We start from the raw sequence: 278286 nt of genomic DNA, 5'->3' as shown, positions 1-278286 counted from the left end.
TGGTAAGTTCCTTGATCAGTCAACATCTTGTTGCTAATGATGTGGTTAATTTTGTGTAAAAATCAAGATGCCTATTAGGGCTTTAATTAGCCTTCCTTCTAATATGAATAAACTTGGTTTATGTTTAGGTTGTGAAGGATGGATATCAATGGAGAAAATATGGCCAGAAGGTGACCAGAGACAATCCTTCTCCTAGGGCTTACTACAAGTGCTCATTTGCCCCAAGTTGCCCTGTCAAGAAGAAGGTAATTACATATAATTAACACAATATAGTGCTTTCACCTCCTCTTCAATTTGCTTTCTATTATGATTATTGCTCATGATTAGAGGGATATTTGAGATTTCTTACGAGAGATTTTGATTGGTTTTTTCAGGTCCAAAGAAGTGCTGAAGACCCTTCTATTTTGGTAGCAACTTATGAAGGAGAGCACAACCACGCTAGCCACTCTCAACATGAACCATCACTAGGCTCGAGCCACGGTTCTAATTTTGGTCCGATTCCCACACAATCACCGATCAGAAGTTCAGCTCCTACTGTGACCCTTGATTTGATCCAAAGTGGAAGGCATGGAGATACTGCTACAAAGACTGTTCAAGAAATGGAAGTGCCTGCACTTCAAAAAATTTTGGTCCAACAAATGGCGTCTTCTTTGACAAGAGATCCAAATTTTACAGCTGCGCTAGCAGCTGCTATCTCTGGGAGATTCAACCAGACTCGGATGGAGAAATGGTGAAATTACTTAAAAAAAATTAGAATTTTATATATTACTTCGAATATTTAATTATATATATGTGAGTGATCGATGTACGTACATATATCATATGAGTTTGAAACTTATAATTAAAGTGAAAAAATAAATAAATCGTAGAGTTTATTTAATTCTTCTTTAGTTTGCAAGATGATTAATTTCTATAATTAGTTCTTCTCTATTACTTTGAGACTGGAATAATCACTTATATCATACATATGCAGTCTTCGTGGATGATTTGTTTTCTGAAAGGGTACAAACTAATCGCCAAACATTCCAAAAGCACACTGATCAGTACTGAAATGTACGAATTGAAAGTGTGTGTGTGTGTGTCTATATATATATATATATATATATATATATATATATGCTCTTCATAGCAAGTAAATATCATTTTTTAAAAAAATATTAAAAGTATATAAAATATTTTAAACTCTTTGGATCTAGCGGTCATGCTGGACCCAACAAACTTGGATCTGATTATCATGCCTAATAATTTTTTTAATAATTTTTTATTATTTTTACTAAAAAATATTTAAACTACCCTTAAAATATTCAACAAAATGAGATATGAAATTGCCAAAAAAAATTAATCAAGAAGAGAACTCAAAATAAAAGGAATTTCAATTATAAGAATGAGGATCAAATTCAACAAAAATGAATTAAAATCAAACGATTAAGGATTAAATCAAAAAATAAAATCCAATTAGAAAAAAATATTAAAATCAAAATAAATAGAAATCAAAAGAATAAGGATAAGATTTGATAAAAAAACATAAAAAATCAAATTTCAATGCTGAAATTAAAAAACAAATGAATCAAATTCAATACAATTAAGAGACTGAGGACCACTTTGCATTTTTTCAAGGCTAACACACCTTTTAAAGTGAAGGAGAGAGAAAAGAAGGGGACGGAGAAACATTATAGCCAGAGCTCAATCGTGACCCGTTTGATGACACGCTGCGGCCCACCGTGTAGAGGGTTGCGCAAGGCTTTGGACACTACCTCAAAAGGTAGCGACCAACGACCACTAGGAGGCGTCGCACACGCCTTTAGAAAGGTGTGAGCGCCTCCTACTTACTGGCCCGTGCTCTGCACGCGCCAGTGATTTTTTTATTTATCAAAAGACTGGAACACCCTTAACCCCACACAATAATTGCAACAAAAAAAACCGAGGTCAAAAAAATTCAAAAATACCCCTTGACCTTAGGCAAAAAAAGTTGACCTCAAGGGCTATTCGATAACTACACTGTACAAAAAATAGAGATGACGAAAATAAATGGCACAATAGAAACAAAAATGTAGATGTATTTGGTAATAGTATACAAGACAAAGTAAATGTCTCTATATTATATTTGGTTGATGAGGGAACAAAATATAAAAAAAATTATTTTATCCTTAATATATATTATCACCAAACTTGCAATATTTAAAATAATAAATAGAGATTATTATTTTTACTTTAGTTTACAATAAGCATTAATATTTCTTTAATTAACTAAAACAGTAAATTCTTCATTCATCAAAATCATGTTAGAAATAAATTTTAATCAACATAAAAATTATAATTTATTGATAAAAATATAATATAATTAAATTATGATTTACTCGGTCATTAAATCATTTCTTCAAATATATTTAATAATAAAATAAATAATTAAATCAATCATGTATAAAATAAAATATTTACACTAGTACAAAGTAAAAAAACTAACATAGTTGAAAATGCAAGATAATGATTTTATCATATATACATATTTTTGGTTATCATTCAATCCCTAACTCTTAATCATTTTTAGTTAAGATTTAACATATTTCTTATAATTTTTTATTTTCTAATTTTTAGATTGAATTTTAAAAATTAAGCTAATTAAAAACTATGGTTCAAACTAATGTAAGGATAGTGACTGAAATTGTAAAAAGTTTAAAGGGATATTCATGAGAGAAAAAAATTAACTTGGTTTTGTCTCTGTTTTTTAATCTTTTGTTTTCCAGAGGGATCTAGAATTGGCTAAAAATTGTCTTTAAAAATAGGCAAAAACTTATTTTTGTATTTGTTTCCACAATTAAATATGTTTTTGTTTTTCAGTTTTTTTTTTATTTTGAAACAATAATCAAATACTATCAAAGAAAATTTTTTGATATTTGCATAATTATGCTAGCATTGGGTAAAGATAAATTTAGTGTATACCGTTAGTATATAGTTTTCAAGATAGCAAAAATATATTTATCATTTTTAAAGAGATTCTAAATGTTAGGGGTGATTATTTTCGGTTTGGTTTTTTAGGATAAAAACCGGTTCAAACCGGGTTGGCTCGGTTTTTTCCGGTTTGGCTCGGTTTTTTTCCAGTTTTTTTTTTGTGTGAGTTCGGTCAGTTTTTTTATAATTTTAATCGGTTTTTTTTTTCACAATTCAATTTTTTCAATTAATTATTTTTTTAATTTTCTTAATTTAATTATTTTTTTAATTTTTTTCTCCTTCATTCTAAAGGTTAATATTAGTGAAGTACTGAGTTTGGGAAATCTTTGAAAATTACAGTAGCACTGCAATTTCCAGAATTTATCAATAGCTACATGTCGCAAGCCCATTATCTAGTGCTAATTGGATTGTATTCCTAGTGTTGTTTGATAATAGCTTCTGTTTTTAAAAATATTTTTTAAATTATTTTTTATTTAAAAAAAAGTTAAAAGCCTATTTATTTTGCGTAAAATATTTTACACGTAAAATATTTTTTAATGTTTGGCTTAAAAAATATCTTTACGTGTAATATTTTAAAATATTTTACGTGAAACAAATAGGCTCTAAAGTGATATTTTTATGTATTTTTTAATGATTTTGATATACTAATATTATAAATTTTAAAAATATATATTATTTTAATTTATTTTTAATTAAAAAGTAATTAAAATCACAATAACAAACATATACTTGGAGTGACCACCTAATTGTTTAATATCAAATTTATTAAACTTGATATAGACTCTGTTTAAAATTCAAATTACATGAATTAATTAAGATTCGACTCAATGAATCTAAAATGATATTATTTTTTAAAAATAAATTAATATTTAAAAAAATAAATTAAATTCACTTTCAATCGTATCGGTAAACCCGAGTCACATCCCACCTAACTTAATTTAAAATTCAACCTAGGTTGGAAGTTGATTTAACTCCCTAGGTGAGGTGGCATTCAGTAACATTACTGAATGCACCCCTTGCCACGGCATAAAAAGAAGTAAAGTAATTATCTAGGTAGTAGTAAAGCCATAAAAACTTAGAATTAAAAGGTTTGTTTTCTCTGTGGATTCAGGTTTGAGCCATGTGGTTGCTCATATGATAGCTACTGGAGGCTTACATGGTCGTTAACTTCAGAGCTCGTGAAATTAGTCGAGATACGTCCAAGTTAGCTCGAATACTTACGTTAAACTAAAAAAAAAAAACAAAGTAACAACTTCTATGGTCCTCGTTTATATATAGCATAAATTAAAATTATATGCTGAAAAAAAAATTAAAAGTGGTCTAATGATAGTACGAAGAGAGGTTAGTACTAGCAGTACAATGAGCAGACAATGACAAGGTGGTGGTACGTTGCTGTCTATTACTGTGACCATCACGACATACGTTGCTGTCTATTACTGTGACCATCACGACATTACGCGTAAAAACCGTGGGCACCCATGACCCTTCCAGTTTACCGAGTCTTCTAGGCTCCTGTCCACCTCATGCCCGTTCTCGCACGTTTCATTTTGTTACTGGTTTCTTCAATAATTTTTTATATTTAGGATTAATTTTTTATATTGTTTTGATACATTTGATGATGTTAAAAAATAAAAAATATATATATATTATTTTAAAATATTTTTAATTAAAAAATACATTTAAACATGTAATTTCTTAAACACGGCTCTCATGTTTCTTAATATTATGTTTGTTGATAGTGATGATTTTTGTTTTTGTGTGTTTAAAGTGTTTTTAAAAAAATTTAAATTTTTTTTATTTTTTTGCTTTAAATTAATATTTTTTGTATATTTATAGATTATTTTGATGTGCTGAAGTTAAAATTAATTTTTAAAAAATAAAAAAATATTATTTTGATGTATTTCCAAACAAAAAACACTTTAAAAAACAACTACTACGACACATAGAAACACCCTCTTAATTTCCACAGTATTCTTTCTTGTACAATAAAGTCTCGCAATATACTCAGGATGGTAATGACATATTTATTTTTTCCTAGATGATAAGAAAGAAGGAATAATTATCATCATCCAGGTAGGATGAGGATGAAGAGATTGAAATGTGTGGACAACGAAAGATATCATCTCCATACTCTCGAAGAATTGCTTGGATAAATAATATTCCTTGACCATTGAACCAAGTCTTTCAAGACACAACTTTTATGATTAATTTTCTTTTTTATTTGAGGGTTTGGAGGGTAAGAGGGATTTTGGAATCCGTTTGTGTATCAATGATACATTTTCTAGCATGTTTTATGATTAATTTAGTGGATTTATAAGATAAATTCTTTCAAAAAGTTAAAAAAAATTAGAACAATAGATTTTTTTTCTTAGAGTTAAGTTTAAATTATTTCTAAATCATACAAGCCTTTTATTCATAGCCTCTATATATATATATATATATATATATATATATATATATATATATATATATATATATATATATATATATATATATAGGCACATACAATTGGACCATGGGTTAATTTAAGATTAATTTTGAATTAACAAAACTCCGGACCATGGGTGTAAGGCCTGGTTGGACCTTAGCTTAAGAGCTGGATCCAATTCAATATTCTTAGTAACTATGAAACAACTTAAGCCCTATGACATTGCCTCCTCTTGGGGGAGAGGAAAAAAAAAAAACTTGAATCAATTTAATACATGACTTGAACCGGACTATAAAACTTAAGAGCAAAAAATAAAAGATAATACGACTTGTACACACATTTTGGAACTTGTGAGGGTTGTCTCGCGGTCTGAACCGAATCGATTTTTTTTATAAGTAAGTTAGTGGGTTAATTCTTGATTCAGGTGACTTGGTCAAAACGATGTTGTTATGAGCAAGAATTAAAAAACAAAAATAGTTGAATCGGGTCAACTTATTGACTCGTGAATTGACTCATTACCTCGACCTTGGATCATTGAATCGGACCATGAGCCAGGTTTGTGAACAAAGGAGGTGCACCACAACGATAAAAATAGAAGACTGAAACAATGGTCAAGATTGTGGTGTAGGTAGGGGATGGTTTCGTGCATGGATTGGGCTTCTAATTAATAAGTGCTTGACTTCAAATCAGCATTGACTAGAAAAGTATAAAAGGAAGACTTTTACATGTACCTTGAATAGGCCTTTTCTTTTTTGATTTTGATTTTGATTATATTTCAAGGTTCTTATCTTATCCTTGCCAGTTAGGCCCACCATTTTTTGACTACAAATATTCAAATTTGGTGAACATTTTATGGGGAAAAAAATAATATTAATAATAAGAGACCAAAACAAATAAAATTGCTAGTTCACTAGTGTTCTTTTTTTAGAAAAAAAAATAAATTATAAAGAGTTTGAACATGTATAAAAAAAATTAAAGGGGAAGGTAAATTAATTATGTATATAGACTCAGTTTATTATTTATTACTGTAATACAAATATCATTTTGTCCTTCTCCAAAATATTTAAAAAAAAACAAAAGTTGGCTCAAAATAATTATGAAGAGTATTTTTTTAAACTTTCGTGTGGTCCCTTGGTCATTATTATATTGATAGAGGTTAGAATTGTTTTTTTTATTTTTAAATACACTGTAGCAATGAATAGTATTTACACTGACCTCTAAGTCAGGTTTTAAAGTTATGATAATAACAATTTGTATCCTTACATTAACCCGAGTTAACCTGTGACCCAGACCTTGTCTTAGATTGATTCCTGAATCAAGTTTTAAAACTATGATAGACTCAGTTTAATATTTATTGCTGTAATATAAATATCATTTTGTCCTTCTCCAAAATATTTTTAAAAAAAATCAAAAGTTGGCTCAATTTACTATTCATTGCTATAGTGTAAAACTGTTTTTCCCTTCTCAAAATATTAAAAAATAAATAAAGGCAAAGGCAAATTCATTATAGACTCGGTTGACTATTCACTTCTATAGTATAAATATTGTTTTGCCCTTCTTATGAAAATCCAATGGCCTTGGTGTTAAGTTTTTTTTTTTTAATCTTTCGCATGTTCTATTAATCATTATCATATTAATAGAAATTAGAATTGTCTTTTTTATTTTTAAACATACGGTATAATTATTAATTTACTGTTAAAAGGAAAAGAATTTACTTATGTTATTTAGGGGCTCTTTAGTCTTTTCACTTATTTACACACAATAAAATGACTCAAGCGTCCTTTATATTAAAAATTTTAATGCTTGCATTTAAAGGTTTTTTTGTCTTTTCACCATAGTTTTCTATTATTTTCAAGTTGGCCAAGGGTAATTTAGTCATTTAATAAACATAAAATATTATTAAAACTTAAAAAGAAGTTGGGGTGTGCACCGCACGTGCCAAGATGTGGGAGGCATCTGCAGCTTTATAGCAGTGCATGCAGCGCCTCCCGATGCTTAAAAAATCTCCATGTTGTATCGATGGAATTGACATGGCATCTTCTTCTTGGTGGGGCGAAGCATGGCAACGATGGTAGGGTGAAGCGAGGCAGCAATGAGGTTTTCTTTTCTTTTTCTCTCTCTTTCCTTGAAAAACACGCTGGGCATTCAAAAATTTAGAGTTGTTCTCTTAGTTATTGATATTTTAACTTCGGTCTCTATTTTTTTTATTTTTAATTTTTGCTCTTAACTATTTGTAAAATTTTTGTTTATTTTCAATTTCTTTTTTCAATTCAAATTTGTGGTGTATTTGTTTTCTCTAATTTGGTCCTATTCTTTTTATTTCTGATTTTTTAAAAAAACTTTTGTATAATTTTTATTTGTTTTCTATTTTATCCTTTAATCCAAATTTATGGTAATTTTTTTCAATGTAGTTCTCATTCTTTTTATTTTTTTTTCCTTTAGTTAAGGTGATTTTTCTTATCAATTTTGTCCTCTAATTTATTTTTTATTTCAATTTTGATCTTCAATCTTTTATTTGCTATTTTTGGTTTTGTATCTTTTTGTACAATTTTTTTTTCTTGACTTCATCTTTCAACATTTGATTAGTTGAGAATTGGGTTTCATAAGATTAAGTCACGGGTTTGAATAGTTAACGTGAGTTGACAACCTTTTTTTGTTTTTTAACTCATTTTTTTTCTTTCAATTTCATCATCTAACATTGTTTTATTAAAAAAATAAGCTTTGTGATTTTCTTTAATTTATTTTCTATCAGATTATCTTAATCTCATGACTCGAGTTGTAAGTTTGATGGGTTAACTCAGTTGGCTCATCTCTTATTGCTTAAGTTACATATTTATCATACTAACTGAGATTAACTTGGGCAGTTTTTTTGTCCCTCTTTTACCTAGTTTTGTTATTTCATATTTAATTAATTAGTTGAAATTTGAACTGTATTGTTTTTCTTCTTTAAAAAAAAATTCAAATTATCTTGATTATTTTTTTTAAGTTTAGGTTTGTTTGTTATCATTGTCTCTTTTTTCTCATCTAATTAAAATAAAATTAACTTATTTAGCATAATCTACTTTATGATCCAAATCATAAATTTTTTATAAAACAATATGTTTGCTGCTCTCTAGCATATCATTATCTCAGATACTAAATAATATTTTAATTATATATCTTAGATTTTGAAACAATGGTGAAATTATTTTTTCTCATTTTCTCTTTTCCTTTTTAAATTCTACATTCGAATTTCTCTTTCACACCTTCCAGCCCGGCCTTGGCTGGTCCCTTTTCTAGTAGTCGTCGCGTCCAACCTCACGCAAAATTATGTTCTTGTGTGACTTATGAATGAGAACAGCACCAACGACAACAACTTCATTTTCCAGCTTTTATTGTATATGTAAAATGCATAAAATCTGTTCAGTTTGTGAATGTGGAAAAAGATTTTCCTCTTGGAAAATCCAAACGTGTCCACATACAAATCATACTCTCTATTAAAACATTTGGAAAAATTAATGATGCTTTACCGTTCACAAGTTTTTTTTTTCAAACTTTTCGCTCTCTTTTATTTCTCCAATATTGTTACCATATCATTTAATAAAAATTTAAAAATAAACACAAAAACAATGTAATTTACAAGTTTTAACCAAGTTAACCGAGTCGTGATTTAATCCACCGAGCCAAACTAAATCAATTTTAAGTTAATGTTTTTTAACACTTGACCTATATCAAGAGTCGAGTTGATCATGTCTTGAGTCAATCACCGAGTCAATCTGGGTTTAGTAATGGTGGTTTCAGTTGCTACCTTACTTTCATCTGCTCATCACTATTTGTCTCGTTGAAAATATATTGTTTTTCAGCCAAATTTCTACCTCCTACTCACGTGTGGTTTCCTCAGTCGAATTTGATGGAATAGTCTAATGAAAATTAAATTCTTCATTGGACCAGATTATTAGCAAGCAGTCTCATTTGTCCAAAGATTCTGTTTGCATTAATTAGCAGAATTCAGACATCATTGAAACAGGCTGTCTTAGCCGTCATGTAAAGAAATTAATCAAAGATTTGTTGGTTTGGAGATCTTGAGTTTCCTGGTTTTGTCAAAAAAGAACCACAGGTATTAGACTATTCTCTCTCAAATGTGCCTACCATGTGGAAAAAGCAATTTAATTCTATTTTAACTTGGACCGTATGTTTTTTTTAGATTATGTTTCATCATTGATGTTTCAAAACATAGATATTAAAGGGACAGAAACATTTTTAATTGAAGAATTAAAGATGAAAATATAAATTAAATATATTTTTTAGACAATTTTAAAGTCAATTTTTATACTTGAAAAATATAAAGCATAAAAAAAACATATCCCCTCTATATCTTCGAAATCAAACACTACCCACTTGTAAAGTTTGCATATCTTAACCTTCAACTTTACTCAATTTAATGTGTTCATATTTTTCTATTTCAGTTTGTTTTGTTGATTCGAAGGGAAACCAGTACTAACTTTTACTTAATTCAAGCCTTTTTGGTGGAAAATCTTATCTAGGTCACTCCAAAGTCAATTGATTATCCACGGAAATGCCAAAAACCTTTTAGTATAACAACAAATCATAGCATGGTTTAGTTGGCTTAGACTATGATTATATTTGCTATTAAATAATTAGTATTAATTAAGAAGTGGCATGGTATCGAGTTTAATTTGCTTTTATATCTCATCTTTCTAAAAGATTTCAAGTTCAATTTTTTTTTATTGAAAAAATGACATAGAATCAGGATATTCACATTTAAATAATGGAGATTGAACATTGAAAAAAATCAATGCTTCAATTAGACGAATTAAGAGGGTAACTACATCATATGAAGCCCAAATTTTCGTTGATTTTCTAATTGACTAAAGAACAAAGGTATGAAGAATATTTTGTAGAGTGTGTGTGTGAAAGGTATCTATACGTTGATTAATTCTTGCTAAAAAGATGTCCCGTATTTGAATAGAAAATTGTTTACATTCTCCTAAATTCACGATCCCATTTGAAAAAGGAGAAAGAAAAATTATGGTGGATTTTTTCTCTTCCGCTCATTTTGGTTACTGTTCCAAACAGAAAAGATGAAAATAATGAAGACAGAAAATAAAATGAAAATATAAAGTGATTATCTTTATATCTTGTTTGGTTATGGTGGACAAAATCGAGTAAAATATTAAAAAATTTATTTTACCATTAATATATATTGTTTTTAAATTTACATATTTTTTAAAAAAAAAATTAATTTTTTTTTAACTTTAGTTTTTATTGAGTGTTAAAATTAATAATATTATAATAACTTTAATTATAAAAGCATGAATGACTTGACGGGTTGACCTAAGGCATAGATTGATCCGAGCTTAAGAAAAAATAGAGAAATGATTAACTCGACCTGACCTGATCAAAAACCCAGGTCAACCCGGGATAAAATTAGGGTCAAAAACCCGTTGATTTTTTTGAAAAAAAATCTATTCCAAAAAAATTTGCTTTGATTATTTAAAAAAAAAAATTGTGTCAGCTAGGTTAACCCTCCTAACTTGTGACATGAACCTTGCATCGGGTCGACTCCCGAGTTAGGCTTTAAACTATGATAATAATTATTTTTATCTATACGTTAACTCGAGTCAACCCAAGTTGATCTCCCAGCCCGTGATCTAGACCTTGCCTCAGTTGACCTCTAAGTTAGATTTTAAAGTTATGATAATAACAACTTGTATCCTTACATTGACCCGAGTTAACCTGTAACTCAGACCTTTTCTTATGTTGACTTCTGAATCAAATTTTAAAACTATGATAATAACCATTTTTATTTTATGTTAACCTTCCTTACACGTGACCTGAGCTTTACACCAAGTCAGGTTTTAAAATTATGATAATAATCATTTTTGTTTTTATGTTGACCCGGCTCAACGGTCAACCCTGCTCATAACCTTGGTCTTGCCCTAGGTCGACCCTAAAAATTAGATTTTAAAACTATGATATTAATTATTTTTATTCTTAAGCTCACTTGAACCAATCTTACCTGTGACCCGGGCCTCAACTAGTGACTTGAGTTTTTCCCCAAATCGGCCTTTGAATTGAGTTTTAAAATTATTATAATAATAATTTTTATCCTTTCATATCTTAATTAGACAATTTTGGAATTGAGGGTTTTTTACAAGGATATTTTAGAAATAAAAAATAATAATAAATATTGTTTATGAAAACATATCCTTTTATATTTAACGTTTTGAAAGTATAGAAATTTACTTTAAAATTGTTCCAAAAACATATTTATTTTTATGTATTTGTCTTTTTAGTCAAATATATTTCTATTTTTATTATCTATGTCCCTTCTATTTAAAAATAATAATCAAACGCTACCACCTTTCATCGGAATAATTTAGATAGTCCATCACATCTAAATTAAAAAGTTTTATACAAAAAAGTTACTATCATATATATATATATATAGTATTTAATTCAATGATTTTTTAATAAATATACCCCTGAGTTTAAGTATTATTTCATATAAAAGATGTACTTTCCCCTTCGGAAAGAAAAAAGTTTATTATTCTATAATCATATATTTTTATTTTCATCTTAATTTCAAATGTATTTTAATGTATTTTATATCAATATCCTCATATTTAATTAGATGTTGGGCTCAATCCACACCCGAAGCCCAAGAGAAACAGGTCTAGCTCGTGACTGGGCCCAAGAATGATCAGGGACGGTCGCATCCAGACCCAACTTGGAGCTGAGCGCGAACGCGTCCTGGTCCAGCGAGGGGCTATGCGCGGACGTGCTCTTACCCACCTTGAAGCTTGACGCGGGCATGTTATGGCCCAAACTAGGGTTGGGCAACAAAAAGGACATGGCCTCATTTTGGATTGTAACAAAAAGGACATGGCCTCATTTTGGATTGTAACTTTCGTGCGATGAACTTTTAAATGGAGTTGTTTCATAAAAACCATGACCCATCAGTGTCTGTGTTTTTGAGAAAAATAAATAAAAAATTAAGTTAATGTGAAGGGGATCAAGCCGTTTTCCTTTGTTTGAATACTAAAATTATGAATACAAAAAAAGGGGGGGAAAGAGGGGAAAATAAATCTTTGAATTTTATTTTCTACACACATATTTTTTCTTTTAAATTGGGATGAATAAGCGAAGGAATTGGAAAAAAATTAACATAATTCTTCTCATTTTGTATCCTCTAAAAATTCTTTTCTTTTCTCTTAAACCAAAAAAAAGAGAGAAATTCCTTCTTTCTCTCCGTTTAATTTCTCTTGTATTCTTTAGTATTTTTATTTTTTAATTACCATACAGACCGGTAACGCTTCTAGGCACAACTTTTCTCAACATGTAGATTAGAAAGGAAAGAAAAACAAATAATTAAAGAAAAAAAGAAAAAAGAAATTAGAGAACCATAGTCCTTTGAAAACAGGGAAGGAGACTCGAGTCTTTGGCACTTAGTAGTGACCTTTTACACGTTATTGGACCCAAGAAAAATAGAAAATAGGAGAACCAAAGTAAAGTAACCATAGTCTAGACTTACTTAAACAAGCTTATGTCATTCATCTTACGTTTGATTTTCTCACTTTAGTCCCAGGATTCAAAGCATTAATTTGATGAATACAAGCTCATGTATCTAGCTAATTTTTTCCAACACGTGGATTGATTTCAACAACTTCGCCCTTTACTAGTCAGCACTAATTAAGACCAAATTATCAATCTTTTTCTATAATTTCCTTAATTAAGACAAGGCAGCCACCTACTTTCGGTCATCCTTGCAGGCTGTGTGAACGAAACGTCCTCCAAAAAAAAATTCTAACCACTATGCACGAGAGATCAATATTCACTTATAAATAAGGGCTTATACGTCTCCTATTTGCCTTTTCTAATAACACTCCTGGCAAAATTTTCATCCATACTGTATGGTATTGAAGCTATCTTGATATTCTTAAGCTCATAAACCATGGATGTCTTTCCCTCTTGCAAAGAAAAGGTATGTTTTCTTCTAGTTGTGTGTGTGTGTGTGAATTCTAGTACTACTTGGAGAAGAGTATAGAGGGTGGGAAGCAAAGAAAAACATTGAGCATATAATGAAATGAGGAGCAGGAAATAGCTAAAAGTTTGTACATATTAATTTAGGGTTCATGCTTGAAAAATGAAGTTAATGTTTCTCAAGCAGTAGATGTTATCTTACTCAGGTGGAAGCTCTTCAATTCGAGTTGGAACACAGGCAGAAAGAGAATGAAAGTCTTAGATTTATGCTTGGAGTTATGACCAGAAGATTCAGCATTCTTCAAGCCGAGATTCAAGAAACCGAAGAACATCAACAAAAGACAGCTAGCAACTTAGCGGATGGAGATCAAGCTTGTCATGAAATCCTTGACTCGAACAAGAGAGCAAGATTTGAAGTTCCCATAACCAAGGCATCGAGAATCTTGGTGAGAAGTCACTCCAATGACAAGAGCCTGGTAATTAAGTTCCTCTAGTCAGTTTGATATATACATAATTTGCACATGAAGTTTTTGAGTTGAAGATTCCTAGATCTTACATATGATAATAAAAAGCTCTTTCACAAATGTGAATTTAGATTGTGAAAGATGGATATCAATGGAGAAAGTATGGCCAGAAGGTTACTAAGGATAACCCATCACCTCGAGCTTACTTCAGGTGTTCCATGGCTCCTAATTGCCCCGTCAAGAAGAAGGTATGCTCGAGTTTTCTTTTGAAAACCAGTCAAAACATCTGTAATTAAATAGCATCCTGAAGTTTATGTCGAGAAAGAGCTTTCAAAGGGCAACTTCAAGGTTCATGTGTGCAATCAAAAACAGTACTGAGCATGTGATAACACCAGTCTTCTTTGATTTATTCTTGGTTTTCAGGTCCAAAGATGTGTAGAAGATGATTCAGTACTTGTTGCAAGCTATGATGGAGAACACAACCATGAACCCAATGGTTCACATGGACAATATTTATGTTCTCCGCATACCTCATCATCAAAAATTTCCATAACTAATCATGTCCTCAAGTGTCCAATCGAAATTCCTCCTCTTCAACCATCTATAGCTCTTGATCTTACTCTTTCAAGTCCCAGTAATCAACAGAAGGAAAATCCTTCTAAAAGATCCATGGAAGACTGCGGCAAGATTAATAATAACTGCAACAAGAACTACATTGAAGAATATGTGGCATCTTTAACTAAAGATCCTACCTTCTCTGTAGCTTTAGCTGCGGCTGTTGCAAGTTCAATGAGTGACCTGTCTTCGTCAAGAATGCTGTGAAATAATTATTGTCTTATTTATGAACGGTTTATGCTCTTTCTCACAAGGCTACGTTGTATTTGCTTGTGTTCTTACGCTCCCGATATATATATAAAAAATGAATATAAAAAATGAATATAAAAAAAAAATTGAAGTTATAAAAAATTATTTAGTATTATTATTAAATTTAATTTAGTATATCAACTTTAAAATCTTTCCATTTATTCATTATCTAATCTCGAGGTATTGCTATGAAGTGGACTTGATCAGTATAAAATAACTTGATTATAAAAAAAAATATTAAAAAAAAATTAAAAAAAAAATAATGAAATTAACAGAAAAAAATCATAGCTCAACTCCTTGTATAGTTTGGATATAAAATTAAAATATAAACGTGATCCAGATAACTTGATCAATTTAAGAGCAACGCGGCTAACTAAAAAAAATTCTAAAGATAAAATTAAGGGGAAATGATGAAATTAATAAAAAAAAAAAAATTTGACTCAACTCGTTACCTAACAAGGTTTAAAATTAAACTATATAAAAATTGTCTCGTTTAGAGTACTTAAATTTTCTAAAAATAACTAGGATGATTATTAAAAGAAAAAGTGTTTATGTGCATGTTTGGAAATGTTGTTTGCAGCGTGTTTCTAAAATTTTTATATAGTTTTTATATGTTAATATTAAAAATAAAATTTAAAAAATAAAAAAAAATTTATAAAAAACATTTTGATGACAATATCAATCAAGTCATCATCGGTGAAACTCCACTATCTTTTAGCAGAGTTCTAAAGGAGCTGGTGAAAGACAAGCAACAATCATCAAAGGCCACAAAAATTCTGACATAACATCAGAGTCAAAATCGAATCCCCATAAAAATTTGACAGCCTAGTATAAAAATTTAATTTAAATCATCTGAGAAATTTCACCATCATATTCAATTATTTAAATGAGAATTTGTGGCTGGATTCTTTTTCCCATTCAGCTATAATAAATTATTGCGATAGTTTTATATTCATATGATATGAAACCATATTCTACTATCAAGACTTTCTGTTTATACGTGGTTTCAAATTATTTTTTAAAATATTTTTTATTTAAAAATATATTAAAATAATATTTTTTTATTTTTAAAAAATTATTTTTTATATTAGTGTATTAAAATAATATAAAAACATAAAAGAAATATTAATTTGAAGTAAAAAAAATTATTTTTTTTTAAAAACACTTTTAAAACGCAAAAACAAATAGGGCTACCATATTATATAATCTACAAAACTCTAAATTAAATCCTTGTTATATAAAGATTTTATGTTAAATAATAAAAACATTTTATGGATTAAAATGTATTCTCTATAAATATGTGCTTAGATTATTTTTTTCTTTTAAAAAAAAAGATGATCCTGTATGCGCTCTTGTGCTAAGAAATAACTAACAATAGAAATTTATGAGGATTTAGGATTTAAGCTTAAAAATTCTTTAAAACTTGTAATGGTTTCAACTTCAATAAAAATCTTCATAGTCGAACCATGTAGCAAATTTCGTCAGCAAAAAGTCTTCAGCTTTAAGTCCAAATCTGCAGACCGCGACGCTCTCATGATCATGTTTTCCCGATGAATATTTTGCAGTAGGAGAAACTTTATTTTATAGTGTATTAGGGGTCTTTTTTTTTTCAAAGAGATATGAGTTCTCCAGTCAGGGGCTTGACTCTCTCTACATACATGATCATTGAAATGTTTTTTCAGTATAGGAGATCAAGTGACAATGTATTAAAAAAATATGTAAAATATCAAGCAAAACAAGAATATTTCTAGCTCTTGTATCTCAGAGACAACTCAAAGGAGCTTCATGGGATCTTTTTATCCAGGTACTGCTGTTAGTCTGCTAACCAGTTCTTGTAAAGACATGGTCATGGCTCGGTTCTTGGGGATTTTCTCAAGGCAACAAAGATGGCACACCAATATTTGATCCTGCCTTAATACATTTGTCTCTAGAAGTTTATTTATTTATTTATATTGCTATTAGTAACTCTATACCTGGTTGTTGACAATGGCTTTAGACAATTATCCCATCCAATTGGAAACTACATTGTCTTCTTCATTTCTTTGAGAAGTGAGGCTCTTGATGAATCGTGGTATTCAACAATGACTACGTATAGACATTTACATCACTATACATCAAAATGTACATAACAAACAACACTCCTACCATCTAGCTACCGATATGAATTATGGAAAACCGAACTATAACCGATCTTGACAACAAGATTCTAGTGTCTTGCACTTTGTCTTCAAAGATTGCCAACATCTGTGCTCCAAAAGCAAAGCAACTTTGTAAACAATGGTGCAGATGAAGTATAAGGATAACACTGAAACAGCAACGGAAGTGAAGAACCCCGAAACACACAAGCATGTAAGAAAGGGTTGCCACAAAAAACTGAGTATCCGTCCCTGCCATGTACAGCTGCATTTAAGTGCTTAATTCTTGCTGCAATGTAGAACACTTCTCTGGATTTGAATTCTAGTTTTGCCCTTTTAGTGAGTGCCTCAGCTTGCTTGTAACGGGCCTTCAACCATGGTGGGCAATGGTGTTGTCTGTAAGAGAACAGGTCCTGATTGGATTGGCAGAATATGGTGTACACGGCACTTGATCATTTGAAGATCCCACTTTTGATAGGTGTCTGTACCAAGTTTTCAGACAGCTTTCTCGGAGAAGCCATCATGGACTTCTCATTTTGAGCATCCTTTTCTGCTTTTTTCTTTCCCAATTCAAGTTGTTTTTTGTTTTCATCATGTGCTCGGACGAACATCCTCACAAAATTGAGCAGAGTGGACACAACTATAGAACAAAGATAGAAAGTAAGAGGTCCCCAAGTATACAAATGACATTCAAGAGCCAATGATAATATTTAAGCATCGCATAAATATCATAACCATACACAGAGAAAACATGGATATGCACATGTATACATATGCAAAAACTGTATAGTGAAGAGTGTGTGTTAATTTAGTAATTATTGAATACAGCATTACTAATGATGGGCTGAAAATTAAAATATTGCAGCCTAACTGACACCATTCAGATTCCTAGAATAAGAGAGAGCTGTCAGAAATTGGAATCTATGTGGGATATCCATTTTAACAAAGTTAGTATATACTGGAAAATACCTTGCTCAAATGGGCAACGTGCCGGATCTTCCCCAAAATAAAAAGCCAGTGCATCTGCATTTCTACCCTAAAACATTCAAATTCGGGAAACAAAAATCACTGGCAATGAGTGTTCAAGTTGAAGCACAGCATTTTTGTTCAAAGTCAGCTGGTCAAAACAAAAGTTCATATACATACCACGGAGGAATAAAGGGAAGCCAAAGACCTCACTTCACTTTCAGCAAAAGCAAGAAAAACCTTGAGATTCTGAACATTTCCAAGGGACAAGATAAAAAAGATATTAATGAGTACAATCTGCCAAGGTAAAGGATATTCAGTGTGCATGTGTGCCTGCATGCATGCCAATGGTGAGTAATTCCATTAACTGCAGGCAATTCCGGTAACAAACCCTAAGAAACCTTTATCCACAGTGAAGGGAGTATCTGAAAAGGACTTGCCTTGCAAAAACTTTCTGAGACCAAACCATCATTCTCTGAAGCAGTCAATTCCTGCATAACTTTTTCAAGTCCTTTACTAACAGCTTGCATTTCCTCTGCCAAATATTTCAATTGTATCTGCACAAAATACAACATATAGCTTAGCAAGCAAACAATGTAATGGAAACTGAAATTGCCAACAAAAAACACACACACACAAAGGAGGAGGAGGAGGATTACTTTTGTTGCAGCCTCCAAATTCACAAGATCCTTCGAAAAATCTAGCAGTTCTGGAAGCTTTTCAGCCAGTACCTAAAATTCATATAAAAAGATTCGACACCAAACCCAAAAAAATATTTTTGTCCGAAGTTTTATTCTCCATTTATTTGGCATCCTCTAATGTTCAATGAGCACAAAATATAGGAAAGTTCTGCAAAAAAGTTAACAATTGCAAATATATTTCTTTGCCAAAAAGAAAAGGAAAGGAAAAACAGATTCACGCTCTCTGAGGATTAGATTTCAAGATTCATCATTGTTATATGCATTTAAGCTAGCTCAACAAGACAGGTTTCAAGGAGCGTATGTTTTGCATAAAATATTGTATGGATGGAAAATATTTTACATGTAAAATGCTTTGCATAAAACATTTTATAAGAAAAATATTTTATGATGTTGGGTAAGTAAAGATTGAAAAGTATGTTAGTGGTAGAATTATGTTGATGTGTTATGATAATGAAGTGATGGTAATGGTGGTGGGGTGGTGAGGGCGACAATAGAGGTGGTGGGGTGGTGAGGGCAACAATAGAGGTGGTGATGGTTGAAACTATTGGATGATATTGTGACTGTTTGTAAAATATTTTATAGAAATTCATGAGTTGAAAATAATTTTTAATAAATAAACTAAGTTTAAAAGTTGACTATAAAATATTTTAAGTTGATTGATTTTCCTGTAAATTATTTTACAAAAAACAAACGCAGAAAATCATTTTCTTGAAAAGTATTTTACGCTAAACAAATGCCCTCTCGGTATAAGCATCAATTGTCATCTTATCAATTAAGAAGAAAAAATTATTCAATTATATTTCAGAGTATACAGTCTTTCAGTCATTAGAACCTTGATGCCACTTAAAAGGTAAATCCAAAGATACAGCATGACAAACTTTTCATTTATTAACCATCCTAAATACATAAACATTTCTCATCTGTTTTGTCCGAGTTACTTGACTTATTTAAGCTTTAGGAGTATGATGTGGGCCTACAATATATTTTTTAAGTTGCTTAGGAAAAATATGGGGTTTAATTTTAGTATTTTAGTTTCTTCATGTTTTAAACTGCAATTCAATTTAAAAGGAAATACTGTACCTTACAAAGATAATGCATGAGAGTTATCTTGTTGTTTCGAGCTCGTGTATCAGTGAGTTTGAGGAGACTATCCAATCGAAATCCAACAGCAGAACCTAGAGCAATGAAATTATAAATTTTCTGAAAGAACAAATCCAGACAATGCAAGCACATCGAGAGGATATGAGAGAAACACAAGAATAAGACAGGCATAGGGATTAGCTCCCAAAATCCTGAAATTAATCTCATCAAATAAGATCTTCAATGTCAGATTAAAACCTTCTGCATATTAACAAGGGCTACTTGTTTGATTGACAATACATGTACGGTGCATGCCCAACCATATGATCTTCAAGTCCAAGTTCAAGTATAACATTTCAATCTCAATGTAATTACAAAATCACATTCTTCAGGGTGTAAGGTATAGTTATCTATCTTGTTATTTCTTTAGCTCTAATCACTTTCTGGGTGATAGTGTCCTGGATCAACTAGCTTATTAAGTATGAACACACTAGAGCATAAAAAGGATTTATAGTAAAAGCTTGGCATTTTGCAATGAAAAAGTTACAATATCCTACAGTTCATGTTAGGATCTAAAAGACTTGCGATTATACAGGAGGAGGTTATTCAGCATCTTATTTAAAACAAAATATTAGGTTTCTAGTATGTAAAAAACATAAAAACCAGACACAAAGAAAGTCATCGGTAGTTATGGTTTAGCAAAAACAAATCCTCTAGATTAGATTAGTGGCTGTCTCTAACAAGCTATTTGTTAGACTTTTCTATTATGGACACAAACTAATGTGCAATACTGATATGTCTGATTCATATTCTCTAGGGTGGTTGTCACAACAGGATACTAACCGATGAAGTTGCAACCCATTAACTTAGTGGCTGTCTCTAACAAGCTATTTGTTAGACTTTTCTACTATGGGCACAAACTAATGTGCAATACTGATATGTCTGATTCATATTCTCTAGGGTGGTTGTTACAACAGGATACTAACCGATGAAATTGCAACCCATCAACTTACCCCTTGCAGTACCATGGTTGAGAGCATTACCAAGGGAAAGAATAGTCTGCATGATCCTTTTCAACTTCGCTGAGCTCCTGATCTGATAAAATACATGATTGGAAATACTCTAAGGGATGAAAATCTTCAGAGAACTAGCACTGCTGGAAAAAATTGAAGTAAAAAGATCCGACTTGCCTCTTCAGAAGCTGAATTTATAACATTCAAATTGCCTCTGAGATCAGAAACCTGAAATAGGTCCAAGACAAGAGCTGAATATTTGCAAACAATGGTTTTTCTGTAGCACTGGTCCCTATGCTTCTATGCTCCAGTCACATTGAACCCTATGGTTCAGAAAAGGGAAATTGGGTCTTAAGATTTGATTTTTTGGACATAGATTATCCCTCCATCCAATTCCGTTACCAATTCCATTAAAGTTAATAATCAGCGGTCAAATTTGGTCAATGATGACCAAAATCTCCAGCAATCAGTGGATGTCATGTGCCCTTAAGCAAAACAATATTAACAGAAATTTCTGAAAAAAATTGGAGGGAGGGACTTTGACCCGGGTCCAAAATTTCAATGATCCAATTGCCCTTTCAAAACCACATGGTCCAGTACGACTGAATCATTGAACCACAGGGACCTCTATTGCCAAAAACTACAAATAACAACGAAAGAGATTGCCCTCTAACCTGGGATTGGAATTGTATCTTAAATGAAAAAACTCTTAGCTTTGACTCTGCACGTGGCACTTTCATCATTTCCAAGAAAAACTATTGTGAAAAATGCAGGAGTTAAATTAGAATACAAGACCAATATATGTCTGGAGTGGATATTCTCAAACCACATTGCAGCACATTTCATGATTTGTTTCCAAGGATATGCAACAAAAATAGGAAGCCAAAAGTTCATGAATGTCAATAAGTATTATTCAGTGCCAGCTGGTTGATTAATGGATTAAAAGGAGTAAAGAGCAAGGAGAGTAGCATATAAGCCAACTTTTTTGCATTTCATTTGTAACAGGGGCACAAACTATAAAAAGCTAGAAATACAATAATGCGAACAAGAAAGTTAATGCGAAAAATCAATACTTCACTCACCTGTTCACATTTTCCCAAGTTCTCTTTATCTCCATTATAACCCTGAATGTGAGAAATTCTGATTTTTAACTCAATGAACATGGGGGATTGCTTTTGCTAATCAATGTTTTAAATTATGAACAAATAGAAAAATAATTAATTGGTGGTGACAGTTTAAAGCTCTCGTGTGAAGTAGTGAAGGATTTATGGGCATAAAAAACTAAATAAGCAGCACATGTATTTTTAATACCTTGAGTAATTCCATCTCCTCTTTTGTTGGACAAAACTTAATAAGGCTATCAACCTGATCAATATCCAATGCTGTATCATCCAAAGCAAGAACTGAACTCTGTAAGACAGTTAGAGAAGCAAGGACATAAGAGAACCGACCAAAATCATTTAAGCAGTTAAAACTCTGAAATGAATGCAGCATGCATAGCAAACTTCAGCAGAAAAAGTATGTCTTCGTTCATTTACATTAAAAGGACCAGTTATCAGGGTTAACATGTTTTCTCAAATTCAAAACCAATTACACATCATCATTTAGTAGATTCCAGGTGAACTAATTACAACAGCATGAAGGCTGGTATATGTGGAAATTCCAAAGGAATCACATAGGAATGCTAGGTAGATGGAATAACAAGAAAACCTAAGTTATCAATCACCATAATGAAAGCACTATGACAAACATTCACATGTTCATGGATAGCTACAGAAGCGTTGAACACAAAATAATTATAAAAATCTTGTCAGCTTTGAAATTGCAGCCTATAGTCTAAATACTGTATTGTTTTAAGAAAAATTTAGCTCAAACAACCGCAACAAGGTTCAGCTTACCATCAGGTCTGGCAGAGGAATTTTAACCTTTGAAAGCATGATCTCACAATTATATGCCCGTCTCAGTTCAATCTGCAGAACCAGTAAATACCTCATGAAGAAACGAATTTAAATGAGATGGTTTGCTATTTTTTCACTACTATCCAGAATACAGTATACACAGCAAAAATGCATGATCAAGCACTGAATGTGTGAGCTTGCAATAAAAACAGTTCCAGTAATTGCAAAACAAACCAAAGAAGAGTGTTCTTGCAACCAAATGAATTGTTCTGGTGAAAAGTTTCGTATTAATCTATTTCTTTAAAACACTATTAAACAGATAACTTTGGACTATTAACACCAATTGAGCAATTGATAAAGTTTTGGAAAACCGATTATCCTAGCCTACACTGAAGATGATCAAAATCAATCAACTGGAGAAACCCAATCCTAATCCTACATGGCTGCACTAGAAACGCAACCCACTTAGAGCTGACTTACTTTATAAGGAATCTATAATTATATACAAGTATTAGCGAAACTAAACACAATGGCACTGTGGATGCTTGTTTGTCAAAAATAAGCAAAGCTAAAATGGGCAGCTGGCTGGGACATATCTTGCCCCGTGTAGTGAATTTAAAACATGGCATTAATAAATGTAAGTTATGCAATCAATAGAATTAAGCATAGGCCCCACTCCATGATAGCACACTGATTACCAGCTGGATTTTATCAGATTTATGTCCCAAGGTGCGTCGATTTGATTTCCCTGCTGTGCTCCCACAATCATAATTTGGAGCAGCCGCTGAGAAAAGAGTCTCAAGTTCTGATATGTCAAACTCAGGAGCCCTAGTACAGACAAATTGGATAAGGTTTAATTAGTGGCAACACAGAGATACTAGTGGAAAAAAAAATTTAAGATACAGCAATCAAACAAAAGGATGCATACTTGGAAGCTTCATCAGCTTTTTGTGCCTCAGCCCACAAACTTCCTGACATGGCCCTGGTTAATTTTAACCAATGATAAGGCTTCAGGTTGGCTTTTCTGGGTTGATTTTTTGCATTTATACGTAACATGCCCTGCCCCTTTGCACTAAATGGAGCACCAGATGGTGGTCCAGGAACTGAAGGCACATTTCCATTTCTAACTCCAGCATGAGATGGTGAGGAGACACTGCTAGTTCTTGACAACCCTTTAGTCAAAGGGGCAGGAGGAGGTGGCACAGGAGGAATATGCGCGACATTATTAAATGAAGAAGTTTTAGCAACAGAACTAGAAGGAGGGGGTGGTGGTGGCACTGAAGGAGCATTAGCAGGGCCCAGGGCTGATCCAGAATGTAGAGGAGGTGAGGAGACGCTACTAGTTCTTGACAACCCTTTAGTCAAAGGATCAGGAGGTGGCACGGGAGGAATATGTGCGGCATTATTAAATGAAGAAGCTTTTGCAACAGAACTAGGAGGGGGAGGTGGTGGTGGTGGCACTGAAGGAGCATTTGCAGGGCCCAGGGTAGATCCAGGATGTAGAGGAGGAGGAGGAGGAGGTGGTGGTGGTGGTGGTCCAGGCACAACAGCCAAGTTCTTCCCAGACTGTGCAGTACCTGAGCTGGCAACCTTTGAAGCCATTCCAGGAGGTAGAGGAGGGGGAGCTGAATACGAGTTCCTGTTAGTGGAAGATGGAGGTGCTGCTGTAAAAGGAGGCAGGGGAGGGGGAGGGGGAGGGGGAGGGGGAGTTGGGAATGATTTCTTGGTGAAAGGAGATGGGGATGCCTTTGAAAAAGAAGGGGGTGGAGGAGGAGCTGGGGGAGCTGAAGATGAACTCTTGATAACAGGAGAAGAAGAATAAGAAAGAGAAGAGAGAAGAGATGGAAACAATGGTGAGTGGATACTGTCTGATGTTGGTTGAGGATGTTGATTAAGTAGAGAATCTGTTCCTCTGGATTGAGGAGGAATATGACAAGCACCGGAAAAAAAATTTGTAGTTTTGGGAGCTTCAATTGATGATTGCAATGGGTTAAGAGGGCATGGTGGTGTCCCCGGAGCAGCCACATGATTGAGTTGTGCAGGTTTGGGTGGATCTGTGACGGGAGAAGAAATTGAAATAGGTTGAGGAATAGCTGGAGGAATATGACATGTTGGAGAAGGCTTTTCTGTTGTTTTAGGAGCTTCAAATGAAGATTGCAATGGTGTAGGAAGTGGTGGTGTCCTTGGAGCAGACACATTATTGAGTGGTGGAGGTTTAAGCACACCTGTGATTGGAGATGAAATAGCTGAGGAAGGCAGAGATAATGTCACTGGACGCACGACTTCTTCGCCTTTAGATACAGCATGATCATGCAACAAAGCTGTAATTCCTAGGGCAGAGGGTGCACTGTGGTATCTTGACATAGGCACAGGTAAGCCCTGTAAGTTATTGCCGTAGGAAACTGGAGAACAGAGTGATCTCTGGGGTACTCGCTGTGATATGATCTTAGATTGAGCTGGCCATTGGAGAGCAACCTGGAGCTCTTGTGGCTCAACCTTCTTTTGAGTTGAAATTGCATCTAAAGATGGCTTAATAGAGAGCGTAGATTGGCAAGCGACCTTCAGTTCTTGGGGTTCTACCTTCTCCCTAGCTGAATTTGCATCAGGAGATGATTTAATAGAGGGCATAGATTGGAGGGCAACCTTTAGTTCTTGGGGTTCAGCCTCCTCTCTTACTGAATTTGTATCTGAAAATGGTTTGAAAGAGAGAGTGGATTGTTTCACCAGGGTAATGGAAGTGGGACTTGGAGTCTTGTTTTCTGATTCATTTAGTTTCGGTTTCTCTTGAACTCTGACAAAGGTTGATTCCATCAGTACACTTCCTCCTTCTGCCCTCTGGGGAGAGCTGTCCAAATTTTCTTGGGGTTCCATGATATGATGGTGCATATTTTGTGCTACATCAGTTTTTGTATCTGGCCAGTCCATATTGCTGAAAATCTCGTGAACTCTGGGAAACACTTCCACAGGTATGCCATCTTTCTCTTCTAAACCAGGCAAATCAATTGCACCAATAGGAGTACTAGAATCCATCTCTGAGAAAAGAACCTGCATCCAAACCAAGAACAATTAATCACCACTAGACATTGTAAATTTCTAGAAATGAAAGATAACTCAATACCTCTGCTCTGAAGTCCTTGGGAAATTGATCCTTTGCATCCCATAAGGTGTCGATTTCATCACGATTAAGCATCAAGATATTTGAACTTATAAAGGAAGTATTAAACATGACCCGAAACATCATCTGTTCCCTCTCGTGATCACTGTCCAAGTTAATACACTCCATGACAACATCACCTTGGATATGACAATTAATGTCGATTTTAACCAATTCACAATCTGCCTGCCAAAATAAAAGAAGAATTTGAAAGCATGCACAGCAAACTTTACATCAACAAATATAACATGAGTGTTAATGGTAACAACTCTTTGCTAATAACCATCATAATTAGAAAAACACGGAATAGCATTGCCAACTGAAAAGGTCAATCAGAAGGGGGGGGGGGGGGGATATATAGACCCCACTTTTACAAAGAAATTCAGCTGTATCATTACTGCTTCTAAAAGTAAGGCAGATCCTAGAAAAGCGTCTAATTTAAGTAATGTAGAACAGCATAAACAATGATAAGAAGATTGCTTTCTGATCTGGAAAAAAATACAAAATAACTTTTCAAATCAAAATGTATAAGAAAGTGTCCAAATTGAAGAAACTTGAGCTACCTGCTTGTAATGCTGGACAAATCTGCTCCTTTTTGGTGTTGAGAACAGAACTTTAGGAGTCCTATCAACAACCATAAAAGGGTCTTGTCCATGTATCCTAAATATTGGCTGGCAACCCCCCTCTGTATCCATACAAGGAATGACTCTAAGAATAATGCAATCCAATGTAAGTGCTCTATCCAGCGGAGGCCATTGTGTTCCCATGTTCCTCCTTGATACATACTGTAAGTACCTCAATTGCGAAGGTAATGGATTAATAGGGGACATCAGGTGTAAAAGCTCTTGAGGCCCTTGCTTGTAAATCATGTCTAAGGTTCTCTGCTCACCAGTGAACTGCTTCCCGTATAGCAATAATGCAGCTAGCATGAAAGCCAGAACCGGCCACCCCCCTCGTTCGCAATGCATCAAGACCACATTTTGTTGCCCAAGTGACAGCCAGCTTTCGCTAGACCGCAAGGAATGATGAATCATCTCCATTGAGAGCAAGGGGAAACTTTCATAGTGCCGAGGATAGTCCATCACAGTCATGTCAAATTCAGACAATACACTACCAATCTGACTTTCATTTTCACCTTCTTGGAAATTAAACACCATAAATGAAGCATCAGGCAAATGGTTACGAAGCTTACCCACTATGCCTCGTATGTACACTTTATATTCTTCCTCTTCAAAAGTATCCATACAATAGCAGCAATCAAAGACTGAAACCAAACAACACGAACCATCATTAATATTTACAAACATAAAAACTCCACGCACCATTATCCACAGTACTATTTCCAAAGATAAGAGACTATAAAACCAAATACCCATCAACATCCATGCAAGCGATACTTCAGACATGAATGATAAATAGATGAGATTCAATACAAAAGAAAACCAACAATCTTGAACTCTAAAGTGAGCAAACTGTTTCTATTTACGTAACATGATATCTGCATAATCCAGAACAGTATTTTAAAATATATAAACTTTAAAACCAGTTACCTATCAGCATCAATACAATTAGTTTCAAAGAGTTGAAAATCAAATGACAAATACAACAAAATCGGGAAAAAAAAAACAAGAATCTTCTTTAAACCTCAAGTTAAAGATAGAGACAGGGAAACCAATTATCCACAATCCCAGTGCAGGTAATTCAAAAAACTAACAATCAGTACAAACAAAGCATTTACATTACCAGCAATAACATCACAAAAGAAAGAGACTTTCAAGACCAATTACCTACCAACATCAAAGCAAGAAATTCAAAACACAAAAGAACCAAAAACCCATCAGTCTTTAACCATAAAGTTTGCAAATTAATTCAAACTAGAGCATACCGTAAACCCTTTCAGAGATCTCCAACAGCCCATCAGGTGGTTTTCTATAGAAGAACTTTCTAAACAAAGCCATTTCTTTTATTATTTTCCCTCTGAAGTTCCAACAGAATCACTCACCTACAAAATTGAACCCACATTGCACCAAGAACAAAACATTCCTCAAATAAGCTCAAGAAACCCCGATAAATGATTGCACAACACAGAGTAGTGTCTGTTGAGTAACCAGAGAAAGCATGAGTTTTGCTGGGATTTTAAGAAACCCCTTTTGTGGGTAACTGTTATTTTTGTCTTCCTATTCACACTTTGTCTCTCACTGCCTTTGTGTCTGAGAAAGATTGAAACTTTGCTTTCAATCAACAGGCTTTGACAGTTAGAGAGAAAGTATTCTCTCTCTTTTTCCAAATAAAAAAATAAGAGTAAGACAGAGACAGAGATTTAGCAATGGTGGAGGCGGTTGATGTTGACAATGATGTTGGTAAGGAACAAAGCTGAGGATCCTAGGATCTGAAGCTTGTCTCTGTGTTAGTGTGTTTTCCTTTTAGGTTTTGTTTACCGCCTGAATGCTGTTTGTGTTATTGCATGATGTTTGTTGTTGATAATGATGTGTGTGTCCATGTAATGCTTTTGCTTCTTCTCTCCTCTTTCTCAGGCTTGTATGTGTCCAAAAAGAAAAAGATTAGACGTTAGATTTTTGTACTGAAATTCCTTGAGAGCACGTGTTTTGCCATGAGTGCAAAGACATGCCAAGGAAATTTTGATTAATTCAAAGTAAAGTAATTAAGTTTTGAGTAATTTAATGTGGGGTTTGCTTAGCATTTATAATTAGGAAAAAGATTGATATTGGTGAGATCAACTAAGTCCAATTAATGTTTTTGAGACTAGGTTAAATTGGGTGTAGATTTGATTGGATCATAGTTACATGATGATTAATATCTTTTTCCATTATGAAATCCATGTTTAAAATGAGTTTTTGTAATAGTATTAAATGGAAAAATTTATTATGCTTACACTATAATTACTGGATACTTATAATACAGGAGAAAGACAAAAGAAAAATAGACAAATAGTGTATGGTTCAACTAGTGTATATTTAGTAACGTAATGTATAATATTTTTTAATTAAAAATACAATAAATTGTCGATGTTAAACTAGAGGTAAGTAAACCACGTGTTATCTTTAAAAAAAAAAAACCGTTGGGAAAATTTGAATGCCGCCCCAAAAATCATTGTTTATCCGTTGCACAACCCCGCACGCGCCACTTAAACTACAGGAAAATCACACATGCACTCACGCGTGAACTGCACGTGTTAGCCCTTTTTAAAAAAATATTTTATATTTATTAAAATATCTAATTACCTCTAGGTTAATTAAATGGTAACCAAACAACTAGATAGGGAATACAAAAAAACATTTGAATGTTAGTTAAAGAAATCTTAATTTAAAAGTAATTTAGTTATTTTACTATCTTTTAAAAAAGTGAAAATACAAAAACATCTTTGGACGCGAATTAAACAAATCTTGCTTTTAAAATTAACCAATAGACCTTGTAAAAAGATTATATTACCCTGGATATTAGACTAATGATTCTTGTTAAGAATAGCAAAACTATCATTATATTGTTCAGGTCCATAATATTTATGTTTGAATATACAATGAAAAACTAAGTTTTTTTAGTTTTTTTCACAATTTAGAAAAAGAAGAGAAGAATATTCAAATAAATTATCTAGATAAAGGGATGGCTTGATGAAATTGTCACTCCAATAATAAAGAGGTGGTTATTTAATAGTTAGGCAAGCATTTTTTTGTTAGGTTTCACTATTATGAGTCCTAATAATTTCATGTTTGAATAATGCTTATGAACCGATATAAACCGAAGCGATACAAGAAAAATAATAAGCATAAAAAACATATAATTTTGTTGAAAAGAGATAGAAATTCTAATTTTAATTTTTATTATTGAATATTTTATATTTAAATAGTTTATTTCTTTAAGAGGTTTATAAATCTTGAAATAAACCTAAAAACTAACCTAATTAAAAACAAGAAACCTTAAAATAAAGCCAAAAATATATAATTTCTAACAAAGCTCAAAAAATAAAAAAAATATTAAACCAAATAGAAAACAAAATCTTAAACCAACTAGAAAAATATAAAAAATCATAGACAATAACTCATGGATATTATCGAAAGGCTTTTTTATCCCTAATTACGGCAAAATTATAACCCTACAGAAAACAAGATCTCTAAAATTTCGTAGCAAAACTTCTTTTCAATTTAACGGTTGGATCAAGACATGTTCAGTAATATAAAAGTGTGTATTAGAGAAAAATCTTCTACATCATGAACTTTGATATGAAATTTACACAATACATGTAGATAGAATTACATCCCATTTACCTAGGTCTATAGGTGGCTCGTGTTACACTGCAAACAAGGTTAATTTTTTCCTGACATATAAAAAAAAGATGTCATGGTGACGATAGCATTTTTAAAAAAGCAAGAAAAAATTGAGACTGAGATCATTGACTTGACTGAGTTTAATAAACTCGATTAATTTAATAGTATGATTAAAAAAACATTAATAGTAAATAAAATGAACAAAAAAAATGGGTAATAATTAACTATAAAAAATGAGCTATCAATATCATATTCAAAATGAGAAGATAGAAAAACTCGATGGAGACTCACCGTCACTTCGTCGTGGACATTGACCCCCGTAAAAAAGAGAGCTTACCGAGATGGTTCTAATACCACTGTGAAAGGCTGTACAATGACACCAAAAGAGACCACATGTGCTATCAGAGCAATGACTTGAAAAGCAAATCAAATAAAATACCATGAAGTGAACATCTCATGCTTCTATTTAATTAATTAGTTTGAACACAAAATTTCTTTTAAAAAACCTAAATTTAATGAAGAACAATATATAAAAAAACTCGAGATAACCTGAGTTATTTTAAATGTTGAAGGATGAAATTGTAAAAAAAAAATATAAATTATTTCAAATAAAATAAATAGCAATCAAAAGAATAAAGATCAAATTTTAAAGAAAAACAAATAAAAATGATGCTTTTAAAATTTAGAGAGTCAGACACGAAAATCAAGAAGGTGAGAGAAAATAAGGTTGTCGGTGTCACACTGAAGGTCAGTAAGCTACGTACACCACTATGAATGAAGGGGCTACCAAGATGATTTCAACACCGTTTTGGAAGGTGATATTTGGTCGTCGAGAGACGTTGCACATGCCATCCAAAAAACATGAATGTCTTCCCAACACGTTAGCATGTGCTTTGTATACACCGGCCATTTTTATTTTTAAATTTTATTTTAAATTTATTAAATTACTAAATTACCCCTTGATCAACTTGATTATAACTAAAAAATTCACATTAGTAGTATGAAAAAGCCCTTATATGTAAGTTATAGAATTTTTGCTTATAAGAGTAGGTTCGTCACTTTACTCTGCTTTTAAAAGGTGAAAAATACTAAAAAGCCTCTAGACACCAACTAAATAATTATTGTTTTAAAGGACAATTTAGTTATTTTACTTACTTTAAAAATATGAAAAAATCTAGTTGTACCTGATTAATCTAATAATAACTAATTACCTTGTGAAAAGATAATGCGTATACTAAATAAAAAAGTAAAAATAGGAAAAATATTCCCTTCAAATGGAAAACTAAAAAAGTCTAATAACAATGAATCATAAAATAAAAATATAAAATAAAATAAAATTTATAAACTATAAAACAAAATATTAGAAAGAGTTACAAGGGCACGTAATCACTAAACTAAAATTATTTATAAAAAGGGTCCAAAATACATGATGCATGAGTTTTTTTAAGGAAATAAACATTTTTCTTAATTATTTTTATTTTCTTTTATAGTTTATAAATTTTATTTTATTTTATATTTTTATTTTATGATTCATTGTTATTAGACTTTTTTAGTTTTCCATTTGAAGGGAATATTTTTCCTATTTTTACTTTTTTATTTAGTATTAATAAAGTTTTTTAGTTTTTTTTTTATATATAAATGGTTGTAGTAGCCTTTTGAAAAGTGAGACTTTAATGAATAAAAATTAAATATCTTGAATGTCTCTCTATAATTATGATATTCTTGGTCTTTTTATAGCAAATATTGTTATCATTTACTCAGGAATGCATCAATTGGTATCAGATCCCAAAAATTTATAGTGGTTAACTATTGTGCTATTATTGAAATTTTGGTGGTGAGATCCAAAATAAAATGACTAATATTCAAATCGATAATTGATTCTTTAACTAAGAAAGTTCCACTCGAAGAACAGTCTAATGGACGCTTTTATGATGGAGGACAGTTTTTCATAGTTTTGAAACCCGGACTGGCCCGACAGGCCGACCCGGGCTTGGGACCGGCTGGGTCTAAGTAAAAACCCGCCAGGGAGTTGGCCCGGCAAAACCCGATCCCGGTCGACCCTGGTAAACCCGGATGAGACTCGGCTATTTTTTTTTTTTTGTTCTTTGTAGATTTCTTAGAATTGCAGAAGTGCAAGTCGGGTACGCCCGATCTCGGTCTCTGTTTATTTCTACAAGGGCTTGTTTTCTTTTGTTAAAATGAGATTGTTTTGATTGTCTGTGTTGATGCATGCATGGTTTTGCTTCTCTTGTTAACAACAGTCCCAGGTAATCAGTGTCCACAACAGTCCCAGTTGGTATATTTTTGTCAAAAAATTGGTTCTTAGTCGAAGATGGATCAGTCTCACTAGGAAAGAACCTTGTGTGATGTCTCTTCTGGACTACTGCAAAAGAAATGGGAGGTCTATAACCAGGGAATCTAGAACAAGCTTCTCTAATGGCTTGCAACTCCTTTTCAAGGACCTTATAAAATTGGGTTTTGCTTACTCCGTCCCTAAAGAATATTATTCTTTTTGGAAGTTCATTCAATTCCTGGTAAAAGTCATCTAGTAATCCTTTCACCATTGCACCAAGGTCCCAGATGATTTCTTGTCGATGTGTTTGCGACCTCATTCTTGAGACGTACTTGTTTGCTGCTGGCCAGTTCATGCTACCAACCACAGCAGCAGCAGATGGACTGATATCTTCTAATGGGCAAGGATGAGTCACATCCGCTCCCATGAACATCACAGGTTCATTGGGATGAAAATGGCGGGGAACCTTAACGGGTTTTTCCCTTCATTCTAATTCTAATTTTGGAGCTCTTCCTTGCCATGATGCCATCAACAAAAAGCTGAAAAGAAGCGGCCCTCAAAGATATCTTTCTCTGGCAAATTAATTTTTTTTTGTTTGACCCGGCCATCAAAAACCTAATTTGGTATTATTAGGTTTTTATAACTTTTTATTTAAAATAAATATTTTTTTTCTATTTAGTGTTAATCAGGTTTTTTTTTCTATATAAAAGATTGCAATAATTGTTTTTGTAAATGAGACTTAAATAAATAAAAATCGAATAACGTTCTTAATTTTTAAAGATTCTGACTTATTACTGATCTCTTTATCCTTGACTCCCTCTGGACTGCTGCATCAATCCACAAGTAACAATATTTCTTCAACGTAACATCAAGAACTTAGCAAGGTCTTCATCTTTCATTAAACAGTCAGGGTGAGGAAAAAACTAAAAAATTGATTAAATTAAAAAAAAATAACTAAAAAAACTTAACTGTAAAAAAAAACCGATTAAAATTTTAAAAAAACGACCGGTTCGGTTCGGTTTTATAAGCAAAAAATAAAAAAACCGAACCGAACCAAAACTGAAAAAAACCGAGCCAAACTGGAAAAAACCAAGCCAAACCGGTTTGAACCAGTTTTTGTCCTAAAAAACCAAACCGAACCAAAACCGGTCGGTTTGAACCGATTTTGGTTTTTTTTTTAATTTTTTTTTCAGTTTGGTTACTTTTTTTTATAAAAACCAAACCAAACCGAAAATAATCACCCTTACCAACAGCAAGGATGTTGTTCTGGATTACAAGTTATTTCCCTGTATGTATTTGTAATCGTGGTTTAAAGTATTTTTAAAAGTATTTTTTATTTAAAAATATATTATAAAAAAATTATTTTTTTATTTTCAAATTAGCATAATAAAACCATAAAAAATAATAAAAAAATATTAATTTAATATTTTTTAATGTCAAATATACTCTTAAAACATTTTGAAACACAGATGAATGTGGCCATGATTGGAGACCTAGCCTCATCATAAACTCGTGATATGCAATAAATAGGCAAATCTGAAACATCATGCCATGGATGCACATTTTACTCTTGGCATCGAAAGTTCAGTTCATTCATTATTTTGGATTAACTGATGATTGATTTGTAGTAGTGGTTATAATATCATGATCTAGCTGTTTTTTTTATAAAAAAAATTAAAGGCTTTAAAATAATATTTTTAATATTTTTCTGAACGTTTTAATATATTATTATAAAAAATTAATTTAAAAAATAACATTTACTTCACTCCATGGGTTTAGTTGGTGAAATCAATTGGTATTTAATAAGTTAATCTTGTATTGAATATTGTCCATATCGAGGAAAGAGATTTGATATTGGTGTACGTACGTATTAAATGACATGCAAAAACATTATTTAAAGATATCTTTTAACTTCGATTAAAAAAATCAAATTTTATTTAAAATAAATAGCTTTAAAAATATATATATTTAATTAAAATAAAATTAAGGTAACATTTAAGCATACTGATCTATGCTGCCTAACGCACCAAAACATTTACTGAAAGCTACCATAGACCCGTTTATTTTTGCGTCATAAAAATATATTTTATTTTATTTTTTTTATATTTTCAGATAATTTTAATATATTTATGTTAAAAATATTTTTTAAAAATAAAAAAATATTATTTTTATATATTTACAAACAAAAATACTTTAAAAAACAACCGTTGTAACATTTCCAAACACCCCGGTAATCTCTTATATTCAACAAAAGGCTCCAAGCCTAATCGATTTCGATCCACTATTGTTTTTTTTATTTTTTTTTGAAAAACAATGGATGTGTTTTAAGAGTAACATGAACAGCTTAATCACCATTAAAAACTTTATAAATAAAGAAAAAAATCCATCACTTCTTTCCCTGAATTTAGGTGCTTGAGATATACGATATCATCCCTAATTTAAGCACGATAAGTCAGCCTAATCTCGTTTGAATTGAATGTTTTTAAAAAAATTTCTGTTGTTGTTGTTGTTGTGTCACTATCTTCCTAAAATTGCTCCAATTTCTTATAATAATTTCAAAACACAATATTAAAGTATTATGGTTGCTTTCAAATAGCCTAATTCCTTTTGCGTTTAAAAATGTTTTGGAAAATATTGATTTTTTTAAAAAAAATTAATTTTTTTAATTTTTGATTATTTTAACGTACTAATATTAGAAATAAAAATTTAAAAAATAAAAAATATTTTAATATATTTTTAAATAAAAAAATATTAAAAAATATCGTAGCTTGTTTTGGAGTGTGGCTGTGGTTGTTTTTTAAAGTGCTTTTCACTTAGAAATATATCAAAATAATATATTTTTTTATTTCTAAAAAAATATTTTTAAAATCAGTGCATCAAAATAATATAAAAATACTAAAAACTATATTAATTTAAAATAAAAAAAATTTAAATTTTTTTAAAAATACTTTTGAAATATTGTACAGACACACCACATCATTCAAATTTTACACAATGATGCCACCGGACGCTCCATCATAAATAAATCTCTAGAAAAGCATTAATTATTGGTTTTGAAGGAACTACAAGTCAGTCCCCAAGCCATACAATGATTAACAAATAAGTCCATAATATAACATAAGCATATCTCAATGTTAATATAGTATTTATAATTTTGTTATTAATATATATTATTATTTAATATTAAATTAATATCATATATCTATATAAATATTCAAAAACCTATGAATATAATATAAATATTTAAAATTTTTACACATTAAATAATAAATAGAATGTAAATATAATAAAACTCAACTGTGAGTACTCATTGTCGTCGTAGAATTCGTAGCTATTATTGACTTGCAGCTATCCCTTAGCTGTATTTGCATTGATTTCATTTTGTTTTTTGAGAATATTAATTTATTATCATCCTAAAATAGTATTAATTAATTAATTTCTTTAAAACTAGGTGTAGGGATTGATTGGCACTCATAAACACAGTCCATCATAAACACAAAAACATTTAAAACTTTCCCTCCAATTTCTCTCACCGTCCAAACACACCTCCACTCAGTCCCTCAAATTTAATTCCCTTCCCAAAAATCTCAAATCCCTAATCTCCATGAAAATTCATCATCAAGACTCCATTTTTAAACCCCCAATCACTTCTTCTTCTTCTTCCCCTTCTCCCCTTTTCAATTCTCAAAAAACCCACGACGATTCTCCTCTTCCTCTGCCTCTTCGCGTGGCAGATGTCTTATTATTCGACGATAAAGACGACGACGTCTTGGATGAGTTGTTGATGATGGGAGAAGAGGCGAGATGTAGAGGGTGGCAGAGGAGTTCAAGCTGTTACCCTCCTCACCGGATTGCTGCTCGATGGATCTCTGGTTTGAGGCGGAACAGAGTGAAAGAGAGTAAAAAGGATGAAATGGGTGGTGATGGGATTGTGCAGGTTAGGCGTTCGATGAAAGGGCTCAACGAGCAGGATTCGCGGAGTTCGGCTTCCGAGATAACTGTTTCAGGTAAAAAAAATTTAGTATAAAATTTTTACTAATTGGAGCGGAAAAGGAGTAAAAAACTATATCTTTTTGGTGTTTTTCAGGATTTTTTTTCCTGTTATATTGAGGTAATGAAAAACCCAGAAAATAATGTATGAGAAATCCAGTAAAAATAGCTGTTAATTTGACCCTAAGGAAAATTATGAGATACCCAGTTAAAATTTTGAGCAGAGGTACATGTTTTTTTTTTCCTTTTGTTATAATTCCGTACATCTTGTGATCGGATGTATTTTGTTTCTTGATGTATACAAGAAAGGTTTTTTTACATGGTTAATGTTGTTGTCTTCAAAATATCTGCAGAACAGTGTAACAGGGAGGCTACTGTCAACCTTGGAGTTGGATGTTATCTATTACATTTAATTGCAGCGAGTAAAAATGAACTTGATAAGATGTTGGAAATGCGAATGCAAATGGAGAAGCTTCTTGAAAATGTGAGAGAGGAATTGCGAAAGAAAGATGGTCTCTCTAAGCCATCTAACGTGTGTGCTTATTCAACCACGCACATTGTAGACGGTCCGGATTTTGAGACCCAACTTTCTCCGCAAATATTTACATCGTCATATGTTTTGCCAGGGTCGTCAGCGATTACCGTTTGTGATCATTCTTTGAGATGGGAGACGCCTATGCAAGAAGAGTGTTCAGAAGGAATGGATAAACTTGAGGCAGAACTTGAAGTTGAGCTAGAGAGATTGCAACTTCACTTGGATACAGTAGATAATTCGGTGAAATGTCCACAGAAGAAAGGGAGATGGGTAAGCTGAATATTATGTTTTTGTTTCTGTGGTTTGTTGTTTCGTTTGGAATCATGGCATATCTGTTTTTGAATGGAGAAAAGAGCTCTGAACTTTTGATGGACTCACAGCCAATGGTTTCCATGTCATTGCCTACATGTTTATGTTAACTATAGAAGTCGTTCATAAAATATGAAGAGTGATTTTGTAACCAATCTGAACACTGGAATTTGTATTCGTAATTCGTCCAGTTCTTTTGGATTCTCTTCCCATAAAGATTCATGGAAGTTCTATAGCCAACTAGGACTTTTAGCCTTTGCAGGATTGTTTTCTGTTCATTTTCCTGCCGCAATATTATGTGTTCGTAGTTATATCTACTGAGTATTGGAAGTTTGAAACGGCAGGTCACAAATGAGGACATTGCTACGTCAAAAAGCCAGACTGGAAGTTCTGGCGAAGTAGTTGCTTATGTATTTGAAGACCAAGCAGCACGCTCAGAAGAGCATCGCGGTGTTCCTCCTCGTGAATTGGAGCGAAGGTTGCACGAATTACTCGAATCAAGACAGCAAGAACATATAAGAGAGTTAGAAGCTAAACTAGAATGTCTTGAGCACAAGCTCCGGGAGAAAGAAATGGAGGTTTCTTGGTGGAAAGACACTGCACGTCTTATTTCTCGCCACCTTCCAGGATCTTCAAAATTCAGTTCACATCATCTTGCAAAACTTCTTAGTCCTTGACATGAGCATCAAATTTATAACAGCTTTTGCTTTTGGAATGTTTATGTGCCCCCAAGCCTGTTGTTGTAATTGGTGTTTGATGACAAGACTGTTTTGCCTTGGGACTCCACAGTGTCCATGTAATGCACAGTGGGCGATGCATAAAAAGGAAAGATGGGCAGCGATTGAAACTGCAAATTTCTATTTTGCCTTATGTTATGCTGAGCAATTTGAATAGCTTTAGGTGAATTTCGATGCCCAGTAAATTAAAAAAAAATAGTATTCTTGTGTTATTTGCTTTTTGTAGAGGACAACTCCCTTGTAATTATATATAAAAAAATCAAAATCTTGTTGATATTAGATAATAATGCCTCCAATGACAAAGGAAGAAAAAGGAAACCAGAAAAAAAATTAAAAAGAAAAAAAATGTTAAAGAAAATCCAAATATAGAAAATTTAAAACAAGAATAAAATGAACGAAGTAATGAGAGAAATGTTGGAAATAAAGAAACTCCGATGATTTATGGAAATGTCTTGCACAAAAATTATTTATGGAAAGAAAGAATTTTATAAGAGAGAAGATTTTATTAAATATATGTTATACGTAAAGATATTAAATTTAAATGTCTTGTTTTATGCTTGATATGATGTAAAATACAGTTAAAATTAATATCTTTGAACCATTAATATTTATTAATTAATCAGGATATTATTATAATTTATTAATTTATACATTAATTCACGGAAAATTAATTTATCAAGGTATTTTTTAGTTTTTTACAGAACATTGAAGTTAATGCATGTACACTGTAATTGTATGATTCTGATAACCAAATTACAAATTGATATTATTCTATGTATTTGTTTAAACAACACAAGTTTATTAATATAATTAATCTTATTAAATAAAATTTATGGATCTATCTATTTTTGCAACAAATTAAAATTCAATTCAATGTATAATTAATTAATATACTTAAGTGTTGAGAACATAGTCTGCCTTGCTCGTTCAAAAATATACTCAAAATAACAATTATATTGTATAGTTACATTACAAAGAACACTACACCAGAATTTCTTAATTCACTAAAAAAGAGTTAAGAAATGAGATTTTAAAAAATATTAATTTCAAAAGAAAATAAGTAATATTTGAATTATATTTTACAAAGATATTTTAATTTTAATTTTAATTTTAAGGATATTATTATTTTATTATCAAGTAGGACCTACCAACCTATGCCTTTTTCAAGAAATATTATTATATAAATTTAAAAAATATTAATTTACAATATTTATCCCAGGTCACAACAGAACAAAAATATTATTATTAATTTTTTTTTTAATTTAACGTGGGTGTTTGGGCCAGCTTGCACACACCTCAACTAATCCCACGGACCCTGAAGTTAACGACCATGTAAGCCTCCAATGGCTATCATATGAGCAACCACAGGGCTCGAACCTGAGACCACAGAGGGAGCAAACCTCTTGGTTCTAAGCTTTTACCATTAGGCCACCACCTAGATGGTTAGAACAAAAAAATATTATTTATTTAGGTAGATGCTTCTCAAACAATTTAATTACAAATTCAATTCAAATTATGTCTCAATCTTTGAATTCTTAGATTATAATAAAAATACTAAAAACAAGCTTCATCAATACATTTTCTCTATAGTTTTTCTCCTCCATCCATCAAAACATTCTCAAATTGGGCATTTTAGGAGGAAAGTAACTATTTTTGCCAAGCCCTAGCCATAGTCCAACTGACCATAAAATTTCCTAGCTCCTCCTTCCATTTTTTTTTTTTTTGGTTGTGATGATAAATAGATGATGATGGTTGACTTCGTCAACCTGAAAAAATAATAAAAAATTATATTTAAAAATATAATATTTTATATAAAAAATTTTAAAATATGTAAATAGAGGTTATAAGAAAAATATAAAATATGATATAATTATTTTATATTAAAAATTAATAAATAATTAATGTGAATGTAGATTATATATAATTATCTGATATTAGAAAGTTAAGAAATAATTTGTTGTGAAGGTATATTATAAAAAAATATAAAAAAAATCAGTTCTTGTGAATTAAAACTTGATCAAGAGTTCGAGTTGTGAAGGTACTAGATTAACCCGCGAGCCAAGTCCGGCTCAGTTTCATAACCTTTTAAGAGGACTTGAACTTGCAAAAACATCACTAAACCAATTGAAATTTGGAACCCACCAAATCTCGTCCTCTAATACGAAGACTTAGTAATTCCAACAATCCAATCCTCCAGAGCAGCCTAACATCGTTGCCATTACAAGTAGCCAGAGGGTACTGTTTACTTTCTGTTTGGTTGCCGAGAAAATTTACAGAGACAAAACGCACCAGAGGTAAGTGACCCAATTGTCATACTTAGCCGCTGACTTTTACATTAAAGTTTACTTTCTTGAATTATTCAAAAAACAGGCCTTTGTCAACTAAAAAGCGTTGACTTGGTTATCCTATAAATGAATTGATTTCTTTCTTTTTATGTCTGATCTTGACTGGAGGGTTTTTTTTTTTTTTTTTTGTGGTTGTGATCACACATCTATTGTTTCCAATGTTTATTTTTAGACCCCAATTCAAAACTTTTAAAGAGTGGACCTTTCACTTTTGTTATTTCGGAAGAAATGGCTTTTCTTCATGTGCTGATTCTTGTTATCTTGTCTTTGAATAGATATAAAAATAACAAGGCAATGGCAGAAGGAAGTTCTGGGTCTGAGTTTACCCTTGATTCAATAAGAAAGTCTTTGATAAGACAAGAGGATACTATTGTTTTTTGTTTGATGGAGAGAGCAAGGTTTCCTATGAATTCTGCTTTGTATAATCAGAGTTTGGATTTGGTTCCTGGGTTTTCCGGTCCTTTGGTGGATTTCATTGTTCAGGAGACAGAGGCAGTTCAAGCTAAGGTGGGTGTGGTGTATGTTTAATTTTGGTTTCTTGTTTTCTTAGAATGTTTGTTTTGTTGTGTGATGTTTTGCTTATTTATTTATTTCAGTTTCTTGTATTAAAAAAAGAGAGTCAATTTAGTTTCTTTGTTGTCAAGGTCAGTGTTTGGTGCCTTGAAGGTCTAATTGAGGAATACATTGAATTTGTTTCTATAAGCAACTGGTCATAGATTACAACATTTTAGATTCTGATAATAGAACAACCATACTGTGGTTGACTGATAGTTGAGCATATAATATAAATTATGGCTGACAATGTCAAGGCCAAGATACATGAGATGATGCTCATTAGGGTCAATACAGTTTCTCGGTGCCTTGAAGTTGTCTTAAGAAGAGACTGCAAAATGTTAGGTTCTGACAATGGAAAAATAGACGGCGGCTGACTAATTATCGAGCATGTAATTAAAGTCATGGTTGACAATGTCAAGGCCAAGATATATGAGATAATGTTTCCTTAGCTCGGGTTGGGTAATGGACACCTGCTGAAGATGCAAGGATTAGAGGGAATCAAAACCATGGCAATGAAATATTGGGTTCATGTGCATATTTCAGTTTGGTTTAGCCTTGCTGTCTGTGTCAGTTTGTGTTTGAGATGCACCAACTCTAACATCTTGAAATTATTCATCCCAAATGATGCACTTAAATAGAACCGTGGGAATTGATGCACTTAATAAAACTGTGCCAATAGATTACTTCAGAATGGTTTGGTTCTGGTTATGTTACAGGCTGGGAGGTATGTGAATCCAGAAGAAAATCCCTTCTTCCCAGATAATTTACCACCTTCATTGGTTCCAAACTACAACTATTCTCAGGTAATTGCTTGAGTTGAACTTTGCTAAGTGTCTTAATGTGAATCATGGAGTTAAAAACAACTTTATATCTGGTTATCTAATCCTGAAGGTGCTTCTTTTATAGGTTTTGCATTCTGGAGGTGCTTCTATTAACATAAACAAGGCTATATGGGATATGTATCTAAACCAACTACTTCCTTTGTTTGTTGTTGCGGGTGATGATGGTAACTATGCGTCAACTGCTGCCAGTGATCTTAGCTGCTTACAGGTAAAGGTGCTCGTAAATTGGGATGCCATGGCCCATATAGCAAACTATGTTTAGCTATTGGAGATTCAGATGGTCCTTCAGCTAAACCATTGCTTGTATTGACTATGAAAACTATAACCACTTGCTCCAGGCCCTCTCTAGAAGAATCCATTACGGGAAGTTTGTGGCTGAGATTAAATTCAGGGATGCTCCACACGACTATGAACCTCCAATTCGTGCCAAGGTATGGTTGCCAAGCACCACTTAATGTAAGGTTGGCTAGATTAGTTGGTGTTTTATGATCATGGTCTCATGCAAATGTGGTTTAGGAACATGGTGATCCAATTCATTAGTGCTAATAAGTTGCCATTTTGTATCTCTTGAGTATTTGGGGCTGAAGGATGAAAGTGTGATGTACTGAGAATCCATTAGATATATGAAAGAGAGATGGTTGTTTTAGAAAAAGCATCTATGCTCAAAGGTTATTTCCACATTCTTTACGTACCGACACTGTTGGAATTGTTGCTTTGAAGGCCAAGTTGTATGCAGCTTCTTCACCAGGCATGTAAATTTCAAATTTAGACTGCAATTCCATAACAGTGGAAAAAATTTTATAGTAGAAAAAATCTGCAAGCTTTGAAACCATTACATGGTGAGAACCCGTGGGAATTCCATCCAATTGTGAATGCTGCAGCCTACTTTTCACTGGTTTATATTTTTTAATTCTAATACAACTAAATATGAAATTTTCATGACCAACCCCAGACTCACCTACTAACAGGCTAGTGTCTTGGTTATCTCAGGACGCAGATGAGCTGATGAAGTTGTTGACGGATGAGAGAGTAGAGAAGATGGTTAAGAAGAGGGTTGAGAAAAAGGCGATTGTTTTTGGACAAGATGTGAGCGGCAGCAACAATGCTGTCAGTAAACATTACAAGGTTGATCCTTCTGTAGTAGCTCGCCTCTACGACGAATGGGTAATCCCTCTCACCAAGCGGGTTGAAGTTGAGTATCTCATCCGCCGATTGGATTGAAACCTTTCCTTACATCTCTATTAAAGTGACAGTCAAATTCAAGATACTGGATTCCAAAAATGGAGGGCATTCATAATAATTCATGATGAATAAGATGTTGAAACACTTTAAATTATTTTAAAACTGTTGTTCCTTCTTAATCTAAGATGATTTGGTAGAAACATACAATACTTGTTGACAAAATATAGATTTGGTGATGTAGATTAAGGCTAGATCAATCATTTGGTTTTAAAACAATTTATTGCTGCTTTCTGGTATTAGTAGTGTGATTATAATATTTTTTTTAGACTTACTTAATCTTTTATTCTCGATAGCACAAACAAACCGGCAACCAAAATTTGTAAACTCTGTAAAAAAGGAGCTGAGGGATTTTGACAAGAGAAATGTAAAAGGAAAGAGTTTTTTGTGTGGAAAGACTAGAAGTTTTCATGCAAATCATGTCAGAATTGTCTTTTAAACTAATTTTAATTTATTTAAAATAAATGGACATCTATTTTCAAATATATGGTTAAATTAATGTTATTATGTTTTGGAAGAACACACCTCTTTATTCATTATATGTAACTTTTCATTCACCCAAACATAAGAACTATATATCCCTCTAGATGCACATGGAGATGAATGTAGCATCCAAATTTGCCAATATGTATAATGGCATTTAACACAAATGTATCAATCCATCATGGTCCCTGGTTTATCCATCCCATGTATCGTCGTCATCTGAATGAGAAATCCTCGAAGAGGGCAACTTTTTCCGCCCACTTCAAGTATTCATGTTTATCCATCCCATGAATTTTCATTTAACACAAATTAGCATGCTGAAGACTATTGTCTTCCATTGATCTCTTGAGGAGATGATTTACCTCTATATTCAATTTGGTTCACACGGTCAAGTTTTCTGTGCACGTCTATAAGAATCTAATCACTTGCAGCGACAATTGTGCTGTTCAATTTATGGCTTCTGTAAAGATAGATGAATTAAAATTCACGGTAAGGATAGATATATTAAAATCTATGGTGGAGGAAAGAGATCCTTGCAGTGTTGACATCATAGTGTTTGATAGAAGTACATAGGGTCAGAGGAGAAGGCAGATTGGAGAGAAAGGATATCTGAAAGTAGTGGATGGGAATGCTTTTCTAATTTTTGTCACCTAGAAGTGCTATAAATGCTCAAGAGCTTGGAAATTCTATGGTGAAGCCATAACTTTGTATGGAAGATATGGATATAAACGAAAAGTTGATGAATGCAACTAACTTACAAGGCTCAGGGAAAGAAACTTCGGGAAAGTTTCTGCAAGAAGGCAGCAACTTCTTTTTTTAATGAGTATAGTCTCATTAGTCACCAGATCAACTCATATAATTGACTTCATCAAGAATGGACTCCAAAAGGGATTTGATTCATCTGGTGGGATTATTGTTGAGCCTAAAGAGAATGGTGATGGTGAATGGAGATAAGCTTCAGCTAGGTTTGGAAAGGTTACCCTTGACCCACCAAGCTCTTGGCCTGGTTCAACAGCTGATGAATATATCAAGCTCCCTAGGCATGCCAGGCTTGAAAACATGGCTTGTTCATCAAGGATGAAATCCACGTCACTTTTCAGGTAAACAAACTATATTCCCACTTCACTAAGTTCGTGTTTCCAAACAACTAAGCCAGGATTCAAGCTTTGTTATATATGTGGACAGGGAACCCTTGTAGGAAAAACATTTTAGCTAGAACTATTAAGGATCTATGAATATTTTCTCATTTAAAGGCTTTACAGTGTGATGTATCTTTCTGCAAACATGTCAGGTATACTGAAAAGGTTGTCAGAAGTGAGGTTGGAAAGCAAATCTTGGTGCTAAGACTTGCTATATTATTCTATTGGTTGACAGTTTTTTTCATTTTCTTTTCAGGTTGAAAATGTCTTGAATGTGCTCTTTTTGTTCATCATATAATTTATTTCTGCCAAACATTTATCATATTTCTTTCAAGTTCATGGCAGGTTTTCATTGCGCGAGAGCAAATTTGTCTGAAGAGACTTGGGATATCAAATACTCAGTGCTGTAGGACCCCTTCATACAAATCTGAAGTTAAGAGGAAGAGGTCGAGTGTTAGACTAGTGGAGCTCCTTAAATTAGAAAGCATCAAAGGAGAAAAGAAAGGCTTCTGTGTATACTTCTTATCGACAGAGATCCCTGTTTATACATTGCTTCTTGCCCTAGGTGTAAGGTCAGACAGCAGGGATGCTGCATTGTGACTATATTCGTGATGCTGATGAGAAATGTGAGCATTTTCTGAGGAAGCACTTTCATATGTGGATAAACTGTAAGAAAAGACCAGATTCCCAGCAAAAGAATCTGTTCAAGACTGCATCTTTACATATCTGTTTCCTGGCCTTAATAGCCGCAGGACAAGCCTCGTTTTCTTGGATACACGGTGATGTCTCTTTTGCAGGCCACAGAAAATGTGCCTAGGGAGAAAAAAATAATAATTAAATTGATAAAACCAGAAAAAAATAATTGAACAAATCGAACTATATAAAAAAATTAATTAGAATTTAAAAAACACCGAACCAGTTCGGTTTTATAAACTTAAAATCAAAAAAACCGATTAGAATTTAATAGCGTAACCACCTACATGAATCATGATACTAAACAAAGTAAGATTTGGACATTCACTTGACTAAATATATTTTATGTAGAGTATTTTTTAAAAATATATTTTTAATTTTTATATCAAAGTTATCAAAAAAAATTAAAAAAATAAATATACCGAATAAAGTTTTGAGATTAAATTAAACAATTTTTATCCATTAATCTGACAACCCTAAGCTAAAGCACCTTTTTATCTTTCTATGATCAGTCAAAAAGCTAAAATTAAAGCCCCGTTTATTTGCTGGAAAGTAGTTTTTTTTTGGAGAGTGAATTCCGGGAAAGTTAATTATTTTCTGATGTTTGATAGTGTAATAGAAAATAAGTTGGAAAACACTTTCCAGTGTTTGGTTATGTCATGGAAAATGAGCTGAAAAATAACTTATTAATATTTTATTTTTCTCAAGTTTATTAAAATAATGAGAAACAAATCTTACAAATTAAAAAGTTGAATGAGAATGAAATTGAAAAAAAAATATTTTTTCATAATTATCTCAAATAAAATAAATAATAGAGATCAAATCTAAAAAATAAAAAAAAATGAAAGAAGAAGAAATTAAAATAATAATAATTAACATTTCATAAATTATTTCAAATAAAATAAGTAACAATTAAAAGAATGAAGACCAAATTTGATACATAAAAAATTTCAATAAAAAAATGATAAGGAAAAAGCAAATAACAATTATAAAAATGAGGACCAAAGTTAATATAAAAATTAAATTTTAAAAGATGAAATTAAAAAATAAATATTCAAAACAAAATATATATAACAATCAAAAGTTTGATTACCAAATTTGATATAATCAGCAAATAATATGATATTTCTAAATTTTTCATAACTTCCGGAAAGTGTTTTCGTCCAAACTTTTTAGGAAAACACTTTTATGAAACCAAGCTAAATTTTTCTTTGACTGGAAAGTGTTTTCTGTCCAAATTTTTTAGGAAAACACTTTTCTGAAAACTAAGTCAAATTTTTTTTTAACAGGAAAGTGTTTTTCATTGACCAATTTTTTTAATGATAAATAAATATAGAAAAGTTTGAAAAGTAGTTTTTTGAAAATTAAATTTTAAAAAACAAATATAGTATAAGAAAAAAGAAAAATCCCAAAAAAAACTTATTTTCACATTTCTACCCCTAAGCTTCCACTCTTATGCGGCATTACCAAGACAAATACTCTCCTCATAATATGGGTACATGCGTCTTTTACTAAATCTGACTCCTTCCTCCCGAATCGGTACTCACAAACTAAATGACAATATTGCCCCTTTTCAAACCAAGAGCATTTTTGGCACAACGCTTAACCACAGTTTTATTATTTTTAAATCATGTTAAAAATAAAAAAAATATTATTTTAATATATTTAAAAAAAATACTTCAAAAAAAATAAAATTATGAACACACGAAAACAATCAGGCGCACCCGACAGGGCACCCCACAATTTCAAAAAGGAATCATTTTTCTCTGTGAAGTCACTCACAGAGAGCTTTGTTTGATCAAAAATCAAAAACCCTTAAAAATTTCAACACTGGCATTGTGTGAAGGAGAGATTTTTACTCATTTCAAGGCCAAAAGGTTCAAACTTTGATCAAGAAAAGAGGGTTTTTAGGGTTTAATGTAAGTTTTTTTCCTCTCTCTATTTTTAATGCCTTCTGTTTCCTATTTTGGGCTTGTTTTGTTAAAACTGGTTAAAGCTTGTAGCTTCTTGGGGCCTTGTCGTGTCTCTGATCAGTAAAGGTGTTTACTTTTCTTTTTTTTACACATTTTAGTGGAAATATAGTGGTTTTTATGACAGTCCCGTTGTGTTAGGGAAAAACCCAGATGGTTAAGATTGTTTTGTAGTAGTTTTTGTGTTTCTGCTGTTGTTGGAAGGAAAAAATTACTGTGAGAGAGAAAAAACGGGGGCCTTTTCTTGCATGTATATGATGACATGGTTATCTTGTTGAATATTTTTTTTGGGTTTTTGTTAAAAGTTTTGTTTTTTTTTTTTTTGTAATAAAAGTTTGCGCTTCTTTTTTTTCACATTTCTTTTTTGTCGTTGATTACAGTTCTAATGAACGATATGTGTTAAGGTGTTTTGAAGGAAGTCTGGATGATCGAATAGTTTATCATTTGGAATCCAGAGTGAACCCCAAATGCTTAGCATTTGTTGTAGAGGAAGATATGTATTTGTGGAGGAAATGTTGATGCTGCTCGGGCACTTGGGCATAATGGCTTGTTGGGTTTTAGTACTTGTGATGTTCTGAGGACATTCTTAATAAAAGCAGGAAATGGTTCTCATATCTGTTGTTTAATGAGCCTTGAAAACTTAAGTTGTTTTCACTGATATGTTCCATGCTGCTTCCACTTCCATTTGGGTTAAATTATCACAGTTGTGATCACACCTTCGGCACTGATGTTCTGTCTTTTGTTTATTCTCAGATTTTGAATTAGATGGGTGCATCATCAGATTACATGGAGGATGTGGGTCCGAGTAGTAAGGGTGAAGTTGATGATATGGATATGGATATGGATGAGGATTTGATGGACACAACTAACTTAAATGAATTGGGGAAAGAAACTTTGCAAAGTTTCTGTAAGAAGGCAGCGTCTTTGTTTTTTGATGAGTATGGTCTCATCAGTCACCAAATCAACTCATATAATGCTTTCATCAACAGTGGACTCCAGAGGGTCTTTGATTCATTTGGTGAGGTTGCTGTTGAGCCTGGATATGACTCATCTAAGCAGAAGGATGGTGAATGGAGACGTGCATCAGTTAGGTTTGGAAAGGTCACCCTTGATCGACCAAGTTTTTGGGGTGGTACTTCAAGTGATGCTGAGCATAATATGTTTCCCAGACATGCCAGACTTCAGAATATGACATATTCAGCGAGAATGAAAATTCATGTCAATGTTCAGGTACATAATTCTATCTAACAGTTCTGTTTTTTATTGGTGATAGCAGTTTGATGTTATACCATCTGTATCGTGTTTGATAGGGTAATTCTTGATACTGTAATGTCAAACTCTTTAGTTGAAAGGTTATGATTTTCCCTGAAGTAGCAAATTTTAGAGTTGATCTCTGGTTTTCTTTCATGATATATCTTAATTGCTATATTACTATGTCATATTGATAATTTCATGACTCTTAGAATTCTTAATCACATTTCAAAAACTTGTGCTGTTGGGCAAGTGCCTTGATGTTCCCAGGACTGTTTTAAGCTTGATTTAGTTCTAATAACTCTATAGTTGACTCGAACTTGCCAATGATGCTGATGATCAGAATTTCTCTTAGGCAGTGATGGTAGTCCATTTTTAACACATAGGCACCAATGGCTTGAAGACTCAATTTTCAAGTGTCTTCTGCTTTTAATTAATTCCTTTTTTTGTAATCATTTTTTGTTTGTTTGTTTGTGGATACACCAATTGACTGTTAAATAAGTGGACTCTTATTTACTTGAGAAGAAAAAAGAACTGCACTGTCATCTATGCATATGCACCAATTTTTGCAATCATAGCGTTTTCATTCTGTCTCAATTCTCTTAGGCAAGATTGTTTCAGCTAAAACTATGAAGATGCCATAAATTGTCGGATACTTTCTCTGCCTTTTTAAGTTTTTTAATCTCCTATATTTTTTCTGCAATTATGTCAGGTATACACACAAACTGTTGGTAGAAGTGACAAGTTCAAAACAGGGATAGACAAAGTTGTTCAGAAGAATGTTGTACATACTGAAAACAGGGAAATCATTATTGGAAGGATCCCTGTTATGGTGAAGTCTGACCTTTGCTGGCTGACAACAGTTGAAAAGGGGGATTGCGATTTTGATCATGGAGGCTATTTTTTGATCAAAGGTGCAGAGAAGGTGCGTTTGAAGTTTTCTGTTTAGTTTTCTTTTCCTCTGTACTTTCAGTTCCTAATCATGTCTAAGCTTGTATTTGCTGTAATTGAACATATGCTTGTTATTAATCGTTTGTATGGTTTGATTATCAACTGCAACCAGAACCAATATATTCCCTTCTCTTCAGTTGTGCAGCTTGTAATGCAAAACAGCAGAACTTCAAGAGAAAAGTGATTATAAGTTTATCAGTGATTTGGACTGAGAGACCTTGTCACGTGTTTGCCGTTTTAATGCTATTCTTTTTCTCTCTGAGGTTGGGAAGCAAGCCCTGGCACCAGGACTTACTATATCATTCTACTGGTTTTCTGTTTTTTTTTTTTTTGTCATTTGCACATGCTCTCTCTCTCTCTAGTTAACATTTATTGAATGTGCTTTTGTTGATTGTATTAGTTAATTCTACCAAAATATTTATTGTATTTGTTTCAATTTACTGCAGGTGTTCATTGCACAAGAACAAATTTGTATGAAGAGACTTTGGATTTCAAATAGTCAGGGCTGGACCGTTTCATACAAATCTGAAGTTAAGAGGAACAGGTTGATTGTTAGACTAGTGGAGCTCTCTAAATTAGAATACATTAAAGGAGAAAAGAAAGGCCTCTGTGTATACTTCTTGTCGACAGAGATCCCTTTATGGATATTGTTTTTTGCCCTTGGTGTAAGGTCTGACAAAGAAGTGATAGATTTGATTGATTATGCCAGCAATGATGCCAGCATTGTGAATATATTCTTTGCCTCAATTCATGATGCTGATGAGAAATGCGAGCATTTTCGTAGGGAGGACAGAGCACTTGATTATGTGGATAAACTGTTAAAAAAGACCAGATTCCCACCAAAAGAATCTATTGAAGATGCCATTAGTGCATATCTGTTTCCCAGGCTTAATAGCCGCAGGCACAAGGCTCGTTTTCTTGGATACATGGTGAAGTGTCTTTTGGAGGCCTATACTGGCCACAGGAAATGTGACAATAGGGATAGTTTTAGAAACAAGAGGTTTGAGTTGGCTAGCGAGTTGCTTGAACGAGAGCTAAAAGTGCATGTTTCACATGCACTCAGGCGCATGACCAAGGCTTTGCAGAGAGACCTATATGGAGACCGTGATGTGCACCCAATTGAACACTATTTGGATGCTTCAATAGTGACCAATGGTTTGACGAGAGCATTCTCAACTGGGGCATGGTGCCATCCTTTCAAGTGGATGGAAAGGGTTTCCGGAGTTGTGGGAAATCTTGGGCGTGCAAATCCATTGCAAACGATGATAGATCTGCGGAAAACAAGGCAGCAAGTTCTGTACACAGGAAAGGTTGGAGATGCCAGATACCCGTAAGTTATTCATATTTTATGAACTGGTTCTTGTTTCTGTGCATCTTGCCATTCAGGTGCGTCAACTTTACAACTGGAACTAAGTTCCACTCCTTGATTGGTTAAGATGTGTTCATGGATTATTGTGCTAAACTGTCTTGACCACACCTGGTTGCTATAGCAGCTTGTGTTATGTCGATATGTCCTGATCTAAAAGTCAAAAGTATCCTGGTTGTTTTTCTTATTTGTTCTTAGCAACATATAACCTGTAGGAAATCTTGAAATCCTTGATTTTAGGGAGGAAACTAATCAGTAAGCAATCGGTTCACTTGTTGCTTAATCTATTCATTTTTATTAGTGGAAGCTTTTATGAGCTATTATGATGGAATGAGTTTGGGTTCTTGCAGAATCTGACATCAAACAGCATGAATTTTCTTAATTCATTTTGTTGCTTTCTAAATTTGAAATGGCGGGCTAATTAGAAATCCAAAATGCAGGGTTATATTTTAGCTGCAAGTGAGAGCATAAGCATTTTGTTTGTAGATGAGTGTGTGATCTCAAAAACTGATGCTGTGTTCGTTAACAAGTTGAAATTTCTCATTTTTGGTTTAAAATGTCTATCTGCCTTTTCTAAGAATATTAATGATTATAAACTGTTTCCTTCCTAGGATTGAATTATACGATTACGTGTGCTCTAATTCATGCATATTTGATCATTCAAGAAATTTTATCCTTTGTGCTTGTTGGATGATCCAGTGTTAGTGGTTTCTATGTTTTTGTAACATAATTTTTTGGTTGCAGCCACCCTTCTCATTGGGGTAGAGTTTGCTTTCTCTCTACTCCAGATGGTGAAAACTGTGGCCTTGTAAAAAACTTGGCTGTCACTGGAGTTGTCAGTACCAATATATCAGAATCTCTAGTTGATAAATTGTTTGATAGTGGGATGGAGAAACTGGTTGATGATACTTACACTAAACTGGATGGGAAGCATAAGGTGTTTCTAAATGGTGAATGGGTTGGAGTCTGCGAAGATTCTTGTTTGTTTGTTGGTGAGCTAAGAAGCATGCGACGCAGGAGAGAATTGCCCTATCAGGTTGTCTCATTTATAATTTATGATTTATTTCCAAATTTCTAGCAAATAAAGTTTATGCATATCATCAATTTGCTGCTACTGTTGAGACCAAAAATTTGATCAAAGGTTTCAAAAATGAAATATATGACGACTGATAGTTTGTTTCTTTATAACGGCTGCCTTGAGAAGTTGCAGTTAAACTTGTTTATACATGCTATTTGTGATATTCATGTTTGACCCTGCAATGTCCCTAAGTTTCATTATATACTAGAGGGAAGCTTGTAAAAAGAAGTTGATGATTTTATTGAAAACCTTTAAAATGAACATTTTGTTACAATTGTCCAAGTTATAAACCATCAGAAGAGTGATCATGCAGGCCTCATCCAGACCAAGTGTTGGAAAATGTTGATGTTAGGTAGTCAACACATGATTTCTTCATTATTTTTACCTCTTAAGGAATCGGTTCGCTTCTAGAAAATGCTTGGATGCATGTCTGAATTGTTGTCACCTTATCTCTTTTGTTTGTCCCTTTCATACTTTTCCTTTTTATGATAAAGTATTCAGCATTTGTAGATTTTACTCTCCTTTATCCTTTAAATGGATGGTTGTGGGGATTTCCTTGATCTGATTTATTTTTGTTGCCTTCCTAACATTTCAGTAATGGTTTTCTCATGTAGGTGGAAATCAAAAGGGATGAACAACAGAGAGAAGTACGCATATTTTCTGATGCTGGAAGGATCTTACGCCCTCTTTTAGTTGTTGAGAACTTGGATAAAATAAAAGCATTTAAAGGGGGAAATTACATCTTCACTTCTCTTCTGGACAAGGGGATTATTGAGTTTATTGGAACAGAAGAGGAAGAGGACTGTTGTACTGCATGGGGCATCAAATTTCTTTTAGCAGATATTGAGGGGAAGCAACCTATGAAGTATACACACTGTGAACTTGACATGTCCTTTTTATTAGGTTTGAGTTGTGGAATTATTCCCTTTGCCAATCATGACCATGCACGAAGGGTCCTGTACCAAGCTCAAAAACATTCTCAACAGGCTATTGGATTTTCCACAACAAATCCCAACATCAGAGTTGACACCTTGTCTCACCAATTGCATTACCCCCAAAGGCCTCTATTTCGGACAATGATTTCTGATTGTCTCGGTAAACCTGGATACCCACTTGGTCATAATGCAGTGCTGCCAAAGCCAGAGTTGTTTAATGGTCAGAATGCTATAGTGGCAGTTAATGTTCATCTGGGTTACAACCAAGAGGATTCGTTGGTAATGAATCGTGCTTCTTTAGAGCGTGGCATGTTCCGCTCTGAGCACATTAGAAGCTACAAGGCGGAGGTGGACAACAAGGAGCTAACTGACAAGAGGCGGAAGTCCGAGGATTCTATTACTTTTGGGAAAATACAAAGTAAAATTGGACGGGTTGACAGCCTTGATGATGATGGATTTCCTTTTATTGGTGCTAATATGCAAAGTGGTGATATTGTGATAGGGAAGTGTGCAGAATCTGGGGCAGATCATAGTGTAAAACTGAAGCACACGGAGAGGGGCATGGTTCAGAAAGTGGTATTGTCATCTAATGATGAGGGAAAGAATTTTGCTGTGGTGTCTTTGAGACAGGTACATAAAAAAAAGTTTTAGTAACATAAAGACAGTTCTGTTTGTGTCTGCATGCAAGTTCAGTTTCTGCATGGCTACCTATATGCTCACACATGCATGTCCCACTGGCAGAAAATGTAAGGTCTGGTGATGTGAAACAAATTTAGCATGTGAAGAGCTCCCAATGGTGTTTGAATTTGCCTTCCTCTAGACCTATTTTATGCAATTTATAGTTAGCGGATGCTTCTGGGGTTGGTTTTCCTTGGGCGTACGCCCTTTGTCCTTTTGAACCAAATGTACATGTGTGTGAGTGCGTGTGTTTTGCATATTATTGATGTTCTTTTGCTTGGTTGTATTACGCCTTTAAATTGCATTTCCTGTCATTGGTGATGTTCTTGAATTGCTGTTGCAGGTTCGATCTCCTTGTCTTGGAGACAAGTTCTCAAGCATGCATGGGCAAAAGGGTGTTCTGGGCTTCTTGGAGTCTCAGGAGAACTTCCCTTTCACAATTCAAGGAGTTGTTCCTGATATTGTTATAAACCCACATGCATTTCCGTCACGACAAACTCCTGGTCAACTATTAGAGGCTGCTTTAGGAAAGGGAATTGCCTGTGGTGGCTCAAAGAGATATGCTACCCCTTTCTCCACTCTCTCGGTTGATGACATCATAGACCAGCTTCACAGGTGACGTTGCATTCACAGACACCACTCTTTGCTCTGTAATTGAGCTATTTGTAAATGTTGATGCATAATTTATTTCAACTTCCATTTTATCCAAGAATGCTTTAGAATTAAAAAAAAAAGAGTCAATGCTGTCTCATTCTCGGTGGTTTGGTGTACCGCACTACACTTTCCAGCATATGTCATTGTCAAATTTCATGCTGTTGTCTATTTCAAGTTCCTGTCCTCTCCTTCTGTTCATGATCTCGTTTTTGTTTTCAAGTTATTCTGAGAGCGACAATCTGTTGAATATGTACAACAGGGCTAAATTTTCAAGATGGGGAAATGAAAGAGTCTACAATGGTCGAACTGGTGAAATGGTTCGTTCTCTCATATTTATGGGACCAACATTCTATCAGCGGCTGGTCCACATGGCTGAAGACAAAGTAAAATTTCGCAACACGGGACCAGTACACCCACTTACAAGACAGCCAGTTGCAGACCGTAAGCGTTTTGGTGGTATCAAGTTCGGTGAGATGGAGCGTGACTGCCTCATAGCTCATGGTGCGTCTGCAAACCTGCACGAACGCCTTTTTACTCTCAGTGACTCCTCTGAAATGCATATCTGCCAGAAATGCAAAAATGTGGCCAACGTGATCCAACGGGGTGTGCCTGGTGGCCGCAAGATTAGGGGTCCCTATTGCCGGGTTTGTGAGTCTGTTGATGACCTTGTTAAGGTTAGTGTACCTTATGGGGCCAAGTTGTTGTGCCAGGAGCTTTTCAGCATGGGCATAAGTTTGAAATTTGATACCAGGGTTTCTTGAGCTCTTATTTTGGTGTTTCTTCCGGTTGCCTTCATGTTTATGGAAGTTTCACTCTTGTAGGATATGTTTTTCAAAGTTATGTTCCCTGAATCTGTGTATGGTATGGTTTGATCAGTTCATATACAAGTAGTAAGCCAGGTTCCTTAATCTAGTGATGGCAAGTTACAATGTTTTCCCCTTTTTGGGACCATTTATCATTTAGGCTCTAACCATGAAATGATGATGGACTAGGAGCGTAAACTCGGGTTCCATATTTTGAATCATGAATGGTATAGCCTGCAAATCTTGAAACCTATTTGACTCTTTAGTCGAACCTTCATCGTTCTCATGCATCTGTGAAAGTTTCATTAATGCTCTTGACCTAAACATTTGCTGTTTTGAGTTTTCAATTCGAATAGAGCCATATTACTTAAGTCCAGAAAAAAAAATCGTAAGAAATTTTCATCTTATAGCATGACTGCAATTAGTTGGTGGGATTTGAACCAGTGTGGTTGTACGACAAAACCTATCTTTACAAATCAACTAGGATGGTCATCCAAACCATCATCAAACGAAAATTATGTCCTCGTGGCTTGATCGTAACGAGTTTGTAGGATTTGAACATGTTATCGCTTTTGGCCATTCATCATCGCAGAAATCATGTGGATAGATGACTTGGGTTAGTCCACCAAGGCAAAACTTTCCCTGTCCTTCTGTGAATCTGTGGTATTATTTTAAGAAACAAGTGAAAAAGAATTTGATTCAAAATTACAAGTTGGAAGAATGAATGAATAATAAACAAATAGAGCTCTCTAACAAAGTCATGGTCAAAACCCTAAAGTGGAAGTCAAATACAAAACCGCCTGGTCAGGTCAACAGGAGTCAAAAAGGAAACAAAAAGCACAGATGTTCCCTCTCCACCTGTATAACCAAATCCTAGACCCCTGTTTTAGACAGACAAAACTCTCCTGTCTTTCATTTTTGTTTTGTTTCTTTCAAACACTCTCACATTTTAATATAAAACCACTACATCAAAGAACCATGCAAGAACAGAACAAAGATCCTAAAGAAGATTCTAATATTGGCTTTAACTGTGATTGCTCTTCTTTTTCCCAGTCACTCAAAAAAGTTATTTCCAATTCACCAGTTCTTGGATTTCAGGTTCTTCTACCTTCGTCTTTTTACTCTTTTCATACACTTAATGTGTTTTATCAACTTTTATGTGTATAGATGAACTCATCTGGCTGTTGTTTGTTATTTGTGTTGTGGGGTTTCTTCTTTTGTTTTTGTTTATAATGATTGAAATGCTTGTGTAGTTTCTAATCAAGAATTTGTTTTTCTCTTTAAAAGGTGGTATACTGGGTTGTTTTCTGTGTTGGGTTTATTTTTTTTTTTCATTTTTATGTACGAAATTGGTTGAGTTTGCAGGGAAACATTGATTAGTAAGAAGGGGGCTGGTATGAAGTGTGGACAAATGATGAGGCTTTCTGTTTAGTTTAGTATATTTTGGAATGATTGTGTTGGTTTGTTGATAACACCTTTATAATGATCATTGATAATTAGTATTAATATAGACTATAGAGAATCCATCAGAGAAAAATTTAAATATGTTGCTTGCCCAAATCGCAAAAAGCTTGATGTGAGTTTTGTTTTCTTTTTAATGTTTATGTAGTCAATTATATAAGAATAATTGATTTGTAGGGGGGAAATGAGATGTTCCAACAGGATGCTTGTGCGGGTACAAAACCTGAAGCAGACCGGGTACAGTTAGAACATCAAGCTGAATGTGCAAATACTTCTAGTGAAGTATTGTCACTTACACCAGCTGTAATATCTGTCCCGTATTCAGCATCTGTACCACAAAAGCCACGGTCAATGCGTGCACTTGGGCTAGTAATAAACCAGCAAAAGTCTGACTGTGAGACCAGACATCCACACGTTGTGGAATCACCACCTGCTGATGGCTATAACTGGAGGAAGTATGGCAGGAAGCTGGTGAAGGGTTCTAAAAATTTGAGAAGCTACTATAGATGTGTCTATTCTAGTTGCTATGCTAAGAAGAAGGTTCAACATTGTGATCGATCTGGTCGTGTCGTTGATGTTGTTTATATAGGTGACCACCATCATGATCCTCCTCAAAAGAAACGCATCAGGGTTGTATCATCTGCTAAGCATACCATAGGCAGTCAAGTTGTAGATCCTTCGGTTCAGAAGTTAGTTGGGCTGGATATTTCTGTCTGTTCAGCTGATGGCAGACATTCATCTCTGCATGTGCCTGAATCAGAACAACAGAGTTCAAGCATTTCAAATGGAAATGCTGGAGCTAGGATTAAAGAGAAAAGTGATGATGAGGCAGAGTCAAAACGATGGCAAGTTATTTGAGTAACATGATAGTTTAAAATGACAGATGTTTTATTTTGCTAATATTGTCGCTTTCATCATGAATACCATTTTACAGCTCTGGTTCAAGTGCAGTGGGACCCCAACAAAATGGCTCCTGTGGGATTGCTAGTACTCAGGTTCAGGAGAAACATGGTGCTGAACCACGACTGAAAATAAGGCATGTCCTTTGCGGAATTTTGTTCTCTTGAACCTTAGATTTTAGTTTTGAGTTTTCTAATTCAATTCATTTGGTCAACAAGCAGGATTAAAGAAAGAAGTGCACCATGTTCAGTTCCTGTCTTGAAAACTATGAAGGAGCCTGAAATCATTAGACACACTGTTTCTGATGACGGAAGCTCAAATGATGGCTATCGATGGCGCAAGTATGGTCAGAAAATGTTGAAGGGGAATTCATTAGTAAGGTAGAATTTGCACTCCTTTTGCTTATGTAGGCATAAATAGCATAGGACTTCGTGTGCTATCATTTCTTTTTCCAATCTCCACATGCATGGCCCTGAGAAAACTTTTCCCAGCCAATCTAAGTTTGCCCAATCAAGATTTTCTCTAATTACTTTTATGTCTTCGGTATCTTCTTTTAACCTTATCAAATCCCTTGGTGAAATGTTAGGAGCTATTACAGATGCTCATCTTCAGCATGCCCTGCTCATAAGCATGTTGAGAGGGCCACAGATGATGCCTCATCCACCACAGTCACATACGAAGGGAAACATGACCATGATATGCCAGCACCTAAGAAAAGACAATGTTCAGAAAGTCGTCTTATTTCCCCAGCTGCTTCCACAGACGATGCCCGCTGCAAGAAAAACAGAAGCTTATCTAGTCGAAAGCCCTCAAGCAGGTGCTCAGTAGACGGTGAAGTAGATTTGATGGGTGAGAAGATCTCGAAGCTTGGAGGTGAGCAGGCATTAGAATCAGCTCAAACCCTTCTTAGCATTGGAATTGATCTCAGGCCTCGCTGAGGAACAAAATTTTGTAGTGATTGATGCAAATTATAGTATTATCAGGTTGTTTTCATGGAAATTATATGAACTTTCTCATTTCGAGTTCCAATGAAATTTCAGAAGTTCTACTCTCTTATCTTTTTTGAATTCTGAACGCACTTGATTGTTCTTTAGTTCGATGTCCCATTATGGGATTGTAAATCAATACATTCCATTCATCTTGGAGAGATCAAGTCTCAATCATGGGAATTGAAAAGGTCAGACGACGGGTTCTTCAGCTTTATTAGTGTCACAATCTGAAACCACCATACAGGTTTCATGAATTGGCAATAGTATGGTCATTATTAAGCTGGCGTAACTAGCTGACCAAATCAACCCTCTTAGCAGAGGGACAATACAAGTCTGATTTTTTTTCAACCAAAGGAAAAGCACAAAGTAGAACTTAACAAGAGTGGTTTAAAAACAAGCATCGAGAAGAGCAGGACAGTAATAAGTAGCTATTATCATCAACTGTAAGCAGCAGCAAATGCTACATTACCTACATTCCTTGGCTTTGTTTGCTCATGAAAGTATATTCCAGATTGATTGAGCATGGAAAGTAAGTACAGTAACTCATCATTACACAGCTTTGAAGGTCTCTTATCTTCAAAACTACCAGCTTTTAGAACCTCAATGATCTTCTCCTTGAACAAAAGCAACTCTCTATCTGCGCAAGAAGATGAATGGCACTCTTCTCCATCACTCTCCTCCTCATTGTCCCCATCATCATCCGCACAAACATACTGGTTCCTATTAATTTCTTCTCCATTAGAGCTCGTCATTTTCGATAATCTGAATAGTTCTATCACCTTCTTCTTCTGCTTAAATGTTGCCCCCAAAGTCTTATTCTTCTTCCCAAAACAATTTTTCGTGAATGCCCACCATTCATCAAGATTCACATCAGGAATTCGATCTTTTGGCCGAATGATAACCACAGAAGAATCAACTTTTGGAACAGGGAAAAATTCCCTCTTGCTTACATTCATCACAAACTCCACATCTGCTACCAACTTCACATTCACAGCCAATCTATTAAACTCAGAATCTCCAGGCTTTGCCAACAACCGCCGTGCAAATTCTTTCTGAAGAAGAAGTGTGGCACTTCGAAATGTATTCGCCCCATACACCAATTTAGCCACGAGAGGCGAAGATATCCCATAAGGAATGTTGGCCACAACAAGATCAAATTTGGGAAACTCAGCCTTCAATGCATCCTCTCGAATAACCTGCAAAACCCCATTAAGCCATTCCCCAAAAGGTTAAACTTTAACCATTTCCAAAACAACGACATAAGTTAATAACAGAAGAAACCCACCAATCCACTCTCCAAAAGACTACATTTCAATCACTGCAAGTGCACAATAAATTAATACTAAAAAGAAACCCATCACGCCATTCTCAATAAAGATCAAATCTTTCTCACTGTAAAAGCATAATAAATCAATAACAAAGGAAACCGATAACCCCATTTCCAAAAACATAAAACTTTAGTCCTCACAAAACAACTTCTTTCAGGTATTTTATCAAACACTTGCATACAAACCAAACTCACACTCAGTTTATCTTCAAATCCATGCTCCTTCACACGTTTATTAAGAACCCCAACCATCCTTTTATCAATTTCAACAGCAACAACCTTCGAAGCAACATCAAGAAGCTTAAGAGTGAGGTTTCCAGTTCCTGGTCCAATTTCAAGGACAGTGTCGGTTGGGTTTATTGAAGATTTTCTAACTATGGAGTCTAGAATCCTCTGGTTAGTGAGCAAGTGCTGGCCTTTGCTTTTATACAAGAATAAGTCGTCTTGTTGCTTGTCTTCTTTTGTGTTTCTAGTTCTGTATTTGTCATTGTAATGATGGGTTGGCTTGGTACGAAGTTGTCGGAGAGAGTTTTGTCTGAGAATGGATTGGATAAGGTAGAATTGGATTAGATTTCTCTTCTTCAACTGAGTATTCATGAAGAAAATCAAAAGGGTTTTTCCTTTCTCGTATCATTTGCAGGCTCTAATTCGCCATGGCAGGTCTCCCGCAAGGCTGCCACTGTTTTTTGCTTCAAGTAGACAAGAAGGGCTAAACTATATTATACTCCTGCCCCTATAATTTTCTAATATTATACTTTTAGTTTTGAAAAAAAGTTTTCAAATTATATATTTCTTATATGCAAATGATTAATTATGATGAGCAAGCTTAAAAATCTTGCTATAAAGATATATTAAAAATGTAATGTATATTCAAATACAAAATTGGTTCAATTAGAGAAAAAAAAAATTGAAAAAGTATTAAGGTTAGATCGAGTAATTAATCCTTTTCAATTTTTTATGCTTGCTACTAAATAACTATATATATATAAAAAAATAATTTCTTATATTTTTATTTTCCCTCATCTTTTTCTTATTTCTTTTCCTCTCAAACTCCATATATTTTTATAACATCTTATTAGAAGAAACTTAAAAACCAAATTCAAAAATAAGTTATTTAATAATTAATTATTAGTGGTGATATTGTAATTTTTTAAAATTAAAACGAATCAGTAAAGTAAATTATTGTTGTGGCTCTCAACTCATTGCTCCATAAATTAGAACAATATAATAATAATAATTTTTTCTTTCTCAACAAAATCAACTAACTTATTATTATTATTATTATTATTATTATTATTATTAGAGGTAACATAATTTTTTTCACATGATCAATTGGTTAATTGATTTGGATAAATTGATGTTATTATATTTTTTAACACAGTAAATTAACTAATTATCCTTATAAGTAAAAAAAAAACATTAAACTTGAGTTAAGATGCTATTTTATTTTTTTAATATTTTAATCATTATGAAATGACTAAATAACCCTTAAAATTATTTTTTTAATTTGTGTCTAGGGCGTTTTGTATTCATTATTTTTTTTTGTTATAATCAAGTTCACTTAAGCATTTTCATATTATTAAAAAAGTAGTTGATTGTGGGTAGTGGTTGTGCTTTTAGGGCGGTGCGTGTGACATTTTTTTGGCAATCAATGTTGGCTTTTAGGGTGGCATTCAAATTATCTTAATGACCCCTCTATTCATTGGCAACACATGTAGTAAAGGGACCTTCGGTTTAGCATTGGCGGCCATCTTTTTTTATCCTCTTTTCTTTATCCTTCTCGATTTCCATGCTTAACCCTCTAAATTTTCAAAACAATAATTCAAATTGTTTTCCTTTCATATTTGACCCTTGTTCTTCTTATTACTATTTGTTTTATATAAAATAATTCTAAATTGATTTTTTTTTTCAATTTCATCATCCTTTAATTTTTCTTATATGTCAGATTTAGTCATCATTCTTTTAATTGCTATTTGTTTTATTTGAGATAATTTTTAAGATTGAATCTTTTTTGGATTTCATCATCTGCTTTTTCTTCCTATCAAATTTGATCATCATTATTTTTATTTTTATTTTTTTACTTTGATAATTTTTAAAATTGATATTTTTTTCGGTTTCATCCTTCAACATTAAATTGATTAAGAATTAAGTTTCTTAAATGAACTCGGGTCTAGGATTTTACTGGTTATGAGTTTAGAAAATTAACTCAAGTTTAGAATTTGCCCAAGTTTGCTTGATTAATTTTTTAAGCTCAATTTTTTTTAGTTTTATTTTTCAACATTTATTTAATTGAAAATTGAGCTTCTTTATTTTTTTTATTTGTTTTCTATTGGATTTTTTATTCATTTGAAAAATAATTTGGGTTATCTCGACTCTTTAACATTGACTTGTTTGATAATTAAGTTTCATGGTTTGATTCAATTTGCTTTCTGCAAGATTACCCTGGTATCAAAACTAGATCGTATATTTTACATGTTGACTCGGGAGGGATCAGGGTTGATTTCTTCAACCTTTTTTGGATCATACTTTTTTTCTTCAATTTTGTCATTCAATATCTTGTTTACTAGAAATTGATTTTCGATCTTTTCTTCCTTTTTTTTTTCATTAAATGAGATTATTGCGTTCTCATTTTATGTTTTGATTTGTTATCAGATAAGATTCTTCAATATTTGCTTTCTTAAAAGAAAAAAATGATTTGTTATTTCAATTTTATCATTCAACATTTGATTGATTGAGAATTGGTCTTCGTGTTTTTTTTTCTACTTTTTTTTCTATGGGGTTATCTCATGATTGCGGTGTTAGCGGGTTAACCTGGTTTGATTCGAGCTTTTTAAAAAAAAAATATATTTTTTTTTTCAATTTCGTGATTCAGCATTGAATTGTTTGATAATTGAGCTTCATTATTTTATTTAATTTATTTTTATGGGGTTACCACGACTTCATGACCAATCTACATATTAAACATGCTAATTCGGGTCGGGTTTTTTCATCTTTTTTTAATTGTCAATTTTTCTTTTAGTTTATTTACTATCATTGTATTTTTTTAATCCATGTTATTAAATTAGTCAAATTTATTAAATACAATTAACTCAATGACATGACTCTTAAATTTATTTTACTTTATTAGCAAGCATCGCCTTAGCATCCTATTTTTATCTTTAAAAAAAAATTAGATTGTGCACGGCGGCTTAACACAAGACTCCTATCTAGTTTTAAAGCATAAAGGTATAAGTGATATTGTTGAGTTCACAGGGAAAGACATGAAGTTTATCCGTACAAGAATAATATCTTATTCGACTTCATTAAAAAAAAAAAAAAAAAAAAACTCATATCTTGCTAGCCATAGTTTGATAGTTCAGTCCTTGTCAATTCTAAAACTTCGGTTTTTTTTTTTTAATGAAATAATGTCATTATAGATAAAATTTAAATAAAATAATATTGCTTTAAAAAAAAAATTAAAAGACAATCCTTAAAATAACCTCCACCGACCCCAGCCACGTGGGAAGACAGTTTTAATAATTATCAGCTCAAATGACTGGTCGTTTTGCCTCGCGAGTTTTTCGTGCTAGGGAGGTGCTGAATGATTAATCGTTTCATTTTGTGACACTAAGGTGGGAGCGTTTGCTTAATGATATGAACCATGGATTTGTAATCTATATATGATCATGAAATCATGGACTGAACTTTTTCGTGTTGAATCATATGATCCATGGAACAGGTGAAAGGAAACAAATGTTCTATCGTCTATGCAAAATCTTATGAGTTAACAGAGAGAAAAAAAGGCCTTGAAGGCCATGACACTGTTGGCATAGCTTGTATAACAAATAATATGATAACCTATTCCAAGGAAAACATTAAAAGGGCCAAGTTTCCATTCATCCTGCAACAATGGAGCCGGCAAGAAATACAAAGCTACAATACGATCCTGGGATCACCTGTGTCTTCAAGGACCCTCATCCATTCCTGCTTGTAAACGATCCTGGCCACTTGCATCCTGCATCCGACATTCCCTCTTGAAGCTTGTATGGGTTTATCACTCAGATGTAAGGTTCTCGCAAAGCTGTTGGCAGCTCCAACTCTGGTTCGAGCTCCCCAAGTGGGGAGAAATAGCTATCCACCATGTCTTTGCTTACTTCTTCTAAACTTGGAGGTTCCCACTGCATTTTCAGATGGGAAACAGATTACTAATTGGAGTAAGAACAATCATATGAGAAAGCAAGATGATAAGTGGATTCAGTACCTTCGGAGCAAAATCCTTATCTACTAGCCGAGCACGAACACCCTATGAAAAAGCAGAATTCAACCAGTTACAATAGATTGGATCTTCAAAATGTTTTGCAGCATGTAAAACAAATATGCAAAGAGGAAAACGAAAATTAAAAGAGAGAGGGAGAGAAGAAGAAGTTACCTCACAGAAATCATTAGACACTCGTTTGGACATTCCAGTGAGTGACATTCGATATTCACGAGCAAGACACTGATCGAGAGATTGAAATCTACCTTCTCGTATCTAAATGCCAAAGAAACTGAAGTCAACCCTATGAATTACAATAGACACCACCATAGTTGTGAAGCATCATTAACCTACCGAATGCAATGTAACTTTTAAGCTCAGTGGTGAGGCTTCTTTTATTTTGCCGATGGCATTTTTACACCACTCATTATAAGAGTTGGCTGCCTCATTTTCCTGAGAAAATAAAGGTTCAAATGTCAGACACACGACTGCAGCACAAAGGGCATTGCATAGAAAATGAAGCTTACCAGTGCATCAACAATTTCCTCAACTGTATCATGGCTGAAACATTTATCAATTGTCTCGATCCTGAAACAACAACAAAGGATGGAAATGGGGAAATAAAGTAAGTTGGACATACAGGTTACATGTTCCATTTCATGTATAAAAGTTATGATGCCTTTTCTTTTTCTTTTTTATTTTGTTTTTGAATGCTACAAGAAACCAAACCTAGAACCACCTAAGAAACCAGCCAACCCCCTTGCCACTGGCCCAACTGTAATGCATTTAATGATCAATACTATACGAACTAATATTGCAATTGTCGAGGAACTAAATCAACACAACAGGATACGAAGTAAAAAAGTAAGAAAATGCATAAGGAGACATTACTTGTAAAGGACGCTTGTCTTATCTGGATAGACAAGGTCACCATATTGTGCAAGAGAAGTCTCTATGACAGTAGCCTCATCTGTGATCAGTTTACCGAGACGTTCTTCAATCAAATCAAGTCTCTGTCAAGGAAGATGTTATTATAGGCTACACAACATTTACGGATGCAGACAAAGAGTAAAAAAGAAGGAATCAAGTAGTAGATTGCAGTGAAAACAGACCTCATGTAATGCATAGTGAGAAGCAAGGCCACAAGCAATCATTTCTACACCATTAAGCTTGTCTCCCGTTAGAGCCAAGTATTCCCCTGAAACAAAGAATACTGAATACCAACACTGTGCCCAAAAAAAAGGGAAAAAATTCTGGTTCACAAGAAAATGAAAGTATGATATCGAACAGAACATATGATAAATAATGCATATTCAAAAGCAGAGATAGTCTGGTGTTACCTAAGTAACCAGGTAGGCGAGAAAGATAAAAGGAGGCCCCTGCATCAGGATGGAAACCTATTTGAGCCTCTGGATGAGCAAAAACCTGCACACCATAAGAATAGTTAAGAAGCACTTCACCTGAATGTGTTTTATGTAACATAAACACCATGGCAACTACATTGATATGATACAAGGGAAAGCACAGTTTCAAAGTTGTCTGACTCAAGTTCAAGAAAATTAATAGTGTTTCATTCAGATGTTAGTCTGTAGCACTAGTCACTTACAGTTTTATTAGTTGCCACACGAAACATTCCTGGCACCGCAATTCCAGCCCCAGATCCCATGGTGAAACCATCCAAGATGGCCACCTGAAAGAATGTATAACAATAGGAAAGTAAATTAAATGATGACCAGTTTAAAGCTACCCACAAATGTTGTTCTATGAAAAACATTGTACTCTTATTACATGATAACAAGATTTCATCCATAAACTTTAGCAGCAGAAACATAGCAAGATATTAGAGTACCCAGATACCATTACTTAGCTCAAAACTGATTGAGCTCTACATAGAGATTTTCTAAGAGGTTGTATTCTCACATTTGGCTTCAAATATGTTGCTTGTAGGTAGACAAACTTATACAATGTCTGGAAATATGTTTTGCATTCTTCCATCTTTCCTGTACATGATCAAAATGCAGTTCGGAAGTGTATCAGCAACAATGTCAGTATCATGACTATTTGTAAATGTGAAGCAAAGGCTGCATCTGAATAAGAAGCAACACTAACAATATCAAAGTTGAACAAGGAGAGAAATGAAATGTTATAAAAGGTTGTGAGTCAGTAATTATTGCCAGGTGATCAAAAGAATGAAACAGATGGAGTAAAACAGTCATGTCCAAAATCAGGGCCCCATCATATCAATCAGTTCTAAAACCACCAACCATTCTACCTCTGCAGAATTTTGTGCAGTGCAAACACATTTGATCAGTGTACTGTCGTCAGGTACCAGAAGACAGATTTATTTTGGCCTTTGAAGTTTGAACAATCTCTCTTAACTATAACATCGAGGAAGGATCCCTAATGTATATGATGGAATGTGGCTCATTCAAAATTCCATGGACATAGCCTTGTGGCTCAAGAACTCGTGAGATAGACACACGGACACACTAACTGTACATATGTGCATGTGTGTGGGTGTGCACATGTGCAAAAGCATGAAACCCACCTTCATTTAACAACTCACAAAGGGAAACGACATCTGAACCGGAACAGAAAGCCTTGCCGCTACCCTTCATAAGATATGAAGAAAGCAGGTTAAACACCAGGCATGACCAAATTGGAGCAGAAAAAATAGTGTCAAATTTTCAAAAACATCTCCAACAACAAAGTAAAAGCATTTGGAAAACATGTTTATAGGATATGTTCTTAAGTAAAGTCAAAGCTCTATACCTTCATCAAGACAAATCCAATATCATGGTTTTCTTCCCATGATTCATACAGTCTCTTCAACCGAGCCACCTACCAAGCAAAAGACCTTCAACTCATTTTCAAATTTTCCACATAGCTACTAAAGAATGCTAACGAGCAAACAGAACATACGAAGAAAACGAGAGCAAACCATTGGAATTGTGAGAGCATTGCGAGAAGCTGGTCTATTAAGAATGGCTGCTCTTGATTTCGCTCTTCCTTCAACCAAAACCTGAAATTTACCACCCAAAAAAACAAAAAGCTCTTTAAAAAAAAAAATTATTCACAAATAAAACATTTCTCAAAACTAAACCAAATGGTGCGCGCACTCAACACACACAAAAAACAAATTAAAAAAAAAAAAAAAACTTCCAACTGGGCACAAGCATTTCTAAACAGCTAAACAAAAGCTCCATTCTCGTGAGTCTTCTTCACATAAATAAACCATTTCTCAAAACAAAACCAAATTTCATAAACACTGAACATACACAAAGAACAAATAATTAAGCAAAAAAGATCAAAACCTTGCACTAAAAAGACCCAGGCTCTCAATTGGGTACGAAAGGTAAAGACTCCAATAAAGGGAAACCCTCCGAATGCTTGTGCTGTCACAGCACAGGTCATTTTGTGGGTCTGAGATAGAAGAAAGCCCAAAAGCCACTGAACTTTTGGTGTCATCTCCGCTGGCTCAAGAAAGAACCACCAGAGCTGATTATTTACAGGGAAACTCCAAAGATCTCCTCTAACAGAAAGGCAGACACCTAGAAGATTCTACCATAGGGTTCCCCCATTATCCTGCTAAATTGTCTTGACTTTGGTTCTATTTCATTTGGGAAGTGAGAGGAATTCCGGCATTAAATTAACACAAAGACTCGAAGCCAATTCGTGGGCATTCCTATCTAGAATAAAGGACGACAAGAAAGCCTACACCCGAAAATGAAAGAAAAAACAGAAAGACCGGAAATGATAAATAGACTCTCAATTGGGTGCGAGTATTTTTTAACGAATAAACAAAAAGCTCCATTCTTCTTAATTTGCTCTTAATAAGCGAACAAATTCTCAACACAAAGCCAATTGGCGCGCACACACAACATGCACAAGGAACAAGTATTGAAGCTCGAACTTAGAAGACAAACTTTCTACTTAAAAGCCTCAATCTTTCAACTGGATACAAAAAACTTTAGAAAAAAAAAGCCCCATTCTTGAGAGTCTTCTATTCATAAATGAACCACTTCTCAGTAGAAAACCAAATGCCATACACACAAAACGTACACAAAGACCAAAACTTTAAGCTAAAAGACTGAAACTTTCTACTAAAAGACTTAAACTTTCAATTGGGTGCAAGAGTTTCAAAACAAAAACATATAAAAAGAGACTGACAGACTGACCTGGTCTTGAGGATCATCATATTGAGCATCGTAAGGTAAAGCAGAGAAGTTTCTCTGATAAGAAAGAAGCCCATTTCTAGCTTGCTTTAACTTTATCAATCCTTTGAATCTCTGCATCATCTCTAGCTCTATTTGCTTGTGCAGGTGTTGGTAATGTATCTTGGGTTCGCTTCTCTATCAATGGAGGCCACCCTTGGTTTTAGTTCGCTGTTCAGTGCGTTTAGCTCTCGCAGGAGAAGCGAGGGAGTTCCCTAGAGGGTGTGGGGTTTTACGTTAATGGGCTAAAATGAATGGGCTGCATCACCTTGTTAAGGGTTTCAATTTGGGTTTTGAAAGTTTTATTGATGTCCCACCAAAGTCCTTAAAGAATGATTATTTTTCATTTTTTAGCTCTAACTATAGTTGAACCAGTTTTTACCATAGTAATGATACACGGCCCGGCTCATAATTTGACTCAAGGTCCATGATATAGATTAACCGGGTTGCCAAAGGTGAATCAATGTTTTAATTTTTTGAAGTAAAATCTTGGAAAAAAAATCAATTTGAGTTTTAATCAGATTGAACAGATCATATAGGTCAACTCCCTTTTATTTTTCTTCTTGAAATCCATCCTAAATCAGGTTTAATGCGATTAGATTTAGGGTTAAAAATTAAAGATTAAGTATTAAGGTGAAGTTTTACAAGTGTTAAAAAATGACTTAATGATAAATAAAAAAAATTAAGAATGCTTGCTGGTTATGTAAAATTTATGTCTTAATAGTGGTTGGTGAAACTTAACAAATAATAATGTTAGATTTAACGAATAATTCAAATTACACAATAAAATTTATCAAAAAGTTGCATCAAATTACAACCATTGTCAATGTCATCACTACACTGCCCTAACTTTGGATCTCAACCCTTGTGATTAAGAACAAATTCATGTATTATGGTCAAATGATTGGTGAGTGTTGACAGCATACGAAATGTAACAAAAATCTTTGTAAGGTTCAGTCTAAAGTTGAACATGAGTTCATCCTTATTTTGTTCAAAGATTACAAAGTGTATAAGAACTTGCAGGTGACCAATCAAAAGCAAATCCGGAATGTCATCGTCGCCTTTGTACGCATTTACTTCCTTGAATCCATTGCTATCATTAGCTTAGAACTTGTTTCGACAAAGTCAAGTGCTTCTTCAAGCGAAAGTACTCAGTTCGAATAAGAACGATGAGCTTCATCCAGCTCGCCTACTGGAATAGCATATGGTGAGTTCCAGTCAGCATCAAAGATTGCTTGAAGCTGTGAAACAATGGCAGGGTTGTATGTCCCGAAACTGACACCAGCTGTTGTGTAAAAATAATCCCATATAAGATTGCTCGTGCCAATGTGGGCTCGTGTATCACTAACTGCATATTTTCCATGATTAACCCGCGTAAAGCCTGGATAAATGTTTCCTGTGCTAGTCCCATTGCTAATTGCAGGTCCTGTCAGGTTATAACCTGGAACTAAATAGTACTTGATCTCAACTTTACCAGAACAGTTGTTATACTTGGAGGAAGAGCAGAGGACATTAGAGTAGAGAAGAGACTTCAGATACTGCTCGGTGTTGTCAATAAAATGAGCCCAGAATGCTACCAGTAACTTCACTGTTGCGTGCTTGGAGAAGACAACCTATCAATTCAACAAAGCCATTGAAATACAAAAATCTTTCAGAACTTAGAATATTCTTGGTAAATGCAGATACATATGCACACACCAAAAAAAAATGCAGTGAGGCATGCACATCTATAAATTAAGAAACTCTATGAGCTTAGTAGAAAAACGTGTTCTGAAATGCTACAAATCTTGTTTTTAAGAAGTGTAGTGATCTTAAGAATGCAGAAACTTAATGGTATGAAGACATGGATACCTCAGAGATTACAGAGGAAAGGGATGACCAATAAACTGTTGGCTTCACATATTGGGATTGGCCAAGCCAGTCCATAGTGTTTATCCTAACAGTGGATCCGGTTCCAACAGATTTAATTGTATCAACCCATGCCTGTTCATCAGCCTGGAACCTGCCAAATGAGAGCTGCTAGCCCAATATAGTATCAAAATGGGCAAAGCATAAAGAGCAAATCACGTCAAAATATATGGATGCATATCAGATGCTACATGCATGAAGTAACCAAAAATTGCTCGATTACCTCAGGAGGAGCAAAGGATAAATAGCTTGGTTGAGGCCACAAATTTGAATAACTGTGCCCGGGAGTTTCTATTGGAATATGGAACATATATGGGTCTGATAATGTTGGATAGCCTGTAGTATGGGGAGCCTTCATGGAACGAGGAAGAGGTGATCTGTGACAGAAACGTCATCTTCAGTTCGGTTAATCGTAAATTTCCAACCAACAAGACAGTAAACCATGAAATGAACAAGGACCAAAGGAGTTGACAAATGAGTTCTTGAAAACTGTCAGGCTGTGATCTCTTCATATAATTTCTCGAAACATTACAGATGATTTTCCAAATCATCTGACCAAAAGAAATTGATTCCAAGAAACAAATAACTTAATTAGGTTAATGGAAAATCCTCCAACACACCTGCATCTTTCTTCAGAATCAATGAAATGTGACCAGCATGGAACCGTTCTATTAACTTGCCACTGTTGATCAGATACAGTTCTGGTGTAAGCTGATGAATTAAGAGAAGCAAGTTTCCATAGGTTTCCAAAGTAGGTTTCAACACTTTTTGCTATTTTTGGACAATCAACTAGATAAATTCCAACCTCCTTAACCTGAAACAATACCAAAATCATGAACATCCACCGCGAGATTCAACTGAAACCAACAACATGCTGAGACAACTAGAAGAGCAAAAAACACCCTAAGGTTATGGATTCTGCAGTTCAAGGAAATTAACCAAGCAACAGACTAGACGACCATTCAAAGTACCTGAGTGAGAGATTTCCAATCATTATTTGCAGATCCAATATACACATCTTGTCGATCCGATATCCAAACTTTGGTATGAATTATGCCTGACCCCCACCATTTACTCAGCAACAAAGTCACACTCTTCACATTTGGCCTTCCTGAAGCAAGGTCAGTTGGTTCTTTGGTAAAATCAGGATAAACACCTGAGTGTTGTAACAGCCTAAAAGACATTCAATTTCACAACAGAACAAACACAGTTCAAATTACAATTACAAAGTGCAAGAAGAATTCCTCTAATTCAAGAGAAGCAACTCTTTTTTTGTGAATTTGATATGCATACGAAAACCCATTACGCAGAAACTAAATAGGCCAAACCCAGATGGAAACCAAATGCAAATCACAAATAAAGCACAGAGGAACACTAGAACATGAAAAAACACACCTGATACTAACATTTCTAAGGGCAGCATCCTCTATGGCGTTGTAAACAGCAGAACCTTGATCAGCGCCAAATCTCTTCATCTCCTCTTTAGAGTAACCATAATCCCCTGAACGAGGATCAGCAGGACTTGCCACTAACTGCCAGTATTGAGCTATAACATCCAAACTCTTAGTAGAATTCTTGGCCAACCAAAGCAACACATCCCCTATAAAACAACAATACAATCATATCAAACACTAAAAAACATAATAGGTTGCAAAATCTAAAATTTATTTTGATAGAGATAGTTGAATAGCAAAAGGAGAAAAACCCATCAAAGTTTTACCAGTGGTGAGAACACCAGGGACAGGAGAGAGGTGTGGCATGTCTGTAGGGATTGATTGGACTAGCCATGCTTTGCATTGTGGTGATGATTCTGTTAGAGTAAGATTGGCTAATAATAATAAGAGACAGAGAGAAAGTGAAATGATGATGTCTGAAAGTGGATGTTTCATGTTTTCTTGTTCAAGATTGTGGTTACTGTGTGTTTTTGTGTGTAAAGGACAGTGCTTTCTGTGATAACTACAATAAATGGAAGCTATTGGTCATTGCTATAGTTGGAAAGTCAAAGGGCTTGACTTTTGGGTTCATCTCAATCCAGGAAAGGAACATGAAATGGAATCTTGTTTAGATCCAGTGGCATTGTTTGACTGATTGAAAGTGTTTTAAGGTTGTTTTTAGATTTATTTGTTATTTTAGTATATAAAAAATTATCTAAAAATTAAAAAAAATAATTTAAATTTAAAAATAATTATTTTTTTTAAATATAGTTATACTGTGCTAACAAAAATAAAAAGTTTGAGCTTACACAAATTTGTGATTATTATTTATAGTAATTGTATATAATTCCCCATGCTAAGTTATAAGTTATAGCAGGTACAAAATAAAGATTTATATATAAAATAATATTAAAATGATAATATTATTAAATTTAATTCATCATATCAAACTTGAAACTTCTAAACATATTCTTTATTTATTTTATTATTTTGATATGATTTTTTTGGCTTTGACATATTAAAAAAAATTTAAATAGCTGATAAAAACATAATTTGACTTTAAAAATATTTTTAAGATGATATTTTTTAAAAAAAAATATTGAGATAACGAGATATTGGATTAACTCAAGTAAATCTAAATTAACTCGATAAACCTGTAATCTGGATCATGAACTTCACTGAGTTTAATAACTATATTTTTAAGGAAAAAAACTATTTTTATTTAATTATATGATAAAAAATAGACGTTTGCAAAACCGAGCACCAACTCAATACCAGAATATTTTTTTAAGAACACGATAACCCCTTAAAATATAAATCAAGATAAATTATGAAACTTAATTTTCAATAATTATAATTTTTTTATGGATTTAATTTTTATTTAATAATGTAATAAAAAAAACAGAGGGTAAAAAAACTTGAATATCAACCTTATGGCAGTGTACTTTTCTAAGAACTCCATAAATAAATCATGAAGCTCAATTCATAATAATTATGTTTTTTTTTAATTATTTTTTATTTAATAATATAATAGATATTGTTTTAATGATACAATAGAAAAAAGAAAATTATTATAAAACTAAACACTAATCTAATTCAATGCGAGATGTTTTTTTAAAATCATGAAAACCTAGTATAAAAATCAAAATAAATAATAAAATAAATTCAATGTAAAAATATATATATAAAAAAAACAAATAAAAAAAAGACGCTACCATTTAACATGTTGATTAGTTCTTGTTAATTTTATCCAATAAAGTTTTGTGAGGAATTACTCTTTAAAATTCCTTATATTGAATGATGGAATCTTGTTAATTAATGGTTCAAAATTTTTTAGAAAAATAATTTTAGAAGATTTACAGCCCCCTGATGTATTTAAATAATTAATTTTATAAGAAAAATAATTAATGAGAGAAACTTCAGCGTTGATGCTGGCTGTAGTGAGAACAGGCAACGGGGACCTGGTCACAAAGCAAAGAGGTGAAAAAAAAAGGAAAAAAGAGTGGCCATGAGAATTTTAAGCATAAAGGGAAGAGAAATCAGAGGTTGGCTGGACAACTTTTCATGAATAATCTAAGTGAACTTCATACATAGACATAGATAATATTACATTTTGAACCCATCAAAAGATGTTAGAAATTAAAAGCCACTCAAAAAACTGATTACACCTCCATCTCATCTACTAGATAAAGATAAAAGAGTAAGCCTCCATCACCTGCTAGAATCAAAACCTACCACTTTTTACACTTGAACAGTTCTCAACAATCTTCTTCCCTTGCTATGTTCTGATGAAGCTCAAATTCACTCTCTCTAGGAGATGGAGTGTCTCCTTTGTCTTGAAGATGAACCAAAGGACTTGGTGTCACCAGGTGCCACTGAAGTTGGGCTCTGCGAACTCCCAGAAGTCTCCGAGCTTCTGTTCTCAACATGCCCTCTACCAACAACCCACAATCTATCAAAGATCCTCCTTGATCGAGATGGCAGCAGCTGCACACCACTTTTGGTGCTCTTACTGTTTTTCTTCAGCAGTTTTCCATTTTTCCGGAAGTCTTCATCTTTTATCTTCATTCTACTCATTTGTTTCTTGAGGGATTTGTTATCGTCAGCTGCTGTCTTCTCCCACTCTTCATCTGTGTTTGTTGTGGAATTTGAAGTATCGCGGGCATTGTTGTTGAGAGCTTGAACACCAGAAGCTGCTCTGACTTGCTCAAAAAAGAGAACTTGGACAACAACACGGAGAGGGAGCCGCTCATTCTGTGCAGCATGCATTGATGCCTCCATTGTCAGTTTCTTGACATCCATTAGCCCGCATATCTTCTTTTTTTCTGCCTTCGTCAAACTGAGATGTTCCTGAATTTAAAATAGCCATTAGTGAATCATACCAGAAAAGCGTTCCATTCACAAGGAAGAGCTTATGAAAGAAAAGTTGGTAACACAGAATCCTCATGTTGGTAACCATACAATATTTGCTGAAACCCATAACCACCACCCTCAACCCATAAAAAAAAAATACAGTCAAGTTCTTCACCATAGACAAAGCAGTTTAAAACATTTTCTATACAGATCACAAATCCCCAGGCACAACACATTTCAGTTGATCATGCTGCTTAAAATAAAATAAAAATAGCATCTTCATTCTAATGTCGCTTGATGTGAGAAGTCCGTGAGTGTTCGAAGCATCGTAAAGGCAGTGATATGGTAGACAGTATATTGTTTTAGTTGTGCAAACATACACAAACCCTATAGGTGCTTAACTATAAAACTGAAAGATTAAATAAGACTATAAATGAAATTACTCAAAAGCACAAAATACTACCTTCAGGTAGATGTCAATGGCTTTGTACAGCCCATCTTGAATTGGTCTTGCCGAATCAGGAATTGACCGTGACAAGTCAATGAAGCTGGCGATGGTGAGATTTGGGTCGTGTGCAATTTCAGCTAGATATCCATCAATCAATTTACCAAGGTTCATCAGGGTTACATGTTCATGCCCTAAAATAAAGTCACCATTTGTCTGGTTCTTCTCATCCTGATTATACTTTTCATGCATCAAATAACGATTAACAATGCACTGAATCAATTCCACGTCATATAATGTGTTTTGAGGAGGCCGGGCAGGAACCAGTAGATCCTTAACAGAAGCCTCATGCAACTTCAAACTGATTCTCTTCACCAAATCTTCCCTGGGTGAGTCATTGACTCCAACCAGAATGGCAAATTTCAACAATTTCAGCAAGAAACTACACGAACAACCCACACCCTTGTCTGGAGGCAACAAACAAATGAGTGTTTCTACCAGATATTTGTACCTCCAAGTACGAGCATCAGATACTGAGTCATCAAATGAATCTGGCAGCCATCTGACCGCGTAAGTTTTCAGTGCCTCCCCAATCACTTTACCATCCATTCTTCCCTTTGATTTCACAGTGATCATGACTCTCTTGTAGAGATCGATATCCAGTTCACATATATCTTCAACCCACCAATCCTTAGGAACAGATTCAATTTTCTCTCTGAAATTTATCCCTTCCTCGACTATTTTATCGGGCACTGACAACTTACGGTTATATGTGTAGGACCAAGTAATGCTTGCAGGGTCCACAGAGGTTTTAGATGCAATGGAATCTATGCACCTGCCCACAATCTTCAGATCTTCAGACCACGGCAGAAGAGATTTGGTGGTCTGAAGAACAATAATGGAATCCTTCCAGCTACGGAAGATACTGGAGTTCAGAAATACCTCAATTTTAAAAATAAGGTTCCCTCGGTCAACGTCCTCAGTCATCTCGAGGTACTCAGCCGCACAACGAGCAGCAACAACATTGTAAGCGTTGAGAGTAACTATCATTCCATAGCAGAATTTGGCACAAATTTCAAAAGCCTTTGGCCCACCAGGAAAATCAACCATATCAATTTCATCAGAGTTCTCACCAGCTTTTGACACAAGCTTTTGCAAGCGATTGCTCTTTGACAAGAGAGGGAACTGCAAGTTCATAAAAGCAACTCATTGTGAATTATAGAAACAAAGGCAAAAATAAAAGGAGCTGTAACTCATGCTGTGAAAGGGCTCTTTTCTGACCAAGTAGTCAACACTTTTATGTAAGTCAGTGGAGGAAGTCCTTTAATTTTGCATATGATAAAAATTAAACTCTCAAGCAATTAGGACTTGGTATAAGAAGATAATATAGGGAAAGCATAATCAAGCTTTTACTAATTCTAGCATCAACAGTACATGGTGAGACCACTATCGAGTGTAGTTAAAAAAATAAGCTACATTAGAAATAGACATCATCTGAGAAACAAAATTTTGACCACCCTTACACGAAAACATGACATGGTTTTACCTTTTATTTCCTTTCCAATTCAATGGACAAAATGCTTTTACTGGAAACTAATTTATCACCAACTCACAAGCCAGCATACAATTGCCAACAAAAGAAAGTAAAAGAAACAAGAAAAAAAAATGCTTGAACATGTTTCAAGTCCTGCAATTACTTACAAACTTAAATTTGTATATTATTGAGATTTAATGGTTATACAATATTCCAATGCTAGTAATAAAGTGATAACTTGACGTTCCTCAAAGAGAACCAATATACCGGTTATTATTCTCTAGATCTCTAGAGATTTGAAAATGTTCATGGGTAGGTGTTAATAGAATAGAGCACTATGACTGACTAGATTCAGAATAACTTGCAAATAAGCAAAGACAAAGATGAGACCATACCTTGTGGAGATTAAACTTAACTTCTCCAACATTTATGATGACATCTGCTGCCAGTTCGGATGCCACATACCTGCATAAGTACAACTAACATGCTAAGCACCCAATAGACAACTCAATGCACTAAATGTGAAGGGCAAGCAGTAAATGCACTTAGGAGGAGTACGATACTGCATGTACAGGGGGCAAATAATAAAATGGTATAAACCATAAAGAATTAAGAGTACAATGAGCATTTTCAATGTTCATGTAAACAAGGATGTGGCAAATTTGTTCATTATCCCGGAATTTGTGATGCCTCACAGCCTTAAAGAAACCACAACGTTATCATAAATAAGAACCTGACATACATTTTTAGAACGAGATAACTAATCCCAACTGCTGCAAGGAATTGATAAATTTAAAGGAAGTTCAACACACAAACTTGTGCATACATTATACATAAAAACAATTGATGGATGTGCTTGGTTTAAAGGATTTTTGGTCTGCAAATGAAAATAACATGGAGAAGAAGATCAGTCCCCAGATAACTAACTACATCTGTTTCAGTGACATTGCTGCAAATCATCCAGAAAGAGAATTACAGATTTCTGTATGAGACAAACCAAAATTCAAATCCCATTCACAGTTACATGGATTTCTTAATTTCACATGTAATCTTGTCCTCTTACCCCTCAAAACTCCAACCATGGGATCCCTCACACTTAAGGCTAAAAATACCCACATGATACTCCCCTAGAGTAGTGCTCTTATGCTTTCATTATATTACAGGAAACAAACAGCTTGCTCATATCTTATTATGCAGCAAGAGAAATACTGCCTATGGTGATGATGCCAGTTGATTAACACAAATGTCCAAAATTATCTGTCTTTTTTTTTTCATTACTCTGAGTAAAATGAGATAGAAAGTAAAGAAACATAATTCCTGTGGAACTAGATCAGCCTGGCCTGAAAAATACATATAAGGTCCCTACTCTAGATTTGTTTTCAAGATATAAAATGTAAATGATACTATGGTAGGTTCAGGACAAATGCTATGGCAATGTTTAGAGGAAGAAATTGCTCATCTGCGATGATTAAAGTTCTCGCAAACACTGCATGACATTACTACATTTGGACCACCAATTCATCACAAAAGAGCCAGTTCAATTTCAGGACCACCCCCTCAAATACCTCTCCTCCCCTTTTTTCTCCGCCCCTCGACTAGTAGTACCAGTAATAGCAATGATAGCAACAACACAAGCAACAAATAATAAGTAAAATAAAAAATAAAATTAAAACTAGTAGAAGAACTGAAAACCAACTCCACATCAAGCAAAAAAAGAAGGGGAAGAAAAATCAGTAATTTTCTTGATTCATTCTAGTAACATCAAAACTTACTCAAAACCCTCAAAAAACTACCAAAATCAACTCGCATGACAGTGTGCTTAACAAGTATGTTTAACAGCACAATCAGCAGTGCTTTTTAGTTAAAATTTCCAAATGCGAGTCTCAAATGCAGTGCAAGAAGGTACACAATTTCTAACAAAAAAACACAGCAAAACCAATTCCTTAGAACTAAATTTGCCAAAAATTAAACAAAAACAAAATAAAGAAAGTGTCTTACCAAAAATAACACAAAATGAAGGAAAACAAAAACAGAACAAGAGGGGGAAAATGAGAGAGAGAGAGAGAGGGAGAGGGAGAGAGGGAGCTTGACTTGAGCTTGAATAACAGAGAAGAACATAAATGAAACCCTCGTACCTGAGAGATTTGCCATCAGCTTGAAATGCATCAGGCTTGGACCCCAACTTCATAAACTTCATTCTTAACCCCAAGTTACCTTTCGAAAAGAAAAATCTTCACTCAAGAACTCAACAAGCCTTTATTCTTTATCCCTTCCCTCCCTTCAAGGATGACAAAGTTTGAGACTTTTTCACTTTCTGTGAATCACTAAAACCAAAAACCAGAGAGGAGCAGAACAGAGACAATAAACAAACAAGCAATCTCTTATACCTAAAACCAGAAATGGCGGGTTCTTAAAGGAATGAATGACTGAATTCTCTCTCTTTCTCTCTCCTAAAACACTCTACCAGCAGACCAGACCATAATATACATTGGATTGAGACAGACAACCTCTGCCTTTAAGAACCAGACACCACCTCGAAATTCGAGCTGTCCCATTGATTTCTAATAACCCTTCAGTCATACTACTACTAGTACTAACATTTTGGTTACTCTCTCACAGCAAGAAACCAAACAAACGATGTGGGGTTGTTACAAAAACAACAAAACAAAGTAAAATAAATTGTGGGCTTGGAAAATTAGAGGAAAATAATGATTAAGAAACAAGAAAAACCAGAACTTGGGGCTCAGAGAGAGAGAAATGATTCTTTTTTAAAAGAAATATGGCGTCAGAAAGAGAGAGAAAAAGCTTCTTTGGCTATGGGATTAGCAAGGAAAAAAATATAAATAAAGGGAGTTCAGAGTAGTGCTGTAGAGAGAGAAAGAAAAGGAGAGAGAGTATTGCTTGCTTGCTAGCCTTTGTAACATATCAATTTCAAGATCAAGATCAATAAATTCTTCGCCGCCTTTGCTTTAAATCACACCACATCACACAACACACAGACACACATACACCTCTCTCTCTCTCTCTCTCTCTCTCTCTATCGCTCTATCTCTCTGATCTGGTTCAAAGATCTTCTTCTCTCTCTGTTGACGCAAATCTCAAGGACATCATCCTATTTATCTCTTTCTTCGTATGGGAAGCAGTATATTATATTTTATTGCTTTGTTTATCTCTGTAATGGAGTGTAATCAATCTTGGTTCAGTTTATCTGACGTAATTGTCTCATCTTCTTCTCTTCTCTTCTCTTCTCTTGTTGGGACTTGAGACTTGAGAGAGAGAGAGAGAGAGAGAGAGAGAGAGAGAGAGAGTTATTATTATAGTATTGGTTTTTTACTGCTTTCTTTTTCTCTACCTGAATTTTGCTTCTTTTAAAATCTTAACAAATAAAAATAGTTATTGTAACTTTGTGTGGTGTGGATTTTTTTTAATGCGTTGCAGTATGTTTTTAATTAAAAATTTATTTTATATTAGCATATTAAAATTATTTAAAAACATGAAACATATTAATTTAATGTTTACATCAACACATCACAATTTAAAAATATAAAATAAATTAACTTAAAACAAAAATATCTTTTTTTATAAAAATATTTTCAAATCAAAAAAACAAATAAACTTTAAAAGTTGGAACTCAAACTGATTTAATTCAATTTTATATTCTAAAAATAAAATAAGTTCAATTTAAGTGCAATTTTGGATTAATCTTAGTTCGGTGAGCTTTTAGTTTATAATTAATTTTTTTTATTTATTTAGTTTGGTTGATTTGATTTTATCTTATTTTTAAAATTTAAAATCTGAACCGAATTTAAGAAAAATAACTAAAATTATCTAAAAAAATCATTCAACTCAGTTAACTTTTAGCTGATTTTTATAAAAGTTTCAGATGACTCAATTAATTTATTCATCTCAGTCTAGAATTACTTTTGTCGTATATATCTTGTGCATGTAGAAAATAAAATTTTAGTTACTGTCATACAGAGATAACCAAATGTAAATATGCAATTTCTTTAAAAAGTAATAATGATAAATATAAAAAATTAAACTGCAAACTAAACGAATCTCTTGTTAACAAATAAAATGTCGGAATAACGGATGTCAGAATAACGGTTAGGACATTACTATATTTTTATTAAGATAAGAACACAAATTCAACTTGTAAGAAGCGTATTTATCGAGAGGAGCAGTCACAAATTCTGAACAAGACTAACCTTATTTTTTAAAAAGATATGAGAATACCCAGATAAAAAAAAAATCCCTAATGAGAAATAAATTATATATAAAAAAAACTAAATGATAGCGTTAAATTTGTGTGTAACTGTACTGTTACAATTGTTTTTATTTTATGTTGAAAAGGAATTCTCTAATGATTTTTTGTGCCATAAAATTAAGTTTATTTATTCAATTAATTAGAGATAGCTAATTATGCTAGGGTTAGAGAATTATCAAAATCAAAATTTCTAGACTACGAGAGGTGGTATGATTAGAAACGGCGATTCTGCTTCAGTTTTTGTAAATTTCAGGGTTTGTTTATTTTTGTATTTTAACAATATTTTTGAAAAAATTTAAATTTTTCTTATTTTTTTTTTAAAAAATTAATATTTTTTTTGATGTTTTTAAATTATTTTGATGCGCTGATATCAAAAATAATTTTTAAAAACTAAAAAAAATATTATTTTGATATATTTTTAAATAAAATACATTTTGAAAAGCAACCGTAAACACACTCTCAAACAGTTCGTTAAAAGTATATTTAGTATAAAAAAATATTAAAAAAATATTTTTAATATTTTTTAATAATATTGATATTAAAAATTAAAAAAAATATAAAAAACACCATACATATATTTAAATTGATTGATTGTATATTCAACAAACCATATTCTGTGGGTTTGGTTTTCATTGCGGTTTGGAAAAGAAGTGTCTGGCGCATAATAAAAAAACAAAAAGTGTTTGGGCAGCAATTATTTATGCATGATAGTAAATATTATATCTTTTATATTTAAAAATCCAGAAAAAAATATTTTAACTTAAACAGGTTTAAAAAAATTTAAGTGATTGGAAGTGTGGTAGTTGTTATTTTTTAAAGTGTTTTTTATTCCAAAAACATATTAAAATAATATTTTTTTATTTTTTAAAAATTATTTTTGATATCAGTATATCAAAATAATTTAAAATTATAAAAAATATATTAATTTAAAATAAAATAAAATAAAAATTAAATTTTTTTAAAAGTGTTTTATATGACAGTGTCAAATACTGAATCTGGATGTATGGATGTAATTGGATGATTAAATTGTATTATTTAGACGTGACTGAATTAATATAAAAATCAATTTAAATTAAAAAACAATCAAAATCAAGCTCTAAATTACAAAATTACCATGTTAATTGTAAACTTAATAACCGGTTATAAAGGATTTAATTGTCAAAAAAAGTTGTTTTTTTTAGATACTTTATTACGATGATGTGTACGGGAGTGGGGGCCTGTGAGAGACAGGTGGATAGCTGAGAGGGATGTGACCTTTTCAAGGGAAAGCTTTTTATGCCGTTAAAGCACGCCACCTTTTCATTTCCAATTTCACCCTTGTTGATTCTCTAAATTCTCATTCCTTGCCCTTTTGTTGTTTTCCTCTCTGTCACCTAGCTTTTTGTCTTTTGACTTTCTTTTAACACGGGGGAATTTTACTGCTTGGACCGGCAAAAACAAAAAATGGTCCAATCCCATTTGGCCCACTATATTTGTTCCCTTCTCTTGCTGTACAGAAATCTTGCCTCCCAATTCCGCCATGAAACTGTAGCTCCAACCTTTGTGCTCTATTTGTTTTCTCTTGAAGCATTCATGATCTAACCTTCTCACATGTTTCCACCCTCCATGGAGGCAACGTTTGGCTCTCCTTCCTCGTTACATGATGCTCCGGTTGCATTTTGTTACCGCCTCGGACGGAAAAAATAGAAACATGTTTGGTCGAGAAATTTGTATATATTTTTAAAAATTATATTCTTTTTATTTTTATTATACTTGTTTTTTGTATCATGCTAGTTTTAGATCACGTTTGGTTGTTGTTTCGAAACAACAACCAAACGTGATCTAAAACTAGCATGATGAATGACTAATTTTATTTGATTTATTTAGAATTTAAATTTGTGAAGTGTTTTAATTAATTTTTTTGTTTTATTTTATCGATTTTTCTCGTTAAAAAAACAAACAAGCTACGCGAATTCCGACTAAAACATCAAGAGAAAATCATCAAAATATTAACATATCTTAAGAAAAATATGCAGCTTGCATGTGCTATACAAAGACTTTTATGATCTGATTTATAGGGTTAGAAAATAAGCATTTTTTTAGCCCCAAAATAAATAATGGTCGGTGGGTGGTCTTGCGGAGGTCATTTTGGTTACTTCAAGGCCATTTCTAAGAACATGGGCAGGAGGGTCAAGTAAGAAGACCAGTGAAAAGGAGATGATGGTGTGCTTGATAAGTATTAGTTCCCTACCAAATTGATTTGCCTTCAAATCTGTTTTTTAAGCAGGTAAAACCAGCCGTGTGAAAGAAGGGAAAACGGCTCTAACCATTAATTTTTCTCAATTTTTTTTTTTTTTTTTAGTTGCAAATCAAAAGACAAGATCAGGCAGCCTCCAACCTTGTTAAGCCATCACTAGCCTTTCACATTAACTAAGTTTTAAGGAATTTAGAAGAAGAAAACCAGAACCTGATCCGACGAGTTATCGGAGAAGGATCCGAGCCGCTGGTTAGGTAGGTCACGGGTTGAAACTCGACGAGGATTGTGTTTTGAATCATGTGTTTTTCAAATCAAATCGACGAGGAAGATTTTTCTTTTCAAGTTCCATGATGATATGCAAATTGCAGCTAATTGGAAGAGGGAGATCTAGAGCATGATGACTCGTTTGGTTTAGAATGCTTCAATAATTTCCTAGCATAATTAGAAAGAAGATGGGATACCAAGGTGGGGCAATGAATTTAGTATTATTTTATCTACAAACAATCATTCTTGTTCAAATCTTTCAAAATGATACTTCAATTAATTACATGATGATCGTAAAAATTAAGAAAAAACTTCAACCTTGTCTCAATCCTTTGGCCCAATTCTTAATTTCATCACACATCTTCATACAATGGAACACAACCCATTGTTAAAGAATCCAAAACATTTAAAAATATATTAAAATAATATTTTTTTTATTTTTTTAAAAATTATTTTTGATATTAGCACAGCAAAATGATATGAAAACACTGAAATAATATTAATTTAAAGTAAAGAAAAAATAAAAAAATTTCAATATTTTTTAAAATCATTTTTGAAACGCTAAAATGATTATATTTAAATAAAAAGCATAATTTACAAGTAACCAAAGTTAACATCTCTATAAGCATAAATCTAACTTTGCTTTGCTTTTTCGGAAACAAGTATGGAACTGCAAGGTGTTGATTTCCTTCTCTCCTCTTCAGTTTTGTCAGCTTTTTTTTCTTCTTTTTTTCATGCTGTAAGGTTGCCATGCTCATGCAATATGCTCTCTGATCTTTACATCTTTTTCCCTAGGGTTCGCATATCCCTACAAATCCCCTGCTGGATTTAGCATCTTGTGTGTGCCTCGTGTCATATTATGCCCCATGTGTGATGGTTTTCTTAGTGGGTATCCTTAGGCAGATTTCTTGTACTGCTCTCCTGAGCCAGGCTGAGGACCACAACCAAATCAAGAATATCCAGTTCCCAATATCAACGAACGTGTTTCTCCTTGGAGACAAGGCTTATCTTTTGTAATTATGGAAGAAATGCACTTATAAAAAAAATAAAAATATAAGAGTGAATTGGTTCTTCTAAAAATTAAAACCTTGTTGATTTGGTTTTTTGGGTAAGTTTTCACTCTTGGTAATTATTTTTTTGTTAAAACTGTGTTGATTTAGTTTATTTTTTTTTAAATTTTTTTTTAATATTGATCTAGTTATATTAGAATTAAGTTTGTCCGAGCCAATCAAACCTATAAAAATCCAATCTAGATCAATTAAATTTAATCAGATTGATATTTTTTTCATTTTAATTTATAACTCGTCTAAAATTGAGATTTAAATCGAGAATTTTTCAAGTCAACTTACCGACAAACAAATCTAAATTTATTTATTATTAGTTTGATAAGTGAAATTGGGTTGATGTAGCCTCACTTGGTCCCGAGATACATGTGAGGGGGGAAGGAGTAAGAACAGCAGGGGACCCTTTTGAGTTGAATAAAACTGTATCAAGCCTCTAAAATTAATTGCTTGAATAGTAAATTTGGACCAATGCCCCTTTCAGACCACCACCAAGGAGGTCCTAATCCTTTACAGCTGCCTCATAATTGTGCGATTCAACAACCCTCTGTACCTTTTACCAAAGTATAAATATTAATATTGCGATGAGGAAAGAACTTCAGGCGAGGACTTCTGTTTCATTTCCTTTACTCCACAAGTTTCCCTTTCCAAATGATAGTTACGTTCATCATCACATTTACTATTTCTGCATCAGCTGCCCAGCTAGCAGCCTAGTAGTCCCCAGCCCAGAGACAGGGACACAGATGCAGGTTTTAGGAGGAGGTCTTCTACAATGGTGGTTGTTGCTCGTTTATTTCCACGTCAAAACTTGGGATTTTTACCCTTTTTCCCCCCTTCTTGATCTGAAGAGGGTCGAATCCATGGTTAGAACCCGTTTGTCTAAGTTACTGTTCCTGTGTTTTTGAGTTGAAAAACATGCTTTTCGATCCAAAAAGCAGAGCAGATCTTTTACTATTAGCGATTACAATTATTAATTAATTAATCAAGATATTATTTAATTAAAACATTATTTAAACTTCAAGATCAAATCGAGAAATTACACTGTGTAGACTATTGACAATCATGCTTCAATCTCTCTCTCTCTGTTTTTTTTGTTTTTTTTTTTTTCCCTCTGTTGATTAACTTGATTAGATGAGTGAATTAGCTAGCTGTGGACAGCTTCCAACAACCATATCTTGGAAGGGTAACTCTATATTCCTTGACAAAAAGCAAGTCCGATGCTAAATGATCCCCATGTGTGACTCCAAGGAAGGAATTATTTGAGGCGTGGGCATAAACCATCATAAAATAAATGATGATGGGAATGATGGAGGACCCAGAGCGATAATGGCCATGGTGTGGACGGGCTTTACCTCGGCAAAAAGGGCGAAGTGGGGGACCATGCGGCTCCCTTTATGCCCAACCTCCCTTCATGCTCTTCGAATAACTTCACATCTCGAGCGATGGCTTTTCTCCGAGGGTCATGACTTGTAGATTCTCTCCAGGTTTTATGCTCTTAAAGCTCGACATGATTGTACGATTTACTCGCCTTAGTCAATCCTTGCCCCCCTCTCCTCCCTATAGGGCGATACAGTGCCACCCACACCTGTATACCTTCGGATAAATCAAGAATTCGAACACCCATCTCGGCAAGGTCAAGACTTTCGTCTCCTCGAGTCTTGTCTGTTCCCCCCCTTTTTCTTCCTTCTTTGATGTACACGACAAGTCGTTAACTATACTACGAGGAATTACGTTACGTTTGGTTACTGTTCGGAGACTGGAAACATAAAATAAATCGGTGAAGAACTGAGAAGATATGTAATCAAATGTTAATTTATGAAGATATAGCTATTTTAAGATGAGAGTCTTCTTGTTTTGGAAATTAGAATATTGCTAGGAGAAAATATCAGTTATTGGTCTCGTGGGTTCGAACTACTGGTGAATAAAACCCCACGAAGAAGATCTTTAAAAGGTAATTATTGGAAGAGATTTCTTTGGTAAGATCATCATTCCTTAATCTAAGCATTTATGAGTGGAATCTCAAATCAAATAATATAGCACTACTTTAGACAAATTCAACCGTTAATTAATTAATATAATCAACATCAGTTTTATTCCTCTCGATAACATTGGCAGACATTCATCCACGCAGCCACCGAATAGAGCTTGAGTTTTAGCTCGACTGAGTTTTATTATTTTATTCAAAAGAATCTTGTTTTATTTTTTTAATAAAAATACTGAAATAGATTTAATCGGGTCAGAAACCAACTTATTAGATTACTCAAATTTACCGAGGTAAATATCTAAAATAATTAAAAGCAAAACTTGGCTTGGATGGAAGGCTTGTTCAAGAGTATGATAAATATGTTTTTTAAAGTGATTTTAGCTTAAAAATATATTAAATATATTTTAAATATATTTTAAATGTTAGTATAAAAAAAATAAATTAAAATTTAATGAAAAAATAATTTAACCGTATCTCCCAGACAAACTCTACATCACCGAGTCACCAAGTCAAACTAATTGGCTGGGATTAATAATTAAGGGGAGGCAAGCCATTCAATGAGGATATATAAATCTGTGGCCAAGATTGGTTAAGTGAGGCTATTGGACTGGACTTGGTGTTTTTCTGGGCTCAAGTTTATCATATGCGCCCAGTGTGCCTCCAATCTGCTTTAATGTTTTTGGCTGTTGCTATGGGGTGCTTGGCTGTAAAATCTTTGAAGAAATGGAAAAATCGACCAACCACCAAAGCTCCTAGCAATACGAGAACTGTTTATGGATAAATCAGTCCGACACTTTACAGTGTTTGTGTAACTAATACTAGCATGAAAGCAACTGGGCAGCTAATAGTCACCGCAAACGCCCTCCCACCACCCATGTAACATCGTCATCCTTCCCTCTACATTACTAAATTTGTCGTAGCATAGCTGGGGATGCCTGTTTTCTGTGGAGATGGTCCAAGATCTTGGTTTGAGATGAGATAAAACTGCGTCAATGTCATGATATTCATAGAATGTTTGGTTTGCTCCTGTAGCGCAAACTGTGTTTCACATGAAAAAAAAAAAACACAAAAAATGATGTTTTTCATGCACACCGCAATTTGCACTGTGTAGCCAAAAAGGAAAAGAAGAATGATAGCATATAACCCTAATCCTGCATTTTAGTGCTTGCAGGAAGTGGCAGTGAGAACTGAGAGGAACAACAGAAAATCTTTGAAAATAAAAGGATGGCATGCTCTCTCTTTGAACCCGAATTCATATTTTTTGCATGTTATATTTTTATTTGAATTTACAGTTAGTGAGACATCATCTTATAATCAGTCTTTGCGTTAATCGAGATTAAATTCACCACTCATGGATTAGGCTAGCGCTGGATCACGTTCAGGGTTCGCTTGGTAGTATAACAAGGTGCAGTTGAAATTGCGTTCTGCTCCGATCATAATTATAAAAGTGCATATTTAATCTTGAAAGAATCTCACGGAAAATTCTCTCTTGAAATCTTAATTGAAAAAAAAACTATAATTAATTTATAGATTTTTTCAAACCGCAACTGTAAAAACATTTAGCATTTGGGCAGGAAGGAGCAATTTGCTATTGTCCTTGTGCCTAGACAGACAACGTTGACAGTATTTAATCTTGTTCTTTAAGTCACTGTTAAGGTCAATCTGTGAACATAGTTTTTGCTGAAGCACATGCCCCTTTATTTTATAATGTATAACTTTCAGATCAGTCAAGTTCTTGTTGCATTCATTTCTGGTTTATGATAACCTTGATCAAGATTAACAAAATAATAGCTTAATCCATTCCTAATCTCTTGCTCAAACTTAAAAAACACTTGCTATCTTCTTTTAGCATAATGAGCTTCAGAAATTAATCTTACTGTTAACATTTTGTCTGAATTCATCAGTTCTATGGTGGACGGTGCGGCAGCCAGCATATATTTAAACATGATGACAAACTAAGCAAGAAATCATTACCAAATGGCAGGAACTCACTGTCTGAATTCATCAGTTTTTCTGCTTGCTTGTTTATTTTACTGTGGATACAGGCAGATGTTTTGAAAGTGAATAATTTGACCTCTAGGAAGATGCGGACTTCTACTCTCAGATTATGATCTTCCTCATGGACAGTGCAGAAAATCATGGCTGCATTGAGAATTCCCCTGAGTGGTCAGTTCTGATTTCCTGGACCAGTCTTAAGCTGTCCTTTTCATGTATATTGCTGTGACAGAACTCTTCCTGCTGAGTTGAATTATTTAAGTTTTACATGCTGTGGGAAAAACTGATATGCAGAAGAAACTGGAGAGTTGATCAATGGGGGTAGTTCTTATTTATATTATGGCCTTGAGATATTTGGTTTACCCTGATTTCCTAGTACCAAGCTCCACACATTCTGAAAACTACTGAGCTAGCGATGTTTTCCTTTTTCGCAAGCATCCAAATCCGAGAAGTAATTTCTAATCCATTTTCGAATGATCCGGACCTCCTCCTTTCTTTGTGCTACCAACCATTGCGGATCGCTTTTTGTTGTTGCAAGTACATCCAAGCAATGAGAACCTGTCGTCGTGAGCATATGTTATGTAAATCTTCTCCTCATTACGACGATAATCAAGTTCATCATCAAAACATACCCTTCACAGTAGTGATAGCAACAACACTGTCTGATATGTTCTGCAACACCCTGTGATGAGAAACAGCACTGTGTTAAACAATGTTATGAACATAAGCTTCTGAATATATATTAGCAGGAGATATCAGATGTGTTGTTATTAGTTACCCGCCGCTGCTGTAAGGATCTCTTAGTCCATTGGAGAAAATGATGTTACTACCGAACCGTTTGAGAATCAGCTTTATATCCTGCAGGTTTCCATTGAAATCAACAGACTAGTTTTATGCAATACTAAATGATCCAGGGAAAGGAAAGGGGGAAGGAGAATGGCAGCGCAGCATACATGGCCTCCAAAATAAGTAGTAACCCAATGTGGTCTAGGAGGGACTCCGTATTCGTCCTTGCAGTCGTTGATATAAGCATTTAGATCAAATGGATATGGTTGAAACATGGAATCATTGCTGATGCCGAAAGGTATCACCATGTCAGCACACGTCTAATCACAAGAATGCAAAGTTAGTCATCTTTGTAAAAATATAGGATTGATTACATCTGTTTGAGCTCTAAATAAAGATAAGAAAACATAGTTTTACAATTATTTAATTGTCAAATAACCATCTTAATATAAAAGCTTAAGCTGTTAAGTGAGGTCTTTCTTTAGATTTGAAACTTACACAGGTCCACGCTATCTTGTGTTTAATTTTTATCAAATAGAATAAGGGTGGTGAGATTCGAATTCGTGACCGCTTAACCTTGTGCTTAATTTTTATCAAATAGAATAGGAGTGATGGGATTCAAACTCGTTACTGCTTGGTCATCAAAACTCTGATACCATGTTAAAAAACCATCTCAACTAAAAAACTTAAATTGTTAAGTGAGTTCTCAATAAATGATTTATATTATTCTCTAACACTAATTACCTGCCAACTCCAACCAACATCGGTTTCGGTTTCTTTGGTGGGTTCGTTAACATAACATGGGAGTTCTCCTTGATAAGCAACCATGCCGGCAAATATTCTACCTAGAATGTCATTTCCAAAGGAAGGTTCATCAATGCTTTTACAGACCATGGTTACTGGATAGGATGGAGGCGCATCATATTGAGCAGCAGCCATATATATGCCGGCCAAGTAGTCTGTGAGCTCAGAAGAATTGTTCAAGGGCCTAAACGAAGAGTAAAAATTAGGCAGGACCATCAATTTTCAAGTCTAAGAATCAAAACCTGATAGCAAAAGCCAAAGCATTACTTGCAAGTCTCGAATTTCTTGCTCAGGATTGAAAGACCATCAGGTTCGGAAGCAATTTTGTCAATCACAGTCCATGACTTTTTTATAGTATCATGGCAACTCTGACTGTCTTCCTGCAAGCATAAATCAAACCTGTATTGACTAAAACATTGAGCTTTGAAACAAAACAAAATCAACAAAACATCAGAATTTGTTCTTTACTCTGAAATCTTTGGTGACAATAGAAACATAAGCATGCGCTGGTGTTATATCAGTGAAGTACAGGATTGGAGCTGAAGAGGCCAGAGCTCCGAGGGCAATATGTGGATATTTCAGCCGGAACCAGGAAGCAAGCACTACAAGAACAAGTTGGAATCAAAAGAAGAAATTTAAAGCAAATCAACAAAGGGTCGAAAACAAATTTGTAATCAAATAGCCTACTTCCACCATATGATGCTCCAACGACAATCACAGGAGAGCGTTGAACATGGAATTTCTCATTTACGTGGATGATTATCTCTGCATAGTCTGCTAAAGCTTGAGCTGAGTTGAAATATCCAAGTGTACTAGCATTTTTGAAAGCTTCATTCCTTGATCCAAATGGGATTGATTTCCCATAGTATCGGTGCTGACAAGAATAAAACCAATGAGATGCAAAGAAAGCTGTTCAGGATTACTGTCTAGAATTCTGTAAGAAGAATTATTCTAAATGGAAGAACCAGAATCCTTGTCTTTGAATTTCCAAGGTATTCCTTATCTCAGCATGGATATTTCTTTGAATGAAATCGAAAAGGCGGTCATGATCTCGAGGCACGAGAGACGACCTGAGAATACCACCACCTGACCATGAAAACAAAGAAGGAAAGCATTTTATACAGATGAGCAACATTCTCACACACTGTTAATTACCTCTATGTAAACTTGAAGAGCCTTAAAACGATGGGCATTTTCTGCGAGGATCCCGATATCACCAAAGTCATTTTCTAATGGTGCTTCTTCCCCAAAGTAAACGAAGATCGGTGCATTGGAATTAGCACCACCCCAATACTTTGAGTTGATGACATATCTTTGTTGAAACATGTCAAAGCTATCAGGCCTATAATTGAAGTGATCAAGTGTTTGATTGTAATAAAATGTCTGCAAGTTGTGATAAATACTTGATGCAGCAAAACTTGCAGAATTCCTTGAAATTCTTCCCAGTGGTTTCACCCTTGGATTGTTCATTCCTCCAAGTCGAGCCAACCGCGGTATGCGCAACCCTTTTGCAGTCACAGAAGTTGAGTGCATAACTGGAATGAGCATTAGTATTGGAAGCCATTGAAGTGCAACCATTGGAGACTTCATGGAAATATATCTAGTAGAAAATCTCTTACGTTTCAATGTAGTTTGAAATTTGTGGTTATGTTCAAGGATTCCAACAAGCAACAAGCACTTTTATACTGTCATAATGATGGAAGCAGAAACACAAACAATAAGATAATAGCAAGAGAATTGAAAAAGTAATAAAGGAAAAGTAATGAAAGTCATAATAAAATAAATTAGGAAAAATAATAATAAAATAAATTAGTAAAAATAAAATTATCAATCTCAATATTTTATTTTCTAAACTAAATAGAAGAAAAAAATCACCACATAAAAAGAAATATTTTCCTAAACTAAATAGGAAATAATAATAACTTAGAAAAATATTTTTTTTTCTAAAAATCCTCTTATATCAGTTTTCCTGGATTGGAGAGAACTCGTCCTCGAGTTTTGGTCATCACTTTATCGCTATTATTGACCATTTAAAATAGTGTTAGCTAGTTCCATTGTGCTCCTTGTTCCTTACCGAACTTAGATAAGATATCCCAAGAATCAATTCCCAAAATTAACACCTTTAATCTTGATGGAATCATCACTAATCATCAATGACTTGTTCCACATTATATTTATATTCATATTATCCAGACTATCCACCTTCTCTTCATTCTCCTTCTTTTCCTTCTCTGTAATTATGGATAAAAACAACATTTTTTTTTACTTTTGCCTTCAATAACCACCACCTCTCTCCTGTACACCAATAATATATGCTTTTCTTTTATACCGAGGATATACATATTATACCATTTTTAATGTATGAAATTCTATTAAAATAGATATTATATCATACCAAACACTATCAAATATCTCTTATCAATAGAAAACAAAACGAGATAATGTTTATCCACAATTACCTCGGTGTCTTTATTTAACCAAGTTAGCTCGTAGGGTTTAAGATAGCTCTCGATTTTTAGTTAGAGATTCTTTACTACCTCTATGGACATCGTATTCTCGTAGCTACGTTTTTTATTAAGTTGCAATCTTTATCTTTTATAGTGTATGTTGAATGGAAGATGTTAGTAAACCATCAATCTTCTTCCAAATCACCTTTAGGTGTAAACAAACTCTTTTGTATGATTAAGGTAATACCACCATCTCTATGCAGAATCTCCCAACTACTATCTCGAGTCATCAAAAACTGGATCAATCACATCATCCACATGCTCCTTTATCCATAGATAATTACTTGTAAGAGTTTCTAGTTTACTGGACTCTTTAACACAATGCCCTAATTCACCACACTTATAACAATGAATTCAAAAAAGTTGAATTAGAGACCTGACTTGTACTCTGACTTGTTGTCTACTGAGTTTGTTGAGTAGGTATGGCTTGGGGATGGTTGGCCTTTGATTATTGTTGGGTCTTTCTCTATTGTATTGATCTGTCCGGAAACTCCTACTAACTGCCCTAGCTAGCTATTGTTTCTTAATGGTCAAAGCCCTTTGATATGCCTATGAAACTGTCTACTAAGACTGCATGCACAATACGTCCTAGATGGACAATATAAATCACTCAGATATCTTTCCATCAACAACTCTTCTATTTCTACCAAGTCATTTCTTGTTACTAATTAATAAAACTCATTAGTATAATCATTGATAGATTTACCTCATTGTTTCAACGTATGGAGTCGTTAGTATAGTGTTTGCACATAGTTAAAAGGAAGAAAATTATCTTTCATCTTCTTTTTTATCTTGTCTCAATCACTAATTCTCGACTTCTCGTACCTCTCATATGACCTCTTTAATTGTTTCTACCAGACAGAAGCCCAACCCTTCAATTGGATCATAACTAGTTTTACCCTTATATGTTCTAGAATCTTTTTACACTTAAAAATTCATTTAACTTTTTTTAACCAATTGATGATCTCATCTGCTTGTAAAGTTCCTACAAAATTAAGAAGTTTAATTTGAAAACCAAAATCTTTACGATATCCTTCCCTATCAAGAGCACTATTTACTCATGGGCATAACTTAACAATAGGTGCCACTTATTGAAGAACTTTTCCATAAGACGCCTATTTTTAGTAGAAATCATATAAGACTTTCTAAACCATCATAAATATCAAAATAAAAATTCCTATTTTTATTTTTACTTTAATAGGAGTCAAAACTATTGTGATCAAATTAGTATTACTAGCTAGTCAAAATGATAGATTTATATGAAAAGGCTCTCAATTTAAAAAGGAAAAAGAAGCAAGAGTATAAACAATTCAACACGACTGATAATAATTTCTCATATTTGCACGATAAAAAAAATAAAAATCCAAGCCCCCTTATTCTAAGCAAGTTTTCCCTAAATATGTTAATATGAATTTCTCGTTTTAAATATAATATGAATTTTCCCTTTTATACCTTTTCCAATTTCACTTTTGATATAAAATTTTAAATTTTCTAAATTTTAATTTAACTCATTTTTTTTAACCGGGAGTTTACACTAGCTTATGAGTTCTTCCTACAAGCCATTGTTTGGCCTAACCCTTGTCTTTGATATCATTTGTCATGACACTAACATCTTTCAAGTCCACAAACCATGGCACCAACCTTGTTAACAGTTCGTTGTAGCAGAGTAAGCTGAAAAAACCCTTTCTACGTTAAAGGCCTAAATGTTCTTATTGAAAACTAAACTAAAGCATTAACACCTTTATAATGACGAGGCCTTTTTTATTACAGGATGCTGGGTGCGCAAGAGCGTTCAACCTTAAACAAGGAGGTTTCACCTTCATTTAGTCACTTTGCTATGATGTAATACGCAGTCGTCTTGAGGCCGTAAGATGTATGATGTGACTCTGTATTTTCCTCTGCAATGGGTTTTCTGTATTGGATAGAGATCCTTGGTCAGTCTTTTATTCCTCATGTTAGGGCTTTAAAGCCAACCGCATGGTAAGCTTCATAATTTGTCTCTGTATGTCCTTTATCATGAGCTCTTGAATGTTTCTCTCCTAAAAAAAACCTTCCTTATCCTCTCCTCCTACTGAACACACCCTGTTACTTATTCCTACCATGATTGTTCTGTAGCACATAGCAAAGCAAAAATAACTTGGGATTACAACACACAACAAGTAATAACCTAGGATCGTTGGGCTTGAAACCAACTAACACATACGGAAGCACAAACAATATGACAATAACAAGAGAAAACAGATTAATGACTGAAATATGATAGAACACAAAAACCCTAATTTGTAGTTTTATTGTTGAAGAGAAAACTCTATTATAATTTGACTCTTTAGAAAGTTTACAAATACTTAAATAATTCCAAAAACCAACATAAACAAATTAGTAAATCCAAAAATAAAGGAAAAGTAATATAAGTCCGAAATAAATAGGGAAAAAAAATAAAATTATCAATCTCAATATTTGATTTTCTAAACTAAATAGAAAAAAAAAAACTAGCACAAAAAAAATATTTTTCTAAACTAAATAGAAAATAATAATAACTAAAAAAAATAAATTTTCCTTAAAAATCCTCGTGCATCACATAAGATAAGATAGTTCAGTGTGGAAAAATATTGCAGGCGTAATAACCTGCCTATAATATTAATTGACATCCCATGATATGGACAATCAAAAACCATTTCGAAAACTTCTTTTTTAGTAAAATTAATTAACACTAATTGCCAACTTTAACAAAAACAAACAATCAAATATCGATATTAATCCTCTCAACAACAAAGTTTGCTTGCTCACAGTAGTTTTTCTGATGGTGAGAGGTAACAACACCACAATGAAATGAGGCTATAATTGAATATAGATAGCTGAAGCTACGCAATTCTGGACATAGAGATTGATTGAAAAGTTCGAATAATTAAAACCTTGAAACTACATAACATTTTGAGAAATTAGGTGCAAGAAATGTGTGCTTGAAGGCACACAATTCCAAAATATCTGTTACTATATCCTGCAATGGGGTTGAACAGCAGGCCATATATAGTGGAAAATCACTGCATGTTCTCAAGTTGCTGTATGTATACCTCTTTGCATGCATTATTGAAGACCATGGATAGGATAGTTACTATATTGAATAGTTTTTGGCCTTTTCCATTGCGTGCTTAGCAGTCAAATCTTGAGGAAATGGAAAATCGATAATTTCAGAGGCATTTGGGTGAAGTAATGGACACCTGAGGAGGACTTTTAAACCGTTCTTGTGCAACTATTAGCTTGAAAGCAACTTGGCAATTCTTAGTAAGAGATGTTGTAACCCATTTGGCTCAATGTTAAGCAGTAAGTGCACCAATGGCAATGAACAAAACTTGGTTTTGTGTATGAAGGAAGAGAGCTTCATGTCAATCCTATGTTTAGTCTTTGTGAAAGATAAATGGGCGTTGGTGTCTGGTCTGATCCAGGAAAGATGACCGACAAGAAGGATCATCAGAAATTCTCTAGGTTTTTGAAAATAAAAAGGTGATATATATAGCTGTCAAACCCGGATTAAGGGTTCGATCCGGAAAAAACTTTGATTATTGAATTGTTTTGTTTAAAAGCAAGAGATGATGCATGATATTATAGTGTAAATGTTTTTTAAAACTATTTGCACTTAAAAATATATTAAAACTATTATTTTTTAATTATTAAAATCATTAAAAAACACAAAAATAACATAAATTTAATGCTTTACTGAGACAAATATATTTTTAATAAGCATTTAAAAAAAAAAGTTATGACACCAGTGTAAATTTTGTCTTTATCTAAAATTATAACCTCTTAAATTTTTTATCCCTACTTGTCACAATGATTCTACTTCCTTGGCAAAACAAACCATCATCTCCTACTAAATATTTTAAATTAATGTAGTGTATTATAGACATGATCAAGAACTAGGAGGACTTTTTTTCTTTGAAGCATTCACTTAAAGGCCTGGGGTAAAACTTTTGTGCGCATATTCTCTTATATACTTCACCAAGAATTTCCTGCTGTACATGAGCTCGTCCATGCTTCTCTGTTTCTTCCCTAACATTTCTGAAAAAGCAATGGCCTTCAAGTTGACGATAGTTTCGATGATATACAGCTTCAGCCATTGTTGACTTACCTATACCACCGGCCATCCCCCAGATTCCCACGATGAGCACAATGGTTGATCCAAATGATAGTAATGATTCAATGTTCTTAACGCGTGATTTCACCCAAACAAGGCGTTCTGAAACAATTGAGGGTGATGGCGCATGGTGCAATTTCTTCTGAATGTCAGAAACAAGTTCCTTAATTAGCTTGGTCTCATCCCTGCATGCAGTGCATAATAAATCAAGAACAAAGACAAGCTAGGCAGCAAGTAAAATAAGCCACTAGAACCAAAGAAATTTCATCATAACATGCGCATTGTCTTTCATGCTTGCAAAGTGCATCTCCATAGCTCCCAGTCAGATCTTGAACATGACCTGGATCAGTTTTGTAGAAAACAGGTAAAACCATCTGTCATTTGTTCTCCATGCACTCAACAATCTTGGTGAGTTCCCTCAAAGAAAGTATAGAATCTGCATAATTTTCGGAGAAAATGACGATCGAAATATATGACTCTTCAATCATTTCCAAGAGGACAAGCTCGGTCTATCTCCTCCATCAAGTTTATAAGCGATGCAAGCATCAATTTGGTTTTGACACAAAGCGTGGTAAAGATGACTGGTAAGACTTTTGCGGGTGTTTGTGCCTCTAAAACTAAGGAACACGTCGCCCTTAGTTCAAACATGGAGTAATGGGAGAGAGGAAGTGGAAGCCATATAGTTGTAACATTTTTTGCTACTAATTATTTTAAAATTTTAACTTGAAGAAGGACAACAAGAATACTTGATGCATTAGATTTTATCAAGGCTCCGTTTGTCCAAGTTTTTGCTGTTTTTTGGGGTCGAAAAACATGGAAAATGATGCTTTTCAACTCAAAAAAGCAAAAGCAGCAACTTAATTAGCGGACATGCTTTAATTAATTAATTATTATGTCCAACAACTAATTAAAAGAAAATTTTAATTAGGGGAAAAGTTTACTGAAATGCATTACATTTTTTCAATTCTCATTTGATGAAATAATAAAGACAAATATATAAGAAAACAAGTGTGAAAGAGAACTTCATCCTTTTCTCAATCTCCATCTGGTTACTGGTGATGGTGATGGTATTTTATTTTAAGAGAAAAAAAAGTATAAAAATCTCGATAGTTGTTACCTAATCCTTGGGTAGTGTTTGCTATGTTGGATAGAATGAGACTTCACTTACTAGAATTGAACTGAATAAATAACTCTCTTTATCTTGCGTTTAGTGTGATTTGAATTGAAATGGATAATTCATTTTATTTTATGTTTGGTAAACATAGATGCCGCTGACTTGGGGTCTAGACCGACCCGAGTTAAAAAAATAAAAAAAGGATTGATTCAATATGATCCAATAAAAAACTCATGACCCGGGTCAACTCTCAAGTTAAGTTTTAAAATTATAATGATAATCACTTTTATTCATAAGTTGACCCGGGTTAACCTGAGTTGACCCTCCTAGCCTATAACATATGCCTTACCTCAGGTCGATCCCAAGTTGAGTTTTAAAACTATGATAATAAGTATTTTTACTCTTACATTGACCTGGATCAACTCGAGTTGACTATCCCGACCCGCCCGTGACTCGGGCATTGTCTCGGGTCGAGTTTTAAAACTAAAATAATAATCACTTTTATCTTTACGTTGACTTGGTTCAATGGTCAGCCTGATTCATGTCCCGGACCTTATCTCAGGCCGATCCTCTAATCGAGTTTTAAAACTATGTTAATAATTACTTTTATATATTTATATTACCCTAGACCAACCTCGGTTAGCCCTTGTGTAGAGAACTAGACAAGCTTGTCCTACCCCTTTTAGTAGGACAAAACTTTCTCCACTAAAACAACCTTGGATGGGACAAAAAATGATTTTTGTACTGTCCAAATAACTTTTTTAAAAAAATTATCATGTTCAGTCCATTTTTGTATAACATACCAAACACTGTCTAAAGCTTCTCGACAGTTATTACTTGATACCATTGAATGAGTTTCGACCATAATTTTAAAATCTGACCCGACCTGATGGGTCAACTAGAGGCCGAAACTAGACCGAGTTTTAAAAAAATAAGTAAAGACACAAATTTGGGTGATTCAATCAAAATCTTGGTTGACATGATGATCCGATCAAAAACCTGGTTGCAACTTATCTATTGACTATTTATATTTTTTTATAACAAAAATAATTTCGTTTTGATTTATATAAAAAAATAAAAGCCTATCCAAGATGATCTGGTGACCAGATCAAAGCTCATGACTCGGATCTTAAGCCAGATTGATTACCGGCCGGGTTAAAGAAATACATTCTCAACCAAATAATTGGCAAACTTACTTTTAGGAGCATGAGATGGTTTGCTCGTCAAACACTGCTGGCAAAGAGACGGAGAAAGAAGGTGATTTATTTGACGTAGAAACAACTCCTTAATTACCTTTTCCGTTGCTGTACACTAAACTCTACATTGGCAGCACATGATAAAGCGAGATATTAAAGTACAGTTATACAATTACAGGTATAGTTATACATATTAAAGTATAGTTATACAATTACAGGTATAGTTATACATATTAAAGTATAGTTGTACATTAAACTCTACATTGCCAATTAAAGGTAGGATTGCTTTAATTGGCAGCAACAATTACACATTGGCAGCACATATTAAAGTATAGTTATACAACCACTTCTTGCTATTGTAAATCTCTATGCAGTAACCGTCTAGCTGGTGACCCAGTGATAAGAGCTTGGGACCAAGAGGTTTGCTCCCTCTGTGGTCTCAGGTTCGAGCCCTGTGGTTGCTTATATGATAGCCACTGGAGACTTACATGGTCGTTAACTTCAGGGCCCGTGGGATTAGTCGAGGTACGCGCAAGCTAGCCTGGACACCCACGTTAAACTAAAAAAAAATAATAATCTCTATTCAGTCAAAAGAAGACAAAAATACATTAAAATATAAATTTTAAATTCACAGTTTTATTTTGAAAATAAATCTAATAATGTACGCCTCTAAAAAAAGATTATATATCATTTAAATATGACATAAAAAAATCTATCTCTACTAGAAAACAAAATTAAAATAAGAAAAATTAAATAATATCCAAACCAAAACAATAAATATAGAAAGTTTAAAAAATAGCAAAATTAGCTCATACAAGGTATCATAATTTTCCTACAGAAATAGGCCTTATGAATCTCTTGTAAGAATTTGAACTAGCTACTAGCCTACTACTTTGTTTTAATATAGCCAAATATTTTATTAAATCTAAATCTATCCAATTGATCTATAAAAATATTTTATAGGACATCCATATAGTTTCTTTATAGAAGATTTCATTTAAATACTCAAAACTTTTAGTCTCCACAGGTCCGACTGCATCGATTTCCTTCAAGAACCTACTTGTGTAGTCTAATAATCTTAACTACGTGAAGAATGGCAAGAAAAATTAGTCAAATCAATTGGACATCAATTAATGTTATTACAATAAGTAATTTGTTTGACGAACAAAATCTTTACTCGACCAAAACTCATTTTTCTATATAAATTTTTAGTAATTCTTTTTAGTACTGTGGTAGCTTTTATGGTTGTGGTTTGAAAAAAATTATTTTATAAAATATACTTTTTATTGAGGTTGATTTGGTATTTATATATATTTAGTTAAAACTGTGATTAAAATTGAGGTTAAATAAAAAATAGTTTAATGTGTTTGGTTAAACATGTTTTTCAAATTGAGGTTATAAAACAATTAAAAATGATATATATATTAATATTGATGGTTTTTAATTTAAATATTATAGATTTAACTACCACTGTTACATCATTAAATAAATAATATTTTATATCAAATATTTTTTATTGTTTCATTAACTTATCTACGATTTTATCACGTATGAAATTCATCCGATAAGGACTACAGTTTCCATGGTTTTTTGAACGTGCAACAAAATCAGGTAAAATATCATCACAAACAAAAGTGAAATTGTGATCTCTTTCTAATTTATATAGTGTCATTGAATAATATTAAATACTAGTTTTTCAAGTAAAACACAATTAAAAAAATAAGATTTTTTTTACCGGGTCGGGCACGGTCTAATGACAGTGCCAAGTGAATTAATTCACCTCTAGAAGTGAACAGCGTAGTGAATAAATTCACGGCAGAAAAGGAGAAGCAAATTAATATTGTTTTTTGCTAACTAGCGTTTGAAACATGAATTGTGGTAGGTCCCACACACAATAAATAATGTTTTATATTTTACCAAACATGTTAATTCTGCGTTTTGCTTCAAATGCAAAAGCAACCACGTAAACAAACGTGGTCTTAATCTGGCTAAACCTGACCGAGTTATTATCTTGTAAAAAAACAAAACAAAACATCATTCTTTCAATAAAAAATGGTTAATTCAATAATCAACGACATATACTTTTTTTTTATATTAATACGCGGGATAACAATTATAATTCTAACGATGAAAATAATGAAAAATTCAACTATAATATAATCAAATTTCACCTATCAAACATAAACCTAAACACTATACCAAATGAATATCCACATGCTCCACACTTTTGTTGATTAATTAATAAATCAAATAATGACAACAAATAATAATATACATTTGTAGTTGATGAACCCGACATGTCACCCGACACCACCGACGGCTTTCTCCACACACGCCAGCAAGTCACCACCGACACGTCACGGAGATCCATATCAAGTGCAATGTCCTTAACGTGGGCCCGTTAAAGCTGGATCGGCCTTGTAGATGCCCCAACGCGACGTCCCAACCAATCCTCACCTTATCAAATTCACTGTAGTAAGAAGAAAGTTAACTATATTTTGGTCCTTCAAACTTAGAAACAATTTACTTAAGCCCCTATAGGCTACCTTCTGCCTAACATAATACTTGTAGACGTAGATTTGAGGGATTTTTGTTCTTTCAATAAAGCTAATTTCAGTTGTTTTCTAAAATTTAGATAATTAAGGAAAGTCAATGAAAACTTTTCATGAGCATTTATAAGATATTATCACTAAAGAGTCATAGAGAAAAATGAAAAAGAAAGTATAAAAAATAAATTTCTTAATATTTTTTTAATTATTTATCACAAAGTCACACTTGAATTTCTTGAATAATTTGAGAATTAATTAATTTAGTTTGATTAGCAATAACATTTTTAGGATGAGGATTTAAATTTAACACAATTGGACATTAATTAATTTTATTACATTTACCTCTCTTGTTAAATGTAGATGGAGTATTAAAATATGTGCAAATCATGTATCAAGTTCAATTATTTTTAAAATTTTATAAAAACCCTATTTAAATAATATAATTACGATTCAGAATGAACATCTACTTAGTATAATGTTTATCAATATAAAAAATAATTTAAAAATGATTATGAGTTCGAGTTCTTAAGAGTCACCGAAAGTTTACATGGTCGTTAACATCAGGGTCCATAGAATTAGTCAAGGAGCGTGTAAGCTGGGCCGGACACTCACGTTAATAAAAAATTAATTTTAAAATTAAAAATAATATTACAAAATTGAATAAATAGATATTCGAGTGGAATATTACTCAATCTATAAGGACCAAAATGAATTCCAACAAAAAATTAAAATTAAAAAAAGCCCAGTCTACCAGATCCAGCAGTCCCAAAGCATCGTTTCTTTCGAAACAAAATACGTGTTGACCCTCCCGTCCCTCCCCTCCCACTTAATAATAATAATATAAACACCAAATTTCCATACCAGAGACCAACACAAATCCACAACCTCTAGATCTATCACCTCATCCTCTCCATGGCGAGATCTCGATCTCTGCTGTTAACGATCTGTACGATTCTCGCAATCCTAATCCATGGCGCGCACTCCTTCTACCTCCCTGGCGTCGCTCCTCAGGATTTCTTTAACGTCAGCGCTCTCTCTATCTCTCTTTCACTCTTACTGCATGATCTACAAGTTTTTGTTTCAGATCTCATTTTGCGCTTTATTTGTTGGATTTGTGCAAGGAGAATGTGTGATTTGTTAGGTTTCGCGTTGTTCTTTGCGTAGTTAAGTATGGCATTTGATTTTAGATTCAGATAGTTACTTATACGACTTGCTTAGAGATTTGGTCGAGTTTTGATTAGGTTTTGTTTAGTTAAGTGTTGTGTTTGGATTCAGTTACTGAAAATGTTTGATTTTTTTAAGGTTAATTAAGGTGGTTTAGGGATTGATTAAGCTGCAATTTACGTTACTCTTTTTGGACGTTGCGGTTAGGAGGAGAAATGGACGTTTGGTTTTACTTGTTTGGCCATTTGGTTTTGACTGAGTGGATAAACAAATGAGAAGATGAGTTTGAGGTTAGGTATTGATTGCGTTAATCTTGATCAACATTATAATTTTTGCTAGCATATGGGAGCGTGAGATTTGTTGTTGCTTTATGTTATGTTATAGACATTGTGTTTCTTTCTTCGTTTATGTTTTTCGTTTCTGGTTATATTAAAGAGTTGAAGATGCTATAGCGAATGGTTTGTGTAAGTTGAATTGGAGTGTTACTTTGTGGCGATGGCTTCATATAGAGAAGTTAATGTTGAGTTTGCCAGTTTTTTAGTGTGAGAGCCGCCTATTTCTGACTTCTGTTTCTGGGCTTGGGTTTATGTAATTAGGGAGCTTTAGTATTACTTTTTTTCCCTCAATTGTTTTGCTTATGAATTTTGTTGCTCTTGTTGGTTGTGATTGTATGAGACAGTACAGGGATTACATTCTGACATCTTGCTGAACTAAGTAAGAATCAGTAAGAAATGGCGGAGACTTTAATTTTTATTTTTTCAGTTTATTTATCTGTTGTTTTTCCTCTGGTTGCAGGGTGCTGAGTTGACGGTGAAAGTGAACAAATTGACCTCTATAAAGACACAACTTCCGTACTCATACTATACTCTTCCTTTCTGTACCCCATCCAAGATTGTAGACAGTGCAGAGAATCTTGGGGAAGTGCTTCGTGGTGACCGCATTGAAAATTCCCCCTACACGGTCAGTTTCATTATGCTGGATAGTTTCTTCTAGCTCGTACGCGTACACTATTATTGCTGACCTTTTGAGTTGGAATTATTGCAGTTTAAAATGGGGGATGCAAAGATGTGCAATATTCTTTGCCGGAAAACACTTGATGCCAAAACCGCAAAGGCATTTAAAGAGAAGATTGATGATGAGTATCGGGTTAACATGTATGAAACACTCTCTTTAGGCATGCAGGCTAGCTACCAAATCTCATGAGAAATGTGAAGTTTGTTTTTCTGACTATTCTATCACTCATGTGACAGGATCCTTGATAACCTTCCTCTTGTTGTTCCCATGCAAAGGCCGGATCAGGAATCTCTCCCTGTTTATCAGCTTGGTTATCATGTTGGGCTCAAAGGCCAATACAGTGGGGTATGTTCGTTATTGCACTTCAATTTCCCAGTACTTCTTAATGTGTTGGTTATTTCTGATGCTCACGTTGTCTGGTTATGTGCAGAGCAAAGAAGAAAAGTATTTTATCCACAATCACCTGTCATTCATTGTCAAGTATCATAAAGATACGCAATCTGATTCTGCAAGGATTGTTGGATTTGAAGTAAAACCATTCAGGTCAGTAATTCAAGGGTCATATGATATTTTTAAAATGGTTGCTTCTCACCTGATTTCATGATTATATTACTTATTGTTTTTTGTTTTAATATACCAGTGTTAAACATGCATATGAAGGGAAGTGGAGTGATGAGAATCCTCGTTTAACAACCTGTGACCCCCACACAAGACATACTGTCGTTAATTCTAACACTCCTCAAGAAGTTGAAGACAAAGCTGAAATCATTTTCACATATGATGTTGAATTCCAGGTGAGATATTGCACACGGCTATACAGCTTACATTTAAGTTTTTATTTCTCTTTTGTTTTTCTTCTAAGATAGTCAACTATCATTATCTGTTACATGATAAGCAGTTACAGAATCATCGGTTTTGATCCCTACATGCCTTCACAAACTATTATCCAGCGAGTCTCATTTGTTAATTTCTTTAATTACTACTTTATTCATTTATCACATGGGCAGAAAACAGTGAAATATCATACTTACTCATGAGTGAGTTCGCACTCTTATATTTTTCTCTCGGTTCGCCTCTCAGGATAGCGATGTGAAGTGGGCCTCCAGATGGGATGCCTATCTCTTAATGACTGATGACCAAATTCACTGGTTCTCAATTGTCAATTCATTGATGATTGTCCTCTTCCTCTCGGGGATGGTGGCTATGATCATGCTACGAACCCTTTACCGTGATATATCCAAGTACAATGAACTTGAGACCCAGGAAGAAGCTCAAGAAGAGACTGGATGGAAGCTTGTTCATGGAGATGTTTTCAGGCCCCCATCAAATTCGGACTTGTTGTGTGTCTATGTTGGAACCGGTGTTCAGTTTTTTGGAATGATCCTTGTTACCATGATTTTTGCGATTCTTGGATTCCTTTCCCCTTCAAACAGAGGTGGTCTTATGACAGCCATGCTCTTGCTTTGGGTTTTCATGGGCATTTTTGCTGGCTATGCCTCATCCCGGTTATATAAAATGTTCAAAGGATCAGAATGGAAGAAAATTGCTCTCAGGACTGCAGTCATGTTCCCAGGGATCGTCTCTGCCATTTTCTTTGTCTTGAATGCTCTCATCTGGGGCCAGAAATCATCTGGCGCTGTGCCATTTGGAACGATGTTTGCTCTGGTATTCTTATGGTTTGGAATTTCAGTTCCGCTAGTGTTTGTTGGAAGTTATATTGGATCCAAGAAGCCAGCAATTGAGGACCCTGTGAAGACAAATAAAATACCAAGACAAATCCCAGAGCAAGCATGGTACATGAACCCAGCCTTCTCAATTCTAATAGGAGGAATTCTTCCATTTGGAGCTGTTTTCATCGAGCTGTTCTTCATTCTCACCTCGATCTGGCTGAATCAATTCTACTACATCTTTGGTTTCCTGTTCCTCGTTTTTGCAATCCTCATTGTCACTTGCGCAGAAATAACCATCGTGCTCTGCTACTTCCAGTTATGCAGTGAGGACTATCTCTGGTGGTGGAGATCTTACCTTACATCTGGTTCCTCAGCGCTGTACCTCTTCCTTTATGCCACATTCTACTTCTTCACAAAGCTTGAGATAACCAAGCTGGTTTCAGGGGCATTATACTTTGGTTACATGCTAATTGCATCGTACGCCTTCTTCGTACTAACCGGCACAATCGGATTCTATGCCTGCTTCTGGTTCACAAGGCTCATCTATTCTTCAGTGAAAATTGATTAACTCAAGCAGACAGGGTAAGATTCAAAGTTAGTAGATAAAATTATGCTTTCAGATGTTAGCCAATTTGCACATTTTTGGATTGAGACTCCATGACTTTGATGTTATAGTTCTTTTATTCTATCTGTTTTAAGAATCACTGCCCTTTTAAATATATAGATTCTTGACCGAGCTTGTGATTCTTCCTCTTGATATTATCTTCAGAGTGTTTAACTAACTAGCTAGCTAATATCTGTTTAGCACACCAAAATTTTTTAAAACTCTGCTGCAAAAACAAAAATGCACTTGGTAATGGGTACAATTTATCATGGCTATATTCTCCCTCGTGATGATGAAAAGAAAGAAAAGAGGAGATTGGCAGAACAGAAAGCAACTAATCAGCATTTCAAATATAAACTACATCCCTCCCCAGACTACAAACAGAAGGAACAAACAATCACAACCTTCTACTCCCTAGGATGAGTGTCCTTAGGATCGCCAGCACCGGTAGCTACCTTGGCGACATCACTGGCGCTAGCTTCAGGTTTTTTCTTGGCATATAACACCATATACCCTAGAGCAGCGGTGATCCCGAACCCAGTAACTGCCATAGTAGCTGGGCTGAAGGGCAGCTTGCGCCTCTGGTGCAAAACCTCACCTGGGTTGTTGTTCCCTGGTGGCCTCTTGGATCCTTCTGCACCTGTTCTTCTCACTTCTTCAGGACTCATCTTGTGGGTGACTGCGTTTTCCTCCCCCAGCTTCAATTCTCTTTCAAAATTTATCCCCCAAGACATATGTAACAATGGTTGCCACGTTTGACATGAAGGTTTAGTTCTTGAACACGTAGCAATTGCATGCAAGAGGCTCTAGCAACCGCGACAAGTGGAGTAGAGATGGCTTGTATTTGAATATGGGTATGTTAAGCTGGATACAAGCCCAGTCCAATTGATTGATGATTTGGGCTAGACAATCGAAACCAAGAGATGGGCTTTAATAGTAATGGGCTGTCAAGTTAGGCCCGTTTTCATTGGCATCTTAAGCGGATTATTTACCCGTGAATTAGTATGGTGGTCGTTTGGGATTTGACTTGCTAAAGAAACACTCCTTGGCAACCAAATTTCAATTTTCCCTTCATAATAATAATAATAGAAGAACACTTCCTCCAAAATCTTCATCTTCTTCTTCTTCATCATCATCAGTAAACGGCTATGGCAGTAACATAGAACAGTATTATGGCAGTGGGCAGCGGGTGGAGAGGTGTTGCGTTAAACGAGAGGATTCGGAGATCTATCGAGTTTCTTCCATCAATTTTGCCTGGAGGAAACTGGCGGGGCTTTTCTGACGAGAGGCGGACATTAAAATCTTGGCCAAACCAGAAACCCGACAGATAGTTGATATTAATATTTCACACAGAAGTCTAGTTTTGCCTATAAGGAACACTCCATCAGATCTACACAAACCGTCCCTACAAAGTTTGGAGAGTTTTCACAGACAAATCTTCATGTTTTCTTGATGCCGGCAACTCTTTGGGTGAGTTCGAATTAAATTTGATTCGGCAGTGTTTAAACATTTTCTTTCCATCTTATTTTTCAGCTTCAAACTATGGCTTGATGTTCTCTAAAGACAAACATAAATGGGGTGAAGTAAAGAGTTGACAGTTTAATGGGATAATAAAAGTAATATCTTAATGTGGCATTGTTATATTTATAATGTGTTAATAATTCAATATATAATAATGTAATTCAAAAACAAGAAATTAATACACGTCTTTTTAGTTATTTTACAAGCAATTTCAACAAATTTTTATTCAACAACATTTTTAATAAAAATTTAAATCAAACACATATTTTAATCTAGCCAATCATGAATTAAAAGTAATTCTTTTAAATTTATTTTTTTAAATCGTAATTGCAAAAACTATCACAATATCAAAGACATCCTAAACCTGGCTGACTTGAGAGTGTTTGTTTTTGCGATAGAAACCGCGTTTTACAAAATCTTGATTTTTTTTGTTTGAAATTAATTTTTTTAGTATTTTTAATCGTTTTTATGTGTTGATATCAAAAATAAATTTTAAAAAAACAAAAAAAAAATATTATTTTCATACATTTCCGAACAAAAAAACACTTTGAAAAACAATTACAACCACACTCTCAAATACCACATAAATAACTTGTTGATCTAGAGCCTAGACCAAACTATTATATTTTTTCTGAATTGTTTTGGACTCGATTAAATTTAAGTAACTCAGATAAATTAACCCATAATCTAGTTGACATTAAGACTAAGTCATCTCCATGATTTTTTTAAAATTTTTTTTTTATCCAAAGCAATCATTGTTTCAATTTTTTTAATCCACTGAAATAATATAGATTAATTTGACTTAATATGATGACCTGATCATTGACTGATGATTTGGTAACAGAGGCTTTTAACTAATTTGACAACAACTATGCGAATTATATAAATGAATAAAATGCAATACCAAATCAACGAGATATTAAAGAACTCATATTTTTATATAATATTTTTAGGTATTTATAATAAATATTGTTCCAAATAAAAAGATATGGATTAATTGTGAGTTTTAAATGAATTTTAACAAGTGACTTTAAAGAATCTATAGCCAAATCTTTTTTTTTTTATTTATTATTCTAAAACAAGCTACGAAAATAGAGAATAAACTTATTTACTATCTCTATCAACTCTCAAAGCTTGTACAATGAACTCCATTGAGCTCTATCCTTTGAGCCCTCAATATTATTTTTCTTGGAGCAAAATACCACTAAAAAAAAATTCAAATTACACCAAATTTGTATATATTTTTGTTTTTTTTTTTAAAAAAAGAGTTAAATGGATAGATTTCCACTTCTTTTGACCGTTTAAGATTCTATCACCTTATCACCTCTTTTCAGTAACGGACAAAATGGCCCCACACTGTCCCAGGTTGCCCTCCATTAATTTCCTTCGCACCAACGGCTAGTTTTCATTTCCCCTTATAAATACAACAAAAAACTCTTTTGCCTTCTGCAACTCGCAAGTTACAATTCTTTCCATAGCCCTCTCTTCCAAAACTTGCAAAATCCTCACCTTTTTGCCCTCTTCCTCCAACTTTATAAGTTCTCAACATCCATGGCTTCCTTTCAAAGAGCTGCAGTGTTTTCTTTGGTGTTAATGTCTCTGCTTTGGGGCTCGTCACAAGCTAAAGATTTGTTGGTTGGTGGCAAAACAGATGCATGGAAAATCCCATCTTCAGAATCTGATTCTCTTAACAAATGGGCTGGAAAAGCCCGTTTTCTCATTGGCGATTCTCTAGGTATATCTCTCGTTTTTTAATCTCAGTGTGTTGAAATATTATCTGGGTTTCAGTTACTTTAGTCTCATTGTCTAAAATAACTTTTTTTTTTTTTTGACAGTGTGGAAGTACGATGGCCAGAAAGATTCAGTCTTGCAAGTGACTAAGGAGGCTTATGCTGCCTGCAACACTACAAACCCTATTGAGGAATACAAGGATGGAAACACCAAGGTGAAGCTTGACAAATCAGGGCCATTCTACTTCATCAGTGGAGCTGAGGGTCACTGTGAGAAAGGGCAGAAAATTGTTGTGGTGGTTCTGTCTCAAAAGCATAAGCAAGTAGGATACGTAGGATCTCCTGCTCCTTCTCCAGTTGAGTTTGTGGGTCCTGCTGTGGCTCGAACAAGCAGTGCTTCAAACTTGAGAGGTGGCTTATTGGTGGCTTTGGGGGTTTTGGTTCTGGGGTTGTTCTGATGTAAAGGTTCATTGTGCTGGGCTTGATTTGTTCATTCATTTGATTATAGCAATTCATTTATTCATACTTGGACCTTCCAATTTCTTAATAGAATGCCTACTTTTCTGAATTATTGATGAGTCCAATATATTGTCCTTGGGCATACTTTCTGCAAAAAAAGAAGAAACAAATTACAAAAGCACTTCGAGTTCACGAGCTTCACCTTGCCCTCATTAAGGCGCAAGGATTAACTTTCTGTCAACAAAGGTCATATTTTTTCAGAACATCACCAAGGCCGTTGACAAAATAAGCAGGCTAAAAAATGACGGTCCTATGAAGAATCACATGCCTCTCAAAAAAAAAAAAAAAGCCTCGTGGAGTTCAACACAAGAATCAGATCACATGATGATGATATCTTTTACAACCACAACTCTCTCCCTAAATTTAAGAGAGATAACAACACATGAGACAAGCGGGGGTGCTCCTGAGGCTTTTCTAGCGGCGCCACCTGTCATCACGAAACGCTTTTGACAATAAAAGATTCATTCGCAAAATAGGCCAAAGTTTACAACTTGCTCGAGGCTGATGACAAACACTGGCAGATCTTGTCCGTGAAATCCTGTGAAGTGTAGGGGGGGAAATAGTTTGAGAACTGGGTTTTCATGAAGTTATAATAGTATCCATTGACTAGAGGAAAATTGAGTTTGCTTAATCAAACAACAGTGTGAGAACCGGAAAGAAGCAGAAAGATTAGATTTTACCATTCACATCTTTCTGCAACTTCGTTCAGCATTCACATCTATCTCTTTGCAACTATCTTAATTAGATTTTAGATACTTCAACCACAGCTGCAAAGCTTTCTATTTCATGGGCTGTATGAGCCAAATAATGGTACATCACACAACCAACCACAACCAGCTTGTCTATTGCTTTCATATAAATTATAAATCATATACAAGTTAATATGTCTTGAAAGACTTCAAAATAGCATGTTAACATGTTAAGATTTTATCTCGTTACTCAAAATTTGAGTTTTCTTTTCTTTTCTACTGTCACAGATTACACAGCATATTTCCATAGTTATCTAAATCTCAAATTTAAGATATTAACCATTCGTCGTTGTTTGGGACAAAAGCATTTGCATTTCAACTGGTACTATTTTGTTAATTCAAACAAACAAACCTATCCAGTTACTTCAAACAAAAAGGTGACCTGGAAAGATTCACAGGAAAATCAGGACGATCATAGAATCGAGTTCAATCAAGATAGCCCACATATACCGACATTGACAGCTAAATGCAAACTTTCATACTTTTTCAAGAAAAGCAAGGTAAAATAATAGAATATGAAAGAAAAAAATGAAACTTTGAGGAAAAAGGAACCCTGTTATGGATAAAAAGCAATCTTAACATATACCAAGATATAGTAGGAAATCAGTCCACAGGATTGTCATCAGATGCCGAGTCAACTTTTACAAGAGGTCCCTTGAAACCATCTGTGTTGCCACCAAAAAGCTCACGGGCAGCTTTTTCAAGAAATTCTTGGGCAGCGGCTTTAACTGATTGTTTTTCGGATGTATCATATTTTCTCTTCTTGTGGGTGCTCCTCTCCACATACTTAATCTTCGACCCTTCTCCTCTACTGATATCCCTCATGCTTTTCCGTTGTTCTGCAAAAAGAAATGTTTCATATAAGAAAATATGAGATCACAATGGAAAAAAAAGGTGGCAATGCAGAAAAGTGATTGACTACCTACCAGGGGTAAGGTCAGGCAACGAATGCTCGATGAAACGGGTTGCAGCCCGGTAATTTAAAGTAGTAGAACGCTGCGATGGTTCTTCAGGAACGAATTCAGACTCAATTAATCAATAAGAGATATGTGCAATGACTAGTATCAACAAGCTTGTTGCAGTTAAAATTTAAACATGGCAAACAGCTTTCCATCTAGCGCTCATTGTAGTTTCAAAACTTAGACGTGGCACTTTCCATCTAACCAAGCTTATCGCAGTTTAAGAACTTGAACACGCAACAACTTTCCATCTATGTCAATTGAATTTCCCTAGTCATAGGCAATGACAGTTTCGACTTGGCATGCATCAATTATAGTGTGATCAGAGGAAAAAATAAGTACCTTTACTTATATTGATGAACTGCTCTAGTTTGTCTTGATACAAGCTCAACCTCTCCTAAGAATCACAAATCACCAAATTGCATATATCAGGTAAAACTCATGAACATCATCTTGAAGTCGTAAGCTTTCTGTCAAATAAATTAATAAACCAACACAATGAAGAAGAAAAAAATAAAAACTCCATAAGAAAAAACCCACAGATTTTAACCTCGGAACCAAAAATAAACAAATCAGAGACATCATACAGTAACCCTATCCTGATCCAAAAACCAAGTAAATTACACAGAACCCATCAAATTAAACATCAAAACAAACCCAGATGCCTAAATTCAGAGACTTAAGGAAAAATTATCCGATACAAGAACACATACAAGCTCTGTCTTAATAGGATGCTCATCAGGGTGAATTCCAGTAGTTCTCAATCTCACTGAAAAAAATCATGAAATTAAACAAAAACAATCAAGAAATCACCAAAATCAACACCGGTCAAACTGAAACAAACTAAATTATTGGTAAAAAAAACTGGTATTGATAGACTGTTCATATATACATACATGCAAAGATAGTAGAAGTAGCCTTAGCAAGCATAAAGAGAGATTGAGCCCTTTGAAGAGGTGGCATTTCATCAAGGACATCAGGGTTCGCAAGAGACAAGAATTCAAGCAAATGGGTCTCCACTAGTTTCAGATTTGCCACGGTTCTTTCTACTGCTTCGATGGTTGATTCTGGTACTCCTCCACTACTACTGCTGCTGCTTTCCATTTTAGCTTCTCTTAGACAGCAAAGAAAGCAACCTTTTTTACAAAGATTTCTCTGTGTGCCTCTTTTTGGTAAGGATTTTGAGGAGGATGTTGTGTTTGGTTTTTTTTTGGTGAGTTAATGTCCAGGGCTTCTGGGACGGAAGCTGAGAGCTCTATGGCGGCAGGCAGCTGAGGTTCAGACTTCAGAGTGAAGAGTTCTGTTTGAGTGTTTGTGTTTGGTGTTTCACACGTCACTGCCTTTTTCTACTATCGTTTTCAGTTTCGGTCTCTCTCTCTCTCTAAAAAAATAAATTTATATTTAAGAAGTGATTCGGTTTGATTTTTATAAAAAAATATAATTAAATTGAAAGTTTTTAGAAAAAAACATAACCGAAACCGGTTTAAACCGACTGGTTTTAGTTCGGTCAGTTTTTTAAGTCAAAAACCGGTTTAAACAGGTTTGGCTCGGTTTTTTTCCGGTTTGGCTCGGTTTTTTTTGTTTGGGTTGAGTTCAGTTTTTTCGGTTTCAGGCTTATAAAACCGAAACCGAACCAACCGGTAGGTTTTTTCAAAATTTTAATCGGTTTTTTTCACGGTTCAGTTTTTTCGGTTATTTTTTTTTCGATCTTTTCGGTTTTTTTGCTCACCCTTATTTCTATTTATTATATTTTAATAATTTATCTTACAACTTAATATTTTTTTACAAGTATTTTAGTTATTTAAATTAGTATATAATTACAGCTCAATACCTAGTTATCTTTAAAAAATAAATAATATTTCACTTTGTAACAAATAAATAATTAAAAATTCTTAAATAAATTCACTTCATAAATTGTACAAATTTTTAAATATATTCACTTCACTTCTTAAATATATTTCAGTTTATGAAGTGAATATATTTAAGAAAATAGTTTTTTTTTTATAATTCAAGCATTGATTTTCTCTGCTTTATTGATTTAAAGAAGAGAAAATCAATACTTGAATTATAAAAAAAACTATTTCCAATGATTATAAACTTAAAATGTTCATATTTTTTATATCATAAATTGTATTATTAACTAATACTCTAAAACGTGTGGGGAAAGTATTGTAGCTTCACCTACATTTTTTTTTATTTTTTTTGTTTTGTTTTTTTCCTGTTTATTCATTTATTTTTGTTTTTGTCTTTTTTTTCCCGCATTTTTTTTAGGTTTTACATGTTTGTTTTTCTTTGTTTCCCAAGATTATCTTCTTCTTCTTTCTTTTTTTATTCTTTTTTGTTTTTATATTTTTAAAAAAAATTATCTTTGTCAATTTGTTTTTAATATTGAACAGGTTGAAAATTTAGTTCTGTAGTTTTTTTAAAAAAAAACATTATGGATTACTACAATATTTACTACATGGCTTTTTTTCTTTTTTTCGTGAACTTTTTTCTTCTTTTTTTTTTCAAAATAGTCTTTGTCGATTTTATTTTTTTCATATTAAGCTGGTTGAGAATTTAGCTTTAACTTTCTCCACATGTTTTTTATTTTATTTTTTTTCAATTTTTTTTCCAAAATTGTCTTCTTCTTCCTTTTGTTTTCATTTTTTTGTGTTTTTTTAGAATTGTTTTTGTTGATTTTATTTTTTTAATATAGAGCTGGTTGAGAATTTAGTTTTGTAGTTTTTTTTCTTTAAAACACTGTGGATTGCTAGTGTTTCCCCGCATGGTTTTTTTTCCTTTTTTATGATTTTTTTTTGGAATTGTCTTTTTTTATTTTATTTTTTTCATATTGAGCTGATTGAGAATTTAGCTTTGTAGTTTTTTTCTTTAAAATACTATTGATTGCTACAGTGTTCCTCCACATTTTTTTTTGTTATGATTTTTTTCAAAATTATCGTTATAGATTTCCTAATGAAATACTATAAATTGCTACAGTGTTTCCCTGCATGGTTTTTTTTCCTTTTTTTTTGTTATGATTTTTTCCAAAATTTTCTTTGTTGATTTTATTTTTTTAATATTAAGTTGGTTAAGAATTTAGCTTTGTAGTTTTTTCCTTGAAAACATTGTGGATTGCAACAATTTTTATCCATATAATTTTTTTATTTTCCACAAACCCACGACAACGCACAAACATATCATAAGCCCGCGGCATCGCGTGAGCATGACATCTAGTTTTATTATTTAAAACGCGTTTGGTATGTATATAAACTCTCTCGTATATAAATAAAGATTAAAATTTCTACTTGATTCGAACTTGAGAATTATTAATAAATAAATTGCAAATGATGTTAGTCAAATTATTGGTTATCCCTGAAATTAACAAAAATTCTAGATTGATTTAACAATTCATATATTAACAAAATAACTAAATGAAATGAGATTGGCTTAATTATTAAATAGGTTAATATATTTCCTTAATCATTTTATAATATTTTTGTGTTGTAAATTACTTAGGGCAGGTATTCTGGTGGAAGGTTATGAGTTTGAGAGTTGGGAGAGCTAATATTTTCTATTATGTGATATATAAAATGTTATCTTTGTTTTTATTTTAAAAAAAAATTAGAAGAGACGAATGATTTATTGTCCATCCTATATGCACAAAAAAAAATAGTAATGAAATTGTCGCGTCCAAAAAGTTAACTAATTGCTCCTGACTTAACCATCTAAAATGAATTAAAACTAACAATATTAACAAAAGTTTGAGGTATTTATAATTAATTATATTTTTTATTTATGTATTGTTTGTAAATAAATAAATAAATAATTTTATTTACTGCAAGATGAGAGTGCATCGTGCAGCCAAAACTTTAAAGTTTCCTGGGTCAGGATAATTTGAGACACTTGTGTATCTTGGAAAATTTAGCATTACTTCATTTGCAAATAACGTAGCATGAAAATAAAAAGATATTTTTTAATAGAATAAAATAAGAATTATGTAAGGATTATATAAGGTTTTTAATGACCCATAACCTTTTTTTTTTAGTTTTTATTACTCGATCAGTTCTTATATTTAATTAATTTTTCATTAATTAAAGTTGCGTGTGTTTTGGAACACGGTGTAAACCGGTATTCCCTTAAATTTTGAATTTTGTTTTTGTTTAGAATGAAAAAAAATTATATTTTTAGATCGTTTCGATGTGCTGATATTAAAAATAATTTAAAAAAAATAAAAAACTTTATTTTATTGCATTTCTAAGCGAAAAACACTTTGAACTGCCATCACTATCACATTCTCAAACACACCCGAAGTAGTTATTTATTTTGAATGAGTTGGTAACAACATACTGTTTATGGATCTTTTATGTTAAACTTTTATATAAATTGTTTTTTAGATTCTAAGTTAATTTTTTATTATTTTTAATAAATTTTTGTTGATTCAGGTTTCTTAATTCAAGTGTGTGTGTATATATATATATAAGCCTTTTTTTTTTCAATCAATCAATATACATATTTTTGACACATGACTTAATAAAATTCAATTGAAAAAGTAGATATCTTATCATAATATATATTAGAATGGTAAAGTCTATAAGAAAACTTATATAAGGTAAAAATAAAAACTATCTTTATTGAATATATTAACACTTTTATTTCTTATGACTCATTAATATTATTGAACTTCTATTATTTTGTTTCAGATTTAGAAAATCAACACAATTCAATTCAAAAGAGGAAATCACTCAAAAAAATTGCATTTTTATATTTAATCATAAAATCACAAATTAAAACCTATCAGTAATAGAAAAATACCACTATACATACCAAATTCTCACATAAATATATTGTGGTATACCAATTTTTTTAGTGCAAATTACAAAAACAAATACAAAGGTAGAAGTTTCTACCATCTTTTCAGTTATGGCCATTTTGTCCCTACAATCCTCATTAGACTTAGGATATACTAGTTGAACGGCGAGCTTACTTTTTATTTTCATAAAAAATACTGTAAAATTTTATAATACAAAAAATAATTTTTTTTAATATTAACAATATTTTTTTTCAAATTTATTAATTATTTTATTAATAATATTAATAATAATAAAAATAATAATATTTATAACACAAATAATAATATTTATAACACAAATAATATTATTTTTTATATGAATATTTAGAATTATAATAAACATAATAACATTTATCACATAAATAATTATATTAAGAATTCCAAGGATGATTATAACACAAATAATAATATTTTTTATATCAATACTTTGAGTTATAATAAAAATAATAATATTTATAACACAAATAATAATATTTTTAATATGAATACTTTGAATTATAAGAGAAATAATAATATTTATAACACACATTATTATATTAAGAAAACCGACGTGGCGTTGGGCATGGATGCGTTCAAGTCCAACATGGAGGTGAATGTGGTCGTTTACAGCCCTAATATGAAATTAGGTATGAACACGTCCAATCATATTTATTTCAATGATTATGTTGTCAACAAGGACAAACCTATTGCTCAAGAATTCACCATCTCTTGTAAATATGCAATTGCTTCAAATAATTAAGTGTATTCCTGTCAACAACTGTCTTATAAACAACAAAAACCAATTGCTCATAACTTAACCATCTAAAATGAATTAAAATTGACGATATAAAAAAAGCTTGAGGTATTTATAATTAACTATATATTTTATTCATGTGTTGATGATCGGTAAACAATACATAATTGTATGTGAGGAACATTGAATACAAATGCATCCCTATTGAGTTCTTCTCTTACGACTACGACGAGGCTTCGAAGGTGATGGAACTACTCGAAGACAATGATCATAAACCTTTTGAGTCCGTTCAAAAAACTCTGGCACGGTCAATACAAAATTCGGTGTAGTGGCAACAAACAACCCTAGAGCATGGTAGCAAAAGTTTGAAAACTTGGTGACTTCGGGACAACACTTGTTGGGAATACGTTTTTTCTTGAATATTGCTGCCAAGGTTGCGTTACTACAAGATGGAAATTTTGTTGCTAGAGGCTTTTCACATCGATCCAAAACCTTAAAATATCCCGGAACTGGTTCGGGATACTTTGACGGGTTCCAAAAAGCATTTGTGTGTGTTGGAGAATTTAGCATTACTCCAACTGCGAAGAGCGTGGCCATAAAAATAAAAAGGTTATTTGCAGCTGCCATGACAATGGATGTCAGATGTGGATAAATGTTTTAAAGATATTTTTAAAAATGAGGATTGTGCAAGGTTAATATATAGACCTAGAGAGGATATAAGAATTTTCAATGATTCATAACATTTTTTCGGTTTTTATTCATTTAATTATTCATTAAATGAAGTTAAAATATATATTTATTCAATGTGAGTTAGTAACAACACATCGTTATTGAATCTCGTAAGTTAACTCTCTTATGAAACTTTGGTTAGATTGTAATTCACTTTATTTTACTTGCTAATAAATTTTTATAGGTTCGGGTTTCTTAATTCATTTTTTATTTTTTTATGTCTTTTTATTTTTCAGATAATATTGATCTTATTAGTCAACATCCAGATTTTGAGCATGTGTCTCGTAATGGAAATATTATCCAAATATACAATAGAATGATAAAATAAATAAATAAATAAAAATTATATAAGGCAAAATCCATGAGAAGGAAGAAAAATTATTAAGGGTATTGGGGTAAAAGGTGCCAACAACCTTTAATATGTAAAGGAAATTCTAAATTTGCAGCCATGGCTACGACGGATACAACAATGTTTGGAATAATTTATTTTGCATGGTAAAACAATAATGTGTTTTGGTTTATTAGATATAATAGAGTTATTTATCAATTTTTTTAAGTTGAAACACGTTTATAATATATCACAGAATTTATAATGAAGAAAAATAAACATGTTTTATATTTATTTTATCATGTTCAATCCTTTTATATTATATGAAAAAGGGATTAGTTTATAATATTATACAAATATCAAAGTTTAAGAGTAGCTTGTTTATATATTTACTAAACAATTCAAACGAGTCAATCTCGAGACTATCCAATGATTGAGCTTAACAAATTTAAATAATTCATAAACATTGTCGCACGTCGGAAAATCCGCGCGGCATCAGCTTGGCGACTTTTTCATCTCCGTTTTGCTTTGATCGGTTCGTTGGAGTCGCCACCTAGTATTTAATTGAAGGCTACTAGGAAACCCGGGTACTGGTCTTATCAGAGATTCACGGGTAAGGGACTGGTTGTGGTTAAGGAAGGTATTAGCACCCCTAACGCACCCTACCTGAGGTAAGCTGCTTCGTGAACTTGATGTGTTTTTAAAAATAAAATTTTAGCCCAATTCTAAGGCTTTGATAAATCAGTTATTAGTTCCCAAAATATATGTAGATACATGTTCTACATTTTCATGGAAAATACAACATGATTTTATCTGTCCTTTAGATATTTGTGCATATAAATTAAAATATTAAATTCATTTTTTTTTATTCAATAACATACATAAAAAAAAATACTCAAACACACACACATCTCTTTTTCTATTATTATTTTCTCTTTCTTTTCTTTTTGTACATCACATTACAAAATTATAAAAAATTTAAACACTAAACAAAAATTACATTACATAATTTAAAAATTACAAAATAGTCCCTAAACTCCAGAAATTGCAGAGGGACACTTCTGGAACTGCCTGAACAGTTCTGGAACAATGGCGGCGCGTGGCTTCACGCGCCGCCGCTGACAGTGCCGGAAATGGGCGGATCTGCCCTGCTTTCTCCTTTTCTCTTCTTTGCCGATGGTGACCTGCAAAATCAACCAAAAACGCAACACAGGCAGTTGATTTTAGTCGTTTTTCTTTGTTGTTTTTTAGATCTGCTCTCGGGTTCTTCTCCCGGATCTGTCCCGTTCGGGTCTGCTGCTATGGATTTCATCTCTTTCTCCTCTGCTTCGGACGGCGCTGCTGGCTGATGGTGGATATGTGGCCGGGCATGGAGATCGGAGGAGAAGCTGTCGTGGCCGGCTGTTGTGGGGAGGAGCTACTGCTGTTGTGGTGCTCGCTGGAGGCCGGCGTTGATGGTCTTCCTTCACTGCTGTTGTTCGTGGGTCTCGCTGCTGGAGCTGGGTCGGCCGAGAGAGCCAGAAGAAGAAGGAATGTGCTGAGAGCAGGGGAGTGAGCGGCCGAGAGAGGGGAAGGTTCCAGCGGCGGTTATGGCTGGAGAAGAGGGAGCGACCGAGAGGGAGAGAGGCAGAGGGGAAGTGGCCTTGTGTGGGGAAGCTGTGAGGGGGGAGAGGCAGAGGTGGAAGGTCCAGTGGTGGTGGCTCAGGCGAAGAAGGAGATGGGAAAGTCTTTTGGGGCTGCTGCTTGTGCCGGCTGCTGAGGGGAAGAAGAAAATCAAAAACAGGGGGGTCCAAGGCTGGCGGCCGGTCCTCGCTAGGGAGAAGAAAAGGTTTAGTTTTTTAGGGTTTCCCCTTTTTTGTGTTGCCTCTCCCAAATTACAAAATGACCCCCCTCCCCTTTTAAAAATTCAGTGTAGCATTGTATTTATAGGAAAAGTTTTGTTAGGTTTTCAAACTAGTCCCTCAACTTTTCCTTTCCTTCTCTTTTCCTCTTTTTTTGTAAATTTTGATTTTTCTTATTTTTTTGTATTTTTGAAACCGAGCAATATCAACATCAACTCAACAAGGAAAATCAGTGATCATAAAATTTACGCGTTAAAAGTTGAACGCGTTCCAAATACCTTTGAAAATTTAAATTCTTTTGAGATGACGTTGAAAATGCTAAAAATGATGCAAATATATCAAAAAATGCATTTTTTTGGGTTTTCATTGTTTTTTTACTATTTTTGGTTTTTTTCTGAAAAATTATCAAAACATGGGTCAAAAATTGGGTAGCAACAAACATGAGTCTATTGCCAACAACGGCACCCTATTAATATTATGTTAAATAATTCTTAAGAAGACACCTATTAGCAACACTATACTAATTGTGCTCTCAATATTACTAGAAATGATTGATAATGTTGGAAAAAATCATAAAAAATCATGAGAAAAAACGTTGTAGCAATTGATAATGTTTTGTGAGGAAAACTATAGCGCTTTTTCCAATAAAATAAAATAAAAAACCATTTAGAAAAATATTGTAGCAATCCACAGTGTTTTGTGAGAAAAACTACAACGGTTTCCTCATATGATTTAGCTTTATTGTAATTATAATTCTTAACCAACTCAATATTAAAAAAAAAATCGACAAAGATAATTTTGGAAAAAATCATAAAAAAATCACATGGGAAAACACTGCAACAATTCACAGTGTTTTAAAGAAAAAAAATTACAAAGCTAAATTCTTAATCAGCTCAATATTAAAAAAATAAACTCGACAGAGACAATTTTAGAAAAAAAAATAACAAAACAAACACCAAAAAATGGAAAAAAAAATCATGTTGGAAACACTGTAGCAATTCACAGTGTTTTCTGATGAAAGCTACAGTGCTTCCCCACATGATTTAACCTTATTTGTAATGACTTGTAATTTTAATCCACAAATAACTCAATATTAAAAAAATAAAATTGAAAAAGATAATTTGAAAAAAATTATAACAAAAAAAAACCATGCGGAGAGACGTTGTAGCAATCCACAATGTTTTATGAGCAAAGCTACAATGTTTTCCCCACATGATTAAACTTTATTACAAAGTTAAATTCTAACCAACTCAATATTAAAAAAAAAAATCGACGAAGATAATTTTGGAAAAAAATATCACAAAAAAAGAAAACACAAAAGAAACTGGAAAAAAACCATGGGAGGAAAAACTGTATCAATCCATAGTGTTTTGTGAGGAAAAAATTGCAATTTACTTGTAATTGCAATTCTTAACCAGCTTAATATTTAAAAAATAAAATTGACAAAGATAATTTTAGGGACAAACATAACAAAAACATAAAAAAACCATAAAAAAAAGCCATGCGGAGAAACACTGTAGCAATCAACAGTAATTTTCGAGGAAAGTTATAGTGCTTTCCTCACATATTGTAACTGTAATTTTTAACCAGCTCAATATTAAAAAAATAAAATAAAAAAAGATAATTTCGGAGAAAATCATAAAAAAAAAGCCATGCGGAGAAACACTGTAGCAATTAACAATGTTTTAAAGAAAAAAAATTACAAAACTAAATTCTCAATCAGTTCAATATTAAAAAAAATTGAAAAATATAATTTTGAAAAATAAAAAAATAAAATGGAAAAACTATGTGGAAAAACATCGCAGCAATCCACAGTATTTTAAAGAAAAAAAATTACAAAGCAAAAATTTTAACCATGTCAATATTTAAAAAGTAAAATCAACAAAAATAATTTTTTTTTAAAAAAAGAAAAAATAAATGAAAAAAAAAAGAAAAAATAGGAAAGTTGAAAAACAAAAGTAATTTTGAAAAAAAAAACAAAACAAAAAAAAGAAAAAAGAGAAAAGTTAGAACAAAAAAAAAGAGGCAAAGCACTGTGGATTACTGTTGTAATCCACAGTGCTTTTGGGTGTTGGAAAACAGTGATTTCCCCACACCCTTTAGTTATATGTACAATGTATATGCTATAGGCCAACATACTTGCTTTGCACTAAATAAGATTTCTTCCTTCCCATTAAATTATATTAAGTTACCATGTATATGCTAATTCACTTTAAATATAATATAGGTTAAAAATCTATGTATTGACAGATAAGATCAATATTATTATAAAAATAAAAATACTTAAAAAAGTAAAACTAAACACAATAAAAAATTATTTAATAAATAAATAAAGTGAATTAACATCTTACCAAAATTTTATAGGATAACATAAGAGATTTAGTAGTAGAATGACATTACTAACTTATAATAAATTTCAATTTAACTTTAATTAATGAAAAATGAAATGAATATAAGATCTAATTAAGTAATTAAAACTCAAAAAAAGACTATAAATGAACAAGTATTAAACTTTGACATATTTATAATGCTATAAACTAATCCTTTTTTCATAGAATATAAAAAGACTAAACATAATAAATTATATAAAATACATATAGAACTTGTTTTTTTATCATTATAAGTTTTGTGATATATTATAAACATGCTCCAGCTTAAAAAATTGGATAAATAACTATATTATTTCTAATAAACTAAAACATTGCAAAAGAAATTGTAGCAAACATTTTTTGACAATACTCATTTAATTGTTCACACTATTGTTCATAGCCTTTTTTATCTTTTAGGTCCCCAATTTGTTTTTCGATTCGATTATGATACTTTATTTATTTCAATTTTTTCCTCCCAAGTTACATTAGCATAGTTTTATATGTTGAGATTTTCTTAAATTTGCATTCCCTCGATCGCATATGGAAATTACCAAAGACTATTATGATGTTATAGTAAAAAAACAAAAAATTACACAAATGATGTATAATTAATATCCTCTTTTTTATTTTTAAATTTTCTAGTTAAATGTTTTTTAAAAAATATCAATTAATCTTTTAGATTGTTTCTATAATTTCATAATATCTCAAAGTGAATATTGTAATTTATCTTTAAATTCCTTTTCCATTAAATTTTAGATATGTAAGTTGTATTTTCATGATGTATTTATAAGAAAAAAACTATATTTACTTAGTGGGAAAAAAAAATCATATGCAACAAACATCTCTTCCTATGCCTGAATATTTGTTTTTGGTCTTCATCACTCGCATTGAGTTGGGTTTCCATGTCTTCTATTGCACTCAAAGATATAGAGAACTTAGCCCCTTTAGCACCACCAACATATATCAATAACAATAACCTTCTATATAATAGCAAGAATTTATCTGCAGTGCACTGAGGCTTGTGGCCAGAGGCAGAGGTAAGGTTTCTTTGCCTCTGTCACCTGGGTTCGAGTCTCAGTGTGCATGTCTGTTACCCCCGTGGTGTTTTACCTGTCTACTGGGTTTGCAGGGTGTTCAGTGGGTCTGGAAATTAGTTGTGGTGCGCGTAAACTGACCCGGACACCTCAAGTTAAAAAAAAAAAAATTATGTGTAGTATATCATTTTCTTTATTGTATCCATAATAACCATGGCTGTAAATCTAGGGTTTTCTTCACATATTATCATTAAATAAATTATGTAACACGTATCAAAAATTTGTATATTGACTGATAAGATCATCATTATCACCTGAAAAATAAAAATATACATGAATAAACAAAGATAAATCAAGAAACCTAAAACAATTAAAGTTTATTAAAAATTGCCAAAACAATCTCCTGGTTTCTTTTAATATTTTAGCTATAAAATCCAGTATGAAGAAAACCAGCCCCTAGATAATTTCTTTTGAGCATGAAAAAAAAAGAAAAGGGGTTATGCTAAATAAAAATTTAGATTTTCAAAAGCCTAAAGGCTCCTTCTCCTCCCAATTTCCAGAGAACTTCGACTGTTTAGAATTAGAAATTTATATGTTAAGCATAATTAATTAGAAGATCACACACAAGCCTAAACCCTCTTCAAAGAATTGCTGTCCTGTTGCATGAACCCTATTGCCATAGGTATGGAATTTAATTGTTAATCTACAATGATAAAATCCCATTATTTGTGAGGATGTGCTCTCGCACATGGAATTCAAGTAACAGGTGCGTGGTGATGAGAGAATTAAGAGTTATCGTTAGAACCCTGTCAGGTAAGAATTTTATATACATGACTATGAGAAGTGTAACTCACGTAACTGATCAGGTTCTAAATTTGTTTATAAAAATTATCAGTTTAAGTTTTACAAATTTCAGAAATACTAGAGACTCACATGGTCGTTAATTTTAGGGTTCGTGGGATTAGTCAAGGTGCGTGCATACTGGCCGGACACCCGCTAATGAAAAAAAAAAGAATTTGATAATAATCATAAAACCTCAGTTCCCTGGTTAATTATGGAAATGCTTAGTTGGTGTTAAACTGTAGCAACTTCTCAAACAAGCACCGGAGAATCAAGAAAAGGATACAACTCCAGACCATCAGTCCCTGTACCATTCTACATCATTTAGAAGACTTCAATGGCCACCTCCATCATAACGCATGTGCTTCTACACTTTGTTGCTGGCAATTTCTTCAATGTATCTTAAGAAATAATAGTATCTGAAATATAACCTCGAGGGGTGTAGCTCAGCTGGTCAGATCCTAGATTTGTTCTCTAGAGGTCACCAGTTCAAGTCCCACAAACTTCAGGGCTACTGGAGGCTTACATAGTCATTAATTTCAGGACCTGTAGGATTAGTCATGGTGCGTGCAAACTGGCTGGACACCCACGTTAATAATAATAAAAAAAGTAACTGAAATATGGAGAATGCATGCAATGAAGAAGTTACACGAGTTCTTCATGTATCTATCAAGGAGATCAAAAACACGTAAAATAACCAAAGGAATACACAGACCAAGTTCTGAAGAAATAGTCCCTCTGAATTCTATTATCAGCCAGTTAAATCTGTAATCAGGGAAAAGTTGTGGAAAGAAAAAAAGAGCAAAACATAACTCTAAGCCAGTGCATCACGCATCAAAATCAAAAGAAGGCAATTTAATTAGAAAGTCATCACACACAGCTAGCCAAGGAAATTAAGGCAGGGGAAATTACACCAAGCAGACTGCTCCGAGCCTTAAGCTGATCTTTGTATATGATTAGTTGTTGTACAAGATCCTTGCCGACAGGACCCTCACAGCAATAAACCTGAAGAAATTAGACAAACACAAGAAGTTAATTATGTCAAATAATCATTGCATTTTCTTTTCGGGGAAAAGAAATTAAGGGGAAAAAAAAGGAATGGAAGAAAAGATAAAAATGTGAAACTAAATATGATAGATTTAAATCCTCATAAACCATACCTAATGAGATGTTTCTTCATCACTGTCATCATCGTCAACCTCGATTCTACGGATATGTTTGATCTTGGGCCAATCTTCTCCTGTTCCTCTTCGGCACCTTTTGCTCAACCTTGGACAACGAGTGATCTCAAGATTTTGAAGTTTATTTAAATTGCTGATACATTCTGGCATTTCTCTAATGTTTGGACTGTTTTTTATGATGAATGTTTGTAAGGATTCTGCAGATCCTTGAAGAAGTTGTTCTGGTAAGGTAAGAGTTTCTGGTAAGTTGTCAAATATTACAATACGAAGAGGAGGGGAAAGTGGTTGAATTTTTTTCTCTTTGTCTTCTTCTATTGTCATCAAATCAAGCTTTTCACAATCAAGAATACAAAATTCTTCCAGAGTAGTTAAGCATTGTATGCTTCGTGGTAAAGAAATCAAGCTATCACATCCAACAATAAACAATTTTCGAAGACATTTAAGACCATGCATATCTTCGCACAAAGTTTCGAGATTTTGACATAGAAAAATGTATAAAGTTTGAAGAAATTTCAAGCACCCAATCCCACCTTCTGGCAACCGCTTCTGCTGAGTAACTAGAAATAAAAATCTAAGGTTGATCATGTACCTCACATCTTTGGGCAACTCTTCTAATCCTTTTGCACCCACAACCAGAGCTTGCAAATTTTGCAATTTGAAAAGAGACTTCGGGAGTCTTGTCATTTCTGTGTTCCAAAAAAAATGGAGATATCTCAAATGTTTCAAGGCGCCAATCCTCTCCGGAAAATCCTTGAATTCAGAATCATCCATTAATTCCAAAGACCGCAAATGCTTAAATCCTGACAAACATTTCTCAAAGTCTGTTTTGCATGTAGGCCCCACTATAATATCTGCAAAGAGGATTGACCGCACATGGTCGAACTCATTTGAAAACTTGGGGAGAATTCGGTGGAAAAAAAAAATGGAGTCGATGACTGACAAATGACGGGTCGTTTTGGAAAATCGGTGGTTTTGAGAGCTTATGATTGAAAACTCATTTTGAGCCAATGATGATGCAAGATCATGCATTAAATCATGCATTTTAAAGTAAGCTATAACTATCCTATCCTCATAATCTTGGAAGAAACATCTTGAGATCAACTCGCGCACATAACGCAAGCCAACATCTTCCAACTTCTCATTTGGATTTGATGATTGAAGAATGAGCCCATGTGCCATCCAAAATTGCACCAACAAGAGATCTGCGAATAGGTAATCTTTTGGAAAAACCGAACAATAAAGAAGGCATCTTTTCAAGTGAGTCGGCAGTCTTTGATAACTTATTTTCAAGGCAGGTAAAATACCATCTCCCTCTTCTTCCCACTTCTCACTATCTCTCACCGATTTCCACTCTGTTTCATCAGTTTTACCATACAGTTGAGTCCCCATGTTAATCACTGCCAGAGGAACTTGCTTGCATTTTGCCACTATTTCTTTCCCAATTCCAACCAAATTTGGATACAACTCCATTTGCCCTTCCTTGAATGCACACTTGTAAAACAACGACAGACAGTCCTCTTGACCAAGAAGACTTAGGTTGTATGCAGTATTGACAGTACCCATAATCTCAGCAACACGTTGACTACGGGTAGTCACTATAATCTTACTTCCATCAGCACCTTTTGATAACAGAGGCTTCAACAACAACCATTTTTGAGCATCTTCATTCCAAACATCATCCAAAAGAAGCAAGTATTTCCTACCATTCAGAATTGCTTCAAGTTTTTGTATTAGTTCACCCCCATCCAAATCCGCACATCTTTCCCCGGTTGCAGATTTAATAATCTTTTGTATCACTTGTTTTAAGGAAAAATCATCTGAAACACATACCTCCATCTTCCGTTCAAAATGACTTTTTACATTTTCAGCATCACACACCGATTTGGCAAGAGATGTCTTCCCCAGTCCTCCCATTCCAACTATCGGAAGGACAAGGGGATGTGCATCACCAACCTTAAAAGGTGCTACTAAAAGGTTGATGATGCGTTCTTTGTCTTCATCTCTTCCGATAAGACCGGAAAAGCTCTCAAAGGATCGGTTCATCTCTGTTTCATCATGCAAGACATGACTACAATCAATAGTCTGCTCGCTGAGGTTGAAGTCAGACTTAAGAGATGAAATCTCAGCTAGTCTTTCTATGATGCTCTTTATCTTATGACCCATTCTTAAACGGAGTGCAATCTTATTAGAGCTTGAAAAGAAGCGTCGTACCTTTCTGCTGGTGCTCCCTTTAGTTTTCACCACCTGCCTTTGCAAAGTTTCGCACTCGATTTCGTCCAGCACGTCCTCTGCATCATACAAGACTTCTCTGAGCATATGGAGCCAGAGCCGAATCCTGTCATTCTTTGATTGTTGCTTCTCAGCATCCGACAGCACCACGTTGATGGCTTTCAATCTCTCTTCAAGACGTGCAAGGTCATCTTCAAGTCCCCATGCCAAACGAAATTCTTGAACAGCAAAAGAGCCTAACTTCCCTAAAAGGGATTTTGCAATCTCGGCTGCAAAAATTTCTTCCATTTTCATTTTTGAGTGAGGGGAGAGTTGTTTGATAGGAAAAAATGATCGAGATAAGAGTCAAGTTCTTTTTCTGAGTGGAGAGGACAAGTCTATGACTGTTTCGCTTTCTTTTTAAAACAAAAATTTTGTAATTTTTTTTCAAATCTATTTTTATCGGTTTTATATTTTAAAATCGAGATTATTAACTCAGATTGTTTTAATTTACGAGTTTAGTAAAGTGTTTTTTTTTAATTGAACTTGATTTTTTTAGCAACTATTTTTTTATCATTTAGTTAAAAAAAGAGTTTCAGAAAAAAGTTATATCATTAAATTTTATAAAATCCATGGATCTATTAACAAGTTTAGCTGGTTGACTTGGTTCGTGAGTCTAGCAAATTTAACTTTTTTAAATTAGTTTTTTTTTTCATCCTTAGATACTAGATTAATTGGAAATTCAGTTTTATAATTGGTTTTGTTTTACCTTTTATGAGGTTATCGTAATCTAAAAAAAACATCTCGGTATTGGGTTGGTGTTTGATTTCGCAATCATCTATTTTTGTTATTATGTAGTTAAATAAAAAATATATTAAAAAAAAATTCATAACTCAGTTCACAGGTTTTGACAAGTTTACCCATCGATATAATATGTTTTTTTTTTTTTGGTCTTTTGATTATTTTTAATTTATTCCTTTTCGATTTCATTATTTAAATTGGATTGCTTGAGAAATGGACCACATTATTGCTTTCTGTTTGCTTTCTAGAGATAATTGTCTCAAATAAATATCTATTTTTAGGTTTACGCTCAATTCTGTAAGCATCTATTTTAATCATATGATTAAATAAAAAATATAAAAAAATATTAAATCCAACAAAGTTCATAACAAAGGTCCCGGAACTGGTTCAGGATTTAATATAATTTAAAGGAAAGGTAGAAATCTTATTGGAATATATAATAGAATAGTAAAGTATATAAAAAGTATTATAGTGCCAACAATCTTTAATATGCGAAGGAAACTCCATATTTGCAGTCATGGAAACAATATGCTAACATATAAATTCTTGCTCTTGTATAGGAAGGTTATTGTCATTCATACATGTTGGTGGTGTTAAGGGGATAAGTTTTTTGCATATGATTCATATATCTTTGAACAAGTTCATACAACTTTGAGAGCAATACAAGACATGGAAAATCAGCTCGAAGCTAAAGACATAGACCAAAAACCTAAATTCAAGCAAAGGAAGAGACATTTTTTGCATATAATTCCCTCCCCAATTACATATAATTTTTATATATATAAATACATCATACAAACACAACTTACCTATATAAAATTTAACAAGAAAAAAATTAAAGATAAACTAGAATAATCTCTTTGAGATATTATAAAATTATAGAAACAATCCAAAAGACTAATTTCTATTTAAAAAGAAGTTAAACTAAAAATTTAAAAATAAAAAAGAGGATATTAATTAAAAATTAAACTTGAAAAAAAGAGGTCATGTGTTGCTTGGCTTTTTGTGCTAAACAACATATTATGTAGATTTTTTGTGCTAAACAACTTGTTAAGATTTTATTTGTGAAGACCGTTTAGGGCACTCTTCCATGGCTTATGAACCATGGAAGGTGAAAAATTGAAAACACAAATAGTTTGGGGACAAAATCAATGCTACCCCTTGAATTAATTATGTTCCCTTAATAATTAATAATACAACTAAAAAATATTAGGGAGGAAACACTATTTATATAAACAATGAAGCACCTCAACTATTTCCTTACTTTTTTTTTTTTGAGTATGTCCTTTTGCTTCTCATAATGAGTGCTTACGTGAGATTTGTAAAAAAAAAAAAAATCAAAGAAAAAGGATAAAAATGTAAAAAATAAGAGGTCACATGTTCAATCTAAAAGTTACACTAAAAATATTTTGGTTGTCCCGAAAAATTTTGTAAAATAAAAATATAAAAAACTAGGGGTATAAATATCTAATAATTTAAACAGACAAATATATATTCATATTTTATTCATTTCTCTCTTTTGGGGGGCCACAAAAAAATAACTTGCTTCAGGATCAATTAAAGCATAAACTTGTATTGGGGGAAGGTGAACATGAAAATTACAATAATATAGCAACACAAATATTCAACAATTTAAAAAAACAAACATGCATTCATTTTTTATTCACTTCTCCTTTCTGGTAGGCCACAAAAAATAACTGGTCAGGATCAATTTTAATTTAATATTTTTTCACATGAAAAGGCCGTAAATTAAACTCATGTGCCAATTAATTCCAATGATGGGATAAACGATTTCATATAACAAATTAATTATTTCTATGGGAAAAAAATGGGAAAATGGATGAATTTAGGGTGAAAAAAAAAACAAAAGAGTTACGTAATGGTATTGTTTAATGTTTAGCCAGATGAATATATTTTTTTTAATGTAATAGAAGATTTGAAGATGCACATTATGCCTTAATCACTACAATAATCAAGAAGGTGATTTGATGCCATAGAGAATAGTTATTCTCATCCAGTTTGATTCCTGCAGAGAAATTAGATGTGTCACTTCGCAACGTGATTATTTGTGTGGTAGTATTGGAGTCTCCTGACATGAAGGATTTATTGGTGTTTACTGAACCATCATCCTCTGCCATGATTTTGGCTTAGAAGTGATGAGAGGAAGAAGTAGAGAGAACAAACAGAGTGATGGTTGAGGGAACAATGAACAGTGGTTGTGAAGGGTGGCTAATGGTTGCTGCTGCGAAATCACTGCTACTGTGAAGGGTGCTGACGGCTGCTGTGGCGGAAGCGATTTTTGGAACTAGGGCAAGAGACAGTCAAGATCGACTGCCCTGATACCATATCAGAATTGGTGATTGTAATATTCTCTTATTCATTGTTTTGTATAACAGCAAACGTGAATATATATATACATAGACTGGGAAACTATTTAGGAATATTTTATGAGCCTATAATCTTGCAGCCTATAATCTTGCAGAATCACATAATTGATTCTCACTAATTAGGAATATATATAGCTCATTGACAATCTGGGACTTCGGCAGCTGGCAGATCGTACTTCAATTAACTTTCCTCTGGTTTAGATCCGGCATCAGCAGGTCCAGATTGTGAGGATTGCTCATCTGCGGAAGCAGGGGGGCCTATAGGTTTCTTAAACTGTACCACGATCATGGTCATGTTGTCACATCCCTCACCACCTGCTGTTGATGGCGCCAAACACCAATCAAGCACTCTCTCACACACTGCAGAGAGCTTGTTTTCCTGCATTATTGAGGTTTCCTGTCAGATTTTTGCAATGCATAACCTAGCAAATGTAGATTCACATCATAGAATCAACAAGATCATTTTTTTTCCCTCCACGTGAAAGGTAGATTGGTACTAATGTTGATAGCATAAGCTCTCTACCGAAACATTCCATCAACATCTAAATTTTGAAAAACAAAAGTGGAGGGACGAATGAAAGAGTAGTATTTCAAAACCTAACAAGAAGAGGTCTAAACCACATACCGAATGTAGCTGTTCATGAATAAAATCTACTAGTTCCTGGCTTGACATGCAATCCCTGAAACAACAAAAATGACCAGTTATCCACTTGTAATTAATTATTCATGACTTTGCTACTGACAGTTCTACGAAATGAATAGAATTGGATTATCAGCACACTGCCCAGGGCCTATCCAAGTGATCCACAGATTAATTTGAAGTGAATAAAAGATTCAAAGCCAGCAGTTGCGATTCAACTTTAGATGATTTCTGGAACTTCAAGGAAGTGTAATCTTCAAGTCATGGAAACACAATAAACGCGCCTCAATCCCACAAACAACCGCAATCTATACTTTCATATCACTAAGCAGTGTTGAGCCTCTAATTCGAAGGAAACAGTGTTCATTAATTTCCTAGTTCTTGTCATGTAAATATGTGGCCATCAGCTAGGGCTAAACCTCGCTTTATATATTCCATTGAGTTCCCTTCGATTAAAACTACCAAAGCCTCCACTCAGTTTTTTGGTATTGTATTTTCATCACTAAAATCCAAGCATGTTCTATTTCTTTGTTAAGAGAATCAGCACATCATGGATCGACATTCTAAGGCACTGACTAAGAAAGATAACATTAGATGCATACCATATTCCATCACATGCCAGCACAAGAAAATCATCGTCATCACAAAGCTCAAGCTGATGCAGGAACAGAATAAGGTCATCAAAATAAATGTTAATTGAATACAAAGAATTTCAGGTATGAAAAATAAAGTAGATGTTAAAGCAATAAAAGAAAATCAAGGTGGTATTGAAGATGCGCACAGGACCATAACGGCATGACCAACCAAGATTTGGAGAGTGATAAACAAGGCCTATTAGGAGAGCAATTTGTTTGAATCAAAACATATATAGCAGAGAGTAGAAATCGCATACAGTGTTTATATCTGGATCGGCTGTCACGATTTGCTTTTCAACGGGTAGAAATTTATTCTGCTTGAACTCCACATCACCTGCATTACAAACAAAAATATGAAGAATTGAAAGAAGATACCTCTCTCATAAATAAATGCACACGAGCGTGGTCGTCCGCTCATTAAGATGCATACCAAGTAAAAGGTGTGCATCAAGGATATACGAACACAGACATGAATATGAAAGTACAGGTGTCAGTGGGAGTGCACATGGAGGTTCGTTGCAAACATGCTTTTGAATGGCAGTGCATGCCCAATGCTTTTCAATATGGAAAACAGAACAGTTTCAGCCTTGTGCTCTACGGTATAATCACTTATAAATCCAGAGACGGAGAACCAGAGATTGAGTCTCCAAACTGGGATCAGGAGTTCACAGGAATGTTAGGTACCTATAGCCCTTGAAAGATTTAAAATGCCATTGACCCGCCCATCATGTATGCAACCACCAGCTTCTAAAATCCGTTCTTCCTCAGCCACAAGATCAGGTTTGTGATCTATAGACAAATCGTAAGCCTGCATCAAAGAGAGCTATGTTTACTGAAAAAAGTATACAAGGTTTTGTCCATATCAACCATATGCCTCTAAGCCCATTTATCAAAGATACTATCCCATCACCTTAAAACTTGGAGAAAAGGTGAATTGATTAGCTGAGGCAGAAGAAAAGTTATAGGAAATTTCAACATTCCAAACAAACCCTACCCTACAAACAATCTTTAGTATTTTGGGAGAAAACCAAACCATCATTTCTTGTTAAATGAAAAATACCTGACCCTTTGTTGATATCACACATCTAGAATCACCAGCATTCGCAACAATGAGGTGGTTGTTTCTAATAATCGCAACACAGGCTGTGCTCCCAGAAGTTGGTCAAGAGAAGTCAGAGTGAGGACCCTGATCACCATGTTAAGAGTAAAATAAGTTCTTAACCATTTATATTGAGTGATACAAAGATATTACAGTATGTATGGTTGATGCCCAACATATGCATTTGGTTTGTGTATAAAATAATAAAGATCCATTTTTAACATAGTTAAGTTTCTGGGTATTTTATACATTTGATAGAAGAGGTATGTTTCACTGAAATTGACATAGTTGGAGACAATTATACAAAGGCAATAGCTGCAGTGCACTCCATTTGTTTATAAAATACGTACCTCTTCAAAAGCCCAATCATCAGGCTGTTCGTGACAATCACCACCCCTTGGGGACCATATCAACCCTTCTATCATGCCAATAAACTTGGTTATCTTATTACCCAAGGCAGCCAGTTCCCGCCACCCTCTCTGGCCACGCATCATCTCATCCATTCTGCATGAAATGCATAAAAGGAAATCATGAGTATGCATCTTTAATTAAGAGTTCGGGAAGCATTTTTACAATATTGTTTTGAGAAAATAGTAGGCACTTACAGAACTATATATAAATCCTGAAATGACCAAATATGCATGCTAAAGAACAAAATTTATGAGTAAAAAAAACCATTAATGCAACAGAGAAATGAAACTGCGATTATCAAAATTGCTTTAAAACATTAATAAGACATATTATCGCTCTCACTAGTTTATAATTACTCATGAGGCTCAGAACTCTTGCATCGAGGATGGAGAACAACATCAAGATAATTCTAAACATCGAAACATTATTAGATTGGTACATTACTGTTCACTTAAAATAACCTTCTACAGGAAAAACTTCCACTAGTAAAATCAAGGGGTGGTTCACTTATAAAATATAACCATATAGTAGGTGGTCAGTGGTAAGAACTTAGGATTAAGAGGTTTGCTTCCCCTGTGTTCTCAGGTTCGAGCCCTGCGGTTGCTAATATGATAGCCACTAGAGGCTTGCATGGTCGTTAACTTCAGGACCTGTGAGATTAGTTGAGGTGCGCGCAAGTTGACCCGAACACCCACGTTAATAAAAAAAAAAAAAAGTAACCTGAAAAATGCTTTCTCGACAGAAGTTTAATTCTATATCTCCTGCTGCATATGCTTCATTCTTGCGAACCTGCTGATGGAGATACTTGGCACAGAATTTTGCAACTACTTTACCTGCAAGTTACCGGACTAAAGTGAGTAATAATGACCTAAATGCCAATTATACGAACATACTGACCTAGGTATTGCCGTACAAGAGGTATAACAAGGGACGTGTTCAGATCTGAATAACCACCCATAAGAGACAAGCATCAATGGAAACCAAAACAGGAATTCAATGGCGGAAAATTTTATTCCAACATTGTTAACTGGATACATATTTGTTCCATCAAAAATACCCGACTCCTCTAAGTCTCAGTTTCGAACATGTTGAATTTTGCTACATGGATTCTTCCCCGCAATCATTAGCAGATCACAAACTTGAAGGGAGTAACAAGAAGAAAATTAATCCCAAAAAAAGTATAGGCAAGATAATACTAAGCTTTTAAAATGGTCAGAGACTAATCGTATATTCACATGAAATTGGGATTGAACATGGTGAGATTACTTTGACTTGGTTCATCTAATTAAGGGCATATATAGCCAGAAGTCAATCCGAAAACAACAAAATCGGACATGGTGCACATTCAGGAAATGACATTCTAGTTGAGCAATTAATGATATGTAGCATATTCAAATATACATGAAACTTGCAAGCCTTACCTCCATGTCCATCATAAACACCAAAGAATGAAGTGGTAGCGTCCAAATCAGTTATTGCAGCATGCTAGGAACACAAATAACAATAACCATGTCACAAACAGCATGTCGTTTATGTATCAGACAAATGCAAGAACACATGTTCTGAAATTTGCTAACATGTGAATGAAGACCTCGACAACAATATTTCAGAATAGAAACGGACAAGGAAGACAAATTATAAATTAAGTGATATGTTCATGCTTAACAAGTTTTCGAGCAGTGATCAACTGTTTGTGGAAACCATGCCATGAAAAAAAAAAGTTAATGGAGGAGTCCCAGTTGGGAAAGTTTCTGCATATGAGCACTGTCATAACAAAATCTTTCAAGACATCCCCACTTAAATTCATTAACACATTCATATTCCGGACTAATTAATTAATGGGCATCAAGGTCGTTGGTAGCAACACTGAAAAACTTGGAATACTCGCATAGATCAAATGCTGGGTTAACTACTCACTGCATCTTCCATGGTTGCACGCCAACCTTGCATGGATGATTAACCATATCTAAGCCTACCATTCTCGCCATCCTCTGAAAATTTCTCCGTCTTAGGAGAACTATGGCGTATCCCCATCACTATCTGAAATCATAGAGCAAGTAACTTTGAGTAAACACCAAAATAAGAAAAATTTGGATCAAACAACTCCATCCAACAGAAACGCAAACTACAACATAACTAAAATCTCATGCGCGCACTTCAGTCCTAGTCCTAGTATATTCTTCAGTTACCAAAATTCTGAAAAATTCAGCTTTTGATGCTTAACACTGGCCAAACCTTCAGACAAAATCAAGCCATTTCATTTTAAATACCTTTTAAATTAAGATTATCGCCAAACTTGTTTCTATTCCTGATTAATTCATCACAGCGCACCAAGTCAGGAATTACGCCATTAACTGATTAAATCAAATCCAAACCAACAACAAACAAGCAGGGTTTCAATTTTAAAATGTACAATCTTTAACAGGATTTAAAGCCATAGTTAATATCCTTGTACAAAAAACTGCATGTCAAGATCCAAGATCAACTCAAATCAGGTAAGTACAAAAACCCAAAAGCCAATTTAAAAGGCAGTAACTGGATAACAGAAGTTTCAGATCAAAGAAAACAGCAGAAAAAAAACAAAACTAGATACGCATCCCAAGTTGCAACTCCAATATATGTTAAAATAAAGAAAAATACAACGTTAACCAGATAGTAATCTGGACCACAGTAATAAATAAATAAATAAAAAGAACTTTCCACAAAGCAAAACCTACTTTAAAGTAAAAAAATAATAATAACAAACAGCCAAACTCCCATGAAAGGATATCAATAACACTACATAACATCAAGACCCAGATAACAATTTCAGATACTATAACACAACAGGAAAAAAAAACTTCATAAATCAAGAAAGTTCAAAACTTTAAACTAGCATGTACCTTATATTGAGAGTGGGGTGCACAAATATCTAATAATTTAAACTGACAAACATACATTCATTACATCATATTTTATTCACTTTTTCTTTCTGGTGGGCCACAAAAAAATGACTTGCTCCAGGATCAATTAAAGCATAAACTTGTATTGGGGGGAAGGTGAACATGAAAATCACAATAATATAGCAACACAAATATCCAATAATATAAAAAGACAAACATGCATTCATATTTTATTCACTCGTCCTTTCTGATTGGTCAGGGGGTGAACATGAAAATCATAATAATATAGCAACACAAATATCTAATAATTTAAAAAGACAAACATACATTCATATTTTATTCACTTCTCCCTTCTCTGGTGGGCCACAAAAAAATGACTTGCCCTAGGATCAATTAAAGCATAAACTTGTATTGGGGAGAAGGTGAACATGAAAATCATAATAATATAGCAACACAAATATCTAATAATATAAAAAAAAACAAACATGCATTCATATTTTATTCACTCCTCCTTTCTGATTGGTCGGGGGTGAACATGAAAATCATAATAATATAGCAACACAAATATCTAATAATTTAAAAAGACAAACATACATTCATATTTTATTCACTTCTCTCTTCTCTGGTGGGCCACAAAAAATAACTTGTTCTAGGATCAATTAAAGCATAAACTTGTATTGGGAGAAGGTGAACATGAAAATCACAATAATATAGCAACATAAATATCCAACAATTTAAAAAGACAAATATACATTGATATTTTATTTACTTCTCCTTTCTGGTGGGCCACAAAAAATAACTGGCCAAGATCAATTTTAATTTAATATTTTTTCACATGAAAAAGCCTTCAATTAAACTCATGTGCCAATTAATTCCAATGATGGGATAAACGATTTCATATAACAAATTATTTCTATGGGAAAAAAATGGGAAAATGGATGAATTTAGGGTGAAAAAAAAAACAAAAGAGTTACGTAAAGGTATTGTTTAATGTGTAGCCGGATGAATATATTTTTTAATGTAATAAAAGATTTGAAAATGCACATTATACCTTAATCACTACAATAATCAAGAAGGTGGGAGATATAGAATTTCACGTCCACCATTTACAAAGCACAAGCCATGTGCATAAACATGTGAGGAAGATTTGCAAAGGAATGTATGTTCCCACCACAAATGTACTTCATCCTTCACGACTGCAAGTAATAATTTTCTTTATTTTTCAAAAATCATCCATTTGTGTGCCATAAATCTTAGAGTCACTGGAGATTTACCTGGTCATTAACTTTATAGCCTCGAAGAATTAGTTAAAGTACGCGTAAACTAGCTCGGACACCCACGATTACAAAAATAATATAATAATTTACCCGGTAAACAAAGTTATAAAATCTAGATTGATGTCGCTACGAAGCCTAAATCAATTTGGATTAAAGAAAAAATAAATAAATAAATTGATTTGATTTAATCCCTTAAAAAAATAGATTGACTCGTGATTTGATCAACCAGGTGAAATCTGATAAAATACTCGTTGATTTTTTTTTATAATTTTTTTTAAATCAACATTGTTTTAATTTTTTTAAAAAATAAAATACTTTAGATGAATTCGACTAATTCTCTCAATATGAAACTTGAATCTTCCCATAAATCAACTTCAAGTAGGTTTTAATAACTATGCCCTAACAACAAATATGAATTCATCATGTTACATGTGATAATGTATACTAATTAATAATTTTAAGAAGTTGATATGATGGTTAGAAGATTATGTTCTATTTTTTTTTTTTTTTGACTTAAATTCGAGGGTTGCATTTGAAGGAATTTATTAAAAAAAAAATCTGAATGCACCAAAAACAATGTAATTGTTATAAAATCCATCTTGGATTTGTGAGTTTAATTGAAACCATGTTGTTTTATCATTTATTATGGGTTGGGTGTTTTAAAAAAAATCAATTTAGAATTAATTAATTTAACTCACAATCCAATCAAAATTCATAGATAATCTAGTGGTAGATACAATCAAAATTCAAAGACTTCCATAACTGATTGTCTTTGTCAAAAAGCTGTAAAGGTTATTGAATCTGATAATTGTGGTTAAACTTATGAAGCATATAAGCACACATCAGAACATCAAACAATTTTTCTTAATATTTCATCCATCCATGTTAAACCATCTACAAATATGTATCTAAGGACGTGAATTTTCATGGAAATGTAGGATCCTTGTAATGTTTTTCCATCCAGAGGCTGGAAAATAGCATCTGGGACTTCGGCAAGCGATGGATCGTACTTCAATTAACTTTCCTCTGGTTTAGAATCGGCATCAGCAGGTTCAGATTGTGAGGATTGCTCATCTGCGGAAGCAGGGGGGCCTATAGGTTTCTTAAACTGTACCACGATCATGGTCATATTGTCACATCCCTCACCACCTGCTGTTGATGGCGCCAAACACCTATCAAGCACTCTCTCACACACTGCAGAGAGCTTGTTTTCCTGCATTATTGAGGTTTCCTGTCAGATTTTTGCAATGCATAACCTAGCAAATGTAGATTCACATCATAGAATCAACAAGATCATTTTTTCTCCCTCCACGTGAAAGGTAGATTGGTACTAATGTTTGATAGCATAAGCTCTCTGCCGAAACATTCCATCAACATCTAAATTTTGAAAAACAAAAGTGGAGGGACGAATGAAAGAGTAATATTTCAAAACCTAACAAGAAGAGGTCTACACCACATACCGAATGTAGTTGTTCATGAATAAAATCTACTAGTTGCTGGCTTGACATGCAATCCCTGAAACAACAAAAATGACCAGTTATCCACTTGTAATTAATTATTCATGACTTTGCTACTGACAGTTCTACAAAATGAATAGAATTGGATTATCAGCACAATGCCCAGGGCCTATCCAAGTGATCCACAGATTAATTTGAAGTGAATAAAAGATTCAAAGGCAGCAGTTGCGATTCAACTTTAGATGATTTCTGAAACTTCAAGGAAGTGTAATCTTCAAGTCATGGAAACACAATAAACACGCCTCAATCCCACAAACAACCGCAATCTATACTTTCATATCACTAAGCAGTGTTGAGCCTCTAATTCGAAGGAAACAGTGTTCATTAAGTTCCTAGTTCTTGTAATGTAAATATGTGGCCATCAGCAAGGGCTAAACCTCGCTTTATATATTCCACTGAGTTCCCTTCAATTAAACCTACCAAAACCTCCACTCAGTTTTTTGGTATTGTATTTTCATCACTAAAATCCAAGCATGTTCTATTTCTTTGTTAAGAGAATCAGCACATCATGGATTGACATTCTAAGGCACTGACTAAGAAAGATAACATTAGATGCATACCATATTCCATCACATGCCAGCACAAGAAAATCATCGTCATCACAAAGCTCAAGCTGATGCAGGAACAGAATAAGGTCAACAAAATAAATGTTAATTGAATACAAAGAATTTCAGGTATGAAAAATAAAGTAGATGTTAAAGCAATAAAAGAAAATCAAGGTGGTATTGAAGATGCGCACAGGACCATAACAGCATGACCAACCAAGATTTGGAGAGTGATAAACAAGGCCTATTAGGAGAGCAATTTGTTTGAATCAAAACATAGCAGAAAGTAGAAAACGCATACAGTGTTTATATCTGGATTGGCTGTCACGATTTGCTTTTCAACAGGTAGATATTTATTCTGCTTGAACTCCACATCACCTGCATTACAAACGAAAATATGAAGAATTGAAAGAAGATACCTCTCTCGTAAATAAATGCACACGAGCATGGTCGTCCACTCATTAAGATGCATTCCAAGTAAAATGTGTGCATCAAGGATATACAAACAGAGACATGAGTATGAAAGTATAGGTGTCAGTGGGAGTGCACATGGAGGGTCGGTGCAAACATGCTTTTGAATGGCAGTGCATGCCCAAAGCTTTTCAATATGGAAAACAGAACAGTTTCAGCCTTGTGCTCTATGGTATAATCACTTATAAATCCAGAGACGGAGAACCAGAGATTGAGTCTCCAAGCCACACTCACAGAGCAAGGGACTGGGATCAGGAGTTCACAGGAATATTAGATACCTATAGCCCTTGAAAGATTTAAACTGCCATTGACCCGCCCTGCATGTATGAAACCACCAGCTTTTAAAATCCGTTCTTTCTCAGCCTCAAGATCAGGTTTGTGATCTCTAGACAAATTGTAAGCCTGCATCAAAGAGAGCTATGTTTACTGTAAAAAGTATACAAGGTTTTGTCCATATCAACCATGTGCCTCTAAGCCCATTTATCAAGATACTATCCCATCACCTTAAAACTTGGAGAAAAGGTGAATTGATTAGCTGAGGCAGAAGTAAAGTTGTAGGAAATTTCAACAATCCAAACAAACCCTACCGTACAAACAATCTTTAGTATTTTGGGAGAAAACCAAACCATCATTTCTTGTTAAATGAAAAATACCTGACCCTTTCTTGATATCACACATCTAGAATCACCAGCATTCGCAACAATGAGGTGGTTGTTTCTAATAATCGCAACACAGGCTGTGCTCCCAGAAGTTGGTCCAGAGAAGTCAGAGTGAGGACCCTGATCACCATGTTAAGAGTAAAATAAGTTCTTAAACCATTTATATTGAGTGATACAAAGATCCACTATTACAGTATGTGTGGTTGATGCCCAACATATGCGTTTGGTTTGTGTATAAAATAATAAAGATCCATTTTTAACATAGTTAAGTTTCTGGGTATTTTATACATATGCATTTGATAGAAGAGGTATGTTTCACTGAAATTAACATAGTTGGAGACAATTATACAAAGGCAGTAGCTGCAGTGCACTCCATTTGTTTCTAAAATACCTCTTCAAAAGCCCAATCATCAGGCTGTTCATGACAAACACCACCCCTTGGGGACCATATCAACCCTTCTATCATGCCAGTAAACTTGGTTATCTTATCACCCAAGGCAGCTAGTTCCCGCCACCCTCTCTGGCCACGCATCATCTCATCCATTCTGCATGAAATGGGAAATCATGAGTTTATGTATCTTTAATTAAAAGTTCGGGAAGCATTTTTACAATATTGTTTTGAGAAAATAGTAGGCACTTACAGAACTATAAATCCTGAAATGACCAAATATGCATGCTAAAGAACAAAATTTATGAGTCAAAAAAACCATTAATGCAACAGAGAAATGAAACTGACATTATCAAAATTGCTTTAAAATATTTATAAGACAATATTATCGCTATCACTAGTTTACAATTACTAATGAGGCTCAAAACTCTTGCATCAAGGATGGAGAACAACATCAAGATAATTCTAAACATCGAGACATTATTAGATTGGTACATTACTGTTCACTTAAAATAGCCTTCAATCAAGTAACCTGAAAAATGCTTTCTGGACAGAAGTTCCCATATCTCCTGCTGCATATGCTTCATTCTTGCGAACCTGCCGATGGAGATACTTGGCACAGAATTTTGCAACTACTTTACCTGCAAGTTACCGGACTAAAGTGAGTAATAATGACCTAAATGCCAATTATACTAACATACTGACCTAGGTACAGCCGTACAAGAGGTATAACAAGGGACGTGTTCAGAACTGCATAACCGACAAGCATCAATGGAAACCAAAACAGGAATTCAATGGCTGAAAATTTTATTCCATAAGCCCCCCCCCCCCCCCCCCCCCCAACATTGTTTACTGGACACATATTTGTTCCATCACAAATACCCAACTCCACTAAGTCTCAGTTTTGAACATGTTGAATTTGGCCACATGGATTCTTTCCCGCAATCATTAGCAGATCACAAACTTAAAGTGAGTAACAGAAGAAAATTAATCCCAAAAAAAGTATAGGCAAGATAATACTAAGCTTTTAAAATGGTCAGAGACTAATCATATATTCACATGAAATTGGAATTGAACATGGTGAGATTACTTTGACTTAGTTCATCTAAGGGCATAGCCAGAAGTCAATCAAAAAACAACAAAATCAGACATGGTGCACATTCAGGAAATAACATTTTAGTTAAGCATTGATATGTAGCATATTCAAATATACATGAAACTTGCAAGCCTTACCTCCATGTCCATCATAAACACCAAAGAATGAAGTGGTAGCGTCCAAATCAGTTATTGCAGCATGCTAGGAACACAAATAACAATAACCATGTCACAAACAGCACGTCGTTTATGTAAAAAATAAAATAAAGTATAAAACAAATGCAATAACACATGTTCTGAAATTTGCTAACATGTGAATGAAGACCTCAACAACAATATTTCAGAATAGAAACGGACAAGACAGACAAACAAATTATAAATTAAGTGATATGTTCATGCTTAACAAGTTTTGAGCAGTGATCAACTGTTTGTGGAAACCATGCCAAGAAAAAAAAAGTTAATGGAGGAGTCCCAGTTGGGAAAGTTTCTGCTTAACCAAATTTATCATTAGTACTGTCATAACAAAATCTTTCAAGACATCTCCACTTAAATTCATTAACACATTCATATTCCCGACTAATTAATGGGCATCAAGGTTGTTGGTAACAAGACTGAAAAACTTGGAATATTCGCATAGATCAAATGCTGGGTTAACTACTCACTGCATCTTCCATGGTTGCACGCCAACCTTGCATGGATGATAAGCCATATCTAAGCCTACCATTCTCGCCATCCTCTGAAAATTTCTCCGTCTTAGGAGAACTAAGGTATATCCCCATCACTATCTGAAATCAAAGAGCAAGTAACTATGAGTAAACACCAAAATAAGAAAATTTTGGATCAAACAACTCCATCCAACAGAAACGCAAACTACAACATAACTAAAATCTCATGCGCACACTTCAGTCCTAGTCCTAGTATATTCTTCAGTTACCAAAATTCTGAAAAATTCAGCTTTTGATGCTTAACACTGGCCAAACCTTCAGACAAAATCAAGCCATTTCATTTTAAATACCTTTTAAATTAGGATTATCGCCAAACTTGTTTCTATTCCTGATTCATCACAGTGCACCAAGTCAGGAATTACGCCATTAACTGATTAAATCAAATCCAAACCAACAACAAACAAGCAGGGTTTCAAATAAAAAATGTACAATCTTTAACAGGATTTAAAGCCATAGTTAATATCCTTGTACAAAAAACTGCATGTCAAGATCCAAGATCAACTCAAACCAGGTAAGTACAAAAACCCAAAAGCCAATTTAAAAGGCAGTAACTGGATAACAGAAGTTTCAGATCAAAGAAAACAGCAGAAAAAAACAAAACTAGATACGCATCCCAAGTTGCAACTCCAATATATGTTAAAATAAAGAAAGATACAACATTAACCAGATAGTAATCTGGACCACAGTAATAAAAAAAAAAAAAAAACTTTCCACAAAGCAAAATCTACTTTAAATTAAAAAAATAATAATAACAAACAGCCAAACTCCCATCAAAGGATATCAATAACACTACATAACTTCAAGACCCAGAAAACAATTTCAGATACTATAACACAACAGAAAAAAAAATACTTCATATATCAAGAAAGTTCAAAACTTTAAACTAGCATGTACCTTATTGGGAGGGAAAGATCAGAGACAAAGGAACAGATAGAAAGAAGGGGGGGGGGGGGGGGGGGGGGGCAGACAGAAAGGGAATCTAAAATACCTACAAACAAACACCTTTTCCAAAACTAAGAAAGACCCATCAGAAGTTTCAGATAATCTCAGAGGAAAAAACACAAGAGAGTGAATGACACCAGCAAGAATTCGAGAATGAAAAAGACAGACAGAAGCTTGATGGGGGGGAGGTGAAGACTTGGTCAAGGAAGATGATGGTATTTTCTCGAGTACTTGAAGGAAAAAATAATAAAGAAAGGAAGAAAGAACTCTCTCTCTCTCTCTCTCTACATTTATACAAAAGGATTTGATTAGTCTGGATTCTGGAAGATCAAAGACTGGACCTTTGCTTTGATTTATAATTGTTTACAGTTTGTACTGTTGAGTTTGATAAGATTTTGGTAATCATGTCTTGTCAGCAAGAGAGAGGAAGGAATGTGAAATGTATCAATCTATGAGCTATATTTTTATTTATTAATTTAATCTAACAACTAAAGGGATTTTTATTTAGTAATTTGATTTAATTCCAAGATTTATGACACTTAATTTCCATATTTATGTGTTAGGTATCGTTATAGGGATGTTTAATTTTATTTTCCAAGAATTTGGATGGCAAGGCCAACAATTCCTTCATTTAAATAGATATTAATTATATATTAAAATTATCAAAAAAAACATTTAAAATATTAATTTAATATTTTTTAACACGAAAAAAGCCTTGAATTAAACTCATGTACCAATTAATTCCAATGACGGGATAAACGATTTCATGTAGCAAATTATTTCTATGGAAAAAAAAAGGAAAATGGATGAATTTAGGGTGGTAAAAAAAAAAAAAGAGGTACTTAATGGTATTGTTTAATGTTTAGCCATATGAATATATTTTTTAATGTAATAAAAGATTTGAAAATGCACATTATACCTTAATCACTACAATAATCAAGAAGGTGGGAGATATAGAATTTCACGTCCGCCATTTACAAAGCACAAGCCATGTGCATAAACATGTGAGGAAGATTTGCAAAGGAATGTATGTTCCCACCACAAATGTAATTCATCCTTCACAATTGCAAGTAATAATTTACCCAGATCCAAAGATTATAGCTTAACTCGTCATATTTTAAAATTTATTCTTCAAAAATCATCAGTTCAAGTATCATAAATCTCAGAGTCACTGAAAATTTATTTGGTCACTAATTTCATGGTCTCAAAGGAATAGTCAAGGTGCGCGTAAGCTGACTTGAACACCCACGATTATCAAAAAAATTAATAATAATTTACCCAATAACCAAAATTATAAAATCTAAATTGATGTCGATACGAAGCCTAAATCGATTTGGATTAAAGAAAAAATAAATAAATAAATTGATTTGATTTAATCCCTTAAAAACCTAGGTTGACTCGCGGTTTGGTCAACCAGGTGAAATATGGTAAAATGCTCATTGATTTTTATGGTTTTTTTTAAATCAATATTGTTTTGATGTTTTTTTTGTAAATAAAATACTTTAAATGAGTTCGACTAATTCTCTAGATCTGAAACTTGAATTTTTCGTTAAGTCAATTTCAAATCGGGTTTAATAACTTTGCTCTTGACAATAAATATGAATTCATCATGTTACATGTGATAATGTATACTAATTAATAATTTTAAGAAGTTGATATGATGGTTAGAAAATTATGTTTTATTTTTTTCATTTTCTATTCTAGGGTTGCATTTGAAGGAATTTATTTTAAAAAAAAAATCTGAATGCAACAAAACCAATGTAATTGTTATAAAATCCATCTTGGATTTGTGAGTTTACTTGAAACTATGTTGTTTTATTATTTATTATGGGTTGGGCATTGAAAAAAAAATCAATTTAGAATTAATTAATTTAACTCACAATCTAATCAAAATTTAAATTGAGTTTTTTAAAAAAAATTATTAAAACAATATTATTTTAATTGATCTAAATTAATCCATAATTAAAATGGGATCCATTTCGAGCGGCTGTAAAACCCGTCTAGTTTCGTAAAATAGTCCACTTATAATATTGCTACTGAACTTAAATTCTTCTGTCCATGGGACGACCTCCAACGCCATGGCTCATCACCGAGCAAAAACTGAAGTCAATAATTTGGTCCTAAAGAGGAAAAGAAGTCAACAATTTGGGTCAGCCAATGTGTGATTTTTTGTGTTTTTTGTTGATTTTTCCTTAAAGTTTAGCAAATTTAATTACCTTTTTTTCCCCTTAATATTATCTTATTTTTAAATCAACTTCTGGTAAAGCTACTATTATCTGAGTTAATGTTAAAAACGCCGGTTTTTATCTATAATAAAATAAAAATAGAATTATTTTTTCCCCATGAGATAATGAAAAAAAAAATTAGTAAATAATTAGTAAATAATTAGTTAAGTTAAATCCATTTCTATGCAGACATTTTTTTTATCTATTTTCCGATTCTCAGCTTTTTTACTATTTGCAATTATTAAGATATTTATGATTATTTTTGATGGGGTAATCATATGATTAGACATAGACTATTAATAATATAATTTTGTTATGGTAGCGTGATTATTTTAAAAAAAATTATTGAAATAATATTTTTTATTTTTAAAATTTATTTTTGACAACAACACCTTAATTGTTTTTTTCAACAATAATTAATTTAAAATAAAAAAAAATTAATTCTTATAAATACACTTTTCAACGGAACAAACTTACCGGAGATAAATATTTAAGATTGCCCTTGCTATTTTCACATAGCACTCATAATCTCTTCTCCTTTCTTGTCCAAGCAAAAATAATAATAATAATTAAAAATAAAATCTTTGTTATTTTTCTGCCCAACAAAAACAAGAACACCAACCAAATTTTTCTAGAATACGGATTAGGTATGGCCTTAATTTTATTTAATTCCATGTTTCCTATTAATATAGTGAGAGGATAATATGATTTGTCACCATGTACCAACCAACAACAAAGGATGTGACAAATTCTGAGTAAAAAATTGAAGTTAGCATTTGAAAACGCGGTTGTACCCGTGTTTTTAAAAAATTTAATTTTTTTTGTTAAAAATTAATTTTTTTTGTATATTTTGATGCGTTAATTTTAAGAATAATTTTTTAAAAATAAAAAAAATATTATTTTAATATCTTTTAATATAAAAAATATTTTAAAAAATAACTATAATCATTCCTGATGGGTTAGAAGATGCAAAACTATGGGTGAAGCCCCTAGGAATTAATTAACACACATAAAGAAAAATATAATATTAATTAACAGCTTAGATTGCTTGCTGGCTTCCAAAGACGTCAGGGAGCTCAAGAGTGTCACTTTCAATGCAAGTTAGTGCGTGGCTGTTTTTTAATTAAAAATATATTAAAAAAATATTTTTAAAAAAATTTTATATTAATATATTAAAACCATTGAAAATATCTAAAATATTTTAATCTAATGCTAATAGTTTAAAAGGTAATTTCAGCTAAAAAACAAATATTCTTTATATTTAACTAAAAAAAAGTCTTTGTATTGATGGCTTCTTTTCCCTTTGGTCTATGAAAGTTGGTGGGAGAAGAATACAATAAGATTTAAGTAATGTTAGGGCAAAAGGGAAGATAGCAGGCATGGAATAATTTAATGCAGAAGGTGCCGAGGAGCCTTTCTGCCCTTTGATAAGCTTATCGACTCTTTAGTTTTGCGTTTATTTTTTTATATTTGTAATATTAATATATTAAAATCATTTAAAAAATATTAATTTAATTTTTTAAAGTAAAAAATACGTTAAAAAATAAATTATAATACAAAAACAAACATCCATCAACATCCATTCAAGATGAAGTGGTTGGCAATGTATTTATTTGTTTTAATGGGAAGAGGTGTCTTTGAATCAATTTATATATTTAATATCCCCTTACAGTTGAAGATAATCTCTAAAACTTAATGATTATTTCATTGAGATTTTACTCTTTTATATATATAAAAATGGCTTTTTATCATTAAAAAAGGGTGCATTTTGACCCAAAATTATACATAAAACTAAAACATGTGGGGAAAGTCCTGTTCATCAAGACTCGTTGCACTGTGGATTGTAATGGTGCTAAAAATAAGCATTGTTCACCAAGACTCATTGCATTGTGAATTGTACAATTTATGGGGGCATTGTGTGCTGCAGCTCCAAGCACAAACACTTGGCGCAAGGGCAGTCCATTCCCAACCACAAAAGTTCCAAGGCTACAGGGGGGAGGGGTTGCGTCTCAGGCTGCGAACACCTAGCGCTTGAGTTGTCATGCCCTGGCACTGGGGCCATACCCGCGAGTTGCCTGCCCAACCAAGCTAGCGGGGTTTGCTGGCAAGACCCCCTTATGTTGGGTCAAGCGTCGAAACCCAGCTGTCTTGGATCCGAATGCAAACCCCAAACCCAAAACAAACACTCCTGGGTCCGGCCACAGAAGGACCTAAACCCCAACCCTATTGGGTCTGGCCAGGGACCCAGCCCCCAACCCTCTTGGCTCATGACAGCAAAGGACCCACACCCAAACGCCCTTGGGTCCGGACAGGGATCCAGCCCCTAACCCCCTTGGGTCCGCACTCCAACCCCACCCTAAATCCTTTGGGGTCCTGACTAGGAAGGACACAAACCCCTCGGGTCCGGACATGGACCCAGCCCCCTACCCCCTTGGGTCCGCACTCCAACCCCAACCCAACCCATTTGGGTTACAGACAGGGAAGTGCCCACACCCAAACCCATTTGGATTGGACCCCAAACTCAACTCCCTTGGGTCCGGAGTCCGAACCCTACCCAAAACCCCTTTGGGTCCGGACACGGAAGGACCCAAAACCAAACTTCCTTGGATACGGATAACGACCCCACCTCAACCCAACCTAATTGGGGTCCAAATAGGGAAAGACCCATCCCGAACCCCTTTGTGTTCGAAATCATACCCAAACCCAACTTATGTGGTGCATGTACGGCACTGCCCTCACGCGAGGCAGACCCGAGCACCACCTAGATTTGCTTTCGGCTTTAAATGAATGCTTTAAGGCTTGGTTGTAACAAACTACAAGTCATCCAAGTATCTGACCTCTAACAGTAATTCACATAAACCACCAATGAGAGATCTCATAAACTCATTTAGAAGAGAGGGATTATTATGCCTTTGAATTCTAACTCTTTTTTTTATGTTTATTATGTGTTTTGTATTGTACAATTTAGTACACAAAAAATAAAAGGCACAACATTTTATGTATAAGAAAACCTGAAAACCCTATAAATAATAAAATATCAATTTGTCCACTATATAATATTACATATATTATTTCAGAATAATTTTAGAAATTCATTCAATCAAGTCCTTACTTGATTTTTCTAGGTCTAGAATTGTAATTCCTTGTATAAATTACATTATAGTCCTTAATTTTTAAAATTTATTTACAATCAAGTCACACTAGATTAATCATCTCATTTTAATTTCTGACTAAAAGTTTTTATGTGTGTGACCCATTAAGTTCTCTAATAACTTGACCCAAGTATAAATCATAATTTTAAATAAAATAGGATTAAATTAATTTATTTATTATCAATTCAACAATTGATTCATTTATATTAAAAGAAAAACCAAGTATAATGTCTAGTAATCTATCATGGTCCCAAATATATTATAAAAGTTATAAGTGATTTGATTTAACTTTTTAATAATCAATTTCTAAGTGTTATTATTGTCTTTTCATCAATAATGTTTTGATTTAAATATTATAGCATTGAGTGTGTTTACTATGTCAAATCATGTTTGTTCTCAACACCATAGTCATTGATTTTTTTGAATAAAATGTAAAACTCTTTACAGATCTCATTTCAATTTGCACAAGGTTTTACAATCAATATTATATGAAAACAAACAAAACATTTTCTCTAATTCACCTAAAGTGATGAATTCTCTCTTGATTACTCAAAGATCTTCATATAGTTCATGATATACCCAATATTTGTTTGTTTGTTACCTTTGATTTGAACAACGTGTAACAGGATCAAACCATAACATTCTCTATATAAAATAACTTAATTATCTTAAGTTTAAAGATCAAGTGATCTCTCCATGTAGAATTATTATACAGGTCATTTCAGTATACATATCATCTAACAAACACTTACACATTAGTCCTAAGTATTTCTCATACATTAGCTTACGAGAAATAACTAGAACTAATATGTATCAGTTTCAACAACTTCAATCAATATTCATTCTTAATAGAGCATTTATAACAACTTTATAATTATCTTATGAACTTATTCTTACTTTATATTTATTAATTAAATATTTGGTGAATATTAAAAATAAATAAACTTTTATTGGCTTGAATATATATATAGACACACACTAACAAGGCAAACCCAATACATTGGCTAGACCAACTCCCATATGCTTGGGTAAAACGGGAAACGTCTAGTTATCAGCATGAAAGCCAAGTTCTTGCAGATTCACATATGTTACCATAGCTTGGACTGCATCACCTTTAAGCATGTGTTTCTTGATAATCTCATTGCATTTCCGCGCTTCAGAGGGCAAGAAGCAGTCGAGTTCATTGACAAAACAATCTCCAATGGTTTAAAACTTTTGTTTCTCATTCTCCTTTCGCCTGTTCACTGCTCCTCCTCTCTTTCAATCTAGCTGATGGACTTTGTAAGGAGAGAGAACGGACAGGCAACTTGTGAGGCAAGAAATTGGGGACCAAGAGATTCTCGAAGAACAAGGTGAACTGAACATTCATTTAAGCTAAAAGACAGGAAAAAAGACATCATTAATGGAGAAAATTGGGCCCCTTCAATGGGAAAGTAACAAAATTTTCAACTGTGGTACATGACTTGAAATCTAAATTTAGGAAGCTGGAAAATGTAAAGACTCGTTAATCTCGAGTGTCCTCTCTGAGAGAGACTTAATGGGCACTCAAGAAATACAAAAGCTTCATGTTTCTAGCATAACAAGCAAAGATCATGAGGAAACCTTGGAAAATATACAACTCTTTTAAATTATCTGTTCTTCCTGGTCTGCTGCTGAAATGCGGTAATCTTTGAATTTCAGTGAATTATGGAAAGCAAAAGGGCGGAATGGTTTGGTTTCGTGGGCTCCACAAGGCTGCACAACTTCCCATAAGGGCTAATGAGAATTTTGCTCTAATTAAGAGAGCAAACTCTCACAAGCCTGAATATTAGAACCCTGTGTTGCCAACACTTCTTGCCCAGAAGGGTTTGAATTGATGCTCAACATGGCACTGCTAAATATAGCTTTCCTGAACCTGTCATCTTCCACCTTCTTCAGAACTTCCTTAAACACCTCGAAGTCCAGACCCTGAGCCACAACCAAGCTCCCAAGAATCTCACCAAAGTTATTTGGTGCTTTGGGTAAATCAATGCCAATATCATCCAACGATGAGCCATAAAGAACACATCCAGTTCCAATATCTCTAGCTGTGAGGACATTTTTAGTGAGCAAGAATTCAAGAAGCTTTACGACAGGTTCCACACAGGGTGGGCTCTTCTCCAGTGCAAGAGCAATAGCTTCTTTAGCAACCTCAGGGTGAAAACTAGTATCTTTCAACTCCTCCACACATTGAAGTGCTTCATCAAGAATTCGAACACTGAAATATTCTTCCAGCAGAGAAATGGTTTTCCTGCGAAGATCATCAGGATTTGACCTTGTAGTAGGAGCAAGAGGCTTCTGAGGAGAAGGAATTGCTGACACAGCTGGAGCAACAGGCTTAGGAGTTTGACCTGCAGGTTCAGTTCTTGTAGCAAAACCAGGTCGGGAAGGAGCACCACTGCCCTGCAATAGCAGACTTGGTTTCCCAGCTATGACGCCACCACTTCCCTGAGGTAGAAGTCTTGCATTAAGTGGTGGTGATTTGTTGATCAGGGAAGTGGGGACATGCCCGGCGACGTGGGTTGGGCCAAAACTATTGCCCCTTGGCATTGCTCTAGATCGAGGAACTTCCCAGTTGTCAGCATCAAGCCCAGGAATTCCAGGCATTTTCATCATCCCAGGCATTCCAGGCATCATACCCCCTGAGCCTGGTCGGCCAATGGGGAAACCACCAGGGCCCACACCCCCAGTAGCATTACGACCATTTCTCATGACTGCAGTTGCACCTGGACGCAATCCGAGATTCTTCTCAGCTTCTGAATGGATTTCAGAGATGGTCTTTGCTTTAACCTGCCACAGAAAAAGTTCAGTACAGAAGCACTCAGTTTTTAAACAAACATCAAACGAAGTCTATGTAGCATTACCGTCCTCTACATGAGTACATGTGCAAGAAATCAGTAACACGTATGAACTAACCCTGGTGCCCCCACCTCCAAAACAATAAACCAAAGAAGAAAAGTAGGGAGCGCATGGAAAATTAACCTCTTCACGTCTAGGGACCCAGCTGTTAGCCCGAAGATCAAGGACATCACGAACCATGAACCTACACCGTGGTGCAAGATGTGGATTTGTTGTCAACTCCTTCAACCTGCTGAAATAAACATCATTAACCCGCCGAGCTTTTGGGTTTTCATCCAGTTGCTTGCCTATGGTGTTGAAAAATTGACATATTGCCTCGACATTTTCTTCTGCTGGGCAAGTTTTACTGTCATTGCCCAATAATTCCTGCATCACACAAGATACCCACACTCAGCAATCTAATTACAGCAAAGAAAAACAATGAGAAACAAATTGGTTCTAATAAGGACCTGAACAATATGGTGGACAATCTTTTCAGGCACCATCTTCTGCTTCAAAAGTTCCCCAATAAGGCGCATGTTCCCCATAGTTCGCAGCTTAACCAATCGTTCCTTATCCCTGCGTTCCATTTCTTGTTCAGGAGCAGTCAACTTGCTAATTTCTGCCCTCAGATTGCCAGCACCTTCAAATGCCTCCTGGCAATTGTTCAAAAGAATCCGCTTAAAAGTGATTTCTTTCCCACCAGGCTCATCAGATGGGAATGGAGGAAGCTTCTCATTAAGGTCAGAGCATAAAAGAGCATACATGGGACAGAATGTGGGCTCCAGCACTGCCTTGTCAAATATTAGTGAGATAACACCCTGAAATACAAACAGCTCCAGTTCTATTATCAACTATAAAATTAAAAGGTGCTGAAAATCCAAAGTGCTTAAGAGATGTATAATGGGAACCTTTAAAATATCAGGTGTCGTAATTCCAGAGTCAATCAGTTGCCCCTTGAGAACATCAAACTTCTCTGGTGTCAATTTGTTTAATATACTGCACCGAAAATACAGCACTAGTTACAACATAAATCCACTACAAGAAGCTGCTGCATTAACCACATTCAAAAATTGTTTCCAAGGTCAAAGCCTCTAAAAATCTGGGTCTTTTTCTTGGAGGAATGTTAAGAGTAACAGATCAACTAAATGACCACATACCCTTTCACTGTCTTCAAGACACGTTCCTCCTCAGAGAGATTGCCTCTTCGAACTGACCATGGCACTTCAGCCTTGATCAGAGCAGGAGCAGGCCCTACCTGGTTTGAACAAGATGTTAAGACCATTGTTTCAAAAAATATTGAAATAATGCTAAACATGCATTAAAATGACAATGAACATCATTTCTTTATCACACAGGCAGTGTTAATACCTTTTGCATTATTATAAACAGGCAAACTATGAATTTCAGAATGATCTAGCTAAAAAGTTACCCGTTGGTTAGCAGTGATTTGAGCACTTGCAAACTGGGAGTTTAGCTGGTCTTGCCGGTTGTAAAACTCCTTATTTTCTCGAATTGCTTCCCGAGATCTGTCCTCTCCAAAAGCTGCTGACCTACCACGCCAATCACGGTTGTCTGGCTCAGAATAACGACTCTGAGATTGAGGCTGGAGCTACACAAAGTTGAAAAATAGATTATTAAAGTTATAATTTTTCGGTATCTATAAACATAAACATGAGAAGAAAAGACTTGTCAGGCATAGGCACCGAAATGAAGAAGAAAAGAGAAAAGGATAGAAAATCACAAAAGCCACAGCTTGACAGCAACACCTAATTTTGACATTTATACTAACAGTATAAAGAGAACATGAAGAAAAGGCATAATCTGAAAACTTACGCTGCCATCTGCATGGCTCCAAGTTTGATCCTCACCAACAAACTCGGACTCAATTTCTTGTCTGATCTTCAGAATATCCTCTGGAACATTTTCAACCTGTAAAATAGGAGTGGCCACATAAAGTTAAGATGAAAACCAATTTGCGTTTATTAAATAGGTTCAATGAAGAAGTATTAAAGCAGTTGCTCCATATTATATACCTCAACAAATGCAACAAAAAAAGAAGAAAAGAAGAACAAATATCCATATTCCAGCCTCAAAACTAGAAAACAATCTTCCACACAATTACCTCTTTAAGTTGCAACAGTTGGTCTCGCGTGTAGCGAATGCGCTCATGGTCTTCAAACCGCAATTCACCAGTCTACTCCAAAATAGCAATCAATCAGCAAAATCAAAGCATGTTTCATATAGCCTTCAATGGAAATAATTAGAAAACATGTCCAAAAAGGAAGCCAATTCATTGGAATTAAATGCATAAAAATAAAAACCCCAAAGCCTAATCAACAAACTAAACTATCTACCAACCCAATCACAAATCCTATATCAGAAAAAACAGATACCAGGAAACCAACATGCCAATCACATGCAGACAGACGACTAAAAAACAGGGAAGAGGAAAGAAACTAAACTAAGGAAAAAAAGGGAAATCAAATTTATTTCGTTTGGATCAAGAGAGCTGAGAGTAATTAAGTTTTCTTTGTGTATTGATGGAAAAGAAAGGGGAAAATTTGTTTAAAGGATACAATGAGCAAAATCCAGTCAATTTTTTCATTTCCTCCCATCTACGGTGGAAAACTATTGTGTGTCAAAAAGGAAAGTCAATGCCTCCCTTCCTTTCTTTTCCATCTAAAGGAAAGGAAAGTGGTTTAATTTCATCTGTATTACTCTTTTCCATTCCTTTCCCTAAAATCATTTACACTGATAAAGAAAAGACTAAAAAAAGGCGAACACAACCATACTGCATCCTCTAAGGGGTGTTTTCATGTAATGTAGGTTCTTTATGGGCATCACTAAACTCCTTGAAAACCCACCTAAATCCCACATAAACATTGCTGTGTGTCCATATTTACAGCAGGTAACACAAAAACTAAAGTGCCCCGCCAAGAATTTGGACAATCTAATCACATTCTCACTTACAATTTTCACATGACTACAAAGATTACTTCTTTTTAACAAAAAAAAAATGGCAATAAAAACTTGTAAAAAAAACAAACTTTTAACGTAATTACACAGAAGAAATCACAATAAAAAAACTGTCAAAAACAATGAAAGGATTGAATCTTTTCAAAAACCCGGATCTAAGAACATGAAAAACGAAAGATAGATTGAGTCTCTTTTGGTACCTTGAAAGAAGGGAAAGACTGAGAAGCATCAGAAAGCGAAGCAGAAGCAGACTCAAAGCGAGAGGTGGAAAATCTGGTGCCACGGGGACCACCATTGCTACCTCCTCCTGGTCTCAAGCTTATCACCGTTGTCTGATCTGCCTGCATAACTTAAACCGCAATTGTTTAGAGAGATAGGGTTTTGAAACGAGGGAGTTTATTCTAATTAATTTAGGGGTAAGGAGAAGAAGGATTTTGGTTTTCCCTCCCTGTCTGCAAGAGAGAAAGAGGAGGCTGGAGCTGTGAGAAAAAACCCTTTTTATGGTGCTCCCACTAGCTGTTACTTCTTTTTGTATTATTTATTTTTTTTAATTTTGGTGATCTTGACGTTTTATTTTTTATTTTTTCTATTTTTATTTTTTATAAAAAAACATTATGTCCGAAACTTATTAGAAAATTCATGAAATATTTTTTTTTGGTGTAAAAAATTTTATTTATAAATGCTTTTTAGTCTAAAACTTGATAAGGCGAGGATTTAATAAATAAAATTGGTGAGAGAATATCCTAAATATTAAGATATGAAAAAAACAAATTGCATCGTACAGTAATAATATTACAGTTTACAAATTATTGTCATGGGCTTGTTTCGGCACAGCTTATTACCGGGCTTGGATACAAAGTTGTCCTTGTCCATAGTGCGTGGCCCATCATACCTTTTGAACTGTGCAAGGCCTTGTTTGGCATTATCGTGCTTTTAGAAAAAATAATTTTTTTAGCTTAATTTTTTTTATTATTTTAATATGCTAATGTTAAAAATAAATTATAAAAAAATATTATTTTGATGTATTTACAAGCAAAAGCACTTTAAAAAACAACATTTACCATACTCTTAGCTTTAAATGTGTTTGGTATTGTGATATATCGTGTTTTTCAAAAGTTCTTTTAGCTTGAAAATAAATTAAAATAATTTTTTTTTCATGTTTATTTTTATATAAGCACATTAAAACCATTGAAAAATATTAAAAAAACATTAATAAGATGTTTTTTCAAGCCAAATATGTTTCCAAAATGCTCAAACGCAAAACACACTCGCACTTTAGCCTCTTTTCCTCACAAAAAGACAAGATTCGTGAGCTGTAAAAACCCTTAAATCTATCAAAAGTTCACTTAATCTCAACTTTTATTATATATTTATTTTAAGAGTCTCTTTAAAATATTATTATTTTTTCTTTAAAAAAATACTTGTTTGAATACTAGAGAGTCCTTAAATCTATCAAATATGATATTTTGTAGGTATCAAATCATCAATTACTTTAGCTTACCATATATTAAATATTAGTTACCAGCCATCTTAACTAAGTAAAATAAATCAAATTGATAAAATTAATTAATTATCCAACATAAAAATGTTATACTAGTCTATTTATATATATTTTTAGAACATCACAGTAAACCAAATAAAAAAAAAAAGGAAAGGAAACATACACAAAAAAAACCTTGTAATTGAGCAGACCAGGCACAACATGTATTCTTGTTTTTATTTTTTTATATACTATAATAAAAAGTATTTTTTTAAAAAAATATGTTTTCTGATGTTAAGTCTAAAATAAAATCAAATTTTGATTGACATGTAGATTATTCTAACTGTAAAGATAATTATTAAAAAAATTTAAAGTATCCTTAAATCATCTTTTACATATAAAAAATAATTTTGCCTGGCTGATATTTTGAAATTCCTTTCATATTCCATTGATGGATTAACCAAAAGTTTATCTCTCTTAAACTTTTGCTGAAACATGAATCTTATTATCTAGATTAATCATCCAAGTGTCATGCGCAAAATTATTAAATCAGGTCATTGAAAAGATTATCCTATATTAATATAACATAATAAAAAACGATTTTATTTTAATATTTTTTAAAAATAATTTTATTTAATTTAAAAAACTTTAAATAAAATTTTATCTAGATCAATGTCAATTCTCATCTAATCAAGTCAATTCTCATCTAATATAGTATGTGTTATAATATCAAGATGCAAAATACTTCTAAAATAATTTTTAATAAAGATTGGACGTGTTTTCTAGAAATTCTTTACTTTTCACTTTATCACATTAAAAATATTTAAAAAATATTAATAAATAATTTTTTTTTAAATGAATTAAACTACATTACCCAACATTCCATCTAATTTAAGAATAATGCGCTGTAGAATATTTTTAAAATATATTAAAATAAATTTTTATTTTTAATATAAACGTATCAGAACTCTCTCTCTATATATATATATATATAACACTCTTTTAAAAAACAATTTCAAACCCGCTCTACATCCACCAAATCAAGCTAGATATGTCAAGAGTCAGTGTTCGGACACGCTCAATGCTCCTGTGCCAAAAACATTCAAGACAGAGAAAGACCACGTGGGACATTAACTTCACTCCCGCAGAGAATCCAAGTTCCAGTTCCAATTTCCACCTCCAGTTCACGTTCCATGAGGACACAAACATAAGCTTGTCTCACTCTCTCTCGAAACTCTCACCAACTCCCAAAATCCGCTAAGCAAGCATTAACACATGGCTTCCTTAACTTTCTCTGCAACTTTCCCTTCTTTATCTTTACCAGGTGTGAACATCCAGTCCAATAAAACAAGCCCAACAATGGCTTCCTTTGTCTCAGCCATCAAGTCCTCACCTGTGTCATCTAAATCTGCTTTTTTGCAACATGGGTTCTCTCTACAATCTCCAAATCTTCCTGGTTTTGCCTCTAAAGCTCCTTCCCTTGGTGTTTTTGCTGGAGCTACCACTGAGAAGTCTGTCATGATTTCACTGTGAAGGTTGTAGCTCTTTTGAGAAAGTTCACGTGTTGCAACAACTGATTCAGTTGTTTACCTTGTGGTGTTTATGAGTTCTGAAAAATAGCTTCTTCTTTTTTTTGCTGCGATGAAAACATTGGACTTTGTTGTGTGTATGAGTGTGTGTTGCTTGCAGTTATTAGGTCAAATTGTTAGAGTGAAAGATGAATATTTGCTGCGTACGTAATCATCAATAAAACTTGAACTTTGAGATTAATTGGTATGTATGAAACAGGCCAAATTGTTATTATATGCTGTATGCAATGGTGAAAGTTTTGAACTTGACATATTTTTGGACTGCCTGTATTGGCAGACAGTGTCTAAGAATCAAAGGTCACTTATTTTGAGTTGATTGTTTTCTTCTTTATAGGTTTCTGCCCCCCTGGAATATAGTGTTTGTGCCTGTAAGATTTGAAGTTTTTGATTCATAATTGCCTATGAAATGTAAAGTGGGGAATGACTTTTTCCATTTACTCTACGCAGGATATTGATGGGAAGGATGTTCCTCTTAGCAAATTTAAGGGGAAAGTTCTCTTGATTGTTATTGTTGCTTCGAAATGATACTCTCTCCTTCAACAATGTTTTCTTTAGTGATCTGGTTTGTTAGCGTTTGGTTACTGTGCGAAGATGAGGACATAAGAGAAACTCCTTGTACTTCATGAGACAAATTTATTTTATGTTATGTTTCTTCAATCACACACGTTCTATGTATGTTTCTCTTCTATCCTATGACACTAACCAAATTAATGTAGTTTAAGTAGCTATCTGATTAGATTAATTCAGTTCGTGTTTTATATATGATGTCTGTGTTTGTAAAACGGACCAGATTTTTCATTTAACTGAACTTTGTGCTGAAACATGAGATCTTAATGGAAGTGCTTGCTCTGACCCACAGTGGTTTTGCATCAACAAATTACTCAGAACTCACACACCTATATGAGAAGTACAAGACTGAAGGTAAGCTAATATTTTTCAAGGAAAATATTTAGTTTTTTGGCATCTTGGTACCCGCACTCTGATTGTTGTGGAAAGAATATCTGTTTCAGTAAGCTTAATAATACCTTTGCAATGAGGCTGTCATTTGAATTGGTGTTGATCTTTCTCTCTATTTGATATCTTCTTACTTGCTCCTGGCTCTCAAAGCCTTTATACATCTAAACATGTGGCCCGATTTGTGTTAGGGAGTGATAGAATTCTGGTATTTGAGTACTATTAAGAGTAGGGATTTGTCTGTCTCATGAGTGTTATGTACATATAATTTCTGCTACCCCTTTTTAACGAGCAATCTAATGTTTTGTCATGCATCTAAAGCTCTTCTGACTTTGTACTCGCAAGGTTTCCTTAAACCAGAGGACATTGAAAATTTGCAAGATCATGACTGGCTCCTTGCTTTGTTAAGAATGTAACAGTAACAATATCATCAGATCAATAAAGCATTCATGGACACATATCAATACAAGGAAGAGAATATCTATAGGGAATAGGGATATTCCCATACCTGCACCATTGTGTAGCCTCTACGTATCATTTCTTTAATCGATTTGAAAAATTTAAAGCTCAGTGAAAATATTTCTTTTTCGTTGAATCGACGAAGCAACATGGATTATATTACTTGCATTGCAGGATTTGAAATTCTGGCTTTTCCTTGCAATCAGTTTGGTGGGCAAGAACCTGGATCGAACCCTGAAATTAAACAGTTTGCTTGTGCCAGGTACAAAGCTGAATTTCCAATATTCGATAAGGTATGCAGAATTATTTCTCTCCTGTCAGTAAAATGTCTCTTGGAAAAAGAACAATTAATTACTCAAGGTGTTGCACAACAGGTTGGTGTGAATGGACCAAGTACAGCTCCAGTTTATCAGTTTCTGAAATCAAGTGCTGGAGGATTTTTAGGTGGCCTGATCAAGTGGAACTTGGAGAAGTTCTTGGTGGACAAAAACAGCAAGGTTGTGGAGCGATATCCACTGCCAACATCACCTTTTCAAATCAAGTTACATTTCCTCTTCTGCTTTCAAGCCTTTTGATTTCCTTAGAATTCTTCTAATTGACATGATTGATAGGAAGTGGTAACAACTAACATCTGTTCTATAATACATGCTATCTGCCTCAAAAAAAAATACTGTCTTCACAATTCATGTATCAATCGGTTTTCTTAATTTTTCTTCTCCTCTTTTGTTGTTCCAGAAGGACATTCAGAAGCTCATCGTGGAATGCATGTTTGTCATCAGTGTTAAAGGAAGAAAAACAAATCAATACATGTAAATTTGTGCTCCAGTCATCACAGTTTATCCACAAGTGTTTTCTGCAATAGGAATCTGAGAAAACTTTGTTTAAATTGCCAGAAATTTTGAAGTTGTTTCCTTTGTTCATATTGTTTTTGGTGTCATCTTCTTTTTTCCAACCTCCCATCAAGTGTTTGCCTCTCAGCTTGTTTAATTTTCAGTAACATTCCCTTCTAGATTCGAAGATTACTTCTTTACCAAAGAACACAACGTTTCATTGAAGGACATGGAGAATTAGAGCAAGTTGCACCCATAGTCAACGGAAGAAAATAAAATATTGGTCAGCTCACAGCTGATGCAGTCAATCAGGACTTGTGTTATGTGAGAATATCTACCAAAGATATTTGAAGATTATTATTATTGTCTTCAACCTGAAAGATTGTTGTTGTTGTTGTCCTCAATATACATTCACTAATTAGACAGTCAATGGATTAATATTAATGTTAATAGTTACTAATATAGGAGGATAATTTAGTAGTTACCAGGTGACAAAAATGCATGGGTGTTCGGATTAGATTGAAATTGTTTTTAGATGTTTTTTAAAAGTATATTTAGTATAAAAAAATATTATTTTTTTTAGTATTATTTAATAGTTTTGATGTATTGATATTAAAAATAAATAAAAAATCTAAAAAAATTATTTTAAAAATCACCCACAGCTACAATTCTCCAAACGCATATAGTAAAATAACGTTGTCTGCACATGGCAAGCTGTGATTCTAGGATTCCACGCTAGGATTTTTCTCACAGCATCTACTTGCCAATTCATTAAGCATTAAACAGCACACGGAGGATCACAGACCGCCAAACACCATTTTAGAGTTATTGAAGTCAACACAGATTGCTTCTCGACTACTCCTTGATATTCATTCGACTACTCCTTGATATATTCATTCTCAAAGAACAGATCATTTTTTAGGACAGACCTCCCTAAGCCCTCAACATGGATCCCCTTGAAACCCAAGAACTAGTTGGAAAATCTCCAACAGATTCTTCTAAACAGGCCTTGCCCATTTCAGAACAAGATCAAGGGCGTCAGTCATCAGAAACATGTGCAAGAGCAAGTCCTCTATCCATCTTCATGGAACCATTTCAATGGTTACAAATGCTCTCTTCCCAGCTAAACCCAACATTCATTTTTGGTGTAGTTGTGGTTTATGGTCTTAGCCAGGGCTTCTCTGGATCTTTCTTTAAAGTTGTCACAGACTTCTACTGGAAAGATGTTCAAAAGGTTCAACCATCAGCAGTGCAGTTGTACATAGGCCTATACTACATCCCATGGGTCATGAAACCAATTTGGGGCCTCTTGACTGATGTTTTTCCAGTCAGAGGATATAAAAGAAGGCCATATTTTTTAGTGGCTGGTGTTCTTGGTTGTGTCTCAGCATTGATGGTAGCTACTCTTGGTAAGGTGCCTATTGCTGTGGCATTGAGTTGCTTGATAGGTATAACTGCTGGGGTTGCAATAGCAGATGTGACTATTGATGCTTGTATTGCAAAAAACAGTATTGAGATCAGGTCTTTGGCGCCAGACATGCAGTCTCTTTGTAGGATTTGTTCTTCACTTGGGGCTTTGATTGGTTACTCTTCCAGTGGTTTTTTTGTTCACCATCTTGGACCTCAGGCAGGTTTATATTTTTCATTGAATTAATTTGTTCTTTCCTATTGTTCTTTTCTTGATAGGGAAATTCATGTTTTTGTAGGCATCATTGGTTCTTTTGGCAGTCCCACCAACTATATTGATAGTGTTGGGGTTTGTGATCTATGAAGTGAGATCTACAACTCTCCAATCTGAGAAGAAGAAGGTAACAATCCACCTTATTTTCATTTTCTAAACTGTTCTTCAAATTCTACAATTAATGACTCAGAACAACTTCTCCATTACTGAAAAATAACTGGATAAGGACCTGGCTTTCTTATATCAGGGACAACTTGACAGTTTGTGTATCATGGAATGCAGTGTTCATATGGCAGGCGCCATTCTAGTTTTTTTGCATTCAATGTGTGCTTATTGACTTTGTTTAAGTTGAATTTTCTCTGGTTTGTTTGGTCATAAAAGCACCCACTTGAAGCTGAAAATTCCTATGCCAATAGCATGTTCACATGCCAATTTAAGCTTCTATAAACTAAATTGTGTTAGTTGTTGTCTACCCTAGTTGTCACCTTCCATTCTAACAGATTCCTTCTCCTTCCCCAGATATCAACTAGAAAACAACTAAAGAATTATAAGCAATAATTTGGTCTCTCTGTCTTGTTGTCCACTCTCTAGAAGCCTCCTTGAATAATTAATTGTTGAACAATCTCTTAATTAGGATCAAGGGGAGGTTTCTTCTTCTAGTTTTTATTTTTTCGACTGGAGGGCTGAAACTCCTTGCTGATTTACTTCTTCTAGTCCCACCAATAACTGAGGTCTGATCTCAGTTATTGTGAAGCAACTTTAATTTACTTTTCCTGAGGTCTGATCTCAGTATTAATTTATCAATGCAAGCTTATTTCTTTCAAAACAGATAAAGAATTGTTGAAAATACAAGTGAGAACAAAATAACCTTGACCTTTACCTTTCTTTAAATTTATCTTTCCCGACAAAAAAAAGAAAGAGAGAATCATTAGCAATACACAAGCCAGAATGAGCTCTTAATAAATAATTTACTATACTTTAGCAAAATCTTTAACAAAGAGGTAATTAATGGAAAAAAAATATAATTTTAATGTCGTATTGTTGTATTGATGACGTATTAATAATCTAGTGTACAATAATATAATTCAAAACTACAAAATTACTATGTCTTTTGTAGTTATTTTATTATTAACAACACTTCCAACAACAATTTTAACCAAACACCTTTTAATTGTTTTTTATATAACAATAATTTCAACTGTATTTTTAACCAAATACATATTTTAATCCAACCAACCACAACAAAAAGTGATTTTCTTAAACCTATTTTTTAAAACCACAACCACAAAAGCTACCACAATACCAAACACATTAGCTAGTTCGTTGTAAATTCTGTGTTCTTTCATTGCCATTAGCAATGAAAGCACAGGCAGTTCTTTGCTTAATTACTTGCTCTAAACCAAGTTTGTGTGGCAAGAATTCCAGCTGGAGTCATTTAGGGAGAGTTTATTTTCTTTTTAGCTATTTAGGTAATTTAAACTTGAACTGTTGCATAAGGAATTACCTCTTGAATGCAAGTGGTAAATTACTCAAGGAGTTTCGAAATCATTAATATATGATGACTCGTGTCTTTCATTTAAACTTCTGGAATAATGTTTTTGCAGGCAGTGGAGGACTTACAAATAGCATTAAGGGGCATGTCGAAAACTATTAAGTTGCCGCAAGTGTGGAAGCCATCACTGTACATGTATCTATCTTTGGCTCTCAGTATAAGCACTCATGAAGGGCAATTTTATTGGTATACAGATCCAAAAGCTGGCCCTGCATTCTCACAGGTTCACACTACTTTCTATAAACTAATCAATCTTGAATCCTTTGACAAGTCTTGACGTTACACATTAGATTAAATCACAGCGAGCAATTCTCAATCCAATGTTTTCCTGTGAACAGGAGTTTGTCGGGATGATTTATGCAGTTGGTGCATTGGCTTCCATAGCGGGGGTCTTGATATATCAGAAGACTCTGAAGGACTATCCATTCAGAAGCCTACTCCTTTATGCACAACTCCTATATGGCATGACCGGAATGCTCGATGTTATCTTTTTCCTTCGATGGAACTTAGTCATTGGAATTCCTGATTACTTCTTTGTAATTATGGAAGAATGTGTCTCCCGAATCATATCCAGAATTAGGTGGATCCCAATGATTGTTTTAAGCACTCGGCTATGTCCTCTAGGCATTGAAGGGACTTTTTTTGCACTGTTGATGTGCATCGATAGTCTTGGCTCGCTCTCTTCCAAATGGGGTGGAGGAGTTGTTCTTCATCTATTTCATGTAACAAGAACTGATTTCACAAACTTATGGTTGGCCATTCTCATAAGAAATTTTCTGAGGTTTGCAACAATAGGTTTGATTTTTCTTGTTCCCAAGGGTGATCAAGAGGATGACTTGATTCCCCCGGATATTTTGACAGCAAATTCTGATGCAAGTCTAGATGATGATGGCTTGGAACTTGCTCCTGTCAAGGAGACAAGTGAAGAAGCCCGGTTGCTTCTTGACGAAGAGAATTCCTTGAAACTTAAATGATGTACAAAATTTTGAATGAGGATCTGATATAAATACACTTTGGCGTTTGGCTATGATGAAGATATTGAAGATGTATTATCAAAAGGTTCCTATTACAATTCTACCACTCATGCAAGCAGTAAGTGTAGTATATATATAGTTGATATTGTGCCTAGGAGAGATATAACTGTCGTGATTGATTCTTGCAATCAATTGACCGTTACATGCTTGGATATTGGCTGGCATTGTGGGATCTGTTTGTTGCAGGATTTTCGCCATTATCTCTGATACACCCCCGCAAGATAGGGCTGCCGTCAGCAAGACCAATCTTGAACCGCAACTGTTTTGTACGATGCTTCGACAGAAGCTCGGTGGGAAGATCCGCAAGCTAATCTTGAGTGTGAAAATGAAGAACTTCCAGCATGCCTTTTTGAACCATATCATGGACAAAATGCAGGTCAATTTGAAGGTGTTTCATGCGAGAATGTTGCCCTGGATTAAGACTAAGTTCAGTAGCACCCAAGTTGTCACAGAGTAATGTTGGTGGCGAACAGATAGGGAGGCCGAGTTCCTGACATAGGGACAATAACCAAATTGTTTCAGATCCTGCTCTGGAAAGGGCCCTATACTCTGCCTCCATTGATGATCTGGCAGTAGCCCTTTGTTTATGTGAACTCCAGGAGATGAGATGTGGACCTAGGAAGCAAATGCAGGTAGATGTTGAGCTCCTGTTATCATAGTTTCCTGCCCAATCAACATTGGTGTAGGTGGTTAAGACTGAGTTTAGGTTTGCGGATATGAATGCCATGATAAATGGTCTGCTTCAAATAGCGCAGTAGTCTCTTTGCTGCTGTCCAATGCATGACAGTGGGCTTATGTATAAATTGCGAAAGTTTGTTAACGACAAATGCTATGTCTGGACGTGAGAGAGAGAGAGAGGTATTGAAGACACCTATGACACAAATTGTTTTTTTTTTAAGGCAGAATCCTTAAGACTTATGTAAAAAAAAATATGTTTTTTATTGTTTTTTTTATAGGTCCCATCAAAAAAATATAATTATATCATTATCTCAAACACATACTAAAAATATATTTGTTTAAAAGTTGTGTTGCGTTCAAAAAAATAAAATTCATGCTTTCTGTAAGAAGCGTCGCACGATACACCTCACAATAAATATATTCTAAAAATAATGAATATTGTGGATTCATTGTGCTCATGAGTTTTTTCTTATTTTTGTTTTTTTAAATTTGGTTTTTAAAGACTCGATAGAGACTAATTTAACTAAAATTATTAATAAATAGCATAATTGAAAGATATAGGTGAGCATGATATAATTTTTTAGAGGTAATTTAATTCTTTTATTATGTATAAAAAATAAAAAAAATCTCTTTAAATAATTTTCAATTTCATCGTACATAAAATTCATAAAAAAATAAATACACCCCCACCCTATCACTATGGTAGACAAATGCCCTTATGAAATGATAAAAATACCCCAAATAGCTATGCATTTAGTCTGTTTTAGCAGGGACAAATTGGGAAAAACACATTGTTGACCATCCATATTGTGTTACCCTTTACTTATAATAATATAATTTCTAACTTAATTAACAAAGTTTATACTTTATAGCTTTGAGACACAATCATATATAAAAAAAAAACTAGAAAATTAACGTGGCAATTTTATAGTGGCTCTTTATAATTGTAGGACCCACAAACTTTTCTCAAAGAATCATTTTCAGTTTACTTTCATTTCATACCAAGAAAAAGGCCGTAAACCCTTGCCCTAAATAATCCACAGCTTCCGCTTGCAATTCAAGCTATGGTACCCGAATTTCTCCTCTAATTTTCATTATTTACTGAATCCCCAGTTCGATTCTATTTCAAATCCCTAATTTTTTCTCAATCTCGTTTTCTATTTCTAAATCAGGGTTTCGAAATAATTGAATGAGATTTAAGTTTTTGTTTGATTGAATTGTAAATTATTGAACTTTTTAGTTTCTTAAGAAATGGGCTTTTGTTAATTTTGGTTAAGTTTCATGCTTTGCTTCTTCTTCTTCTTCTTTGGTTGTTTTTGACTGGTTATGTTTTCGATGTGTAGGCAAATAGGCACACTATAGTTTTGATGCAGACCTCTCAAAATAGAGCTACCAGAACTTTCATGGATTATGACTCCATAAGTCAAGCTATGGATGGTATGTGAGCTATGTCCTGCTGCTGTTGTGTTACTGTAGAGCTTTTTGTTGATTATGATTGGCTCTGTGAGATTTTATTTTTATTTTGAAGATTGGAGTAGATATAGTAGCTTGTTAGGCTTAAAGGGTTTTTGTGTTTTTCGTTTATTTATGCCCTCAGTCAAGAAGGGTGTTTCCTCCTCTCATGTTTGTTGCTTTTAACATAGTACCTGTGTCAATATAGAGTGCAGAAGTAATGGAATTGGTGTGATGGATTGTGGGTTTATGGTTGTGTTGTGCAATTTACAGCTTAAGTAGCTTTGTCAACTTCATTCAGCCATCTTAGTTGCAGTAGTTACATGAATATTGTTATCTCTTTGTCAGTCCACCCCGTATTCCCTTGTTAGGGTTATTGATTCTCCTTCCCTCGTCTACTTTTGATACAGGGTATACTCTGTTCATTTACTTTTACTCCCTTTAGCTTTTTAGCAGGAAATGAAGATAGTTGGTATTTTATACACTGTGTTTGGAAGTTGATTGGTTCTGTTCTGATCACGTGACATCTTAATGTTATTTGGTAGTCCAGCTTTTCACTTTATCCTAAAGGCCCAAACCACCTGTCTGTGCTTGTATAATGGCTGAGGTGACTCTTATGAAATAGGCTGTCAAATTATGAAATGAACCCATCATAAGCTTTTTAACCATTTGCTTAGCGCTTAGATTTACTTTTCAATGAATGTAATGTTGTTAAAATTTCCCTACTCATTGAGGTTGTTTGTCGTGAGCATTTGTAGGTATTTGTGCACTATACGAAAGGAAGCTCAAGGACCTAAATCCAGCCAACAGAAACATCACTTATGATATTGGAGACCTCTACAATTTCATTGATGGCCTTGCAGACATGAGCGCATTAGTGTATTTCTCTCTCCTTCCCTCCCTCCACTCACACACACATCCAAAGACTTTGAAGCTGGCTATTGAATACCTTTAGACGTCCATGTCAACTATCATGCTTGGGTAGCTAAGAGTATGGCATTTTGACTCTCAAAATTATTTTTACTGGGAGGTGAAAATATTTAATGTGCATTTACATATCCATGAACCTGGCTGGTGAAGAGTATGTATTCCCACCATCACATTCAATGTCAATCTTCTTCCCAAACAGTTGTGTACTTGTGTTGATTGCCAAGAGAATTTTCTTCAATTAAACACTGTTAGCGAATGGCCCACAAAACTTAGATTTCACTTGTTTGAGAATGAGAGTTTTCTATTGGAAAGACTAAGGAACCTCGGGCCATTTGGGCTATGCTTGAAGGGAAAATAAGGCAATTATTACTAAGCTGGGTCATTCTGCTGTCTCTTTATATTCATCTAGCCAACTACATTCCAACTCTAATATCGATATCCAGTGGAGAAGCATGAAAATGTCTTGATTTTTTTAATGAGATGTAGCTTTATGTAATTAGCACAAAGACTCGCATGGATTTTTTATGATTGCTTTTGCGGGATAGCTGATGTCCTGTTTATTTATTTCTGTGTTGCAGTTATGAGCACTCAATTCAGGCCTACCTTCCAAATGACAGACAGTGGATCAAACAGCGGCTGCTTCAACATCTTAAGAGATTGGCACACTAAAATGATAACTAGTATTCAAGTTTTCTGCGAGTTGAATCCAATAGAAATGCGAAATATATTAAAGTGCGATTCAATGTATTGCTTAGGCTTTGTTCTAAATCCCATGTTGTTTGATTTGGAAATTGTATCGCTTCTCTGTTCATCTCACTATCTTTCCAACATGCATGTATAATCATAACAATTGAAGCTCTGCTCAGGTTGCTGATGAAAGGCCACTTTTGTTGTTTGGCCAGTGTATTTTTATGTCAAGATCTTTCAGTAAACTTGGTAAAACTTCAAATTTGTCCCTTGCCCAAATAATTAATTTTGAGAAATTGTCATATCAACATCTCAAAATCCATTATAAATTAATTTATTGTTTGTTCAAAATTTATTGTGATGAATGATCGAGGCATGGTTGGATGCCAACTTTTTTTTATAATATCAATAATAATAACAATAAATATTATTATTGCTGCAGCTGCTCAACTTTTATTGTTTACCATTTCTCTTAACATTAAAAATATATATTATTTATGAATCCTTCAAAAAAACCTAAATGGGCTTTAAAAAACCTCATGGGCTCATGCACGTGTCTCAAGCCCAACACTCATTAAGAGATTTTTCTGGAACTTTATACGGGTTTCTTGATATTTTATATTGATTTAATATGTATTATTTAAATAAAATATAACTCAAAATATTATAAATGTGAAATTACATTTTAACTTCTTTTTCCATAAAATGACGAGGTTTATAGACTATAAATATTTTATGAATTTTTTAAAACAAAGGTTCACAGTCTTTTCATTCTTAATATTTTAAGCATATATATTTTCAAAGTTTACCTTTCTAAAATATCATTGCACTTGCTCTCTCTATAAAATTACTGACTTTATTATCAGAGAATCCTCACGTTCATCAAATGAAATCTTTTACAGATATCAGTTATCGATCAGCCGGCTTACTAGACACCACCTGCTACTACCACAACTATCTGTTACTTGACTTACTAGACATCACCTACTACCAATTAACATATATCTTGACTATAAATAATAAATCAAATTGCTGAAACTAATAGATCAGCCAATTATCTACACCAATCAAGACTCGTTGATTTTATTTTTCAAAACAATGTCATTTTCACTTTTTTTATAAAATAAAAAATAAATTGACTTGAGTTAACTCAAATCAATCCATCTAATTCATGACTCAGGACTTGTCTCTAGTTGACTTCCAAGTCAAATTTAGAAACTATAAAAGCAACAAAAGGAATGATGTATACAGAGAGGTTTTTTTGTCTTTTTTTTGTTATTTTTTTTGTTTCCTTTTGTATTTCCAAAATTTTAATTTAGGTATTCAAAAATGTCTCAATACTTCAACCCGTCTAAAAAATAAGAATATTTATAGTTGGAGTCGAAATTCAAATAGAATTGCTCCAAGCTTGCATTTGAGATAATTTGAAACTAACCTGACAAAAATGAATATCCACATCGAAGCTAAAAGTTGTAAGCATAATAATAAAATTCTTCAATATCTTGGAATGAATAACATTATTCAAATTTATATTAAAATTTAATTGATATAACAATTCAACCCAACTCTTGATCGATTAATCTAATTAAATTTGAGTGAGATATACTTAGTTTTTTTTTAAGGATTTTTTTAAAACTTCTTGTCCAAAATAAAAAGACATTGTTTTAGGATTGATTTGGTGACTTGGGAATTGACCTAAAAATTCAGTGACCCGGGCCTCTAGTTAAATCATATTTCGGGTTGAATTTGACAATTCGGATTGAATTGACAACCATGATTGAATTAACTAATTTTTTCTTGATGGGTTAAATCTGGGCCCATTAACTAGTATCCATCTTTTAATGAAAAAAGAAGCCCAAAAAAGTCACCCGCCTCCTTTCTCTATCGAGATTGATTGTTTTACTAGATTGAATTAACAGCTACAACATCACCAAGAAGACGAAGACGAAACCGAGAACTCCCTTTACCAGCCCCAAATCACCCTCCACAAAACCCCTATTCGCTCACTGATTCAACTCGCTCAACTCAGCTCTACTTGGTTCGTTCTTCTCTGCCGCTCACTCACTCACTCACCCCCTCTCTTTCAATTTGTCTTCGACATCAGTTTTCTTTCGTTCTAGCTACACTTTTGTAACTGCAAGTTAGAAAATTGATGTCAATGACTTGGTTCAGTAATTTGAAAGAAGCCCTAATTTCTAATTGGTTGACTGATTAGGTTTAGTTTGGCCAGAAGTTTGGCGATCTTAGAATTTGTTAGTTGAATAATTAGGTTTAGTTTGATTGGTATGCAGACTTGGTGGTTTTTGGAAGTGAATTTAGGGTTCTGTTGCTGTTGCTGTGGTGCTCTATTGTATGCTGACTTCATTTTTTTATTGATTTATTAATTAACGGATTTGAGCTTGGATACTTTTTTTTTGTGAGTTTTGACTGAACTTTGAACTTTGATAATGTCAGAATCTAATGCAAAGATGAGTTCTTTCTCCATCACGAGAAAAAAGACTCCATTCCAGAAGCATAGAGAGGAAGAAGAGGCGAGGAAAAAGGTGTGTGATGTGTGTGTGTTTGCTGTCATTGCCTGAGTTTTGAGCTCATGCGGTTTCTACTGGTTGAAGAAATTTGGTAGTTTTGTTTATGGGCTGATTTTCTGATTTTTTTGGTGAAGAGAGCGGAGGATGAAACAGCTCGTTTGTATGCGGAGTTTGTGGAGTCGTTTCAAGGGGATAATGCGCCCGGATCAAAGACTTTTGTTCGAGGTGGAACTATCAATCCCAATGAGAAATTGAAGATTGATTCTAAAGGTTAGTTAGGAATTTTGATTGCTCATTAATGTTAATGCACGAGTCTCTTTCTCCCGTTGTTTTTCTTTATTCTTAACTGTTTCACACTATGGATAAATAAATAGTTTTATATTGTTACCGGACACATTAATAAAAGTATGGGCCTTTTTTATCATTCGCGGATGGCAGGTGAAAAGTCGAAAGATGGGGTATCTGTTCCAAAGAAGGGAAGTAGGTAAATTAATGCTTTTGATTGATTAACCATGTTCCCATGCTCATTTGGTAAGGCATCACTAGAAATGAGAGAATTGTGTGGTGATAAAATCCTCAAGTGTAGTTTTGTATTTGTTAGTTTTGTACATAGAAGAAAATAGGAAAAAAAGTTTAATTTGTGTGCTTTTCATATTTGATGGCATTAAAAATCGAAATTGATAATCATTTGAACCAATTATAAGTGAGCATAGATTTTGTGTCGATCCCTAATTTACGCTTTTTCGACACAGCAAATTTTCAATCTCTTAGAATAGCAACCTTTGATTGAATTTTTCAGAAGTGTGATATTCTAAGATGTATTCTTAAAAGGAATAATACTGACTGATAATAACCACGTCGTTTTTATTTGTTGACTGCCAAATTTTTAAAATTTTTGGATTTGAAGGGCTAAAAAGAGACTGCAAAGTCAAATAACTAATACATTTTAATAGTTCTAGGCACTTAAAAAATTTGAAAGGGATGTGGATAGCACTTGTTAGATTATGGCTGCAACAGCAAAATAAACAGTTGTCTTCGTGACATAGAAGTTTATCTGCAATATTACTTCTGCAGGTATGTTCCATCTTTCATACCACCTCCTATGGCATCCAAGGGAAAAGAACTTGAGAAGAAGGTTAGCATTTTGATAGAAGGCATCTATATCTGTTGGTTCTTAAGCCTTTTCCTGTAACGGTCAATTTCATGTGTTCTCATATTTTTGCAGAGGGAGGAGGAGAGACCAAAGGAGAAGGAAAAGGGAAAGACTCGAAACATAGATCATTTTATGGAGGAGCTGAAGCATGAACATGAGATGAGGGAGAGGCGAAATCAAGAACGGGAACATTGGCGCGAAGGGCGCCATAATGAAAGTTCTGCAGTAAGTCCCTAGTGCAAATGCGTACACACTATATACTCACACTTTGCATATTTCACCACTCTTGAACATAAATGGATCTTTAACTAAGGTTTTCCTTTTCTTTTTCTTTTCCCCAGCCATCTAGTCGTTTTGATGAACTACCTGATGACTTTGATCCAAGTGGAAAGCTGCCTGGATCATTTGATGACGTTGATCCACAAACCACGAATCTTTATGTTGGGAATCTTTCACCACAGGTCAGATTGTTACTTTGAATTTTTATTTCTTTTTTGCATCTCTACTTGTTAATTCTCTGCTATTTATACAGCCAAGGGCATTTTAATTCTTGCTTTTATGTCTAGGTCGATGAGAATTTTCTTCTGAGAACTTTTGGAAGATTTGGACCCATAGCTAGTGTGAAGATAATGTGGCCCAGGACAGAAGAAGAGCGGAGACGGCAAAGAAACTGTGGATTCGTAGCATTCATGAATAGAGTTGATGGGCAGGCTGCAAAGGATGAAATGCAAGGTTCGGTCATTCACTCTTTTAATCCATGTTTTTCGGGTATTTACTTTGCGCCAAGGTATCTCCTGATATGACGAGCACTGCACATCTTTCGTGATCATTGTGTATCAATATCACTAATTTGGGGTTTATTTTAGCTGGATACCATTTTATTTGAGCTACTATTCAAATATTCATTATATGGAGTGGAACACTAAAGTGATTGAAGTAATTTATTTCATGTCATAGGAGTTGTTGTGTATGAATATGAGTTGAAAATTGGGTGGGGAAAATCCGTGGCTCTTCCATCACAGGCATTACCTGCTCCACCACCTGGACAAATGGCTATTAGGAGTAAAGAGGTATGTTATAGTTTTCCACCTTAACCTATTGCTCATATCAGGTTGATCTATACGCATACTGCTTTTTCCTTTTGTGAACCAGTAATTGATCTATGGTACATTGATGCACATACTAATCTGATGCCGTGAGACAAATTTCCTCTGAACAAAATAAATGCGTTTTCATTTAACATTCTTAGCATAAATGGGCAGCTTAAGGCGGGTTGCTCTCTTTCTTCATATGGAATGCTTCTAAAATGTTCTTATTGTGTTTGATAGGGTGCCACTGTGATTCTCTCTGGTCCATCAGGTCCACCAGTCACCTCTGTCCCAAATCAGAACTCTGAACTGGTAGGTTCACTAACTGTCTGCTTGCTTTATTCTAGCAAGAATGTTGTGCAGCTATGATACTTATGAAAATGAACTGTCATGTGGCAACATGACTGGAACATCGTTATGTTATGTTTTATTGATAAATGAATTCCTTTTGGAATGATGAGGTTTTTTCTTTTCTTGGATAGCCATCTGATCCTGGTATAAAGCGTTTTCTATCTTGAGGTTATGTTTGTAAAGCATCAAAAGTTCAGAACAGTTATTTTTGTTGTCCCTTTGAAATATAATTTTGATTACTTGTTAAATGAAATTATTTTTGGTTCATATTTTAACTGAGCCCATGATAACTAAATTCTGAATTATAGTCCCCATGGTCCATTCACGAATTTGATGGTTGGATTCATTGGTCAGAGATGATATAATGAAGTTTTAATATGTTATTCCAAGCACATGTTAGTGACTTAATTTGGTGTCTAGGTTCTTACTCCAAATGTTCCTGATATAATGGTTGCTCCACCTGAGGATGATCACCTCCACCATATGATTGATACAATGGCTCTATATGTTCTTGATGGAGGATGTGCTTTTGAACAAGCTATCATGCAAAGGGGTCGTGGGAATCCTCTTTTCAACTTCTTGTTTGAGCTTGGATCAAAAGAACATACTTATTATGTTTGGAGGCTCTATTCTTTTGCTCAGGTATACCTTCTTGTATGCATGGATCACATGACTCAGATGTATTTGTACTTCTTTTATAGAAATTTTCGACATTCTTAGAAAAATGACCTTACTTTACTGTATGAGGCTGAGAGTGCTAGATTTTATGGCATCTGCCATTTCTCCCAATGTCGTAAACATCCCCTCCCTCCAAATAGGATTTACTCCAAGATTTCATATTTTCAATACCATGCTTAAACTTTTGAGGTTTTTCTTCTCAGTGGCCACAATCATTTTTCTTGATTTCTTTTACTTGTGGTATTTTATGCAAAATTTCCTATAAAGCGATCTCTTTTGCAAAGAGAAACTATCATTTCATTTACTCACCTGTATGCGGATTTGAGAATGATCAATTATGCTTGGCCTGCAGGGTGATACTCTTCAAAGGTGGCGAACAGAGCCTTTTATCATGATAACTGGTAGCGGAAGGTTATTACTATTTCAATGGCTATTTGTGCTAGCCTTTTCTGAAGGACTCGTGTAAAATTTTGAATATGTTGGTATGTTGTACTGGAGAATAACATAGCATTATCCTTTTTTTAGATGGGTGCCACCACCTCTGCCCACAGCAAAGAGCCCGGAGCATGAAAAGGAGTCTGGTAGTACATATGCTGCTGGAAGAAGCAGGGTATGTTTACTTTTTTCTGGTAGGAATAGCTTTCCTAAGTTGTATAATTGCAGAGTTAATTTAACTGATTGAATTTTTTCAGCGAGTTGACTCTGAAAGAACACTGACTGATCCACAAAGGGATGAGTTTGAGGATATGCTGCGTGCATTAACATTGGAAAGAAGTCAGATAAAGGATGCTATGGGTTTTTCCTTGGATAATGCTGATGCTGCAGGAGAGGTACAGCCTTATAATAGTGCATTTTGTTTTCATTATCTTTTTTCATACATTGTTTGATGGTTGAGTGCGCACCATTTTCTGTTGTTCTCCATCGAAGTCACAAAAAGCACTTTATGTAATCCAGTTTTTTTATGTTCTCTTTGTCATTAGTCTACAAATTGTTTCAACTAGACCTGCAAATGAGATGTCGAGATCCATCTTATAAGTAAATAAATAATGGAAGCATTGGTGCTATTTATCTTGATGATTGTTATTGTACTTAATTTCTTTGTTTTGCCCTGCAGGTAGTTGAAGTTCTGACAGAATCTTTGACACTTAAAGAAACTCCCATTCCAACGAAAGTTGCAAGACTCATGCTTGTCTCTGACATCCTTCATAATAGTAGTGCTCCTGTAAAAAATGCATCTGCATATCGCACTAAGTTTGAAGCTGCTCTACCTGACATAATGGAAAGCTTCAATGACTTGTATCGTAGTATAACTGGAAGGATTACTGCTGAGGCCCTTAAGGTGAGCTGTAATACTAATTTATTTTTTTCAGTTCCAATTTTGTTATCTTTTCTGCGCTTTAAATATGAGCTCATATGGCTTTCAACAGGAACGGGTTCTGAAAGTGTTGCAAGTATGGTCAGATTGGTTTCTGTTTTCAGATGCATATGTGAATGGACTACGGGCTACTTTTCTACGTTCTAGTAACTCTGGTGTGATCCCTTTTCATTCTATATGTGGTGATGCACCCGAAATAGAGAAAAAGAGTAGTTCAGAAGACGCAGTTGAAGGGGCAAAGATCAATCAAGATGCTGCATTAGCAATGGGCAAAGGAGCAGCTGTGAAGGAGCTAATGAATCTTCCTCTTGCTGAGTTGGAAAGACGTTGCAGACATAATGGATTGTCGCTTGTTGGTGGTAGAGAGATGATGGTGGCACGATTGCTGAGCCTGGAAGAGGCAGAAAGACAAAGGGGATATGAATTAGATGATGACTTGAAAATTGCTCAGAGCAATTCAAGTTCCAGTAGATATTCAAGTGTTCACAGAGAAATGAATGTTGAAGCAGAGCCAGTGGGATCGACAGGGTGGAATGTTTATGGGGAGGATGAGATGCCATCTCAGAACAAAGGGTCTGTATCTGTGGCTTCAACCCTCCTGATTAAGCAACCTGAACTAAAAGCCTTTGCTAAGAAAGAGAAGAACGATCCTGTTCTGCCAGCATCTAAATGGGCTAGAGATGATGATGAAAGTGACGATGAACAAAAGAGAAGTGCTAGGGATCTCGGGTTGAGCTACTCATCTTCTGGAAGTGAAAATGCTGGTGATGGTCAAGGTAAGGCAGATGAAATGGAATTCGCAACTGATGCAAACATTCCAACACAACCTGATAGTGGAATGAACGAAGAGCAGAGGTACATACCCACTTCTTCTGTGGTCATCATACCTATTTGTTTCTCAAATGATTTGGTTTTGGAAACATCATCGTTTGTCACATTGAGTTTCCATCCCGCTCCCTCCTTTTGTCCCTGTTTAGGGCAGTCATGTATAACTGTCCTTGGCATAACCAATTTGCACTATTGCACATTTCATGTATATGCGTTGTCTGATTTTGGCTCATGATATTGCAGACAAAAATTGAGACGTTTGGAAGTTGCTTTAATTGAGTATCGTGAATCCCTTGAGGAGCGAGGAATGAAAAGTTCAGTGGAAATTGAGGGGAAAGTTGCAATACATCGGAAATGGCTGGAGTCTGAATATGGCTTATCAAGTTCTAATGAAGATGTCACTAGCAAAAGTAAGTGATCAGTTTGCAAGACTGAATCTTTCATGTAACATTCCACTGGTTAGGATATTTGTTTCCCTGTGCTCTGCTAGTTTTATATATATTGTTTACTGTCTCTGTTGATTTGGTCATTAGTCACATATGTTTCTTTGCTTGGTGTATTTGGTCAGCCTAGACGCCAGAACAATTCAAACTCTAAAATTGGAAAACATAATAGTTTCCCTTTGCTTTGAAACTGCAGAGAGCATATCTTCTGAAAGGAGGGATAGACGTAGTGATAATCATGATTCTTCAAGAAAGCGACACCGCAATGAAAGCAGAAGTGAAAGCCCGCAACGAAAATTATCACTTAGGGACAGGGAGAGGGGAAATGACTCAACAGGGGACCGGGAAGGGCATAGGGAGAGATTGGAAAGTGAAAGACGGGACCGTGATCGCCGGGAAAAGAGTGGAAGCAGAGAGCTGGATGATCATGACAGAAGCAGGGACAGGGACAGGAGGAGACGCGTAAAATGAGCCTATTGGTGTGTGCACACGGGGATTTTATGATTCCTCGTGCAACATGTGATCATCCTATGAACATTATAGGGGGGACGTTTAACACCAAGAAGACATGGCATGCTAAAGAATGTCTGCCTTGAAGTTTTTTTTGTTCCAACAGCCATGTATTTCGGTTTCACAATTAAATTTATATTGGCTGTGTTTCAGTGCCTGTTAAAATTCGTGCTCATTACTGCATTAAATCACATGTTTCTGAATCTGTCATCAAATGTATAATTTTTCTCTGATGCAATGATTTGTTATTTTTTTTCTTTTCTGGTTAATATGAGTTGATTTTTAATCATTTTTTTCTGGGTTCTTGGTATTATGTGGGACCCTCCTGTTCTTTTCAACTCCGGCAGTCATTGCTATTCATCAGTTTGCGTTGCAACTGGCAAAGTATAGTGACCTCGGAGTTGCAAAGACTCTTTTGCACGTAGTTTTCTTGATAACCTTTTCTTTCGCAGTGTTGCTCTTCGCCTTCCTCTCATCTTCCAGAAGATCAGAAGCATCTGACGAAAGCTCATCATCTAAAGTGCTGCGACGCGTTTAATTTTATATCAGAAAATATTTATAATCAAATATTTTTATGATTTTCTATAAATTAATAGTTTAAAAACAACACAAATTAATCTATAAAAATCATGCTAAAGAGAGCCCAAGTCTCGTTCTTGTTAGGTTCTTAAGTTTGCCAGCAACATCAACACTACACTAGTATACTGTATATTTACAAGAACATGTTTCGATCTTCCTCCCCTAATATTTAGTGAAGTCTCGGGTCAATGTGTCAATGGCCATCCACCTGCAGTATGTTTATGTATACTTAACCCTATTACCTTTGGAAAAGAGAAGAGATGGCAGGTTATGTTAAAAGAGTTCCACTCTTCTCTTGGCTAACAAATCTGCTTGGGACACCTGGTATAGTATAAGATGCTTTTTGCTTGAAAATACATGAAAATAACTTTTTTTTAGTCTTTTTTTTTTTCATTAAAACCATAAAAAACACTAAAAAAACATCAATTTAATGTTTTTCCAAGCCAAACACTTTTAAAACACATTTCCAAACTAAAAAACAAAGTGTCAGCAGAACCTCAATCCATGAAATTTTCGAGTAAAAGCTGAGAAGCTTAATGCAGCTGCATAAAAATATTTCTTGAGCTTATATAAATCAACTCTCAAGTGCTCCTGCAGTACATTTTTACATACTAAAATTCTCTAGTATTTGCCTACAAACGGAATCAAATGATTGTGTTGAAAAAATACAAAATAACGTTCCTTGTTTGCTAATTCAGGCATCTTTTCTGAACTCAATCTTATCAGGTTGAACAATGATTTCAAAAAATAAATCAGAAGATGATGAGTGCAATTATACGTTGCGCTGTTCGCAGCAGTTTCTTGTTTCAGATCCCCCAAAGTCAGTAATCTGTGTTCTTGAGAGATTTTAGCATAGGCCTCTGTATTTGCACTAAGAAAACTTGAACATGTTCAGTTTGAACAATCTTGTTTAAGCTATTTACCATCAACACTGCTGACGAGGGACACTAATTCGATATTCTCATTTTCAGCCTCCTCTTTTGCACCTAAGATTTCAGTTGGAAGTATTGAAGCGTTGGGATCACCTCTCGGAATAAGAAATAGTAAACAAAGTGGAGTGACTCGCAATATGTTCCGGGTCAAAATGGCGATCCAGAGATTATCAAATCTTGTCCGAGTAACTTTTAGTAAGTGAAGAATAAAGCCTCCGCCCCATTGAGATGAGAGGAGTCCAACGTTATCAATTGACATTAGTAGAGCAAAGAAAGTGCCTTCAATCCCAGGGGGGCAAAGCTTAGAACTGAGCACAAGAAGGGGCATCCACTTTAGCCTTCCAATCATCTGAGAGACACTCTCGTCAATGACAATGAAGAAATAATCTGGTATGCTGAATTTCAAGTTCAAACGCAGCACCAGCATCAAATCTAGCATTCCAGACAAACCAAATAGCAATTGAATCCAGAAAAGTAGGTTTCGAAATGGGTGATCCTTCAGAACATTTTGATAGAGTAATGCTCCTAAGAGAGATCCTATCGAACCAATTGAGAATATGAAACCAACAGTCTCCTGCATAAGAGGGCATTATGAGTAGCTATTTACCTAGTCAATTTGACAATCGGTTCTCAGTTCTCTTGACGGTCAGGGAAAATGAATGCAGAACCATGTACCTGAGAAAAAGATGGACCCCCCTTTGAGTCTGTGTACCAGTAGAACAAGCCTTCATGGATATCTATGCTCAATGCGATGGATAAGTACATATAAACACATGGTCTCCACACATCTGGGAATTTCAAAGTTCTCCACATTGCCTTACCGGCATCCACAAACTTCTGGTTTACCTGAGCAACAAAGAGAAACATAAGAATACGAAGCTAGAAGTGACAAAGGGTGAACAGAAGCTGCAAAGAGTACCTGTCTATAAGAGAAGTTAGGCATGAAGGGCTCATCAAGCAAAATTCCAACTAAAAATACGAGTCCAGCTGGAATTGATAGCAAGCCGAACACCCCCTACCAGGGAAGAGGAGGAAATATCATAGTTTTAGTGTGCAAACTGATTTATTGTTTTAAAGAAAAGAATGAAAAAGCGAAAAGAAAGTGCTGGGGGAATGGACAATGAACTTAAACAGCAGTCAACCTTAGGGCCAATTAGGTGCACAAAAATACCACTGAGAGAGAATCCCATTAATGCTCCAATGGATGAACTGAGAGCACACAAGCTTTGCATGTCAGCTGCAAGGGATGGGCGAGTATTGCTATTCTGAGCCACACAGGCATCGATGGTTACATCTGCTATCGCTGCACCAGCACTACCAGCCGTCAATGACAACAAAGCAAATGCAATATGGAGGTTCTCATGGAACGACAACAAGAGCATGGAGACCACGCCAAGCAATCCTGAAATTTACATTAGATGGGTAAAGAGTTAGTTTTCTGACCTATTATAGAAACTAAACACAAAAAGAACAAGCTTTTATTAACAAATGATAACGTACTGGGAAAATCAAGTAGATTCCTATTTTGGATTATCAAGAGTTCTGGATTTAGAATGAAGGCACCGCATACTGTCGCTCTTTAATGACATACAGAGAGCATTTGCTTCATTCTACAAGGTAAAACTAGTATAATTCATAAGGCCACAAAAGATGCTCCATATATGTCTCAGAAAACCAAGTTCTGCACCAGAAGACATAAGCATCCCGTCACAAGATGGCCACACCAATCATGGGATATGTGGCTCAGATGAGAAGTTATTTATCCTCAACCTGTTTAGAATAAACACATCCTACCCATTTAATCTCTCCTTCAAGATATGCTCAATTATTTCAACTGAGATGATGATTTTCTGAAACAGTTACCTAATTAAGTAGATATTAATCCTCTTAAATTGAGTTAACTTGGGAACTATAGATCACACCCTAAATTGTGTCCGCATGACCTCCTTCGAATATGCACATAACATGTATGCACAACTCTATAAAAAAGAAGTAAACTTCATAAGAATCACTCTAAAAATTCAGAAACACTACTGAGTCTTTCCCTTCTTTTAAAGTTCCAGCAGCATACACATCTCACTCCCTGTATGCCACCCAAGTTCAACGAGACAATTGATACGTGCCTATTGTTACTTGGGCATAGTTACTTACACTAGCCACTTTCATTCTCACCATATCATACAAAACCTTCAAACACTTCTACATAAAGCATGCTACTTAAGAAACTAGAGTGCCCAGGATTAAATTTTATCCTGCACTTAAAAGAGGAGCCTAAATTTCCACTTTTTAAGGCATAATGTCGACCCATATAGATCGATTACCAGGTGCAAGATGAACGAATAATCCAACAAAAGCATACACAAGTAATGACAAGTTATAAAGCATCATTTACAAACTAAAATTGAAGAATGAAACCAGCAATACCACAAAATAAGATCTTTGCACAGTACATTCAGATGCAATGAGAGCCCTAGGGTAAAATTTACCAGCAAAGATGAAATAAGGCCGCCTCCGGTACCCTAAAATTGGAAGAACATCAGTGAGGAGACCCCAGAGAGGCTTGACAAGCCATGGAATTGAAATGATTCCTTGGTAAATCTGTGATTCAGAAGGCTGCACCTTTTGAACATCCTTCATGTAATAGTCAGTGCCAACACGATTAAAAGCTCCACCAAGTCCTTGGTTTATGCCATACACAACCAATACACCAAATACAAAACTCCAATGTGTCTCATTAGCGAGCATCTTGAACCAATAAATTGGCGTCCAAAAACAGTCAAAGAACCCTCCTTTTCGTTCATCTTCTCCCCCACCAACCTCACTACAGGCTTCCAAATTTTCACCCTCCACCATAACTCACTATTTTATGACAAAAAACAGGAGAGAAAAACAACCTGATCACCTCAAAACTCAATCTTTCCTTAACTGTGCATCTTGCAACTGACTGAATTCCTATAAAAAAGTAAAAACTTTTTTACCTGGGCTCAACTTGAAAGCTCCCAAGACACAAATTTTACTAACAAATCAACAAGTTTCCTTAACCTTGCAAAATATCTCTGCAAGATGTACACTTTCCAAGGAGGGTACAAGAAATGTGAATGGCAACCCAGTTCAAAAATCAGTCGTTTCTGATCTAGGCTTCTTCAAATCTAAAAGCCTAGAAGCTAGTGTCTCTGATCTCTATTGGTTTTTGTAAGGATTGATGATCCACAACAAGAAGACAGATCTTTTCAACATAGAACAAACAAAGAGGAGGCAGTTTCAATGTAAGAGAAAGATCCCTTGCTAATTACCATATTGACCAATCAAGCTGCTAAACCAGAAGATTAGTACCTGAGCAAGATTTTCATTTGCAAGAAATGGCTGCAATGCCCTATAAGGCAATACTTACCCAAAAAATCCCAAATAAATATAATTAAAAAAATCATATATGATTGGCTACTTTTTTTGTCCTTGTGCTGAAACCAATCAACTGCGAAGAAATCAGATAACCATTCTTTTTACCAACTACGACATTACACGTGGCGGACTCCCATTGCCCCCCTTCAAGTAGGGACAGGTTCAAATGGATCTAGTTTCGGAAGCGCATGTCATGCCTGATCAAGAGAGGATTTTAGAAGTCCAAGGTTACTTTAGTAGTTGCCAAATGGGACAAAAAAAAGAGCAAAAGTCTGCTGTCGGTCTTGTAGAGTAAATTATATAATTTAGTCCCTATTATTTAGAAGGAAATTATTAATCCATCCTTATATTATCAAAAAAATATTAAACAATCATTTAACCATAGTTGACGATTCTTTACTTCATTAATTTTTTTTTAAAAAATAATTGATGCATTTATTTATTAAGATAAATCTAGAATTATATACATTAATAAATATAAAAAAAATTATTAATTAGTTATGCCATCATAATACTCAAGCATATGATATTACTCATACATACGATATTACTCATGCATTGTCATATGTAATTTTTTGAAATCTATTTTCTTAATTAGTTGTGCGATAATAATAAACAATCAACAGGAAATCCAATGAATACAATTATGGAACAAATGTGTATTTTTTCATCAAAATCTTCCTTTTGATTCATGTAATTTTTAATTTTTTGAAAAAAAATTATTATTTTTATAAGATGCATAGTATTGAATAAAATTTAATAACAATTTTTTTTAAAAAATTGATGATAAAAATAATCACTTAAAATCCATTTTCATAAGATATTTATGATCAAAAACATAAAAAGACTACATATTGGTTCACATATAATTATTGATGAAATGATTGCTAACATTATAAAAAAAACTAAAATATTATTTGGAAATAAATTTTAAATTGAATAATATCCAATGGAATAATATCTTAAATATAATTTTATTTATTAAAATTTAATTAATCTTGATTAAGATTTCAAAAAAAGCAACATTCAATAATATTTAATAGAATAATATTCTAAATATAATCTTACTTATTTTATTTGAACGAATTTTAATTTCAATTGGAATTTAAGAAATAAAAAAAATAAAGAAACCCCTATAAAAAAAATAATTTTAAACAAAAATAATTTATTTATTTTCCCAAACAATGTTCCCAAATGTTACGTAAAGGATAGATCATTTGGAGTTTTAGAGCCAATTGTGGTGTTTGTACTTTTTGTTAAATTAAGTTTTTAATTTTTTATTTAAAATTATTAATTTTTTGATATTTTTGAATCGTTTTTATTAATGTGTTGTTATAAAAAATAAAATAAAAATATTATTTTAATATAATTTTTAAAAAATAACTAAATTATTTCTTAAAAAGAATATTCATTCATCTTGAGGTCTGGATTCGAGTTACATCAACGATTTGTTAAAAAAAGATGATATATTAACATCCGCTTTACCATTATGACCTGTGGTGTCATTGAACCAATGTTTAGGTAAAATCAAATGAGTCAGTGTTCATGCTTTTATAGGGACAAGCTCAAATCCTCTCAAACAAGTTTGGAAATGCACTGTATTTGGCTGGCTGCCCACTTCTCCCATGAAACTCATGGGTTAATTGATGACTAGCTGGGCAACTAGCTTGGCGCAGCGGCTGGCATTCTTACAGCAGAGCAGAAGGCACTTTCAGTTTTTACCTACACCTTCGGATTTTGTCAAATTGCACCGCTTAGCAATGAACATGAAGGGCAACTTTCTCTCGTTTTAGTAATAGATGAACAAAGCTATTTGCAGGGATAGAAAACCAAGATAGCGCGTGAACATGTCTGCAAGTTATAGCTTCTTTGCTTTTCATTCTTGGAAACCAATAGTTTACACAGCACATAAAAGAAACATATGCATTCAGGAATAAGTGATTGCATTAGTTGCTACATAAAATTTATTCTGAGCATGACTGGCCTGCAGTCAAAGAATTCCCATAGAAAATCATGAAAGGAGAGCCACGAGAATCTCATACGAAGAAGCGAGTTGCTTCTTCTCTGCCAAAATTTCTCAAAGCGTAATGCCAAATATTCTTTAAGAAATAATCTGGGGATGATTCAAATTGGTATCCAATATCTTGTTCAAATGACTGGTCTTTAAGAATCTGCAATCTTGATTACTTCTGGAGGGTTTAGCCTTGATAGTAGCAGTGCATTATCATTCCAGGCCAAGTAAATTGATAACCAACCTTGGCCATTTCTTTCATCTCACAGGCACAGATAACCAACCTTGGACGCATTTGGCAAAGTCATTTCACATCCTGGCAATCACCACAATTAAAACTGTTGTTAGCAACAACCAGCAATTGGAACAAATGGGTCCCTCCTTGTGGATATTGGCATGCAGCTCCAATCCTCATTTGCTTTGCAATAAAGCATCTTCTGCACATAGAAAATCATATAGCATTGTGCTGCTCTCACAATTCTCTCATCAACTTCAGTAATCCACGCGTCATCGCACTTGTACCATTGGTTTTGTAGGCGCAGATAAGTGACATAATGACCTGAGTCTAGCATCCCTGAATGAGTGACAACAGCAAAAATCTCGAATTCTGAAGAGATATCTGGTTTGTCACTCTCAAACCCAAAAACTCTATTTCCAAACCTGTTTCTGACAATTGAGGGTGATAAATATGGGGTCATGTCCAAAGAAAAAGGAAACTGCAAGTACCAATCAATTTTTCTTGACGATCTTCTCAGGGAAGAGTGCTCGAACCGCTTGATATGTAACGACAAGACCAATGGAAGCCTTTTAATAGACATTTGTTTCAACGAGTCCCTCTTTTCTTGACAATTTTGGCAGTACAGTTTCTGGTCAGACCCCAACCTCTCAGGCCTTGTGAACAGATCCAAACAAGCCAAAAGGGTAGATCTGCCTGTGTCCTCTCTAACAGACTTGTTAGCCACATTCACTGTAGAGAAGTTGGTTGTGTCCATGTTGAGCGAAATATCAACACAAGGGTCATAAGTTGTGGAAGTAAATCCACAAGTTGTGCAGGTCACATCAGATCTCAACATCCCTGAGAAAACCCTATGAGCAATACATTGACAACCTCCATTATCTACACAAAAAACATCTGTATATTGTAAGTAAATCAGAGTAAAGATAAGTTAAGTAAAATTCACCACTGCATGAACCATCCCCTAGCACCCTGGATACTGCAAGCAAATCAAAGTTGTTTTTTTCTGTCCACAAGTTATTTCACAGAAATTGGGAACAAGAACAGCAGCATATCCTTGTACCCATATCCATAGTCATTCGCTGAAACCCTGCTCCCACACCCTCCTCAACACAGACTCGAGGAATCAGCCTCCAAAATTTTTAGAATAAAGTGTCTAATATATCAAATACAGAAGTTATCTTACAAAGGAAAACTACTTGGTAGAAATCCCAAATATACTCTAATGCATCTAGGAATCATTTTCTAGGTGTTAGCTGATAAACAAGAGACAAGAAACCATATATCATCTCTAAACACCATCATCTGATAAACAGAACACAACACAAAGTAGAAAGTACACCATATCCCAGAACCTAGAGGCATTACCTTTATTTGAACTCCTCTCCTTTCCCTCTCTCTCATGGATTCCATCTAACACTGAAATGAAGAATTCATGAGCATCCTGCTGCTCGTAACTAGCTAGATTTGCTGAATGCTGCCACCAACTTCATATAGAAACAAAATTTCATTACTAAAGCATAAGTCATCTCCAAACATCTGCTGGGAGATTAAATGGAAGGCCTATGAAAGGATCTAAACCACATTCAAATCAATATCAAAATCCGAACAACAAACAGCTCAGCCACTACACCATCACAGAAGACTTCCGATTACAATCAGTGATACACCCAAGGCACAACCAATTCCAGCACAAGATAATGAGATTTCAATCAGAGATCTAAGAGAAGAGAAGAAAATTTGCTTAAAATTCCTGAAGACTCTGCTAGCGGTGGGATCCAGTCTATTTTAACATTGGAGGGAAAAATGAATCTAATAAACAAGCTATGTGAATGTACTAAAATTTGTAAGAGAAAGAAAATCAGAAAGATTACGTTGCCTGTCAACGGTCTAAAACAGATATGGTAGACAATTTGGCATGAATCAACCAACAAAATCATGATAATGAGAATTGATTTGCTATCAAAACACACTGAAACTAAAGGGTGCATACATATAACAATGTCAGACCTGTAAAGGAACTGAGCTGGACTATAAGGAGTCCGATCCCCTGAGTACACAGCTGAGAAAATAACACCAAAATCACAAGCCAAACACAATTGATCTGATGATCTTTTCTTACAAGTTTCGGGGTCGTGTCTCTCACTCAAGAAGTAATTCCTGAATGGTGGTGCATGTAGCAATGCCTGCAACACAGAGTTCATGAAACAAGTACTCCCCAAATTGTTCAGTCCTCTCAATCCCAACGGATAGCACGATTTCGCCCTTCGATCCATCATTGAAACCAGAAGTTTGGACCTTTTCAAATCCAAATCCACCACTGGATTCAACCTCCTCCTCTTGCTTGATCTCCTCATCAAATCATCAACAACACTATCATGTGTCTTACTTGGCATATCCATAATATTTTTAGACACGACAACCTTATCAAAATCAGGATCATAGACCTGATCACTACATAAACAACAATAAAGTTCCGATCTTTCAATATCAACAGCTATATCATGACCATTCTCAGATTGAGCGTGCAAAAGGGTGTGGTCTGAACAAGACATTGAAGAACAAATCAAACACAGAAACAGTCTACCTTGATGAAACCCACTACAAAAACGGCATGTGGGCATCTTTGTTTCACACATTTTAATGCTTGTCTTTCCATATGGACTTGCTTTGAGCCACTTTTGAATGGATTTGTATCCACTCAAGCCATGCCTCAGTTTATAATCTGCAAGATGTTCACAGGGTTTTGGGTTTGCAAAAACAGAGTTCCTTGTAGCCATGAAAATAATTAAGGTAAAGTTTTGATCTTTTACCAAACAACAAGGACTTATTAGATCAAAATGACAAAATCAATAAAAAAAACAGTTACTTTGATGTTTCGGTTACAAAAAGACTCAATCTTTAAATAGAACTACCCAGAAGAGATAATAAAGGAGAGGAAGGATCTAAGATTAGATTTGCAAGTTTGTTATTTTGATGGGATTTTCTAGATTTGACGAAAGAGAGATGATGATGATGAAGAAGAAAAAAGGAAAGCTTGGTGGACCTTTAGGGAATGACTTGAAGAGAAGAGATTCTATTTTGTTTCTGATGAGTAGACAAACCTTCGGTTTCTATACAAATGAAAAGACTGTGTTCACTCCTTTACGGGAATCTGAACCGTCCATTTTGTTGACGAAGATACCGTCCGGGAACGGGGTCCGAATCCTTGGCAAAAATTTATTTATTTGGAATTGTTTGATGTATTAATATTAAAATTAATATAAAAAATATTATTTTAATATATTTTTAAATAAAATATATTTTAAAAAATATCCATTAACACAATACTAAAAAGAGACCGGTCAATAATAATTTAGCAGGCAGAAAAAACAATATAGAGACTGGGTCAATGATGTAGCAGGCACCACTTGTCCATGGCTGCTTCCATGGATGATTAGGGTTTTCTACAGAGAAAGGTATGGAATGGGATATCTGAATACAGAAGAAGGTGTTAGTGCTCAGTGGAAGTTTCTTTTGAAAGTGAGAGGATAATGGCCTGTTACTGTTAGGGCATTCCATGGGACTGAGCTTGGACAACCTAAAACCTCCAGCAATTATTGATTCAGAGCACAGTTCTCTCTGGTTTATTTGGCTGGCATCAAGATCTAAGTTCTGTTTTTTTTATTGGTTTAGTCGGAAGTAGAATACTTTGGAGATTCATGATTCTTATAGTGATGTTGGAGTTAAATCTTTGCTTTTAATTTACAATATTTAAATTTTGAAAAGTTGTGTTAAGCTATGGACGGTTTAATGAATTGATCTAAAAAATTTAAGATTAAAAGTTGTGTTAAACCAGACACAAAAAATACAAAATAAATTTAAATAGTAAAAATAGATTGTAAAATCATAAGAAATTTTAATATATATTAAAAAAATACATGCTTTAAATAAAAATTCATACATAGTTCAAGTATTTTAAAATTCATATATAATTTAAGTATTTTAAAATATATGATTCAAATAAAAATTTGAATAATTCATACTTTTTTATTTTCAATACCGATTACTATTATGCTAACATTAAGGCTTTACTCAAGAAAATTTCTGAAAATAATTTCATTACCTATCCAATTCCGTCGACTAATCGTAAGTTGGAAAGAAGTTGAATGGAGAAACCTTAATGGAGGATCCATGCAAGATTAAAAAGTACAGGTACCACATTAATAAAATCTGAAAACTTCAAGGACCAAATAAAAATACAATTTAATCTAGAAGTCAAAAGATAGAAAAACGTCGACAGCAGGGTTCGAACCTGCGCGGGCGAAGCCCAACAGATTTCAAGTCTGTCTCCTTAACCACTCGGACATATCGACTGTTTTATTTTCTCGTGTCCCTTTATTAACATATATATATATATACGCTCTTTGCTTCTCATTGCCTTTTAACCCCGTTTGGTAACTCTGTTAGAGGGTAGTTTACAGTGCTTTTGAAAATGCGTTTGGGTTATAAAAATATTAAAAATAATATTTTTTTTATGTTTCTTGGACGGTTGTTATGCTGGCAGGGCATGCAGCTTTTTAGGCTACGGGTTAATTTACGATAAAGACACTGCGTCTACAGTGTCAGGTTGTATATGCTACGAGTACGAGGGCATGAAAAAAAACAAAAAACGTCGACAGCAGGGTTCGAACCTGCGCGGGCGTAGCCCAATAGATTTCAAGTCTATCTCCTTAACCACTCGGACATATCGACTTCTTGTTCTGAATGCTACATAAAACATAATTAGTTATTTTATTAGTCTATGAGGGTCTAGACAATGATCAGAACGCTGGTCCGTTAACGGGATTTGTCCATTGTTTCCCTTTTTCACGTCCTGTTCCCTTCATTTCTGCCTGGAAATTTAGTAGTCTCTTTAGAATCTACTCGAGAATCTCGAATGAAGAATTTGAAGAGGGTCCTGGGAGGTACTAGCTAGGGCATCAGGCAATGCAAGTACAAGAAGCTTATCATTTCCCTGATCAATGGTTACAAAGGTTTATCATTGCAGGGGTCAATGCAGCATGCAATAGCAAAATCTGACTAATAAATCTGTTGTGAGTAGCACTTCTGCTCTCAACATGATGGTCTCAGGTTCAAATCCCATTTTGAAAGGAATTTTACATGTTTGGGGGGGAAATGATTCTTTCCATGTACTGAACTAATCTGGCACACATTGATTTTGAGTTTAGTCTTCTGCGTAGTACCTCTTATGAAAGTGAAAGTGCCCCAGTTCTATGCAAGTATGGATAACTATCATGGAGTTGATCTGTAGATCATATTCATCAAGAAACTGTAGAAAACATCACAGCATAATCTGTTTCAGTCAACCATCTTTGATTCATTAAGACACATGGAGCCTAAAACTGCCAATGTTAGGAAACCCTAGTGTTCATCTACCCATATAACAAGGTACCAGCGAAAAAGCAAAGCTAGAGATGCCAAGAAATAAGCAATTCTAGCAGTAAACCCAAGATGGAGGTAAAAGGGCAGGCCGGCAACTCAAAGTAAAAGATCGAAAGCATCAAGGGAGTACTCCAGATCCAAAGCAGCCAACAAATCTTGAGATGTATCAACTCAAGAGTACAAAACCAAAGTACAAAGAAATTACCCTGAATTTGAAGCAGCCAACAAATCCTGAGCTAGTTATTCATCATCCATCCATCGATTCATTCATGGATTATTAGCATAGACATAACCCTCCTTGCCCAAACCAATGAAAATAGCAAAACTTACCAGTCAACATAATGAGACGCATGCACGTAGAAACAAAAAGATGCTAGGAACTTAAGAAATAAGGCATCCAACAACATGATGCTTGGCCTTCTCCCAGTCATTAAAGCCTTCAGGAGTACGGCCTTAGAATCCAAATTCTCACGTGCTAGTTTATTAACTCGAGAAGGCTAAATTGTTTCTAGTGAAAATAGCAGCGCACACACTAAAAATCCAAGTGCCAGAACTTTCTCTGAGAAACTAATAAGAATGATCCTTATCAATGGTCTTTCATCTTAAAAACAAATGAAGTTTAAAACAGCCACAGAACATCAACAATATCTATATACTCCATCTCCGTACATCTTGGTTTGCTGTCTTTTTCTTCTCTACAGAGATTGGGGAAAACTAATTTCAACTACACTTAAAAGAGTTTTGATTCACTAAAACGGGGGAGGATAAGCTAATAGTTAAGTCACCATATTCATCCATCCATCCTTCCATGGATTATTAGCATTGACACAACCATCCTCGCCTGAACCGACAAAACAGCAAAAAGTACCAGTCACCATAATGAGATGCATACGCGTAGAAGCAAATAAAAGCTAGGAACTCAAGAAATAAGACATCCAACAACAGGGTACGTGGCATTCTCCTAGTCATTAAAGCCTTCAAGAGTAGGAGATACATCTTCATCCTTAGATTCCCAGCTCTCATATGATAAATCACTTGATAAATGAGTCTGCTTCTGAGTTCCAAGTCACATTCAGATCACTTCAGCACTAATTAATAGTTCCTACTTCTGCTGCTACTTGAAACATAAACTCAAAAGACATGGCATGCGCATTCAAGAAGGCACGAGTTCTCAAATATCACACATAACAGCATGCATAAATTGTTGCCATTTGTAAATAGCAACACCACACACTCAACTTTCTCCAGGCAACTGATACGAATGTTCCTTATGAATGGTTCTTTCATACTAAAAAGGCTTCAAACAAATCAAGTATAAAACAGCCATAGCACATCAACAAATCAATTGGAAACTTCCCACGAGTCAATTCTTGTGAAGTATCACTCACTTTTCAATATACAAATATTTATAAACCCTGTCCCCATGTTCGCAACCTTTTCCTTACAGATATTGGGGAAATCTATTTTCAAGTGTGTAGGTTCATTCATATCTAGTCAATGATATCCACCATCAGGCTATTATGGAACATTACAAAACGCTTTTACAACTCAACTAAAACTTAATAAGAACTTCCTAGTTGAACAACATGAACTAAACCATTGCTGAAAATGGACAAAACTCAAAAGTTGCACTTCCTAATAGATCCACCAGTCAAATATTTTCCTATTCAAAGCACACGCCTGTTCTTTCAGCAGCAACGTACTAGCATTTTTTCCCACCAACAAACAACCACGTCTGCAACACCTCAAAATTGATCTTTCTACTCCATTAATTGTCCATAACAAGTTAAGCAAGGATTGCAATTAATCAACAAAAGCATACACCAGGGAACAGACAAAACAATCCCCACAAAATGAATAAAATCAAGTTGCAAAGACCAAAAGGTATTGCAAGCAGTAAAGAAAAAAAACAGCCAAACTATCAAAAGCCAACAAAGCAAACCAGCCATTATCCCCTAGAACAGCACGACTAATAGTACGAAAATAACATAATTTCTGAGTAAAGCATTAAACAAACACAAAAAACTCAACTTCACACAACCCAGATTTATTCATTAACCCCCAAATTGTAGACGTTACACACACACACACACAGCCTTCACTATCCAAACCCAACAAGAACATCAAAAGTCACAATCTTTTACAAAAATCATATAAACCCATTATTGGAAAACACAAATTGACCACACTGCTCCGAACTTTCTAAGACACAACACGACCAACAACAGGGTACTTAGCCTCAAACTTCTTTTCCCAATCATCAAGCACACCAATCTCCTTCTCAGTAAGTCCATGTAATGAAGAAGAGATATCTTCATCATTTTTGCTCATTTTAGCTAAAGCCCTGCTTGCATCCTTGCCTGCAAACATTGCATAAGAACCACCTGGTCCATAGAAGCTTTTGCCCGTTGTCACATCAAAGACTCTTCCTTTGAGTGCTACATATATGGGGTTTGAAGGGTTTGTACCATTGTACTGAAGAAGTTGATCTGCTGTGAAATCCATTGGTGCGTTTTGGTAGATGACAAGATAGAGAGAGAGCGAGAGAGTTGTTGGTAACCTGTTTATCTATCTGCGGTTAGTTTTTTAACCACATGTTAATGTTTGGACGTCATAGACCCAACTTGGATGTTGAATAGGAAAGGAGTACGATGAGTGAGCAGAGTGAGTGAGTGAAGTTATAATATATTTTTGAAATCATGATCTAGACAAGATATAGTTTTAAATTCATGAGACATGGGGTTTTCTTCATGTTTATCCAATTAAGTCTAGTTAATCCATATGAATTATTAAATACTCAATCAAGTTATATGAGATCATCATCTTTTTTTTATTGAATTAAAAATATAGAGACTCTAATTTTTCGGATTGTTTAACAAGTATGCAAACAGTGAGAGGCTTTGAGTTGAACAAGAGGTTTCCTTCTTAACTAATGTCTTTCTCTTTAACCACACTTCTTAACTAATGTGGTAAGTTATAATTGATGGTTCTTTAATTATTTCAGCCTATAAAAATAAACTGGATCTATTCGATTTCAATCTGGGTAAGAATTAGATTCATTTCCTATACTGCCGCAGTGATTGTTTGTGCAGTGAAGTTAAATTTTTTTTTTATTTGTATTTTTATATTGTTTTGATATGTTTATATCATAAAAATATATATTATTTTATTATATTTTTAAATAAAAAAATTAAAAATAATTTTTATCATTTTCCTGCATCCCATGTAAATGATTACTGTATAAATGATTACTGCAAAGATTTTTTAAAAATAAATTGTGTTTAATATTATAATGTATGATATTTTTTTAATAATATTTTTTAATTAAAATAATATTTTTTCAGATTTTTTTTATTTTTAATTTTAATATAACAAAACAATTAAAAAACATTAAAAAGAAAAACAACAGTTTAATAGATTTTTCAAGTAAAGCAATTTAAAAAACTTAATTTTTTATTTGCTTTAATTTTTTTTTTTAATATACTGTTATTAAAAATAAATTTTAAAAAATAAAAATAAAAATAAAAATAATTAATATAAATTTTTAAACAAAAAAATATTTTAAAAACTAATCATTAATCGCTACATCAATATTAAACCCATAAAAAATAATGCCAATACTAGCATATACGTGACCGTGATTGTGAGCTAATGAACAACATGCCGTCATCCTGGTACTCAGAGTCAAAATCTGCTTCTCCATTTCCTGTGCAAAATATTTCTTCTCTCTCTCTCTCTCGAAGACAGAGCTTTCGGACACATCATGGCAGGAAATTTGGGAATGTCATTAATTTTCCAAGATGGACAAAATTTATCACAAGTACAAGAAGGACTATTAGTTTATTACCTCAAATTCAACAATGATCTACTTTATGCCATAGCTACAAACCCAAGCCTGTTAATGTCTGATTGGTTTAAGAAATTTAAAACAGCCTAAACAGTACATTGTCATGGTGACCACACCCATGAATAACAAGCCACTAGCCAAGAATAGATCCAAATCTGGTCCTGCCATGGCAACTTCTTTTTCCCCACCAGATGGTGAATGATGATATAAAAGAAGCGCATCAGCGCAGAGGAAAACCACCACCTGAATATTCAACCTCCTGGAAATTAAACAAGAAAGTACACGAGTGTTAGTAAGGTTCCTAGTCCTAGAGGAGAGACTTCAAAAACATTTATGCTTCCAAATTTGACGACATAAAACAGTTTTTAACTAATTGCTGAGTCTTTGATGAGGCAACGTGCAATCATTTAAGGGCAATTGTAGCATCTCTTCGACATGTGAGAATCTTTGAATGAACTACAAACCCCCAGTTTGCAGAACGAAAGAGCAGAGCATAGCAATAGTCAAGATATGGACAGACAGAATCACAGATCATTGGTCCTTGGGATAATGACTGGAGGTTATAACCAGCAGCCAGTTGTGGCAGTCTCTGGTAGAGATTGCATATAAAAACAAAAATACAAAGCATGAGCTTGGTTGGAACTCTTAGGACCCATCTACAGAGCTTGAGTAGAAGCCGAGCAATCTCCTTTCTCCTTGGTTTTCTTAATTTACTCCACCAGGCTTCATAATTGGCTCAATTCTGTATTTCTTTTCTTGTAGAATGTAAAAATAACTACTGATTCAAGTCAATGCTCAAGCATTTAAAGAAAGAATAGTGGCACAATCCAGTGAAAGGAGATGGATAGCAATAATAGGTAACACATTTTGCAGTATCCATGTCCTTGCAAAAATAACAAATCTTTTACTATAAATCAACACACTGGAGCCATATAGTCCAAGTGGCAAAACCTTTTAAAAAGCCCTCAGTCTTAAACGTAGAAAAACCTTCTACTCCAACCAGAAGTCATTTACCAGACAATATAAGAACATGCAAACGAATTGCAGCACACAAAAGGAGGATGACATGTAAGTTCTGTCTTCTCTATTCTTTCTTTTTAATGCTTAATTGCAACTTGAAATTGGGAAGAAGAAATGAACCTTAGCAGGGGGTAGGGATGAAACCCAGTCTGATACGTGTGTAGGAAGAAGTCCCAATGTGTTAAGCTGCAAAAATAAAAATAAAAATTGAACATGAAAACAAATTGTTGGATATACTTGCTTTGAATTTTCTGTTGTTCTTTTTCTTTCTCAAAAGAAGCAGAAAATGCATCTTACCTTCCAAATACCCAATGCTAAACCACCCAAATTTAGGGCAATAAAGATTAACTTAGGTGCAAGAAGATCCACTTTACTGTCTTTGTATGGCTCAAAAACTGCAAGCAAAACAGAAGGGATTGATGATCAGATTACGAGCTTCACGACATAAAGATGCAAATGCCAGCTATTATGGGAACCTATCTAATACCAACCCACTCTAAAAGCATGGCAGATGCAGGTACAAATTTTGACAAGGAAAGTTAGTGAATAAAACAAGGTCAATATGGAAAGAGCCAAAAAGACAAAGGCCACATAATAGAAAATAAACAGAATAAAGATAGTTTAAAACAATACTCTGAAGGTTAAGTTCAGGGAAATTATCGAGTGAAAAGGAAGGGTCTAGTTAGATTGCCCACAAAATGATCTGATTCTCAAGTACAGATTAAGCAGTTGATGAACATTGATACAATCCCTCTACGATATATTCTTTATAGGAGCTGGATAGTAGCAAATAATATCATATTGGAGGGAGGACAGGGTACTGGTTTGAATTTTGAATAACATCTTGTATTGTTAGAGAAGTTCCCAGATATAGAGAAAAAGAGAGTGATAGAAGCAGCTTGATTTCTTCCTAAAACCTACAGTAGAATTCAAAGATTTTTAGAACATACAGAATGCCTGCTTAATTTTGTATTGCCTTATACCCATAAAGGTTTGGCAGAAGTACCATGAAGGCATGAAAAACTTGATGGCAGACAATGTGTGTTGTCCCCCACTTTTCCTAGATTATAATTCCAGACAAATAGAAACAAGGAGCAGAATAGAGAAACATGAAAAAGAGCAGTAAAAAATAGGACTCCGGCCAGCTTACCTTTCCCAACTCCTTGAAGAGCACCTATGGGCTGCCAAAGAGCAGAAAAAGTAATCCCAATGCTAAATAGATGCACTGTATTTCCAGCCATCCACATCATGAAACCCATCATTAGCAAGTTCTTGAAGGGGGCTTGTGCCACTTCCCAAGCTTTCTGTTTACATATCAAAGATGATGTTTTAACAATACATGCATTTAAAAACTTCAAAGAAAATAATAATTCAGAAACATGTAAATCAAAGTAATTTATGATCAATGAACAGCACAGAGCTGTACTTAACAGCTTGCAGGAAAAAAGGCATATGCGTCCTTTGGCCATGTCAATTTTCTATGAGCAGCCAAACCTGAAATCTATGGTTTACTACTTGTTTCAAGATTCAAAACAGTGTCATTCAAGACCCCATAGTTGTGACCACTCAGCTCACAAAATCCCTCTCTCTTTCCCTCATTCACAACAACATTTATTGCTGTTCCCTTATTCACCCAATTTCCCTATCTCCATCATTGCTGCTTTTAGCCATCGCCTTTTATCTTTAACAACCAGCAACAAATAAACAATATCCAGATTCAAAACAAACTCATGAATTTGACAATCGCATTTTCCACAAATTCAAACTTCCACACCATACTAACTTACAGTGCCTTCACTCAATCTTTTCATGATCATAAACTAACACATTAACCACTATCTCTTCTAAGAAAACAAAAATCACATTGTTTTAATCCATCTCTTACACAAATGTAAACTCCAACATGCTTTGCAGCTTTCCAACTTACAGAAATGTGATTGGTGCAGGGTTTTTTTCAGTGTGCCAAACAACTTCTCTGTTGAACCTCTCAAAGAGATGGTTAAGAATTTTGTCCAGTTGACGCTATATAAGACGTTGCCATTGCAGAAGGCACTGAACAATTCAAAGTATATTGCTATTCGTAATTGACTGGAGTTTGCAATAGTTATTTGATTCTTCAGTTGGTATAGTAATTGCTTTGTAGCAGGCTTGAGCAGCCTGCTAAGGTAAATGAAATCTTCATTCATCAAACTGTGCTATTTTGCCAAATATTTTTGGCTACTAAGCTATTTTTTCAAAAAAACTACACAAAATAATCCTCATAGTAACTCCCTTTTATATTCTACCCTTTTACACACTACCCATTAAAGATAAAAACTTGAACTTGTTAAGACCCTCTATAAATAGAATATCAACTTTCTTTACAGTCCCGTGCATCTCTGAAGCTACTAAATGTAGTACTCATAAATCGCGAAATTTCTCTTATTTCTACGCATATAATAAATCAACAACAAAAACCCACAATTTTTTTTCAATCAACAACAAAACCCCAGATTTTTTTTTTAAAAAAAAAATTAACCAAAAAATAAAAAGAAAAAAGAAAAGAAACCTGAGATTTCCAATTAGCTTCAGCATCCTTTTTTTGCTTGGTGACGGCCGAATCATCCTGCAAAACATATCACAATAAAAAACCCACAAAAACAAAAAATTAATCAAATCAAATCAACAGAGAGAGAAGGGGATTATGGGAACTGTACCTGCTCTTGAGAGGTGCGATAGAAGCCAGGAGGATCAGGGATATCACGAGAAGAAGGAGTGGTTGAATTGTCAGTGAAATCAACGGCCCATCTTCTCCCTGATCCCATCACTGCTTTCCCTTTGTCCATTCGATTGGTTTTGCAAATTCAGTCAGATTCGACTGTTTTTTTGTGTGATCTTCTGATATTTTGGAGCTTACAAGGAAGAGAAGAAGAGTGGCGGGTTTGTAAACGGAAGTCTCTTAAAATAACAAAAAACGGTTCGGTTTTTTGTTATGTCATATGTGTTTGTGTTTTTTCTGATGAACTATAATTCCCCCCTTGTAGTTTCATTAATACTCCACTTATATTTCAATAATTTATGATTTTTCAATCATACCCCCGTAATTTTTAAAAAGTTATCAATTTTCCCTTACTATCTTTTTGCATGGTTGAAAGTAAGATTGTGTTTATCTTTGAATTTAAAAAATATTTTTAATTTTTTTTGAACTTTTATTTGCTTTAGATTAATTTTTTTTATGATTTTGAATAGTTTTGATATCTTAATATCAAAAATAAATTTTTAATAAAAAATTATTTTGATGCATTTTCATGTAAAAATATTTTATTTAAAAAATAACTGTAATTACATTTACAAACACTATATAAATGATATTTTAGATCAGGTTAATCATAAATGATTTTAAAGAAATAGCCCTACATCAAGAGAATAAATCCAACTGGATAAGATGATGTTAGAATTAAAAAAAATAAAAGGAGAAAGAGCAAATCTTCATGGCCACAAGGCCAATCCCTTAAAGTTATCTTATTTTTATTTTTTTACTATTTGATGACTAAAAAAAAGCTTGTTTGTATCTATAATAGATAAATGCTATCTTATCTCACAAAAACACCTGAAAATATAGAGAATCTCAAAAGCAATTGTTTTTTTTTAAAAAAAAAAATAGGTCATAATAATAAAAAGAAAAAAGATGATAGTGGGAATTTTAAAACTATAGGGGTAGAAGTAAAACATTGATGAATCTATATGATAAAAAACAAAGTATACCCTCTTTTATGACCTTTTTATCAATGGATGAAACCTAATATTTGCCAGATATGAATTTGTGAAGGTATCTTCAGTGTCTGGTGTAGTCATTCCTTCCCCCATGCAAGGGGGGGGCAAAGGACATAAATGAGACTTTGGTTTGATGGCCATAGCCTCTTGGTAATGCTAGGAAGGAAGATAATTTGATTAAAATAAATTAAGATTAAAACATGATTAATTGATGCTTAGATTAATTTAACAAAAGACTCTTCCCACATAAATTAAAATAATTTGATTAGTAACTTGATTAATTGATGCATTAAGACACTCGGTATGATTGGTTTTTTTTAAAGGTATAATTCTTTTAAAACATAAATCACACCTCACAAAAACAAAATCATGCTTTTTATATAGATCTTACTAAAAAAAATCACTCACATCTCCAAGCCAAACACCCTCTAGATTAGGCTTTTCAAGTCCAAATAGGAAGCTGGAAGTAGCTCAACCAAGCGTAATCTTGATGGTTTGTTCCACGTTGTGATAGATTTTGTAGTGCTGTTAAAAAATTATAGGTTTTTTAAAACATAGTTTTAGTTTTTTTTAAAAAATAGATTTAAAAAAAGACATGCTTAGTTAAAATTGTTTGTTTTGAGATGAATTTGTACATATAAAATAAACAAAAATAGTATCTATGAATAAAAAAACATGTTATTTTAATTTTTAAAAAACAAAGGTTTGAAATGCATTTACATGTGAAGTTTTATGTAAAAAATAGAAACTATTTAACTAGAGTTTGTTTGGCATTATGGTAGTAATTGCTTTTCAAAGTGTTTTTTATTTGGAAATGCATCAAGATAATGTTTTTTATTTTTTAAAATTTATTTTTGACATCAACTCATTAAAACAATTTAAAAACACAAAAACAAAATTAATTTTAAACAAACAAAATTAAATTAAATTTTGAACCGACAGAGTTTTGGTAAAAAACAGAAGCTGCCACAGTAATCTCTTAGCTACTAAAGCCAGGACAAGTGAAGAAAAGGAAAAAAAAAGTGCCAAAGTCTGTAAAAGGGGAAGGTTGATTACTTATCTGGTGGTAGAAACTAATGATATTAGCCCAAATCCGTCACATGACTAAAGATATTGTCCTGCGTTCAGGCTCATGGCATTGCAGTAGATTTTATCATAAAAATGCCTTTCAAAGAGAGATGGTAGATGAAGCTTATAAGCTGACTAGAGCTTAACCTCTGTGAGATAATGGTATCATTATAGCATAGGTCTTAGCAACTTATTCGAATTTCAAATGAGAAACTCTACTTCCATGGATGAAGGATGACTGCACCAGTAAATACATTTGACAGACTAGCATGGCAGATGCAGGGCAAGAAGCGGCTGCTTCTTTTTGTTCATGGTGCAACAGATGGGGGAGAGCTGTTTCTTCCCGAAGTGTGTGTATAATTCCTCTTTGTTTACAAGCCTCTGCTAAAATAACTCCCTCTTTACAGAGAATTTATCCGAAACTTCTGCTATAATAAAACCTGCAAAAACCTGTGCCCAGGAAAGCTAATTTGTAAGAGTATGTGCTCTTATCATCGCTTCAATATTGCTTTTTCGAGTTTGATACTGACTGGGGTGAGGATGCTGTCAAGATTTCAGAATTAGAACAGGACTTTGCGCTGTGTGACGATGTCAAAGGGATCATACGGATAACAGGAACAATATTGATGTTTTCAGTTTCTTAGAGTCAGAAACTTCTGACAAATGGTGATTTTTGAACACAAACGCATCCAGTTCTTGAGCAGACCGGCAGCTCATGAGGTTCCCTGGGAAAGAAAATCAAAGGGACTCCATTCGCATACAGTCAAGTCCCTTGGAATTTACCACACGAGTTTCAGATGCCATGGCAATACTTTGTGGATTCTGTATTCGTACTTACAGGGATCAGTTTTCTCCTTTGGGACACAGTTTCAGTCACTTCGCATCCTTGAAAGTTCTTCCTTTGTTAAGTTTCATTTGATGAGATATATCGACACTGAAATTTGTAGAGACTGTCAAAATGTTAAAACCTTTAGAAAAATATATAATATTATGTTTTTTTAATAGCTTTTCGATAATTTTTATAAAAGGATGTCAAATCATCGAAACAACAAAGTAATATTTTATATATCTTTTATTTGACAATCAAAAATCGATATATTTCTTTCATTGTCATCTAATTAAATCAAAAACTAAAAATTAAAAAGCTCCCCTATCATATAATTAATATTAATCTATTAACTCATGTAATTTTTTATTTTTTTTATTAAACAAATACATCAATTTTTTAGTTTTGCATAATGCTGTGCCTGCTCCTTTTTTTTTTGTCAAAAAAATACTTTTATTCTAACCGCATCAAAGGGATCTTAGATGGTTACTTTGTTAAATTTACTGGTGTAAAAAAACCAAATGTAGTGGATGAGCCTTGGAATATGCTGGGATGCCTTGGGAAAGCCAAGGGCAGAGACAGCCGCCTGGAAAAGAGCAGAGGAGACAGGGTTAAAACCGGCCAAAACCGGCCACCATCTGTTCAGGTCCAGGATTTTCTGGTGGAAATCCAATGGACACAGTTTCTTATCTTAAAGGTAAGTTCCAAGTATTCATTTGTTCACAATGAGTAGGGTCTGGCATCATGTTTTGGCTTTCCTGTCTCAAAAACAGATGTTTAAAGAAATGGTTCATGGAGAAATGCAGGAGGGCAGGAACTGTTTAAAGATGGCTTGCCTGCTAGCTTGCAACAGCAAACGGAAAGTATCTGGGAAAAAAATGCATTGAACCAGTGGTTCAGCTCATGTCAAGGACACATCACAGCTGTTATGATCCATGTTAAAACAATTCTTTCATGCTTTGCCAGTGAAATATATCAAAACCAAATTATATCAGGCATAAAGCTATTAATTTTAAATCTTCTTTCAAGATAAAAGAAATCTGGGATCACTACAGAGAGAAGATATCTTTCGTAGTTTCTTGCTAAAACGTCAAGAATCCCAAAAGAAAATAAAAATATTAAAAAGATGGCTCAGAGAGTTGCTGTATGTGCTCAAAGAAGAGCTCCGAAAAGCTCCTCTCATACAAGAGGTGTCAGAATTATGTAGCACTCTTCATCACGGCCCTAAAGAAAGAAGAAACATAAGAGACGCAAGATGTAAAATGCAATAAAGCGGCTATGCAGTCATCTAGGGTTTTTGAGAGATGGTGAGGAACACCGTGGTGTTGAGGGTTTTTATAGATCTTTTATGGGCTTTTAGATTTCTCTCAACCTCGTCATATCATACTTGGCCCAAGTACACAGGTAGGCCAAAAATCACTATTGGTCCCCCTACTTGTTTTTGGTCATTTTAACTCCTATGCGTACTTTTTCCCTGCCTAATTGACCCTCTTATAATTGTTTTTTTTTTGTTGCCTTTCTTCCTTTTAATCCTCATGCCATCTTCTTAGTGCCCGTTTTCTAGTGAAAGCATTAAAATTAGGGGTTATTATTTTCAGTTCGGTTCGGTTTTTTATAAAAACAAAGTAACCAAATAGAAATTTATTTTTAAAGAAAAAAACCAAAACCGGTTCAAACCGACCGGGTTCGGTTCGGTTTTTTTGGAAAACCAAAACCGAACCGGTTGAGTTTTTCAAAATTTTAATCAGGTTTTTTTTACTATTCGGTTTTTTCGGTTATTTTTTTCCGGTTTAATCAGTTTTTTTGTTCACCTCTAATTAAAATGATGATTTTCACTAGGAAACACAAGTGTAGGATTTAACTGTATCAGGAGACTATTTCGTGATGATTAATACACTGCATCTTGCCGGAAAGAAAGGAAGAATGTGATTAAAAGGGAATCATTGTTTGTTTTTGCGTTTCAAAAGTATTTTTTTTAAAAAAAAATTTTCTTTACTTAAAATTAATAATTTTTTATATTTTCAGATTATTTTAATATGCTGATATCAAAAATAATTTTTAAAAAATAAAAAAATATATTATTTTAATATATTTCCAAACAAAAAATACTTTGAAAAGTAACTACTATCATAATTTCAAACACCCATGAAAAAAAAAAAAAAAAGAGGCCTTGGGTTAACCCACTATACACCACTCTGAACTGATCAAAATTGATAGGTGGTGAAAAATGTCAAGTAGCACGGGAATACTGGGGGACAAAATTTCTCTGTCTGACCAGCTCATGGAGATCATGGACAATCTTGAATACAGAATCAGGTCTGGCCAGCTTCAGTGCATTTTGTGACATGGCCTTGAGTTCATCTGCCTTTGAACCAAACCATTCTGCAACAATCTTTGCAATCTCTTTCGGTGATTTTGAGAACTTCCCGCATCCATTCTCTACCACATGAGGCACGTTGCCTACTTCCTGTATTATTAAAGATCAGGTGAGAGTTAAAAGCATGCCCAGTTGGGGACCTGCAAAGTGCTCTTTCAACAAGAATGTATTTAGGATACTCATTATCTAACATTCTATCCACGTTATAGAAACATATTATGCAGAATCCTTGCAGATACAGGAGAAAGGGGCATCTTAAATGGTAATTCAACCTTGTCTGATACCGATCACTCTAATAGGTATGACACAAACAAGAGGTTGACTTGAGTCATTTCTTTGAGATCTTGGCAAGATGAACAAGGAGGTTAATAAATGCAATGAATGCCCTGAGGGATAATGCTTATGACTTTACTTTGGCTGAATTGCATCATATTCCTAGCTTCGGGCCCTTTCCATAACAGACTTCAATATACTTAATTTGCTTAATGCACAATTTCCTGAATTCAGGAAGGATAGAACTTGCACTGCTACTCGATATTAAGCTAAATTATTTTTTTTTAAGGAGCACACATCAGAGATCCTGCCAGAGTACAAGCCTCATCCTACAATTGTCTTTCGGCATTGCAGGTATGCTAATGAGGGATTTCCGTATGCTAGAGCAGCATTGCCAAAACCAATCGGAGCTCAAGCCTGATTACAGCATATAATATGCTGAAGTCTACAATAAAGTTAGCCGACTTACTTGTCCAGCAATGTAATCATTCAAAATTATGGGAAGACCTCGAATCATTGCTTCTGCAATAGTCCCTGGTCCAGCCTGCAGAAACAAAGTTATTACAAGATGGCAGATAATAACGAGGCTGAAGAAAAAATAACAGCAGGGTCATGGGAAGCTAACCTTTGTGATAATACAGTCACAAGCACCCATGCACTCCTCCATTTTAGTGACAAAACCCTCCACCTGTATGATGGAGCATCATATTCAGTACTATGCACGCCTTTGTGGCTGGCTACGAATGCACAAGGATGCTTAATGCCTTGTGAATATGAAAGAGATGTAAAATCCCTACACTATAGTCATCCAAATGACTGCTGCAGTATGTTGATGGACTATATCAATGACAAGACAGCAGTGGATTATTTAAAGGGGATGCGAATCATTGTCTCAAGAAGTAGAAAAAGACTATTGGGCAGCAAGCACTGCCTAACTCCATGACACGGATAGAATCTAGAGTTCAACTGGAAAACTCATGAGACTCTGATTGGGAGAGAAAAAAATAATAAGTTGATACCTTGACCGGAACCTTCCAATCAATCGAGAGTAATCTGTTAGTGAGCTTTTTGTTGCGACCACATATCACGAGGACTTGACCTTTTGGCTCTCCAAGATTCTCATCATATAATGAATCCGCAAGTGCTCTTGCAGTTGTCTCAATGGGACCCATCCCTTCCCCTCCTCCCATCAGTAACACAGCCGGAAGATCTTCATCCATTCCTAGTTCTCTTCTTAATTCACCCTAATAAATCCAAGTGAAATAAGCTAAATGAGTTAAATAAATGACTTCATTTTTCATGCCTAGGGTCAAGTTTTATCAAGTCAATTTGTCTTTCTAAGGAACCTGCTCGATATCATTTCTTACTTCAACTTCAAGTTTGCATAGACAAAAACATAACTTCAATATAAAAGCCATGTTCCTGAGAATAAAACTGTTAAGTACTGGTGCAATGTTAATACATCAGGCTGCCAAGAGCCCAAGAGAAATAGGTAAGTAATCAACTAGAATGATAACCAACCTTCGGTCTAACAGGCTTCACAAAAGAAGGCCGTACAGGAAGGCCATAAACCTTAATCTGTGAGGGCTTGAGCCCAGCTTTCATTGCCCTCTTTGATACATCTGTTGATGGGCAATAACATCTCGTCACAAGCTTATGGAACCTAACCATACAGATGTAAGATATCAAAATTCTAATAATGAGGTACCGCTAAAACAACAAAAACAACATATACAGAATCAACCATGTAGGATGACAAGTGCTTAGATCGGTGACAACAGTGGTAAAAACTATCTTCTGTAAAAGTCCCTTTGCCCTCAATATATGAAGAGGAACATGTTGCATCAGTGGATGGACACTGATAATGATGTCAGGCTGGTATTTCATCAATCCTTTTGCAACCTCTCTACCACAAACAGAAATTAATGATCAAATAAGAACAGAATTGCATGCTACCATAGAAACTATCCTGAACAAACAATATAAGTTCAACATCTGAGAAAATGATGAAGAATCAGGACAAGAAATACAAACAAAATTTGGTCATTAGAGTTGCCCAGTGGGAATTATAACTGATAGTGCCTTTTTTTCCACCAAGAATATATGATAAAACAAAAGCTGATGTTGCTCTTGGAAATATAACTAACAGATATATATATATATATATATATATATATATATATCCAAAGAAGATAGAAAGTCCCACCGAGCTATAAATGTTGAAGTTGCAGCAAAATTAGATTGATGAATCACACGTGGTGCAGTTCCATAATATGTCATTTTCCACAATGCCTCATGTTTCACCAGGAAATTATAGCTTCTGGGCAATTGATTAAATGGCCAAGGCGTATGTTCTGACCACAAATCAGTAATAAACACCTGCGACATGCACTCTTAACACACAGAACATGATCAACATAAACGTATCCAATCATCAACTAACCACTCCCCCTTCTACACTAAATTGCTCACAAACCACAAAAATAAAAGAAAAGAAAGAAAAAGAACTGGATACACAGTCCTTTCTTTTTTCATTACTTTCATTATCATAAACCAACATGTAGAAACTCAATTAATATAATAGCTGCACAACACTTGAAAGAACATAAATTGTCATTTTCTCAGGTTCCAAATGATAAAAAAAAAATAAAAAAAAATCTCTTCCATTTCCTTTCCTTTAATTCCCTATTGGCAATGCACCGAGATATTCCCTAAGCAATGAAAGCAAATTTATATAGTATCATATTAGAAAAACTGACCTGATACTCATCACCGAATTCTTCATTGAAGGCAGCCTTAATAGCCTCAGCAGAAGCTCTATGACCACCACCAGTATCACTCATCAAAATGAGAACCCTTTTAGGACTCCCACCTTCTACACCATTCAAACGCACACCATCATCCAACAAAGCACCACATCCATCATCTCTTAACCCATTAGTATTATTACCATCATTGCTACCAATATTATTATTACCATTATTATCTCCTGAACCAATCTGAACTGAAGCAAAGCCAATTGGGATTCTCTCGGAATGGAGCCTAATAGTCCTATTAAACTCACTCCAAACACTTCTAAAACCACTTCTACTACTCAAACTCAATGAAGCATTAACCTTTCTCGTTTTTAGACCAACCGGGCTATCAAAAAACAGAAAATCTGACCTAGAAAAAGATAACCCATTTGAGTTTATGCTTTGAACTGCTCTATTAAAAGCAAAGCCACCCATTTGAGCTACAAGTTCAAAGACAGAGCCTGATTCTTGGGTGGTTGTTACTGCCGAGGGGTTATGCATTGTGAGACAGAAAAAGTTGCAGACTTCCAAGTTATTAGAGGATAATTAAGCATTCCATGTGGTCTTTAACATGTAAAAACAAATGGGTTATACATAGACAGCAAGAAAGATAATTGCTTTAAGGTAAAATGTTAGAGAGAGAGGTGATTGTTAGGTGTTTGATATTGTGGCTGTGAGAGACAGTGAGGAGATATAGATACTGTAGATATAGAGGGGGTAGATTCCGAGAACATCCTTTTATTGGAAGAAAAGGATGTTCTTTGGAAAGAACGGAGACAAGTTGTGAAAGTGGGAGGGAGATGACCACTTCTTTTCGTGGGATTAGTTTGGTTGGATTTTGGTTTGAATCTATGTAAAAATCCATGCATGTAATATGTTATTGGCTTCTTGCCCTAGCAGGAAAAATTCTATTATCCATAATTAGTATTATATTTAAGTTAATTTAAAGTTGATAACTCAATTTGTCCTGATATATTAAGGTATTTCTCTAATTATCTTTTTATGTCTGATTTAGTAAATTTATCCCAAAATATATGCTAAATTTCTATTTCATCATCCCAGCGGATATTCATGTTAATTTATCCAAATAAACTTTCTAATTATTTGATTAAGGTTATGTTTGTCATTCCTATTCAACAACTTTTTTGAAAAAAAAATTTAGTTTTAAATTATTATTTTTTATATTTTTTTATGTTTTGATATGTTGGTATCAAAAATAAATTTTAAAAAAATAAAAAATAAATTATTTTAATAAATTTTTAAATAAAAAACACTTTAAAAACCATATTTTCCTAACAAAATTGCAGTTACTTTTCATTATAAACCATTTAACATCTATCAAGATTAAGTTATTTTCTAATTTTTTTTAAAGATATATTTGTTTGCTAATATAATGTACAATATATTTTTAAAATTAAATTTTAATTGAAAATATATTAAAATATTTTTTAAAAACTTTTTAAATTTTTTAACATTAACACATTAAAATAATAATAAAAAACTTTTAAAAAACACATCACATCTATTGATATTTTATTAATCAAAACACGTTATGCACACCAAATTTACCTAACAAAATTGAATTCACTTTTCGATACAAATCATTTTATATCTATGGAGATTAAATTCTTTTCTAATTTTTCTCAGGAACATGTGTATGTTATAAAGCGATGAATAATATTTAAAAAAAATTAAAAATATATAAAAACAATACATGTTTTAGGATTTTTTTTAATATTAGTATATTAAAAGTATTGAAAAAATATATAAATATTAATTTGATATTTTTAAAATAAAAAATATTCTGAAAATCAGAAATTAACGCAATGCTAAACAAACACTTAGTTTTGGTTCATTAAACTGATATTTATCACATAGAAATCCTTTACCAAGCTGCTCCCGTAATACTTAAAAAGCAGAAAACTCTACAATCTAATCAAAATCTATGGTAATTCAATGAAATATTTTAAATCTCGAACATTATTTTTTTTTTTTATGAAACTAGCATTCAGGCTCACAAAAAAGGGGCTGCGATAACATATTTGTGCTGATTTTTTTTGTATAAACGTCCCTGTCCAGAAGCACGAGAAGATCATCATGTGATATTTATGCAGAATTGTGTGTATAGTTGGTGTTTAAGAATGTGATTGCGGTTGTTTTTTAAAGTTTTTTTGTACTTAAAAATGTATTAAAATATTTTTTTATTTTTAAAAAATTATTTTTGATATCAGTGCATCAAAGTATTCTAAAATTACCAAAATTATATTAATTTAAAATAAAAAAAAATTAAAATATTTTAAAAAATATTTAAAATGTAAAAACAAACCAGGCCACCATGAAAAGTAGACAACTTTCTCGTGCTAGAGAACATGTGGTGCATAAGCCAGGCACTGGTTGGATTTTGTGAGTGGCCGAGTGGGGAACTCAACTTTCTCGTGCTAGAGAACGTTTGTGTTTTTTTTTACACCTCGTGGAAGATCCAATATGATCCAAGAGATCTTCCAAGTATTTTTCATGTTGAAAATTAGTGATGCGAGGCGTGCTGGTGTTACTTTCATTTGAAAGCATTAATTTATTTATATTATAAAGTAAAATTAGCTATGAGTATTTGATCAAATCACGAGTTTATTCATCTATAATATATTAAAAAGATAAAATCAAAATAAGATTTTCGATGAATTTCAAGATTGACCCAAGAGTCAGCGCGGCGCCCTGTCATGCCTCGTGAAGGCAAGGCCTACCATGGAGACAGCACTCGCGGGCTCGACAATGCAGGCCTGCGTCCTCGCTGCATGTTGTGCTCACACGGTTACAGGGCTGTGAGGAAATGGAGGAGGGTTCCAGGGGCTTCACCAACCCGGAAAATTCTCAGGATTTTTTCAAAAATCAACCGACCCACATGAAGGCTAAACATGGAAAGTTGCGTGGAAAATAATTTTCTTTTGAAAGGGGATGACAGCTAGGACCTAGTAGTGTCTACCACTGTTTAAACTAAAATTCTACCTTTTGCTATTTAAAGAGCCTCTCGGTTCGGCCACCACGTATTCGTAGGCATTGTATTCTTTTTACTTGTGTATTCTACTTATCTCATGATAAAAAAGGGTATAAAAAATGAAACTTTTAGGCGATGAGAGACCTTTAGTTGCTAGTCAAACATGAGTATATAAAAAAAAAAATGAGTCTGGTAGAGAACTGGGCCGCTGCGGAGTGGCTGGAAGATTTCGACAAGAACCGGCCTGGTTCTGTAAGTAATTTATCTTATTCGGATGGTGCCCTCTCGGCTCTTGCCACAATGTGGCACACCAAGGATGTAGGCCACGTGTTACATAGAATGGGTCAGTCTAGATGCATCAATTGCATGGAAAATAAAGTTTAGGCCAAGAAGCAATTGCCAAAAGCCCATAACGAGAAATTCTGCATCCCCACATTACATCTGGAGCAAAGCCCATGAATCTTTTGAGCCCACCTGGTTTCCAAGAGCCGATGACGACTCTGTAGCCCATAGATTTTTGTGCATCTCCTGGATAAAACAATGAGAAAGTGCACTATTCACAAGTCGATTAGAATCAATTCTAATTCGAATTTGATTTAAATTTAATTAATAAATAAATTGAATTTACTTGTTTGGATAAGATAAAATATAAATTATTTTGTTTTCTACATTATTTTTATCTTATTTCTTCAAAGTTTTCTAAAAAAATGGATAAACAAGTATTTTTTTAAAAATAGTTTTCATATTAATTTTTTAAAATAAATATATCATCGAATCCTTGTATCAATTTTTATTTATTAAGATTAAGTTGGTATCCCATAAAATTTTATGCAAGTCATTCATATCTAAAATATTAGTGTATTTATATAAAATTTATTTGATGATAAGATTTTTTTTAATCAGAATAACACGAGATATATATCAATTTATCAACTTAATTATTTTTAAAAAAATACATGCACTCTAACAATTAAAATTTGGGATTTTTACAAAAAAAATATATATTCAAATTATTAGAAAAATAGGAGTGGGATTGTATAGAGGAACACCTCATGATGCCGTTTAAAATTAATTGTGTTTAATAATGCAGTGTATGATATTTTTTAAAAATATTTTTCAATTAAAAATATATTTAAATGATATTTTCTCTAGATTTGTATTTTATTTTTTACATTAGCATATTTAAAAATATTTAAATGACATTATTTTTCAAAGCAAAAGGAAGCAAAACGTGAAGGAAGGAAACTTAAATTCTTGGTTTGATCAATCAATACAGTAACAAAAGCAGGTAAATCACTTTTTTAGCTTTGCCAAGGTTAAAATCCATGTCAGAAACAAGTGCCCAAATCCGCCATGAAAGTGGCTTGATGCACTTGTTTCTAGCAAAGCCTATAGCAGTAAGACTCTGTCTTGCATATAGAAGACAAGCATATCTTCTTACCCCAACTAGCCATTGGCATCAATTCTTACATGATGGCACTTAGAATTTTCTCCTCCATCTTTTACAAAATTTCAAAGGCTTATAATACAAAGAGGGATATGTCTTTTCCCAAGAACCATTTCAAAGAGATAAAAGCAACCCTAAGCCCTTGATGTTGGATCATAATCATGGCTGTTTCTCTCTTGTAGGGCAGTTCTTGAGAGCTGCTTGACCTTGTGAAAATTGAGGCTGAGGAGAGAGCCTCACGCATGTATGAAATTGATTCGGGGGAGACAACTCCTTATCATAAAAGATATACCTTATCTAGGAAAGTTATGAAGCAATGATTCAACATCGAGAGCCTATGAAATAAGTAATGAAATGTTGAGCTAGATTTCACCAATTAAGTGATCACCCCCCTTCAATGAACATGTGCTATAATGCTATTCATATTTCACGCAACTTTCGTGTTTGGAAACGCGGTTGAAATCGTGTTTTTTAAAAATTTAATTTTTTATATATTTTTATATTATTTTAATATGTTGATGTTAAAAATATTTTTTAAAAAAATATATTATTTTAATACATTTTCGAGCGAAAAGTATTTTGAACCGCAATTACTATCACAATCTCAAATACCCTCTTTGTATTTTGTTCTTTTGTTTAAAAAAGAAATTCATTGTATTAGTCTATTCTTTAAATAATTTCTTGTAATCTTAAACCTAATCTTAGATCAAGTTTAAGATTAAACTAAATAAGAAGTTAACATGTTATGACATAATTAATTTGGTGATATGGGGTCAATTCATATGTGGATATATTAATTATGAGATATTATAAAAAATTAAAATAATATTATTTTAATTTTTCATTAAAAAAATGGGTTAACTAGATAATTGACGTCCTAATAATTATTACCCTTTGAGTTGAATTTGAAGATATATTTTTTTTTATGAATTGATGATAAATAATTATTCAATAATCAAAGAGTTGTCCTCTCTTCTCCCAATAATGCGAGATTCACAAAAAAACAAAGTGAGATAATTATTGAGGAAAAAAGTACATATTCATCCATCAACAATTACCCACTTCTCAATTAGGTCCATAATAAAATGAACCTCCGTCTATCTATGGAACATTACCCAATTAATCCCTCTTCTTCAAGTTTTGCCATTAAAATCATAAGAAATGGAGGGCTTCTTTATCTTAAAACTATGTCGTTTTCATCATAAATATTAATGTTTTCAAGGTAAAGTTGTCGTGAGGTTTTGTGACTGCCATGGTGTTTTTTCTAGTAATTAGTTGTTTTTATTTAATTTGAAGAGAAAATCATGTAGTTCTCCCGATAATGAAGGGGAAATTTTATGGTGATTAGAGGATAAATATAAGTAGTCACTACATAAATCTAATTTGAAGAGAGATAAAAGGATGGTAAAATAAAAATAAATAAATAAAAATTAATTTCACCAAAAATTATAAAATTAATTTTATCTACGCTGAGAAATATATCTATTTTTTATTTTTTTCTCTCATTGTATTTCTCTTTTACACTTTAAACCTCGTTGGGAATAGATAATGATTGTAAACTTCGTTATCCTAGCATCTGCTAGACTAATCAAAACTATAGAAAAAATGCAGCAATTCCTTGACAAAACCCCATATTTTGGGTTTAGATTGTGGTTGGTAGATTTTATATAGGATTTGACTCTGAAAAAGGGTTTGAATTACTTAGATTATCATGTTAATTAGCAAGCGATTCAGTCCATTCGAATCAATTAATTTTATTAATTATATTTTTATTATTTTTTAAAACAAATTCTTTGATATTGATTTATCGGGTCAATTAAATTATTAAAAATTCAATCAGAATTGATCAATAAATATTTTTTTATTCCACTAGAAATACAATCTAGATTAGATTTCAGAGTTACAAATTTCTTACATGAAGTTATCATGAAAGATTGAATTTAGCATCTAAAGTTCAGAACTGATAAGAAACCGTTTGGAAACGCGGTACAAACCGTGTTCTTAAAAAATTCAATTTTGTTTTTGTTAAAATTTAATATGGTTTGTATGTTTTGAATCGTTTTGATATGCTAATGTCAAAAATGATTTTTAAAAAATAAAAAAACATCATTAACATGCATTTCAACATAAAAAATTATTTAAAAAGCAACCACTACCACACTATCAAACATATTCTAATTCCAACAACATTAACAATCATTTCCCTCTACGACACACACGAATCTCCTAATTTGCTCGTCAAAATAGTAGAGACCCGAGCCACAAAATTGTGTGCTGTAAAGTTATATCGAGTCGTCAGAATTAATATTGTCAGTTAGTAAATCATGAATTTCGAGTGATTTAATGATTATAAAGTCTATGCACATACAAATGTCCCCATCATGCAATGCCATAATTTCCTTGTATTGAATATGAAGTGTGAGACCACGAGCAACCATACATCATGCCCTTCTTGACCATTATACGGCTGTGAAAGAGACCTTGAGGCAAATTCCATGTTCGTATGAGATTCTTTTAATCAATCATTAAGATTTAGATCTTGAATTCGATGATAAAAACAAGTTTTTTACGAGTAGAAAACTCTACCGGAGGAGGATTTAAATGGGTGTTCGTGGGTTTTGCTTGTTTTTTCTCCTTTTTAGGAATTTAATTTATTCGTGAATCTTGACTCGTTAAAAAATTAAAGTTTTTATGGATGAAGAAGTAGGATTTTACAAATAACAAGCTCCTAGGAGAGTATCTTGATGAACTGTTTATTTACCATCCCAATCTGTAACTGGGGCTGGCAATCTCATTAGCGTGCTCACCTTCATCTTAAGATTACACAATCCTAAATGTAAAGAATACACATGAATCATTTAAGATTATGATTCTATGACCCATGTATGTGTATTCTTTAATTTTCTTTTTTAATAATATAATATCGAAATGAATGTAATATATAATTATTAATTTTTAAAAACAATGCATCATATACTAGCTTGCATGCACAAGACTAAGTTCTTACTGCCTATAACTAGTCTGGTTAAGCTCTGCAACCCATGAAACAAAAATTTTTAGTACTGATGGGATTCGAACTTGAGATCTTAAAAAAAACAAACTTTCAAAGCTCATAGCTAAATGCTTCGAGATCAACCCCATGGGGGTTTGTATTATATGCTTACGTTTTCTTCTCTTTTTGATTAGTTTATCAATGATTTCCATGAATTTGTATAAATGATTTGCTTTTGATCAAGTTTGAAGAAAGTTCATATGCAGAAAAAAAGATGCTAACATCCTACCTATCTAAACTACAAGAGTAAAATGGAAAATGTGAAAGCAATGTTATGCCTCAATTCATGCAAGTGAGTCTGAAAACGAAAACGAGTTGCCTTCGAGAAGGTAAACTTATCGTTTTAGACTAGATTATGACTTGGGTTCTATAGTGGACAATATTTGTCTTTGAAAGCTGTAAAGGACATAGGTTATTAGGAGAGCAACTCTTGAAGACTTTCATGGCTTCATGCTCTTTCTGAGCTGGAAAACAGTGGACGGGAAACCATCTTGTTCACACCCAGCTTGGTGCCATGGTGCTGCAGTGGTTGACAAGAACTAAACTGATCCTGTGCTCATGGAAAACGAGACTCCATTAATTTTGTTTCAAGAAAGGGGAAGAAGAAATTGCATGTATGTATTGACAAATATATACAGCGTCATCATGCTTTCCACGACAACATGTTGATCCAAACATTAGTATTAATCTGATTTTGTTTATGTTTCTGTGATAAGTTGGACAGCGTGTGAATGAAAATTTTGACTTCTCGGCCTGGATTTGATTGTTGCTATGAATGTATATGCTCATGAATATATTGCACCACAACGCCACATATTTTGAATGTTGAAATTTCGTTGTGATAGGTAGGTTTGTATGCAAGCAAATATTTTAATTGAAGAGATATATTAGGATTAATTTATGATTGATGAGTCTCAAAATTCAAGATATTTAGAAATAAAGTTAATGTGTTGGATAATTGGTTAATCTCTTAGTTCAAGCAATCTAATTCATTATTCCTAGTTAAGATATCTGATGGCTTGAAATGAAAAGGTCGTGTGGTTGGTAGTTGATAGCTAGTAATGTCTAGTAAGTCAATATGATCGGTAGTTGGTACTTACAAAACATCTCATTTGATGAATGTGGGGACTCGGATTCTTAACCAAGTAATTTTATAGAGAGAGATAGTGCAATTATATTTTAAAGAGATAAACTCTAAAATTATATATGTTGGAAGTGTTAAGAATGAAGAATATAAACCTGAAGTTTGAAAGATTCATGGTGTATTTATAGCCCATGAGTTTTGTCATTTTGTGCAGAAGATGAGCTGGATTGTAATTTCATCCTTATGATATTTTGAGTTGTATTCTACTCAAAATAATACGTAGTGGACCAGTATAAAATACAGAGGTACCCCTTGAGGTCCAAAAAAATATCTCGAAGAAGTGTTAAGCTCAGGAAAATTGCTTGGACCTATTAGATGTGGGAAATAGGTTCAGACGCACAACCTAGGGTGAGCCCATAGAGCCGGGCTAGACTACAGGGTCAGGCTTCTCCCCTAGAGCAAGTCTATAGAGTCGAGCTCCTCCACTAAAGCGAGACTATAGAGTCGGGCTTCTCCTCTAGAACGAGACCATGAAATTATTATGTCCAAATACAATGAATAAGGTCTCTTATGGGTTTTTTGGGTCCGTTAAATTTGATTTATCAACTATGTCTATTAATTTTGATTAATTTATGTGACATGGAGATTTTGATTAAATTTTAAATTTTGATTTATCAACTATGTTTATCAACTTTGTTTTTTACCCCTTTTCACTATCGCGAATGACACTCACGATCTCAATAAATAAAACATGATCCGATTTGAATTAAGTTTTTAGTTTAAATAAATAAAATGTAATATTAATATTATGAAATGAGAAAAAAAATTAATTCAATAAGGTCTTTAATAATCTAGTTTATCTAACTAATCAATATTAAAAAAAAAAAAATAGTTAATTGAGTATTTGATTGCTCTATAGAGTAATGATTCTCTTTTTTTTCGAGATAATCAACAAGAAAGCTAAAACTCATGGTGATATTATTGTGCTCCAAGACACGGTTTACTATTTATTACAATAGTATAATTATTATATTGTCTTTTGATCATTTTCTCTTTTGCCTTTGTTCGGGGGTAGGGTGGTCTTTTTCCAATGACATAATGTTTTTTGAGAATTGAGTAGGGTATTTTGGTAATTGTTTTTTAAAATGCACAGTAAAATAACTAATGTAATCCTAGAATACAATAATTCAATGCCTTCTGCACAAGAGCATTTTTGTATTTTCATGTTTGATAGAACGGTGGAATTAATACATTACCCATGTCATTCCAATTTTTAAACTTGGATTCAGGGGCTTGGTAGTAATTTCCTCATGGTTTGTTTGTTATTGTTGATTGGTCTTGAAAGCATTTTTAATTTTGTACAAATAAAAACAAACAAAAAAGCCATTGGCGCGCGCCAACATGTTAAACTCTCCAATAACTTCGAGCGACGCTTGCAACTAACTTAGGTGGTTGTAAATTCAGGAGCGGAGCAAGACAAAAAAAATTAGAAGGGGTCAAATTATAAATTAGAGGGATGGAATTTTTTTTTAATTATTTCTATTAAATATTTACAAGAGAGGGGCATTTCTTTGCAGGGGCCGGGGCCCCTGCCAGCCCCCCCTCCCTCCGCCACTGGTTGTAATGGCGCGTTCAAAGCATCATTTGATTCGTCTCGACATTCTCTTCCTCCCAAGATGCTGCTTGTATGGTGGTTCGGTAAGGTATGGCCGAAAATGACTTTTCTTTTTTTTCTCTCTCTTTCTTCCTAGGATTGCATGCTAGTCATGCAAAAAATCATACAAACCCTTCAATTTATTTTTTTCTTTGGAATCAGTCCCTCTTCTCTTATTTGTAATTTTTTTTATTTACATTGATTATTTCTAATTGGATTTTATTTTTGATTTCATCCCCAATCATTTAATTTTTGAAATTTGTTTTCAAATTTGGTGCTCATTCTTTGAATTGTCATTTATTTTGTTTTAAATCATTTTCTTGATTGATTTATTTTTTTTACATTTCCACCCCTAGACATTTATTTTCATTTAAGCTTTGTGTCAAATTTGGTTCTTCTTCTTTTAATTGCTATTTTTTTAATTATTTTCTAAATGGATTGGTTTTTTACAATTTCATCCCTAAATATTTAATTTCATTTGATTTTATGCTAAATTTAGTCCTAATTCTTTTAATTACTATTTTTTTATTAATGTTTTTCTCAATTTCCTCCCTCGATATTTGTTTGGTTAAGTATCTGGTTTTTTTTTTTTTTGTCTTTGAAGGGGTCACATCGATCTTGTGACCCGGGTCATAAATCTAAAAGATTAGCCCGGGTAGACTTCTGTTTTTTAAGCATTCCTTTTTAATATTTTTTTACCGGTATTTTTTAAGCTTTCCTGTTTATAGCGTCATCTCAGTCTCATGTCCTAGGTTATGTATTTGATTTGTTGGCCCGGGTTGGCTACTGGGTTAACTCGAGGCTTTTTTTATTATCTTTTTTGGGCTTTGACAAGTTTTCAATTTTATATTTTAAAATTGACTTATAATAAACTTCTTAATAGACCTGGATCCAAATTTTCATAGTTTGCAAGCTTTTTAAGATTTGATCATGTTTAAGATGTTTGTCTGAATTTTCTTGGTTTTTACATACGTTTAATTATTTAAAATTAAATTGAATGACATTTAAGTTTTTTTATTGAACTCGGGTTCATGATCTAATAAATTACATGTTTTTTAGATTAGATTAGATTTAGAAAGTTTGTCCGAGATTGCTCTGTTTTTTTCCTTTTTTTTAAAGCTGATGTTTTCTTTTTTTTTAAGTTTGATTTTTTTTTCCAATTAGGTTAACATCGGGTTGTTTAATAATCTAGATAGGCTTTGGTTTGGTTCTTTCTATCTCTTTTTTTTTCGTTGTTTTTTTTGTCAATTTATTTATTATTGTTTTGTTTTTTTATATTATTTAAATTATTACTTTAACAATATCTTGAAATTTGAAAAAAAATTAACCAATTATTTTCTTACATAAAAAAATTTATTAACTATGATATCTCCCCCCCTTCCCCCTCCCAGAAACAAAACAGAGTTTGGCACGAAGATGCTTCGTAAATCTCCTTCATATTTTGTCAGACCTTGCTTTTAAAAAATACAAGGGTTTATCTTGTCAGGGAACGTTTGGAAACGCGGCTGCGGCGGCGTTTTTAAAAAATTTTAATTTTTTTTTTTACTAAAATTTAATATGATTTATATGTTTTGGATCGTTTTGATGTGCTGATATCAAAAATGATTTTTAAAAAATAAAAAAAAATTATTGGCATGCATTTTGACACGAAAAATTATTTGAAAAACACCCGCAATCACACTGTCAACCACACTCGTAGTTAGGCCTTAAACACCAAATATGCTCTCTCCATCAACATCAACATCAACATCAATGGCAAAAAAATTTCATGGGACCACCAAAGACAGCTTCCTAATGAAGTAAGATAGTTTTTTTTTTAGCCTCTTTTCTGATTATTTTAATATATTTATATAAAAAATAAAGAAAAATTAAAAATATATTTTTAAAAAATATCTTCCATCACAGTACTCAACACGTACTGGAAGAAGAAAAGGCAGCAGCAAAGGAGACAGTCAAATGTATTGTGCTTTATTCTGTGTCAAAATAAATCACAGCCGTTGGAATTTACAATCTAAGGAGATGACAACAACGTCACCAGCAAGGTTATTTCTTTCCCATAGAAAATTATGCGATTTGCTAAGATGATTTTGGCAGCTGTGGAACCATGTATTTGAAATTTTTTAAATTATTTTAGTTTCGAATTAATTTTTTTTAATTTTTTTTGAATTGTTTTGATATATTACTATTAAAAATAAATTAAAAAATATATTATTTTGATACATTTCAAAACTAAAAATACTTTAAAAAATAAAATAATAATAGAAAAGAAATGTTTCTTTCATATATTTCTATTTGGAGAGTCAATAAATTTATTTAAAAACTGTTTAAAATCAAATTTATTTTATGTTTCTGTTTCTATTTTTGTATTTTACAATACTAATTAAACGCTACATAATAAGCATGTGTGTGTCTATATATATGTTACTTATCATTTCTTAAAAATCATTAACAAATACTTAAAAAACATTAATTTAATTTTTTTCAGGTAAAAAGCGGTTTAAAAAATATCTTGAAAAACAAGTTGGACTACAAAAACAAACACTCCCTTAGTATGTATTTAAATTTGTAATACAAGTTGTTTTTTAAAATAGTTTTTTCCCTTCAAATTCAACAAAATTATTTTTTTATTATTTTTAATATCTACTTTTCAAAATCATCATAAAACACTAAAAAATCAATGTAAAGTTAAAAACACTCTTGGAAAGCACTCTGAAACACCCTTTAAATAATGTTTAGCATTGTGATGACGATTATCTTTTAAAGTGTTTTTTTTAGAAAAATATATTTTTTTTTAAATTTATTTTAATATCATCACATTAAAATAATTTAAAAATACAAAAAAAAATTAATTTAAAATTTAAAAAAATTTGATTTTTTCTAAAGCGCGGCCACACAACTTAAACAAGCATGTTTATATATATGTTTATATATTATGTTGATCGAAAAAACCTCGGATTTAGAAATTGATGTTAATTGAGTTGAAATCAATAAACATAACATTAATTCCACGAAAAAACGGTTGACTCAGAATAGGGTCTTTAATGACCAAGTTTAGCCAACCAATCCGAACCGGTCAATTGCAAGAAAGAAAAAATGTTTATATTTTAATAAAAACAATTAATTTGTACTGATGCGGTGACTGACGAGCTTGTCTCAAAATTCAATAACCCAAACTCTTTCCAGACAGGATTGTCAACTACGATATCTCCCCCCTCCCCAGAAACAAAACAGAGCCTCACACGATGATGATGCGTCGTAAACCCCCTTCATATTTTTTTTTTTATAAAGTATTTATTATTATATTTTTTAAAATTTATTTTTTATATTGGTATATTAAAATGACAAAAATATATCAAAAATTAATTTCAAATAAAAAAATTCAAATTTTTTACGACCACAAATAATACCCAAGTGTATTTGAAATTGAGCTGTGGTGAGGTGTGGTTTTTTTTTTTTGGTGGGAGAAAAAAACAAAAAAAAACGTGTATTTTTAGCTTTCAGTGAGATGTGATTTGTTACGTAAAAGGAGGACTGCACTTATAAGAGAAAACTCAAACTTAACCTTATCACACTTCAGTGTTATTTGAAATTGTGTTTTAAATGGGTGTTTCGTGAAAAAAAATTTAAAAAAATTGTTTAAAATTATTTTTTATATTTTCAGATTATTTTAATATATTAATATCAAAATTTATTTTTAAAAAATTAAATATTTTCAAATAAAAAATACTTCCAAAAACAACCGCTGCTTCACACTAAGGCATCGTTTAGAATTACGTTCCAAATGATGTTTTATGAAAATTTGAATTTGTTTTTATTTAAAATTAATTTTTTTATATATTTTTGGATTGTTTTAATGTGATGATATTATAAATAATTTTTTAAAAATAAAAAAAATAGTATTTTAATAAAAAATATTTTTAAACCCAACAACCTAAACACACTCTAAGGCAACCGGATGAGGAAGAAGAAGAAGAAGCATGGAAAGACAGTCTGATGTCGTGAACTTAATTCTGTATCAAAATAAATCACAGCCGTTGGTATTTACAATCCAAGGTTTAATGTTTAACAAGGATGGCGGCCACAACGTCACCACCAAGGCTATTGCTTTCCGGTAGAAAATTACGGGCTTTGTTGTGGTCTTGGGTAACATTTTATTATTTTATCGGCGGAGATAGATATGAAATATATTTTTCTACACTTTCTATTTAGAGTATAAAAATTTATTTAAAGTCATCTTAGAAATAAATATATTTTATATGATTGTAACTAATTTTTTTTTATTAACATGGATGTTCGGGGTAGCTTACGCATACCTCGACTAATTTTATGGATCATAAAATTAATAACCATATAAGTCTTCAACGGCCCTAAAATTTATAAAATTCAAAATAGTTATTTATAAAAAATAAATTTAAAATCAAACCAATTAAACTGAATATCTCATAATTATTCTAGTTATTTTTTCATCTTCGAAAACTAGCCGAACACCACTTATCATTTCTTACGTGTTCAGAATTTGATTCCAAATCATTGATCGGCCGTATGAACTCAAACTGTACGTATAACAATTTTTTAAAAGTTAGATTTTAAATTATTAAATTTGAAAGCGCCCCCATATCAAAATAATTATTGTTATTATGGACTATGTCAACCAAAAAAAAACAATCAATCAATCATTATCACTTCCATTGATCAACAGTACTGCCATTGAAATTCCACAGGCATCATCATCATCTTCTCTGATAATGCAAAAACCATTTGCAAGATAGGAACAAGACTGGGAAAAGGAAAAAAAAAAACCTAAAACATGGCAAATGTTTCTTATATTCTTTAAAAACCCAGAACAAAAACTTGATGCAAGATACAGATACGTTTAGTGTTTCTTTAAACATGTTCTCAACACCAAGATAAACCTAATCTTGATTGCTCTGACTCGGTGAACTCAATGGAAACAGAGGCAGCAGCTCAGGTGGCTCGCTCCCTCTTGGTGTATTCAACGGCGACGGATGCAAGTAAAAACCCTTTTCAGCTATGGCCTTCTCCTCCTCTAAAACTGCTGGTGGAGATGGCGACTCGGTAGTGCCTGGACTCGGGAAAAACAAAAACTCTGAGCTAAGTGGAGTGACTGGCGATTCGACTTGGCGTGTTTGGCGGGCTGGTGATGAAGAGTTACTGAGAGAGGTCAGGCCAAGTTTGATCTCTAGCTTTCTTGAGGTATGTCTACGTTCTTGGAGCTTGAAAGGTGACCGGCGTGGGCCGGTGAAGTCAACGGGACTGTGAAATGATTTTGATGAGGAGAGTATTCTTGTTGCCGGAAGTTGTTGCGTGTCACTAGCTAAACCGGTTAATTTCTGGACAAGGTCTCTAAAACTGTTTGTGTCTGCTTGAACAAAGGTTGTAGGTGATGTTGGAGGAGAAGAAGTTGCCATGGTGTTCATGTGATTATACCCTTCTATTTTCATTGACAAAGGGGAAGAGGGATGCTAGCTAGTAGCTAGTTATAGAGAAGGAGAGAGAGGCCTAAGGGATTGTGAATGGGGAAGGAGGTGATTTTCCTGGTGATTGCTTGGTTTTTATGGGGCGAGGTCTCACTAGCAAGGAGTCAAATATAAGCTTTGGTATAGAGTCAAAGCTTGGGAGAGAAGAGAGAGAGATATGAATGTTGATGGGTTATGTAAATTGTTGATTAAGGAGTCAATGTTTTTTTATTTAAAGAGTAGTTTCGGGAAGAATTGTAGTACAGCTGATTATCTTAATTATAAAATTTGTTTCTGTTTAGGTCTAATTTTGTAAAGTTTAATTCATGAGAGTATGTGATATTAGATATAGTAGTTGTTTTTTTATTTAAAAATATATTTTTATTTAAGAAAATTATTTTTGATAATAATTTATTTATAAAATACTGTTTAAAATACAATTTTAATTTGTTTTTAGAAGAGTTACCTGGTTTTGTAATTTTTTTTATTCTTACCAGTGTATTTTTATATTCTTTTTAAAAAATAAGATTAGTTCTGTCCAGAATTTGTGACTATTATTTTTAATAAATAAGTTTTCTGAAGATCGAATTTCTGTTGAAACCATTATAGGTTTAATACCTGGTTTTGTATCATAACAAGATATATGCATGCTGAGTTTTTTTTTTTTTTTCATATTTTTTCCTTTCATGTGCTATGAGAAAAATGCAATCATATTTGTCATGGTGCCTTGCATCGCTTCAATATTGACTCGGTAAACTGATTAATTTCTCTTTATGATTAGGGAGTTACTTTTTTTTGAGATTGGAGTAAAGATGGTGATTTAAAATATTTTTTATTTAAAAATATATTAAAATAAATTATTTTTATTTTTAAAAAATTATTTTTAACATTAGCACATCAAAACGATTTAAAAATATAAAATAAAATTATGTTTTTAAAAAATAAATTTTAAAATTTTTAGAAATACAGTTTGCACCGCGATTCCAAGCACAACATTAGTATTCAAGCATTAAAATTAATTCCACTTCTCCTGTCAAATCATAGATAGTATTTAAGAGTACAATAATTATTATTTTTTAAAATATTTTTTATTTAAAAATACATGAAAATAATATATTTTTTATTTTAAAAATTTTATTTTGATATTATCATATCAAAATAATCTAAAATCATCTAAATAATTAATTTTAAAAAAAAATATTTTTTTAAAAAAATTATAAAACGCGATGACAACTGAAAAAACAAACAACCTAAAGTCCGAATGTCCACTTTGGGATTAGGGAATTCTTAAGAAATTTACTTCTCGGTGTCTAATCTAATTAAAGCTTGAATAGGGAGGGAATATACTTGGTTAATCATTAGTTCAAGTCTTTATATTGGTAAATCAAGTTATATCAAAGTAAATTGATATATTTAAGGGGAGACATGAAGAGTCATGTTTTTTTATCTTATATATTGATTTTGAGTTTATTTTTTTTAACGGTAAATATATTTTTAAGATTAGTTTTTGCATATTAAAAAAAAAAAAATAGCTAATAGAGCTCTAGTCACCTATTGTGACGTGAATTGGAATAGTATAATTACTATTTTGTTTATTTAAAAAAAACAATGAATTAGTTATTAGAAGTAATGTGGTTTTTTCACGATGATTGATTGGTCATTATCATATTGATAGGGAATAAATTAATCTTTTAACATTTTAAAAGCTTGGTGAAATTATTAAATTACCCTTAAAAATAAAAAAATAAAATAAAAATAAATTGACGCCTAGATTACCTTTAAAAGAAAAATCTCTTTAACTCATGTACATAGGCTTTTTCTTATTTTCAACATAGTTTTTTTGTTTCAATTAAGTTGACTGATAGACAATTTAGTAATTTAATAAATATAAATATTATTAAAAAAAATAGTTGATGCATGAATTTCACACTCTAGAGCATGGGTTGTGGCCACTGCCATTTGAGCGATACATGAGGAGGTGTTTGGTGACCAAACAGTGACTTTTAGAGCGACATTTGAATTATCTCGGTGACCTCTCATTCTCTAGGTGATATGTGTGGTTTATTGACCTCTAGTTTGGTGTCAGTTGCTTTTTTTTTTTTTTTCCTTCTTTTATTTCTTTCCCTTGATTTTTGTGTTCGACCCTCCAAATTCTCAAAATAGCCCTTTAATTTGTTTTTTCTTCCAATTTGATTTATATTTTTTTTATTGCTATTTATTTTATTTGAAATAATTTATAAAATATATTTTATTTTCAATTTCATTCTCTTCCAATTTTTTTTATTTGTCAGATTTTATACTTATTTTTTTTATTGCTATTTGTTTTATTTAAAATATTTTTTATAATTGATTTTTTTTTATAATTTCATCATCTTTTAGTTTTTTTTTCCTATCATATTTGATCCTTATTTTTTTATTGTTATTTCTTTTACTTTGACAAAATTTTTAAACTAATTTGTTTTCAAGTTTATTTCTTCAACATCAAATTGGTTGGATTTGAGCTCTGAGTTTAAGTCTAGGACTTCACGAGTTGCAAGCTTGAGAGATTAACATAAATTTAGGAGATTCACTTTGGTTTGCTTGTTTGTTTCCTCTTTATTTAAGCTGATGTTTTTTCAATTTTTTTTTTCAATATTTATTTAATTGGAAATTAGGCTTCGTTGTTTTTTTTTCTTGTTTTTCACTAATTTTAAAAATGATCTGGGTTATCTTGAGTTTTTTTATTTGTCATTTATTTGTGTTAAAATTAGCTTTTTAAAAATATTTTTTTAATTAAATTAATTGATTAAATATAAATATGATATGCTCACTTTATAATATTTTGTGTGGTTTGTTTTTTGGATCGTTGCTCTAACAAAGCATGCAATCTTTTTTGATGTATTCATGCAACTTTTCATAGCTGCGTTAGAATCATCACAGCAAGTTTTTTCTAGCAATGAGTAGTCTTCAATGAACTTTTTTTTTCTTCTCTCGAATATAATACTGACAACTTATTTTTTATAGTTAATTATTGTTTTTTTTAGCTTTATTTGCTGTTGTTATATTTTTTTAATTATATTATTAAATCAATCAAATTTATTAAACCCAGTTAAATTAATAATGAGTCTTATATTCTTATGGCTTTTTAAAATATTGTCAAATCAACAAACCATCTACCTCTAATGCAATCAAAAGGTTTTCTTTTCTTTTTTCCCTGCACCACGTTTAGGATCTGCACTCTTGGTAATAACATTATAATATAAAATAAAAATAATCAAAGTTAGTTAATTACAATGTATAAGATAAACAGGATTTATGTTAATTAATTTTATAATAGTTAAAGTTATTTTTATCCTTTTAAAAAAAACATGTTATTATAAAAGCATCAATTCCCATGCTTTTTAAAGTGAAAGATAATATATACATTTAAATTATTTTTATAAAATCATCTTTAACTCTTAAAAATGTAGTAGTTGATTTTTAAAATCCACACCATTTTTTTTATGCTTCACTTTAAAGACAACAGATAAAAATTATAAAAATAGAGGGCCAAACAGAGTATAAATTTTCAGCAACACAATATAGTTAGACAAGAAAAAAAAGGGAAAAATAAAGTAGTTAAGTTCTTTATTAATTTTTTTTTATTAAAGTGGGTGTTCGGGTCAGCTTGCGTACACCTTGACTAATCTCATGAGCCCTGGAGTTAACGACCATGTAAGTCTCCAGTGGTATTCATGTTAGCAACCACATGGCTCAAACCTGAGACCACAAGGAAACAAACACGTTAATCCAAGCTCTTATCATTGAGTCACCTATTAGATGGTTAAGTAGTTAAGTTCTTGACTTATCAATGTGTTGAGAATATTTTTATTTTTTTTCATTCGGATCTAAAAACTATAACTAAAAAAATAGAAGAATAGATTTCAATTCGGAATTTATAGCAAACAATTTTTTTAAATTTAAAATGTTTAAAATTTAGATTTTGGGCTAAATAAATCCGGCTTTGGTTTCCATTTGGGCTTTTGTAATAAAAACAAAATAGAAAGCCATACACAGCTTTAAAATACAATTTTCAACCCAGCTAAATCACCAGCCGTCATCTCCTGACACTGTGCAAATTCCTGGAAAAACCTGGTTTTTCTCGCGGGCCAAACAAGAAGTGGGCCCAAAATCGCCCACAGTTGATCGTTATTTTAACACGCACGCACACAGAAAAAGAAAATCCCAAAAATAATATTAATCTCTGGAGAATATAAAGGTTGAATTCTGTGTGTTATTGTAATAGGCCCATTATTACAGCAGCTAAATCAATGGATAACAACATGAGCTGCATAAGAAGAGCAGGAGTTGGTGTTGTAGTTGTACCTCATGGTACAAGTAGTAGAAGCTTAAGGATGGTTCGTGGGGTTGTAGTTGTATCTCTTGGTTCAAGTAGTAGAAGCTCAAGGAGGGGTTGTGGGGTTGTTAGAGCTTCAATGGTAGATTCTTATGAGAGTTATTCTGATTTTGTTAAGAGGATGGAACAAGCTTGGTTAATCTCACAGGTATATTAAATTAATTGGGTTTCTTTCTTTCTTTTTTATAATTATTTATTGGGATTTTTCAGTTTTGGAAATTTATCTACTTTGCATAAAATTTTGGTACAGAGATCAAGTTTTATGTAATTGGTTTCTTGGGTTGGTGAAAATTGAGTTGGAAATGGAAAACGTTGAGAACTTTTCAGGGTTTGATGATTGAATTCAGCACTTAGAAAACTGAGTAATTTTTAGGTTTTGATTATCTAGATAGTTGCATAAAATTTTGTTACAGAGATTGAGTTTAATGTAATTAGTTTCTTGGGTGGGTGAAGATTGAGTTAGAAATGAAAAAAGTTGAGAGCTTTTCAGGGTTTGATGATTGAATTTAGCACTTAGAAATTTGAGTTATTTTTACTTTTAGGGTTTGATTATCTAGATAGTCCCATTTTGTTTGAAGTTTTTTGAATTAAGTACATGGCATACAACAAACAATGATTAATGAATATGACAATAACCACTGGACGACTGGAATTTAATGATGTTTAAGTGTTTTTGGAATTTCAGAGGAGTGTTAAGGTTGTTTTATGTGCTGTGAAATTTTTATCTAGTATTCTAATTGACAATATAGGTTAAAGATAGACAAAATATTTGATGCTGTCATTTCTATTTATGATTATTAAGTAAGTTTTGCTTATCAAATGTCTGTGGTGCTTACAGCAACCAAGGCCAGTTGCGTGTACTTCTTGCGATTCAAATGGGCAAGTTGAATGCCAATGGTGTAGGGGTACAGGATTCTTCATTCTTGGCGATAACATGCTCTGCCAAGTTCCTTCCAGAAATACCACTTGTGTTATTTGTGCTGGAAAGGTATGTTAAAATGTTTGCAAACCGACTCATGTTCAAGTACCGGCAAGTAGAAGCGCATGCTAACATGTATGTGCCATTTTGTATCTTTGATTTTTTTTTTCAGGGGTCAATGTGCTGCTCTGATTGTAAAGGAACTGGCTTTCGAGCCAGGTGGTTGGGGAAGCCTCCCATCTCCAAGTAGCAGCACTGTGATTCAGTTGTTAGGAAGTTAAAACCACTGACTGGTATGAGAAATATCGAAGTGACTTTCTTTCATGTTTTGATTTCTTCTCCATTTCTGTTTAGGAATTGATAATTAAACCTCATTAACTTCATAGTACAACTCTTACTGTATTTTGTAATATGAATTCCACAAATCAGCACATGTTATTAGATTAGATTCTAGGAATGTAAATATCTAAAAATTTTCAATTCTAGCTATTGTCTTTGATTCACAAGTTGTTACATGGGTTGCATCAGGTGACGCCAAAAATGTTGTCATGGGATCTTTAGTTTAGACATGTCCGATTCACTGAAAATGCTTTGAATTTATGGTTTGGTTCTGTTCGTTTTTCTATTTAAAAAAATCTTCTAGTTGGGATTTTTGACATGTTTTGATTCAATGGAACTGATTTCTTCTGGCGCTTACAGTTTTTTATTTAAAAAAATTTGGTTCTATTATTTTTCTATTTCTCAAATATAAAACCGAAATCAAACCAAATTGATTTTATTTTATTTTTAATTTCTTAATTGGTTTTCTGGGGTTGATATCTCATATCATTTTTTTAATCCAATCTAGATAATTCAGTTATTTTGCTCCTCTCTAATCAAACCAGTTTGAACAATGAAACAGTCAAGTGTGCCAAATTGCTAGGCAGCATAACATTCATATCCGGTCAAGGCATTCTCTTCTGGCCACATTCTGATTCTTTGTTTAAACATGCATCCACTCCTCGAAAGAAACATGGGAATGATGTTGAAGGTTAGGCTTATGGTTCCAAGCCCATTCCGATCAAATTTTCCATCTAGATTTACAAGTAAATCCGATAGGAATGCTATCGTTTCAGTGATCATGAAAACGTCTGCTTGACCATCAAACATCGAATACTAGTGCATAAATCACGTAGAAGGGGGCGATAAACTTGAGATTTCAGCTACAATATGTTTACATAGCCATGCTGTTTTTTTACAGGAGCGTTTTGATACAAACAAGCTGTTTTTACAAACACAAAATGCAGGACTTCTCGGCTCCACCAAGCTTTTTTTTTTTTAATTATAAAAAAAACTGTTTAATTGTTTTGAACTATGGCTGAGAAAAGCAACTTGTTGATATCCTCAGCGTCAGAATCGTGCTTCTCATCCCCTGCATCGATAACAAGAAGTTAGTCTTTTATTGATACTTGCATATTGTCATTTCTGGTAGTGGCTTGAGTTGCAAAACCTTCAATATCTCATTATCAGCCCTCATTGCAACTAAATTTCAACAGTATCACATATGGTAGCAAACAGAAATCTGCCCCTGGATTCCTAAACTGACAATCAGAGAAGCTAAAGGAACTATGCTCATCACAGCCCAACAAATACCATGTTTTGGAGGCAGAATGGCCCAATAAAGAAAACAAATTGCAAGTGGAAATGGAAATGGGGCCAAGTTGATATCCACGACATGAACACCAAGTTTCATGACCGTTAAAATTCCTCACTTCATCGTCAATGATGAAACAGGCATTTTATCTAGGCAAGCATTAAGACTTCACCAGTAAATGTTACAGCAAAAAACCAGATTTCCTGTAGATTCGTACCTGTTCTTGCTCTGACCTGAGTCGTCCACTCATCAATAATCTGAAAGAAGGAAGAAATCAAAGACATAATAATATTGTTTCCCAGATGCAGTAGTTGCATATATTGTTAGCAATAATGGGAGAAATTGAACAAAGACGAGTGTTTTGAGGTTCAGAAATGTAGGCTTTGCTAGCAGAAAAAGACTTGCCCAGGAAATATCTCTGCCTGGGCACGCACTTGTGCAGAGCCTCACTATTATTCAATTTTGGTTGCTTACTGGCAAATGGTGCAATCACTTTACACACCACTTGGAAAACATGCAACCTTCTAATCAGCGCATATTAATCGATCATATGTTACATTCGAAAACGAACATATGTTCCTTGATGCTCCAGCTGGTTGATATTATGATGAGAACACTTATCATACCTCTTTGTTGAGCATGTATGTTGTATGGTACTATTTACAGGAAAGAACCCTATCATTTCAAGGACATTGTTTTCCAGTTCAACGTTGCAACAATAGTGTGTAACGTTAAGATTAAAAAATACAATCAATCAATCAGTATTATACATGGAACAGACACATCACGTCATGAACATCAAATATATGCAAAACATCCATCTTTCTAATTGTGAGATTACACAATCTGTTCTGGGAAATTGGGTCACCGGGGTTTCATCATGTCCTGGTTTTTCACCCAAAAAGATTACTTGGAACTTCCTAAAGAGCCAATCAATTTATGAATAATTACAACCAGAACTCCATTTCCATAAACAAACATCCTTAAACACACAAGTTCCCAAATGCTTTTATAGTCTTTCTCAACATTTATTCCAACAAAAAGGCACCAATTCTAAAAATAGCAAATTCAAACCAAAGAGAATTGCACAAGCGAAAAGTTTACCTGATTGAAGTTTACAAATGCAGGATCCTCGGCATCACCAGTAACATCAACCCCTATCGACACTTCCATCCTCTGTATCAAATTCCTATTCCCCACAAGAACCGTCCGCGCCTTATCAATCAAATCCTACAAAAACGCAACATGAAAAATCAAAACTCCAAAAACCCATCACAATTCCTTCATTTGGGTCCTCGAATTCAAAAAAAAAAAAAAAAAAAAAAACCAAAATTTACCACCCAAAAAAATAAAACCAAGAAATCACCAATTCCTACCTGTTTAGCTGCAAGAAGCTCTTGACACTGATCCTTCAAGACTGTCAAATCTCCTTGTACTTTCTTTATTCTATTAACCAGCTTCACTGGATTTGCCTGCATTTTGTAGTAGTAGTGATAATAATAATAATAATAAAAAAAATTAATTCAATTTTTTAAAAAAAAACAGTAAAAAAATTACATTGTCAGGGTAGATCTGTTGAAATTCTCTCTCGAGCTTGAGTTGGACAAGAGTAAGATCGTTGTTTGCCTTCGTGAAGAGGTTTACTAAACTGTCGGTTGCTTGGTGGTGGACGTGGCGGTGGCCCATTTCTTAGTTGTCTGATTTTAGGGTTTTTTTTTGTGGAGGAGAAGATGGATTTGTATTTGTTGTTGCCCGCCCAGTCCTGAATTTGATTTTGGGATTTTTGAAAGGAGAGTGGGGAGTCGTTTATGTAGAGGCAGGCGACTTGTTGCTCGCTTATGTTGAGGGGGGACTTACATGGATTTTTACACTTAATTAATCCTAGAGTTTAATTAAATTAGGCAAGTGGTGCTGAATTTTGCAAAAGAAAACTTTACTAAAATCTCGTGATTATAGTTTTTGCAATTATGGTTTAAAAAAAAAATTAAAAAAACTATAATTACATTGCAATTTTACATGAATTTTACTAAAAAAATCTCTTTTAAAATCTCAATAAAAAAACTATAATTATAGTTTTTTTAATTGAGATTTTAAAAGAGATTTTTTATTGAAATTCATGTAAAATTGCAATGCAGGTTAATTAACCAGATATTTTTAAATTTATAATTGAGGCAAAACACAATTTTAATCACACATTTTCATACGACCAAATGAACTCTAAAACTAAGTTTATTAGAGCCTATTTAGAAATGTGGTAAAAGTTGTTTTTCAAAGTGTTTTTCGCATGAAAATACATCAAAATATTTTTTTATTTTTTTAAATTTATTTTTGATATTAACATATCAAAACGATAAAAAAAACATCTAAAAAATTAAAAAAACTCAATTTATTTTAAAAATACAGTCGGATCGCAATATCAAATAGAATCTAACATGCTCAAGGAACATAAAAAAAAATTATTAGCAAATATATTTAATATGTAAATTGATTTATTAGATATATTTAACTAAATGATTGGAACTTGAGTAAATAAAATGAGTAAAAAAAGATCTGATTTCATGTTTGAGTATAAAACATGAATATAGAAATGCACGGAAGTTGTATACAACTTTATTAAAACAACAATGCAGTATAATTTTCCTAAAACGATAAAAACAATGGTAACTATTATTATTATTTATTGATGAGTCTCAAACCCTAAACCCTTTCATAAATAAATTTTATGAACAAAAAAAATTATTTTTAATATAAATATTCGAATCATTAATGAGGATTTATTTTTCTAATTATATCTGATGTGAGTAATGTATTTATAAAATTGTTAAAAAAATTTAATTTTAATTGATATATAAAATCCTTTGATAGCTTTGATTTTCGAAAAAAAAAACGTTTTTTATAATGAAACTTCCACATGAAAAAAAATTATTAATATTCTAACCCAGGTTATTATTCAGGGTAAAAGCCTAAAATTATTATTTTGTCAATTCTAAGAACTTCTGGGTATCATATATATTTAGACTATACTATTGGTCCATCATGGTAAATTAAAGTTTAAAAAAAATATAAAAAAGGACGACATGTCAATCATCCGATATAAATGACGCAACTGTAGTGTCCTGAAAACATCTGTGTCTGGTCTCCTCCCTTGATCTCGAAGGATCGTTGCAGCAATGGCAGACGAGGAAGAAGAGAGAGCTCTAGAGAACCAACTGGAACTACAGTTTCTAGAGCAGAAAGATTCATTAGCTGCCTTGAATGATGCTCTTGCCTCTGACCCATCAAATCCTGAGCTTCTCTCTGTAACATTCTCCGCCTTCTCTTCTTGGTTTCTTATTTTTCCTTCTGTTTTTATCATATTTCTATTATTTTCTTGGTGACCCAATTGAGGGATACGCTTTTTAATGCTTTTGTAGAAGGTAGGAGTGTTTATTTATTGAAAAAGATTGAAACTTGAGTGGGTATCTCGAGTTTTACTGGTTGGATTTTGTTTTGGTTGATTTTTTGTTATGCTTGTTTCTTGTGTAGAAGCTTCTGTTCATTTTGATGGGTAACCTCTTAAAAAGTTGAATTGTATTTTAGTTTAACAAGTTGGGTTTTACTATCCATTGCTCTTATGATGTTTTTTTCGTGCATAGAAGCTGTTTTTCTTGTTACTTATGTGTTCTTGTAATGTTTTGTCTAAGGAGTGTGAACACGACCGGGCAAACTCTACATTACCTGATTAATGCTAAAACCAAAATGGTGTAAAAGAAATGGTCTTTGGTACCTTCAATGAATGTTTGCATCTATTGGTTTACAGAATTGCTTCTTTTGAAAAGCACCCTTTGTGCTAGAAGACCTTTAGACATTGGTGTATGGCTTGTGTTTACAAGGATGTGCAAATAACATGCGTAGCAATGTATATTATGCTTTATGATTGTGGAAGGTGGACTTTCTGTTTGTGTCGTTTCCATCATTTTGAATTATGGTACAAGTTGTTTGACGTTATTGTTTTCATCTCAGGTTCAAGAGGAGCTTCTTCAGGTCATTAAAGATGTAGAGGAGGGACTCCTGCATCTAAAACGTGCACGGTTATTACGAGAGGCAGATTCAGTATTACATGCTTCCTACCATACTGTAGAGGATGTCAAGGCTGAGCCTCTTGATCCAGTTCATGTTGAACCAGAACCACTAGAGGACCAGTGTTACTCTGTAGGATCAAAATGCAGATTCCGTCATGTTGATGGACGCTGGTACAATGGTCAAATTATTGAGTTGGTTTGTTCTGATACTGCGAAGATCGCTTTCCTCACTCCTATATCAGAAAATATGCTGGTGAGTATACGTTTTTCTGTTTATTTCCAAAAAGGTTGCTTCTGCTTTTTGTTTTTGGAATATAGTATGACACAGTCCATTGCCTTCCCAAATAACCAATCCATCCTCTTTGGTGGGACTAACAGTGTTTGTTCTTTGTGGTGCTGATGGAACTGGAACATTCCGATTCACCCATAAATCTTATCCTTCCACTTGCACCTAGTCCACTAGCTTATGCTGCCATAACAGTTGATTGTATGTTATTTATTTAGGCTTTATCTAATGCAAGGTTTTGATGGATTGTTAGAATCCTCTTTTTTGTCTGAAGAGCACTCTTGGGATGTTTTAGTAGCCATTCACTAAACTATCAGCTCTTTTCTCAAACCTGGTTTCATGTGCATAGTTTTTCTCCTAATATTTTTACTGTCCATCTCTTTTGGATGGGAGACCTTTAAGTGAGTCAGATTTGGCATTGCTGAAAAGGCAAAAATACATCCTAAAGTGCCACTTATACACCAACTAGTGTTACTGATGATTATATGTTACAGGGGAAAATATTAGAAGTGCTGAAACTATATTGAGGTAGTGTATGAAATAAAAATGATTTTCGATAACTAATATACTGATGATCGACTCCCCAAGTGCAGATATGCAAGTTTTTTCTGCAAGAACGATGTCGATTTGGCACTAGCTGCCGCTTATCACATGGTATGTTGAAATCATTTCAAGTGTGTGGGGCTAGTAGATCCTTTTTTTTTTTCTCTTCTGGAAAAGCTGTATTTATATTTCCATTTTCATAAAATTCAATGCGGTCAAAATTCATCCAATGACATGGATGAAGGATGTAGCCTGCCCTTACATTGGGAAAACAACTTTCATAGAATGACTACAGAGGACAATTTACTTCGTTTATGAAATCTCTCTTTAGTTTTAATAGTCTGTTCCCCACACTACAACAATAAAGTAACTTGGGATCATTGTCAATTTATTCTTCATATTTGAAGTAGATATGTAGGCTATTGTGTTTGACACCTTTCCTTTTTCCTGCTTAAACCTTTCTTTGTGCATTCACAATTGTGTTAGAGCAGCTTTTGCTGTTTTTTCCATCTGGGATTTCGTATATTTCTATTATTTGTCAACCATAATATATCTATTCATTTGTTACTAAACGTATTCCCTATCTATATCATTTGCTGGAACAGCTATTTCCAGGATTGCTGGTTGATGTGATTTTATATGTGCAGGGGTTGATGTGTCATTATCCTCCCTGAAGAATTATGTGCCAACAATGTGGGATCAGTCATTGGTGGGATCCAGTATCTGGGCACTTTCAGATAGTAATGTTGGCATATGGAGGAAAGCTGAACTTGAATCTTGGGATAATGAACACAGAGTAGGGCAGGTTGTTTTCCATGATGGTGGAAGCTCTGCAAAGCTTGGGAGTGAAGCTATGACGATATCTGAGTATGCTTTGATGAGTGATGAAGAGGAAACTGATTCAAGCTCAGAAGGATCTGATTCTAGCGATTATGACGAAGAGAGTGCAGAAGGTTTAGGGTTTCTTGAGAGCACAAACTTACAAAGAGGTATCCAAACAGGAACTGCCATATTTGCGACGTGGGAAAATCATACACGGGGCATAGCTTCCAAGATGATGGCAAATATGGGTTATCGTGAAGGGATGGGATTAGGTGCATCGGGTCAGGGCATGCTGGACCCTATCCCTGTGAAGGTCCTCCCACCAAAGCAATCACTTGATCATGCTCTGGAGTCTCAAAAAGAGGGGATCAAAGATAATCATGGGAAGAAGAGAAGCAGGGGTGGGAAAAGAAAACGTGAGAAGAAGTTTGCAGCAGCAGCTAGGGCAGCAAAAGCTAAAGAGGAAACGAGACCAGATGTTTTTACTCTTATCAATAATCAACTTGCTGGGCACAACAAAGCTCTGAACAGCGAGTCAGCTAAGAAGCAGAAAAGTAAAGGCTCAGAGGAGAAGAAAGTCAATAGGCGAGATCTACTTGCTTATGATGATGAGATTAAGGAGTTGAGGATACGTGTGGAGAAGCTTGAAGACATGGCAAACAGAAACAAAAAAGAGAAGGTGGTTTATGAGTCTGCTATGAGAAAATTAAACGAGACTCGCATAACTTTGGCCAAAGCTGAGGCTTCTAAAGCATCTGCATCTAATGCTATTACCGGTAGAGAAAAAGAGAAGAAATGGCTTAAGTTTTGAGGCCGTAATGCTATACATTGCTGTGCAGTTCAAACTACAAAATTGAGCGTGTATGATTACCTCGAATCCTGAAGGTGCCCCTTTGAATTGGCCGTAGCTTTGCAGGGATCACAAGGAGTCAAGCCAAGGTTTCAACAACAATCTTATTTTCCCAGAAAGCAATCTAGTGGATTCAGATCAAGATTTTCACACTGTAAACTTGCACTATACCTTCTGCTTGTACCTGCAGTTCGAGTTATGCTCCAGCGAAAAATCCCATTGCAGTTGCCATATATGGCTGGATAAATTCTCGTCATTACCTCTTTATATGCTTTATGTTAACTATCCAATATAGCCGGCAGCCGGCAACACTGAAACTCGAATTTATACGGGTTGCCAGAGGTGACAAATAGCTTATTTGCTCTGTGCAATAAAAGGATTGATTTTCGCCATTGTTTCTAACTTTATATTACACTGCTAGATTAATATATTGAATGGTTACGTTGAAATTTCCTGCTGATCTGCTAACAAGAAGCCCTACTGTATGGAAGAAATCACTTGCTAATTTTCTTAGACACTACTCTTATTTCAACCTTATCATAGATACATCAAGGAAAGAAGTCCAGGGCAGAATACTTTTGATCAAAGATTGAGTTATTTTTATGTTTTCTTAATAATATGATCGTATGTTTGTTAAATCTGGATAATTATGTGGACATAATTTAGTACACCATAATGATAATAATTTATTTATTATTTTATTACTTTTATCCCATTCAAATTATTGAATTCAAAACTAACGGTAGGATTGGGAACAAGAACAGTGATTCAAATCCTATTATTGGATCATCCTGACTTTATTTAAGAAGTATTTTTTTTTATTATATTTGATGAAAAATATATCTTCAAATACATTATACTAGATTAAATTTTATTTTCAATCAATTTTAAAGACATTTCTTTTAAATTTCTCATATTAAATTTCTTTTAATAATATCTTCTTTATTACGATAGAATAAAATGGTGAGATTGAATTTCTCTGCTACCTAGTTATTAAAAATGTGAAACAATTATTATTAAGTAAAACACTAAAAGGCATGAGGTAATGTTGTTCTCCCACACATGATAGACTCACACTCATGGGTACCGTAAATTCAATGTACCCTGAGTTTTTTTTTTTTCTCTTTTTTTAATTTTTTTTTTTTTGTCCTTCAAGTTCTAATTGAAAACTAATTAAGCTAAACATGTTAAGAAATAACAAAATTAAAAGAGATGGCACTAAAGTAAAACTAGAAGAGTGGTGTTTTCAAAAAAAAAAATTATGAAATGTGCCACGGAGTCCTCATTCTTTATGAATTAAACAATTGGGTCCCTCTAATTTTAAAGTTTTAAAAAATCAATTTTGGTCCAATTTTTTTTTTTTTTTAGTTTTTGATTTAAGAGTGGAGAGAAAATCAGCTCATTGCAACGGCAGAGAAAGAAGATTATCGTCGACATCGATTCCAACAACCCAAATGATTGATCTTGATGTCAAATGATTTCATTTGATGAGAGGAATAGAACTTAAGTATTTTTTTACCTTAAAATTGCTTAAAACACATATATGAATTCAAAAAGATTTTTGTTATTGGGTTGATTTCAAGTTCTCGAATGGTTTTTTGAGGCCATAAATGAATTTAATGAGTTTATCAAGGAGCCTAAAATGTTTTCTAAGAATTTTGGATAAACAAATGGGTTGAAAAATGATTTTTGAATCAAAAAAATTTAGGCCTGATTTTTTAAGGCATCACAATAGCTAAAATTTGGATAAAATTAGACGGCGCGTCATTTGTCATATTTTTTTTCAAAAATAACTGGGGCAAACAAAATGTTGTCTACCTTATCTGCATTAAAAAAAATTAAAGGCCCAAGCGTGCAAGGCCTTATTAAATGGGCTAAGCACGTTGGCCTGGCTTCTCAAGCTCAACAAAACCTGATATTTTCTTTTTTTTTATATAAATTTATTTTTTAATTAATGAATTTTTTAATATTTTTTCAAAATATTTTTTTAATCTATATTTAAATTAATATCCCTTCTATATTTTATATTTTTTTATATAGCCTCTTTTAAATAATAATTATTTTTTTATTTATTTTGTATGCATATAATTTTTGAAGTGATTATTCTAATTCATATTTTTTTTATGTTTTATATAAATAAATTTTATTTTTTAAAATAAAAATATTTATTTTTCAATAATATTTCTATTATGTGTAATATTTGATAATATTTTTTTTATTTTATTCAATTAATTTTATGCGTATCTATTTCTATTATTATTTAATTAAATAAAAATTTGAGTTTAGTAAATAAAGCTATTAAACACAACCAGGTCAAATGCCTATACTTCGATGTCAAATATTTTGATTTATATTTATTTTTGAGTTATTTATTTTTATTTATATTTATTTTTAATGATTTTTTTCTTCCATTACTAATATATATACTAATATATACAGATTCTTAATTTATTTAATTAGATATATCCTCTTGTTTATCTATGCAAAAAACAATACGTTAAAGGGGGGATACACAGTGTAAAATGCAATCATTGTTGACTCACTGTGCACCCGTGTTGATGATGACTCACTGTGCACATATAATTTAATTGCTGCGCTTTCTCCTCTCCCCGCCACCATAATTCCACGGTAAGCAGAAAAGATTTGATCGGAAAATGGAAATGAGGAGTGGTAGGGTAGTAGGAGGCGTTCCGTTGAATATTGATACACAGTGTAAAATGCAATCATTGTTGACTCACTGTGCACCCGTGTTGATGACTCACTGTGCACCCGTGTTGATGATGACTCACTGTGCACATATAATTTAATTGCTGCGCTTTCTCCTCTCCCCGCCACCATAATTCCACGGTAAGCAGAGAAGATTTGATCGGAAAATGGAAATGAGGAGTGGTAGGGTAGTAAGAGGCGTTCCGTTGAATATTGATCTACCAGAGGGGTGCGTGGCAAACGTACTCTCCTTAACAACTCCTCAGGACGTATGCCGGCTCTCTGCTGTCTCTCCCATTTTCAAGTCGGCCGCCGAATCTGACGATGTTTGGCAGAGATTCCTGCCTAACGATCTTGAATCCATCCTGTCTACTGCCCTTGATGGTTCTCTCCTGCTGTCGTCTGCTTCTTCCAAAAAAGAAGTCTACTTCAGTCTCTGTGACAATCCCATCATTGTTGACCATGGGAGAAAGGTTAAGTTCCTTTTTTTTTAATTCAGTTTGTTTCCTTTGAACGTTTTTTTTACAGGTCCATTTGTGTTTTATTTCTTGAATAGATTTTTATTTGATTAAAAAAATTTTCTTGATCCAATTTACTACTAGATCAGTTGATAATTAATATATTCGTTAATCAATTTAAAATGATCAAGCGCACTTCCATTAAGAGTTTTTGCTGGGTAATTTATTTCTTATCGTTTTTTAGTCAATATTTGCAGATGAATTAAAGTTGTAGTTTTAGCAGTTACACTAATGTTTTGTTTTATAAAAGTCATCAGTTACATTAGAAACGTTGCTTCTCTCCTTGAGCTCTTAGTTGTCTGTCATTAATTTCTAACATATCTGAGCCCCCAAAAGATCAAAAAAGAATGTTAATTTTGAGGGACTTTTCAAAATAATTTTAGCATGTACTTGAGTTTCATGCCATTTAAATTTCATTTTTTTCTGTGGAAAAAAATACAAGTAAAATGATGCAAATGAGGGGACTAGACTAGAGAGGATTGGAATAATGAGAAGAAGTCAGGAAATTATGCGTCTTGTCCCAAAAGCTACGTGACTGATTTGATTTCCTTATGCAGTGGACTTTTATGGTTTTATTAGGAGTAATAATTTATCTGATAGTGTACTAACTTTGTATTGAATAGAGCTTTTCATTGGAGAAAAAGAGTGGGAAGATATGTTACGTGCTTTCTGCAAGGGATCTCGTGATTACATGGCGTGATACTCCTATGTACTGGACATGGAATTCTAATTCTGACTCTAGGTTTTCTTTCTTTTTACCTTTTTTTTTATGGGGTGATACTCCTCGAAATGTAACATGCTTTATACAAGTGATCTCATGGTTGTTTAATGATAATGGCTTATCTACAGATTTGCAGAAGTGGCTGAGCTTATTAATGTGTGTTTGTTTGAAATCCGTGGCAAAATCAATACTTGTTTGCTGTCCCCAGCAACATTATACACAGCATACCTCGTGTTCAAGTTTGCATCAAGAATTGATGGATTGGATAACCAACCAGTTGATGTCACAATGAAACTGAATGAAGGCGAATGTGGGGCACAGACTGTTAGCTGGAATGCGCATGGAAGGTTCAGGTCCACATCTGTAACTGTCAGAGGTAAGGTGCATTATCCAAAGGAAAGAGGAGATGGGTGGTTGGAGATGGAACTCGGTGAGTTCCTTAGCATGAAAGGGGAGGATGGAGAACTGGAAATAAGGCTTTGTGACGCTTCTGGTCACTGGAAACGCGGGTTGATTGTGGAAGGGATTGAGATCAGACCAAAAGATGGTAGGTGGATGAGCAAGTATTTCATATTTTAGTGATAATGTCTTATCTTTTCACATTTCAGTGGGCAAATTAGTTTTAGTGTCTCTAATGCATCACTGTCAAGAGCTTATGTTGGTCCTGCTTTGCATTTTTAGGTTTGCTCTAAGATATCATTTGAGGTTTTCCTTTCTATTGATGATGGAATCTTGCACTGTCATCCAGCATTTCTCAGAGTTTATGAAGTTATATATTCTATGAAATTCTCCTAAATCTGTGACCCTTTTTTTCCCACATAGATTACGAGGGAAACCTCATAGCGGTGAATTTGTCTGAAAAAATCAACCCAAATTGCAAAACCTTAAATATATATCTAGCTAGGGTTCTAAAAAGTTGGATATCAAGCTATATACTTCATTTTAAATTATGGTCTTTCAACAAGTTGGCTTCTTGATGTCATTTCTTTCTTTCCCAGTTTCCAGGGCAGCTAGTCCAAGCAGTTAAAGATTCACACACTGGACTTCATCTGAAATGTGCAAGTTTACTTGGAGAAGCCGAGTTTGTTCCATCAGTTTCCAAATTCCAACCACGCTGCTAATGTTGAATCAGAATCACTAATGGACAGAAGTCATTCTGTTGAATAATAAGTTAAAAATTATCCTAATCGATGGAAAGACTTCTCAAATCCATAAGTTTATTATATAAACTCTATGTTATTTTGTTTTATAATCAAATACCTGTGTAAATTCTAGGAGCTGTCAAGGAGTCGAGGCTTAGAAGACTATCATATTATTATTATTATTATTATTATTATTCACGTGTGCTAAAAGGACTTGTTATTATTATTACTATAACAGTGAAATATCAAGGCTTATGCACTTTTTAGTCTTCGAAATTCTTGAGATTTTTTTAATTTTATATTTTTTAATTTCATTCTTCAAGATATTTTATAATTTGTTTATAAAGTTATCCCAGTCTCATAATCCGCATCGTGAGTTTGTCAGTTTACCATGTTAAGTTGGGCTTTTTTTTTAATTATTTTTTTTCAATTTTATTTTTTAACATCGGCTATGATTGAGAATTAGATTTTGTATTGATTGAGAATTAGATTTTGTTGATTGAGAATTATGTTTTATGTCGTACGTGTGTGGCGTCGCGGCGATCGTCCACCACTTTCATAGGGAAAATGGAATCATGTCTGGCAAATATGAACAGACAAGGAATTCTTGTCTCTTATCAGTAAATTATGGACTGAGAGTCGCCACCTAGTATTCTGGTCACTAGGAACCCTAACTGGTCTCAGAGATCGGGTACGGAGACTGGTTGCGTAAAGGGAAGGTATTAGCACCCCAAATACGCCCTACCTAAGGTAGAATGCATTGTTTTGTCTGTTAAAAATCTAATGTCGTGTTGTGGTTTTTAATTGTTGGTCTATCTAAGGGTCAAGACAAGTCCGCCTTAATAAGGAAATCTTATCTTAATGCGGTAAAACCTAATCGTTTTATTGTTCGAAAAAGAATTAAATATCCGGAATACGCATTGCGTGTAATGTCATACCCCAGATACTAAGAGATAAACAAAATAAAATTATTGTTGTTTTTAAAATTTTGGCCAATGTTCTCTTGACTTTAATAAACTAGTTATTAAAACCAAAATGCATGCTAAAACATTGTTTTTTGGTGTATGAAAAACACAATATGATTTTTTAGCTTTGAGACACTTGGCCGTATGCACAAAAATATTTTTTTCTTTTTTCAAATTTTTTTTGTATTTTGGAAATTTTAACGAAAACCGAGTATTTTAATACCGGATTTGTATTTTTTCAAAATGACATAAAACAAACCGAGATTAAATAAAACAGCGTAAAACAATACACGTGGAAAATCACAAATATTGAAAAATATCTATTCTTTTAATTTTTTTTAAATGGGCCGGACTCGGCCTAGATCAGTGGGCTGGGCCTGACCCGACCCAGAACCAAATGGGCTGGTTACTGTGCACCAACACAGTAACCAGCCCCTTGACCATTTGCTGCAGAACGTGAATTATTCATGTTCTGCATGCAAATGCAAGCAGGGGCTGAGCAAGGAAACAACGGGGCAGCAGGAGGTTACCTGGGGCGGCGGCGGCAGTTCTGTTGTCGCGGTGGAGGGACTGCGGTGGCCGGCGGAGCTGCTCCTTCTTCTGCCTCTCCCTCCTCTGTTTTTTGTTCTTTTCTGCTTCTTCTTCTTCTTTTTTTTTCTTCAGTTTTTTCTCTCCATTCCTCTCTCTCTATCTTTTTCTTCGCCTCTGTCTTGCTCCTCTCTTTTTTCTTTTTCCCCCCGTCCTCCCCTTTTCTTCTTCGTCTCCCCTGTATTTATAGAAAAACAGGGGAGACGCATGGCTGGGGCGTGTTGCCGCCCCTCTACCGCCCGTCCAACACGTGGAAAGCTTAGGCAAGTGGATGTCCTTGATCAGCGTCTTTTTGATGCTTTTTAAAGGAAGAAAGTCGGTGAAAACAGGGGGAAGAAAAATCTTCTTCTTCCCCTGCCTCGCGTGTCCAGGGGAAGAAGAAAACCCACAGTGCCATCAAAACGACACCGTTTTGGGCTTCCCTTTTTTTTTTTATGAACAGTGTATGAAACGGCGCCGTTTTGAACAAAACGCACCGTTTCATTTAAAAGGAAAAGGTGGCAAAATGTGACAGAGTTCACATTGGTCCTCAATTTGTGATTTGTTCAATCGAGTCCTCAAATGCAATTTTTATCGTAAAAATCAATTCAATTGCATCCCTGCCAAAAATCTAACAGCGCCCCTGGAGTTGGCCGCCTTTTTCACTTTGATCCTTGGTCTTGAATTAGTGCAATTGGACCCTCAATTGAGCAATAAACTTCTAATGTCTTCAATTAAGCCACTGATCCGGTTTTAATTAAACCCCTCTATTTACGCGCCTTTTCCATTTTGGTCCCTGGTTTCATATTTCTTCAATTAAGTCCTTAATTGGTCATCAAACTTCAATATTTATGCAATTAAGCCCCTGATTTGACCAAATTAACTTCCAAAAATTATAATTTGACCCCAGAACTTTAATTTCTTCCAATTGAAGCCCAAATTGACTCCAAAATCAATTTATATTGCAATCAAACTCTCCATAAATTCAATTAAACCTTCAATAAAATTTAATTGAGTCCATAAACATCTGATTTTGGACCTTTTTTTTTCTCAAATTGAATTTTTTTTGTCAACATGGCTCTCACCAGTCAATAAAATACTGTCAAATTTTAATCTTTGTATTTTTAAACCTTCTCAACCAATTTTTGATCATTTTTTAGCATTCTGACATCCTTTTTTTTCACTATTATTATTTTTGATAATATTTTCTTGATTTTTTTTGTATTTTATTATTTTTCATGCGGGGGCCTAAAAATGGGTTATGATATTTTATATTATTTTTTATTTGTTTTCTATGAGGTTATTATAGTTTCATGACCAGAGTCGCGAGTTTTGCGGGTAAGTCAAGTTGACTTGGGATTTTTTTTAATTGAATATTTTTTTTTCAATTTTATCCCATTTTAGATTGATTGAACATTGAATTTTATAATTCTTTTTGATTTGTTGTTTATTGAGTTATTCCCGTCTTCTGACTTGAGTTTGGTAGATTAACCGAGGTTGAATTGACTTATGTTTTTGTTTTTTTTTTTTTGTTTTTTTTCAATTTAACCATTCAACATTGGTTAACTGATAATTGACTTTTATAAATTTTTTTTTTATTTTCTATGGGGTTATCATTGTCTTGTGATCCTGGTCGCATGTTAGGTCTGTTGACTTGAGGTTTTTTTTTTTAGTTGATTTTTTTTCAATTTTGTCTTTTAATATTAGGTTGATTAGGAATTAAACTTGATAATGTATTTTGGTTTGCCTTCTATGAGGTATCTCAGTCTCAAAACTTGAGTCACAAGTTTCGTCAGTCGACTTGGGTGATTTTTTTTTATCTTTTTTAACTTATTCTTTTTAAAATTTCATCCGTCAACATTGTGTTAATTGAGAATTGAGCTTCATAATTTGTTTTGATTTTTTTTTTCAATAGGGTTATCCTGGTCTCATGATCCAGGTTTTGCATGTTAGCAAGGGATGACTCAACTTAATTTTTTAGTTGAATTTTATTTTTAATTTCATCATTTAATATTGAGTTGGTTGAAAATTATGTTTAATAATTTTTTTTATTTGCTTTCTATAGGGTTATCAAGGTCTTATGATCTGGTTAGCGGATTTGATTGGTAAACCCTAGTTAATCCGAGTCAATCTAATATATGATTGTTTCAATATTTAAAAGAAAAGTTGTCTTGAGGTTTTTAGTCAGATTATATTTTTATTGGTCATTCTTATAATCTCTTGAGTTGTTAAGTATACTAGATCATACGAGATCAATCCCTTATAGTTAATTTTTTTTTAAAAAGCATATTAACAATATTTGAATGTATTTCTGTACATTCAAAAAAATTTAATTCAACACACAAAATAAAAGCACGAACAATAATACTATATGTCTCCATGCTTATACAATTTCTTCCTTTTGTTTTTTTTCTTTTATTGATTCATCAAGATGACAATTGAACATTGAGTTATGTAATAGAGACAACACTTCATTTTCATACAATGAGTGAATAAACTAGTATTGGTCAAGTTTAGTTAATGTTTTGATATAAAAGAAATAAATATATTTAATTAAACAAATAAATACTATATTTTAAAATAAATTTATTTAGATTAGGTACAAAAAATCAGAAGTATGTTTAGTTGAATATATATATATATATATGCACATTACTACGTTTAACAGTTTTACTGAAGAAATTTTTTGTCGGCAGTGACATTACCATTCCATCAGGAAAAATTTTATCGACTAATTCTATGCGTTTGTCAATATACAATTCATCAATAATTTCATTTATGTCGGCAATTCTGTTAGAAAAAAAATTAAAAACCGATGGTTTTACATATGAAAAATATGCGCCAAAAAACAAAATTACCCACTGGAATAATTCTGTCAGTGATAGTGGCATATGCAGTAAAGTTTTTTCAACTTTCTAGAATATACCGACAAATTGAGTTCATCGTAATTCCGTCGGTGATAGTGGCACATGCAATAAAGTTTTTCCAATTCTCTAGAATATTCAATCCGTCAGTAACTCCGTCCGTGATATTAAAAAAAATATTTTTTTAAAAATAAAATTGTATAGAATAATAAAAAAATAATAAATAAATAAAATTATGTAAAAATAAATTATCTTAATATAAAATCCAAATATTCATTACAAATTTGGATGTTCAAATAAATTTAAACTAGAACAATGGCGGCACAGAGGAGAAGGAGGAGGAGGATGCTAGTCATTCTCGGGACCATATGGCCTAAAAAGAGGCGCACATGTACCACTCATCTGTGATCTTATATCCAAGACCATTTGACGGAGTTGTTCATAATTCGCAGAGAGTTCTTGATATGTTTCAGAAAGATTGGTCGTATGTTTTTGCAAGGCCACGAACTCCCGAGACTTGGTGCTTGATATCAATTTTTACCATGATCAACAATTCTGCATGTTCCCTTTAGGTAAAATGCTTCTCACCTATTTGACAATTCTGTCATAACTGACCTCACTCAACCCATAATTCAACTTGATGGTAAACACTTGTGCAACAACTGATAATTTACTGTGATTTGTGCAGCCATCCCATAATGGTTCATTAGAATCTTTCAAAAGATAAAAAAAACTTAGTCGTGTCTGCATTAGGTTCTTCATCTACGATTGAACATTGACTATCATGACTTTGATTTATTCTTATTGCATCCATAACCATATTCTTGTAATGATTATTGTAGTCATTTACAACTTCATGCATGTTGCTAGCACTAGAAGTTGACCTAACCATCCTTTCTACTATGATCTCATGATGAATAAATGGTTCTCCGTGTGCATATCAACACAAGTAATCCTCCATGAATTCTTTATGTAGAAGATACATCGTTATAATATCTGGATGAAGAAATTTTTTATTTTTACACCTTCTGCATGGACACCTATATCATCTCTACTAATATTTCTTGTAATAGATTTTGCGAAATTAATAAAACTCTGAACCCCATTATAATAATCCATCCTCCACAATTCTTGAGGTGAATCTCGATACATCCTTGAACGATCATTTATGAATTCTATCGAATCTATATAAAATAATGATGACAACATTTATTACTTAACTACGTTAAATAAATAAATTTGCAAAAATATTGGTTTAGCTCAAGATTATCCAACTTACTTTCAAGCTTCTCTTAAATATTCATTATCAATTATTTACGTACATATAAATTTATACACATTAATTTACAGAAATTACAACTTAGCAATAAAATTGACAAAGTATAAAACAAACCCGTTAAACAAGCCATTATTTATTTCATCACAACACATCTTAGTCGGTAATTCAACTTAAGTTTCAACAATTTACAAACAAATACAATTTTATAAAATCTAAAACAAACCATAACATGTACAAAATTATAAATTCATACAACAAGTTTGTTTGAGAAAAAACAATAAAACAAGTAAACACTCAAACAAAATACATATACTAAAAAAACATTCAATAATAAAATTGACATTTTAAAATTGTGTTAAAATTAAAGAAAGGTAGATGTACTTACTTAAAATAAAAAATCTACAATAAATCAGAATACAGATGTTGCGACTAGAAAAGTTAAAGAAGGATGAGTTGTGTTAAGATGAGGGGGGATGTTTGGGTTGGGGGGGCTGGTTGTTTGCAGTGGGGGAGGGGTTTGTTTAGATGCAGAGAGGAAGAATAAAGAGAAATAGGGGAGGGGAGAGTCGATGACCAGGTCATATATTAAATATTATCGATGGAATAATTTTGTTTGTAAACCCGTCAGCAATTTTGTCGGTATAATAGAAACGTCACTGTATGGACATTGTGGTTTAAATCCTACTGTAATTCTGTCGGTAAACTTGTTCACAAAGACTTACACGTCATCGTGCTGCTTTGTTTTTTAAAATTCTTTATATTCTAATTGTGATTCCTCGGTATATACTGATAGAATGTTTCTGTCGGTATATACCAATAGAGTTAGCGATGAAAGAAATTCAGTTACTAAATATCATCATAAAATATCGACGGAAGAAAACAATAGATGATTCCGTTTATATTCATTAATTTTCTGGTAGTGGTATAAATGGTTTTGTAATATATATATATAGTAAACTTATCTCTTTATTTCTATTTTTATTATAATAAAAAATATATTGAAAAAAATCTTTAAATTGTTTTTATTCTAAAACAATAATTAAAATGATAAAAAAGTAAAAAAACAACTTATCTAATGCGATTTTTTTTGGACAGGTTTAAAATAGTGCTTTTTAAAATATTTTTTATTTAAAAAATATTATATTTTTATTTTTTAAATTTATTTTTTACATCTACTTATCAAAATAATAATAAAAAAATAATAATTTGCAAAACAAATAATAATAAAATTTGGCGAAACTGCACCGCTGTGCCTAACCGACACTTTCCACTCCAAGATATACTTACAGCGAGCAGAAAGGATTTGATTCTTGCTTACGAAAATGGAAAGATCAGGAGAATTGCATTTAAATGAGCTGCCGGAGGGATGCATAGCGAACGCACTGTCCTTTACAGCTCCCCTGGACGTTGCTCGGCTCTCAGCTGTCTCTCCCATGTTCAAGTCGGCCGCCATATCCGACGTTGTATGGGAGAGGTTCTTGCCTAGCGATCTTGAGTCTGTCCTTTCCACTTCCCCTGATGGTTCTCTCCTGCTGGCATCTGTTTCATCCAAAAGGGAACTGTATTTTAGCCTTTGTGACAATCCAATCCTTGTTGAAAATGGGAGAAAGGTAAAAAGAAAACTCCCTTTTTATTTTTGTATAGGCCCCTTTGTGTTTGACAGTCTCTGCTCGATTGAATTGCTTTTCATTTGCTAAATTTCATCCATTAACTTCGTTCCAAGTCTTTGTTGGACCCTTTGACTTTGAGGCTATTTTTTATTCTTTGATAGAAATTAAAAGGGTTTTGAAGTTTCCTAAATTCAAAAATCTGTGATTTTTTCTTATAAACTAGAATAGTGTTGAGGGTTTTCTGTACACCTTAAGATTTTCTGGTCAAGTGACAAAAGTTATACCTCAATACTTCCAGCAGTTACTCTTTGTGATTGTTTGATGCAAGTCCTCCCTTAGATTTCCTGTAATGATCAATGTAACTTCTATCTTAGTTATGAGGTACATTTCAAAATAATTTCAGCATGTGTGTTGATGTCCCTTGATTTTCATGGCCTTTTTGAGTTGTATTTTGTCTGAAAAAATTAAATCAAAATAATTTTAGCATGTATTTGATGCGCCTTAGACGGCTGTAAATAATGGGACAAGGCTGTCACATTGGAGAGATGAAAATGAAATTTTGTATGGGACAGGTGAAGAAGTTGTTTTGCCTCTTGTCCTCCAATCCCATGTCCCAAGCTCTATGTGACTGAGTTGATATGTCTAATAGTGTGCTGCTTTTTGATTGGATAGAGCTTTTCATTGGAAAAAAAGAGTGGGAAGAAGTGTTACATGCTATCTGCAATGGACCTCGTGATTACATGGAGCGATACTCCTCGATATTGGAAATGGAATTCTAATCCAGCATCCAGGTTTTTCTTTTATTTTTTTTCCTTTTTCAGTTTTATGTTTCTGTGCTTATGATATTTAAATGTTGATGGTTCACCTACAGGTTTCCAGAAGTGGCTGAGCTTATTAAAGTTTGTTGGCTTGAAATCCGTGGCAAAATCAATACTTGTATGCTCTCCCCATCAATATTGTACACAGCAAACCTTGTCTTCAAGTTCTCTATAGAAGCTTATGGATTGGATGACCAGCCAGTTGAGGTTGCAATGAAACTGGATGGAGACAAGATTTGTGCGCATTCTGTTTGCTGGAATGCAGAAAGGAGAGGGCAGCAATTCCGTACTGCAAGAAGGCCAGTTGATTTTTTTAACTTTAGCTGCAGAAGATCTATACCTGCCAGAGAAAGTGATGGACATTATCCAAAGAAAAGAGGAGATGGGTGGTTGGAGATTGAACTGGGTGACTTCTTTTGCACGGAAGGGGAAGATGGAGAGCTGGAAATGAGAGTTTTTGACGGCACCAATTATTGGAAACATGGACTAATTGTCGAAGGGATTGAGATCAGACCAAAAGAAGGTAACTAGATAAGCAACTGTTTTCATATTCTATTAATAATTTCTTCATTCTTCACATTAGTGGGTAGATTATCTTTATTGCATCACTATCTAAAGCTTTTGCAGCTGATCTATTGCACAGCTATGTAGGAGGATTCAGAGAAGATTTATAGCAACTCTTATTGATGCAACGTATAAATGTTTAGTGATTATATAATTTGGATCTCATGATTATGTTGTTCATTTCATTTTAATTTATATCGTTCAACAAATTGCTTCACATCACTTGTTTCTCTCTTGGTGCAGTAGGGGCTAGTCCAAGCAGTTGAAGATACACAGGATGGATTTCTTCATCTAAAGTGGCATGTTTATTATGAGAAGTGGATTCAGTCGTACAAGTTTCCAACCATACTGTTGATTTGAAACTAGAACCACAAAAGGAGCCAAGTTTCTCTGTTCAAATAATGTACAAGTCTGTATTCAAAACTATCCAGTGTGTATATAGTTTGAATCCAAAAGGTTAGTAATAAATTGAATGGGGTCATTGCTTTGCCGAAATCTTTCTAGTCTAGCCGAGGTTCCAAACACAGTTTATTTCGTCATGGAAAGCGATCAATGGATTTAAATAAAGAGAATTTACTATAAACCTATACTAGCCATGTGGCCTAGTTGTATGTTTGTTTGAATTATGCTCTGGTTAAAGAACGAACTTGCAACGTTTCATGTATAGATAGATAAATTCTTGCCACTTCCTCATTCCTTTTGTTTCCCTTATGAAAATTTTAGGGTAGAAGTACAGCATCTTGTTAACTATCCATAATGACATGCTCTATAAGGCCAGATGCTGCCATTCCTAGAACTTTTGGGGTTGTCGGAGGTTTTTCAGATATAATCAACTTTTTCCAGCACTGTATGCCCACAACATAATGAAGGACAGATTTGGAAAGTTGATTCTAATTTTCTACGCGTCTTGGAATTGTAGCTATCTTGCTATGCATTTGCTTATCGATGGTTTGCTAGGTTTTGTTAACAGGTTTTACCACATTTGTGACATTACTAATATGTACAAGGGACTTGATGACCAAGTAGAAGTCTCCATGGGACTTGTTGGAGAACTACTAGTTGGAATGCAGCACCATGGTGGTGAAACTGTAAACATAAGAAGGCCCATTGGTTCATCCACAGCTGAAAGAAAGTGATGGACATTATCCAAGGGAAAGAGGAGATGGATGGTTGGAGATTGAGTTGGGTGACTTCTTTACCAAGGAACGGGAAGATGGAGAACTGGAGATGAAAGTTTTTGATAGTACTAGTCTTTGGAAAGCCGTTTTGACTGTTGAAGGGATTGAGATCAGACCAAAAGAGGGTAAATAGTTAAGCAAGATTTTTCACATTCTATAGATATTTCCTCGTGTTTACACATTCTAGTAGGCAAATCAGTAGTAATCTTAATTAATTGCATAAATGTCATGAGCTTTTTCTGGTGTAATTTCAAAGCTAAATCAGTTTTTCCTTCTGCATTTCATTTCTTGAGCATTTCCCATTTTTTGTTCCTATTGATAATATTGAATCTCTTACATACCTTTAGTATGTGGTAGATTTTATGAAGTTTATGCCAAGATATTTTGTCAACTGCTTTCGGACTTAAAAAAAAAACACTAAATCAGTGCTTTTAGGATATGTTTTCCCCTGTCCAGACACCTTCTGGAGATATTGTGCAGGGCTTGTCATAGAAATTTGAATGCTCTCGTAGAAAATGAAATATTATTTACACTACATAGATTTATGTCTTTCAACTTTGTATATTACAAGTATTTATATACTGACATGGAACGGGGTTGATAAGTGATACATGGTTATTCAGGTACAAGATCACATGAGAAATATAAAAGAGATAAATATTGCATAATCATTCACATGATTTCAGTTGATTAAAGGAGATTGTTATTTGATTATTTGATTAGATGATTATGACTTGAAGGTTTCAGATTGATAAGGTAGCGATTAGTTATTGTTACCGTTAATTACTGTTATTGTTTTGAAACAAAAGAGACGGAGATAATGGAGATAAATTTAAGAAGTTTTATGTCTATTTTATTTTAAAAAAACAAAAAATTCATTTCTATTTTTCCTTACTAAAAAGTTTATTTTCTGTGAGAAAGTACTCTAAATTGATTATTCTTTTATATATTGATATATTTTCATGTTTTATATTTTGTAAAAAACAGATAAGAAGAAGTAATAACAATTTGCTGCCCTGAATCTATAATTTATATCTTCCATCAAAGATTATCTTCGCGTATTGAGCCTATAATGCACAGGTCTTGCTTGATTCAATGAAGAATTCATCCTATTCTGATAACCATATGAACAGAAAATTAGCTGTGTCTTTCCCCGTCACCTTCATCCAAAGAAAAAAAAAAATCAGAACACACTTTTGTTTGTCTTTATACTTATGGCCAAGGGGAGGTTTCAAAGATCAAGTAGAAAAAAAGAGTGAAGACCCTAGACAATAAGAAGCCATCAAGAAGGCACCACGTAGGTAAATCTGTTCTGGTGCAAATATTTGTCAAACTGTGTAAAATCTAAAGACAAAAGCCTTTATTTATTATTATAAAGTTGAAGTTCAGACTCGACGTGGGTTGTGACTACATCGCACCACCATTTTATAAAAAATTGATTTTTTTTTAAATTAATTTTTTATAGTATTTTCTGCTCGTTTTTGGACGTAATAGTATTAAAAATAAATTTTAAAAAATATTATTATAATATATTTTCAAGTAAAAAACACTTTGAATACTGCAATCTCAAATATGTTATTAATTAATTAATGTTTTAGAATATAAAAAAACAAAAACATGTTTTTCAATAAAAAAACAAACTGAAAACCTGGGAAAAGATGGCTAGTGAAAATGAAGAAGCAGGGGAATTGTCGTTGAACTTGCTTCCAGAAGGATGCATAGCGAATGTGCTGTCCTTTACGAGTCCTCTGGCGGCATGCAGGCTGTCTATTGTCTCTCCATTGTTCAGGTCGGCCGCAGAAACTGGTGCCTTTTGGGAGAGATTCCTGCCCCGTGATCTCCTCTCCGAATCTGATAGTCCTCTGCTGGTTTCTTCCAAGAAACAACTCTATCTCAGCCTCTGTGGCAATCCTATCCTCATTGAGGATGGTAAAAAGGTTTCAGTTTTCATCCCAATCCCAAATTTGGCAACATATTAAGTGACCCAAATTTCCAAAACAAATAGAGTAGACAGGATTGTACAAGAAGATCAGACTATGTTGTCAAATTGAAGAGCTGGGATAAAATTCTTGGTTGTCTTCTATCTTATGTCATGTACTGAAGTCTATCCGAGTATTTGGATTTACTAAAGGATTAGGATCTTTATGGTTCTACTACAGGGATTGTTATCTAATTGTGCCCTTTTTTTTTTGCATGAAATAGAGCTTTTCGTTGGAGAAAAAGAGTGGGAAGAAATTATATACGCTCTCAGCAAGGGATCTCGGAATTGCATGGGGTGATGCTCCTGAATATTGGGGATGGACTTCTGATCCTGGATCAAGGTTTCTCTTCTTCTCATCCTGATGACTTTCCATGATATATTTTCTGTTTTCTGCTTTTGGGGCGTGGATACAAATACAATTTCATGATTTCGAGCACCTACAGGTTTTCCGAAGTGGCTCACCTTCTTTGTGTATGCTGGCTTGAAATCAGTAGCAAAATCAATACAAGCATGCCAGCTATCACCAGCAACATTGTACACAGCACACCTTGTCTTCAAGCTCTCCGTAGAAGCGCTTGGTAACCAGCCAATACAGGTCACAATGGGAATCATTGGTGGTGAAGAGCATACACGAACTTTTCGTTGGCATGCAGAAAGACAGTCGTGGTGGCAATACCGAAGTCCAAGAAGGCCTATAATTGGTTCATCTGCTGCTGAAAGTAATGGGAATTATCCAAAGGAAAGAGGAGATGGATGGTCGGAGATTGAAATGGGTGAAATTCTTAGCAAGGAAGGGGAAGAAGAAGAGCTGGAAACGTGGGTTGATTGTCGATGGGATTGAGATCAGACCAAAAGAGGGTAGCTAGACGAGCCACAGTTTTCACATTTTAGTGATCATGTCCGCATTGTAGTGTTCAAATCAGTAACAATGTTTTGGCTTTTCCTGCTCTAATTTCGTAGCTTAATTTGCTGGACATTTCCTGTTTTTCTATTGATAATATCGAACCGTGTAGTGTCAAGTGGTGGAGCTCGAACAAATTTGTAGAGGGGACAAATTAAGCTTCACTCAAAACATAATTTTAAACACAGTTACAAGATCCAAATATTTGAGAAGGCTACAACATCTATTCCAAGAGTTAAATTTATTTAAGATCTAGATTACAAGTTGATTCGACGACGAGTTGATTTAGGACCTGATCTAAAACAGATTTATACTAAACCAAATTAAAATTAATTTGGGGTAAACCTAGTTTGATTTCATAACTATGCAAGCAGGGTTGACAATGCACTCTGCATCACCCAGAGTTTTAAAACCCGGCCCGGCCCGGCGGGTCGACCCGGACCTAGGACCGGTCCGGCTTGAAGCAAAAACCCGTTCGGAAATTGATCCAGTCCACCCAGCTAAACCCGGGTGAGACCCGGTCAATTTTTTTTTTATTTTCACTGTCATTAAACGGGTTTTACTTAATCTGCTACCCACAAAACCTGAAACCCCTTTTTTTTTCCCCTGGTCTTGCAGGAAGATTCCAGGCAAGGCAAAGCAACTGTCAAGTCAAGACAACACCTTTTTTCTCCAATCTTTATTGCTGCTCTCCACAAACAAATGGTCATTTGGGGGTGGTTTAGGGTTTTGCAGAGAATATAATGGTGGTGCAGAGAGAGAGAGAGAGAGAGAGAAGAACATAAGATAAACAAGAAATTAAGAAAACAAGAGTGGGGAGAGGCAATAATTAGGAGATGGACCAGTATTTCCTTACTGCTTCCTTCATTCTGTGGTTTCGAGTTTCCTTTGCCATTCTTCTTCGAAGTTGGCTAATCTTCCAACCAAGTAGTGAGAATATGAAAGGTCAGCATGTAGATGATGCCGTTATCAGGTCTTCGAATTGAGTTGGAAGACGAAGACAATCTTGGGGCCAGCGATCTGGCTGACTATATTCAGTAGCGTTCGCTGATCTTTTGGTTAGAAAAAAAATAATGAAAGCAGGTGCTCCGAGTGAGAATATGAAAGGTCAGCATGTAGATGATTTTTTTTGTTTGACCGGCTCAATTTATTTGACCCGTGACCTGATTACTTGATCAAATCAATAACTGGGTCGGATTTCAAAACCATGACACCCCTTGGACCAATGGACCTGTTAGTGACAAAATCCCCTGCCATGGGCAATAGCACATGGCAATTTCTTTGCTGAACAACACGTGGCACAATTAGCCATGATACAAGGAGAGATCCATACAAGGGTGGCCACTGCGCCTTTCATAAGCTTTTATGGACACAATAACCAAAAGGTTTAAAGTTAAGCTGGGAGGCACCGTCTCTGACCCAGATTATATTTTTCTAATCCCAAGTATCTACATTATAATAATATATAGCTTTTAGGTATCGAGTAAATGTATACGTGGTAATATGGTGAAAAATAATTTTCAAAAGTGTTTTTTAATTTAAAATATATTAAAATATATAATTTAAAAAAATTATTTTTAATATTAACATATTAAAATTATAAAAAAATACCTACAAAAACATTAATTTGAAATTTTTTCAAGTAAAAAATATATTAAAAAACACTTTAAAAAACAGGTTAAACCGTATTACGAAACACACCCTAAAACTGCCATCTACTTTCATTTTATATTCAAAGTTTAGGATGATTACAATAATTTTTTTTCTAATTTTGTTTATAAATATAGAGTGATTTTTTAATTTATTATTTGATCAAATATTCTCAAAAAAAAAAAAATTCTCATTTAAAAAAAAATTCAACTTGATTTACTTTAAAAAATAAATTCATCTTGATTTACTTCAAAAAAAAAAAAAACATGAAGAAAAAATAATTTTAACATCACACCTGACAATGTTTTTCTCTCTTCAATTTTGTATCTCTTTTAATAAATTAAGTTGAGTTTGATTTAGAAAATAAAGATTTTTATTGGTTTATATAAAAATATTTACATAAATGATAAATTTAAAAAAATAATCTAAATTATAAAGATAAATTAGAAATAAGTAGACATAATTTTTCCAAATTTAAAAAAGTTATGAAAAGATTTGAGCCTTGAGGATTAATATAAATCTAATCAATAAAAAATATCATGCAACTACATTGGTAGAAATACGAGGTTCCAAATATTTAAGGGAAGATTTGATATAATTAGATGAAGATATGATCTAGATAAATTATATAGATAATTTAACATGTGTTTTTATGGATAAATGAGATAAGTTTGGGTTTAGAAAGAGGTATGATTATGTTAAACTATATTAATAACTTAAAAACAAAGATAACAAGAGATTTTAAAGTTGGATCATATTCAAATTTTTCCAAGTGATTCTAAAAGTAATTTTCCTTTGAGAAGCAACCGTGTTGCTTATTGAACCGCTAAATGTCTTTCCTAAAGGAAGTTATTGTATAGCTTATCAAATTGTTAGATCTCTCATAATTAAAAATTAGGCTCAAATGTTGCTATTTGAGTTAATTTTATTATTTTTTCTAGTTTTTTCTGGTTTATTGTTTTATTCGAATTTTTGTTTTAAATTTATTTGTGCTTTCGGTTTTCTAGTTGTTTACTAGTAAAGATATACTTTTCTAGTCTATTTATAAGTCTTGTAAGCCTCTAAAAAGACATACAGAGATATAAATTACAAATTTAAAATTTATATATGCTGTTATACCCAGATATCGCCACGATCGATTATAAATTTCTGTCTTTTTAGGAAAAAGAACAGACAAATAACGGATATCTGACATTTCGTTCTTTGGAGAATATATTTCAATTCAAGAAGTCGCTACCTAATATTATGATCACTAAGAACCCTAACTAATTCATAAAGATTCTATGGTACGAGACTGGTTACGTGAAAGAAAATATATTATTATCCATTAAGCATCATACCTAAGATATACTGCATTATTGGTCTTGTCTAAAATTACTTAGAATTTATTTATTTATTTATTTTTATCTTCTTACAATGTTCCTGACTATGACGTCAGTGAACATTTACTCATAGAGATTTCTAACTCTAACATTGATAAATATTGCATAACCCAAAAGGTTTGGTACTCCTGACTTTGGCATCAGTGAATAAATCCACACAGGTTGAATTTTTTTTTTTTTTAGGAAACTATTTTTTACTTCTTTATTTTTTTTAGGTTTTTTTTGGGGCTGGATCTAGCTCAACCATTACGGCTGGGCTGGACCCAGCCACCCCCAGCCCGGTCACTGACCCAAGCCAGTGACCCGGCTGGGCAAAGCAGCATGCATGCGTGAATAATCACGCATGCATGCTGCACAGTGCGAAGGTAATTATAATTACCTTCGCACTGTGTAATGCAGGGGCCAAGTGCGGAGGAATGTACTGGTTTCAGGGACTGCTGACGAAGATGACGGCGATGAAGACGTGAGTTGCTGGACACTCCCCTCTGCTCCTGGCGAAGACGAAGGCTTGAGGTGGTGCTGGCCGATGCTTTTCCTCTCTTCGTTTCTGTTTTTTTTTTTTGTTTCTCTATCCTCTTTTTTTTTTTCTGTTCTCTCTAGTTTTCTTGCTTTTTTGTTTGTCCACCGTTGGTTCTCTGGTTTGTCTCCCTGATCTTCCTCTCTTGTATGCTCTCTGGTCCGGAGAAAAAGTCGAAGACGATGGCGAACTGGTCACTTTCTTTCCTTATCTTTCATCCTCTATTCGTCCCTGTTGTATCTGTTGAAAAAGTCCCCACTCTCTGGTTTTTGCTTTTCCCCCCCCAGTCCAGTGCGCTCCCTTAATTGTTCGTCTGTTTTAATTTCCCTATGTTTTTTCAGTTCCATCTTCGTCCCCTTTGCGTTCGCCTCTGTCCAGCGCCTTGTTCCCCCTGTGTTTTGTTCCTCTGTCCAGTGTGCCCATTTGTTCCCCTCTGTGTGTATTAATTTCTCGTTCGTCCGTTTTCCTCTCGTTCGCGTCGGTCCTGTCTCTACTGAGAAGAGATGGTTGCTGTGCTGCTATAGCTGGTGCATGATCACGGTGAGAAAGGGGATCAGTGAGGGCTGGTGTTTACTGGGGGCTCACGGTGAGAAAGGGGACTGGTTCGGGAGGAGATGGTGGCGATGGTTGGGGAAGATGGTGTAAGTGTGGGTTACGGGGATGAGAGTAGAGAAGATGAAGGGAACCACTGATTTTGGGAGATGGAAAAGGATGACGGCGCGCCGGCGCGGTCACTGTTTTTTTCTCTCTTTCTTTCGTGTTCTCGCCCCCTCTCCTTTCTATTGTAATGGTATCCCATCGGTTTCTTGTAATGGCCTCCTCTTAGTGTTTTTTTTTAATGGCCTCCTTTCCTTGAGCACCGACACTGATATTTGTATTTATAATACAAGATTCTCAGAGAAATAAAGTTCAAATAAATTTATTTTCTTCTTTAAAATTTAAATTTAATTAAAAATTTAATTAAAAAAAGAATAATTATCATTATCTTAATGATCATAATTATAAAATAACAAAAACATATTATAGTTTTTTACAACAAATTATATTTTAATTTTACAATATTTTAACCCCTATAAAACTCAATTATAACATCTACAATGCTTTCCGCTGATTAAAATTAATGTGTTCTATCTATTAGCTTAATTACACCCGCATTATATTTCATATATGCAAAATATAAATCTTAAAATACCTTAATTATTAAAAAAAATCAATTAAAATATAAGAATTGATATTTCAAATATGCGAAATATAAATCCGAAGATATATACCTCAATTATTAAAAAAAAATCAATTAATTAAACGATAATCATTGGCTTAATCCTAAGAGCACACAAACAAAATGATCTACTCATCCCACGGGACAACTCGAATAAAAAGATTCATTCTTTTTTAAAAGCAATAATAAAGAAATTCAACTACGAAAAGAAAAGAAAAAACATAAAAAAAGAAGTTTCCACTTTATACCATATTCACGTACTTAATCGCTAAGCTTCCCTCCTCTCGTTCCCCCTATAAATAGCAGTGTCTGCCATCTCAAATCTAAAAAAACTCGGAGTCAAATGGCAATAATGAGTTCGAGAGAAGAAGATATGTCGTTGGACGTGCTGCCAGAAGCATGCATAGCCAACGTTCTGTCCTTTACTTGTCCGAGGGATGCTTGTAGACTGTCTATGGTGTGTTCCTTGTTTAAGGCGGCAGAAGAATCTGATTTTGTCTGGGAAAGGTTTCTGCCCCGTGATTATCAATCTATCATCTCCAAATCTGATGCTTCTTCTATGCTGCTGGCTTCTGCTTCTTCTAAGAAACATCTCTATCTCATGCTTTGTGAGAAGCCCTTGATTATCGAGGGTGGCAAAAAGGTATATTTCTTGTCAACCTTTTTCTTGTTTTTTTATCAACTTGGATGTGTGGTTAGCTTTTTTTTAAATAGTTATTTTTATTTAAAAATATATTAAAATATTTTTTTTTATTTTTTAAAAATTATTTTTAATATTAACGTATTAAAATAATATAAAAATAAAAAAGTTATTAATTTAAAATAAAACAAATAAATTTTTTTTAAATTTTTTTAAATAAAAAACAAACAGTGATATATAGTAATGGAAGTGTACAGGATAAGACGAAGACAAGATCATTTCACATCTTGGATTGAGAAAATAAATTATATTTGATGGTAATTTGAAATTATGAAAGGAAAAATCTATGGAGAATTATCTGGATGGAAGAAGATTGTTCTGACATAAGAATTTGGATATGAAAATGAGAAAAGAAAAAATAAATTTTGTAGTCCCTTCTTCAATTGGATCAAAATGGACTTAGCATAACAAGAACAAATTTTGGTTCGTCAGAGAGAATTTTGTAAGATGGACAAAAAATTTACATTGGATAAGTGGGATGAAATTTAGATTGGAGAAGAGATAAGAAATTATGTTCTTTTTTTGTTCTTTTTTTGGAATAGAGCATTTCATTGGAAAAAAAGAGTGGGAAGAAATGCTACATGCTTTCTGCAAGAGATCTGATAATTGTATGGGGTGATACTCCTACTTACTGGAAATGGAATTCTGATCCTTCCTCCAGGTTGGTTTGTCTTTCTTTTTTTTTCACTTCCCAAGATATAGTTTTTTTTTTTTGGTGATTGTGAAATTTTATGATTTTGTTGGATTCTCATAGATTTGGAGAAGTGGCAGAGCTGATTAGTGTATGTTGGCTTGAAATCCGTGGAAAAATCAATGCTACTATGCTGTCTCCAGCAACGTTATACACAGCCTACCTTGTGTTCAGGCCAACAAGAGGACTTTATGGATTAGATTACCAGCCAGTGGAGGTGGGGGTGGGACTTGTTGGTAGTGAATGTGGTATGAGAAATGTGTATTTGGATTCAGAGAGAGGGCGGCGGCAGCAATACCATTTTGTCAGTAGGCGCATCGGCTTGTTCAACCGTTGCCGAATTGTGGGGATGCCAGCATCTGAACCTGCCAGAGAAAATAATGGACAATATCCAAAGAAAAGGGAAGATGGATGGCTGGAGATTGAGTTGGGGGAGTTCTTTTGCAAGGAAGGGGAAGATAGAGAACTGGAAATGAGTGTTCAAGAGGTTAAGGGTGGTGATTGGAAAGGTGGGCTGATTGTTGAGGGGATTGAGATTAGGCCAAAAGAGGGTAAATAAATAAAGGTTAATGTTCTATCTTTTAATAAATAATGCTGTTTGCATCAGAATCAAGAGAATTGCTGGTGTTATTTCATACCTATTAGTATCTGCATCTGCAAATTTTCATTTTTGATGCTTGCCAAGGATATCCTTTGGTTATTGTAATAAAAATTTGGTTCATTTCCCCCCATTTTTCCTATTTGGCGATGCTGAATCTTGCTGTCATTTTAGTGTTTTGCAAAGTCTACGAAGCTCTTTCAATGAAACTGTCCTAATTTCTCTCTGTATTTGTGTGCATAAAGCATGGCTTGGTCTTCTGATTAGTTTTAAATTAACCTAAGATCCAAAACCTTATGTTCAAACCCCTAATGTAACAACTCAAACTCTGTAAGAAGCATGTAAATCCTGTGTTTGGCATTGCAACTTGATGGGTTTTTTTTTGGTCATATTGCTTCTTGCCTAAAATGGTATAAGATCGATGCTTCGCAGATATTTCATGATGTTTATCGTCCATGAAGATTAGTTATTTACAAAATAATTTTGTGGAGGAAGTAAAGAAAATTATATATGTTCTCATCATTGGCAGTGTTATTTCATCAGAATTAAGAGTTTTTACTGGTGTGATTTTAGCTGCTATTAGTATCTTCTGCAAACTTTCATTTTGATTTTTGACCAAGGATATCCTTTAGTTATTGTAATATAAATTTGGTCAATTTCATGTTGATTATTAAAGAAGGCGCATTATGATCATTAATTGACTGGATTTTCTCTATGATAATGATGCTTCTTGCTAACATGGATGGGATGTAAATGCTCAAATAGAAACCTGCATTGTCTTCTTCCTTTCTTATTCGTCTTTGATTTTCATGGCCGGATGTGTTCGTTATGCTAGTTGCTGGTATGCTAGTTGCTGGGGTTGAACTCTGCTTCGTTATATCTGTTTGTTCTTGTTATCTTCTAAAATCTTCTGTTTGTTGCAGACACTTGAAGAGGTTGAATATGATGAGTTGCAGCGATGCTCAAGTTCAAGCTCAGGTGGTCATACCATCATCGGATTGCCATGAATCCCAGGTTATTCATTGCAGCTCCTCTCAAGAACCAAAGCTGATAGCAGGTTCTTTGGATTTCTCTGAGGCTGAATGTTTTTTTTTTTTTTTTTTTGTTTCTTTGTAGTGATTTGATTGGATTGAGACTTGGTCTTAATCTCAGGTTGCAATCAAGCTTGCATGGGGCAGGATGTTCACCCCTTAAATCACAGTTGTAAAACTACAAATTCTTTTGTTGATTTAGTATTTGAAAATTTTCCAGGAATTTTTCCTGTTAGTTATTCTCTTCGATCGCCGAACAGTTGCTCTGGCAACCCAGTTCAAAGTCATCGCATGCTAGTAACATTACAGAAAAGCATCCTTTCTCATTAATTGAAAAAGCATGATAGGTGCCTATAAAAGGAAGAGTCCAAGAAAAAATCTTGAGATCATGGATAGAGAATTGATACAATGATACTTTCTTGTATCTTCCTGACCTGAAATTATATAAACTTACAAGAGGTGCTATGACTATCTTTTTCGCTTACAATCTCCTGTGTGTTCTTATGAAGTTTGTTGTGTTCATTGCAATTGCAGTTGAGCATGCATAAACTCCAGCTAAGCACAGACTTGCTGATACCAAGAGAAAGGTCTTCCATTGCCTTCCAGATGCTAGAATGGCCAATGCAGTCAATGCAACAGAAATTGCAGAGAGGGCATTTTTCCAAGCTTGGAAATTTTTTACTACACTAGTGCATCCCTTGCAATGAATTACGTGTCTGAAATATCGGTTGTTCACATTGGGTGCGTGCATTGTTCCAATCCCACCTTTTGCTGGTGAAGAAGCTGAAACTCCAGCAACAAGACCAGCTGGTGCATGTTCTACAACAGCAGGTACTTCTGGCAAAGAAATGGTGTTGTGGCCAAAATAATAAGGCATTCCATGTCCAACTTTGTCCATCCATTTCCTGTATTCAGCTACCCATGTATCTGATGACTTCAAATTAATGTACAATTCCTTTGTTGGAACCTTTTCTTTCATTAAAACTTCATTCTGTGATGACAGAAATCCCATGTCTTGCTCAAAGATTTTGCACGCATTTTGATGGAAGTACCATTTAGGGATCACCTTTGCCATTTGAGGTCTTTTTGTTGCTCCAAACCTGACAATGATCATGGATTTTCCTTGTCCGGTTGGTCTGCAAAGAAAAAGGCCAGTGAAGTACTGTGTCACCCCCTTCTCATCTGCAAATTCTATGTCGTTGGATAGAACACACGGAGCTTGAAACCGTAAGAAGCTTCGCAGTTTTTGATCCTTTTCCTTACCCCACCTCCCTGCAAAACCTCGATGGGTGCGTTCAGTCACCTCAAATCGCAGTGCCTGGGCATCCTCCCTTTTGGAAGTCCAGTCTGTCCTATCATGTGAGATTGGAATGTGTGCCGGATCCATGAGGTTTTCAAGCAGTATGGAGTGATCATATGGAAGCTCATGAATGGTTGAGGTATCTTGAAATCCTGGCCTGGCAAAGTTCTCAAACCAGGGAACCTTCTTAAAGTTTGGTGGTGTCTTTAGTGACATCCATACCCAAACAACTCCTTGTGATTCCTTCACCTCATATGTCTTAACACAAGCTGACTGAGGAATTTTAGCATTTGCAGGAAGCTGTAGAAGAATTCATCAACATCCGTAACTGGAATATAAAAGAGGCTTTTGTGCTAGAATTACTGGCATATTAAGAAATGCAAGAATCATAGACAACTGATGAAAATAAATCCACCCTATGATAGAAAAAAGACAAAATGCACAAAACAAAGGAAAATGAAAGACAGACCTGAGGTATTTTTACACATTTTCCCTCCCCTTCAAACTGCCAACCATGGTATAGACATTCAAGTCTTCCGTCGATCAACTGACCTTCTGATAGTTTCGCCAACCTATCATCAGGCAAGTCAAAGTTTTTAGGTTCTGTTCATTGTGCAGTTGATGTTTCAATGAATTTTGAGGTTACTATTCTACATCAATAATTAAAAGGATATTTATGTGTTAATCAATAACAATTACAAGCTTCCTAAAAGGGTACGTTGTCCAATTTCCTACAACCCATCAAAATTAATCAAGTGATGATCAAAAGAAGAATCTAAGCAATTCTGTTATGTCTCTGGACACTCAAGTTAGGGATCCAACCAAAACAACAGCATTGAATTGATTAGTAGCAGAAACTAGAGCTCATGCTATAAGATACCTGTGAGGGCACCGATCTTCGTGACATCGCAGCTCACCTTGGCCATCTTTATACAACACTAACTGCTTATCAAATACATTAAGACCTAGAGGTGCATCATCTGGCACATCCTTGGTGAGGTAAAGTGGGTACCACTCTTCAGTCCAATTATAGTCTACCACCGCTCCATCCCCTCTCCTTTCCTCCTCACTAGAGGGACCGATAAGAACCCCATGAGCATCATCTTCTGCATCAAGTGAAGGAGGAATGGCCGTTGGGGCATCTGCAACTGCATGACACTTCTTTATGTAGTAAGGCTTTGAGTGTATTGATTTGAGCAGGTGGCTGTTTATGTGTATTGTTGTCGGTAGTTTAGTGGTGGGGGTGAAGGAAGCAAAGGGGTTCGAGAAATTTTTGTGGGAGAGAGATAGGTGCAGTGATAATGCCATGGAGGAGAAAGGAGAAAGGAGAATGAGAGAAAAAGAGGCCTGTAGAAAAATCCAGGAGTGGAGCCTGTGGAGAAGAGGAGGATATTGAAATTTGGACAGCAAGTTAAGTGGGTCAGTTAGTCATTGCCTTGCAAAATGTTTGTCCATTCCTGACCACACATCTTCCTCTCACGTGGCTTTATATTTTACTTTACAAATTAAGACGTTCAGGTTAAGAGTCTGCCAGAAGCTTTGGAGATTAATAAATCCGACAGCAACTCTCACTTTGTCCAAGTTAGTCATGGGCCATCTTCAATTTTGTTTCTTGTGAGAATTTATACGCATTGAATATGCTTGGTTTCGGAGAAATTCTTTGGTTCTGCAAGCCCCCATTAACCTCTATATTGAATTGCAGAAAATGAAGCAGATAAAATCCAAATTTGAAACATCAAACTTGCAGCTCCTATTACTGACAAGAAAACAAGAAAGAGAGCATGTATAATTCACTTGATGATATACACACGGTTGTGAACGTTGTTCTATCATCTTCCTCTGCTAAAACTACAGAAACAGACTAGAGGTTCACGGATAGCTGGCTCAGAATCTCCTGTTCGTTGTGCTCGGCATGCTAAACTCCAGCCAAGCATAAGCTTGTTGAAACAAATAAGAAGGCTTTCCTCTGCCTTCCAGACACTAGAATAGCTAATGCAGTCAATGCAAGAGAGATTGCATAAAGATCTTTTTTCCAAGTATTGAAAGCTTTGAGAGCACTACAGCTTGCCTTGCAATGAATTACATTGCGGAAATATCGATTGGCCAAATAGGGAGCGTGCATTGTCCCATATCTTTCTCGAACACCATGTGCCCCTCTGATGAAAGAACCATTCGGGGATCCAGTTTGCGATTTGAGGCCTTGTTGTTCCTCCAAATCTCGCAATAACAATAAGCATGGATTTTCCTTGTCCAGTAGGTCTGCAAAGAAAAGGGCCTGTGAAGTACTGTTTCACTCCCTTCTCGTCAAAGAATTCTCAGTTATTGGATAGGATACATGGGGCTTCAAACCATTACGAAGTTTGGCAATGTTTGGGCATTCCCCCCACCTCATTACGCTGCAAATGCTCGGTCATTACGTTCAGTCACCTCAAAACGTAGTGGCTAGGCGTTCTCCCTTTTTGCCGACAGGTCTGTCCTATCATGCGAGATGGAATATGTGCTGGACCCATCAGATTTTCAAGAAGTATTGAGTGATCGCAGGGAAGCTCATGCACGGCTGAAGAATCTCAGAAACCTGGCCTACAAAGTTCTCAAACCAAGGAAATTTATTTACCTTTGGTGGTGTTTTCAGAGATATCAATACCCGCACAACTCATTGGGATTCCCTCGCCTCGTAGGTTTTGACACAAGCTGATAGAGGAATTTTAGCATTTGCAGGAAAGCTGTAGCGAAAATTGTAATCATTAACTAGGATATGGAAAGACAAGGAGAGCATATCATGTAATGGAAACTGAGCGCATTTACAATGACACGGACCCGAGGTATCAGGGCACAGTTATCCTCTCCCTCAAATTGCCAACCGTTATATAGACATTCAAGCCTTCCACCTATCAACTGACCTTCTGATAGTTTAGCTAACCTAAATCAAGCAAGACCAAGTTCAAAGTTTTATCACCTCTACAACTCATATCTAAGGAACTCTATTATTTTGACATGGTTTCCCACAGCCATTTTGAGTAAGACTACTGCATGAGGAGACACAATAAGCCGAGAGATCTTTTCCATCAAATGCAAAACATCTGCCGATGTTCAAGAATTTCTGCTTTTTAGCACCAGCAATACAGCATCCCCGTACATTCAAATTCAACAGAATTTATATAAAACTTCATTTATTTAACAAGTTATGTAGTTTCATGAATGAGTAGCAGTCAATCGTCTAACCAAAAATTCTTTTAAATCATGGAAACAATCCAATACTAAACCTAGACAAAGTTAACTTCCCATGCTAAGGCTTAAATCGGTACATTAGAAATGAGGAGCCACCCCACATCAAGAATCTCAACTTCTGTGCTATAGTGATTAGTGCCACAACCTAATAAGTAACACTAAATTGTCAAGGTCGAAAGATAGTATTTAACGTGGTTTGGTAAATTATCTATCTCCAGAGAGCAACCATTGTTATTAGAGATAGACAGAGGTACAATTTACACATCATCAATCAATTGAGGAGGATTACATCCACTCAACTCCCATCACACACACATTTGTTTTTCTGCACACACCAGTCAGCTGCTGCCTTGACGGCCCACTCACACTCTCTTGTTCTGCTGCTTGTTCTTGCCTTTATTTATATAGTGTAATGGTCAAATATCTCCTTAATTCATGTCATGCTTTCTGCCCATTTTCCAGCCATGTTTTCTATCAACTTTTGGCTCCATTCTTCTTCCACTTCTTAGTGTGGTAGGTTTGGTTGAGGTGGGATCTTTTGTCTCCACAACCTAACATTCTCCCACTTGGAGACATAAAGCATCACCCATGTCTTTTAACCTCTTCACTTTCCAAAGCTTAAGTTTGCATGAATAACTCCCACTTGATTGCTGCTGCTAATTCAACCAGCTCTGATACCAAACTGTGGTTCAGTTGATTTCTGCAGCTAACAACACTTGAATGTAGCACACAAATGCTTTAAATTTCTGGTACAAAACTCACAAAAGAAAAGCTTACAATGGAAGAGAGTTCACACACATAGCAAAATATTTTTCTGCTTTGTTTCTTCCTACTTTCAGCTGCACCTACTGCCTATTTTCTACCATAATTTCAGCCACTTGTCCCTACTACAAAATAATACATTTAACTTAACACACATTGAACTCTAGTTAGCTTTAAACTAACTCTAGTAAACTAACTTTCCAGCATATTTACATTAACATTCTCCTCCTTAACATGATGATGCTCTTGAATTAATAAAGCTTCTCTTAATGGCTTGAACTTCTCTCTTGGCAATGCATTGATAAAAATATCGGATACTTGCTCTTCAGACTTGCAAAATTTCAGCTTCACTTCTCCACTCTCAATCTCAAATAAAATTATGTTTGATTGCAATATGTTTCGATTGGCTGTGATGAACTGATTTAGCCATAGCTACAGCTGATTTGTTGTCACAATAAAGTGTTATTGCATCCTCTTGCTTTTCACCAAGGCGTTGCCAAGAGAGGCGTTCAAGCTATTAAGAGAAGCTTTGTGAATTCAAAAGCATCATATTCAAAGGGAGAATGTTAATGTGTTGGAAAGTTAGTTTACTAGATTTAGTTTAAAGTTAACTAGAATTCAATGTGCGTTAAGTTAAATGTATTGTTTTGTCTAAAATGATAGGGACAAGTGACTAAAATTATGGTAGAAAATGGACAGCAAGTGCAGCTGAAAGTAGAAAGAAACAGAACAGAAAAATCTCCTGCTATGTGTGTGAACTCTCTTCCACTGTAAGCCTTGCTTGTGAAAGTAAAACATGTTTTGTAAGTGTTATTAGTTAAAGAAACCAATTGAACCACAACCCAACAATTGAATTAATAGCAACAAGTAGTCAAATCATGTGAGAGTTAGTCATGCAAACTAAAATTATGGAAGGTCAATAGTTTAAAAAACATATAGTGCTTTATGTCTAAATTCAACTCCCATCACACACACACCTGGCAGCTGCTGCCTTGGCAGCCCACTCACACTCTCTTCTCGTTCTGCTGCTTGTTCTTGCCTTTATTTATAGAATGTAATGGTCAAATATCACCTTAATGTTAAGAAATTGCCCTTTTATGGCAAGACCCCATCACTATGCTTAGTGGAAGCTAATGTTGTGCCACCATTAGTGCCATGTCTCATGGCTTTTGTCCACCATTAATGCCATGATTTATGGTCTCTTGTCTGCCATTGTTGCCTATAAATAGAGACATTATTTGGAGAGCATGTAGAGAGAGTAGAGTGTGAGAGAGAGAAGAGAAGAAGAGAGAAGGGCTGCAATGAGAGATGGGAGTTGAGTAGAGTGGATGTGATCCTCCTCTTCCATGTATTTGTATTGTATCCTTTCTCTATCTCAATAATATGGAACTCTCCCGTGAATGTAGGCCCGTGAATGTAGGTGATTTGCCGAATCACGTTAAATATTGTGTGCCAGTGTGCTAAGCCTCCAATGGGCAATGATCTTAAACACCAATTGTAAGGGATTCCAACCGGTAGTGTTCAAGATCATTGCCCATTGGAGGCTTAGCACACTGGCACACAATATTTAACGTGATTCGGCAAACCACCTACATCCACGGGAGAAGTCCATATTATTAAAAATAGATCAAGAAAGGGTTACAACACATATGGAGGAGAAGGATCACTTCCTCTCTCGACTCTCATTGCTCACACACTGCTGCACAAGGCAGCAGCGCTGCTGCCCTTGGCAGCCACTCCTCTTTCTCTCTTCCTCTCTTCTCTTCACACACTCTCTCTCTCATTTTGCTCTCTAAACGATGCCTCTCTAGTTATAAACAAAAATGGCAGACAATAGACCATAAATCATGGCACTAATGGTGGACAAAAGCTATGAGACATGGCATCAATGGTGGCATAACATTAGCTTCCATTAAGCATAATGGTGGGGTCTTGCCACAAAATGGCAATTTCCTAACACTTAATTCATGTCATGCTTTCTGCCCATTTCCAGCCATGTTTTGTGCTCATTTCCATCAACTTTTGGCTCCATTCTTCTTCCACTTCTTAGTGTGGTAGGTTTAGTGGAGGTGGGGTCTTTTGTCTCCCCCAACCAAACATAAATAGATCCTGATCTTCACTATCTTTAACCTATTCAACAGCATATCTAGCACTTTAATCCCTTTTCTGCAAATGTAAACCATTCCCACGTGACATTTCATAAGAGTTGCTTCAAAGGTCTATTTGAAAGCCACCCCTCCAATTTGAAGTTCAATTCAAAAAGGTTCTCATTAACCTTTCATACAACACACTTAGAATTAGCCTTGAGACATGAACTAGAATCTCTGAGCTGAAATTTCTGTTTTTCAGGGTTTCTTGGTCACAGATACCACAGTTCATATAGCCCAAAACATGAAATGCAAGAACTTCCAGCTAATTCACTATATATCCAACAAAATCCTCAAGCCTAACAAGAGAAATCACAACAAGATCATCAAAACAAGAAACCAAGAAAAGAACTCCAATGCTCTTTTCTTACAAGTAAAATCAAAGCAAGATCCAACTTCTCTAGTATTCAAAACAAGACTGTGAAAACTTGAAACACTGTGATATGATTTACCTGTGGGGGCATCTATCTTCAAAACAACGAAGTTCAATCATAGTCTAGTACAAAACTACCTGCTTATCAAACACAGTAAGGCCTAAAGGAGCATCATCTGGCACATCCTTGGTAAGATAAAGTGGGTACCACTCTTTTGTCTAATCATAGTCTGCCACCTCTCTTTCTCGTCTCCTTTGCTCCTCACTAGAAGCACCCACAAGCATCAAGTGATCCTTATTATCCTCTTCTTTACTCTGATCATCAACTGATGAAGGTAGAGTGCTACTTGAAATATCTGTAACTGCACGGCACTTGATGGACCTTTGCTGCTGCTTTACATGTATTGAATGTCCAAGGGTTTTTGTTAGAGGGAGACGGAAGAGAAGGTTATCAGAGGCTTAGAAATGGGAACTGAAGTGTTTGTGAGGGAGAGGTGTCGAAGGAAGTAGAGGAAATGGAACGACAGGAAGAGGATGAAAGAGTTGTTTTAAAATAAAGACTGTCTGTCGGGTGAACCTTGAACCACAGTTTTTTTTTTTAATTTTAAATAATAATTGAGTCGATAAAAAACCTCTGACCGGTTAAAATTCATTAATTTTTTTTATTAAAATAATATTGTTTTAAATTTTTATTTTTTTAAGTTAATTTTTTTTAATTTATAATTTAGGTTTTAGAGCTTATTTAAAAATATGATAATAATTATTTTTAAAAATATTTTTTTTTGTTAAAAAATACATTAAATAATATATGTTTTTTATTTTTTAAAATTTATTAATCTAATAGAACTTATTTGATGCTAATCCATAACTTAATTAACCTGATTAAATTTAATTAACATAATTAAACTTTATCAAGTTAATTCTAAAATTAATTAAATAAAAAAACAAAACAACACCATTTTAATAAAAATAATTTAACTAATAATCCGCATAGTAACCATTTTCTACACAAGTCATTGGGCCACACATGACAAACACAAGGAAAGGGGAATACTTTGATCCATCCTTGATACGTCGAATTCCACCATAGCAAAGCTAAGGACATCTGATTCTATGAAGCTGAGTTATTTTCTGCCTACCATACCCTGACCTCATCATACATTATTCGAAGAAAATAGAAACAAATGAAGTTCCATGCACATAAAATCAGCCATGACAGCTCCTATCAAACTAAAGAAGAAAGATTGAAAAATGAGTGCACAAACAACCTCATATCCTAACCAAATGACTAAATTTATGAATAAATGCAGAAGGGTTGTAGTTATATGCCATTGTTGTTTGATAGGTGCATTGATGCCTCTATTTGGCTAACATTTGGAAGCACTATCTTGTTTTGAGAGCAGAATCTGGATTTCTTTCCTGTTCTCATAACAATGAGAGGGCTACCATGGAGCTTGCCGACAAAACCAGCTCATTCAAAGTTCTTCATCCACTAGTCATTGAACAAGATTGGCGAATTTCCCCTTCCTCACCTGTTTTTACTCCAATGCTTGTTAGCTTCAAAAATGACTGGCTCCAACTCTGGAAAAACTTCTCTTGATCATTTGCAAAATCCTGTACTAGATTCCTTGTTCTTTTGTCATCTAAAAGAACTGAATCTGATTGGAAAAGGCCCTTGTGGGCCACTAGGTTTCGGTAGTATTGATTGTCAAATGATGAGGATGTTTCAGGATCATTAACAACTGTTATTGAAGCGCTTGCATCCACTGGACATCTTTGCATTAGTTCATTTGCATAATTCCTGTCTAGAGATGTGTCGATGAGTGTGAGCTTCCCCTTGGAGTCCTCTTGGAACCGATCACTGAATGCGCTGCAATGAGCTGATCCTATAGTGTGAGCTCCTGCAAAGCAAAAGCATCAAGCCTGGTAAATAAACCATTTATCACAGTAGTTTTCGGCAGCAATAAGTTCTCCGCATGGAGAAAACAAACAGTCGATGGCTTGGCCTCTCCGTGGTTAGTTGTTCGATCAATGTCAGAAGCAGATATTCTAGTTATTTGCTTGGTGTTGTAAAAGAATCTTGGAATGAGGTTTTAGACTAATTATCACATACCTGAAAGCACAACAAGGTCTTCAAGAGATAATCCTTTAGCAGTGAAGATGTTAATCATCTCATTCATTGTAAAAGTCGTGTCTATAATATTAGGTCTCACATTTGCGGCTGCCGATAACCTCCCATCTCTCCTACCAGTTGGAATCTGAAGCTGAGGTCCACCAGTCTGTTTTCATGTACTTCATAAATGAATAACCGATCAAAAGAAGCATAGAATTCAACAAGGAACAATAGTAACAGCGAGAGATATTACAATTGCGACAGCATCTCTAGCAGCCAAAGCAACAACATCAGCACAAGAAACAGTTCCTGGACAGAAGATTTCAAGCATTCTTTTAGCTGAATCAATAACTTGAAACCCTCCTAGAGACCTGTTCCCTGGATCACTTCGCTCCGTCCCATTTCCTTGCAGCAGCACAGATGCATCGCAGCCCTGTAACCATGAGTCCATGACAACTATCCAGAATTGAAGAGTAGCCACCAATTCCGTAGTATAAGAATATGATTTCAGTTTATTCTTGGGTGCTGATAAATCAATTGTTACGATTGGATCACAAACAGAGAATTCTTGGTGTTGCTTCGGCCTAGTGCCTCAAATGGTGTTGCTAATTACAGCTAATCATCCATGACATGTTGTAAAACAACTCAAGCAGAGTCTACGAAGAAGCCCTTGATGATTTAAAAGAAGTGACACATGACAGTTTATACTTTATACTGTAATAGCTCAATCTCCAAAATACTCTAAAACAAGTTTTTTTTTTCCTTCAATCATCAAGAAGTCAAGAACTGTTTATTCATCAAAATCATGTTGCAGAATGCCTGTAAGGATTTTGATTAAAGTAATGAGGAATACTTAATTAGATGGCCATGATTCTGAAGTCGTTTTTCAATTAAACAGCTGGTGAAAAAGAGCTTGTAGCCTAAATTTAATCATGTATTCTTCCCCATGAAGGAAGAAATTAGTGAAATGCCGTGTCATTAAGCTAACACAAACACACAGCAAGTGAAAAAGACTCACCTCCACAAAGCAGTCATGGAAAACCAAACGAAGTAGCTTCCCTGGGATGGTAGGGTCTGAAGAGGAAGCTGATCTAACTGTGTTTGAAACAATCAGTTCAGCAGTTGGGCATGAAGCTCCATAAAAGTTGAAAAAGAGACTAGCAGAAGCAGGGGAAGCAACAACAACAGCATATAAGAGACCAAGAACCAGAAAACTACACAAATGAGGTCTTGCAGAAAAAGGTACAGGGTTTGTCTCCATGAGGATTTTCTTTCAGTGTTCTTTTAGGCAAATTGCAGACAGCATCACTCATCACTGTTGCTCGTGTCTTGCTTGACTGTGATACATTTCAAGAGAGAAAAGGGACCGAGTCCTCTGCATTAAATGCTGCATTTACATGTTTGGGTGCTGTCATGAGGTAGATGGGATGTTAGACTTGTCTATTTATGTCTTCACATTCCCTCATGCATATTGGTGTGTGTGCCTTTGCAGCCTTCACATTCTACACTTCCAATCATCTCTCCTTTCACAGCTATATATCGGTAGTGTTTGTGTTTCGGTAAAACGCGATTTTGAGAATTTTGATTTTTTTTTAAATTAATATTTTTCAAATTGTTTTGATTTGTTATATTAAAAGTAATTTTTTTAAAAAATAATATTATTTTAAAATATTTTTAAACGAAAAACACTTTAAAAATTAATTACTATCAAAGTGCCAAGCAATTCAATCAAATCCTTTCAAACCATACATGCGTAATACTTGTTTGTTATTATGTTTTTTAATGTGTTTGAATGCATTTTAAAAATGTATTTGCACTGAAAATATATTAAATTAATATTTTATAATGTTTTACGATAATTTTAATGTGCTAAAATATATAATTTTTTTGATATATTTTTAAATAAAAAATATTTTTAAAAAATACAAAAAAAAAAAAAAACTACCACACTCATAATTTTTTTTCAACAAGTTTGTTATATAATAGAAATTTTGAGTTGGAGTGCTGAAGAGGAAAATAGAATATACTAAATTCTTAGTCCGCAATAAGTAATAATTTTATAAAAATAAAATAAAAATAAATTATAAAATTTAATTTCAAATAAATAAGATTAAAAAAAAACTAAAAAAGTTTAGATTGTTAAATAGTGAAATTGAATGAAAAAAACCTAAATATAAAAGTTAAAAAAACAAAAATTAGATTAGGGACCTAGTCGATATTATCCTTATAGGTTAGGACTTCTTTAAGGTTTTCCAATTTGTTAAGTTTTAATATAAATTATGATATATGGGTAGCTTTCGCACAACCCTTTCCAGCCCAAAAATCACAAACCTTCCATATGTTGAGTGAATCATTTACCAATAATTTATCTCTTCAAACTTAAAAATACAAACCTCCATAAACCTGAGCCAAACCTCGAAAGGTTAGTTGACCACTGACCAGAGTTAAAACAGAGTGGCTGGCAGGTCTGAGTTGACGATTGTTAGCCCTACTAGCCCACGAGCCTGAACGTGCACGTTTCATAATAAATTTTAACCCTAATTGACCAGCAAGCCCAGGCTGGTTCTTGCCCTACACATTTATTGTCATCTGGACAAGAAAAATCAATTAAACCAAAACCGAGATTCGTTAAAAGAGTACAAACATCCAAAGATTACAGCATTGCACAATAAATATTGCCCCTAACAAGGGCTACAAGCTAGTAGGTTTCTTGTGGTATTCTCCTCTTCGCCCATGGCTGAAATGTCATAGACTCTGCACTGGACATAGACCATTGCCTGGGTGGTTCCTTCCACCATGACTAGCTTACTTACAATGGTGCCTGTCAGAAAACCACCACCCTCTTGCATGGGAACAAGATGGCTGAAGCCCATGTTCTCCCTCTGCCCATGCAGCATCAAATTACAAAACAACAAAACCATATTTGTCCATGCTGGATTAATCACGAGTTGGAATGACTCATCCCAGCAGTTAACTGGATGGCTGACTTTTTCGATGGTTTCCAGTGATAGCTGATGTACCAACTAATTTGGCCAATTTTTGAATTTACAGGCAATGGTAAGCCACTTTTTTGCTCGCTGCATGCTTCCAGTACAAGCCTAGCCACAATGAAAAGTGAAACAAACAGCCTTTCAGAAAAAGGTTTAGCCACAGTTCTATAGATCATTTCATATGCATTTTCCATCAGCAAGAGGTACAATATCGAGTCATGTACTTTGGATAACTCATCAGTTGGAGAATAACAGCTGTACCAAGTACCAACCTCATACTCATAGAAAGGGATCAATGAATGCACTCCTGTACCAAATGTTTTTCTAGCTATACAGGGAACAATGAGCATCCACTGAGATATAAGCTAATAGTTTATACAGAGTTATCTAGGATTGAGGTTGAATCAAGTACATGTATCACACGAAAAAAAACCACCATGGCATATGGATAAGTTGTATTTGACAGTGATAGGGCATATTTCATCCAAGCTAATATATCATAAAGCTTTAGCAAAGAAAATGTTAGTGGTGTGGGTCCATGCAAGTTTCAAACCCAAAAAGCTTTCACTTAAGGGGTATGTTAGAGAATTATATAAATTATATTTTAGGGCTCCACTTAACAACTTAAGCTTTTAGGTTTAGATAGTTCTTTGACAGAAAAGATGAATGGTAATACAATACATTACCATTGTGTGACTTTCTGAACTACTCTTTTCTAGTGTCCACATCATCAGCTTCTTCAAGTTCTGATTCATCCACATCATCAATAGGAATTTCTTCACTATTATGAACAAAAGAACCTGCATATTTGTAAAATTGGTTCAGAATCAGGAGATAAGAAACACCTCTCAGTTGCCAGACAGCAATGAACTGAGCAGTATAAATAACAAAGAATCAAATCTGAAATTATATAGGCACATAATAGTCTGTATATATCAGCTGATGAATCCAAATACTGGCAGAATCACGAAGTCACAGACATCTATAAATGAGAAAAAGGGCAGGCAAATTAGTCAAAATTGTGAGCTTCAACAAGGATATAAAAACCTTTTCCTTTTTTAGCAAAGGTAGCAGCTATCTACAATTATGCTAAACAATTAAAACTCCTTTAATAATTTCCTTCTCACAGAACCCTTCAAGGATTAAGATATGCAGGATAGGATCAACTTTTCTTTTGGCATAATGTAGCCTCTCTTGATACTATTGGCTTGAAAACATGAGACCAATGCATGTGACAACCTCAAAAAGTCACCTGAGATAGGACTGGCTTAAAGAAGAAAATCAGCCTAAACAACACAGCACAAGAATCCTTAAAGGAGTTGCTCTTATATGGGGTTCTATACCCTCTAACAAGAACTATGAAAGTATGAATAGCATAAATGATCCATGTGAAAATCATGACATTGTACATCAAATTCAAACGCTTCAGTATCCTAGGAGGTAGTGGAAGGACTAGACAATGTCTCTAGCCTTGAATTTGTTAGGCATTTTCAGCTCCCATAATGGCACATTGGGCAAGCATACAAACTGCAGGGATAGGGAGTCTAAATCCATGAATAGGTACCGGCAAAGTGACAATATTTACCAAAAATCCATTTGATGTAAAGATTTAGTCAACTACTGCTTTGGTTTCACAAAAAGCTTTGGTCAAACAGTTCTTCACTTTCTTCTGGTAAGGCAGACAGATTAAAATTAGCATTATGAGAGGGGGTTACACTTTAAATGCATCTGCTATAGGAAAGTTTGAGCAGTTAAAGAAATATACGAGGTAAAGGAAACCAAAGGATAACCCCTTGTTTCACATGAGAAGGCTAAGATTTCAAAGAAGATCCCAAGTTGGGAGCCATCCAAAACTTATTAGCACAACAACATTGACAAGGAAAAGCAAGATTACACATTCAAGGTGTCTAAATGTAAGGGTATTTCACATCGTCAATCCAAGACATAATAATATAATAATTTTACCTCTCTGAATTAACTGGGAAGCACTAGGACTATATCTTCCTTCTCTTGATTCTGATGTGCTGTCCAAAAGATATGGAAGTTCCAGAAGCTGCAACAATGATTCTGTTTGAGGATTCCTTGGACATCCTGCAGTAAATTTAGAAACAAAAAGTTCAAACAGAATCAACCAGCCATATGACAAGACCATATGCGTCTTGATCATTGCATGTTGAACTACAGATGGACAAGCCCATATTATCTACTTATCTAACAGAAATGCAAGTCAATCAGAGACAATTACAACCTGAAAAGTATAATGCTCAATGCCATCAACTTGAGAAAGAAGATTTGGACCAGAAACAGAAAGGTCCATTAGGACATAAATTGCAAATCACTTGAAAGTACAAAGCTAAAGAGTTAAAGCAAAAGAACATGGACTTGGTGCACAACCACATTGACTCCAAGCATATATGTGTAGACTTTAATCACAAATTAAAGCACTTCTAAGTATCAAATTATGAACCTGGCACACAAAAACATGGATTCAGATCACAAATGCAACTTAGCTTGTACATGGAACACAAAAAAGGCCTAAACTTCAATTCATTTGTTAAATCTAGTCATGGAAACACTACTGTACTAATTGATGTGGTCCCAATAATTGGTCAACAAATGTTATTGCTCTATAGGGTCCATATTTAAGATGCTAAAATTAAGATGAGTTTATATGGATGATATGTAATAATAAATCACCATTACCAGAAAAGGAACCATTTGGGCCTGATTGAGTGGGATCAAAAGGTGGAGCAGTCTGTGTAAATTCAAATGGTTTGGTCCCTCTTTCTTGTAGCCTGCTACTGACAAATTGCCGACAATCTTCCATTTCAAGCTGCGTAGCCCTATCATATCAAAACATAGAGTTAAGTGTGCAAAAAGATGGGGAAAACAGGAAGTGAGAGAGATATCAAGCTAAATCATAATAAAGAGAATTTATATGTAATACGCACCCAAAATTTGCATTTTTAAACGTTAATGGAAAGATAGAGTTGAACTTCCTTGTTATGGCCAGCCATTCTTCATCATATTGAATTTCATAAGGTCCAGGTTCCGATTCTATTTCAATAACCTGCAAAATCATTGGAAGCCAGAACCAGTGAAGTAAGGTTCCCACTATAATAACAAAGAAAGACACTGTAGACAACAATCACAGATTACAATAAGTACCTGTAAAAATTTGCGACGCGGAAGACACTTGTCAAGTGCAAGAAATTTTGTCAAGGGGCCACCTTCACCATGCTGAACAACAGCGGCAAATTTGCAGTGCAGATGAGCAGAAAACCAATATGCAGGTCTCAATTTTTCCAGCAGTTGAGCAGCAGCTTTACTTCCAAGAGATTTTTCTTGAATCTGAAATATTACCAACCACATAAGCAACCACCATCAGTTTGAGCAATCAAAACATGTTTATGGATGATGAAAACAAGCTTGCACTAAAAGTAAAAAAAAACCCTCCTTTAATACATCTACTAGATTGAGTGCTTATGTCAGCAATTTTAATCTTTTAACCACAAGAAACATTTTCAAGTTTTTTTTCTCATTTCATTCAGAAAATCCCATGACTTGATATAAACCAACAAACTCCAACAATGTAACACTAAAAAACACATCAATAGTCAATCAAATTATAGAACAACACCCACCTCTTTCTCAAAATGAGGTTTATACCGAACAAGCTGCTTCCAATTCCCACAATCAGTTATCCCAACAGGCCAATCATGTGAAAGAAAAATATCAATCGGTTCCTCAACTTGCATCAGTTTATGCACATCATACTCACGAACATGATACACTGATCTTATACTGCTCTCATTGTATGGCGCCCTCTCATGATGTCCTGCTCACACAATACTTCACTCAAATCAAACACTAAAAACACAATAACCCCTACTCAAAATCTATCATCCTCACAACAACTCATCAAAAAAACACAATTATAACAACCAAACAATACACAATTACACGTAAACATTACATTCTTTACCTGTACGATAATTACGTGCATTATAAATACCGGAAAGTCCACCAATTCTAATATTCCCAAACTTAATCACACCAGCAAATCCCAAAAAATATATATTAGGCGCCGCATATCCTCCATAACACCTAAAAAAAATACAAACAATTACACATATACTAATTATTAAACTAAACTAAATATAATTAAAGCTAATTAATTATGCTTACAATTCCCATAAGTAATTAGAAGCTTCATGATTTCCACCGATAAATATCGTAGGAACGGGAGCAATTTCTCGGCCTGAATAGTACTTCCAAAACGACTTCATCTCCCGATATTTTAACGGCACGTTCAAGCTCTCCATGTCTCTCTCGTTTCTCACTGCCTAATTAACAAAAACAAGGAAGAATAAGAAGAAAAGTGTTCTGTTTTGGTGGAAATTAGGGTTTAGGAAATTGCTTTAGTACCTGAAAATCGCCGCAGCAGAGGAGGAGGTCGATCTTGGTTCCGTTTTGAGATTCGATGAGTTTGAGTGTTTGGTAGACTTTGTCTAGGTCGCCATGCATGCATCCTTCTATTGCTATCTTCATGCTTCTCACTCTCTGATTTTGAATTTGTTGTTAACGGGAAAATTAAGCTCAATCCCTAGGGTTTGGTTGAAGGTGACTGACTGACGGATAGTTATTTTGTTTGTACATTGTGGTCCTTCTTGTTTTAAGAACGTTGCGTTATAGGATATGAACTTTCCCACATATCATGTTTATGTCCTTTCTACGGAGTATTTCGTGTCCGTTTTATCTACCATTTAGGTGATAATAGTCATACTTCTAAGATACCATATGTTTTTATGTTTATAACTATATATAATTTTCTTAACTTAAAAATATTAAATTAATATTTTTTAGTATTTTTTTTATTTTTTAATTGTTAATATAAAAATTAAAAAAATATTTTAATATATTTATAAGTAAAAAATACTTTTAAAAAACACCATGAATCACAATAGCAAGCACGTATTTAAACTCATTTAGATACTTAACCCGACAAAAAACCTAAATTATTTAATTATAGGATCAAGTTATTGGTCACAAGATAATTTTTTTTCTATTAAAATATCATTTTATTTTTC

At 33.8% G+C, this 278286-nt stretch overlaps 38 protein-coding genes, 1 long non-coding RNA gene, 4 other non-coding genes and 3 pseudogenes across 68 annotated transcripts in view; 19 read left to right on the top strand and 27 right to left on the bottom strand.

The window, feature by feature from the left end:
* The window catches only part of LOC7465416 (probable WRKY transcription factor 40), a 1806-nt gene extending 926 nt beyond the window's left edge, over positions 1-880 (top strand). The window contains exons 3-5 of the mRNA XM_006371700.3: positions 1-2; positions 129-245; positions 375-880. The exon at positions 1-2 is cut by the window's left edge and continues 337 nt beyond it. Of these exons, the coding sequence (XP_006371762.1) occupies positions 1-2; positions 129-245; positions 375-734 (479 nt within the window). The 3' untranslated portion in view covers positions 735-880. The remainder of the gene's footprint in view (positions 3-128; positions 246-374) is intronic.
* Positions 881-13150: 12270 nt separating this feature from the next.
* On the top strand, positions 13151-14692 carry LOC7465417 (probable WRKY transcription factor 40). The gene is made up of 4 exons (XM_002324292.4): positions 13151-13361; positions 13567-13836; positions 13956-14072; positions 14248-14692. The coding sequence occupies exons 1-4, from the start codon at positions 13332-13334 to the stop codon at positions 14644-14646; spliced, it is 816 nt and encodes a 271-aa protein (XP_002324328.1). The 5' UTR covers positions 13151-13331; the 3' UTR covers positions 14647-14692.
* A 1973-nt stretch (positions 14693-16665) lies between these two features.
* Positions 16666-28188, bottom strand: LOC18107512 (formin-like protein 18). 3 transcript variants are annotated; one of them, XM_024590706.2, is made up of 17 exons: positions 27521-28183; positions 26199-26899; positions 25600-25821; positions 23410-25526; positions 23180-23309; positions 22482-22553; positions 21895-21993; positions 21666-21707; positions 21258-21338; positions 20761-20811; positions 20584-20665; positions 19571-19665; positions 18449-18520; positions 18230-18346; positions 17970-18038; positions 17793-17859; positions 16666-17463 (listed from the first exon to the last, which is right to left on the bottom strand). In XM_024590706.2, exons 1-17 carry the CDS (start codon positions 27591-27593, stop codon positions 17276-17278), a joined length of 4278 nt encoding a protein of 1425 aa, XP_024446474.2. In that variant the 5' UTR covers positions 27594-28183; the 3' UTR covers positions 16666-17275. The 3 variants fall into 3 exon arrangements, 2 of the variants coding, with proteins under 2 accessions (XP_024446474.2, XP_052304973.1); XM_052449013.1 differs by lacking the exon at positions 27521-28183 and having other exon boundaries at positions 25600-25817; positions 26199-26317; XR_002979142.2 differs by lacking the exons at positions 16666-17463; positions 17793-17859; positions 17970-18038; ... (1 more) ...; positions 18449-18520; positions 19571-19665 and having other exon boundaries at positions 21258-21304; positions 27521-28188.
* Positions 28189-32002: 3814 nt separating this feature from the next.
* LOC127904713 (protein argonaute 7-like) lies at positions 32003-32644 on the bottom strand. The gene has a single exon (XM_052449061.1). The coding sequence runs from the start codon at positions 32642-32644 to the stop codon at positions 32003-32005; it is 642 nt and encodes a 213-aa protein (XP_052305021.1).
* A 2966-nt stretch (positions 32645-35610) lies between these two features.
* On the top strand, positions 35611-37908 carry LOC7458418 (protein POLAR LOCALIZATION DURING ASYMMETRIC DIVISION AND REDISTRIBUTION). The gene is made up of 3 exons (XM_002324293.4): positions 35611-36218; positions 36555-37006; positions 37390-37908. The coding sequence occupies exons 1-3, from the start codon at positions 35816-35818 to the stop codon at positions 37720-37722; spliced, it is 1188 nt and encodes a 395-aa protein (XP_002324329.3). The 5' UTR covers positions 35611-35815; the 3' UTR covers positions 37723-37908.
* A 1915-nt stretch (positions 37909-39823) lies between these two features.
* On the top strand, positions 39824-43002 carry LOC7465419 (chorismate mutase 2). 2 transcript variants are annotated; one of them, XM_002324294.4, is made up of 6 exons: positions 39837-40076; positions 40403-40634; positions 41399-41485; positions 41589-41732; positions 41863-41955; positions 42515-43002. In XM_002324294.4, exons 2-6 carry the CDS (start codon positions 40422-40424, stop codon positions 42743-42745), a joined length of 768 nt encoding a protein of 255 aa, XP_002324330.3. In that variant the 5' UTR covers positions 39837-40076; positions 40403-40421; the 3' UTR covers positions 42746-43002. The 2 variants fall into 2 exon arrangements, with proteins under 2 accessions (XP_052304755.1, XP_002324330.3); XM_052448795.1 differs by lacking the exon at positions 41399-41485 and having other exon boundaries at positions 39824-40076.
* A 3764-nt stretch (positions 43003-46766) lies between these two features.
* LOC7465421 (DNA-directed RNA polymerases IV and V subunit 2) lies at positions 46767-54869 on the top strand. Its single transcript, XM_024590512.2, has 8 exons — positions 46767-46997; positions 47802-48278; positions 49012-49224; positions 49697-50580; positions 51361-51652; positions 52309-53259; positions 53651-53922; positions 54221-54869. Exons 2-8 carry the CDS (start codon positions 47814-47816, stop codon positions 54720-54722), a joined length of 3579 nt encoding a protein of 1192 aa, XP_024446280.2. The 5' UTR covers positions 46767-46997; positions 47802-47813; the 3' UTR covers positions 54723-54869.
* A 663-nt stretch (positions 54870-55532) lies between these two features.
* On the top strand, positions 55533-58179 carry LOC7465422 (WRKY transcription factor WRKY24). Of its 2 annotated transcripts, none has more exons than XM_024590516.2 (5): positions 55533-55862; positions 56403-57070; positions 57160-57261; positions 57347-57505; positions 57712-58179. In XM_024590516.2, the coding sequence occupies exons 1-5, from the start codon at positions 55608-55610 to the stop codon at positions 58061-58063; spliced, it is 1536 nt and encodes a 511-aa protein (XP_024446284.2). In that variant the 5' UTR covers positions 55533-55607; the 3' UTR covers positions 58064-58179. The 2 variants fall into 2 exon arrangements, with proteins under 2 accessions (XP_024446284.2, XP_024446286.2); XM_024590518.2 differs by having other exon boundaries at positions 55537-55862; positions 56374-57070.
* A 180-nt stretch (positions 58180-58359) lies between these two features.
* On the bottom strand, positions 58360-60158 carry LOC7465423 (ribosomal RNA small subunit methyltransferase, mitochondrial). The gene is made up of 2 exons (XM_002324874.4): positions 59637-60158; positions 58360-59310 (listed from the first exon to the last, which is right to left on the bottom strand). The coding sequence occupies exons 1-2, from the start codon at positions 60036-60038 to the stop codon at positions 58552-58554; spliced, it is 1161 nt and encodes a 386-aa protein (XP_002324910.2). The 5' UTR covers positions 60039-60158; the 3' UTR covers positions 58360-58551.
* A 2943-nt stretch (positions 60159-63101) lies between these two features.
* On the bottom strand, positions 63102-68137 carry LOC7458419 (3-hydroxyisobutyryl-CoA hydrolase-like protein 2, mitochondrial). The gene is made up of 14 exons (XM_002324875.4): positions 67854-68137; positions 66617-66697; positions 66448-66516; positions 66224-66287; positions 65596-65675; positions 65282-65365; positions 65016-65100; positions 64788-64873; positions 64567-64688; positions 64203-64263; positions 64030-64128; positions 63850-63951; positions 63682-63723; positions 63102-63598 (listed from the first exon to the last, which is right to left on the bottom strand). Exons 1-14 carry the CDS (start codon positions 67971-67973, stop codon positions 63479-63481), a joined length of 1215 nt encoding a protein of 404 aa, XP_002324911.4. The 5' UTR covers positions 67974-68137; the 3' UTR covers positions 63102-63478.
* A 510-nt stretch (positions 68138-68647) lies between these two features.
* Positions 68648-71767, bottom strand: LOC7458420 (uncharacterized). The gene is made up of 7 exons (XM_002324876.4): positions 71518-71767; positions 71193-71397; positions 70769-70970; positions 70418-70611; positions 70021-70174; positions 69741-69905; positions 68648-69502 (listed from the first exon to the last, which is right to left on the bottom strand). The coding sequence occupies exons 1-7, from the start codon at positions 71684-71686 to the stop codon at positions 69041-69043; spliced, it is 1551 nt and encodes a 516-aa protein (XP_002324912.2). The 5' UTR covers positions 71687-71767; the 3' UTR covers positions 68648-69040.
* A 1509-nt stretch (positions 71768-73276) lies between these two features.
* LOC7458421 (BTB/POZ domain-containing protein NPY1) lies at positions 73277-79341 on the bottom strand. The gene is made up of 4 exons (XM_024590315.2): positions 78198-79341; positions 76458-76527; positions 74547-75713; positions 73277-74080 (listed from the first exon to the last, which is right to left on the bottom strand). The coding sequence occupies exons 1-4, from the start codon at positions 78257-78259 to the stop codon at positions 73541-73543; spliced, it is 1839 nt and encodes a 612-aa protein (XP_024446083.2). The 5' UTR covers positions 78260-79341; the 3' UTR covers positions 73277-73540.
* An 8670-nt stretch (positions 79342-88011) lies between these two features.
* On the bottom strand, positions 88012-91048 carry LOC7458422 (uncharacterized). Its single transcript, XM_002324878.4, has 9 exons — positions 90615-91048; positions 90147-90333; positions 89928-90061; positions 89727-89839; positions 89400-89643; positions 88823-88975; positions 88648-88727; positions 88502-88551; positions 88012-88427 (listed from the first exon to the last, which is right to left on the bottom strand). Exons 1-9 carry the CDS (start codon positions 91035-91037, stop codon positions 88279-88281), a joined length of 1533 nt encoding a protein of 510 aa, XP_002324914.2. The 5' UTR covers positions 91038-91048; the 3' UTR covers positions 88012-88278.
* A 10658-nt stretch (positions 91049-101706) lies between these two features.
* Positions 101707-105541, top strand: LOC7458423 (transmembrane 9 superfamily member 8). The gene is made up of 7 exons (XM_002324298.4): positions 101707-101980; positions 102917-103081; positions 103166-103275; positions 103372-103480; positions 103566-103678; positions 103776-103929; positions 104216-105541. Exons 1-7 carry the CDS (start codon positions 101870-101872, stop codon positions 105371-105373), a joined length of 1920 nt encoding a protein of 639 aa, XP_002324334.2. The 5' UTR covers positions 101707-101869; the 3' UTR covers positions 105374-105541.
* A 2813-nt stretch (positions 105542-108354) lies between these two features.
* On the top strand, positions 108355-109231 carry LOC7458424 (early nodulin-like protein 1). Its single transcript, XM_024589735.2, has 2 exons — positions 108355-108665; positions 108766-109231. The coding sequence occupies exons 1-2, from the start codon at positions 108482-108484 to the stop codon at positions 109116-109118; spliced, it is 537 nt and encodes a 178-aa protein (XP_024445503.2). The 5' UTR covers positions 108355-108481; the 3' UTR covers positions 109119-109231.
* Positions 109232-109301: 70 nt separating this feature from the next.
* On the bottom strand, positions 109302-112201 carry LOC7465425 (uncharacterized). Of its 2 annotated transcripts, none has more exons than XM_052449218.1 (6): positions 111784-112201; positions 111601-111656; positions 111230-111284; positions 110855-110935; positions 110509-110767; positions 109302-109718 (listed from the first exon to the last, which is right to left on the bottom strand). In XM_052449218.1, the coding sequence occupies exons 1-5, from the start codon at positions 111989-111991 to the stop codon at positions 110532-110534; spliced, it is 636 nt and encodes a 211-aa protein (XP_052305178.1). In that variant the 5' UTR covers positions 111992-112201; the 3' UTR covers positions 109302-109718; positions 110509-110531. The 2 variants fall into 2 exon arrangements, with proteins under 2 accessions (XP_052305178.1, XP_024445502.2); XM_024589734.2 differs by having other exon boundaries at positions 109302-109717; positions 110515-110767.
* A 12110-nt stretch (positions 112202-124311) lies between these two features.
* LOC112326189 (disease resistance protein RGA2) lies at positions 124312-127356 on the bottom strand. Its single transcript, XM_024593533.2, has 2 exons — positions 124753-127356; positions 124312-124597 (listed from the first exon to the last, which is right to left on the bottom strand). The coding sequence occupies exon 1, from the start codon at positions 127294-127296 to the stop codon at positions 124753-124755; it is 2544 nt and encodes an 847-aa protein (XP_024449301.2). The 5' UTR covers positions 127297-127356; the 3' UTR covers positions 124312-124597.
* Positions 127357-130305: 2949 nt separating this feature from the next.
* Positions 130306-134988, bottom strand: LOC18107513 (probable protein phosphatase 2C 60; annotated as a pseudogene).
* A 358-nt stretch (positions 134989-135346) lies between these two features.
* Positions 135347-143236, top strand: LOC127904693 (uncharacterized). The gene is made up of 2 exons (XR_008058001.1): positions 135347-135449; positions 143025-143236. It is a non-coding gene; the product is annotated as an uncharacterized LOC127904693 (long non-coding RNA).
* LOC127904692 (probable protein phosphatase 2C 60) lies at positions 137958-143819 on the bottom strand. Of its 5 annotated transcripts, none has more exons than XM_052448895.1 (12): positions 143408-143788; positions 142804-142883; positions 142451-142573; positions 141927-141990; positions 141226-141334; positions 140697-140850; positions 140300-140425; positions 139925-140063; positions 139477-139553; positions 139191-139243; positions 138574-138628; positions 137958-138326 (listed from the first exon to the last, which is right to left on the bottom strand). In XM_052448895.1, exons 3-12 carry the CDS (start codon positions 142565-142567, stop codon positions 138129-138131), a joined length of 1092 nt encoding a protein of 363 aa, XP_052304855.1. In that variant the 5' UTR covers positions 142568-142573; positions 142804-142883; positions 143408-143788; the 3' UTR covers positions 137958-138128. The 5 variants fall into 5 exon arrangements, with proteins under 5 accessions (XP_052304855.1, XP_052304858.1, XP_052304857.1 ...); XM_052448898.1 differs by having other exon boundaries at positions 139925-140048; positions 142804-142841; positions 143408-143786; XM_052448897.1 differs by lacking the exon at positions 142804-142883 and having other exon boundaries at positions 139925-140048; positions 143408-143819.
* Positions 143820-150200: 6381 nt separating this feature from the next.
* LOC7465426 (eukaryotic translation initiation factor) lies at positions 150201-155173 on the bottom strand. 2 transcript variants are annotated; one of them, XM_024590482.2, is made up of 9 exons: positions 154868-155173; positions 153814-153885; positions 153525-153620; positions 153121-153300; positions 152849-152946; positions 152600-152687; positions 152159-152509; positions 151833-152075; positions 150201-151640 (listed from the first exon to the last, which is right to left on the bottom strand). In XM_024590482.2, the coding sequence occupies exons 1-9, from the start codon at positions 155012-155014 to the stop codon at positions 150609-150611; spliced, it is 2307 nt and encodes a 768-aa protein (XP_024446250.2). In that variant the 5' UTR covers positions 155015-155173; the 3' UTR covers positions 150201-150608. The 2 variants fall into 2 exon arrangements, with proteins under 2 accessions (XP_024446250.2, XP_024446251.2); XM_024590483.2 differs by having other exon boundaries at positions 153121-153282.
* LOC112325127 (small nucleolar RNA snoR103) lies at positions 154505-154615 on the bottom strand. Its single transcript, XR_002979187.1, has one exon. It is a non-coding gene; the product is annotated as a small nucleolar RNA snoR103 (small nucleolar RNA).
* Positions 155174-157178: 2005 nt separating the features above from the next.
* On the top strand, positions 157179-159962 carry LOC7465427 (phospholipid hydroperoxide glutathione peroxidase 1, chloroplastic-like; annotated as a pseudogene).
* Positions 159963-160925: 963 nt separating this feature from the next.
* Positions 160926-165004, top strand: LOC7465428 (probable folate-biopterin transporter 6). Its single transcript, XM_052449060.1, has 7 exons — positions 160926-161606; positions 161686-161787; positions 163265-163435; positions 163551-164146; positions 164433-164677; positions 164769-164878; positions 164933-165004. Exons 1-7 carry the CDS (start codon positions 160926-160928, stop codon positions 165002-165004), a joined length of 1977 nt encoding a protein of 658 aa, XP_052305020.1.
* Positions 165005-165834: 830 nt separating this feature from the next.
* LOC7465429 (enhancer of rudimentary homolog) lies at positions 165835-168295 on the top strand. Its single transcript, XM_002324304.4, has 4 exons — positions 165835-165991; positions 166268-166361; positions 167135-167255; positions 167885-168295. The coding sequence occupies exons 1-4, from the start codon at positions 165989-165991 to the stop codon at positions 167973-167975; spliced, it is 309 nt and encodes a 102-aa protein (XP_002324340.1). The 5' UTR covers positions 165835-165988; the 3' UTR covers positions 167976-168295.
* Positions 168296-169863: 1568 nt separating this feature from the next.
* On the top strand, positions 169864-177204 carry LOC7465430 (protein RRC1). Its single transcript, XM_002324305.4, has 18 exons — positions 169864-170031; positions 170448-170536; positions 170656-170791; positions 170960-171005; positions 171596-171656; positions 171747-171899; positions 172016-172135; positions 172241-172406; positions 172632-172744; positions 173003-173074; positions 173534-173755; positions 174144-174202; positions 174317-174401; positions 174484-174621; positions 174906-175130; positions 175219-176021; positions 176238-176404; positions 176634-177204. Exons 2-18 carry the CDS (start codon positions 170462-170464, stop codon positions 176906-176908), a joined length of 2916 nt encoding a protein of 971 aa, XP_002324341.3. The 5' UTR covers positions 169864-170031; positions 170448-170461; the 3' UTR covers positions 176909-177204.
* An 865-nt stretch (positions 177205-178069) lies between these two features.
* LOC7465431 (probable folate-biopterin transporter 2) lies at positions 178070-181875 on the bottom strand. Of its 3 annotated transcripts, none has more exons than XM_024590656.2 (6): positions 180945-181090; positions 179959-180228; positions 179601-179860; positions 179378-179473; positions 179134-179304; positions 178070-179032 (listed from the first exon to the last, which is right to left on the bottom strand). In XM_024590656.2, the coding sequence occupies exons 3-6, from the start codon at positions 179838-179840 to the stop codon at positions 178442-178444; spliced, it is 1098 nt and encodes a 365-aa protein (XP_024446424.1). In that variant the 5' UTR covers positions 179841-179860; positions 179959-180228; positions 180945-181090; the 3' UTR covers positions 178070-178441. The 3 variants fall into 3 exon arrangements, with proteins under 3 accessions (XP_024446424.1, XP_052304853.1, XP_002324921.1); XM_052448893.1 differs by having other exon boundaries at positions 179959-180139; positions 180945-181077; XM_002324885.4 differs by lacking the exon at positions 179959-180228 and having other exon boundaries at positions 180945-181875.
* A 1830-nt stretch (positions 181876-183705) lies between these two features.
* LOC7458430 (ubiquitin C-terminal hydrolase 22) lies at positions 183706-187300 on the bottom strand. 3 transcript variants are annotated; one of them, XM_024590235.2, is made up of 4 exons: positions 186691-186835; positions 186114-186557; positions 185472-185590; positions 183706-184985 (listed from the first exon to the last, which is right to left on the bottom strand). In XM_024590235.2, exons 2-4 carry the CDS (start codon positions 186503-186505, stop codon positions 184213-184215), a joined length of 1284 nt encoding a protein of 427 aa, XP_024446003.1. In that variant the 5' UTR covers positions 186506-186557; positions 186691-186835; the 3' UTR covers positions 183706-184212. The 3 variants fall into 3 exon arrangements, with proteins under 3 accessions (XP_024446003.1, XP_002324922.2, XP_024446002.1); XM_002324886.4 differs by having other exon boundaries at positions 186114-187299; XM_024590234.2 differs by lacking the exon at positions 185472-185590 and having other exon boundaries at positions 186226-187300.
* A 1076-nt stretch (positions 187301-188376) lies between these two features.
* TRNAS-UGA (transfer RNA serine (anticodon UGA)) lies at positions 188377-188458 on the bottom strand. Its single transcript has one exon. It is a non-coding gene; the product is annotated as a tRNA-Ser (tRNA).
* A 297-nt stretch (positions 188459-188755) lies between these two features.
* TRNAS-UGA (transfer RNA serine (anticodon UGA)) lies at positions 188756-188837 on the bottom strand. Its single transcript has one exon. It is a non-coding gene; the product is annotated as a tRNA-Ser (tRNA).
* A 2721-nt stretch (positions 188838-191558) lies between these two features.
* On the bottom strand, positions 191559-192223 carry LOC7458431 (probable steroid-binding protein 3). The gene has a single exon (XM_002324887.4). The coding sequence runs from the start codon at positions 192030-192032 to the stop codon at positions 191730-191732; it is 303 nt and encodes a 100-aa protein (XP_002324923.1). The 5' UTR covers positions 192033-192223; the 3' UTR covers positions 191559-191729.
* A 1068-nt stretch (positions 192224-193291) lies between these two features.
* Positions 193292-197369, bottom strand: LOC7458432 (uncharacterized). The gene is made up of 6 exons (XM_002324888.3): positions 197091-197369; positions 196943-196999; positions 195545-195698; positions 194692-194789; positions 194515-194580; positions 193292-193633 (listed from the first exon to the last, which is right to left on the bottom strand). Exons 1-6 carry the CDS (start codon positions 197217-197219, stop codon positions 193595-193597), a joined length of 543 nt encoding a protein of 180 aa, XP_002324924.1. The 5' UTR covers positions 197220-197369; the 3' UTR covers positions 193292-193594.
* A 3800-nt stretch (positions 197370-201169) lies between these two features.
* Positions 201170-201265, bottom strand: LOC112325113 (small nucleolar RNA snoR1). The gene has a single exon (XR_002979176.1). It is a non-coding gene; the product is annotated as a small nucleolar RNA snoR1 (small nucleolar RNA).
* An 842-nt stretch (positions 201266-202107) lies between these two features.
* Positions 202108-206381, bottom strand: LOC7465432 (monogalactosyldiacylglycerol synthase, chloroplastic). 2 transcript variants are annotated; one of them, XM_002324889.4, is made up of 8 exons: positions 205451-206380; positions 204898-205070; positions 204436-204597; positions 204213-204354; positions 203711-203935; positions 203317-203379; positions 203161-203235; positions 202108-202508 (listed from the first exon to the last, which is right to left on the bottom strand). In XM_002324889.4, the coding sequence occupies exons 1-8, from the start codon at positions 205985-205987 to the stop codon at positions 202272-202274; spliced, it is 1614 nt and encodes a 537-aa protein (XP_002324925.4). In that variant the 5' UTR covers positions 205988-206380; the 3' UTR covers positions 202108-202271. The 2 variants fall into 2 exon arrangements, with proteins under 2 accessions (XP_002324925.4, XP_024445421.2); XM_024589653.2 differs by lacking the exon at positions 204436-204597 and having other exon boundaries at positions 205451-206381.
* A 13992-nt stretch (positions 206382-220373) lies between these two features.
* Positions 220374-221488, bottom strand: LOC7458434 (VQ motif-containing protein 11). The gene has a single exon (XM_002324890.4). The coding sequence runs from the start codon at positions 221175-221177 to the stop codon at positions 220629-220631; it is 549 nt and encodes a 182-aa protein (XP_002324926.3). The 5' UTR covers positions 221178-221488; the 3' UTR covers positions 220374-220628.
* Positions 221489-225241: 3753 nt separating this feature from the next.
* LOC7458435 (uncharacterized) lies at positions 225242-227525 on the top strand. Of its 2 annotated transcripts, XM_024589831.2 has the most exons (4): positions 225245-225715; positions 226406-226555; positions 226659-226779; positions 227388-227525. In XM_024589831.2, exons 1-3 carry the CDS (start codon positions 225482-225484, stop codon positions 226734-226736), a joined length of 462 nt encoding a protein of 153 aa, XP_024445599.1. In that variant the 5' UTR covers positions 225245-225481; the 3' UTR covers positions 226737-226779; positions 227388-227525. The 2 variants fall into 2 exon arrangements, with proteins under 2 accessions (XP_002324343.2, XP_024445599.1); XM_002324307.4 differs by lacking the exon at positions 227388-227525 and having other exon boundaries at positions 225242-225715; positions 226659-226992.
* A 124-nt stretch (positions 227526-227649) lies between these two features.
* LOC7465433 (uncharacterized) lies at positions 227650-229907 on the bottom strand. The gene is made up of 5 exons (XM_002324891.4): positions 229677-229907; positions 229496-229591; positions 229224-229349; positions 228337-228376; positions 227650-227897 (listed from the first exon to the last, which is right to left on the bottom strand). Exons 1-5 carry the CDS (start codon positions 229803-229805, stop codon positions 227824-227826), a joined length of 465 nt encoding a protein of 154 aa, XP_002324927.2. The 5' UTR covers positions 229806-229907; the 3' UTR covers positions 227650-227823.
* Positions 229908-231220: 1313 nt separating this feature from the next.
* On the top strand, positions 231221-235073 carry LOC7458436 (zinc finger CCCH domain-containing protein 22). Its single transcript, XM_002324308.4, has 4 exons — positions 231221-231418; positions 232122-232433; positions 233060-233120; positions 233657-235073. Exons 1-4 carry the CDS (start codon positions 231290-231292, stop codon positions 234640-234642), a joined length of 1488 nt encoding a protein of 495 aa, XP_002324344.2. The 5' UTR covers positions 231221-231289; the 3' UTR covers positions 234643-235073.
* A 2102-nt stretch (positions 235074-237175) lies between these two features.
* LOC18107514 (putative F-box protein PP2-B12) lies at positions 237176-240044 on the top strand. 2 transcript variants are annotated; one of them, XM_024589965.2, is made up of 4 exons: positions 237176-237860; positions 238529-238647; positions 238755-239173; positions 239308-239412. In XM_024589965.2, the coding sequence occupies exons 1-4, from the start codon at positions 237555-237557 to the stop codon at positions 239316-239318; spliced, it is 855 nt and encodes a 284-aa protein (XP_024445733.2). In that variant the 5' UTR covers positions 237176-237554; the 3' UTR covers positions 239319-239412. The 2 variants fall into 2 exon arrangements, with proteins under 2 accessions (XP_024445733.2, XP_006371767.3); XM_006371705.3 differs by lacking the exon at positions 239308-239412 and adding an exon at positions 239625-240044 and having other exon boundaries at positions 237178-237860.
* Positions 240045-246577: 6533 nt separating this feature from the next.
* Positions 246578-249897, top strand: LOC7465434 (putative F-box protein PP2-B12). 3 transcript variants are annotated; one of them, XR_002978960.2, is made up of 5 exons: positions 246578-247053; positions 247726-247844; positions 247925-248394; positions 248679-248891; positions 249393-249897. XR_002978960.2 is itself a non-coding variant. In XM_024589893.2 (4 exons), exons 1-4 carry the CDS (start codon positions 246766-246768, stop codon positions 248699-248701), a joined length of 897 nt encoding a protein of 298 aa, XP_024445661.2. In that variant the 5' UTR covers positions 246578-246765; the 3' UTR covers positions 248702-249019. The 3 variants fall into 3 exon arrangements, 2 of the variants coding, with proteins under 2 accessions (XP_024445661.2, XP_002324346.4); XM_024589893.2 differs by lacking the exon at positions 249393-249897 and having other exon boundaries at positions 248682-249019; XM_002324310.4 differs by lacking the exon at positions 249393-249897 and having other exon boundaries at positions 248679-249019.
* Positions 249898-251217: 1320 nt separating this feature from the next.
* On the top strand, positions 251218-252570 carry LOC18107515 (putative F-box protein PP2-B12). Its single transcript, XM_024589894.2, has 3 exons — positions 251218-251550; positions 251816-251934; positions 252038-252570. Exons 1-3 carry the CDS (start codon positions 251272-251274, stop codon positions 252174-252176), a joined length of 537 nt encoding a protein of 178 aa, XP_024445662.1. The 5' UTR covers positions 251218-251271; the 3' UTR covers positions 252177-252570.
* Positions 252571-257576: 5006 nt separating this feature from the next.
* LOC7465436 (putative F-box protein PP2-B12) lies at positions 257577-260965 on the top strand. 7 transcript variants are annotated; one of them, XR_008058043.1, is made up of 6 exons: positions 257577-257906; positions 258506-258624; positions 258718-259163; positions 260176-260266; positions 260405-260455; positions 260818-260965. XR_008058043.1 is itself a non-coding variant. In XM_052448993.1 (4 exons), exons 1-4 carry the CDS (start codon positions 257607-257609, stop codon positions 260181-260183), a joined length of 915 nt encoding a protein of 304 aa, XP_052304953.1. In that variant the 5' UTR covers positions 257577-257606; the 3' UTR covers positions 260184-260283. The 7 variants fall into 7 exon arrangements, 2 of the variants coding, with proteins under 2 accessions (XP_052304953.1, XP_052304952.1); XR_008058041.1 differs by having other exon boundaries at positions 258718-259205; XR_008058040.1 differs by having other exon boundaries at positions 258718-259219; positions 260369-260455.
* Positions 260587-263696, bottom strand: LOC7465437 (protein TIC 55, chloroplastic). Its single transcript, XM_002324892.4, has 3 exons — positions 262464-263696; positions 262053-262155; positions 260587-261883 (listed from the first exon to the last, which is right to left on the bottom strand). The coding sequence occupies exons 1-3, from the start codon at positions 262889-262891 to the stop codon at positions 260765-260767; spliced, it is 1650 nt and encodes a 549-aa protein (XP_002324928.1). The 5' UTR covers positions 262892-263696; the 3' UTR covers positions 260587-260764.
* Positions 263641-266241, bottom strand: LOC112325025 (protein TIC 55, chloroplastic-like; annotated as a pseudogene).
* Positions 266242-269051: 2810 nt separating this feature from the next.
* Positions 269052-271639, bottom strand: LOC7458438 (peroxidase 46). The gene is made up of 4 exons (XM_002324894.4): positions 271225-271639; positions 270460-270639; positions 270207-270372; positions 269052-269994 (listed from the first exon to the last, which is right to left on the bottom strand). The coding sequence occupies exons 1-4, from the start codon at positions 271465-271467 to the stop codon at positions 269579-269581; spliced, it is 1005 nt and encodes a 334-aa protein (XP_002324930.1). The 5' UTR covers positions 271468-271639; the 3' UTR covers positions 269052-269578.
* A 1174-nt stretch (positions 271640-272813) lies between these two features.
* Positions 272814-277821, bottom strand: LOC7458440 (lariat debranching enzyme). The gene is made up of 10 exons (XM_024589537.2): positions 277625-277821; positions 277385-277542; positions 277182-277303; positions 276841-277034; positions 276365-276547; positions 276148-276266; positions 275900-276039; positions 275162-275287; positions 273883-273996; positions 272814-273304 (listed from the first exon to the last, which is right to left on the bottom strand). Exons 1-9 carry the CDS (start codon positions 277745-277747, stop codon positions 273902-273904), a joined length of 1260 nt encoding a protein of 419 aa, XP_024445305.1. The 5' UTR covers positions 277748-277821; the 3' UTR covers positions 272814-273304; positions 273883-273901.
* Between the last annotated feature and the right edge of the window lie 465 nt (positions 277822-278286).

The sequence above is a fragment of the Populus trichocarpa genome, chromosome 18 (assembly GCF_000002775.5).
Source record: "Populus trichocarpa isolate Nisqually-1 chromosome 18, P.trichocarpa_v4.1, whole genome shotgun sequence".
In the NCBI taxonomy this organism is placed as follows: domain Eukaryota; kingdom Viridiplantae; phylum Streptophyta; class Magnoliopsida; order Malpighiales; family Salicaceae; genus Populus; species Populus trichocarpa.
The sequence above is the reverse complement of the archived record's forward strand: the minus strand, read 5'-3'. Positions and strand labels throughout refer to the sequence as shown.

Bases quoted from the DNA above. Each gene is read 5' to 3' on its own strand.
- LOC7465417 (XM_002324292.4), top strand. From the start codon at position 13,332: ATGGATGTCTTTCCCTCTTGCAAAGAAAAG. The intron at 13,362-13,566 runs GTATGTTTTCTT...TATCTTACTCAG, and splicing joins TTCCCTCTTGCAAAGAAAAG to GTGGAAGCTCTTCAATTCGA. The intron at 13,837-13,955 runs GTAATTAAGTTC...ATGTGAATTTAG, and splicing joins ACTCCAATGACAAGAGCCTG to ATTGTGAAAGATGGATATCA.
- LOC18107512 (XM_024590706.2), bottom strand. From the start codon at position 27,593: ATGGCTTTGTTTAGAAAGTTCTTCTATAGAAAACCACCTGATGGGCTG. The intron at 20,666-20,760 runs GCAAGTCGGATC...GTATTTTATCAG, and splicing joins TAAATTCAGCTTCTGAAGAG to ATCAGGAGCTCAGCGAAGTT. The intron at 18,039-18,229 runs GCAAGTCCTTTT...GGAAATGTTCAG, and splicing joins TCTCAGAAAGTTTTTGCAAG to AATCTCAAGGTTTTTCTTGC.
- LOC127904713 (XM_052449061.1), bottom strand. From the start codon at position 32,644: ATGTTCATGGGAGCGGATGTGACTCATCCTTGCCCATTAGAAGATATC.
- LOC7458418 (XM_002324293.4), top strand. From the start codon at position 35,816: ATGAAAATTCATCATCAAGACTCCATTTTTAAACCCCCAATCACTTCT. The intron at 36,219-36,554 runs GTAAAAAAAATT...AAATATCTGCAG, and splicing joins TTCCGAGATAACTGTTTCAG to AACAGTGTAACAGGGAGGCT. The intron at 37,007-37,389 runs GTAAGCTGAATA...TTGAAACGGCAG, and splicing joins CACAGAAGAAAGGGAGATGG to GTCACAAATGAGGACATTGC.
- LOC7465419 (XM_002324294.4), top strand. From the start codon at position 40,422: ATGGCAGAAGGAAGTTCTGGGTCTGAGTTTACCCTTGATTCAATAAGA. The intron at 41,486-41,588 runs GTAATTGCTTGA...CTTCTTTTATAG, and splicing joins CAAACTACAACTATTCTCAG to GTTTTGCATTCTGGAGGTGC. The intron at 41,956-42,514 runs GTATGGTTGCCA...TGGTTATCTCAG, and splicing joins AACCTCCAATTCGTGCCAAG to GACGCAGATGAGCTGATGAA.
- LOC7465421 (XM_024590512.2), top strand. From the start codon at position 47,814: ATGGGTGCATCATCAGATTACATGGAGGATGTGGGTCCGAGTAGTAAG. The intron at 48,279-49,011 runs GTACATAATTCT...CAATTATGTCAG, and splicing joins AAATTCATGTCAATGTTCAG to GTATACACACAAACTGTTGG. The intron at 49,225-49,696 runs GTGCGTTTGAAG...AATTTACTGCAG, and splicing joins TGATCAAAGGTGCAGAGAAG to GTGTTCATTGCACAAGAACA.
- LOC7465422 (XM_024590516.2), top strand. From the start codon at position 55,608: ATGTTCCCTCTCCACCTGTATAACCAAATCCTAGACCCCTGTTTTAGA. The intron at 57,071-57,159 runs GCAAGTTATTTG...ACCATTTTACAG, and splicing joins GAGGCAGAGTCAAAACGATG to CTCTGGTTCAAGTGCAGTGG. The intron at 57,262-57,346 runs GCATGTCCTTTG...GTCAACAAGCAG, and splicing joins GAACCACGACTGAAAATAAG to GATTAAAGAAAGAAGTGCAC.
- LOC7465423 (XM_002324874.4), bottom strand. From the start codon at position 60,038: ATGAATACTCAGTTGAAGAAGAGAAATCTAATCCAATTCTACCTTATC. The intron at 59,311-59,636 runs GTGAGTTTGGTT...GGGGTTTTGCAG, and splicing joins GATTTGAAGATAAACTGAGT to GTTATTCGAGAGGATGCATT.
- LOC7458419 (XM_002324875.4), bottom strand. From the start codon at position 67,973: ATGATGCAGAGATTCAAAGGATTGATAAAGTTAAAGCAAGCTAGAAAT. The intron at 66,517-66,616 runs GTTTGCTCTCGT...TTTGCTTGGTAG, and splicing joins ATGCTCTCACAATTCCAATG to GTGGCTCGGTTGAAGAGACT. The intron at 64,689-64,787 runs GTCTGTTTTCAC...CTTCCTTGACAG, and splicing joins CTCACTATGCATTACATGAG to AGACTTGATTTGATTGAAGA.
- LOC7458420 (XM_002324876.4), bottom strand. From the start codon at position 71,686: ATGAAACATCCACTTTCAGACATCATCATTTCACTTTCTCTCTGTCTC. The intron at 69,906-70,020 runs GTAATCGAGCAA...TTGGGCTAGCAG, and splicing joins TATCCTTTGCTCCTCCTGAG to CTCTCATTTGGCAGGTTCCA. The intron at 69,503-69,740 runs GTATCCATGTCT...TTGAATTGATAG, and splicing joins TTTCCTCTGTAATCTCTGAG to GTTGTCTTCTCCAAGCACGC.
- LOC7458421 (XM_024590315.2), bottom strand. From the start codon at position 78,259: ATGAAGTTTATGAAGTTGGGGTCCAAGCCTGATGCATTTCAAGCTGAT. The intron at 76,528-78,197 runs GTACGAGGGTTT...GTACTTATGCAG, and splicing joins GCTGATGGCAAATCTCTCAG to GTATGTGGCATCCGAACTGG. The intron at 74,081-74,546 runs GTAGTATTTTGT...TTTTAAATTCAG, and splicing joins CCATTGACATCTACCTGAAG to GAACATCTCAGTTTGACGAA.
- LOC7458422 (XM_002324878.4), bottom strand. From the start codon at position 91,037: ATGGTTGCACTTCAATGGCTTCCAATACTAATGCTCATTCCAGTTATG. The intron at 89,644-89,726 runs GTAATGCTTTGG...CTCTTCGTTTAG, and splicing joins AAGAAATTCGAGACTTGCAA to GCCCTTGAACAATTCTTCTG. The intron at 88,976-89,399 runs GTAATTAGTGTT...TCTTGTGATTAG, and splicing joins ATGTTGGTTGGAGTTGGCAG to ACGTGTGCTGACATGGTGAT.
- LOC7458423 (XM_002324298.4), top strand. From the start codon at position 101,870: ATGGCGAGATCTCGATCTCTGCTGTTAACGATCTGTACGATTCTCGCA. The intron at 103,276-103,371 runs GTATGAAACACT...CTCATGTGACAG, and splicing joins GATGAGTATCGGGTTAACAT to GATCCTTGATAACCTTCCTC. The intron at 103,679-103,775 runs GTCAGTAATTCA...TTAATATACCAG, and splicing joins TTTGAAGTAAAACCATTCAG to TGTTAAACATGCATATGAAG.
- LOC7458424 (XM_024589735.2), top strand. From the start codon at position 108,482: ATGGCTTCCTTTCAAAGAGCTGCAGTGTTTTCTTTGGTGTTAATGTCT. The intron at 108,666-108,765 runs GTATATCTCTCG...TTTTTTTGACAG, and splicing joins TCTCATTGGCGATTCTCTAG to TGTGGAAGTACGATGGCCAG.
- LOC7465425 (XM_052449218.1), bottom strand. From the start codon at position 111,991: ATGGAAAGCAGCAGCAGTAGTAGTGGAGGAGTACCAGAATCAACCATC. The intron at 111,657-111,783 runs GTATGTATATAT...GATTTTTTTCAG, and splicing joins TACTTCTACTATCTTTGCAT to TGAGATTGAGAACTACTGGA. The intron at 110,936-111,229 runs GTACTTATTTTT...TCGTTCCTGAAG, and splicing joins GTTCATCAATATAAGTAAAG to AACCATCGCAGCGTTCTACT.
- LOC112326189 (XM_024593533.2), bottom strand. From the start codon at position 127,296: ATGAAAATGGAAGAAATTTTTGCAGCCGAGATTGCAAAATCCCTTTTA.
- LOC127904692 (XM_052448895.1), bottom strand. From the start codon at position 142,567: ATGGGGATATACCTTAGTTCTCCTAAGACGGAGAAATTTTCAGAGGAT. The intron at 141,991-142,450 runs GTGAGTAGTTAA...TTGTGTTCCTAG, and splicing joins GTGCAACCATGGAAGATGCA to CATGCTGCAATAACTGATTT. The intron at 138,327-138,573 runs GTATGTGGTGTA...TCAATAATGCAG, and splicing joins TTCATGAACAACTACATTCG to GAAAACAAGCTCTCTGCAGT.
- LOC7465426 (XM_024590482.2), bottom strand. From the start codon at position 155,014: ATGCAGGCAGATCAGACAACGGTGATAAGCTTGAGACCAGGAGGAGGT. The intron at 153,886-154,867 runs GTACCAAAAGAG...ATTTTGGAGTAG, and splicing joins AGTCTTTCCCTTCTTTCAAG to ACTGGTGAATTGCGGTTTGA. The intron at 153,621-153,813 runs GTAATTGTGTGG...CCTATTTTACAG, and splicing joins AACTGTTGCAACTTAAAGAG to GTTGAAAATGTTCCAGAGGA.
- LOC7465428 (XM_052449060.1), top strand. From the start codon at position 160,926: ATGGATCCCCTTGAAACCCAAGAACTAGTTGGAAAATCTCCAACAGAT. The intron at 164,147-164,432 runs GTTGCTTCTTGA...TGTTTGTTGCAG, and splicing joins GAGACAAGTGAAGAAGCCCG to GATTTTCGCCATTATCTCTG. The intron at 164,879-164,932 runs GTAGATGTTGAG...ACATTGGTGTAG, and splicing joins GACCTAGGAAGCAAATGCAG to GTGGTTAAGACTGAGTTTAG.
- LOC7465429 (XM_002324304.4), top strand. The intron at 166,362-167,134 runs GTATGTGAGCTA...GAGCATTTGTAG, and splicing joins CATAAGTCAAGCTATGGATG to GTATTTGTGCACTATACGAA. The intron at 167,256-167,884 runs GTATTTCTCTCT...TCTGTGTTGCAG, and splicing joins GCAGACATGAGCGCATTAGT to TTATGAGCACTCAATTCAGG.
- LOC7465430 (XM_002324305.4), top strand. From the start codon at position 170,462: ATGAGTTCTTTCTCCATCACGAGAAAAAAGACTCCATTCCAGAAGCAT. The intron at 171,900-172,015 runs GTAAGTCCCTAG...TCTTTTCCCCAG, and splicing joins GCCATAATGAAAGTTCTGCA to CCATCTAGTCGTTTTGATGA. The intron at 176,022-176,237 runs GTACATACCCAC...ATGATATTGCAG, and splicing joins GGAATGAACGAAGAGCAGAG to ACAAAAATTGAGACGTTTGG.
- LOC7465431 (XM_002324885.4), bottom strand. From the start codon at position 181,311: ATGGTGGAGGGTGAAAATTTGGAAGCCTGTAGTGAGGTTGGTGGGGGA. The intron at 179,474-179,600 runs GTTGACTGCTGT...CTTCCCTGGTAG, and splicing joins TGCACCTAATTGGCCCTAAG to GGGGTGTTCGGCTTGCTATC. The intron at 179,033-179,133 runs GTACATGGTTCT...CCTCTTATGCAG, and splicing joins GGGGTCCATCTTTTTCTCAG to GAGACTGTTGGTTTCATATT.
- LOC7458430 (XM_002324886.4), bottom strand. From the start codon at position 186,883: ATGGCTACAAGGAACTCTGTTTTTGCAAACCCAAAACCCTGTGAACAT. The intron at 185,591-186,113 runs GTCTGACATTGT...TTCTATATGAAG, and splicing joins CCAGCTCAGTTCCTTTACAG to TTGGTGGCAGCATTCAGCAA. The intron at 184,986-185,471 runs GTAATGCCTCTA...TTTTTTGTGTAG, and splicing joins GGAGAGGAGTTCAAATAAAG to ATAATGGAGGTTGTCAATGT.
- LOC7458431 (XM_002324887.4), bottom strand. From the start codon at position 192,032: ATGGATTTCACAGCAGATCAACTTCTTCAGTACAATGGTACAAACCCT.
- LOC7458432 (XM_002324888.3), bottom strand. From the start codon at position 197,219: ATGGACAAAGGGAAAGCAGTGATGGGATCAGGGAGAAGATGGGCCGTT. The intron at 194,790-195,544 runs GTAAGCTGGCCG...TTTTGCTTGCAG, and splicing joins TCTTCAAGGAGTTGGGAAAG to TTTTTGAGCCATACAAAGAC. The intron at 194,581-194,691 runs GTAAGATGCATT...TTATTTTTGCAG, and splicing joins TAGCATTGGGTATTTGGAAG to CTTAACACATTGGGACTTCT.
- LOC7465432 (XM_002324889.4), bottom strand. From the start codon at position 205,987: ATGCATAACCCCTCGGCAGTAACAACCACCCAAGAATCAGGCTCTGTC. The intron at 204,598-204,897 runs GTGGGACTTTCT...TGTTTGTGGTAG, and splicing joins ACTTCAACATTTATAGCTCG to AGAGGTTGCAAAAGGATTGA. The intron at 203,936-204,212 runs GTTGGTTATCAT...TGGATTTATTAG, and splicing joins TGAAGCCTGTTAGACCGAAG to GGTGAATTAAGAAGAGAACT.
- LOC7458434 (XM_002324890.4), bottom strand. From the start codon at position 221,177: ATGAAAATAGAAGGGTATAATCACATGAACACCATGGCAACTTCTTCT.
- LOC7458435 (XM_024589831.2), top strand. From the start codon at position 225,482: ATGGATAACAACATGAGCTGCATAAGAAGAGCAGGAGTTGGTGTTGTA. The intron at 225,716-226,405 runs GTATATTAAATT...TGGTGCTTACAG, and splicing joins AAGCTTGGTTAATCTCACAG to CAACCAAGGCCAGTTGCGTG. The intron at 226,556-226,658 runs GTATGTTAAAAT...TTTTTTTTTCAG, and splicing joins GTGTTATTTGTGCTGGAAAG to GGGTCAATGTGCTGCTCTGA.
- LOC7465433 (XM_002324891.4), bottom strand. From the start codon at position 229,805: ATGGGCCACCGCCACGTCCACCACCAAGCAACCGACAGTTTAGTAAAC. The intron at 229,350-229,495 runs GTAGGAATTGGT...GCGTTTTTGTAG, and splicing joins AGCTTCTTGCAGCTAAACAG to GATTTGATTGATAAGGCGCG. The intron at 227,898-228,336 runs GTACGAATCTAC...TTATCGATGCAG, and splicing joins TCAGGTCAGAGCAAGAACAG to GGGATGAGAAGCACGATTCT.
- LOC7458436 (XM_002324308.4), top strand. From the start codon at position 231,290: ATGGCAGACGAGGAAGAAGAGAGAGCTCTAGAGAACCAACTGGAACTA. The intron at 231,419-232,121 runs GTAACATTCTCC...TTTTCATCTCAG, and splicing joins CAAATCCTGAGCTTCTCTCT to GTTCAAGAGGAGCTTCTTCA. The intron at 232,434-233,059 runs GTGAGTATACGT...CCCCAAGTGCAG, and splicing joins CTATATCAGAAAATATGCTG to ATATGCAAGTTTTTTCTGCA.
- LOC18107514 (XM_006371705.3), top strand. From the start codon at position 237,555: ATGGAAATGAGGAGTGGTAGGGTAGTAAGAGGCGTTCCGTTGAATATT. The intron at 238,648-238,754 runs GTTTTCTTTCTT...GCTTATCTACAG, and splicing joins AATTCTAATTCTGACTCTAG to ATTTGCAGAAGTGGCTGAGC. The intron at 239,174-239,624 runs GTAGGTGGATGA...TTTCTTTCCCAG, and splicing joins TGAGATCAGACCAAAAGATG to TTTCCAGGGCAGCTAGTCCA.
- LOC7465434 (XM_002324310.4), top strand. From the start codon at position 246,766: ATGGAAAGATCAGGAGAATTGCATTTAAATGAGCTGCCGGAGGGATGC. The intron at 247,054-247,725 runs GTAAAAAGAAAA...TTGATTGGATAG, and splicing joins TTGTTGAAAATGGGAGAAAG to AGCTTTTCATTGGAAAAAAA. The intron at 248,395-248,678 runs GTAACTAGATAA...CTCTTGGTGCAG, and splicing joins TGAGATCAGACCAAAAGAAG to TAGGGGCTAGTCCAAGCAGT.
- LOC18107515 (XM_024589894.2), top strand. From the start codon at position 251,272: ATGGCTAGTGAAAATGAAGAAGCAGGGGAATTGTCGTTGAACTTGCTT. The intron at 251,551-251,815 runs GTTTCAGTTTTC...TGCATGAAATAG, and splicing joins TCATTGAGGATGGTAAAAAG to AGCTTTTCGTTGGAGAAAAA. The intron at 251,935-252,037 runs GTTTCTCTTCTT...GAGCACCTACAG, and splicing joins ACTTCTGATCCTGGATCAAG to GTTTTCCGAAGTGGCTCACC.
- LOC7465436 (XM_052448993.1), top strand. From the start codon at position 257,607: ATGGCAATAATGAGTTCGAGAGAAGAAGATATGTCGTTGGACGTGCTG. The intron at 257,907-258,505 runs GTATATTTCTTG...TTTTTGGAATAG, and splicing joins TTATCGAGGGTGGCAAAAAG to AGCATTTCATTGGAAAAAAA. The intron at 258,625-258,717 runs GTTGGTTTGTCT...GGATTCTCATAG, and splicing joins AATTCTGATCCTTCCTCCAG to ATTTGGAGAAGTGGCAGAGC.
- LOC7465437 (XM_002324892.4), bottom strand. From the start codon at position 262,891: ATGGCATTATCACTGCACCTATCTCTCTCCCACAAAAATTTCTCGAAC. The intron at 262,156-262,463 runs GTATCTTATAGC...GCCTGATGATAG, and splicing joins GAAGATCGGTGCCCTCACAG to GTTGGCGAAACTATCAGAAG. The intron at 261,884-262,052 runs GTCTGTCTTTCA...ATTCTTCTACAG, and splicing joins AATGTGTAAAAATACCTCAG to CTTCCTGCAAATGCTAAAAT.
- LOC7458438 (XM_002324894.4), bottom strand. From the start codon at position 271,467: ATGGAGACAAACCCTGTACCTTTTTCTGCAAGACCTCATTTGTGTAGT. The intron at 270,640-271,224 runs GTGAGTCTTTTT...TCATGGTTACAG, and splicing joins TCCATGACTGCTTTGTGGAG to GGCTGCGATGCATCTGTGCT. The intron at 270,373-270,459 runs GTAATATCTCTC...ACATGAAAACAG, and splicing joins CTAGAGATGCTGTCGCAATT to ACTGGTGGACCTCAGCTTCA.
- LOC7458440 (XM_024589537.2), bottom strand. From the start codon at position 277,747: ATGAAGATAGCAATAGAAGGATGCATGCATGGCGACCTAGACAAAGTC. The intron at 277,304-277,384 runs GTAAGCATAATT...TATTTTTTTTAG, and splicing joins TCTAATTACTTATGGGAATT to GTGTTATGGAGGATATGCGG. The intron at 275,288-275,899 runs GTAATGGTGATT...AATTTACTGCAG, and splicing joins CCCAAATGGTTCCTTTTCTG to GATGTCCAAGGAATCCTCAA.